Consider the following 263,636-nt stretch of genomic DNA (forward strand, 5'->3'; position numbering starts at 1 on the left):
GCAGGTGGGGGGCGGGGGGCAGCCGCTCTTCCCCAGGCCCCACCCAGCACAGCTCCTCTCCCTCCCTTCACTCCGGGATTAATCTGCGTGTTGCCGGAAGGTTCCAGAGCCGCGGTGCTGGGTGGGGCCGGCGAGCCCATGGGGCCGTGCCTGGGCCCTGGTGCTGGGAGGGCCTGACTAGGCCTGACCACCTGCACACGGTCCCCCGAGGCCAGAGAGGACCCCTCCTGCCTCCACACACTCTGGGCTAGTCCGTGCTGGGGGTGGCCCAGGAGGCAGTGGGTCCCTGAGCCCATGGACCCCAGGAACTTAGGACGCTGAGCGGAGCTGCGTGAGGCCGTGAAGGGCACCCCTGTGGCTGGGTGTGCCCACAAAGCAATCCAGATGCCCGGGGCCTGGAGTGGCCAGCAGGACCTGGAGAACTGGCCCCCTCCCATGGGCTGCCCGGGGACCTCCTGCCAGCTCAGAGGCTCAGTCTAGAAGCCCCATGGGACCTGCCTCAGCCACTGGGCATGGGTGCCCCCCGGGGGCCTCCTGCCAGCTCAGAGGCTCAGTCTAGAAGCCCCAAGGGACCTACTTCAGCCACTGGGCATGGGTGCCCCCCGGGGACCTCCTGCCAGCTCAGAGGCTCAGTCTAGAAGCCCCAAGGGACCTACTTCAGCCACTGGGCATGGGTGCCCCCCGGGGGCCTCAGCAGGGAATGGCTTGCTCCTTTGTGACCCCCTCTTATTTATTTATTTATTTGGGAGAGACAGCCAGCCACACGTCTTCCACCTGGTTCACTTCGCACTTGGCCACGTGGCCAGGCTCAGCCGGGAGTTTCCTCTTGGTCTCCCACGTGCGTGCAGGACCCCGGGCACTTGGGCCGACCTCCACTGCCTTCCCAGGTACACTGGAGGGAGCTGGATGGGAAGTGCAGCAGCCAGACTTGAACTGGCGCCCACATGGGATGCTACGGGCAGTGCCTTTACCTGCTGGCCATACAACCCCTGTCTTATCCTGAGGCAAACTTCAAGCAGATCCCAGGGCGAGGACTGTCCCCCGAGCCCAAGCAGTTCTCTGCAAAACTGCCAGATCACCCCAAGACAAGGAGACTGCGGTTTGAGGAGGCGTGGCCACTGGGTCGGGGGTGGTCGGTCCGTGGACGTGAGGGAAACTGAGGGACTCTGGTAGTGTGGGCTGCAGAGAGGGTTGGCATGCTGGGTTTCACCAGGGCACCCCTGGTACAGCTGTGAACTGGGTAGGTGTGCACGGGTGGGCTTGGCACAGTCCTGCGCTGCCTGCAGGGACCAGGGCTGCATGGCTCCCATCACACTGGGGTCTGCCTTGTGACCTGACGCCATGGGACCAGCAGGCGGGGGCAGGACTTGGGCACCAGTCTGCGGGGCCAGCTGGTGACCGAGGTGGGGACCCTCCTGAGTGTTTGAGCCTGTAGGGTCTGAGGGCTGGCCATGGCCGTGGCGGGGCAGGTGCCTCCTGGAGCTGCTGAGGTGGCCCACGTCCCCCAGGAAGGGGGAGCCCTGTGGGACTGGGGGCGGGGAGGCTCCTAGCCAGATCCGGCCTCCTCGCTGGCGCCTCGGCCCCCAGGGGCAGGGCAGGAGAGGTGTGACTCCCCCCTTGGCGGTGGGCGAGGAGAGGTTCCCCAGCAACCAGCCCCCTTATGTAAGCGGGCGCCGCGCCTCGGCCTGACTCCAGCGCCTGTGGGAGGCGGCGCGGGGGCGGGGCGGGGGCGCCAGCGAGCCTGTTTGTTCCCCGGTACGGTGGTAGTCACCCGGTACCTGCTCGTTAGAACGCGATGGCTGACAGGGTGGGGTGAGGCACCTCAGGACGGTGACAGCCCCCGGTGAGGCGCAAGAGGCCACGGTGTCCATGCACCCAGAGCTGGCCTTGGGGGCTGCCCTGCTGGGATGGGGCTGGGCAGGACTGGCACAGGTGCCTCCCCAGAGGGGCTGCTGCCAAGGGTGGGGTCGGCTGTGTGCACCTGCGTGTCCCGCTCGAGCTCACCGAGACAGGAGGGACCTTGCCTCACTCAGGCCCGAGACCCCTCAAGTGACTAGAGAGGTGTGATGGACGTGGTGAGGCCCTGCGTTCGCGGCCGTCCCCACCCGCGCACAGACGGCGCCCCTCCCCCAGGGCTGCCTGCTTCTAATTTGAGCTGCTGGAGGCTTCGCGCGCTTCCACCCTCTTTTTTAATCCCATGTTTATTTAAAGCCAGATTTTGCAATGCTGCCTCAGCCCCGCAGTCTGACTTCTTGTGGCGGCTTCCAAACCCCCCGCGGCCCCCGGGGTGCTGTGCAGGTGGGCGCGGGACCGCCCCTTCCCAGGCATGTCCCTGTAGGTCAGCTGTGGTGTGCAGGACCTGCAGGGTGGCCATGCCGGGCACCCAACCCGTCGGGGCCATCTACTGTCTACTTTTTTTTTTCTTTTTCAAGATTTATTTATTTTTACTGGAAAGTCATATTTACAGAGAGAAGGGTCTTTCATCCGCTGGTTCACTCCCCAAGTGGCCGCAACAGCCGGAGCTGAGCCTATGCGAAGCCAGCAGCTTCCTCCAGGTCTCCCAAGTGGGTGCAGGGTCCCAAGGCTTTGAGCCGTCCTTGACTGCTTTCCCAGGCCACAGACAGGAAGCTGGATGGGAAGTGGAGCAGCTGGAATTAGAACCTGCGCCCGGATGGGATCCCAGTGCATGCAAGGTGAGGACTTTAGGGACTAGGCTACTGCACCAGGCCCTGCTGTGTACTCTTGATGGTCTACTGGCAGTGCGGGCCCTTGGGGTCCAGGCTCGTCTCTTCTGAGGCTGGGGTGGAGACCACCAGAGAGAAAGTTCCAGAAGCCCTGCGAGTGTGGCACTGTGCTGTCCGCCATGCACTGCTCCCTCCTGCTGGCCACGCAGTGCTGGGAGGCCAGTACCACAGGAGAGCGGGATGCCCACCTGCCCAGGTGCTGCAGGGTCACGGAGGCTGGAGTGACGCCCTGGGCAGGGCCTGGCAGGCTGAGTGCGGCAGAAACAGTGGGGGTTGGGAGGGGGGCAGTGCTGCAGGGACCACAGTGCTCCTGCTGCCAGGCCAGGGCATTCTCAGTGGTGTGGCTCCCCAGGGGTGCTGCTGCGGAAACCCTGTGACGTCAGCATCCCATGAGGATGCCTGTTCGAGTCCTGGCTACTCCAGTTCCCATCCAGCTCCCTGGGAGAGCAGCAGGGGACGGCCCAAGTGCCTGGACCCCTTCCCCCAAGTGGGAGGCCTGGAAGAGGCCTGGCGTCAGAGCCAGCTGTGGCTGTTGGGATCGTGGGGAGTGAACGTGCGGCTGGAGGATCTGTCTTTGTAACTGCTTTTCAAATAAATGAATAGATCCTACTGGTGTAGCGAGCCTGCAAGGCTGTGTCCTCTCCCAGCAACCCCTGTGTGTGGCATGTGGAGCTCGGACTGCCCACCTAAGTGGCAGACCGTCCCTGCACACCGGCTCTGTGGGCCTTGGCCAGGGTCTGCTCGCTTCAGCCAAGTCCCGGCTGCTACCTCAGGCTTGCTGGTGCTGGGCGGCCTGGGGCTTTCCTGTCATCCAGTGGGGACACCTCACAGACCTGGATTTGGCCCCGGGACATGGGCCAGGCGTTCCAGGGCAGCCGAGTTGCTGCCTGCCCAGGGACTCGGAGCCGTGCTGCTCATCCAGGAGCCCTGGCCAGCCTTGCTGGGCACGCCAGGGACAGGGTGCGGGGCCTCACGCTGCTTCTCTGATACCTGTGTCTGAGCTGCTCGGCCGGGCTGCCAGGCGGGGAGGCGGGCAGGGAACCGGATGTGGTGAAACTGCCCGCCACCTGGCGGACGCCAGAGGGAGGCGCCCAGCTGAGCCCCGGGGCAGTGGGATGTCTCCTCCCCTCCCTTGCCCCTTGCAGGAGGACACAGGAGGGTGGCAGGCAGAGCCCCCAAGTCTGTCCCCCTGAGGCAAGATGGAAGAGATGCCGGGACAACGGCCTTGGACCCACAGTGGGACCGTGTGTGCGTGTGCACATGTCTGTGTGTGTTGGGGGCAGGCATCTGCAGAGCGTGCAGCGTGGTGGATGTGTGGGGGGATCTGCAGGGCCCTGGACAGTGTGGTGGATGTGGGGGGGGATCTGCAGGGGGCTCTGGACAGTGTGGTGGATGTGTGCGGGGATCTGCAGGGGGCCCTGGACAGTGTGGTGGATGTGGGGGGATCTGCAGGGGGCTCTGGACAGTGTGGTGGATGTGTGGGGGGATCTGCAGGGGGCCCTGGACAGTGTGGTGGATGTGGGGGGATCTGCAGGGGGCCTTGGACAGTGTGGTGGATGTGTGGGGGGATCTGCCAGGGGCCCTGGGCAGTGTGGTGGATGTGTGGGGGGATCTGCAGGGCTCTGGACAGTGTGGTGGATGTGGGGGGATCTGCCAGGGGGCTCTGGACAGTGTGGTGGATGTGGGGGGGGATCTGCAGGGGGCCCTGGACAGTGTGGTGGATGTGGGGGGATCTGCAGGGGGCCCTGGACAGTGTGGTGGATGTGGGGGGATCTGCAGGGGGCCCTGGACAGTGTGGTGGATGTGGGGGGATCTGCAGGGGGCTCTGGACAGTGTGGTGGATGTGTGTGGGTTACCTGCAACTGACCATGCTCCGCCTCACCGCGCCTGGTGACACCGAGCGTGGATTCTGCACAGCCAGCACGCCACGTGGGCTATCGGCAGCGGCTCCTGCCCCTCCCTTGGCCACAGCCTGCCTTGCCTGACCAGGGGACTCGCAGTGCCGTCTCAACCAGGCTGTCCCCGCTGCGGTCTGTGCTTCCTGCTCAGGGTGAGCGTGTCCTGCCGTGTGGGTGGAAGAGTCCCACACCTCTGGCTCATGGGCGCCCAGTGCAGCGGGCTGCTGGGCTCCTGATCTTTCACTGCGGGTTACGGCCCACATGCTGCTTCAGCCAGGAGCCAACTTCATCTGGTCCCCCACGTGGACAGCAGCCCAAACACTCGGCTCACCACCAGACTCACAGCTGGGCCCGTGAACAGGCCTGGCCATGGAGCAGGTGTGGTGGCCAGAGGCCCCGCTGGGTGCACCAGCTGTGCAGGACCCCACCCCTCTGGGGAAGGTGGAGGGGCTGGCAGAGTCCCCACAGACAGCGCCAGCGACTTCCTGTGGTGGGAATGGGTGGCTGTACATGAGTGGGGCTTGGCCTGCCCCACATAGAACAGGGACCCCCAAGATGACTCAAGGAAGAGGTTGGAGAACACTCAGGAGCACCAGGTGAGGGGCCCCACACTCGCATGTCCACCCCACGAGGTCCACGGAGAGGAGTGGTAGAGTGAGGTCCGGGGAAGCCGCCTGTCCGGCAGGCCCTGTGATGACAGCACTCGGCCTCCATGTCCTACCAGGTCCCGGCAGGTGAGGATGCAGGCAGCGCATGGATCATGGCCAGCAGCGGCTGTCACAAGACGCGGGTTTCCACCTTCCAGCCTGGGCCGCATCCTAGGGCAACACTGTCCTCTGCAGGGAGCTGCCTGCACCCCTGGCACCTGCTCTGGAGCAGTGCCCACACTGGACCTCCAGTGCTGCCCACATGAGCTGCACACAGCCCCAAGATTGACTGGCCGCTGCGCAGAGGTGCCGTGGGGCTCAGGGGTGAGCCTCAGTCAAGGGTGGTAGCCGTCAGGGTCACTGTCAGGGCAGGAGCCGCCACCCCCCCACGAGCAGCACTGTGGTGCCAAGCACACAGGGCAGCGGTGGCCGGTAGCCAGCTTTAATACACGCTGAGCTGAGTGCATACGCTTAGGGCGGAGGACCCCGCGCCGGCCTGGGCAGCGGTGGCCAGTACTGCTGGGTGGCAGCTTCGCTTGTCCAGTGTCAAGGTTGCCTGGCAGATGGTCTCCGTCTCAGCTGCGTCTCCGCGGGGACTCGGTGGAACTCTGTGCACTCCTGCGGCATGACACACAGCCAGGCCTGGCCTGGCCCTCAGCCGCAGCTGCCACCAGCGCCCAGAATGACAGGAAGCAAGGGCCTGGGGCCTGACGGTGACAGCCCTACCCAGGAGCCGTCCAGGCTGGGTCAGCAAGCACCAGGAGTGGCCACCATGGGAGCCTTGGTTCAGCTGCCACGGTGGGCTTGGCCCAGGTCGAAGGCTTCCGTTTAATCCATAGATGGCCAGAGTGCAGGCCGCGCCTGGCCTGGTATGGCCCGGCATGGCCCGCTGTCAGCCTCACTGCCCGGCGCACCCACCAGGCCTGGAGGAGCCGTGCAGTCAGCGTGCACCCAGACACGGTAGGCCAGGCCCGGGGTCTGCAAGTCAGGAAGCTGCCACCAGCTCCGCCTGCCTGGGCCCGGCCTTGGCCTTGGCAGGGGCCTTTTCTGTGGAGGAAACACAGGCACATCACAGTGGGCAAGGTAACACAGGAGCAGGTTCATGTGGTCCGGCAGGGGAAGGCACAGCACCACTCTACCAGGGAAGCCTGGTCCTCTGTGCCCACTGCTGCCTGGAGGCGGCCCCGGGGAGTGTCTTGGCTGTGGTGGAAGCCTCGTCCTGGCTCCATCCAGTGTGTGCACACGCTAAGCTGGCAGCCTCAGGCCATCCAGAGCCCCCAGGGCCCGGTCCAACCCCACAGCAGCCCCCCACCCCCCACTGTGGACACCTGCCTAGCAGGCGCGGCTGGGGGAAACCACCTTTGCAGCAGGAGGAGCAAGACCCTGGCTGGGGCTCCTGCTCACTCTAAAGCTGTGTGTGTGAGGCTGACCCTGCGGGAACTTTCTAGAGCTGTGAATGCCGACCTAGTGGATCCTTCTAGATCTCTGTGAGGGGTGACCCTGTGGAACCTTCTAGAGCTCTGTGAGGGGTGACCCTGTGGAACCTTCTAGAGCTCTGTGTGTATGAGGCTGAACCTATGGAACTTCTAGAGCTCTGTGAGGGCTGAACCTGTGGAACCTTCTAGAGCTCTGTGTGTGAGGGAGGAGGGAAGAGGCAGTACCTGGCATCTTCTCAGGCAGGGGCTCCGTGGGCACCTCTGGCAGCTCAATCTGCTCCTGTGAGGGAAGGTAAGGCCATGAGACGCTCTGGCCAGTAGACACCAGTTGGCGTCTGTCACCAGGTAGGGAAGCCGCCACGCTCGGGGGTGCCAGCTGACCCCTGAGCCTTCCTAAAACCCTGCTGGCAGGGAAGGGCTGTGCCAGGCCCCACACCTGAGGGATCCTGAGGCTTGCTGTCCACTGGGTGCCCCGCCATGTGCAGGGCCACCTTGCAGTCCGCCCTCCCCAGCCATACGGATACCCAGGGTACAAGCCGCAGTCCAGGCCCAGGTGGCTGCAGGTCATGGTGAGGATTTGGGGAGCCAAGGCAGCTCCCCTAGAGTCCCCCATCAGGGAACACAGAGCCCCGGATGAGGGCTGTAGCAGAGCTCCTAACCTCGGCGTGCATGGCATGTGTGAGCATGGAGCAGCCTCAGCCACGCAGAGAGGTCAGGCGGCCAAGTCTGGCACGCACCCTTGTCCTGCTGCTGCCTGCCTGGCTAGCAGCCGACAGGGCACGGAGGAGAGCCTGGGGGCAGCACGGGCAGGGCGGGGACCCACTACCTGGGTAATGGCGTTCAGTTCTTCCAGGATGGCCGCCTCATCCTCCTGGGTGAAGCTTCCTGCCAACAGCTCGTCGATTTGCTGCCAAGAGGAAGGGCGGTGAGGGGCGGGCTGGGTTCCCACAACCCCCAGCCCCGGTGTGACAGCCTGACCGTGGACACAGCACACCTACCCGCTGGTACTCCACGGCCTCTTCCGTTTCATCCAGGATCCGCTCCACCTCCTCTAGAGACATGACCTGCAAACGGCCGGGCAGGGGTCAGTAGGGCCACCCTGCGATGGCAAGACGCCTGGGCTCAGGGCACATGCCATGCCCCTGTTCAGGCAAGCCCTGCCCTGGCCCTGGCATCAGACAGGACGGCAGGCCACCCACATGCAGTTAGCAGAGCACAGAGCGGGCAGCACCTCCCTGTTGGAGCCTGGGCTGGCAGTGACCTCTAAGGGGCACCTAGGCTGGCCACACCTTGACCCCACCCGCTCGGGGCAAGTGGCCAGGCAGACCTCTGGCCAGTGGGAGTGACAGCAGGTGTGGCCCAGCTCCGCCCCACATCCCGGGGACGGCCCTGCCCTGCCGTCACTAGGCCCCCGTGCCCACCTGGTGCATCCTGTTGAGGCATTCGCTGCCCAGCTTCAGCCCCTCCATCACCTTCATCTCAATCTGGGTGAATTCAATGCCCTGCACCTGGAAGAAGTGCCCTGCAGCTCAGGAGCCCGGCGGGCCGGACTTCCCAGGGCAGCAACGGGCAACTCCTGGAAACAGCGTCCCCCAACCACTGTCCACGTCCCCTCCCTCCCGACCTCAGCTCCCTTGAGCCCGCAGGTTCTGATGAGCTCCTCAGGGGCTGGGTAGGCCATGGCTGGGAGCAGGGTGCAGGGTGGGGCTGAGGGGCAGGGTGCGGGGCGCAGGGCGGGGATGGGCGCAGGGTGCGGGGCGCAGGGCGGGGATGGCGCAGGCTCCGGGCCCCCACTTACCATGGCCTCCAGGCTGCTGATCTGGTTCTCCGCCTTGTCCAGGAGCTGCTCCCGGTACCGCTTCTTCTTCAGCAGCAGCTTGGCCCGCCTGCCGAGGAGGCGGGGCGGTGAGCGGCGCCCCCTCCCCGGCCCGCGGCCCGCGCCCCCCGCCGCCCACTCACTCCTTCCGGCCGTCCCGCAGCAGCTGCCGCGCCAGGGCCCGCTCCCGCTCCAGCTGCTGCGTGACCCGCTTCTGGTACTGCCGGAGCTTGTCCCGCTGCTGCTTCAGTTGCTGCGAGAGAGGGGAGCCCCGCTCTGGCCCAGGCTGGAGACGCGGGGTCCCCGCAGGTGCCGCCCGGGGGTGGCCCTGTGCGCCAGGCAGGGGGCACCCGGGCCGGTGCCCGAGCCAGCTGCACGCGCGGGCCCCGAGGCTGGGCTCGTCAGGAAGAGCCCGGAGCCCTGGGCAGGACGCCTGCCCCGCACGCCCGGGCCCGGCTTGGGGGGCCGGACGGGGACGCGAGGCCTGCGTGAACGAAGAGGAGGCGGGTGCGGCAAGGAGTCCCGGGCTGGCTCGGGTTCGAGTCCTTCAGCCGGACTCCGAGGGGCGACCCGGCCGGACGCCCCCGCCGCCTCCCTCTCTCCGCTGGGAACTCGGGGCGCGGTGGGCGCCGCGCGTCACCCCGGCCCGGAGCCCCGCCGGCAGCACCCCGCGCCCCGTGAAGCCCACGCGGAGGCCCCCTCCCCGGCTCCCCCAGGCTGGAGCGCACCAGGATGGCCTTGTCCTGCTCGGTCACCCGGCTCTGCTTCTTGCGGCCGAACAGGTTGCCCATGGCGGCGGCGCCCGGCGCGCCCCGGCCGGCTGAGCCCGATCGCCGCCGCCTCGCGGCCGCCGTAGCCCGAACTCCGCCCCCGACGGCGGCCGCGCCGGGCCTCGCGCCGCCGAGCGCCAAGGTGGCGCGCCGGGTTCGAGTCCGCGCGGCCGCCACGAATCTAACCCTGACCACCGCTTGCTCCCGCCCCGGCCTGGGGGGCCGGCCAGGGGGCGGCGTGGCTGGAGACCCTCCTTCGGCTTCCCTCGGGGATGGGCCACCGCGGGGACAGCGGCCCCGGGTTCCTTGTTTGTGTCCGAGGGGCACCGGCCGGGTGTAGACCCAGCGGGCCCGGGCAGCCGTGTAGGCGCCCCTTTGGGAGCCCCTGCGGGCTGGGACGCCACACTCTGGCCACCCCACCGCCCCCGGGCGTTCTGCGGTCCCGGGAGGAGGCGTCCCCTGGGAGCTGGGTGTGGGGGGACGTTTCCCACCCCTGGCACTGTGGCTTCCCCAGCGTCCCCCGGAGCTCCGGGCTGTGGGTGGGGCCCCTCTGGGGCAGGCCAGGGCGGCCATGGCGGTGACCACGGCAGGCCGGGCCACCGGGTTGAGGGGTTGTCTCTGTCCCACGCGGGGAAGCAAGAGTCTCACTGGCCGCCCATGAGTGGGATGGACATTCGGATTGATGGGGTCCGGCAGGCTGCTGCCATGGACGCCCACTCTCCCACAGGCACAGCCAGGTCCCCAGGATGGCCAGGACCAGCAGGGTCTCCCCTCACCTGGGCCCTTCTTGGGGTGCACCCAAGTGAGAGCCCAGCCAGGCAGGGGTGGGCCTGGCACAGCTGGCAAGGGCGCCCCACCCCAAGGTCCCGCTGGGTGGCCCAACCCAGCCCCTGGGTCTGACACCCCCAGAGCCATTGCTCACAGTCACCGCCCCCACCCCGTGTGTCAGCCATGAGCATGTGGCCCGGGCGGTGCCTGCAATGCCACGTCCCTTCTGGGCACCACCTCAAGTCCTGGCTGCTCCACTGGCCATTCAGCTCCCTGATAATGTATGGGAGGCTGGCCTCCACGTGGGGGACCCTCCAGGCTCTGAGCTCGGACCCCCGAAGCTCCGACTGTTGTGGTCACTTGGGAAATGAACCAGCAGCTGGAAGCTCTCCCTGTCTCTCACGCAGGTCGGACTGGGCCTGGAGCCAGCCCTGGTACGCTGAGCTGTGCAGGTCTTCCCCTTCGAGAAGGGTTGTCTGTCACACACACGGGCTGCAGGAGGGGACCGCAGGTGCAGGAGGTCTGCAGGACCTGCTACTTAGTCCCTCACAGAAAAGCTGCTGTGTGTGCTGGGGTCCTATGGGCCACGCACCCCGTTCCCGGTCCCTGCACACACCATGGGCTGCGCACCTGATCCTGGGGCCTCTCTTGGGACCTGCCCCAGGTGGGCTCCTTGGGACACTGGTCACCTGAGACGGGCTGCTCAGGGTCACTCACCCTCACCCCTAGGTCCTTCTCAGATCTCAGAGGGGGCAGGGCAGAGAATAAGAGATGTGCCCAAGGAACGTTCTGGAATAATTCCAACAAGCAAGGCCAATTTTCAGGAGCTGGATGTGACCTCAAAAATCTGGGTATTGGGCCCGGCACAGTGGCCTAGCGGCTAAATTCCTTGCCTTGTACATGGTGGGATCCCATACGAGCGCCGGTTCTAATCCCAGCTGCTCCACTTCCCATCCAGCTCCCTGCTTGTGGCCTGGGAAAGCAGTTAAGGACGGTCCAAAGCCTTGGGACCCTGCATCTGCGTGGGTGACCTGGAGAAGGTTCCTGGCTCCTGGCTTCGGATCAGCTCAGCAGCAGCTGTTGTGGTCATTTGGGGAGTGAATCCTCGGACGCAAGATCTTCCTCTCTGTCTCTCCTCCTCTGTATATCTGAGTTTATAAATAAAAATAAATCTTAAAAAAAAAAATCTGGGTATTGGGGATGGAGTGTGGGTGGGATCTGGGACACGGCTTGGCACCTCCAGTGAGGACAGCCTGGGCAAAGGTCGCTGGCCCTGGAGGTGCTGGGCGGCCCAGAGGGAGAGCCTGGCGGGGGGCGCTGCGTTGCCACCCTCTGGGCTTCAGGGTGAAGCGAGCCCAACGAGGCAGGAAGCAGCGCCCTACGGCGGCCACGCGGTGGCGCTGCAGGACTGCGCACGGCCCGGGGATCACAGGCGGTGGGCCTGGGGCACCCCGAATCTGGGCGGGCAGATCCCAGCCCCCGCCCAGTGCTCCGACCAGCCCTTGTTCACCCGGGTCTGCATGCGGCGGGAGCCGCGGGGACAGGGGAGCAGGGAAAGGCCTTATGGGGCCCTGGTGAGAGCAGGTGGCACTCAGGGATAAGCTTGTAGACACAGGCAAGGCCCCCCACCCTGCCACGCGTCGCGCCGTCCACGCAGCAGTGTGTGCACAAGATGGGACCCGCGGCATTACCAACACAGGGACCCGGGGACAGAGGCAGGGCCGGGGAGCCAGATCAGCCGGCCTGGGGTACCCCCAGGCAGACCGAGTCTGGGAGGTAGGGTCCCTGGAGGGGAGCATGCTGGTGGGGGCACAGCTGTGCGTGAGCCTGGGCAGGGTGTGCAGAGGTGGGGAAGGGGTGCGGGGGCAGGGGGCCAGGACCACACTCCGGCCGCCACACCCCGCACCAACCTCGCTTCTCCATGACTCCTGAGTCTGCCACCTCCCTCCAAGTCCTTTTTTGTTTTTTGAAAATCAGGCTTGCACACGCGCGCACACACCCCCCTCTTCCATCCACTGGGTCACTCTGCATTTGTCATCAATGCTGGGCCGAGCTGACCGGGAGCCATGGGCTGCTTCTGGGCCCATGTACAGGCCTGAGGACTTGGACCTCCTCCACAAGCAGGGAGCTGGGTGGGAAGTGGAGCAGCTGGGACTGGATGTGGGGCCATGTGGGATGCCAGCGCTCGGGGGGCAGCTTCAGCACCGCCCCACACCACTAGCTGCTCCTCCCCCTCACTGAAGGTGAGTAGGCCAGGTCCTGCCTTGTGGGGCACCTCGTTAAGCTGCCCTGTGCGACGCCAGCAGCCCTCATGGACACAGGTGCAAGTCCTGGCTGCTCCCCTTCCCGCCCAGCTCCGTGCTGCTGCAGCTGGGTAAGCAGTGGAGGACGGACCAAGTGCTTGTCCCTGAACGCAAGGGGCAGACCCAGAGGCAAAGCAGCAGAGCTCCTGGCTCCTGGTTGGCTGTTGCAGTCACCTGGGAGACCCAGTGAATGCAAGCACCTTCTCTCTTTATCCAATCAATCTTTTTCTTTGGGGGGTATTTTTATTGGAAAGGCAGATTTACAGAGGAAGATCCTCTGTCCACTGCTCCACTCCCCAAGTGGCCACAATGGCTGGAGCTGAGCCGATCTGAAGCCAGGAGCAGGAGTTTCTTCCAGGTCTCCCATGTGGGTACAGGGTCCCAAGGCTTTGGGCCGTCCTTCTCTGCTTTCCCAGGCCTCACACAGGGAGCTGGATGGGAAGTGGAGCAGTTGGGACACCAATTGGTGACCACTTGGAATACCGGTGCTTGCAAGGCAAGGATTCATTGAGCCATTGCCCTGATCTGAAAACCCACACCCATGAGGCTCCACTTTGTCCTGGGGGGCCAGCCAGGGTCTCACAGCACTCCTAGCTGACAGCCTCTCCCCAGGGAACACTCTCCCGCGTGGCCAGGGCCGCTGGCTGGGACCTGCTTCACAGGGTGTTGGCTCAGTCCCACCCTGCCCACTTGGGCTGCTGAGCTGTTCCCCGGGATCTGCCTGGCTCCCTGACCTGGGGCGGTCAGGGAGGAGCTCAGGGACCCAGCCTAGAGTGGGGGTGGGGAGGAGGCGAGGGCCAGCCCTGGGCACTCCGTGCTCCCTCACCCTGGAGGGTGAGTCTGGCTGGCTTGGGACCTCCTCGGGGGGCGCGGCAGCCACAGGGCCACAGGGAGCCCTCCGGGCTGAGACCCTCCAGCTCAGCATTTTGTGTCCCGCACTTCCTGCTCCCCGCCCCGTCAGGGTGTAGCTAGAGCTGCAGGTTAGCAACCCGGGCCCATCCTCCCAAGCATGCATGGCCCTGGCTGGGTCAGGGGATCTGACCAGGGCCTCCTGGGTCTGGGGGGGCAGGAACGAGGGTGGCCTGTGTCGAAGGACTTGGAGGCAGCGTCCGGCCCATGGGCCTCCCCTGCAAGAGGGCAGAGGGGCAGCTCAGCCCCTTCCCTGCACACTTAGTGGCTGGGGGGGGGGGGTGGCTACCGGACTTCTGCTGCCCTCATGGTCTCAGCTGGCTGCAGATTCCAACATGGACTTCTCCGAACCCCAGGCGGGGGCAGCTTCTGCCCAGGCCCTGCCCACTCCTCCGGCCCTCCCCAGGGGCAGGTGCTGTGCTGAGCCTCGGTCCCCAGGGGTGGCAGCCCCTGGCCTGCACTGGTTCTGTGTCCAGTGGGACGGAGTCCCCGTGTGTTCCCACTCCCCAACCCGGATGTGAGGACTGCTGGACCGTGGCTAGCCGGCAGCCTGGCCCTGAGCTGTGGCCTTTGCAGCCAGCCACTCCATTGAGCAGCCGCCCACTGGTATTTTAATGAGTTCTGCTGGTGCTGGTTCTGGTACAGAACGCAGTAATTCTAACAGGAAGACTGTTATACTCTCATGCCGGGCTTGGCTGCCATGGCTGCGTAAAGGCCGTCCATCCTTCTTGTCTGGCAAACTGAAATCTAATCACTCCAGCCGCTAGGCCTCCAGGTCTCCATGGCAACCGCTGCCTTCCCGAGTTCCTGGCCTGGTCTCCTGTAGCCCCATGCATCCCCTGTGTACCCCGGTTGCCTGGTCACAGCAGCACCAGGGACCCCGAGTCAGGGAAAACTCAGCTGTCTGTCCCCACCCTTGCCCTACCTGCACAGGGCTGTGGGTCCTCTACACACCTGCAGCCCCTGGGGTAGGGGAACTGGCTCCCAGCATGCCTGGGTTTACACAGGGACTGCCCATCAACATCGGGGGGCACTGCTCTGAGAAGCCAGGGTATGACCCCCAGCAGCTGAGACCATCACTGCCCAGGGACAAGCTGGGCCTCATGGGCCCTCGTGCCTCTGGGGACTGCAGGCTGGCCCAACCGCCTGCAGAGCTGTGACCAGGTCCCTGTGTGACTCCGCTGCCTGAGGGTCTTGGAGGTCACCCTGGGCTTGAGTGTTCTCTTTCTCAAAACATAAAAAGTCTTAAAAAAAAATTGCCAGGCTGGGCCCAGCAGGTTGAGCCAGGCCTGTGACGCTGGCAGTCCCGTTCCTGGTGAGTTCTCGCCATGTCCTGGGGCAGCAGGTACTGGCCCATGGTGGCCCCGTGCCCCGAGTGGGGACAAGGAGCTGCTGCAGCTCTGCCAGCTCTTGGCTGACGTGGGCGTCTGTGGGTGAACCCACGGATGGGGGGACCCACGGATGGGGGGACCGTTGCTTTTCATGAAGTCAACCTCAGACATGGGAGGCCGGTGGGCGGCCGCTGCCGCGCACGCGTCTTTATTAACAGTTCACTGCTGGCCGCCGCGTGGTTTCACATCACAACTCCACGTCTGAGTGTGGTAAAATAAATAGAGATAACGGACCTGGCGAGCTCTTGCGAGCCTTGGTTCATCCATGATTGAGTTTTCGCATGGGACCCATGAGAACAAAGCTGGGGCAGGGCTGGCCGTGGGGCCTACAGTTGTGTCTGCTGGCAGAGCTCAGCTTCCAGAAGGTTCTGGTATGTCACCCTCAGAGACAGGACTCCGGCTGGGCTCCCCTGGAGCCCCGGTGGTAGGGAGTGTGTCTCCCACTGACAGAAGGGTCCCTGTGGACCCCACCGTCCAGCAGCACCAGCGCCCCGTGGGGAGGGGACCTGAACTCCACCATGTCTCTCATCACCTCCTGGCGGAACTGACCAGCCGCCTCCCGCTTGCTTTCTGAATGATCCTGACTCCCAAGGAAAATGGAAATATGTCCCTGTCGGCCGGCCGGGGCCGTCTCGGTCTGGTCCTGGCCGCCGTCCACCTCGCAGAGCAGGCGCCAGCTCCCATCTCCAAGCAGGGTGAGCCATCAGCGGCACAGGCAGGCGCTGCAGGGCCCCACGCGTGCCCGAGCGCATGCGCCACGTGCTACAGGCAGGGGCATTGCAGGGACTGGCAGCACATCTGTGGGCAGTGCTCCCCAAGCCTCCGAGGATGGCAGAATCAGGGATCCCGCTCCTGGGGAGGAGCCCCCACTTGGCTCCAGGGGCTTCCACCCCCGCCGGTCTCCCCCTGAAGTCCACTCTGTTCACTGGCGCACGCGCTCTGGGCCCAGGACCGCCCAGCCCCGTCCACTCCGGAGGAAGTCGTTGCCGGGCTGGGGTTGCAGGTCCCGGTGCCACCGCTGCACATGGGCAGGTGGCTCCCTGGTGTGGGAGCCGCGGGGCGTGGCGGGGCACTATGTACACGGGTGCCGGCGCCGGCTCCGCTATCTGACGCGCTTCTCCACCGAGTACACGGAGATGTAGTAGTCGTTACTCCCGACGGCCAGGTGAGGCTGTGGACAAGTGTGAGCTGTGAGCTGGGGCGGGGAGCCTGGAGCTCCGGGGCTGCCGGCAGCTGCAGAGCCGGGCCAGGGTGCGGATACGGGGAGCTGCCAGTGGGAGCAGGGGTCCCCATGCCTGCCCATACCTCCCTGCCTCCCATGGACGGTGCTAGGGACCTGAGCTGGCGGCAACCCACAGCCACACGGGCAGGCAGGCTGGGGACTCTAGGGTGCACATATGCAAGGCCAAAGGACGCAGGTCTGCCCCGCGACAAGGTCACCCCGGGTGTGTCCTTCCTTCCCTGGCTGCCTGGGGCAAGGGAGGAGGGGCCCAGGTAGCCCCGAGCCCCAGCAGGAGGGCACAGACCCAGTGCGGGTGGAAGGCGAGGCAGCTGATGGCGCCGACGCGCTGGCCCATGAAGCCGTCGTAGTACTTGATGTTGTTGATCAGTTCCCCGTTGCTGTTGTACACGGCCGTGAACTGGTTCATGGAGCCGCTGTGGGGCGAGGGGGCGTGAGTGTGGGTTCGGGGAGGCTGCGGGCGGGGAGGGTCAGGGCGGGCTGCAGGCTCCGTTGGCGGGCAGCGCCTACCAGGCAATCAGGCCAGCCTCGGGGTGGACGTCCAGTGCCGTGAGGCCTCTCACAATCTGCAGCACGTTCACCGACTCGGGCATCCGGGGGTCGAAGAAGCGCACATCTCCATTGACGCTGAGACGACAGCCAGGGCAGCTCAGGTGGGACCCAGCCCCGCGCCGAGGCCGGCTGTGAGGGACAATGGCTGGGCACCGCCACCTGCAGCTGGGGTGTGGGGGAGAGGGGCCCTAGGGGTGCAGACTAGGCAGCTGGCACACACAGGTCCGAGCTGCTCTCGACACCCGCTCCTGCAGGGCCTCCCTGGCAGGCCCCAAGTGGCTGCTGAGCCTGTACACCGAGCAGGATGCACCCTGAGCCTGGATGGTGCCCACGGGCTCAGCTGAGAGCACACGGGAGCTGCCGGCTCAGCCAGAGCCGGGTCTCTGCGGCCAGGCAGCAGCCCAGCCCACCCCCATCCGGGGCTGGCTCCGTGAGCTTACTGCCCCTGGCAGGTGGCCGTGCTGTGTGACGTTCAGGATTTGTTCTCATGTTGCCAACAAGGGGAAGAGTGGAAGAGTATAGCTTAGGGAATTGGTGGCACTAACTTGTCGTTTGCTGACCCTTTAACGAGTTAGCAACGCTCCGGGTCGTTTCCAGCATCTGTTGTGCCCCGTGCCCTGTTGTGCCCCGTGCCCTGGTGGGCAGAGCCAGGTGGTCGGAGCTGCACTCACCTCACGCTCACGATGTGGCCCTCGGGGCGCTTCTGCAGGTGGGCTTTAACCACCCAGGCCGTGTGCTCCCGATACGTCATGACACGGCTGTGGGCAGGGACACAAGTGAGGGCAGGTCTCGCGGGAATGCTGGCCTGTTCGTGGCTGTGTCCCCTTGTTCCAGAACATTCCCGTCACTCTGCACCCACCCGCACAGTGGGCGCACTGAGTGGATGTGGAGCCAGGGGCTGCTCTGCGGGTAAGGGCATGTGGGGCCAGAGGTTGCTCCTCACCCTCCACGTCTTGGGTCCAGAGACCTGTCCCCGCCCTCCTGCCTAAATGTCCCTAAATGTCCCAGTTCAGCTTGGTCCCATCAGCTCCTCTCCCACCTGGGCCAGGTGTCTTCCCAGAGCAGAGTGGGTCTCACACCCATCCCACCTGGGGAGTCAGGACTAGGCAGTCGGCACCTCCTGTAGGATGGCCTCGACCTAACTCACCCCTGCCTCACACCAGCTGCCGGCTCCAGTGGGCCCCAGGGACCCCCGTGGATTATAGGGGTGGGCTGGCCCTGGAGGAGGCCCCTGCTGGGGCAGTGCCAGCCACCACTGACTTACCATTCACTGAGCGCCATCCTGCGGTCATAGACGCGGATGGAACCGTCACCGAGGCCAGCCACAATGAGAGAGCGGTGGGGGTCACAGGACAGGCTTGTCACGCAGCTGTCAGCACCCGTGGGGATGTCCTAGGATCAGACACGTGGGACAGGATTGCATGCTGCTCTGGGGCCACGGGGATGGACCGGGGCCCACCTGACAGCCAACTCGGGTCCAGGGCACACATGTCAATAGCCTTGGCAGTGGGACTGGCCTGGCCGGGGTTGCCACCTTCACCAAGAGCCAAAGAGCCAGGCTGTGCGGACGGAGCTGCGGCCTCATCATCCCAGGGACCCTGGTGGCCGTGAATCCATCCTTAGGTGAGACACAGAGTGTGAGGCCCCGGCCTGCAAACACCTGGAGGCCAGGGAGGTGCTGAACCCCGCCGCTTCCCCCAGCAAGACTGGCGGCCTCGCCTCCCTCTGCCCGGGAAGCAGCAGAGGTAATTAAGGATGGGGATTCGGAACGCCCCGACCCAATGACACCGGACATTCCCCAGTCGCCACAGATGGAACTATTTGGAACTAATCGGGGCCAGCACAGCCTAATTATGCTCGAAGCAGGTGCTCAGGGCCGTGTTACTGGGTACCCTCAGGCCCGTGGCTGCAGCCGATCCACAGCCTCCTCTCACCCCTCCCTGAGGCCGACCCCCAGCCTCCCCTCACCCCTCCCTGAGGCCGACCCCCAGCCTCCCCTCACCCCTCCCTGAGGCCGACCCCCAGCCTCCCCTCACCCCTCCCTACGGCAGACCCCCAGCCTCCCCTCACCCCTCCCTGAGGCCGACCCCCAGCCTCCCCTCACCCCTCCCTACGGCAGACCCCCAGCCTCCCCTCACCCCTCCCTGAGGCCGACCCCCAGCCTGCCCTCACCCCTCCCTGAGGCAGCCCTGCTCCTAGCTCACGGAGGGCTACGGCCCGTGGGCTCACCTGCACCTTCATCTCACGGTCCGTGTCCCAGACGCGGACGACTCGCACGTCCCCCGAGCTCATGAGGAGGCCGGTCTCCTGCTCCCAGTCCACCACCATCCCTGCCCCTGGAAAGATGGTAGGCACAGTGTCACCTAATGGCCCCGCAGCCCCTTGACCAGGGACTGCACGGGCACCTGTCACTGTCCAGGCTCCTCGCTGGATGCAAGGCCCCTTGGGAGCTCTGGCTGGAATTCAGCACCTTCTGGAGAATCCTGCTACCTGGGCAGCCACTAGAGGGTGTGGCAGGGCCCCAGGACAGGCACCAGGCGGGGCCTGGGGGGCCAGGAAGCAGGGTGACATTGAACACGAGGGGCTCCTAACACCCCCAGACCAGCTGCTCACAGACGCTGCGCGTGCTCTTGGTGCAGTTTCAATGATTAAAGGGTTTTTTAAATCCGTTTCAGCAGCGAAGGAGAGGGGAGGGAGGGAATGCAGACCCAGGTAGCCAGGCCCTGACCCCAAGTCTAGCACATGTGAGGGCCGGGGCTGGCCCATGCTCCCCTAGGCTGTGGGACGGCACAAACAGCACGGCAGGCCAGGGGTACAAAGCTTGCACTGACAACACACAGGAACGGCCTACCCGTGGCGGCTGTCCACCGGGACACGATCTAGCCACGGGAACGGGGGTGTGGGTCGTGGGTGGTGACCACATTGCGCACTCAGACCCCCGTGGCTACCGTGTGGCTTGAGGAACCCTGGTGGGGGCACAGAAGTAGTGAGGTGCCTAGGGCTGTGTGGGGGGCAGCCACGGGCCCGTCCTGGAACTCACCCCGCGTGGTTGGCAGCATGTCTGATAGCCCCTGCCACGCAGTCACCATCTCGGGGTTCTTCTCCAGGTCAGCAAAGTTCTTCCAGACCCTGACGGCCCCATCATCTGGAGGAGGTGCGGGGGAACATGAGGCACCCAGGCTGGAGGCCCAACGGCAGAGCCCGCCCAGCCCCTTGCACTTCTGGGTCCCCACCTTGCTGGAGCACACACCCGCCCAGCCTGCAGCAGGGGCCAGGTGAGACCCAGCGTGTGCCCGGCCCCCGAGAGGCGTGAAGCTGGCATCTGCTGCACTCAGAGACCCCCAGGCTGCCAGGAGCCTGGGGGTCTCCTCCCTCCACAGGGAGTGGGCTGGGCCACATCACCCTGTGGGCTCCACGGACAGCCTCAAGCCCGTGCCCTTTGCAGGATGAACCGTACCAGTATCTTGTGGGCCTGGGACCCCGACCGTGCCCTGGCCCTACCACCCGTGAGCGCCCCCTCACCTGTGGCCGTGAGCAGGAGCGAGCAGTCCTGGCCGTTGAGGTACTCCATGGCCGTGACTCTAGTGTACCGAGGGTTTCCGTTATGGAAGTAATCCAGTTTCTCTCCCTTCTCCCAGTCCCAGAGGCTTCAGGCAAGAGGAGAGAGTCGCAGGGTCAGGGAGAGGCGGCCCAGCTGACCTGCCACTGCCCACCTGGGGCTGTAGGGCAGCAGAGGGGAGGCAGGGAAGCTAGACCCTGCCCATTCGGGCTGGCCAGCCGTGCTGGCCATGTGGCAGTTCTTGAGGAGGCGGCATGGCAAGGCCAGGACACCTGCTGGCTCTCGTCTTGCTGCACATCCACTGCCTCACAGGCGGGAACCAGGAGGTCACGCAACCAGACGTGCCTTGGTGGCAGAGGAGGACACAGTCCCTGTGCTGTGGGGTGTCGCAGTCTGGGAAGGGAGGGGACCCTGTCCTTCCTCTCCATGGCGTGAGCCCCTGGTCAGAGGTCCTGGGAGAGGTCTGCCCGCAGATGGAAGCCACGTGGGGGCAGGGCCTGGGAGGGGGTGCTGACCAGGGATCGACCGTCAGCTGTGCAAGGTGAGAATGCTGTGGAGGTGCGTGGTGGGGATGGTAGGCCAGCATGAAGCCGCATGCGTGAGCGTGGGGAGCTCCAAGTCAGGGCTGCTGACCACGGCTTCGAGAGGAGGGATGCAGCTACAAGTGTCTGGTCCAGCCCTGGCCCTTCACTTAGTGCGGATGTGCTTGGGAGGTGGCCAGTGGCCCAAGGGAGGCGCCTGGTGACCCCAGCCCTGCACCCGACCTCCAGAGGCCTGCAGGAGACCTGATTCCTGGAGTCGGCCTGGCCAAGTCCTGGCGGCAGCAGATGTTTTAGAAATGGATGGACATGGGCCCGGCGGCGTGGCCTAGCGGCTGGAGTCCTCGCCTTGAAAGCCCCGGGATCCCATATGGGTGCCGGTTCTAATCCCGGCAGCTCCGCTTCCCGTCCAGCTCCCTGCTTGTGGCCTGGGGAAGCAGTCGAGGACGGCCCAAAGCTTTGGGACCCTGCACCCGCGTGGGAGACCCGGAAGAGGTTCCGGGTCCCGGCATCGGATTGGCGCGTACCGGCCCGTTGCAGCTCACTTGGGGAGTGAAACATCGGATGGAAGATCTTCCTCTCTGTCTCTCCTCCTCTCTGTATATCCTGCTTTCCAATAACAATAAAAAAATCTTTAAAAAAAAAAAAAAAAAGAAATGGATGGACACTCTTGCTCTCTCTCTGATTTTTCTCTCTGTAAGTCTGCCTTTCAAATAAATAAATACATTTTTTTCAAAAATGAAACAACAGGTGAGCTCCAAGCATCAGCTGTTGGTGCCCGAGGTGGTCCTGTGCCTGGGCAGCTGCCTGCTGGGTTACATGGCCTCCTCCTCAGGAACCAGGGTCCTCTAATGTGCTCCTGTCATGCTTGCTACTGTCGTGGGACAAGCCTTTGTACCTGACCCTGCCCAGGTGTGGGGAACCCTGACCCTGCCCAGGTGTGGGGAGCCCTGACCCCACCCAGGTGTGGGGAGCCGTGACCGTGCCCAGGTGTGGGGAGCCTTGACCCCGCCCAGAGGTGTGGGGAGCCCTGACCCCACCCAGGTGTGGGGAGCCTTGACCCCGCCCAGAGGTATGGGGAGCCCTGACCCCACCCAGGTGTGGGGAGCCCTGACTGTGCTGAGGTGTGTGGGAGCCCTGACCCTGCCCAGGTGTGGGGAGCCCTGACCCTGCCCAGGTATGGGGAGCCCTGACCCTGCCCAGGTGTGTGGGGAACTCTGACCCTGCCGATGTGCGTGGGGAGCCCTGACCCTGCCCAGGTGCGTGGGAAGCCCCTAACCCTGCCTGGGGATTGTGCGCCAGGTGTGGAAGACGGGGCAGGGGCAGGCAGTGAGGAGGTGGTGGGTAGGGATGCTCTTCGGATGTCTGGAGACTGGAGAAGGTGAGGCGGCTTCCATGAGGCTGGGCTGGGTGCCTACCAGATGCTGTCCTTGTCAGCCACGGCTATGCACGGCGTGAAGGGGTGGAATCTGACCACAGAGGGGACGCCGGGGTTCCTATTGAGAAAGATCTGGTCGTCCAATCTTGTGATGCCTGCCAGAGAGACACAGGGGGGTCCAGGGCTGGGACCATGCAAGCCAGTGGGGTACTTGGCCAGGGCTGGTGCCAAATGGGGGCTGGGAAAGCCCAGGGAATGAGCAGAATGCAGAGGCCAGCAGCTCACACGGTCTATGGGGGCAGCCCTGGGAGCTTGCCTGTATCCTTGGGCCACACTGTCCATGGGGGCACCCCCAGGTCTCTGCTCTGGACACAGTGGTGGACACTTGGTGAGTGCCTGGTCAATGGTCATCATGCCACCTGGCAGGTCTGTCTAGTCAGAAGCATATGACAAGTGGCAGGATGGGGACAGGGCCACTGGGCTCTGCCTGGCAGGACTCATGGCTCAGATGGGTGCCTAGCCCGAGTGCTGGAGAAGCTGGGGTGTGTGGGTGCCCAGGGTCATTTCCTGTGCATTCCTGAAGGCAGGTGGCCTCTCCCTGGCTCCGGCTTAGGCACACCCAGGTCGAGCACAGTTCTTGGCTGAGACAGGAAGAAGCTTCCTGCACTGGTTACCCAGCTGCCCAGCCAGCTTCCGGTGCAGGATGCTCACGGCCTCCGGCTGACCAGCCGCTTGGAACCCAGCAGGAAGCTGACCTGCTCCTGGGGCCTGAGGCCACTTTGCCGTCAGCCACTGTGAGCTGAGACTGACCACACAGGGCTTGGTGGTCAGCCTGGACAGTTGCTCCACCCATATGCTCGCCTCAGCAGTGATTGGCAGACCATAAACGCTGGCCCCCCATCGGCACGGTGACCAACAACCGGGTTGCTTTCAGCAGGCAGCGTGCGAGGCCCGGCTGGTGCAGGCTCCGACACTCGCTGCTCCCTGCTGTGTGGCTGTGGGCGAGGCCTGGGCACACCACCTGGAAGGGATGGCACTGCCTCAGCACAGGCTGCCCGTGACTGTCCCATCATCAGAATCTCGGGGGACAGGGAGCAAGATCACACTGCCAGCCACAGCAGCCAGAAGAGACCTGGCAGGAGGCCGAGCCGGAACCCAGGCAGCGTCAGGGCCCCAGCAGAGCCTGCTGCATGGGCAAAGCGCCTGGCTCCAGGCTGGAGACGTCTCAGCATGCCCAAGGGTGCAGCTCTGGGCACTGCCAGGCGGACACCGAGAGCCTGCGTGCTCGCTGTGCTGTGTCCCGGAGGCTGGAGGGTCCCGGAGGCTGGTCTGCTATGGGGTGGGGCCTGTCCACTCTGTCACCATGACAGTGCGTGCCAGCTGCACTCAGCCACCCACTGCCCTACCTGCTATGCAGGTCAGGCTCAAGCGCAGCAGTACACGGTGGGTGAAAGTACGGCGGGAGTGTTGTGTGGCGATCATGTGAGGACGAGCTGGAGGCTGGCTACACGGGCATTCCTGGTTCCCCAGGGCCACAGCATGTGGGCCACAGCCCAGCGCCCCACAGAAGATGGCCTCCGAGGGGAAGCTGGTGGGCAGGGAAGGGCTAGGGCCCGCCTGGTGGTAGTCAGGGGCCTCGCAGCCCCGGGCGGTCCCTCCTGGCTGGGCTTACCTTTCTGGACCACCTGCTGTGCCTGCTTCCTGACGCGGGCGTTGCGCAGGAACCGCCACTCCCTCTCCTTGCGCGTCTGGCTCTCCAGGTCATGTTCTTCTGGGATCTTCAAGGACAGGATGTGTGGTTAGGCCCAGCCCCTCAGAGTGCCTCCTCCCCTTCGATCTTTCCGAAAAGACTTCTTTATTGCCAGGAGCCTCTTTTAGGTCTCCCACACGGGTGCAACATCCCAATGTTTGGGCCGTCCTCGACTGCTTTCCCAGGCCACGAGCAGGGAGCTGGATGGGAAGTGGAGCAGCTGGGACATGGACTGCTGCCCATATGGGTGCTGGCCTTGGAGGCAGTAGCTGGCCTGGTGGCTGTCTGGTTTGGCTAGCAGCCTGGATGCCCACGGGGAGCAGCGCTTAGGGCCCCAGGCTCACGTCCTGCACAGAGCTGATGGGGCGAGGATGAGGAGCGTGGCCCAGGCTGCCCGTCGGTGTTAGCCGTCTGTTTTCCCCCAGGCTCTGCCCTGCCTGTGGTTGTTTAAAGCCTCTTTTGGGGGCGGGCAGGGGGTTCCGCACCAGCACGTGGTGACTCAGCAGCTGGACCGCTCACTGACCACAGTGCTCGGCTGTGTCACGCAGCGTTACCCTCAGTCACTGCTACCAGGAGTCGTACAAAAGAAATCAGAGACAAAGCTCTTGGCCCGAGCCGAGACAGAGACGCTCCTGTGACCAGCCGTGCCGGTAGCCAGGGTGACAACACAAAGGTCAAAGGTGCCAGGCCCACAGGGTGCTGGTTCCGGTCCCAGCTGCTCTGCTTTCCACCCAGCTCCCTGCTAATGGCCTGGGGAAGCCGTGCTCAGTTGGGCACATGCACTGACGTGGGAGATCTGGGTGAAACTCCTGGCCCTGGAACAGGCCACATCTCGCCATTCCATCCATGTGGGGAGTGAACCAGTGAATGCAAGATCTTTTCCCCTCTCCTCTGTCACGCTGCCTTTCAAATAGGTTAGAAAACACACACACTCAAGCCTGTGGTCGCCCTGGCTTCTGTTCAGGGGCGCCTTGTCTTCTGAAAGCCACAGGAGTAACCCCGCTGGAACAGTGGCAGCACCACCAGTAAAAAAGGGCACCCAGGCCAGAGCCCACGGGGGAGTGCCCCAGACCTCACGTGGTACCTCCATGGGCTTCGAAAAAATCCCACGTGGCAGGCGGGTGCAGTGTGGGCTCCAGGGGACTGCCTTCATCCATGGCAACCCAGAGCTCATCGGAGCAGAGATGGCAAACGACAACGCAGAGCGCAGTGAGAATGCAGGACCAGGATGAGGCTCAGGGCCTGCCAGGAGCAAGCGCACTGCGAGTGCAGACGGGGAGCAGAGGGCGTGAGGCAGAGGGCAGGGGGCATGGGCACAGGACAGGGGTGTAGGCATGGGGCAGGACAGGGCAGGGGCAGGGGGCACAGGGGAGGATGGGGCAGGGCAGAGGGCATGGGGCAGGACAGGGCAGGGCAGAGGGCAGGGGGCAGGACAGGGCAGGGCAGAGGGCAGGGGGCAGGACAGGGCAGGGCAGAGGGCAGGGGGCAGGACAGGGCAGGGCAGAGGGCAGGGGGCACAGGGCAGGACAGGGCAGACAGCATATGCAGGGGAAGAGCCCTGGGTCCTGATAGGCTCTGCCAACTCTAGGGACACGAGGTCTGCCTGCAGCCCACCAAGGGCAGTGCAGGACTGGCCCCCCAGGACTCTGCCTCGCAGCCAGGCTGCCATGCGCCATGCTGAGCTCCGAGCACGGCTGCTGCCCTGGGCCTACTGAGCTCAGGAAGGTCTCAGAGGCCCGGCACTACGGCGCTGTGCGGGAACCACCCACGCGGCATGCCGGGGGCTGGGGCGGAGCAGTGTGGGAAGCCGGAGGGGAAGGTGGCAGGCACGGGCCCGGACCGGGCTCACGAGCATCTGCCCCTGCTGTATCTTAATCTTCCCCCTCTCCAGGTTGCACAGAGCTTTCTGTAAACAGGCAGGCAGCCCCAGCTCTGTGAGCTCCCCAGCACAGCTCCCGGGAGGCTGCGGGTGCGGGAATGGAGTTACATGATTAGGGTCCTGACATGCCACCGGCTTCTCACAGCTCTCGGCTTCTCAGACAGAAACCAATTATGAGGCCCAGGCTTCCTGCAGCGATGCAGCTCAGAGCCTGACTCCCTCCTGGCCACGAAGGAAGCCTGGCGGATCGCAACAAAGCCCTGTGAAGGTCTCCGGCAGGGCAGAGGCCTGGGCCTGGGCAAGGGCCACCCTGCCCTGCTGGGCCTCACTTCCTACCTCTCCACATTGAGACGCAGGAACTTCAAAACAGGAACATCACTGTTGGGCTGAGGACCAGGCCCGAGGTGGCGCTGCCCAGCCCGGCTCCCTCCGAGGACCAGGCCTGAGGTGGGCACTGCCCAGCATAGACCCTCGGGTTCTCCCCCAGGGGCCGATGATGAGGGGACGACATAGGGACAAGCCCACCTCCACCCAGGCACCTCAGGCCTGCAGCCCAATGGTGAAGTGGCTCCCCGCACTCTCACCCAGACACCCATGGGGTGCTGGCTCCACAGGTGTGCTGCGTAGTGGCGCCCCCGTGTGGCCAGGGACAACAGTGACTGGCTAAGCTAAGGTGGTAGGAGGCTGAGGGCAAAGCGGGTGGCTCGTGCACTCCCCGAGTCCCTTTCCACCTTCCCAGTGCTGCTCAACACACCCGAGGGACAGAGTGCCTCACCTCCTCCAGAAGACACTGAGGGACAGAGCGCCTCACCTCCCCCAGAAGACACTGAGGGACAGAGCGCCTCACCTCCCCCAGAAGACACTGAGGGACAGAGCGCCTCACCTCCCCCAGAAGACACTGAGGGACAGAGCGCCTCACCTCCCCCAGAAGACACTGAGGGACAGAGCGCCTCACCTCCCCCAGAAGACACTGAGGGACAGAGCGCCTCACCTCCCCCAGAAGACACTGAGGGACAGAGCGCCTCACCTCCCCCAGAAGACACTGAGGGACAGAGCGCCTCACCTCCCCCAGAAGACACTGAGGGACAGAGCGCCTCACCTCCCCCAGAAGACACTGAGGGACAGAGCGCCTCACCTCCCCCAGAAGACACTGAGGGACAGAGCGCCTCACCTCCCCCAGAAGACACTGAGGGACAGAGCGCCTCACCTCCTCCAGAAGACACTGAGGGACAGAGCGCCTCACCTCCTCCAGAAGACACTGAGGCACAGAGCGCCTCACCTCCTCCAGAAGACACTGAGGCACAGAGCGCCTCACCTCCTCCAGAAGACACTGAGGGACAGAGCGCCTCACCTCCCCCAGAAGACACTGAGGGACAGAGCGCCTCACCTCCCCCAGAAGACACTGAGGGACAGAGCGCCTCACCTCCTCCAGAAGACACTGAGGGACAGAGCGCCTCACCTCCTCCAGAAGACACTGAGAGACAGAGCGCCTCACCTCCCCCAGAAGACACTGAGGGACAGAGCGCCTCACCTCCTCCAGAAGACACTGAGGGACAGAGCGCCTCACCTCCTCTAGAAGACACTGAGGGACAGTGTCTCATCTCCTCCAGAAGACACTGAAGGACAGAGCGCCTCACCTCCTCCAGAAGACACTGAGGCACAGAGCGCCTCACCTCACCCAGAAGACACTGAGAGACAGAGCGCCTCACCTCCTCCAGAAGACACTGAGGGACAGAGCGCCTCACCTCCTCCAGAAGACACTGAGGGACAGAGCGCCTCACCTCCTCCAGAAGACACTGAGGGACAGAGCGCCTCACCTCCCCCAGAAGACACTGAGGGACGGAGCGCCTCACCTCCTCCAGAAGACACTGAGGGACAGAGCGCCTCACCTCCTCCAGAAGACACTGAGGGACAGAGCGCCTCACCTCCCCCAGAAGACACTGAGGGACAGTGTCTCATCTCCTCCAGAAGACACTGAGGGACAGAGTGCCTCACCTCCTCCAGAAGACACTGAGGGACAGAGCGCCTCACCTCCTCCAGAAGACACTCCAGGGACAGTGTCTCACCTCCAGAAGACACTCCAGGGACAGTGTCTCATCTCCAGAAGACACCGAAGGACAGAGTGCCTCACTTCCAGCGACAGCTCCAAGTTTCTGCAAATGCTTAGTTGTGTAAACGCCATGCACCCAGGCACAGTCCGACGCACCCACACCTCATCTTGGGTCCCTTGCTGGCTGGTCCTTCTTTTAACGCCTAGCCCTGGTGTTATATTCATTCATAAATATTGAATTTACTAGGTAAGTTGGATGGAGTGAAAAGGGAGAGAGCAAGAGGGGAGGGACAGAGGCTGATATCTGTCCACTGGGTCACTCCCCAAATCGTCCAACGGCTGGAGCTGAGCTGATCTGAAGCCAGGAGCTTCTTCCAGGTCTCCCACGCAGGTGCAGGGTCCCAAGGTTCTGGGCTGTCCTCGACTGCTTTCCCAGGCCACAGGCAGGGAGCTGGGTGGGAAGTGGAGCTGCCGGGATTAGAACTGACACACAGACGGGGTGCCAGTGCTGCAGGCTGAGGACTACCCTTGTATTCTACCTTGTAAGAAGATGTATTGATTGGAAAGGCGAAAGGCCACCGAGACACTCGGCTCTTGCGTCCACTGGTCCCCTCCGCAAATGCCATGGCAACAAGGCTAAAGCCATGCACTCCTGCCCAGTGGCCCTCAAGAGTGGCAGGGGTTCAAGTACTTAGGTCATCGCCCACTGCCTTCCTGGCACACCAGTAGGGAACCAGACTGGAAGCAGAGCAGCTGGGATTAAAACTGGCTTCTGATACAGGGTGCCAGCCCCACCAGGATGTGTTTTCTGTCTCCGATCTACAGCTCCTGCTGTGTGCTCAAGGTCGGTGCCATGTCAGGGCTTCAAGTGGCCTCTTCCACTTGGAAGGTCACTTGTGGTTCACCAGTGTCATCCAGGTATTAACTTCCATTGCTGTCCAGAATCTTCTACCTACTGGATCACCTCCAGATGGCTGTGATACCCAGGCCTTGGGTCTCCCATGTGGGCAGCAGGGGCCCAACCCTCGGGCCATGCTCTGCTGCTCATTTGAGGCCTTGGCGAGGGATGGCTGCCAAGCAGAGCAACGGGACACAGCTAGGAAGCACGTGGGATGCCAGCTGACAGGCACCTTAGACAGCAGTGCGCCTGTCCCCCCAAGGAAGGGCCTCTGGGTCGCCTCTGGTTTGTACTGTGCATGAAGAGAGACCCTGAAATACTCGCAGAGGGCTCCGCAGGCTGCACTGCCTCTCTCAGGGCACAAAGCACTGCCCTGGGACCTGCAGTAGCCATCCTTGTACCAGCCACAGCCCAGGACGAGAGCCTCCAAAGTACCATGCCTGCTGTCAGTGCATGTACTGCCAGGCTCTGAGGTCTGGCCACACGCACCCCGCTCTGTGAGCAATGTCCCCCATGCTGTCCCCACCTGTGGACCTTTCTTGGTGATGTGTCTGCAAACCTCCCACTATTACATCTGGCTCTAGGGCTGGGTTCTTTAAGATTTGTGTACTTATTCTGAAAATGTTACAGGGAGAGAGAGAGATCTTCCACCTGCTGGTTCACTTCCTGGATGGCCACAATGGCCAGTGCTGGGCCAGGACAAAGGCGGGCTTCTTACAGCCTTCCACACGGGTGGCAAGGGCTCGAACACTTGGGCCTTCTTCCATTGCTTTTCGCAGGTGCATCAGCAGGGAGCTGCATGGGAACTGGGCAAGCTGGGACTTGAACCAGTGCCCACAAAGGATGCTGGTGTCACATGTGGACGGCGGTTTCCCCAGCTACACTGCAAGCTCAGCCCCTCCTTGCAGAGTCTTGAGAGTTTACACACGCTCAACACAAGATCTCCATCTGCCACGCGTTTCACAACTTCCTCTCATTTGGCGGCTTGCCTTTTCTGGGCACTGTTTTTCAGAAACCAGTCCTTGAGTTTGGTGAAGTCCAGTTTTTCCTCACATGGCACCTTGTAACTTTGGTTTTCTGTGTGTTGGTCTGCCAGACAATGCTGCTAGGGGCTCGTGCTGTGGTGTGTGGGTCAAGCAGCCACTGACAGCGCTGGCGTCCCAAGCTGCTCCTGACCCTGTGCCCTGCTGGGGCAGCACAGAGAGCGGCTGGCGGTCTCTGCCCTGCCATTCCTGCGGGAGGCTGGCACACAGTGTGACTCCTGGCTGCTGTGCTCTTTCAGGAGTAAACCAGCTAATAGAAGATCTCATCTCTGTCTTTCAACTAATAGATGTGTTGAGCAGGCTTGTCAACTTAGTTATCTTAGATGGAGATAGCTAATCATATACATATATTAGTGGTTTGTAAGAATGTATCTCTCAGGGTTGGTGTGTGACACAGCAGGTCAACCTGGGATTCGGGGTGCTGCCTGCTCATTTGGGTGCTAGTTCAGGTCCTGGGCGCTAGTTTCTGCCCACCTCCTTGCTAATGAGTGCCCCAGGAGAGCAGCCCATGATGGTCCAATCCTCTTCTCCCACACAGGGTACCAGCAAGAAGCTCCTAGCTCCAGCCTGCTTAGCCCTGGCCGTTGGAGCTGTGCAAGATCTCTCTGACTTCAAAGTAAATAAATCTTCAAAAAAAAAAAACGAGGAAGGAGTTTCCCGAGGCAGGAGCATGAGCTGCCCTGTGAGGTACCGCCCTCCCCGCAGCAACAGCCAAGGGTTCCCCTTCCCCTGGGGATGCCAACCTCTGGACAAAGCGACACGCCCCTCTGAGGTCAGAATGGGAGTCAGCCCCAAGTGCACACAGCCGTTGCCCTACCTCTGTGCCTCCATGGCACAGGCGGGGAGCAGAGCAGCTCCTCACACACGTGGGGACGGTGGCTGGGCACGGGGCGGTCCCCCACCTCACACAGGGTGACCGCAGCTGGAGAACAGGGCAGCCCCCCACCTCACACAGGGTGACCGCAGCCGGAGAACAGGGCGGCCCCCCACCTCACACAGGGTGACTGCAGCCGGAGCACGGGTGACCGCCCACCTCACACAGGGTGACCGCAGCCGGAGAACAGGGCGGCCCCCCACCTCACACAGGGTGACTGCAGCCGGAGCACGGGTGACCGCCCACCTCACACAGGGTGACCGCAGCCGGAGAACAGGGCGGCCCCCCACCTCACACAAGGTGATGGCAGCTGGGCATGGGGCAGCCCCTACCTTACATGGGCAGCGATTGTGGCTGGGCACAGCTGTTTTTGGTCCTCAGAATAAACAAAAACCCCCAGCCAACCTGCCGCTGCAGTGGTGGCTTTGGAGTTCTAGGTGACCAGCTGCTCAGACACACCAGGTTCTGGGTGTCACCTGCTCAGTGGATGCTTGTCAGGCCTGCTGCACCTTTGGGGCAGGGTAGGATTTGGGGTTCGAGTTCTCGTTGTTGGAATCTGTGCCAATGGGATCCTCACGCACCTGATCATACAAATGTGTGATTTGATGATTAATTCAATTATTGAAAACACTCCTGGGAGAGGCAGGACTGCAAACCACAGAGCACAGCCGTCTCCCCTTCTGAAGCTGAGGGCGACCCTGAGCAGGGAGACGGGGTGCCTGGCAGGTGTAGGCGGCTTCCTGGCAGATGTGTGGGGGCCCCCTGGCAGGCTGCAGCCCAGACTGGCACCAGATATGCTTTGAGCAGCCGGCAGAGGCTTGCTCAGCGAAGGCTCATTTGAATGCCTGGGGAAGAAAGCAAATCTTTTGGGAAGAAATCAAATTCATTTTCAGGTTTAGGGGAAATGAGCTTTGAGTTTTCTAGGACAAGCCTTGATGAGTCAGAACAAGCGCTGCCCAAGGATTTCAAGCAAAGTCGCTCATTGCCATGCCAGGAAGTGGGTGGGGTTCAGCACGCCAAGGGGCCCTGGGCTCCAGGCCCGCACCGTCCTGGCCTGCGTGGAGGTAAAGCGGAACTCCTCAGTTCCGAGGAGCAGCTCAGTACGCACATCCGCGACTGAGCCTGCACTCGGGCTGGCCTCACCCCCTGGAAGTGCTGGGGGCACAGTGCCCCCACAGCCCAGCCTGTGCTGCGTCCTGAGCGCAGGCCCCGCTCACCCAGCAGCTGGCCCCCCGTGTCATCTGCATGCACACACCTGGCACAGTGGCAGCACTATCAGATGGGGGTTTCTGTCCTTTTTCTTTGTAAAACATTTCCTCGTAACACTGGTTATTGTCAACTTTTTTTTTGAAGGTTTAATCAGAGAGGGGAAGAGGGAAAACTGAACTTCCATTACTGATTCACTCACAAAGAGCCAGAGCTGGGCTAAGCTGAGCCAGAAGCTTCCTCCGGGTCTCCCATTGGGACGGCAGGGGTCCAAACACTTGGGCTATCTTCCACTGCCTTTGCCAGGCCATTCATGGGGAACCGGAGTGCAGCAGCCAGGAACTGGACCAGCATTGCTGGCATGGCTCATCCCCTTGGCCAGGATGCCAGCCCCGCCTGCCCACATCTTAGAGCACTTTTAGACCTCAGTGAAGTGACTTCCTGGGCTGAACTATGGGAAGTTCACATTCTTGGGTTCACTCACACAGCGGAAGAGTCGCTGCCTCAGATACCCACATCCCTACAAAAGGATACCAGATAGAGCCCGGGCTGCTCCACTTCCAATCCAGCTCCCAGCTAGCGTGCCAAGTCCTCAGTCCCCTGCACCCTGTGGAGACGCGCAGGGAGCTCTGGGCCGCAGCCTGGCTGCCACAATCATCTGGAAGATCTCTCTCTTTGTGACTTCATCTTGCAAGTCAGTATATGCATCTTAAGGAAAAACCAGCGCGGGAGAGAGGCAGCCCCCCACCCAGCCTGGGCCGCGGGGGCCAGGAGCGGACATGGACTTGGTGAGCATTTGTGTGCGTGACGGGAGAGGAGAGGTGCAGAGGGGTGGGCTGCTGGCAGAGGAGCATGCCCAGGACCACCCATGACACAGGGTCTTCAGTGATGCACCCGTGGAGGTGGAGGGTCTCCTGAGCCAGTGCTGTTAGCTTAGGGGGGCTTGAGTCACCTCTGCGGAGGTGGGCATCCATGACTCCACCGTGTGTGGCTCCTGGTCAGCCCATGGGAGCTGGTACTTCAGCAGAGGTGAGCCCTAGGGTGCTGGCCCAGGCAGGGCCCTGGTGAGGGTATCCCGGCAGGCCTCGAAGGCCTGTAGTGAGCTCAGGAGCAAGCAGGCCAGCTCCCAGCAGGTGGCAAGTAAGTGAAGTCGGCTGCTTGAGCCGTCAGCTTTAACTGCTAATCCTGCCGCTGTACGCTGACTTAGCGTCACGTTGCCCCACGGGGACAGTAGCTGTGGAGGGATGGCTTGGGGGCTGGCGGGGCTGGCAACGGCCCTGGAACTCCTGCTCTCCTGCCCGCAGCTCATCAAGGTGACCCGTGTGGACGCCCTGGGCCACGGTGATGAGCACGACAGGGCAGGAGTTCAAGGGGCCAGAGCGGGGGCCACAGGGGAAAGGAGTCACACGCGAGCAGCATGCCCCCGGAAGGGGCAGCTTCGCTGGGCCCCATGTGCCAGGGCTCACACACCTTCATGACAGGCTGGGCGAAGTAGCGGGCACTCCAGTCGCAGAAGCCCGTCTGCATGGTGGCGGAGATGAAGTTCTTGTGTCCGGCAGCCTCGTCCCCATCATCCGCGGTCTGCAGGGAGGGGAGGGACAGCGTGGGCCCCCTCGGCCTGAGAGTCCAGGTGTGGCTGGGTGCTCAGAGCTCTGGGCTGGGCCAGGAGCAGGGCGGCAGCATGAGCCATTTCTACCTGTTCCCGCAGACACTGGGCCCGGGGTCTGGACAGGGTGGCAGGGCCTGTGTCCACTATGCCTTCCTGGGGTCGGCTCAGCATGGGCCAGCTGCTGAGCAGGGTCCTTTGCCCAAACTAGTTCACCATGGCCCGGCACATGGCTGCTCTGGTGGCTGGGCCCTGCTGGTGAACGGCGGTCCTGAGGGAGAGCCCTGCAGGCTGCTCTGTACCTGACTGCTATGTCACACTGGCCACCCCTCAGGTTGCCTGAAGCGGCAGTCCCCAGCCTTGCGATAGGGCCAACAGGGCAGTAGTCTGCAGGTGCCTGTGTGCAGTGGTTGCCCTGTGCCCACTGTGGTCCGGGCCGTGGGCCCATCCAGGAGGTTGGCCTGTACTCGTAGCCCGGGCCGGCTTCCCTCCTCATTGCTACAGCTCTGATGGTGGGGGCGCTGGAGCCACCAGGTTGGCATGGAAACCTGGGATTCCCTAGTGAACAGCAGGTAGCTTCTTGTTCAAGTGACTAAAGTGCAAGGGAAGTCTGGTCTCCCCGCTCCCAAGGGACACCGCTGTCAGCACCACGGCAGCTGGAGGGCCTCTGCACAGCCCGGGCCAGGGTGCCCAGTTCTGCACATGGGCTGCTGGGAGCCCCGAGGAGAGCAGGCAGCTCAACAATCGAGCGCCTATGCAGACACACCCTGCTCGGAGGAAACTCGTGGAGCCGCCATCACATCCTGTTCCCCCAAGAGGGGAAAGAAGGACTTGGCCATGTGCTTGGATTCTGTTGCTCGGACAGCCAGGAAGGAGACGTCCCTACGAAGCCCAGCAGTGCAGCCCTCCTCTGCAGGGGCCGAGACAGGCCCACGGCTGGGCGTGGGGCTAGCTGCACGTGTTCCCGAGGGGTTTCTGTGTGGGCTTGTCCCCGGAGGCTGCGTACCTGATCGGGGCCCTTGTCGAACATCTTCCGTGTCCGGGGAAACTGGTGGGAGTGGGGGGTGTACTGCGCAGCCACGGAACCTGTGGTACTTGGCCGGCCGGAGGGCAGCTCGCGACTGCCTGGCTGCTTGGCCACGTCGTTGGTCAGGCTGGAGCTGCTGGCACTGGATGCCGGCGGGGAGCCGCTGCCATGGGGAGAACAAGGAGCTTTGCACCCTAAACCACAGCCCCATGCCTCCTGGCTGCTGCTGACAGACATGGGGACACTGTGGCCTGACTCCCACGCAGCCTGGCAGCCCACCTGGTGGCGTAGGAATGGCCTCTAACCAGGTATGAGGGCCCTGGCTGCCCACCTGGGATGGCGCCTCAAGCCCCTGACAGCACAGGACATGGCTGCATAGCCTCCGGTGGGCACCTGCTGATGGGATGGAGCAGCCACCCACCAGTGTCCTGCTCGGGGGCTTACAGCCTCTTGTGAAACTCAGAGCAGTCCAGGGCACCGGCCAGACCCAGTTTCGGCCACCGCTGTGTGTGCAAGCGCAGGGTTTCCCAAGTGGGGCTGGCCAGGAGGGGCTCCACTGGGTACGGGGAGGGAACACAGGAAGCAGTGGGAAGATGGGGACATGTCCTGGCAGTGACTCCCATGGGGCAGGGCAGCTGGCACGGTGTGCAATGCCCATTACTCACCCCACTTGGTGGATGTGCACGCCCTTGTTGGTAGGGCTAGCGGGGGCCGACTGCGTGAGTGAAGATGCATCCAGAATGCGCTGGGGCCGGGCGTTCACCGTGGCCTACAGGAGCAACAGACAGGGAACTAGGGGCCGCCCAATGGCCTCTAGACGCACGTGAGAGGCACAGCAGTGGTGGCTTCCAAGGGGCTTCATGGCGGAGCCAAGGCCTTTTTATCCAGGGACAGACCAGTAGACTGTACCCCGAATGTAACCCTGGAGACCTTGTTTTTATGTTTCCATTTTATCTGGTGGGAAGACAGAGACCTCCCACGGCTGGTTCAGCCCCCAGATGCTCACAGCACACAGGGCTGGGCCAGGCCAGTACCAGGAATCAGGAGCTCTCACATGAGCGGCAGGGACCAAGTCCTTGGGCCACCCCCTGCTGCCTCCCAGGGGACAAGGACACACATGGACACTCCGCTATGGGGTGTGGGTCTCCCCAGCAGCAGCTCCACCACCAGGCCCAACACCTGCCCCAAATGGTCCACCTGGGGCTGGCGGTCCCTAGGCTGGCGACCGTGACGGGAAGACTGAAGGGGTGTCTAGGTGGCTAGAGGGTCAATGCGTAGTACACTCCACCCTTCAGGAAGACGGTGTCCACTGTCTCCTGTGTCCCTGGGAGCCTGCTGGTGGTCCTGGCCACTGCTAGGCTGGCAGACAATTCTGGGAGTGCAGTCCAGGGAGCTGGCAGGTACACCTGCACTTGCTGCAGGAGCTGGGTGGCCACGAACACTCGTGTGCCCTGCTGGCCCGCTCAATGGGATGTCAACCCGCCCTCTGACCAGCCAAACACCAGAGGCCAATCACCGCAGGTGTCTCCCCATGGGATGCCAACGGCTTTTGGATTCTCCTGCCCTCACCATGAGAAAAACTGGCCAGAGGGCAGACCAGTGCGATCTGCAAACGCTTCTGCCTTTCCTTAATTACAGACAGCACAAAACGTCTGTGCACTTGGCACTATTCTGCCATCGCACTCTCACACAGGTAGAGTGGAGCGCTACACGATCCTGTAAGTACAGCCCACAAACAGGCCACGTGCGTGGGCCTGCCCCACGTGGAAGCCCTGGGAGCCCTGACTCCTGCCTTGTCTACGTCCAGCCCTGGCCACTGTGGCCATCTGGGGAGTGAATGAGCAAACCAAAGGGCCCTCTCTGTAATTCTGTTCAATAAATAATCCCTTTTTATCAAAAAGACTTATTTCAAAGGCAAAGTTACAGAGAAAGAGGGAGAGAGAGTGACACCAAAGAGAGAGGTCTTCCATCCACTGATTTGTCCCCAAATGGCCACAATGGCCAGGGTTGTGGTATACTAAAGCCAGAAGCCTAGAGTGTCTTCTGGGTCTCCTATGCAGGTGCAGGGGGCCTAGCACTTGGCCGTCCTCTGCTGCTTTCTCAGGCCATTAGCAGGGAGCTGGATGGGAAGTAGAGCAGCAGGGATTTGAACTACTGCCCGTATGGGGTGTTGGACCTGCAGGTAGCAGCTTAACTCACTGTGCCACGGTGCCAGCCCCATAACTCTCTCTTTAAAAAGTCTAAAAAGAGAAAGGAAACTGACTCCTCAGACACAAGAAGTCTAGTGTGGGTTGCTCTGAGTGTGGGAGGTGATGGGAAGACAGGAAATCCCGAGCTGACGGGAACACTTCAGCAGTTCCCACAGCCGCCAAAGGCAGTGACGAGGGCATCCTGAGGTGGCCCAAGGGACTGTCAGCCCCATGCTCCGCTCTCCCAGCTGGACTCCGAGTCCTTGCCCTGGACCCCGAGTCCTTGCCCTGGACCCCTGGGAGTTCCTGGGCAGGGGTCATGGGCAGTGGCAGTCCTGTGAGGAGCACCAGTGACCTCAGGGTTTTAGACTGGCCCAGTAGTGCGGTCGGGGCGGAGGGTCGGGGGCTGGGTGCATGGCCCCTCCAAGCAGAGGCACGAGGACCCTTGAGCGGGGCAGGGGTGGGGGAACCTGCCTACAGTCCTGTCACCATTCTGAGCAGGCACCACGGGAAGAGCTGCTGGACGCTCGTCATGCGCCAAGGGCCTCAGGTGACCTCACCTGCCCTTGCCCGCTGCTCCCTCTCTGGTCCACCTCCCATGTGAGCCCTCACAGGGTGGCGAATTGCCTGCTTAGTGTGGAATCTCTCAGCTCAATGTAAAGGCAGAAGCCACCTGAGGAGCCGTGGTTGTGGGCGGCCCCGTCTCCCGTCCAGTCCCCTGAGGCTACTGTGGCAGCCAGCCCTGTCCATGTCCCTGGAGGCTGCAGCGGCTGTGGGCAGTCTATCCCATCTCCGCCAGCCACAGGCCGGGCAGCATCAGGCCCTTCACGGCTGGTGTGGTCCCCTAACTGGAAGGGACAGAAGGCACAGGGAGCCTGAGGGCCAGGCCGGCTATGGGCTTCCTGGCTGGCCTCAGGGCCCCCTTGCACATGCCCCATGGGCGGCTATGGGCTTCCTGGCTGGCCTCAGGGCCCCCTTGCACATGCCCCATGGGCGGCTATGGGCTTCCTGGCTGGCCTCAGGGCCCCCTCGCACATGCCCCATGGGCGGCTATGGGCTTCCTGGCTGGCCTCAGGGCTCCGTGACTGTTCCTCCGTGGGAGGCAGCCAGGCAGTCAGAAATATTCCTGAGAGTTCTGCCGTAAGGATGACTCGTGGGCGAGCAGTTCGCCAAAGGGGGTCCCCCAGGACTGCCGAGAGCTGGCTCTGGGCGCCTCTGCCTCTGCTCAGTCACTCCCTGCCCACAGCACTCCACAGAAGCGGCATGGACTTGTCCTCACACAGATGGCCAGGCGTCACTCAGCAACAGTGACAGCGACAGCAGGGCCTCTGAGGATGTATGGCCACAACCTGTACGGCAGCTGGAGCTGGGCCCGGGCGGAGGCTCCCTTCCTCCGGCCACACAGGAGCTGCCACACCCCAGGGCGGCGATGACACAGCTCACGGGACACAGCCATCACACAGGGGGACATGACCCTCATGCACTCACGAATATTTTTAACTGTAATGAATAAAAATGTGGCTTCAGATTCAGACATTGAATTAGGCTCATTTCTCTGTAGCAGCACAGGCAGGAGCTTCGGGCCAGGGTTCAACTGCCAGCTGCGATGCAGCCGTTGGAGTCCCACCTGCCCACTTGTTCCTTTTTTTTTTTTTTTAAGATTTATTCATTTTATTACAGCCAGATATACAGAGAGGAGGAGAGACAGAGAGGAAGATCTTCCGTCCGATGATTCACTCCCCAAGTGAGCCGCAACGGCCGGTGCGTGCCAATCCGAAGCCGGGAACCTGGAACCTCTTCCAGGTCTCCCACATGGGTGCAGGGTCCCAAGGCCCTGGGCTGTCCTCGACTGCTTTCCCAGGCCACAGGCAGGGAGCTGGATGGGAAGTGGAGCCGCCAGGACCAGAACTGGTGCCCATATGGGATCCTGGAGTGTTCAAGGCGAGGACTTTAGCCACTAGGCCACGCACCTGCCCACTTGTGACCCAGCTCCCTGTCCGTGTTCCTGGGAAGGCAGCGAGCATGCCCTGTGAGCCATGTGAGGTTGATGGAGTGCTGCTGGGCTCTTGGCTTTGGGCAGAACCAGTCCTGGCCATGGCAGCCATCTGGAGGTGAACCAGAGGTCAGATCTCTCTGTCCCCCCCTCTACAACTCCTCCTTTTAAATAAATGAAGTCTTTAAGGAAAAAAAAAAGTGTGAGTCTGGGTGGGCAAATGCCTGGGGCAAGAAACGCACAAATCCGATAGCGAGTGTGTGCGCAGAGGCCATGGCAGGTGGGCCTCTTCCAGCCTGCCACAGAGCGGGCGGGCCCAGGAGCCCCTCACGACGCCCCCGGCTGAACTGCAGCCGTGCAGCTCTGCGGGCGCTCCACACACCTTGTGGGCGATGCTGTTGAGCACCTTCATGGCCAGGTCGGAGACGTCGGGGTAGGGGTCAGCGGCCAGGTGCAGCAGGACTCTCCACGTCTGGGTATAGACGCTGTTGAAGGACACCCCTGCAAGAGACGGGAGGGCTGAGTGGGCTGTCGCACTGCTGCCCTCACAGGGCGTCAGACAGGATGCTCCTGCGGGAAGGATGCAGGCCTCGATCCACCCTCTGGGGAGGAAGCTGCTTCAGAACAGAGCTGCCACCTCACATGAACATGGCTGCAGGAAGGCAGCCCTTGGCCACATCCTGGGCATGGGTGAGGGGACCCCCGACCCCAGGCATCCTCAAGCCAGTGGCAGAGTGTGGGCAGGACTGGACTTGGCAGTGGCACGCTCTGGATGTGGGGCAGAGGAGGCAGGCTACGGTGGCCTCCTCAGGCAGGGCTGTGCACGCCTACCTGGTCTCTCACAGAGCCCAGCGACAGGCTGTACCCTGGCACCGCAGCAGAGCCCAGCGACAGGCTATACCCTGGCACTGCAGCAGAGCCCAGCGACAGGCTGTACCCTGGCACTGCAGCAGAGCCCCGAGGACACACATACGTTCAGCCTCTGAGCCACACCTTGGCCTTGGCACGGCAGCAGAACCCAGAGAACACACAGGTACACAGGCTCTGGCCACGCTGGGCCCTGGCACCGTGGTAGAGCCCAGAAACCGTGTGAGTCTCTGAAGGGAGAGAGGCCAGTGGGGATGGCCAGCAAGGCGGGCGGTGCAGACAGCACAGAGCAGTGTACTTGGCGGGGGACCTGGCAGCAGCACGCGCATGGCCCGAGGGCTGGTGCTCAGGAGCCAGAACGTGGAGTAGGTGACATGGCGGAGGCCCGACAGGTGCCAGCCAGCATGGGCAGGAGGGAGGGGGACGGCTGAGTGGGCAGTGCCTGGCTCTGCCCTCAAGGACGGGCAGGGATGGCCCTGCTCCATACAGCAAGGCGGGCGCCCCGACGTCTACTCCTCCCAGGTGTCCTCCTGCTTTTTGGATGTGCGGGCAGCACATGGGAACGGGCACGCACGCTTGCTGCCTAACCCCGGTAGCCTGGTGTGTTTGCCAAGTGAGATTCTCACAGGTGCCAGAGGGTCCCAGGGCCCCCTTTGCCCCGCAGGCGCTGGGGGAAGGGCCCCACCAGGGAACACCAAGGCTGAGGTTTACCATCTGCTGGGGTTATGCTACTATTTGCTGTTCCGCAACTTTATTTTTCTGACTTGATTTTCTAGCAGATTTTGACTTTGATATAACAATGTTAGTCTCATTCTGCCAGTCTCTCAGACGACAATGGATGACCTAATGACTTACTGGCGGAAACCAGAGAAGCGCCATCAGGGAACCACTGTCCATTGCACATCTCTGCTTGGTTTGGCTGGGAGCCCCTGCTCCATGGGCAGCTCTGTGGTTAAGCCTGCTGTGCCCTGAACAGGACAGAGCCATTGTGCACACACTCGGGCCCTGGGCGGCAGGCAGCAGCTCAGCACCTCTGGGCTCCGAGCACGAGCCCGGGGCACCCACGCCTGCTGCCAGCCACGTGTGCCTCACTCAAGCTCTTTTCTTCCATAGACGACAGGTGACAGACTCTCAGGGGGCCTGGGTTAGGACTTGGCACAGCAATGGCCGCACTCAGCAGGCAGGATGCAGGGAGCGACGCCAAGCTCCGGGCTCCCCTGCACCCCAGGGCGCCCCGCTGGCAGAGGCGCCGAGCCTATGACACGGGTGGAACCACTTGCCTTGCTCAGGGCTCTGCATCTGCACCATCTTGTCAGCCCCCTTCCTGTCCCTGAGCACCAACAGGCGAGTCCTGGAGATGTCCCCTCCCTAGGGCCAGCACCCGTGACATGGGGCAGCCTTTAGGAGCCGCTCTGCCCTCTCTGTGCCAGCTGGAGCCGCAGCTGTTCCCAGGAGGACAGTACTGCTCCCCGGCTAGCTGGCTAGTGCTTCTGCCACTTTAACAGCGGCTTCCATCAGGGGTGTCCACGTGCAAGGCAACTCCTAGTGGCACCAGGGGCAGGGCTTGTTTGCTCACCAGCCTCTCCTGGTAGGAAGTCAAGCGAACAGGCTGTAAGCACTTCTTCAGGGGGCCCCACTGCCACACCCCGCTCTCCCAGGAAGGAGAGACTGGACGGGAGGGGCATGATGGGTAGGCAGAATTTGCCGGTCACTGCCTCTGCTGTCTCCCAAGAGCCTGGGGGTCAGGTAGTTTCTGAGTCCTGGAATTGGGCTCCTGTGCTCCTCTGTTCTGTGAGGGGAGTCGTTCCCACCCACTTCTGAGTGAGGACTTGGACCTGGCTCTCCCAGGACACGGTGAGGAGTGGGGCTAGTCGCGCGTGGCTGTCAGCTCCGCTGATGCCAGGGCCACACGTGCCTGTGAGGTGACAACAGCGAGGGCTGGGGTGTCCAGCGGACAGCACTTCGGCTGGCTCCCCTGCACACCCTCCCCTCCCTCAACACAGGCACCCCCTGGATTTATAACTATGGTGACACATTCTCAAGCTGGTACCGTGCGGGCTGGCATTGTGGCACAATGGGTTAAGTTACCGCCTGTACCCATGGCATCCCTTAGGGCCCTTGTAAGTAGAGTGGCTGCCCCACTTCCCAGCCAGCTCCCTGCTAATGCATCTGGGAAAGCAGTAGGGGGCGACCCCAGCGCTTGGGTCCTGCACCCATGTAGAAAACCTGGATGGAGAGCCTGACTCCTGGCTTCAGCCTGGCCTAGCCTTGGCTACCGTGGTCATTTAGGGAGGGAAGCAGCGACTAAAGATCTCTATCACTGAAATAAATGAAAGCATAAATATTCTAGTACACAAGCTACAGAGCATGGTTGTACTCAGTGGAGTGGAGGGAACGAGGCCCCAGGCCCAGATCTCCAGTCTGCACGCCGGCCAGGGCCAGGCACTCTTGCCAGACCCCCAAGCCCACCTGCTCTCAGCCTTGGCAGGCAAGCAGCTGGCTGTGGCCAGTCATTCCTGGGGCCTTCAGGCCCTCTCTGGCCCCGTACCCTCGAGCAGCTGCGTGCTCAGGGAACGGGGTGTCAAGGATCCAGGTGGCTCAGATGGGGCACGGGGAGGGACGGACCATATCCGTACGTGACAAGGTCACAGAACCTGACTCTGGGTTTTGATGAAACAAACCCCTGACCCCCTGACAGGTCAGGGACACCAGCCAGCCAAGGCCACTTTGGTTTGATCTACAGCTGTGTGGGGGAGACGGTGGCACCTCGCGAGCGGGAGCCTGGAGCTGAGACCCAGGGTGCTGACGTCAGTGATACGATGATAGCCTTGTTTCCCACACTGCATCTGGATGGTCCCCTGGGAACAGCTGGCCAGAACCTTCCAGAGCTACCTGACAGGCCTCCAGCAGGAGTGACCTCAGCTTATGCTCTGCGAGCCCTGGCTCCTGGGAGCTCGCACAGGTCAGAGCTACCGCATCTAGGACGTCCCTCGAGAACTCAGCGGGAATGAGGTGTGACTCAGCGCTGCGTGGGCTGGAGACCCCGGGCTGATGAAGCACGTTCACCTCTAGACCCGGATGAGAGAGGCTGCGGGAACAGGAGTGAGGAGCTCGGAACGAGAAAGGCCCAGGAAGGATGACAGAGAGCCGAGAGAGCCAACACCGCGGAGTCCTCAGCACGACTTTGAGGAAGACACACTGTTAGGCCGACAGGGACTGCGGCTGCGAGGACGGAAGGTACTGCAATAAACACGTGGACGGACAGCTGTGAGGACCGTGCTGCGCTGAAGCAAAGTGCACAGGCCCAGCACACTCACGCAGCGCCTGCCGAGCCCACGCCGCGCACGGCACCTCCCCGCCGAGGAACACACAGCGCCTGTTGCCCTATGAACCCTGCCCAGCCTGCTGAGGCCGACACAGGCCTGGCATGGGCAGTGCAAGGTAGGAAAGCTAGAGCCCCAGCTCACCCATGAACACAGGCATGGGACAGTCAACATGAGATACCGGTGGACTCACTGTAAAAATATCCAAGGAAATTACTGAGATGAGTTTTCACAGAAATGCAAGGCGACTTTAAAAAGAAATTATAATCATGTAATTTACCACATTCATGACAACAGCAAGATAGAAGTTGACCACCTACAACAGAGGGAATTTCCGTGTAATGCCAAGGGGACCCCAAGACCGGCAGGTGCGAGGACAAGGCCCCAGGGACACATGGCCCACTCAGGGCAGCAGAGCCGCCCCTGGCCAGTCCCACACAGTTTCAGATAACACCCGGGGGGGGGGCTGCTGTGTTACCCAGAGAGCTGACCACGGCGCAACAGCAGAGCCCAGTGGTAATCACAGCAGGGCATTTGGAAGAACTAGCTGAGGACACGATCTAGGAGTTGTATCCCTGGCAAGCGCGCCATCTGCCCAGCACAGAGTCCAGAGGGAGCCTGAATGACGGAAGCTGAGGCCGGAGGGTGCTGGACAGAGGACGGGCCAGGGACAGAGAGCGGGCGACGAAGGTCCAAGTTCAGAGGGAAAGCATAACCCAGCTCCCTGCTTACAGGCACAGCGGCAACAGGCAGCACACAGACCTTCCGGGCATGCCAGGCATGAGAGGCCCGCGTGACAAAGGAACAGAATTACGCTGCACTCGAGGCTCCTCGACTGTGGACCGCAGCAGAACCATGCCGGCCGCCTGCACGGCCAGAGCCCGGGAAGGCACATGGAGGCTCCCAGCAGCAGCAGCCTGGACATGGAGCACCGAGAGCCACAGGCCGCGGCCCTGCAGGGGCAGCTGCAAGCACACGCTGCCCAGGGACAATGATGCTGCACTGGCCCCACAGGGACCTCTCCCCAGGGGAGGCTGAGCGGGAGCCATGTGGGAGTCCCGGCTGGGGCATAAGCACCCACAGGTGAAGGCACTGCCTGCGGGCGGGGCTGGGAGATGGAGCAGTAAACGCAGAGGGAGACGCTGGGCCACCACTCCAGGACAATCCGGTCATCAAGAAAGCCACAACCCAAACCGAAACCCCCGGTTCTGAGGGTAGAGATCCACTTGGGACTGAGTGAAGACCACACTTGCCCAAGATTCGGAACAAACACGGAGCTGCCAGAGCTTCTGGGCAGGAGCCCAACAGCACCCAGCAGTGCTGGGCACAGCGGACGGCGGAAGGAAAGCAGCACGGACAGGCACCCCAAGGACCATCAGCAGGGGACTGTGACAGGAATGGATGAGCACGACTCAGAGGTCCAGGAGAACAGGGACCCCCCAGGCACCCGTCACCGGCAAGGGCAGAGCAGTGGGGCGGGCTGGGCTGGGTCAGGCCAGAACCAACAGCCGGGAACTCCGCCACACATCCTGGACGCAGGGTCGGCTGCCTCCTGGGCGTTAGCAGGGAACTGCACCGCCAAGTGGAGCAGCCCGGACTTGGGTCAGTGATCCATGATGGGATCTCGGGGTCACACAGCGATGCCCTGACCTCTGCCGTGACCCCCACTCTCCCTCCTGTGGAGAGGGCACCCGCAGACGGCGCGGCACACGGGGACTCACCAATGAGGGAGTTGAGGGAAGAGTAGGAGCTCACGCGGCGCATCTTGTCAATGGTCTCGAAGGACAGGATGTACTCCTCATTCTCGGGGCTGCCCAGGGTGCTGCTGGCACTGCTGCTGGTGCTGAGGTTGCCGGGGGAGAAGGCCACCGAGCCGCCTGCTGCCCGGGCACACAGCAGTCAGGATCCCGGGATGCATGCTCTGTGTGGGGATGCTCCCAGCCCACCTACCCTGGATGCATGCTGTGGGGACGTCCCCCCCACCTACCCCGGATGCATGCTGTGGGGACGCCCCCAGCCCACCCTCCCCAGATGCATGCTCTCTGTGGGGACGCCCCCAGCCCACCTACCCTGGATGCATGCTCTGGTGGGGACGCCCCCAGCCCACCTACCCCGGATGCATGCTGTGGGGACGTCCCCCCACATACCCGGGATGCATGCTGTGGGGACGTCCCCCCAACCTACCCCGGATGCATGCTGTGGGGACGCCCCCAGCCCACCTACCCCAGATGTATGCTCTGTTTGGGGACGCCCCCACCCACCCTCCCTGGAGCTGAGGTCCTAGGGCTTCCCAAGGGCACCCCTCCAGTTGGGCAGTGCCCACATCTGGAAGCAAGCTGCTCAGGCGGGCAGCCTGTGGCCCACAGAGCCACACCCAGCGTCTCACCTTCTTCGGTCAAGCTCAGATTCTGCAGCGACTTGTTGAGGTTCCTGGCAGTGGTGACCGCGCGGATATTTCCGTAGGAGCTCACGGAACGAAGCCTGGGGGTGCACGGGCCTTCCCGCACTGGTGTCAAACTGCCGCCGTCTGTGACAGCAGAAGGAAGAATGTCAACGACAAGCTTCTAGACCGGAACGGAGGGGTGGGGGTGGGGCGAGGCTGGCACGGTGGCCCAGCAGACCACGCTGCTGCCCGCCATGCCAGCACCCCACGCTGGAGCAGGAGTTTGAGTCCTGCTGCTGACCTAGCCCCTTGCCAAGGACACTGTGACAGCAGCTGTGAGGGCCCAAGTGCTTGGGGTGTGCCAGGCAGGAGCCCTGGCTGTGGCCCAGGCTCCTGGTCGTAGCCTGACCCGGCCGGGGCCACTGTGGCCATCTGAGGAGTTAGCGTGCCTTTTGAATAAATCTCAGAGAAAAAAAAGACGGGAGGCTGTTCCCCTCCAGGGAGCTGCAGCTGCGACAAGAGAGGTGGCCTCTGCTCCTGGGGCAGGACTCAGTCAGGGGCCTCTAGCTCAGGCCCACCAGAACACTACAGGGCAGAGGGCAAGAGGCACACAACACAGAACACGGCGCATGGCAGCTGTGGGCTGCTGCCAGGGGCCCCCGAGGGCACGGACACGGTCCCCACCTGCTGACACTGCCCCTGCCTGTGGACTCCAGGTGGGAATGCCGTGTTCTGGTTACGAGTGCCTCAGCAGTGGCTTGTGCCTTGGAGGGAGAAGAGATTGTTTTCCCATGGGAAGTAGGGGCATGGGCCCGACGATGGGGGGTTCTCATCGCTCATGCTCTGTTCTCCAGTCCCCGAGGCAAAAGTTCCACCATCGTTAAGAGTTCCCTGATTGGACCCCGCGCAGCAGCCTAGCAGCTAAAGTCCTTGCCTTGCACCAGCTGGAATCCCAAGCGGGCGCCGGTTCTAATCCTGGCAGCCACGCTTTTCATCTGGCTCCCTGCTTGTGGCCTGGGGAAGTAGTCAAGGATGGCCCAAAGCCTTGGGACCCTGGACCCATGTGGGAGGCTCGGAAGAGGCTCTGGGCTCCTGGCTTTGATAGGCGCAGCACTAGCCGTTGTGGCCACAAGGGGAGTGAATCATCGGATGGAGAATCTTCCTGTCTCTCCTCCTTTCTCTGTATCTGACTTTTAATAAAAAATAAAATAATTCTTTAAAAACAAACAAACAAAAAAACCCCAAGAGCTCCCTGATTTTGATTGAAAGAGATGTGAGAGGCAGTGGGTTGGCACAGCCCCTGCTGTGCCCTGCCGAGGCCCAAGACAGGCACCTGAGGACCCAGGTGGTGCCTCGGCTCGACCTGGGGCCCTGCTGGCAGTCCCAGGGTGAAGGTGGGGTACCTGTGGTAGCGGGAGAAGGCAAGGGATAGTTCTTCTCCTCTTCCATGAACTGCAGGGCCACGGTACAGAAGTTGCTCTCATACTGCACCACGAGGTGACTCAGGGCAACCACCAGCTCCTGCCAAGAGGGAGAGCGACAGGAACGGCCTGCTCAGGCATGCAGGCAGCCCCGAGACCCCCAGGACCAGGGCAGCTCCAAGGCTCTGCAGGCAGAAGGGCTACAGCACAGCTCTGCGCCGGTGTCGGGCACGGTTGGGGCCGTGTCCTTCCAGCGCTGTGGGCCTGGCAGGCCCTGCACACCGCAGCTCCCAGGGCAGCCGGGCACCACGGGAGGCTCCTGTGCTACTTGTCAGAGCCTGACTTTGAGAGCCGACCTGAGACTCACCCTCCCCTGCCCCCACACAGACCCCACAGCAGCTAAGGCCGCGTCCCAGGCCTGCACACGCATGCTACTGCAGGAGGACGTTGCAAACATGGGACAACCCGCATTTCACCTAATGGGACTCCCTTAGGGAGGAGCAAGGAAAATTCCAGAATTAAAACAGAATCTTGGGCTCAAATGCCTTAATCCGAGGCAATGTGGCCATGGTTTCCACTTCTTCGGGACAGTTGAGGCCTAAAGCCTCAGTGCCCGGAGTTCTTAATGATCGTGGGGCAGGAGGAGTGGGGGTTATAGAAATGAGGTCGCCCCAAAAAGTTGATCTGCTTCAATAAAACAAGACACCAGCCTGAGCTGGCTGCGGGATGTCCCCTTGTCCTGAGCAGAGCAGTCCACACTGAGGCCGTGGCCTGGGGTCCAGGGACGTGGGAGAGCGGGGCCCACACCTGGTGCCTCGGGAGGCTGTGGCCTGGGGTCCAGGGACGTGGAGAGCGTGGCCCACACCTGGTGCCTCGGGAGGCCGTGGCCTGGGGTCCAGGGTATGTGGAGAGCGTGGCCCACACCTGGTGCCTCGGGAGGCTGTGGCCTGGGGTCCAGGGACGTGGGAGAGCGTGGCCTACACCTGGTGCCTCGGGAGGCCATGGCCTGGGGTCCAGGGACGTGGAGAGCGTGGCCCACACCTGGTGCCTGGGGAGGCCGTGGTCCAGGACTGTCCTGTGAGCTCCGCATGTAGTTGCTCTGGGGTGGGCACAGGATTTGGCAAGCATGCTCAGCTGTCCCAGCTTTCCTGAATGGATCCACACCAGGGCCCTACCCTGCTGGGCACCCTGGCACAGGGCTTCACGTTGGGTGTCCGCGCCCATGGACACCCTGCATCCCCTCACTCACAGGGCGCATGTGTCACACTGCAGACAGCCTTCCTCCCAGTGACTAAGAGCTCTGCCACATGGCCTCCCGTGGCCCAGTCAACCTCTGGCTGCACCAGCCAGCCCTACCCCAGCCAGTGGGAGCTCAGCTCTTCGGGCCCCGTTTCCTGGCACTCCCTCTCCAGCGGTGAGCAAGTCCCCAGAGCCTGCTAGCTGCCCCTGAACGGCTGCTGAAATCCTCATGGGCAGCACGCAGAGAGGAGGTCGCCCTCCTGCCTCGGGTCCTGGAGCACAGCTAGTCCTGCCACTGCTATGCCCACCTGCTGGGCATGGGCCCTGCTCTGGCCTCCGCACTGGCTGTCTCTCCTGCCTGGACCTGCTTCTGCCAGGTCTCTCTACTTAGCACTGCCCTGGGTGACCTCCCTGAGTCCTGGCTCCTTCCTCCCTCCTCCCTGAACCCTGGATCCCTGCTCCCTGAGTCCCTGCTCCCTCTTCCCCATCCCTGAACCCTGGATCCCTCCCCACCCCCATCCCTCCTTTCGCCCTGAGCCAGGGCCCATTCCTCTGGTGCCCCCACTAGCGGTTTCCCATATATCCCACCCTCCCATGCCCAAGGGAGATGGCAGGTGGAGGAGCCACATGTCACTCCTGGCTGTGCCACTAGGGCCCAGTGTGTGCAGGGCAAGCTTCCCTTTAGAGTGAGCGCGTGACGGGTGCCATCAGCACCCCTGTGGCTGCGGGTGGCCTGGCAGAGTCGATCTGGACAGTTCTTCCATCCACCAATGCCACGATGGTGCGTGAGCTCAGCTAAGGTCCTAGGCCAGCATCCAGGCCCTGGGTGGGGTCGCAAGCCGGCACTCCCTGCCCGTCTGAGAGGTCAGTGCCTGTGGACTGTGCAGTTTGTAGATTCTTTTCTTCACAGACAAGCCAAGTTCAAAAGGACGTAAGAGGACCCAGCACGGTAACCTAGTGGCTGAAGTCCTTGCCTTGCATGTGCTGGGATCCCATATGAGTTCTGGTTCTAATCCCAGCGGCCCTGCTTCCCATCCAGCTCCATGTCTACGGCCTGGGAAAGCAGTCGAGGATGGCCTAAAGCCTTGGAACCCTACATCTGCGTGGGAGACCTGGAGGAGGTTCCTGGCTCCTGGCTTCGGATCAGCTCAGCATCGGCCATTGCAGCCGCTTGGGAATGAATCATCGCACAGAAGATATTCCTCTCTGTCTCTCCTTTCTGTATATCTGTCTTCCCAATAAAAAATAAAAAATCTTTAAAAAAAAGAGAGAAAAAAGTACACATGGGAGCTCAACACGGATCTATCGCCTTCAGTCTGACCAGCCAGCTCGCAAGCCAGCAAAGCCCTTGCCCGTGGCCACGTGGGAAGGAGGCGTGGAGGACAGGTGGCCAGCGAAGTGTGCCCCAGGCACTGCTCAGCAATGCCTCCCGAGAGGCGCCCCAGGACACCCTGATCACTCCAAACACCACCTTGCCAATGTGATGAACAGGCGAGTACTGAGCGGTGTGCCTGGGGCACCAGGGGGCATGTTCTTGACGGAGCTGCCACTGACAGCCAAACCCAGCTCTGGAGATCTGAGCAGCCCCTGGCCCCTCGCGGCCACCCCAGGGTGCTTGACCCTCCCCAGATGCCTGTGCCAATCCCTTCCCAGCAGGAGGTAGGACAGCACTGCTGGTGTCTCCCCCAGGGTGATGTGCACCCTTAGGTAGGGGTGCCTGGCACCCCTCTGCCAGGGCTTCCGCTGTGGCAGAGGTTGTGTGCCGCACAGAACCAACACGGGCAGGAACAGAGCAGCTGGTCATAGCTCATCTGGGTCTCGACACACGAGGACATGCCATGGCCTGCAACTCCAGACAAGCCCACGTCAGGTTGCCCTGGTGATGTGGAGAGCCACACCCAGGCTGGAGGCCCAGCGTGGTGCCCACGGGCACTCCCAGACTGCTGGCCCACTCCTCTGGCCCAGACAGCTCAGGACATCCCCATGAACGGCCCTCCTGTTTATGATGCTTGGGCAAAAGGAAGCTTTCCTTCAGAGCGAAGTTTAACGGACAATTACAGGAACCACGCACGGGCTCACTGGGCTAGCATGTCACCATGCCCATCTCCTTAGAAGATTTGGCATGTGGGTACTCAGGAACTCGAGATGGGGGTGCCCGCCTGCTTTCTAACTGTGGGTGGCGAGCCTGTTAGGATCATATCCCCCCAGTGCCTCAAACTAACAGCCTAAGCCACACTGCACCTCCTGCTGGCTTAGGGCTTGCAGAGCCCCCAGGCATCCGAGATCCACTGGGGCAGCACGCTGGCCTGCCTTCCCCACTGGATGGGATGCTGTCCACTCCAGGCCACCTCCGAGGCACCAGCCGTGAGCCGGTGTCCCCAGAAGCCTGTCTGCCAGCAGGAGGGAGTCGGTTGTGGGGCGCATGTGTCTCACAGGGTCGTGTGGCCAGACAACGACCTGTGACACCTGCAGGCCTCAGGCAAGCCACGGTCACGTTTGGTTGCTGATACCAGTGCCGTGGAGGGCCACACCACACGGCCTTCTGCTGGCCAGGGGACACTGCCCCTGACAGCTGCTCGGAGGGGTGTACTCCCCACTAGAAAAGCTGGGAGACGCAGCCCACTGCCTCCCTCGAAGCACATACATTAGATCTCGTGGAGAGACGCACCACGGATGGGGCAGCCCTGGCTTGGGGCATGGAGCCTAGGGGAAGCCCACTGGTGCCCACTTGCAGGGTCACGCACCTTCCGCACCATGGGGCAGCCCTGGTTCGGGGCAGGATCCCATGGGCAACCCGCTGGTGCCCACTCGCGGGGTCACGCACCTTCCGCACCATGGTGCAGCCCTGGTTCGGGGCAGGGGCCCATGGGCAACCCGCTGGTGCCCACTCGCGGGGTCACGCACCTTCCGCACCATGGGGCAGCCCTGGTTCGGGGCAGGGGCCCATGGGCAACCCGCTGGTGCCCACTCGCGGGGTCACGCACCTTCCGCACCATGGGGCAGCCCTGGTTCGGGGCAGGGGCCCATGGGCAACCCGCTGGTGCCCACTCGCGGGGTCACGCACCTTCTGCACCATGGGGCAGCCCTGGTTCGGGGCAGGGGCCCATGGGCAACCCGCTGGTGCCCACTCGCGGGGTCACGCACCTTCTGCACCATGGGGCAGCCCTGGTTCGGGGCAGGGGCCCATGGGCAACCCGCTGGTGCCCACTCGCGGGGTCACGCACCTTCCGCACCATGGGGCTGCCATCATTGATCAGCTGGGCCAGCATCATGGCCACGTTGTGGTCGATGGTGGTGGAGTGGTCTGTCCTCTCAGCAGAGTTGCCCACAAAGGTGCCCAGAGCAAAGACGGCTGCACAGCGCACCTGCAAGTCAGGGGTCACGGTCACGCCTGCAGCTGGGGTTGGATACCAGGGCCGTCCTCCCTGATACACAGTCGGTTAGAGGCCTGGGGAAAGCAGTGGGAAATGGCCTGTGTCTGGGCTGCTGTCATTCATGGGGAGAGCAGGCTGAAGCTCTGGCTCCCGGCCCAGCTCCTGTTTTGGTGCGGGGGGCAGGCTCCAGCAGGAGGGGCGCAGGCATGGGGCTGTAGTCTGGGTGGGGAAGAAGAGGGCAGTGAGTGCAGTGGGTACACCCGGGAGGGGGAGGACCGGGGGGACCTGGAGGGGAGAACGAGGAGGAAAGGCAGCAGTGGGAGGACCAGGCAGGCTGGTGGGATGCTCATGTGGCGGGTGGGGCCTAGAGGGGCAGAGTCGGGCTGTGACTTGGGGGACCAGACAGGGCATGGGGCTATGTGGTGTCAGGGCTGAGGAACATTGCCTCAGTGGGTGCAGAGCCCCAGGCAGAGGGCATCAGGGCAAGGAACCCCAGGGGCCACATTGGTAGCTGTACACCGCAGGCCCTGCCTCCAAGAGGCTCTGGCCAGGGGCGACGTGTCCAGTGACTGCTGTGACTGAATGCCACGGCACTTCCGGCTGGTGGACAGAGCCACGTCCCCACGTTTCTCGCCAGCTTCCCAACTGTCCCCAGTAGCTCGGCTGGTTCCTCATCTCTGTGGCCTAACACTGGTGGTGGGCAGCAGCGCCCACATGCTCTGAGTGAGCACGTATACCCACAGGAGATGGGGCGGGGCTGCTCAGAGAAGCTTCGAGAGTACACTGGGAGCTTTGTGGCCAGGGGTTGTCAGAGGTCTTTGGGTCGTCCTCAGAGCTGGGGCTTGCGGGAGTGGCATGCCGCCTTCAGCTAACGCTGGTCAGGAACTGGCCCTACCCCAGCTCACGGCCTTCTCACTGGCCCTCAGATGTCACTGACACGGTGTCTGAGAGACCCTGGGCAGGAGGGGCGAGAGGACAGGGCCGGCTCCAGGCTGCGAACCGACAGCCAGCTCTGGTGGTGACGAGGGGAGGGTGGGAGCCGCGTGCGCAGAAAAGAGAGCAGCGAGGGGCAGGGGAGCGGGAGCTCAGCAGGGACCGGTGTGTACACACTGTCCAGCTGAACGAGTCCTGTGGAACGCAGGCCACGAGAGGCACTCTCACCGGCTGATCCTCCTTACAGGGGCACGATGGCCAGAGCCAGGCCGGAGCGGGGAGCTGTGCCCCAACAGGCCCTCCCGGGGAGCAAGGGCCCAGGGAAGCAGCATTACTTGTTGCCTGTCACAGTGTGTGTCAGCACGTGATCTTACTTCACACAGTGTTCCCTGTCCGTGGGCGTCTGTCTGCTCAGGTTTAGGCTGTTTTTGGGGAACAGTGAGTGTGGCCTTCCCCGTGGCCTGCACCTGGCCCTGGACCCCAGACGGGTGGGACCACTCCCAGCTCCTCAGGATGGGAGCAGACCTGTCTCGTCCGACGGTGCCCTTGGCTGCCTCCTGGGACCAGGGACAGTGGGCTGCTCATCTGGGCCTAGGCTCGGGCCCCATTTCTGTGCTAGCCTCAGACCTCAGACCTCAGGTCTCAGCCCTTAGCCCCCAGCCCCCAGCCCCCAGCCCTCAGCCCCAGCCCTCAGCCCCCAGCACCAAGCACCCAGCCCTCATCCCTCAGCCCTCATCCCTCAGCCCCCAGCACCCAGCTCTCAGCCCCCAGCCCCCAGCCCTGAGCCCCCAGCCCCCCACCCTCAGCCCCTAGCCCCCAGCCCTCAGCCCCAGGCCTCAGTCCTAGGCCTCAGCCCTCAGCCCTCAGCCCCTAGCCCCCAGCCCTCAACCCCCAGCCCTCAGCCCTTGGCCCCCAGCCCTCAGCCCTTGGCCCTCGGCCCTCAGCCCCAGCACCCAGCCCTCAGCCCCTAGCCCTCAGCCCTCGGCCCTCAGCCCCAGCCCCCAGCCCTCAGCCCTCGGCCCTCAGCCCCCAGCCCCAGGTCTGCTGGCAGCCTTGTGTTGCCCTCGGCTCTGCCCCTTTCCTCTCCAGTGTTACTCGTGTTTTGTTTGATGCTTTCCATCCTCTGGGAAGTCCTGAGGAAACGCATCCACTAGGACTTCCCAGAGGACCTGGCCCCACAGGGCAGGCCCAGGGCACTGGGGCAGGCTGCCTTCCCACCACAGGATGTGGCAAGCACCCCAGCCGCCGTGAGCAGGGCTGCCAGCAGACGTCCTGGGCAGTGCCCAGGACCTTGCCTAGCCCGCCCGAGCCTGTCATCTGAGCACTGTGCTGGGACCTGCCTGCGGGCGCCCAGGCACTGCACCCACAACGCCTTTCACAGAGTGTCCGCCCAGCTCGAGCCCCTGGCAGGGACAACTCACCTCAGGGATGGGGTCGGAGAGGAGGCTGTAAAGTTTCTCGTGTGCGCTGTCCCGCACCCCGCACCAGCGGGCCGAGTCGAAGTTGTGCCAGATCCTGCCCAGGCAGATGGCCAGCCACTGGCGCAGCAGGGGGTGGGGGTCGCTGAGCTGCTCCAGGCAGAGGGCGATCAGGTTCCCCTGCAGGCAGGCTTCCTGGGCACAGATGGGGTGTCCTTCAAATGCAGCTCAAGACTGGTTCAAGTTCGCATGTTTTACACCTCCCCCCCATCCGCAGGGGCCCCGTGAACGGCAGGGATCTCCCCTGGACACTACTGCACCTGGCCCAGCTGCATGTGGCCACGTGTGCCTGAGGCCGACCGTCTGTACGGGCCCGGGGTGGCCAGCAGCCTTACCTGCCCGGTGTTGTAGCTGTTGACAATCACGGCGAGGATGAAAGCGGTCATGGTCCGATGCTCAGCCTGGAAAACAGAACCTCGCCTCGGTCCTGTGTCTTCCCGCGGTGAGGGCTCGCTGCTCCCAGGCCTCCCGCAGCCGTCACCGTGAGCCCCAGGCAGCGCGACCCACACAGCGGGAGCCGGCCGTGTGGGTGGTGCCGACGGGCCCAAGGACGGCCTTCGCTAAGGGGCCCAGGGCTCTGGCCTCCTGCGGCTCGGCTGCGTCCTGCTCTTCCCCTCTGCTGACCTGGCACTCGGTCCGTTCCAACCACTCTGGCCTTCTGCGATTGCACACACACTCCCATCTAACCTGTTCTAGGGCCCCTGAAATTCACACCACGCTCCTAGGGCCTTAATTCTTCCCTTGTCTGACCCTCCGATGAAGCACACTCAGCCGTTCCTGTCCCACAGAGCACCGAGCTCGACACAGTGCCACAGCAGGATGAGCTGCCCCAGCCATGCTGGCATCCTATGTGAGCACTGGCGGGTCCCGGCTGCTCCACTTCCCACCCAGCTCCCTGCCTGTGGCCTGGGAAAGCAGTCAAGGACGGCCCAAAGCCTTGGGACCCTGCACCCGTGTGGGAGACCTGGTTGGAGTCTGGGCCTTGGGCTTTGACCTGGCCCAGCTGTTGTGGCCACAGGGGAGTGAATCACAGGATGGAAGCCCCCCGTCTCCCATTTGCAGGTCTCTGTTCCCTGCTGGTTCCTGCACCCACTTCTTAGTCTTTCTGGCTTCCTCCTGTGGGCGCAGAGTGGGGAAGCTGGCCTGAGGTGCCCTGGTCCCCAAGCAGTAGCTCAGCTGCTGCAGGAGTGCAGGCCCCTGCCATCTGCGGGACTGGTCACTCCCCGGCAACCCCCCACCCTGCTCGACCGCCTCTACCCTTGGACAACTGCGTCGGCCCCACCTCCCAGGCTCGCACTGGCCGCCTGGCACGGGAGGCTCATTTCTTCAGGTCAGGAAGCTTCTCAAGGCGTCAAAGGCTAGCTGAGACACAGGTGCCCTTAGCGCCCTTGGACCCACCCCTGGACCCACCCCGGACCCACCCTGGACCCACCCCGGACCCACCCGGGACCCACCCCTGGACCCACCCCGGACCCACCCCGAACCCACCCCTGGACCCACCCCCAGTGCCTTCTTGTCCATTGCTCTCAGGGACGGAGCCTATGCTTGCTCTGTCTCATGATGTGTTTTGTCACAGCTGTCTGCCTGTGACTGATGTGGTGTTTCTGGGGCCAGTCAGGGGCTCACCCATCTGCTACAACAGCCCATGCATAACAGAGCCTCACACAAGCACCCTGCGCTGGGCACAGGCCTGGCTCATTGCCCATGGGCTGGAGCACTCTGGGCCCGGCCTGGTGTGCAGGCCTGTGCTGACCCTCTGGGGCAGCACACTGAGCCTGGTCACTGTGCAGCCCTGTGGTGGCCCTCTGGGGCAGCACACACTGAGCCTGGCCACTGTGCAGCCCTGCGGTGGTCCTCTAGGGCAGCACACACTGAGCCTGGGCCTGGTGTGCAGGCCTGCGCTGGCCCTCTGGGGCAGCACACACTGGGCCTGGCCACTGTGCAGCCCTGTGGTGGCCCTCTAGGGCAGCACACACTGAGCCTGGCCACTGTGCAGCCCTGTGGTGGCCCTCTGGGGCAGCACACACTGAGCCTGGGCCTGGTGTGCAGGCCTGCGCTGGCCCTCTGGGGCAGCACACACTGGGCCTGGCCACTGTGCAGCCCTGTGGTGGCCCTCTGGGGCAGCACACACTGAGCCTGGGCCTGGTGTGCAGGCCTGCGCTGGCCCTCTGGGGCAGCACACACTGGGCCTGGCCACTGTGCAGCCCTGTGGTGGCCCTCTGGGGCAGCACACACTGGGCCTGGCCACTGTGCAGCCCTGTGGTGGCCCTCTAGGGCAGCACACACTGAGCCCGGCTGCTGTGCAGCAGCCCCTCCCCTGCTCTCTGCAGTCGCCCCACAGGGCACAGGTGTAGGGAACTCCACCTGCTGTCTCTGGCCGGGAACACAGCACAGGCTCAGCATGGCTGGGGCATGGGCATCCCTGGGGTTGCCGTGTGGTCCCGGTTGGTGGAGCTCACCACGTTGCAACAAGTGACTGGGACCGTTCTGCCTCTCCTGGCCGGCTGGGCTTGGGGGGGCGCACTCCCACTTACCCCACCGAACGCATGTGCACACCTCACCGCCCATGCCACCCACATGTAACCTGTAACACTTCCTGTCTGCTGTCCACCATCTGGTTAAAGATCAGCTAGAGGGTGTGCTAACACACAGCAAAGCTCCTCACATGACCGACCCAGCCACCTGGGACAGCACGAACACGCTGGTACGCCTGGCTAAATATTCTGATACGATTAGGTTTCACGCAAGAATTGTTCAGAACATCTATTTTCTCCCATTACTACACTAAGAATAAAGAAATCGCTTATAAAACATTTACAGATGCTCCCACATGACTCAGCCAGGTCGCTGTCAACACAGCTATGCACACGACCATGCTCCCCGGCCCGCGTCCATCCGCCTTGGCATGCACGTGCTGAGGCACAGTGACGTCCTTCCTGCTGCGGGCCCACCCAGACACCTGCGTGTGGGTGCCAGGGAGGTAACTGGGCACAGGAGGGCACAGCCCAGCGCCTGTGGGCTGCACAGACTTGGTGTGCGGGGACCTCAGCCCTTAGGCAGAGGCACACAGCTGTCTGCAACAGGGCAGCCGCCACTCCCTGACACCCCTGCACAGGGACACTGACCAGGGCCACACGGCCGTCCCTCAGGTGTTGTCCTTACCGGCATGTAAGGGTCTGCCAGGACCGACAGGAAGTACTTGTGCCCGTTGTCCTTGACGAGGTCCGCCTGGCATGACTGCAGGGAGAGACAGAGAGTGAGACCCTCCTCTGCGGAGCGCGGTAGCTTTGCAGCTCCTTGAGGAGTGAGCATATAGCAGAGCGCCATGAATATTCATGTCTTCATCACTTGTGCAAGTTCAATTTTCATTGGAAAAAACAGCTCAGGGTGCTGCTGCGTGCTTTTCTTTTGACTAGAGGGAAAAGGGCTGGGACCACACACACCCTTGAAGGTGTGCAGCTCCCAAACATTCCTGGACAAACACCTTCTGGCTGCCTGCAGTGGGGTGCCCGGGGCGTGGTGCCTGGCTGGCTGCCTGCAGTGGGGTGTCCGGGGCGTGGTGCCTGGCTTTGCGACAGGGCCCAGATGTGGGGTCCAGGTCAGTCACAAAAGCTCTGCTGGAAGCGTGCAGTGTGCAATGGCCATGACAAAGCTCTAGCTGACTCGCAAGGACGGAGGCTGCCTGCCTTGAAGCAAGCTCGCAGGGCCAGCACGACGTTAGCTGGGCTTCCGGGACCAATGTCAGGACGACCATCCTGAGGGGTAGCCTGGGCTTGCCCAGCTGTGAGAAGCTTGGAGAATGGTGGCTGAGATCCGAGGAGCTGGAAGGTGCAGCATACAGTGGGCTCAGCACCATGCAGGGCGTCCTGGTCCCTGGTGGTGCAGCCGGCACTTGCTGGCTACCCAGCCCAGAGGCTCTGCCAGGGCTCACGGCTGTTTCTTCCTGCTAAGGCGGCCTCCGGATGCTGCCCTGCCACATTAGAGAGAGTCTTTAATTCAGGGCCATGAGGATGTGGGGGGAGCCAGCTCAGGGTGCAGGCCTTAACCTGAGCCAGGGGCAGCCAAGATGGCAGCTTTCAAGGGCCACCTCAGAGGTCCCTGGCTTTAGCTGAGGGTTTTCAGCACTCTTCCAACATCGACTGTGGGCAGCAGAGTGCCATCCGGGACGCACGGCCACCATGAGAACAGATTGGCATTTGTCTTTAAACAAGTCCAGTGAAAGCCTGCATGCTTACAGTGACGTGTAATGGGGTGGCCCTGAGTTCTGTCCCACAGATCTGAAAACCAAGTGCGTGGCTCGAAGCACCTCAGCAGGCACTTCCTCCTGTGATGCCGTCACAGCCACAGGCTTCTGGCTGCCACGCGGGCCTTCGCGGCGACACTGCCGCGTCCTTGGCCTGTGGTCAAGCCCCGCCGCGGCCACGTGCACACCGGCTTACACGCTGCCCACGGGAGCCGTGTCTGTGTAGGCACGAGCTCTCAGCCACCCCGTCCTGCCTCCCAGTCATGGTGTGGGGAAGCCAGCAGATGCCGCCCTCAGCACGGTGAGGGCTCCGAGCAGCAGACTCCAGGCTGTAGCCAAGGGCCTCCGGGACGAGCTCCCCTGTAGGGCGGGTCTGCCCAGCTCCCAGGTCCAACTGCCATTAGGACGTGTGAGGGTCAGGGTCAAGGGAGGGGAGCGGCAACAGTGTGTACACTCAAGAGGCCTCCTTCAGCGAGCCCCCTTCAGCAAACCCTCCCCACCTCACCCCCGACTTGCCCTGCAGCCTTCTGTAGCAAAGGAAGGAAGGAGGGGAAGGGAGGCAGGGCAGAGAGTGGGAAGAGGGGACCGCGAAACCCACGGCCACACCGCTGAGCTGAGGACAAAGCAGAGGCTGGCAGGAAGCCGTGAGCAAGGCTCTGACCTTAGTGGGACAGATCCACTTCCGCTGTCCTCAGCAGAGCTGGGGACAGCAGGAATGCACCCAGTGACTACAGACAAGGGGCCGTGGGGCCTGACAACTCGGGAGTAGGTCCCCGGGCTGCCCGATAACGTCCTATGGGGACATGGAGAGGCACGGGGGTGCAGGGTTCCTGCCCTGGGTGGGAGTTCCTGGTTACAAGGAAGGTGTGGAAGCTTCTGGCGAGAGAAAGCAGCTGGAGGGAACGGGACAAGGCCTTCTCCCCGCCCTGCTCCCAGCCTGCACCACGGCTTCCTGCTCACTTTGTCTCCTCTTTGTAAGCCCACATGCTCGAGTGTATGCAGGCTCAGCCACTTCATCGTAAATGTTTGTCTGCACTGGCTAACCTGGCCCCATGGACAGAGCGCATATCAGGACACGGAGGGCCTCTTCGCTCTTGTAGGATGTGTCGTGTTCCCGCGGGCACACAGTCCGACTCCCCTTCGTGATTCCAAATAATGCTGCCATGAACAGGCGTCCAGAGGACGTCCTCTGGGAGGCCGCCACCCTGAGGGGTTTGTCCCCGCAGGGTGGCAGCTGGCTCACAGCGCAGAGGCACCTGCAAGCTTGAGGTTGCCCCACACGCTGTACTTCACAGCTTGGCATGTGGCAAAGTGTATTCTTGTCACTCGGATGACGTAAAAATAGTATTTCAAGTTCTGCTGCACAGTTATGAAAATAAAATTACTCCAGCAACACACTTCATGAAATAAGACTGAATAACCAAGTTAAAATATTACATTCAGATTCCAAAAAGACAGAGAAACTGCACAAATGAGCAATGTTTGCTCATAGCACAAGGCAACTTGCATTACAGGAAAATTCCAGCATGCCCAGTTCTTCATCCAAACAGCACAGGATGCAAGGGGTTGGGAGCAGCAGACAAGCTAACCAGGCCTGCCCAGGCCGAGGTCACACATGAACATCTGCACTCAACACGTCCAGGAGACTAACAGCAGACACATCGTAGGCGCGGGACAGTTCTCTGCCTGGCCAGCGCGCCCCAGTGAGTCACAGGAGCCACACACTGCAGACAGAGCAGCCCCAGTGGGATGTAACTGGGGACTGGGAGAGGAAAGGACACTTCTCGAAAAACCCACGCAGGCAACATGACAGAGGAACCTGTCGGCACCAGTCTTCGGCGTGGGCAAGTGACCACGCCCAAGAGACACCCACTCCATCAGCTCACAGAGACAGGACCCACAGGAGCAGGCGTGCAGCGCGCGCGCACACACACACACACACACACGCACATGCGTGCATGCGTGGTGCTGGTGCAGGAATACCACCAGGAAACTCGGGCAAAGCATCAGAGCCTGGCCCGTGACACCCAAAACCCAGTTCCTAAAGAACAAACTCAATTGCACTTGAACTGAAACGGAGACCTCCGTCTTTCAACGCCACTGCTGACACTGGAAACACAAGCCCGGGAGAACATCTGTACTCACTGCGTGAATACAGCTCATGCAGAGGACGTTTAAAGAACTCTCAAGCCATGTGCCACACAGCGGTGGCCAGGGGCGGAGTGCTCCTCTGGGTCCCAGTGTGCACCCACAGCCCACATCGGAGTGCTCCTCAGGGTCCCAGTGTGCACCCACAGCCCACATCGGAGTGCTCCCCATTTGCAGCCCAGCTTCCTGCTAACGTACCCCGGAGGTTGCAGGTCATGACTCAAGGGCTTGGGTCCCCGTCAGCCCCCTGGGAGACCGGCATGGAGTTCCTGACTTCAGCCTGGCCCAGCAGATGGGAGATCTGTGTCACTTGCACACACACACCGCTGTGATGTGGGTTTCAGTGACCCGGGAAATGCTGGTGCAGTGGCAGAGTAGGCTGCTCCGGCCCAGCTGCCCACTGACATGCTCGGGAAACACTCCCTGCGACTCCCTGAAGCCCTGGCCGAAGCCCTGGCTTCCTTCGGCTCGGCCCAGCCCCGGCCATCGTGGCCATTTGGGGAGTGAATCATTAATGGCAGGCCTTTTTCTGCTCTCCCATCCCACCATGGTAAATTTTCCTTTCAAAAAATGTATATAAACCTTGAAAATTCAAACTTAGCTCACTGCACACCTAATGACGATGAGGTGACGGGAGCTGATACCCTTGGATACTGAACACAGAACAGCACAATTTTAGAAAAGAACTTTTAGTTCTTAAAACAGGAGATCAGGGCTACACCCCAAGGCCTGGTCTGTGGCCTGACTGCAGCGGGCACGAGAGGCAGGCGAGACACGGCATCTACTCTGCAGGCCAGGGCAAGGGACCGACAGGCACCAGGAACCCAGCAGGGCCACTGTTCACACCAGACGTGTGCATTGGGAAACCCCCAAACGCAACAGAGATTAAGAGAACGTGTGTTGGAGTGACCACAGCGGCAGATGTGCTGGGACACCTTCCGAAGTCAGTGTCCTTCCACGGCCCTGGTGGGCGTGCGGCCAGATGGAGGGCACCCGGAAAAGGCATGCTCAGCCTGCACCTGCTGTGGGGTGATATGGGCCCCACAGTAGAGGCAGGGGTCCACCACCTGCAAGCCTGCTGACCCAAGTCACCCACAGGTGCTGGTACAGGGGCCTTGCCTAGTTGGGGTCCAGGGGGACTGAGCAATTGGGGACCATGAGCAGAGTGGGTAGAGCTGACCACTGGGTGCATGGCAGTGATCCATTGGCCTCGAAGACAAGCACCCATGTGGGGTGACAGCTAGCAGGTGTGCAGGTGGGAGGTGGGTCTCACTGTGAGCAGCCTGGCCCCAGCACCCATGTGGCCTCCCACCCACAGTGAGGCTGGATGAGGCAGGCTACTCACGCTGTCCACGGCGAGGATCTTGGCCCAGATGAAGACGAGGAGGGGGCGCAGCTCCCGGGCTGAGCTCTGGAGCAGCTTCAGCACGTAGGGGAAGATGCCAACTGACAGGGCCTGTGGGGAGTGCGGGTGTCAGTGTGGCTGTGGAGCCTGCCAGGGGCCAGCGGGCAGCACAGGGGCAGAGTGGCTGTGGGCCCTTCCAGGGGCCAGCGTGCAGTACAGGAGCCAGCTGCACAGCACTGTCAGCGCATGTGGGACACATGGTTGGAGGGCATGTGTGTGTGTGGCTAACAGGAGCAGGGGGCCTTGACTGGCCCTAAGAGGCCAGGACTAACCCAACCCTAACACCCTTGGCCTCAGATGGCCCCACCAGTGTCTCAACACGAGGTCAGGCCCTTGATGGTGATGCCCAAGGGGAAGAGCTGGCACCTGCCCTGACAAGTCTTCCCTCTACCCACAGGGTTGTCCTGACTCTCAGAGGAGGGGAAACGAGAGACATGGTGGCAAGCAGGCGCGCAAGGCAGAGGAGGGACACTGGCTAATTCCAGTCACCTATATTTTCACTGTGTCCTTATCTCAAAGTTGCTGGACTTGTGAACATGTCCCCAAAGTACTCCTACCTTGCAGCCAGGAGAGGTGAAGGTGGCAGGACAGAAGCCAGGGACAAGGGCAAGGCCACGTTCCTATCCTGTTAGTGGCCATGAGCACTCGGTTTCGCTGATTAAGGACTCAAGGCCTCACCCAAGGGCCAGATTCCACCTGTGCCAACAGCTGCTGCCCAGCAGAGGCTCGCGTGCCAGCCAGCAGTGTTTCCACTGGCCCAAGCATGACTCCAACCAGGCTCAGGCGGCAGTGGGTGGGTGTTTGCCTTGGAGACTGGGATGCCATGGTACCCGTGTGAACACTGGGTCTCGGGCCCAGCTCTGGGTCAACTGCAGCTCCATTTCAATGCAAGGCCTGTAAGCAGCAGGCGGACGCTTGGTAATGAACCCCATGCTGCCCAGAGGAGGCCTGTGCTGCGCCCCGGCGCCTGCTGTGGCTCTGCTGGTGGCAGACGCTATCGGGTGAGCCAGTGATGGGCGCGCTGTCTGCCTCTCATAAAACCTCTCATTCTAATGTGACCTCACAAATGACTTTTTAAAAAATTATTTTCATTTGAAAGGCAGAATTACAGGGAGAGAAGAGACAGAGATCTACCCAGTGGCTCACTCCTTAGAATGCCACAATGGCCAGAACTGGGATAGAGTCAGCAAGGAGCCTGAAGCCTCCTACAGATCTCCCGTGAGTACAGGGGTCCAGTGGTTTGGGCCATCATCTGCTGCTTTTCCAGGCACATGGACTGAAAGTGGGGCAGCCTGGACTTGAAACAGCACCCAGACATCACAGGAAGATACCTGACCTACTATGCCATAACATTAGCCTCCTAAGTGAGCGCCCATCCTTCACACACCTGTCAGCGCAGGACCGCAGACCCTTAGAGGACCATGACGGCTGCCCCGGCCCCCAGAGGAGACACGGCCCACGGAGGACCACGACGGCTGCGTCTGTCCACGGCCCAGCCCCGAGCAAGTGCGGCAGACACTCACCAGGCTCACTGCCCATGGGCCCAAGTCCAGGAATCTTCCCAGCAGGTCCAAGGCTCGCAGCCGGTGCACCTGGCTCAACAGCACCTGGAAGACACCAAAGAGGCACTGTTATTAGCACGTGGCGGCCACGCTACCCTCGCCTGCCCAGCCGGCTGACCACACAAGCCAGCCTCAGGGCGTCCTGCATGACCTGGGCTACTCCTTCGACTCGTGAGTTTAGACAGCGTAAGAAAACAGTCTTCACCCCTTCAAGACACAGGAAGCGCATGCTCACTATACAAAACACATTTTAAAATTGTTTTTTAAAAAGTAACTTACTGGGGCCCGGCGGTGTGGCCTAGCGGCTAAAGTCCTCGCCTTGAATGCCCCGGGATCCCATATGGGCGCCGGTTCTAATCCCGGCAGCTCCACTTCCCATCCAGCTCCCTGCTTGTGGCCTGGGAAAGCAGTCGAGGACGGCCCAATGCATTGGGACCCTGCACCCGCGTGGAGACCTGGAAGAGGTTCCTGGTTCCCTGCATCGGATCGGCACGCACCGACCCATTGCGGCTCACTTGGGGAGTGAATCATCGGATGGAAGATCTTCCTCTCTGTCTCTCCTCCTCTCTGTATATCTGACTGTAATAAAAATTAAAAAAAAAAAAAAAAAAAAGTAACTTACTGGTGACATTTTTGCATGCCCCCGCCCCCCGCCATGTGCACTTCCCACATTCTTGTGCTCTGACCTTTCAGCACACACCGCACATGGCTGGCTGTGTCCTGGCCACAGCACCCCGACAGCCCACAAGCTCCCCACCCAACTCTGCTCTCATGCACTGTGCCTGGTAAGAAGCCTGACACACCCCCTGCATGTTTAGGCAGCCCCTCCCTAGAACTGCCCTGGAGGACCTGCTGGAGAGCGAGCGAGGGTAAGGGGTGCAGAGGGCAGGAGGTGCTGGGGTGCAGCGTCCGAAGGACTGTGGCTGGGGCGGCTGCCTGCTGCCTGTCCTCTGTGCCAAGTCAGTGTGTAGGTGGCTGGTTCTCCATGCTGGCAGAGCTGGGAAGGTGGGGGAGGCCAAGCCCTTCCCGTCTTCACCTCATGGGCTCTCACCAGCACTGTTCGGGGGTGCTGCTCCGAGGGACAAGCTGGGGGCAAGGCGTGGGCTTAGTTCAAAGTGTGCGTAACCTGGCCCCTTCACTGCCCAGCCTTGTGGCTTCAGTTATAAACTCCAGCTTCCTTCTCCAGGAAAATGCAGACAGAACACCAGAACACCTTGCACTTCTAAGTGCAAGGGGATCACACGATGCTGTTGACGTGGGCCTGGGACAGCCAAATGCCACCAGCTCCTGCCCAGCCTCTCACGCGGCTGTACATCTAAGAGGACCCAGTGCGGCACAGCTGTGAGCGCGGAAGGGGCTCAGCGAGGAGGGGCCTCCATGAAGCTTCCCAGTGTGCTCGCCTAACGCCATGGCCACCTCGCCCAGAGCCCCCAGGAAGCTCACAGGACCGTTCTGGTTTTCTCCCAGGCCCACGTCTACCCCCAGTGAAGCCCACTTCCTCTCTCGTCCAGGTCTTTAAGAAAGGCCCCAGGACTTTGGCCCACGTTGGGGAAGTTCTGGGCCCAGCCCTGCTTCCCCTGTGGATGTTCTGTGGGCAGTGGTGACAACAGCCACGGAGCACCAAGTTGGTGGGCTGCAGTGTTTCAGTCAGCTGGGCTGTGGGGGAGGGAGTCCTTCTGTCGAACAGACAAGCTGATGAGGAGGGCCAGGGCCTCACCTTGCTACCCACGTGTAAGCGACTCTGTCCCATGAATGCCTGGGAAGCAGAGGGGGCTTCATCCTCCCAGCCCAGGGGCAGCGGAGTCTCTGGGGCTCCTGCTGCAGCTGGGTGCCCCGCGTTGCTCTGCTGAGGCTCTCCTAGGCTGAGGCCTTATCCACTGATGCCTCAAAACAGATTCTGTCCGGATGTGCCCTAACCAGCCAGGGCAGCTTTACTGATGCAGTCACTTAAAACCAGGTGCAGCATTTTTGGAATAAGCGTTTCCAGGGCTGGCACCGTGGCATGTTGGCTCAACTTTCACCTGGAGCTCCAGCGCCCCATACAGACACCGGTTCAAGTCCCAGCTGTTTCACTTCTGATCTAGCTGTCTGCTTAGGGCCTGGGGAAGCAGTAAAGCCTGGGCTTGGGACCTGCAGGAGGAAGGCTGGCCTTCACCGTCAAGGCTGCGACCAGGTACCTGCAGGGACAACTGACGCCGGAATCACTAACACGTGCCAGGGAGGGAATGTCAAGTGTTGGTTGTATCAGTTCTTCTTTCCAACTCCTTCTATGGAGTTACATTTTCAAATCATTGAAGTGCAACACAAAGACAAATTGTTTACAAAATATGGACCGGCACTGTGGCACAGCACACTGAGCTGCCGCCTGTAGAACTGCCATCCCACACGCATGCCAGTTGGAGGCCCAGGTGCTCCACTTCCCATCCGGCTTCCTGCTAACGTGCCTGGGAAAGCACCAGAGAAAGGCCCAGATTCTTGGGCCTCTGTGCCCCGGGAGACTAGGAAGAAGCTCCCGGCTGTGCAGCCATATGGGGTGTCAATCAGTGAATTGTTGCTCTGTCTTTCAAATAAACAAAATGAATCTTTTTTAGAAAAGGCATGGGCTGGCTTTTCCTGGATTTGTAATTTCCACAAAACAAAGCTCCTTTGTCAGAGCACCTCAGGACCTGAGGACACTCCAGCCCCACGACAGGGGCCTGAGTGAGTCACTGACACGCCTGTGACACACACAAGGTTCATCTCGGCTACATGAATACCAAATTCAAACGGAGCCTGCTAAGGTGACTGGATCTCCCCCACCCGTGGCGCACACAGCACACCAGGCAGAGCAGTGTGGGGAGGGCTGCTCTCAGGCTCCCACCCTGCAGGCTGCCGGGGCTCCGAGCGGCCTCCTGCACCTGGTAATGGCATCTCAGGGCACAGTTCTGCTGCTGCCTGGCAGTGGCCTCCGTGTGAACAAGGCACCGAGAATGACATGTTCATTTTGGTTTGTCAGAGCTGCGTACAGGCGCTAAGGCACTGAGTGTTCACACTGCAACCACGACCTGGGGGGGCATCTCCACGCACCTGCAGGGAACGCAGGCAGAGCCCCCCCAGAATGGGTCCCCACCCCCCACCTCTGCAGGAGGTGACGGCGCCACTGACGTCAGCAGTGACACGTTAGAGGACGCGGCTAACACTTCCCAGCTGTGCTGGCTGTCTTGGGATGGCCGCCGTGCGCGTAGGGCCGAAAGGCAAAGGTGGCTCTGGGCAGGCCAGGAGGGGTGTGCCCAGGTCTGCCTGGCGCAAGGGCCAGTGGGTCCTCTCCTGGCTGCTGGTGGGACAGAAAAGGTCAGGCAGGAGTGCGGCACGCAGGGCAGCCTTGGTGGAAATGCTTCTCTTGGAATCACACAGCCAAGTCTGGTAATGGGGCTCAGGCTGGACAGAGCACAGGCTCAAGCTGAAGTATAGGGGTGACCCCACAGGGAGGAGGGGGGGCCAAAGCTGCGGCTGCGCCATGTCAAGCCAGCCCCAGGCGCTCTGTCTTCTTTCTCTGTTAAGCCAAGGTTCCCCTGTGACCCACTGGTGACGGTGATGAATCCAAGCTTCCCCCGGCATGACAGATCACACCCAGGTGCCTTTTCAATGCGGCCGTTCTGTCTTGGGACCTGAGGCTGGTTCTGGCCCAGCTTCTCCTCCCCCAAGGCAGTGCGGAGTGTAAATGACCATTTACAAAGGACTGTGTGCCACGGTCGGCTGGAGGGGGGGTGACCGTGAGACAGGGACAGCCAGAGCATGCCCTGCGGGACATTGTGTGCCAAGGGGACAGCCAGAGCATGCACATTGTGTGCCAAGGGGACAGCCAGAGCATGCCCTGCGGGACATTGTGTGCCAAGGGGACAGCCAGAGCATGCACATTGTGTGCTAAGGGGACAACCAGAGCATGCCCTGTGGGACATTGTGTGCCAAGGGGACAGCCAGAGCATGCCCTGTGGGACATTGTGTGCCAAGGGGACAGCCAGAGCATGCCCTGCGGGATACTGTGTGCCAAGGGGACAGCAGAGCGTGCCCTGCGGGATACTGTGTGGCCGGGGAGAGCAGAGCGTGCCCTGCGGGATAGATACTGTGTGGCCGGGGAGAGCAGAGCGTGCCCTGCGGGATACTGTGTGCCAAGGGGACAGCAGAGCGTGCCCTGCGGGATACTGTGTGGCCAGGGGAGAGCAGAGCGTGCCCTGCGGGATACTGTGTGGCCAGGGGAGAGCAGAGCGTGCCCTGCGGGATGCTGTTGGCCAGGGGAGAGCAGAGCGTGCCCTGCGGGATGCTGTTGGCCAGGGGAGAGCAGAGCGTGCCCTGCGGGATGCTGTGTTGGCCAGGGGAGAGCAGAGCGTGCCCTGCGGGATGCTGTGTTGGCCAGGGGAGAGCAGAGCGTGCCCTGCGGGATGCTGTTGGCCAGGGGCTGGAGCAGAGGCAGGCCCCAATCCTGCTGTCCTACGTCACCTCCCTGCCCTCCCTCACAGCGGGAGCCATGGCTCCGGCAGGAACTCCAGTTCCCTGTACTTTGTTAGGCGGCAGTTTCTTTGGAACTTCCATCTGCTCACACGTTGATGGCTCATCCTGTCTGCTCAGGACAGCAGCCATGGCGACCAAGGGAACTGCTGTGTTCTCCAGCCAGTGTCACCACAGCAGCAGTGGCCCCAGTGCAGGCTCCCGGGCACAGCCCTGCACTCAGCTGGGCCTTCCCTCTGTGAGACTCTCAGGACAAGGCCTGAAGGAGGCCAAGTCAGACTGAACAGCAGGAGGCGGGGCAGGGTGGGCTGTCCTGTGGCCAGGGTTGAGACTGGAGGCTGCTGGGTGCAGGCCGACGGTACGCCCATCACCAGGGACAGGGACACACAGCCCTTCTTGGAGCGATGCAGATGGACATCCTTGGACAAGGGGCCCCGGTCCTGGCGCCAAAGAAGAACGTAGCCTGGGCCATGCTATGGGGAGGCAGTGCTGTGGCTGCTGCTGTCCCCAACCTGGGGCACCCTGGGAGGGGTGGCTGGTTTTCCACTCCTTAACGGACTCAGATTCACACACAGGCCTGGAAGGGGCCACCAGGTCCCTACGATGATCTGAAGCTTCTGGCCCAAGTTCAATGTCCTCAGCCCAAGCACAAGCTTGTTTAGCTTCTATCTGAAGTAACTCGTGAGACCTTAGTGTTGACATTGGCCACGCAGTTTCTCACCTGTCCTGACATGAGCGCACCCTTTGCCACAGGCAGCCATGCATGGCACAGGTGCACAGGTGTGCGCGCATGCCCGAACTCCAGGGTCTCCACCTCTTTAAGCACAGCCAGCTGGTGGGACCCTTAGAACTGGCCCCCAGCCCAAGGATGGGCCAGTCTGCACTGAACACAGCCTGGGCCACAAGAAGGGTTGGTGTCCAGTGACGCAGCCAGGAAGTGTGCTTTCCAATCCAACCACAGTGACAAACCCCTTGGAAAAGGGGGCGTGGGCAGCTTCCAGGACCTGTACTGGCATCTCACCAGTGGCCCAGCTGCTGGGACTGGTGCTCACCAGGCTCACGTAGCATCCATGGGAGACTGGCGCACCCCTCCCCTCCTTCCCTGAGGTGCTCATCCATCCTGAGTGTGCACAGAGGGCAGTGGAGGGGTAGCCCGCTCCAGTGAGCAACTCCTACCCACTGGAGCTCAGCCACCGCAGTGCAGGGACCAGGCTGCTAGAGGCCACAGGTCCTGGGGCCTGCAAGGCTTTGGGCTCTTCGCCCGGGGAGCCTCAGCCAGTTGGGCCCCTCTGGGGACACTCACCTTTGGGCTCTTCGCCCGGGGAGCCTCAGCCGGTCGGGCCCCTCTGGGGACACTCACCTGCAGGACAATGGGGAGCTGCTCGGGAGGGCTCCTGTTCTCCACTCCCATGGTGAGCCACACCTGGAAGGCGGTCAGCTGCTCCGCGAAGAACGGGCTGTGCTGTGGGGAGGCGCGAGGCAGGACCGTGACTGACTGGCTTACCCAGCCGGCAGCCTCACACCACACAGGTGAGAGCTGGGGCCGGGGGCAGTGCGGGCGTTACAGAGCTGGAGCCAGGATCTGTGGAGTATGGCGAAGACGCAGGTGCCCACAGTCGAGCGGGGAGCCTGACGGGCTGAGCACAGTCACAGAAGGGCAGCTGCCCTGTGTGGCCGTGTACCCAGAGAACTCTGGGCTCCCTGCAGGCATCACTGGCAGATTCCTTCCTCAGGTTCGTGGGAAACAGAAGCTGTGTGGGACTGAGCCTAGAGCCCCTCAATATTTAGAGGGCAAGGAGAGAGGTGGAACCCACAAAGGTCCTAGGAGGACCACGGGGTGGCAGCATCAAGAACCCATGGCACCTGGGAGCAGCGGGTGCTGGCTCAAGGAGACCCGGATGGGGTCCAGGTTCCCACTTCTGTCTGATCCAGCCCTGATGCAGGCATGTGGGGACGTACAATCCCCAAGTGACCTCCACAGCATGTCAGGGACCCCTGGAGACTCCCAGGGTCAGGACACAAGGCCAGAGCTGGGGAGGCGGGCACCAGAGGTCCTCGTGGGCTGAGGGGCTGATCACGGGGGCCTAACCTTGCGATGATGTCAATCTCCGTGGCCTGTGTACAAACAACAGAGGGCTGCTGGGAGCCCCACAGATCCATCCAGACTGTTCCGCCACTTCTTCCTTCCTCTGCGGCCCCTGAGCCAGGCGCCCTGAACCTGGCCTGGTGCCCACCCTGGAAGAGCTCACCTGCAGCCACCTTGCTGCTCTGAGGGGCAGGGGTCCACCACCAGAGGCCACACTGCACAGACAGAGGCAGGACGCCTCCGTCCACAAACACGCATTCCCACGGAGGCAGAGGCCACACTGCACAGATGGACAGAGGCAGGACGCCTCCGTCCACAAACACGCATTCCCACGGAGGCAGAGGCCACACTGCACAGATGGACAGAGGCAGGACCCCTCCGTCCACAAACACGCGTTCACACAGGGTTAGCAGGAGTCTGCAAGAGTGACTTCCATGCTGGGCCCTTCTGGGAGTCTGATGATGAGGTTTTAGGATGAAGCTGAGAAGTGACAGGAAAACATGGAACAAAGACGTGGATTTAGCACAGCTGCTACACAGAATAACTCAGGAATACACAGAGAGAAAACAGGAAAAAGAATTTTAAAAGCACCATTTGCATCCGTGGTGGTGGGTCAGAGGGCTGGAGGCAGTGGGGTTGCTGACACACCCCCAGGTCAAGCCATAGAGTTCACTGCAAAGTCAATCAAACCCTGGTAGGTTCTCTGGGAAGAAAAGCGCAAAATCCACATGGAAACACAAAGGGCTCAGCAGGACCACGGCCATCCTGCATGGGACACGGGGGAAGGGTTAGGGGACCACGGCCATCCTGCATGGGACACGGGGGAAGGGTTAGGGGACCACGGCCATCCTGCACGGGGACATGGGGAAGGCCCTGGGGGACCACGGCTGCTGGGTCTGTGCAGCGGGTGTGGAAGACAGGAAGGTGTGAAGAGAACTGTTTCATTGCAGGCAAAGCCGCAAGGAATATCCTGCTGCTTGGCAAGGCCGGTGGATGTCTCTGCAACCACCTGAAAGCAGTTCCACCTCCCTTTGCATGGACACCACACAACCCTGCTGAGAATTCTGTGACCTATTTAGCCACTGTCTGTCCTGTGGAGTTGGTCTTTACTATCAATGTGAGCTTGCAAGTTGATGTTGCTGATAACGTCTCGGCAAAAGGGCCTTTCACTATTGATGCTGTCTCTGCTGCCCCCACTGACCACATGCTAACCAGGGTGTTCCGTCCCCAGGTACAGTGGGAATCTATTCTTTCCCTCTTTCCTTGATCTTTAGGTCCTTCCTTCTGTGACGCATTTCCTCCCTTAACTGATTCTAAGCTGTAGAATGAGGATTGTAGTAGGAATGTGTTACTGATTGATATGCACGCCTATTGAGAACCTCCTGACCACAGGATTAGGACGGCTGGCATCCTGCCTCAAGGGGAAACAATTGGCAGAACTACCCTTAGGCATGCCCGCTTGACCAGGCGTGAAAAGTTGGTGCCAGAGCCTGTGACAGCTTCTGTATAAACAAAGAGGACAGCTTTCTCCCACTGTCCATTATGATCCTGAAACTGTAGTGGTTTGTTTCTTTTCTACACCTACTCCATGAACCCTTCTCAAGTTCCGAACTTGGCTGGAGCTGGACTCCAGCATACAGCTATCCTGCCCCACGCACCAGGCCAGGGGCACTGCAGGGCTGGGCGGGGAAGGGCACACACCCGAGCTCCGGACTGGAGAGAAGGCCAGCTCAGGGCGGTGCATAGCAAACAAGCCCTGATGTCCAGCAGCCGGGGCTAGTATCCCTAACCATCAATGTTAAAGAAAATGTCTATGACCAAGCAGCAAACAGGATGAGGGCAGAGGACACCCCGGCGGGCTCTGTCTTGCCCAGGATGGCTCAGGCTGCGGGTATCAGGGGGCGCAGGGGGCTGGGGTTCCCTGGGGGTATGCATCTTTCTGCACCGAGGGACGCTTGCCCTGCCCATGACCTTACAGCAGGAAGGCAGGTGGACATCAGGTCCAGAAGCCAACAGAGGGCACTACAGCAGTGGGCACAGCACATGGGCCATGGGGCAAGGGAAGACAAGGCCTGCTGCACACAGAGGGCAGAGGTTCCGGGCAGCCACTGGCACTTACCAACACAAGAGAAAAAACGGTGGACAGATGGAGGACAGACAGAGGAAAGACGCGAACAGGGAGATGGACAGAGAAGTGATGGCTGGGCAGAAATGGGTGAGCAGACAGACAGGGACAGACGGACACGGGGCGAAGCCAGTGCGGACAACGGTAGGGCCAAGTCACAAATACACAGTGACTGAGAATTCTTCCCATTTGTTCTAGATTTTTGAAATTTTACAAATACAATGTTATAAACAGGGAGACAACGTAAGACATGTGGGGGTTCTCATGAAAGATGCTGTTTGTCTTGCTGACCCCGCCCCAGCACACACACGTGCTCCCCACACACAACAGGTCAGGAGCTTCCCAGTGACTGCCGTCCACTGGGAACAGCGCAGCGTGGGCTGGGCTGAGGGTGTCCTGCGTGCAGATCTGTCTGAGGGCCACATGCGGGCTTGCCCATGGCCTTCAGCTGCAGAAACTGTCCATCGGACCCCTCAAGCCCTCCCTTTAAATGAGGAAGTTGGGGCATAGGGGGTCCCTAAGTCACCCAAGGCAGTGCAGTCGGCCCCCACCAGTCTCTCGGTGGGGCTGGAGTGGAGTGTGTGGGCAAAGGCCTCGGTCCTGGCCTCCCTCCCTGACGACGGCTGACAGCTTAGCCTCAGGGCCAGCTGGGCCACCCAAGCCCCTGGGCCTGCACCCCTGGCTGACGCTGAGCCCCACCCCTGGGCAGCAGGTCTGGGCATCACCCATCTATGCTCGTGGAGGGATGAGAAGCCAGGGGGGCAGACGCCAGACTGACAGGCGGGGCCACGAGGAAGACAAGGCCCAGCCCCTGCACGGGGCAGTCCATGCTGCGCCCACATGCCCAGGCCAGGATGCAAACTCGTGTCTTGGGTCCAGAGCCTCCAAGTTCATGGGGCTCACGTCACAGGGAACACGGTGCACTGCGGGGGCAGATCCAAGGGAGCAAGATTTTCAGACAAGGTGCCTTTTAAAGGTTGACCATTTCAAAACCGAGCTTCGTGCCCTGGCCATCCTAGTCTTTCCAGTGTGGATTAGCTTCTGTTGTTCCTGGACCTTGGGGACCCGATGCGGGCTTGTGGGACGTGGCCATGGCCCAGACTCACCCTGAACGCGGTGCCTTCGTCAATGATGGTTGGCAGCTGTGACAGACAGATGTCCACGGCCAGGTCCCAGGCTTGCCTGTCAGGAGAGACGAGAGGCCCCAGCAGGCCAGTGAGGGGGAAGGGTGGCTGGGGCCCAGGGCGGAAGGCGCTCGGAGAGCAAGGGGCCACCAGGCATTGGTGGTCCCCCCGGGCCAGGCAGTGTGGGACCTGGCTATGGAATCCTGTCCTGCAGCCCAGTGTCCACTCGCCCAGGGCCCCAAAGCCAAGGGTAGGCTGGGAGCTCCCATGGCCCTTGGGGGGCACCTATGTGAGGGAGGGGGGTGGTCTGCAAGTCCGGGAGGCAGCACACCCACACCCCACCACCAGGCAGCCACCTGCGCCAGCCCGCAGGGTCCTGTCCTTAAGCAAGTCCATTGTAGAGTGATTTACGCAGCTTCACAAACACATCTTACATAACCGGGGACGGTGACACAGAGGCTTGCAGGTGGCCTGCTCTGTGTCTGGCCCTTCTGGGGAATGCAAGAACTTGGGATTGACACCAGGTGGGTCAAAGGTCAAAGAGGGAGCTCCCCTCCCCCTCCATCTTCCTCAGAGTGTGAATGACTTCTTTCTATGAAGTTTTAATGTCGAATTCTTTTCCGACTGACAGAGCAGTGCAGCAGCAGCACAGGCTCCCCGTGGGACGTCCCCACGGCTGTCTCCTGGCCGGTGGAGTGAGATTAATGCCTGATGGAACCAGCACCTTGATGAGCTTGGGCCCAGCCCAGGCCACTCAGCACGGCCTGCTCTGGCAGGGCCCAACCAGTGGCGGTTTCTGAGGTGTGGTAGCAGCAGAACAGACTGGACGCTGTAGCCTGCTGGTGGGACGGTGGAAGGTAAGGGCCTTGCCTGGGGGAACACAGCAGGACCAGGGACATGGTAGGGGTGAGGCCTCCGCGCGCACTGCAGCCCATCACTCCAGTTCGGGTTGCCCTGGTGGCGTGAGTCACTGGGGCGCTCCTGGCCAGTGGTCCAGGTCTGGTTAGCCACCTGGCAGCTGGGGTGTCACCTCCACGATGGAGTGGACCCCACTGTGGCCTGCTCCCCTCCAGTCTAGCCTCCTCTCAGCCCCTCTGTGCCTCATTTCTGAGGCTGGTCCTAGGGCACCCAGGCCAGTTCCTCACGTCCCTGCACAGCCAACTGCATGCCCAAGCCCAGCACACAGTAGGTTCTCAACAAACATCTGCTGAGCTAGAGTGCAAGACAGAAGCAAAGCCACCTCTCTGCCTAGACAGTGGGTTGGCGTGGATGACAGGTGGGTATGTGGGCTGGCTCCTTTCTGCAGGTCAAGGCCTGGGGAGGGGGTGGCACCTGGTGTTGGGGCCGTGGCACCCGTGGTGCTGACTTGCTGGGGTCAGTTTCACCACCTGTACAATGGGTGTTGCCGGCCCCATCCTAGGGAGGCTCAGGTCACACAAAGGCCCCACAGCTGCTGCCAGGCAAGGGCCAGCAGAGAGCTCTCCTGGGGCAGGTTCGGCCAGTGCTCAGCCAGGGCACACACTCTGCCCCGTGCCCTCAGATGCCACTGCACTTCTGCCCTCTCCCGTTCATTCTAGAAGACGCTCCGCAGGGTGTGGCTTCTTTCCAGCTGTGCGTGGAGGAGTGAACCAGAGGGCCGCAGGGATCTATGTCCATAGGCCAGAAAGCTGGCTTGCTGTCGGCCACACACTCTGAGGTGCTCAGTCAGGAGGCCTGTGGGGTACGGGCACGTGGCTCCGGCGTGCTGAGGGGCTGCGAAGGGCAGGAAGGGGGGCTTCCAGCACAACACCCGGGAGGCAGGCCCACGACAGACGCCCCGGAGCAGAGGACGGGCAGGGCAGCGGGCACGCTGGGCACTCTGCGCCTGTGACTGGCACTTACTCATCACTATTTTCACCAAAGCCAAGGGCCAGATGAGAGGGTCCTGAGACCCACCGGGCAAGGCTGGACGGCCACAGCTCTGAGCAGAGTGCCTCTGAGGAGCACAGCGTTAGGCGGCTACAGTGAGTGCAACTGAAATGAACCTGCAGTCCTCACTGGGGACTCTCAGCTAGGGGTGAGTGGGAAGTGGGTCCCATCGAAGCACAAGGCAGCAGCTCTCCGGCTGGGGCTGCCAGGGAGCTTTCTGGCTCAGCACTTCCCACAGTCCTGGGGAGCAGGGCCAGTAGGGGCAGGCAGTGAGGAGGAGGAGGGAAGGGCAGTCAGTGAGGAGGAGGGGGAAGGGCAGGGCAGGTGAGGAGAGGCTGGGCAGAGAGCTGGAGTGGGGGAGGGGCTGTGCCCACCCTCTTCACTGATCTGGGGCCTCCTCCTCTGCCCCTGCAGTTCCGAGCAAGGGGGCTTCCAAGGGGCTTCCTCAGAAGTGCTGGGCTGCTCAGGCAAGTCACTCGGGACAGCAGCCATGTGGATGCAGGAGAAGTGGCCTGGGAGGTGGCCTGGGGGTGGGCTGCAGGGGAGCCCAGCCAGGCACAGAGCCACCAGGGAGCAGAAAGCATCGGTTATTACTGCAGACAAATGCAAGGTTGCAGGACCCCTGGAATGGGAAGGGAGGGAGAACAGCTCCCATATGGCTCTGCGTCATAAATGAGAGTCGCTCCGTGCCCTCCATCACCAGCCTCCCCGTCAGCCCAGCACCAACGTGCATTTCTTTGTTTTAACCTCAATTTTTTGTTGGGCTTGTTCCCCTTTCCCCCTGCTAAAAATGCAACCTCTCACCCCACCCACCACACAAGGACTCCTTATGGAGATTCTAAAGGATGCCATGCGCTTACTGTCTCACCTGCGCTCCCTGGGGCCCCGCCCTCCCTGGGGCCCCCTCCCCCCTCCCTGGGGGCCCGCCCTCCCTGGGGGCACGCCCTTCCCGGCCCGCCCTCCCTGGGGGCACGCCCTTCCCGGCCCGCCTGCTCCCCACACAGTGCTATCATCACCCATGCCTCAGCGCCCTGGGAGGCGGGAGCCTGGAGTGTGCACCCCACATGGTCCTATCCTCACCCAGTGGAGGCTCCTTCCTGCAGCACGCTCCCTTCTCCAGACACTGCACCTCAGAGCTGCTCCTCAGCTGCCCCGCTCGGTCTCCTGATGGGTCTGGAGAGGACCAAGGGCAACTGGGCTCCAGGCTGGAGGTGGTGGGGAGGTGCACCGTGTGACCCCTCAGGGAAGTGCCCTGATGGCAGTTCCTCAGCTGTCTGCTCCAAGTGCTCCCCTGAGAAGCTGTCCCTCACAGCATCTAATGGCCTTGATCCCCCAGAGGCCAAGGCCTGCAGGGAGCTCAGCGCCAGCCCATGAGCACCACAGCGGGCCTCTCCTGCAGTCTCCCCTCAGCCCTGCCCTGCCCAGGCCTGCTGGGCCAAGCACCTGTGCCTCGGGGTGGGGTGGGGAGCAGTGACTTCCTCACACAGCCTGCATCTAAGGTATGTGGGTTCTTTTCCACGTTTTTAACTTCATCAGTTAAAAAACATTAACTAGATCAATCAATGAACCTTAGGGGATCCCAGTTAATGTTTTTCATGTTAAGAAGTACCAATTGCTACTTTCACTGGTCCCCAGTTTTGTATTTACGGCTGATAATGCCTTAACTATGATGATTCAGTTTTTAAAAATGTCTAACAGAGGCTTAGACAATCTATAGGTAGGCTTTACATTACAGAAGTAACATCGACCCCAGAGAGCCCAGTTCCACCGTGTGGGACAAGCACCGTTAGCACCTTGCTCTGCGCGGGGAAGGGAGACGTCGCTCACGGGCCAAGCTCAGGCGCAGCAGGGCCGTCAGCCCGCACACTCCATTCACGTCCTGGCAGGCAGCCCGCTGTCACACACAACGCTGCACCCCCAGCGCAGGTGTGTCGCAGGAGTGTCGGCCTAGCACTTCTGTGACAGAACAAGCTGGGCACACAGGAGGCTGGCCAGCAGGCACTGAGATTAGCACTGTCCTAGCAGCACCTTCTGGTCATTTTCCCAGGCCAGCACCACCATCTGTCGGTGCCCCTGAGGGGCTCGCTTCCAGCATAGCTGGTAAATTCTTGGCCCTTGCAAGGGGCTCCTGGTGGCAAACACTCCATGGGAGCCTGCAGCCACACCCCATGGTATGGTCCTTGCCCCAAGGTCGGAGGATGACAGCCAAGCCATGCTACAGAAAGCTTCAGTGGCTCCTGGCCAGTAGAGTCCCCTTCAAGTCTGCATTCATATGTCAAGGACCGAAGGTGCCTCTGGCAGCTGGACTGCCAAGAGCCTGGCAGGCTGTGCCCACTGGCAGCTGGAGTGCCGAGAGCCTGGCAGAACGCTGCCAGGTATTCAGCACGCTGTGGCCACAGCAGCCACGGGTGCGCAGCAATGGGACGTGTCCCGGCCCGGCTGCCCTCTCCTCTCCCTGGCTGCTGCCTTGTGGTGCCTGGGCAGTGTCCTTGTCCCTAAGCGGAGCAACGTGCCCAGCAGAAGAAGGCAACAATCTGTCTGTAATTTGTGAATTCGATTTTTTTCCTTTCAGCGCCAATCTGTTTCGTCTCAGCACATGCGTTCTCCGGGCCCTCCAACTCACTGTTGCTGCAGGAGCCCGAGCTGTGGCCAGATGTCCGTGTCTGTCAACTCTGCCCTGTGACGCTGACGTGGCGGAAGGCTTCTTTGCCCTCATGTCACTGCCAACACAGCACACACCTTTACGGTGTGGGTGTACAAGGAAAAGGCAGACCGAGACAAGGCAGGATGGCAAGGCAGGCGCCCAGGGGGTCGTGGAGTCCACAGTTGGGCCAAGGCACCCATGGGGATGGCACATAGCGGCTGCCTGTGTGGGCCTCCTTGCTGCTTGCTCTCCCCTCTCACCCGAGAAGTCCACCTCGCCCACCCGGGGCGAGCATCACTGCCTGTGCTAGAGGCCTGGCCCTTCACCTCCCTGGAGGCTGGGGTGCCGCTGACTGCCATGTCAGGGCCCAGCCCCAGATCTCAGCAGAACCGACTGGACAGAGGCACTTTCTGGATGAAGGGATGCAGAGATAAAGGGGTGACTGTGCCTATGCGTGGGGCATTACTGCGGGCAGAGTGGCTGCAGCGTTAGCATTGCACAGGAGGGGGCAGGAGCCTGGCCTCTGGAACCGCACAGCTGGCGCTTTCTTCCCAGCCCGGGGCGCAAGAAGCAGCAGGTACGAGGGCAGGGACCTCAGAGGCTGACCCCGCTTCCCCGCAGACCTTCGAGGTACACGCCAGCCTGGGTGGAGTGCCTGACGTAGGAAGGGGGTCCAGGTGCAGGCGCAGGTGCTGGGACACCCTTGAGGTTCTCGCCTCGGTGCATGGCTGGTAACTGGCCACCTTGCCTGCTTCCTGCTCTATGTCTGCCTCTGGTTCTGGACTCTACACTCTCAAGCGGTAAATCCTCTTTTTCCTTCCTTTTTAAACCCTATGTAGCTCAGCACATCCCCCAGGAGGCGTTCTTACACCAGGAAAATCTACAAGGCTACAGTAGAAAGGTCATGGAAAACTTAAGCTTACTTTGATGCAAAAATCTTTGAAACCCATGAGCCCCCTTATTACACTGACATAAGCTGAATCCCATTTCACCACAAGCCTCGCACTCTGAAGGGAAACAATATCCACACAACCTACTTCTAGTGGGACAGGTGGGAGTGGTGGATGTGTTTGTGCCCCACCTCAATGGCCTCTGTGTCCACCTGCTCCCCAGGTGCCCACCAGGCCCCTCTGTCCACACCCCCTCCTCTAATTACTCTTGCCTGAGGAGACAGACAGGGCTTTCCTTTTCTTAGGGGAACAAGGCTGATTTGAGGACGCATTCCTCCAAGGACGTCTGCTCCAAAAAGCATTCATTCTAAACGGATCCTACAAATGACTGCAGCTTCTGAAATAACTCCTCCTCCTGTGACTCCATGACTCACGGAGCAGTGGGGCGTGGAGTAAGCGTGGCCCGCACTCTATTCAGACGTGATTTAGGTTGTTGTCATCAGAGTCTACTTTGGCTTCCTTGTTGCCGCACACCTGCGCTGGACTCCGGCTCAGCCGCTCCGGGCCAGTGCTGGCCGTACTCTCCGGCCGTGGGCTCTCCGTGTTCTCCGGGGGATGGACGGTGAGCTGGCAACTCCCTTCCTGTCCCCTCGGTTTCCACATCGGGGGAAACTTGGTCAAATATATTCAAAACAAAACAAAAGCCCACCAGCCCAAATCACGCTGCCTATAGTGGTTTTTAAGGCCACATATAGATAACTCACTCTTTTAAAGTATTATCGGCAGGGCTTGGCACCTTTCCTCTGTTATTGCTCCAGTTTAGATGCTCCCACACGCTGTTCATGTTAGAAGAAACCCAGCGTATCTAGGGCCCACGTCTAGATGAAAAACCAACCGCACCAGAACTGCGGCTTCTGCCACTGCTGGCAGTCATCAGCTGCTCTGCAGTTGTCAACAACCATCACACATGATGGGTGTGTGTGTGTGAGGATACAGCCATCACACACGATGGGGGTGTGTGTGTGTGTGTGTGTGAGGATACAGCCATCACACACGATGGTGTGTGTGTGTGTGTGTGTGTGTGAGGATACAACCATCACACACGATGGGTGTGTGCGTGTGTGTGTGTGTGAGGATACAGCCATCACATACGATGGGTGTGTGTGTGTGTGTGTGTGTGTATACATCCATCACAGATGATGGTGTGTGTGTGTGTGTGTGTGAGAGAGAGGATACAGCCATCACACATGATGGGTATGTGTGTGTGTGTGTGTGTGTGAGAGAGAGAGAGAGAGAGGATACAGCCATCACAGACGATGGTGTGTGTGTGTGTGTGTGTGTGAGGATACAGCCATCACACACGATGGTGTGGGTGTGTGTGTGTGTGTGTGTGTGAGAGAGGATACAGCCATCACAGACGATGGTGTGGGGGGTGTGTGTGTGTGTGAGAGAGGATACAGCCATCACACACGATGGTGTGGGTGTGTGTGTATGTGAGAGAGGATACAGCCATCACACACGATGGGGGGTATGTGTGTGAGGGTACAGCCATCACACATGATGGTGTGTGCGTGCATGTGCAAATTAACTTCTCGTGGGCTGGACAGTCTTGAGGCTCTAGGGCAATCAGACGCCCCTCAAGGGTGCAGCTGGTAGCTCGTCCAATGCCAGTCTGCAAGGCCAGGACCTCCCTCCCCCCGCATGATGCCACTCTGGCAGGACACTGGTCACCACCCCATTCCAGAAGGACTTGCACAGACTGGCTGAGGTCACACAGGTTGTGTTAAAGCTCCCTACCCTGCTGCATATTTGCACTACAGCAGTGTGAGGACAGCAGGCTGTCGGGCCTGTGTCCAGCCGGAGAGACTTACCACATGGCATGCATGTATGTTGGGGGAAGTCGGGGGCTGCTGACTGGCGTACAGTTGTATGACCTCATGATCCTCTCGGCCAGCAGAAAATTTCGAAACAGACTTGCCACGAGCAGGTCCTGTCGGAAGAGCTTCTGGAAGAGATCTGAAGGCAGACAGAGAGGGAGGGACCTTCAGGGACCAGTATCCAACTCCAAACACACAGTAATTCCCAGCGACAGCGACAGGGACAAGGGACCACATCAGGAGCAATTCGCGCACTCCCCACCGGCAACACCTGAGGACGGGCCCCACAGGCAGGCACACGCATCCCCAAACCGACCAGCAAGCAGGAGACAGACAGACACACCGGGCCTGCCCCGAAGACGTCCACGAAGACCATACAGTATGGCCTGGGACACTACACATCGCTGCCCCGTGCCCCACACTGAAGCCGCCCTGGGAACCTGCCCCCTCTCAGCCTCCACACCACGCCACTGGGCAGCGGGCAGCCTTACCCCGGGGAAGCACATTCCAGGCGATGGTGTCCGTGATGGCTGTGAAAATCCAGTTGAGCTCACCCAGTGGCGTCCTCCTGTCATTGAGCCGCCCGGGGATTCTAGGAGACAGGGGCACCTCCATCACTGGCGGCCTGGTCATCAGCGAGAGATGGGGACCAGCAGGATACACCCAGAGGAGGAGTCGTTTCTAGCTCACACCCCAAAGGCACAGCCTCCTCCTCTGTCACTCCACTCCACAGTCTCCTCAGGTGACCCGACTGGCCCCAGGGGTACCGACCCTGCACTATTCCCTCGCAACAGGGATGGCTGCTGCCCCGGAGGACAGACCCCATGTGTCCATGGACGTGTGCACATGGAATGTGCCAGCGACCCACAGGCAAGGACTGGGAGCAGAGGTGGTGAGAATACTGCTGTTCCCTACTGGGAGCCGGGAGGACCCAGCGAGGGCCCCGCAGGACCCACCTGCCTGCCAGTGGACGGCCCAGCTGGGCCCCGCAGGGCCCACCTGCCTGCCAGTGGACGGCCCAGCTGGGCCCCGCAGGGCCCACCTGCAGGGAGCACGTGGCATGCTCCCTTCTGCTCTGCAGCAGGTTTAATTATATCTGACAGAAAAACACCTTTTCTTTTCTCCCAGTAGGAATTGTTCACAGTAATGTGGTTCGGAGACGAGTGTGTGATCCCAGAGCCTCGCATTGCATGGGCTAGCTCCCCGATCCCAACACCCTCTGTGGCACCACCTTTCTGCTAAGAACACTCAGAGAGTTGGGCTGGACGCCTGCCCAGCATGCTTGCTGCGTGTAAGTTCCTGCGGTCCATGCACCACAGCCTTGCTGGTGCCCTGGAACGGCTCACACACTGTGTACACCCTAAGCTTGGCATGATGGCTCGCTGGTGGCCAGGGCGGGAAGTGTCCTTGACAAATGGGGGTGGTGGCAGCAGCTGAGTTTAGTTCCATGCTCTCCCTGGAGCCAACCCTCCCTCTTCCCTTTCCTGCCCCACAAGATGCCAGCTGCTGGACTGTGGGCCAGCATGAGCCCCTGACCCCCACCACGTCCCTGCAGCGGCTTCCCTCGGGGTGCTGGTCACAGTGATGAAGGGCTGACTCCCACAGGGCCACGGACAGGATGAGCAACTGAGACCAGAACAGAATATGAGACACAGAGGGGTTCACCGTCACCTCAACAGGGAGACTCATTTCTTCACGCCAAGCCTTGGCATGCAGACAGGGGCCCTCAAGCACCCCCTCCTGCAGCGCTCCTCTGGGCAGGCAATCCCTCCGGAGAGAGGCCATTTTTCAGGAAACACTTACAGCAAGCCTGGGGCCAGGTCACTCACTGAGGACCAGCTTGCAGGGCACGGGTCTGCAGGACGTCCGGGGCCATGCAGCCCTCAGGTGTCAGCTTGCCAGCAGAACCCACCTCGGCCAACGGGAAACGGACACACTGAAATCCTTCCAATGCACAACACGCAGCTGCCATACACAAGGCCCCACAAACAGGTCCTAGCTACCGAAGGCCAGGACCCTTGAGGCATGGCCAGGCCTGGGGTGCGCAAACCTCAGGGCCAAAATGTGCGAGAGGTGGGTCAGAGCCGCCTGTCGGGCAGTCTGCACACGCTGAGGTGGCAAACTGTGACTTGCAGGCTGCCTCGCTGGGCTCAAGCAAGTTCCCACTGGGCCTCTACATCCCCACTCTGCCAGTGCAAGCCCACATGCGGACAGAGACGGCAGAGCCACAGCGCACGGTGGCAAAGGGCAGGCACCAAGCTCAGCCTCCAGCTCCACTCCCGTGTGCTTGGCACAACCCTGCACCACAAGAGCACGTTGTCCAAAGGGGGCAGTGGGGACACTCCTGCCTTCACAGCCCAGAAGCAACACCTCATCATCAGCGTCCCTCACTACATGACGGGATACACAAACCCTGATTCTCTGGCCTCCTCGTCCTTAGCCCTGGGTGATGCCAGGGAGGTGGGGGCTGGCACGGTGGGCAGGGGCTATGCACATGTATGTGCATGAGAGGATGTACATGGCTGTGTCATGTGGTTGCATGTGTATGTGCATCTACATTGTGGGGCTGTGTGGGGCTGTGTGGATGTATGTGTGAGAAACTGTGTATGTATATGGGGGAGCTGGTGTGTGTGTGTGTGTGTGTGTGTGTGTGTGTATGTGTGTGTGTATGTGTGTGAGAGTCCCTGCCGGACAGCCCTGCTGCAGGGAGCTGGTGTATACATATGTGTATACGTGTGTGTGTGTGTGTGTGTGTGTGTGTGTGTGTGTGAGAGTCCCTGCCGGACAGCCCTGCTGCAGGCAATGTAGTAGCTATCAGAATCAGAGCCAAACATGTAGCCACGGTCAGCCCCAAACGAATTGAACTGGGAGTCAGGTGACAGTGCCACAGCCCATGCGGGGTCCCCAGGGCTCAGAACCTCCAGAGGTGTGGAGAACTGCCCTTCAAATCCACTCTGGTGTCTGTGGATACAGAAGCCAGCGACATGTGACAATCGCGACAAGTCCTGGTCTCTGTCCCTCAGGCCAGTCACCCCATCAGTGAGGCTGGGCTGTCGGTGGCGGAACTGAGCCTGACTCCTCCCCTCCAAGCCTTTCAGAGGAAACAATCTCCTCCCTCTTTTCCTGACCCCATGGATGCCACGCACAGGCCCCAGGTGCCATCTGGGCACCGCTGCTGCTGCAGGCCTCAGGGTGCCCCGGATGCCACTGGCCTTCCTAGAGCTCCCTGGGACACCCACCAGTCATACACTGGATGTTAACCGAGGGCTGATTTTTATGGAAAGTACAAAAAGCCGTGGTTCAGGAGCAGATCAGGGAGTCGGGAGGTGGCAGCTCTCTGGCCAGCATGTCCATAGGCCTAGTGATCCCGCGGGACTGCTCCCCAAGGGGGTGTGAATGCCTTTGCCAGCCACGTGTCTGACACAGCCAGGCTTCTGCGACCCGTTCCTCTAGGAGAGAAGGCCACGGACCTGCACGTCAAGGCCTGTACATGGATCTGCTCAGGGCTATGGTCACTACTGGAGACCACCTCGGTGCCCATCAGCGGCGGGACCAACTGGCACACTGAACAGAGGGCCACAAGAAAAAGTAATGGCACGCTGATGCGCTCCACGTGGACAGAGCTCCAGGGCTCTCACACACGGGGAGCCCAAACCCTGCCCCCACTCCAGGAGCCTGAGGTCCAAGGTGCAACAAGAAAGGCATCTCCGAGGCTGCCTGAGTCTGGGGGCAACACGGCCTTGAGGGGTGCGAGGGTGAGGTGCTAGGAACCCCACGGAGGCCTCCTGACCGTGGCAGTGACTCACGGGCCTGTGTGTGTCAGAGCCCGTCAGGTCACGCAGCTGTAGAACGCATCTCAGCAATACTATCAAATGTGCAAAGGGGAAGTGATAGCATTGCTAACACACAGAGACATTTCTGGAAGCAGACCCGCTCCAGGGGGCTTGCTGTAGCGACACAGAAGGAAGCGCTGGGAGGCAGGAGGTGGTGAGGAGCAGGGCGTGTGCGGGGAAGGGCCCAAGCAGAGGGAGCTTGGTGCGAGGCCCACGGTGCAGGGGCAGCTTGGGCACCTGGGCTCAGCAGGGAGTACATGGAGCGGAAGCGGCTGCAGCCCCTGCGCTGCTGAGGTGGGGACGCTCACCTAGACTAGGCTTTAGCGAGACGCTTGTTCAGTGTGTGGCACGGAAACAAAGGCAGCACAGCACATGCGCAGCCGGCTCCGAGGCGCAGGGCAGCCAACCTGCCGCCAGGGCCAAGCCTAGACCCGCTGACCACACTGGGCTGGCTGTCACGGCCGAGGCCAGTGCCCAGGGCCTGCAGACAGCCACCCCGGCAGAGCCACACTCACGGCTTCTCTTTCTCCTGCACCCAGCGGCTAGTTGGGAAGACAGCCCATGCAGCTCGGCCTGCGGGGCAGCAGCAGAGCAGCACGCTTCAAATGCTGGTGGAAACAGACCAGTGGGGTGGGGGCCAGGGATTGTGTGGCCGAGCTACCTCCACGCCAGGGACAAGGCACCCAAGGCTGGCTTCAGAAGACGAACTACGGACTCACCCTGGGGCCATCAACCACTCAAGGACAGCAGAGGCCGCAGGCCCAAACCAAGGGTCAGAGCAGACGCTGGGCTGCTTCCTGCCTGCTGGCCTGAAGGTTTATGTTGCAGGGGGAGGTTCCACCCTCTCATGGGGCACAGCTGTCTTGGGTGGCAACTCAACACGCAGCTCCACACTGCACACCCCCGCCCTCTGCCCTCTTTACTGAGATGCCAACAACCCTCATCCTCTGGCTACTCCCACAGGCCTCTGGCAGCCAGGGTTGGGCTGGGCAGAAGCTGGGGTGCCCATACGGATGCAGGGGCCCTGCATGTGAACATCAGGGGGAAGCTGGAGTGGGGGCAGAGACGAGACTGAACCCCAGGCATGGGACGGGTGGGGGAGTGCCCCGACCAGCGCCTTAGCCGCAGCACCCAACACTCGGCCTGGCACGTTCCTTTTTCTTGAGGGGTGCGACTCCACACCCTTCGGAAATAGCTCTGAGCCTGAGTGTATTTCCACAGCAGAGCGGTTCTCCTCGGCTCCCGCGTGCGGGGCTGATCTGCAGGTGCCGCACGGGTGCCTGCCAAGCAGAGTTCCCTGAGAAGCTGCTAAAAGCCTGTCACGTTCAGGAAAGGCAGATTCTAAAATAAGGAGCAGGGAGACAGACTCCAGACGCATCCTGCGAGGCCTTCCCGGGGACGACTGCTTTCCAGCTCTGCCACTCCAGATGGGCGCCCCTGCTCTAGTACAGGGCCCCCGTGCTGACTGGGAGCTCCCTGCGGCAGGCCGAGGAGGGGCTGTGGGCTGATTCCCCACTGCGAGTGCCCTGGCAGGGGAAAGCCTCGTGGCAGCTCCAGGCCTGGGCCACACCGACCTCGCCACAGGCATTTTTGCCTCCCACTGTCCACTCTGTCCTCCCAGAACAGACAGCCTGTCTGAACAGGTAGGTGCCCAGCGCAAGGGTGGGTGGGGGCTGGTGCTCCAGGCCTAGAACTTGCAGCTGGGACTCTGGGCAGGCCACCACCTCCCTGGGACTCGGTCACTCCTACAGAAGAAGAAAAACAGTACACGGCCCTGCAGGGAAGCGGAGACGCAGGCAGAGCCGGCACAGGCCTGGAGCACAGCGTGCCCAGCATGTCCCTGGAGCACTCTCCAAGCCCCGCCCCCAAGAACACCACTTCCGAAATTCAGTGTAACGGTGAGATGCTTTCACCAGCAAAGCCAGGCCCGGTCCCAGCCCTCCTGCCCGTGAGCTGCGGTGTGGGTGTGGCGAGTAAAGAACCGGCCCACCTGTGGGATGGCCAGCACACGGGCAACCGCAGAGACCCACCGTGCACCGTGTGCATGGCACAGTCCATGCAGAGAGCAGCAGCGGGCTGAGGTGGCCAGAAGGGCCCTGCTCCTTGGGTGGAGGGACTGGTACCTGGGTTGGGGGCCCCGCTGTGCAGGCCGGCAGATACACTGAAAGTCGCTGACTTCCATGGAAACCACCTCTGGCACAATGGTTTTGCATTGGAATGACCTGGACTCAAATGGCAGACAAACGAGGAGTGCACACACCAGGACCCCCGGGCCAAGCAGCGCCTACACAGGACAGGGCCCAGACCTGCAGCCTGTGGGGTGGCGCGGGAAGGCATGCTCAGAACCAGCAGGGGGAGTTGCCCAGAACCACCGGGTGGCTGCCTGCCAAGGCCAGCCTGGGTCTTTGTTCTCCAGGAAACATGGAAGAGAGCTCATCGGACAGTGACTGTCACACACCCCCTCCAGCAAGGTGAGGGAGCCTGGCGATGCGTGCTGCGCCGGAACAAGGCTCCAGTGGGGACATGGCATCTACTCAGTCCGGGGACACGGCACTGCGGTGTGCCTGCGAGACGAGCCGGCCCCGCCAGAGTGCACGCTGTTACCACGAAGGTCACCCGAGGCCCTTACCTCAGGGCTGGAGCCAGCCCTCAACTACACTGCCTTCCAAACCATGCCCACCTGCAGCTCTGTGCAGTGAGGAGGCTCAGTGCCAGCGAGGAGGGGAAATTAAAATGTGCAATGCTATGTGGCACGGCCTTTGTTTCAGCGACAAAGGGCAGATTTGGTCCCACTGTGCAGGAAAAGCAAGCTGTCAGGGCTGTGTGCAGAGCACCCACAGCTCCCCTGCACCCTGTCACCTTCTCAGAGCTGACCCCCTCCGTGCTGAGCACCCCTGCACTGTCACCTTCTCAGAGCTGACCCCCTCCGTGCTGAGCACCCACAGCACCCCTGCACTGTCACCTTCTCAGAGCTGACCCCCTCCGTGCTGAGCACCCACAGCACCCCTGCACTGTCACCTTCTCAGAGCTGACCCCCTCCGTGCTGAGCACCCACAGCACCCCTGCACCCTGTCACCTTCTCAGAGCTGACCCCCTCCGTGCTGAGTGCCCACAGCTCCCCTGCACCCCACTCTGCGTCCTCCCTCGTCCATCAGCCAGCCCTGGGCAGCTGCCCACATGTGCCCGGGTCTCCACCTACAGCTGGCTCAGATCATACCCAGGCTGGAAAGAAAACACTGTGTGTGCAAAGCAGCACATTTCCACAGCATTCCTCCCACACCTGAGCTGCACGAGGGACTCCAACTTCACAGCAGAGGGAATTCTAACCAAATACACCGTGCCTCGGACACGGGCACGGCCCTGCCAGCTGCAGCCAGGACCCACCGTGCCTCGGACGTGGGCACGGCCCTGCCAGCTGCAGCCAGAGCCTGGCCCAGCCCGCCTTCCTGTTCAGCACTCCAGCCGAGGAGGAGGTGATGGGCCAGCTGCCGATTCCCTGGTAAACCCCTGCTCCACTCAGCCCAGTAGTGCACCCCCGGGCAGGCCCTTAGCTGCACTGTGCGTGGTTTCCCATCCTCCACAGGTGCTTACAATAGCCCCCATCTCCACAGGGCTCCCGGACAGATGGAAAGGGCTTATAGGGAAGGCCCTCCACTCGGCACCCGGCTCACAGCAGGTGCTCCGCAGAGCACTGGCTCCCAGACTCTGGCGCTGCAGTAACCCAATCGCCAGACCCCAGCTCTGCACAGAACCCTGATTGCAGGGTCTTGGCTGCCGCTCCCGGGCGACCGGGGTACCACTCCCTAGCTTCTCTAGAAGCCGTGCCTTCAAACATGCTGTTTACAAAAGTGATGCTAACCATGAGCAACTTTCTTGGTACACTCTGAGCCTCTAGTGATCAGCATACTAACCAGCCACCTGCAAGAGGCTCAGTGCCTCTCGGGCCCCTGGAGCTTTCCGAGAACCCTAATATTTCCAGCATGGTTTAAGCGTTTCATTACTTAGTTTCAGGGCTGAAAAATGTCCCCTAATTTCCAAGCATGGATGTTACTGCCACGCTCTCCAAGGAGGCGGAATATAAATGCATGCTGTGCTATAACGGTACATTCATCAGGCTGCGAGCTTCGCACAGATAATTAGAAACTGGGGGAAGGCTCGCTCTAATTTACTTCCAGACACAGCAGCTTAATTAGAAAACAAACTCCCTCCCTGGCTTTAAGGATTGCTGAATGATGACACACACCCCACTGTGTCCTCCCCAGCTGGGCCGCGGCCACAAGCAACACCCTCGGCACAGTGACCACGCGGCCGTAGTCTGAGCAGTGGTGCTGCAGGGGGGTTGAGAGGAACCACACTGACCATGGAACTGCCCCCTGGCATCTCGGGGGCCCGGAAGCTTTCGGTCTCTCCCATGACCAGTAGGGTCAAGACATTGTCCCACACTGTCCCGGCTGGGTTTTCGGCCACCTGCCGGCAGCCATGGGTGCTGGGACAACCCAAGGTCATGGACAGAGCATGGAGCCAACGCTGATGGCCTTGAGGGCTCCAGCCCCAGAGGCCTGCACACACTATGGGGACAGTGCAGAGCTTCTGGAGATGGGTGGCAGGGGTGTGCGGGCACAGGACACGGGGGCACACAGAGGCCATTCAGCCCGAAGGACACAAAAGCCAGCTACTCAGTCCGTCATGTGGGACCTGGAGCCCGAGTCACCCAATGGTGTGGGTGTCCTCCAGGGACAGACCCCCACGTGGCGTGCAGACAGAGGGCTCAGAATCTGCAGAAAGCCAGGGGGAGGAGCAGATCCCGCGGCGGCTGCACTGCCCACACCTCCCTGGACATCATACATGGCGTGCCTCAGATGCCTTGAGTCGCAGCGTCCACGTCGCTGCCCCGCCCCGTCCATGCCGCCGCCACCCCCTCGGTCTGCAGTGCTGAGGGCTTTATTTAGAACAATGAACTGCTAACAAATATGAGAAACGTGAGGCGGGTGCACGGAGTTCATCCACGGGTCCAATCTACATTCCGACGTGCCGTCCTGCTGATGCGCCTGGGAGTTAGCGCCTGGAGGCCCAAGAGCTCGGGTCCCTACCTCTTATGTGGGAGAGCCAGATGGGGTGCCAGGTTCAGTGTGCCAGCCTGGACCAGCCCTGGCTATGGTGGGCATCTGAGAAGTACAAGAAGATGAAAACAAATAATCATTAAAATTATAACAATAATAACAGACACGAGACCAAGGAACCAAGAGACAGAACAGGTTTTTGCTTGGTTCTGTAATTCTCCTCAGAAAGAGCTACCTAAGACCAGCATCCCTTAAGGGGGACTGAACCTAGACCTGGCTAGTTCATTTCTCATCTAGCTCTGTGCTAAATCAATTTCCAGCCCCCAGCCTGGGAGGACAGTGGAAGCCGGCTCACGTTCTTGGGCCCTGCTCCCTTTGTGGGTGACCTGGAAGAGGCTCCTGCCTCGGCCGGTCCAGCCCTGGCCCCTGCAGCCCCTGAGGGAAGATGGCGCTTCTGCACCCCTCCTCCACTTCCCATCTCTGTAACCCTGCCTTTCAAAGAAGGAAATCTGCCAATCTCAGCCAACCTGGGCCCAAGACCAGCTTCCATGAGTGAAAACAGATACCGGGGCTGGGGCTCTTGGACCTGCCAGGGGACACTCAGGGAGGACGGCAGGGGCTCCTGGACCTGCCCGGGGAGGACAGCAGGGGGTCTTGGACCCGCCCGGGGACACGGGGAGGATGGCAGGGAAGCCACTCCGCACTGGAATGGCAGGGCTGCACATAAGCCCTCCGTCCCTGTGGCCGTGACTCAGATGGCTGGGAGGTAGGGACCGGGTGCCACTCATGGCCATGTGGCTCCAAACCTTACCTGCAATACAGCTGAATCAGTATCATGCAAATATTTTTATGAAAATCTTTCAGCTGTTCAAAAATTTATGTTTGGAAAAATTCTGTGGTTTCTTAAAACAGCAGCTACTGATAAATGTTTTAAGAAGAAACATTCGAGCTGCCCAGGTGAGGAGAAGCTGCCCTTGCAGCCAGACCATCTCCAGGGGCGGGAGGGGCAGGAGCCCAGGGCATGGCAGCCTCCCACTGCCAGGACAGGTGCTGGGTGGGAGCCCACTCCAGGGGCCTCCTGCTGACTGTGCTAGCGCCCCAGCGCCCAGGAGGGCCTCTTGTGAGCAGGCGCAGGGGCCAGTTGGCCTCAGGAGGAAGCAGCTGCTTTTTGAGCAGTCCATTTTGAAAAGCACTGGAGAAAAAAGCTCTCCGAAGGCTCTGTGTGTGTCAGAAGTCACCGCTGGGCGGGCTGGCCTGGACAGCACTGTGTCGTGCTGTGGGGAGCTCAGGACACCTTGTGGGTCACCCTCTCCCTCCCTGGCTGCTTTCAGACTTGCGATGTCCCTGCTGGGCGGCAGGAGTGACCAGCTCCCCTGTGGCCAGGGGGGACACCCCACCCACCAGCACAGGGCAGAGTGTGGGGAGGGCTGTGCTCGGGCACCGTCCTGGCCCGTGGTGTGGGCATGGGTGCCACTCTGCGTCTAACGTGGCTGCCGTCCTCTCTCCCTTCCCTCCACCCTCTGGCTCCTTCAGCCCCTCCCTCCAGGCAGGGATTTAATACAACAGAGGCCACAGACAGGAGCCTTGGCTGGACTGCGACCTGCCTGCCTTCACTGACCTGTGGGTTAATGTCACCAGGAGTTACCACACCCCGAGGGACCCCACATGGAGATGAGCAGGTGGGGGGCCCGAGGGGGCTGACAGCACCAGCAGCGAGAAGCTGCAGAGCTCCTGGCAGCCCACACCAGCTGTTCTGAGAAGAAATTTCCATAAAACGATAATGAGGTGGAAATCAGGATACGTTTCCAGGCGCATTCTCTGAATACAGGAAGCCCTTCCCAACATGAACGCCCCACACTTCCTCTTCAGCTTCGCCACCCTAACTTTAGACTTACTCACTAAACAACCTTCTTCTTTTTCAAGACAGATTTCTCTGCAGGGAGCCGGATGGGAAGTGGAGCAGCCCGGACAGGAGCCAGTACCCATATGGGATCCACCGTGGGCAAGCCACAGACCTGGCCACTGAGCCATGGCACCGGGCCCTGAGCGCTCTGTTCAGGGAGTGGAGGCACCACACGGGCAACGGGCACTGTCTGGATGCAGACATTTGGGGTGGCATCGGCCAGTTAGGACAACAGCTGTTACGGTGCCCGAGCCTGCCTCCAGCTTCCTGCTAAGGCACACCTGGGTGAGCAGGGTGACGGTGCCAGCTATGGGGGAGCCTGGCTACAGGGGAGACCTGCACGGAGCTGCCTGGCCCAGCCTCAATGGGCATGGGAAGCGAGCCAGCTCAGGAAGGCTATGGATGGAGAGGGAGAAATCTCCCAAACCAAGGGAGCGAAGGCTTTTACCCACTCAGAAACAGCCCTAGGAGGGCTGTGGCCAGGTAGTTTCTGGAGCTCTGAGAGCTTCTGCTACTAAAGCACAGAACGTTCCTTGGCATAGAAACCAAACCATCATTCAACCACTCACATCCAACCTGAGCTCTGCCAAGCCAAAGCGAGAGCAGCAGTGTGGCGCTGCAGCGGGTCTCAACCCGATTCACCTGGAACAGCTTCTCCTGCTGAGCCGGAAGCTGGAACAGCCACTCGGACAAGCCGGCAGGCCTCGAGAGCTGTTCCTAACAAGCTTTTAAAAACGTAAACCTCTTCAAAATCAGAAATCTAATTGCACAAATGGCCACAGATACATGATCAGCCCCCAACGCTCCTGGAGTCCCTGGCACCCCCACAGCTGCAAGACAAGCGTGAGCCCACGGCACAGGTCTACCCGCACTCCCCGAGGACAGTCCGGGGCACGACATGGCCAGATATGGCACCTATGGGACGCAAGCTGCTTTCTGCCTGTCCTCCAGCTAGGTTCCTGGGAGCAGGACAGCTGGGAGGGGCAGTGCGTCTACAGGGAAAGACTCAACAAAAATCCCTGGAGGGCACCCGTGACGCGGGCAGACCCCGTGTGGCACATCGCACTGGTGCTGCTGTCACCTTCCTCTGAGCCTCTCCAAAAGCCACCTGCTGTGGCCTCCATGTGCAACTGCCGAATGGCTTGTGACTGTGGCACCCTGAAATTCCCTTTGCAAAAGTGTCTCCTCACAGACTTTCATTCATTTTAAAAGATTTATTCATTCGTTTGTTTTACTTGAAAGGCAGAGTTATGGGGGGTGGGGAGAGACAGAAAGATTTTCCTCAAAGACTCATTCCCCAAATGGCCACAATGTGGAAGCTGAGCCAATCTGAAGCTAGGAGCCAGGAGCTTCTTCTGAGTCCCCCCATGGGTGCAGGGGAACAAGCACTTGGGCCGACTTCGGCACTTTCTCAGGCACATTATCAGGAGGTGGGCGGCAGGCAGAGTAGCCAGGACTGGAACTGGTGCCCACCGGGATGATGGCATCATAGATGGAGGATTAGCACGCTATACCACCACGCTGGCCCCACGTCCTTTTTAGTTGGGTTTTGCTTTCTGAGTTCTCACTGTCCCTCTCTCTCTGTAACTCTGCCTGAGTTCTGCAACGCCTTCTTGGATTGTGGGTGTGTGACTGCAGACACGTTGTCCAGGCTGGAGCCACTCAGAGTACACACCCCACCTCAGATCGAGTCCTGCTTGGTGACACTCAGCTGAGGGTGCCAACCAGAGACTGGGCTGCTTCCAGCCCAGCTGCTGCTAATGCACGTGGGACAGCAGCAGAGGACAGGCCAAGCCCTGCGGCCAACGCAGCCACGTGGGGGACCCAGAAGCAACTCTGGGTTCCTGGTGTGGCCCAGGGTCACTTGGAGAAAGATGGCTCACTGTCCCTCTCTCTGTAACTCTGCCTTTCAAATGATAAATAAGCAAGTCTTTAAAAATAAGATGCCAAGTTGCTATGTATGATTCCAGCTCTGGGAATGACCAGACCTCAGACCAGAACATGAGTCAAGGGAGGAGCCAGCAGAGGCAGGCATGACCCCGGGGGCACTGCGGAGTGCTGGCTGCGAGGCTCTGCCAGCGGGCAGCTGGAGAGTAAGGCAAGGCGAGGGTCGGTCTCCATGACCTCAACAGTGTTCAATCCCGAGCCTGGAACTGGAGACTGGTGAGGTGGAGCCCAGGAGACTCAACAACAGGTCGGAGCCACGTATGTGTGACTAGGACACGGGTGACTCCATAGGCTGGAGCCATATGTGGGGAGGACCACGATATGAATGACTGTTCACAGCCCCCCTTTAGGCCTGACTGCGTCACCGGAAGCCCTGGAAGTGGCTATGGACAGATGGATGCTCTCCTGGGTGTCAGCACCCTGAGCCCAGGCTCCCCAGGAAGACCTTTGGGGGACATGCTGAGCCCTGTCTGCAGCTGTGGACACCAGCACTGGAGGGGAAATGGTGGGGGGTGGCCTTGGTGGTGTCCCCGCATGGCCCATATCCGCCAGCTATGCAGAGGGCATCAGCATCCCATGTGCCTGGGACACACAGCCAAGAAAGGCTGAAGGAAGTGGATGGCTCATGCCAAAGACACAGTACAACATGGGAGGGGAGGCAGCCAAGGTTTGGGGTCACTATGACCATGGGGGAACCCAAACCACTGGCTACTACATGCTTTGACCGAGGGGGACACCCCAAGTACCCCTGAGGTCCCTCTGCCACAGGTCCTCAATGCTCCCCTGCAAAGCTCCCCACGGCTTCAAACCCAGTGGGCTGACGCCACCTGTCAACACTGCAAGCCACACCCTGTCCAGCCAGCCCTGCTCCCAACAAGGCGTCACAGCCCTGTGGGCTATGACCGGCTCTGAGGCCGAGCATGCATCTTCCTGTCCTGCGGACGCTGGCCAATGTGTCCTGCGTGCGTCCTTGCCATAGTGCCCACTCTGCTGTGAGGCTGAGCGCACACAGCCCCAGTTCCCAGACCCCCACTCAGAAGGAAGAGGAAGTTGTGGTGAGGTAGGTAGCTAGTTCAGGGTCACGAGCTTGGAAGCCATCCCCCCCCACTCCCACCACCTGGGTGTTATCTCCCGCCCACCTGTGACTCTCACCTGCCATCACCTGGAACCCGAGAGGGGGCGGTATTGCAGTGTTGAGCAAGCATTCCCCTCAAGCCCCGCTACAGGCCCGTGGTAGGGAGGGGCTCTCTTTCTAGGTCCTGTGCCTCCTCAGCACCTGCTTGCTCTCTGGCTTCCCACAGACAGACTCTGAGGACAGGGAGCCCCTGAGCATGGTTCCTGTGTTCCCCTGTTCATGCTCGGGCGGGACAGTGCAGACAGCAACGCTAAGACGCTTTGTAATTCTAATGTGTGTACTGTCGGGAGTTCCAGGAGAGGCGAGGCCTGGCAGAGGTGGAATGTGGGCAGAGAAGCCAGGGAAAGGTGACTGTCTGCAGCTTTGTGTGTCCAGGTTATTCGATGCATGTCTCTTGGGATAACTTGTACTGCTGGGGAAGCTGGGACACATGGATTTCAGGGTAATGACCATTTGCTCGCAACAAAGTGAGGCTTCAGGACATTTTGCTAAAACTTTCTGTTCAGTTTGTCGCAGCAGCCCCACAGTGCAAGAGCCAACATGCTGATGTTCGTCGTGAACGCCAACGTGCCCCGCGCCTCCGTGCCGGACGGGCTTCTGTCCGAGCTCACCCAGCAGCTGGCGCAGGCCACGGGCAAGCCGGCGCACTACATCGCAGTGCACGTGGTCCCGGACCAGCGTTCGGCGGCCCCAGCGAGCCGTGCGTGCTCTGCAGTCTGCACAGCATCGGCAAAATAGGCGCCGCGCAGAACCGCACCTACAGCAAGCTGCTCTGCGGCCTGCTGGCCGAGCGCCTGCGGGTCAGCCCAGACAGGATCTACGTCAACTACGACGACAGGAGTGCAGCCAACGTGGGCTGGAACGGCTCTGCCTTCGCCGGAGGGCCACCCGAGCTTGGCCGCTGCCCTGCACCCTTCATCAGCAGTGTCCCTGCCCACTCTCTGCCCCGCTCCAAAATCAGGAGAAATAAAACGGTTCAGAGACAAAATAACAAACAACAAAAAAACACACAACTTTCTGTTTAGCTGAGTTGTAAGTGTGTCTCACAAGACTAACAAAAACATAGTCTTCATCCATCTCCTCGTCTACACTGCACTCCCCCAGGAAGGGGCGCCGTGGGGCCACACTGCCCATCACCTGTCTACACTGCACTCCCCCAGGAAGGGGCACCGTGGGGCCACACTGTCCATCTCCTTGTCTACACTGCACTCCCCCAGGAAGAGGCTCCGTGAGACCACACTGCCCATCACCTGTCTACACTGCACTCCCCCAGGAAGGGGCACCGTGGGGCCACACTGCCCATCACCTGTCTACACTGCACTCCCCCAGGAAGGGCCTCCGTGGGGCCACACTGCGGCTTCCACATACACATCATACTGCTTAGACAATTGTCCCGGATCCCATTAGGGTGTTCCACTTGGAGCCCTGTGCCCCAGGGGCCCCATAGCCGACTTGAGCGCGTGGGAGCCTTGGAAGCTGGCTGGGGTTTGTGGAGGGCGGCTGGCTTGTCCTGTCCAAAGAACGAATCCTGGTCTTTGCCATTGTTGTGCATCAAACTTGCCCAAGTGCCAGCTTGTCTGTGAACTACAGCAGTCACACTGATCGCGGCACAATGGTTCAGACAATCCTGTCACATTCCCATAGGCCTAGAAGGGTGAGTCACACGGACAAGCAACCAGGAACACCAGGTCTGGCTCTGAGTCGTGGGACCTAACGTCCGGTTCAAGGGGCTTGGCTCAGGAGATATGGAGCCCAGGGGAGCCTTCTGGAACAGGCACTTCCAGACAGGACCAGGATGGGGCCGGGGCCGGGCGGGAAGCCAGGGAAAAGCTTGGCTCTAACCAGCCATGTTCATCAGAAAAAGCAGAAGTGACCGGCAGGCACACAGATGTGTTTCTGCTCTGACGTGGAGTCCGCAGGAATTCACAGTGTGCGAAAGAACAGTTTTATTCCTCTTCTCTCAGCCGGCTCCCCTACCCCACCCCCTGCAATCGCCGCCATGCTCTGAGAACAAGAGAGGGCGCGGGGAGGCAGGCGCAGGTGGCGCGGGGAGGCAGGCAGGTGGCGCGGGCCCGGCCCTACTTACTTTTCTATCAGGTCCAGTGTGACTCCGGGCACGAGCCTGACACATTTTTGCATGCAAAACCTGTGAAGAAGGAAAGGACGGTGAGTGACAGGTGTAGGACAGGTGGGCAGTGAGGCGCCGGCGAAGCCGTCACCTCTGACGTTGGCATCCCCGGAGCTCGAGGCCCGCCACTCCACTTCCGACCCAGCTCCCTCCTGACGCAGCTGGGGAAGCAGTGGAGGACGCCCCAGTCCGTGGGCCCTGCACCCACAGCGGAGACCCAAGCCTCCCAGCTTCTGGCTTCAGCCTGGCCCGGCCCTGGCCTTTTAGGGAGTGAGCCAGCAAGCAGATCATCCCTCCCCTCCCTCCCCATCACCCTGCCTCTCAAAGACACATAAACGTTCAGAAGTGAAGCGAGAGAGTGCAGCTGAGCAGGACGGGGTGAGCTCTGGAACGTCTGGGAGGCGCGGCAGGAAGTCATGCAGCCTCCTCCCAGGAGCACCAAGGAAAGCAAGCCCAAGACACAAACTCTGTGTAGACCCTAAGAGCAGCTGAGACTTCGGGGTGCAGGCAAATGCCCCCCAGGGCTGGCAGGAGCCAGGACGGCTGGCACACAGAGCAAGGCAGGACCAAAAGCAACAGATGCCAATCCCCTTACATTTTGAAAACACACGTGTATTTATGTGAGTTGACAGAGGGGAGAGGTGGGGACAGAGATGTTCCCTCTGTGGGCCATCCTGTGCTGCTCTCCCAGAGTCAGCTCGGAGCTGCACAAGCAGCAGGCGGGACACAAAAGGACAGGCCCTGGGGAGGACCCACACTGGATGCTGGTATCACAGGCAGTAGCTTAACCTGCTGTGTCGCAATGCTAGCCCCCCCCACCCCTACATTTAAAATTCAGAATAAGCCCCCTCAAAACCAGCAGCAGGCACACGCAGTTCCTGACGCGGGAGCGGTCCCACTGTGGATCCTGCTTGGCCATGATGGGGCAGTGCCGGTCACCTGGAGGACGCTGTGCAGTGCCATCCCAGCGGTGGTGCTGGTCAGGGGCAGCGGGGGCAGCCCACGGTCAGTCCCAGGGCCGTAAGTCACTGTCAGTGTGTCAGGTGAGTTTACGTGACAGCGGGGCTATCAGGGTGCACCTGTGCTTGTGTCTACAAAATGTATCCCAACATACTGCTGCTGCGAGAGAAGGGAAGGACAGGAGAAAGCAGTGAGCCCCGGGTGGACACTGCTCAGGGACCAGGCACAGGGAGGACACTGCTCAGGGACCAGGCCCCGGGGAGGACACTGCTCAGGGACCAGGCCCCGGGTGGACACTGCTCAGGGACCAGGCCCCGGGTGGACACTGCTCAGGGACCAGGCACAGGGAGGACACTGCTCAGGGACCAGGCCCCGGGGAGGACACTGCTCAGGGACCAGGCACAGGGAGGACACTGCTCAGGGACCAGGCCCCGGGGAGGACACTGCTCAGGGACCAGGCCCCGGGTGGACACTGCTCAGGGACCAGGCCCCGGGTGGACACTGCTCAGGGACCAGGCACAGGGAGGACACTGCTCAGGGACCAGGCCCCGGGGAGGACACTGCTCAGGGACCAGGCCCCGGGTGGACACTGCTCAGGGACCAGGCCCCGGGGAGGACACTGCTCAGGGACCAGGCCCCGGGGAGGACACTGCTCAGGGACCAGGTCACGGGTGGACACTGCTCAGGGACCAGGCCCCGGGGAGGACACTGCTCAGGGACCAGGCCCCGGGGAGGACACTGCTCAGGGACCAGGTCACGGGTGGACACTGCTCAGGGACCAGGCCCCGGGGAGGACACTGCTCAGGGACCAGGCCACAGGGAGGACACCGCTCAGGGACCAGGCACAGGGAAGACACTGCTCAGGGACCAGGCCCCGGGGAGGACACGGAGCTGCCCCTGCCACAGGCACAGACCCTCTCGGCCACTTCAGGACCAGCTTGGCCTGGCACATGGTGGTGAAATGTGGGTGAGGACCTGGTAGTGGACAGACACAAGGAACCAGAGCCGTGTGTGGCTCTAAGTCCTGTGCGTACCAGCCTGCTCCGGAGCTGCTTCCTACCCATAATGCACTTGCTGATTGGGGTTTACGGAGTCCAGCAGTAACAAAATCACTTGGAGCAGATAATCCTTTTGTCAATAACAAGCAGGTGTGGGCAGGACTGAGGGCCACGTGGGACACAAGTCCCCATTCACCGGCCTTTCCAAGGTGGTTTTCTTTCTTTTCTTTTTTCTGTCTTTGTTTCTTTTTTAAAGATTTATTTATTTATTAAGATTTTATTATTATTGGAAAGCCGGATATACACAGAGGAGGAGAGACAGAGAGGAAGATCTTCCCCCCGATGTTTCACTCCCCAAGTGAGCCGCAACGGGCCGGTACGCGTCAATCCGATGCCAGAAGCCAGGAACCTCTTCCGGGTCTCCCACGCGGGTGCAGGGTCCCAAAGCTTTGGGCCGTCCTTGACTGCTTTCCCAGGCCACAAGCAGGGAGCTGGATGGGAAGTGGAGCTGCCGGGATTAGAACCGGCGCCCATATGGGATCCCGGGGCTTTCAAGGCGAGGACTTTAGCCACTAGGCCACGCCGCCGGGCCCAAGATTTATTTATTTTTATTGGAAAGAAAGAAGGAGTGATAGAAAGATCTTCCACCCACTGGTTCACTCCCCAAGTGGCCGCAACGGCTGGAGCTGAGCTGATCTGAAGCCAGGAGCCTCTTCCAGGTCTCCCACGTGGGTGCAGGGTCCCAAAGCTTTGGGCCGTCCTCGACTGCTTTCCCAGGCCACAAGCAGGGAGCTGGATGGGAAGTGGAGCTGCCAGGATCAGAACCAACGCCCATATGGGATCCTACACATGCAAAGTGAGGATTTAGACACCAGGCTACCATGCCAGGCCCCCAAGGATGCTTTCAATGATAAAATGAGGTGTTTATTTATACTTGAAATGCAGAGTTACACAGAGACAGACAAAGAGAGGACAGAGGGAGAGCTTGAGGGAGAGAGAACAAACACCTAATCCACTAAGCTTTACTTCCCAGATGGCTACAACGGCCAAGGCTGGGCAAGACAAAGGAAGGAGCCTGGAGCCCCACCTGGCTGTCACGTGGGCCAGGGCCCAGGCACGGAGCTGACTCCTCTGTTACTTGTCACATGCAATGCTGATGTTGTGGGCGGTGGCTTGACCCACCGGGCCACAATGCTCGTCCAAGGGTGCTTTTGAACACACGTGTAGGTGGCACACACACGCCTTGCAGCAGGTGCTCTGGCTGTGCTGGGCACCACACCCTACCCAAGTGCCGGCTCCAGTCGGCGACTCAGCACTTCCAAATAGCTTCCTGCGATGCACGTGGGCAAGCAGAAGCTAGGCCCGACATTCGGGTCCCCTGCCGGTCACGTGCAAGGTGAGCTTGGCCGAGCAGCTGACACATCACTCAGGACACACACATTCCAGATCCGAGTGCCTGGGTGTGGGCCCCAGCTCTGTTCTGACTTCTCCTGGGCTTCAGGTCCCCAGTTTCCGCTTGGCCCAGTCCCGCCCACCGGGAGCCAGCAGGTGGATGCCCGGCTTCTAAGAGCAGACCATCCCCCATCCTCACCCACGGACCGTCACGCACGGCCTGCTCGGCTGGCAAGGCTCTAAGACACACAGTCCGTACTGGTGCGAGAAAGAATGCAGACCCACAGGGCCCCCGAGGCCCCGCGAGAGTGTGTTGCGACCTCCGCACGCCAGGAAACACGTCCCCATCGTCTCCTGGAAGTGGACATACTGTATCAGTGCTCAGTAGGATCCACACAGAGCACTCAGCGTCACCCTTCCTGATGGCAAATATGAAATACACCAAAGCAAAGGAAAAAGAGGAAACCAAGGAAACTGGAACACCCCAAGTGTCCTGGGTGCTGTGTCACCCCACATGGGCACCGGTTCAAGCTTCCAATCCAGCTCACTACTCACGTACCTGAGACCCAAGTGCTTGGGCCTCTGCACCCACGTGGGAGACCTGGAAGACGCGCCGGGTAGATCCTGGTCTAACACCACCGTTCAGGTGCAGAGAGTGAGGCATGTTCAGAGAGCAGAATGGCTCTAAGGCACCAACACAAGGCAACCCCAGCAGCACTACAGGGTGTGGTGTGTCTCCGATCACTCAGCCTCACAGCCCCCTGAAAGATCAGGGGCCGAGATGGGAGTCTTCACACACAAGGGATGGAGCAAACGACCGAGCAGCCTCGGGGCAGGCGTGACCTGGGTGGGGAGGCTCCCCCCACAAAGGCCCGACACAGTGGCCCTCAGGGACTGGACTCCATCACTCTGAGGTGCAGGTGGACGGATTCTGTAAGGCTGACCCTTCAGGCCATGGGGTTAGCACAGAGGAAAAACAAAAAACCCACACCTCCCAGGAGACCCCAGTGCGGCCAGGAACTGGGATGAGGACACACACAGAGCGATGGGAACGCGTGTGCAGCCCAGCACCACTGCACTCTAGCGGCTTCCTAGGCACGACACACTGAGCTTTCTGCGGCAGCTAGGAAGCGCCCGTGTACAGGTGTCGGCTCCACTCTCCCTTCCAGCTTTCTGCTGCTGTGCAGCCTAGGAGACAGCAGGGGACGGCTCCAGAACCTGGGGGCTGGACACCCCCGCGGGCGGCCCGGACAGCGCTTCTGGCTCCAGCCCGGCACAGCTCCACCTGTCAGGGCATTCGTGAAGTGAAGCAGCAGTGAGGATGTGGTCCTCGGCCTTTTTAATCAAGTGAAAACAACCCATGGAAGCTAGGCAGCTTGGGAGCCAGACCCAGGGCGCCAGGCTGAAGCCAGTGGCCCACATGGGCAGCAGAGCCCACGAGCCAGGTTGACCTGGGGCACACAGACCTAGGACGGGCTGCCCCTCACGGTTTCTGCTGCCATGTCCAGGGCCCACCGCAGATCCGCCATGCTTCTGCCCCCCTCCCCGAAGGCCTGCTCCTTTCTTTCTGGGGTCTTTAGGCAGGCAGCTGCTGTCTGCACCCTGGGGTCCACATGGATGCCGTCACAGTGGCTTTCATGAACTGGGCTGTTTTAACCTGGTCATTCTGAATACAAAGCAAGCTGCCAGAGACGTCAGCTTTTAAATAACCCTTAAAAAATCAGGGCATATAGCTTGAAGTGGCAATAACCGCACCACTGAAAGTAAAGCAAGTCAACAGCTTCCACTCCGAGGGTCTCATCTCACGCAGCGGGCCAGGGAAGCAGCACACTTTGCATGGTTGAGAAACACCAGGGGGCCGGCCCTGCTGCGGCAGCCCCGCCCTGGCTCCAGAAGGGCCAGGCTGAAGGGTGGCCTCACTGGCATTCTGGCGGGATGCTGGAGTGGCAGTCGGAGGCCCGAGGAACTGACTTTGGAAACACACCATTCTCTTTCTGCTGCTTGTTCCTGCGTCTCTGCACTTACGCAAACAAGCTCTCGGCTCAGCCGAGGAAGCGACACTGCGCTACGGCCTGCAGTGCTGCCCGGCGACCGGACCACACACAAAGCCGCTCGAGGCTTCTGAACCGCGGTGATTCCGTCCTCTGACACTGACGCACGACCTTCACATGCCTGTCAATTTCTGGCACAGCAGAGCTGGCCAGCTGCTTGGGAGTGTCCAGGGCACTTGTCAGGGCCAGACATGGAGCAGCACCCTCCCAGCTCCCCTGGCCTCCAGGCCCAGGACCCTGGTGACATCATCAGGCTGCAGTTCAGACCAGCTGCTAAGGCCCTCGGCCAAGCCATGGCACCAGATGTCCTGGGCACAGATCAGCTGCTGAAGGCTCAGTCCACAAGGGCCCCAGGCCTGCACACGTGCTGCTGTGCGAATTAGAAAGACGCCAGGAAGTGAGGGCAACTGTGGTTGTAAGAAAAATAGCTAAAAAACAAAGCTTAAATGGTATTTGGGGTGGGTGGTAGCAAAACAGTAATTTATGAAAAACTATCCATAAAAACAGAGCAATGACAGAAGCAGCAGTTACGGTTTGGGTGATTTATGCAAAGTGCTCCTTAGAAGACGTCCAGGCCCAGCGGCGGCGGGAGGCTGTCGGGGAGCCCTCCCGGCCCGCACAGGCGGCGCCATGCTCCTCCACTTTGCCATCTGTTTCTGTTCTTGAAGAACACCAGGATCTGCAGGGAGGCTCCTTGCCTCCACGCCGCCATCCCAGACAGCTCTGCTGTGCCGACAGACAGCCGCACTCCCTCCTGGAGGTCGCTGAGGACCACCGGCCCAGAAGAGCCCCGGAGAAGCCCGCCACATCACCGGGAAGGCCACCTTGCTGTTTCCACGTCGGCCTGTCAGGCCATGGTGAACGGGAGCATTTCCCGGGCTCCGTGGGCCTTTGCCAAGTGAGCAGAGAACAAGCCAGAAGCAAAACCAACCAAACCAAAAAACAACTTGAGTGACTCGGGTGAGCACTGGGACGACCCCCGCGGCGTCCTCCATGCAGCCCGACACCGGCACCCTGGAGCCCTGGGCCACATCCAGCTGGCCACACAGGGACAGCCTTGCAGGGGGCGTAGAAGGGACGTGTTCCCTGTGTCCAGGTGTCCTCCCCGGCGCCTCCTGGGCCTCCTCTATCCCTGCCTGTGAGGGCAGATGGTCATTATCTCACGTCACGGTACAGCCACATGAACTGCAACCCTCTGCTGTGCCCGTGTGCACCCCCAGCTTTTCCCACACCCCAGGTCGCCTCTGCACTCATGGTTACCGTGGTCCTCCCAGCCCCAGCATCCCCTCTGCTCCCACAGTTCACGGGGTGGAAGAGCTGCGGGAGGAGGGACGATCAGAGCCCAGAGAAGGACACAGCCGCAGAGCCCGCGGCCACGGAGCGGACACTCCAGTGCCTTTATCCACCAAGTAAAGAAACAGCAATACATCACCTCAAACAAAAAACTGAAACGTCCCCTCCTCCCTGTGGGCATCGCCTGTGGCAGACACAGGGCCGGACACCTGAGGCCACCAGAGGCCAAGGGGGCAGGACTAATGTATATTTTAGGAAAAATAAAAAAGTCACCAGTAACCTGTGTGCTTTCAATGGGAGCAGCTGATGCCTTGTGGGAGCCCCTGCTTGGAGTACGGGAAGGGAGCGCTCGGCGGGTGGCAGTGGGACGTCTGGGAGGGCCAGGCGGTGGGGCGGGAAGGAGGAGGGTGCCTGGGAGGGAGGAGGGCGCCTGGGAGGGAGGAGGGCGCCTGGGAGGGCCAGGTGGTGCAACGGGAAGGAACAGAGCTCCCTGGAGGAAGGGGCGGTGGGTGGCGACTCAGCCACCACTGTAGGGACTGGACCAGGACAGAACTTGCACCTGACTGATACAAGCTACTGAAAATGAGCACATACTCTTTTTATAAAGAGCAGAAACAGGAAAAGAAATGGAAAGTGTGTGGGAGAGAAGGGGGTGGTGCTGTGGCGTGGGGAACTAAGCCACCAGCTGCGGTGCTAACGTCCCATGAGTGCCAGCTTGAGCCCTGGCTATTCCAGTTCCAGCACAGCTCACTGATAATGCGCCCAGGAAGCAGCGCAAGACGGAGCAAGTGTCTGAGAGGCCATGATGGAGCTCCTGGAAGCCGGCACCTGCTTGGCTCAGCCCCAGTCGTTCAGCCACTGGCAGTGAACCAATGCATGGAAGATCTGTCATCTTTATGAATAAAATATAAGCCCTTACAAAACATTTAAGAATGGGGGCTGCCATTGTAGCGGAGTGCTCTCTTCAGCACCAGGATCCCATGTGGGCACTGGCTCTATTCCGGCTGCTCCACTTCCCATCCAGCTTCCTGCTTGTGGCCTGGGAAAGCAGCAGAAGATGGCCCAAAGCATTGGGCCCCTGGGCCCACGCAGGAGACCTGGAAGAAGTTCCTGGTTCCTGGCTTCAGACCAGCCCAGCTCAAGCCACTGTGGTCATTTGGGGATTTAACCAGAAAATAGAGGATCTCTCTCTTTCTGCCTTTCAAATAAAAAAATAAGTCTTTAAAAATGTTTAAAAATTGGGGCCCAGCAGCGTGGTCAAGCGGCTAAAGTCCTCGCCTTGAAAGCCCCGGGATCCCATATGGGCGCCGGTTCTAATCCCGGCAGCTCCACTTCCCATCCAGCTCCCTGCTTGAGGCCTGGGAAAGCAGTCAAGGACGGCCCAAAGCCTTGGGACCCTGCACCCATGTGGGAGACCCAGAAGAGGTTCCTGGTTCCCAGCTTCGGATCGGCACACACTGGCTCGTTGCGGCTCACTTGGGGAGTGAATCATCGGATGGAAGATCTTCCTCTCTGTCTCTCCTCCTCTGTGTATATCCGGCTTTCCAATAATAATAAAATCTTTAAAAAAATGTTTAAAAATGTATTTTACAACAAATGCGGGTTAGACCGTGCATGGGCATCAGCAGGTTTTATTCCCAAACAAACCTATCTTTGGCTTTCATTTTCCTTGAACTTTCTTTAGGACTCTCAAGAAGCACCTCCCCAGCCTGTGCAGAGCCAGGAGCAATGTGGACCCGGCCGTCAAGGCCACCAGGGAGGGAGGCAGGCCGCCTTCGTCTGTCTTGCCCTCTCTGCTTCCTCCCCTGTCCCTGGGCACTCCCCGCGGGCTCCTCTTGCCTGGCGTTGCCAAGGACGCCCAGGGCAAGTGCCCAGAACAAGCTTCTGAATTACTAATGCTCCGCTAATAGCTCCGATGCAACATTTATCAATTAAGAAGCCTGTGGGCACCAGATCCCTCGGCTGCTTTATGGACCATGACGTGTGCCCATTAACTTCACAGAAGCAGATGGACACGACGGTGCTCCGTGGTGCTCTCACTGCTGGCTGCAGGACTTGGCGGGCAAAGCCAGGAGCGGCTCAGGTGCAGCAAAGCTGAGAACCACAGGGGCTCCCTGGTGTGCCAAGAGGCGCTCACCTCTGGCGTTCTGGGAACAAACAAGTGAATTCACACTGACTACCACTGAATCTAAATGTAAAATGTGTTCTCTGATGTGCCTGACACACACTCTCCCTTGAAGGCAGTTTACAGGGAGAGGGAAAGACGGGAGGGAGGGAGAGGCAGCTTCCATCTGTTGGTTTACTTCCCAAATGGCACAGCAGCCAGAGCTGGGGTGGTCTGAAGCTCGGAACCTGGAGCTTCACCTGGGTCCCCCACAGGGGTGGCAGGGCTCACACAGTATCAGGGAGCTGGACGGAGCTTGAGCCCATGCCCACAGGGCTGCTGGCACTGCGGGCGGAAGTGCGACCTGCCCCGTCTCAGGCGCTCTCTGTGTTTACACACACACACACTGCTCTAACCTAGGTCACTCTATGGTTTGCTCTTTCTCTGAATTCTCATGGTTCAACCATACTATTCCTCATGCAACATTCTTAGAAGCATTTGGGGTGCACAGAAAATGTGATAGGAAAAAAAAGCATTGGGAAGATGATTTGTGATCTAATAGCTGCTTGCAAGGAAAGTGAGCAAAACTAATCCCAAGAGGTGCTGCAGGTACCAAGAGCCTGAGCCAGGAGCCAGGGCAGCACCAGGGCAGTGGGTCAGGAGCCAGGGTGGGGCGCTGCAGGTACCAAGAACCTGAGCCAGGAGCCAGGGTGAACCGGGGCAGTAGGCCAGGAGCCAGGGCAGCACCGGGACAGTGGGCCAGGAGCCAGGGTGGCACCGGGACAGTGGGCCAGGAGCCAGGGTGGCACCAGGGCAGTGGGTCAGGAGCCAGGGTGGGGCGCTGCAGGTACCAAGAGCCTGAGCCAGGAGCCAGGGTGCACTGGGGCAGTGGGCCAGGAGCCAGGGTACACCGGGGCAGTGGGCCAGGAGCCAGGGTGGCTCCAGGGCAGTGGACCTTGCCCAGCCCAGAGGACCCAGCCTGCCTGTGGCCACATCCCGCTTGCTAGGACAGCAGCCTGCAGGATAGGCTAAGGGGCCTGGTCAGCTGGGCCACAGACTCGGGGGACAGAGGGCCTTGCCACTAACCCAGTCTATCAGAGAAGACCCTGCTCTGGGTCGCACACAAAGCACACAGACAATGCCAGGTTCTGTCTTGCCCTGCCTTGATAAGCTGTAACAAATGGAACATTGAGTTAAACACAGCAAGGAAGCCCTGAGCGCAGCCTGTGGAAAGCTGCCCTACACAGAGCCCTGCTGGGCACAGAACTCCCCCACCCCAGCGCCTGAAACTAAGACTACCAAAATCGGGCCCAGCACGATGGCATAGTGGTTAAGGTCCTTGCCTTGCACACACCGGGATCCCATATGGGCACCGGTTCTAATCCCGGCGGCCTCGCTTCCCATCCAGCTCCCTGCCTGTGGCCTGGGAAAGCAATCGAGGACGGCCCAAAGCCTTGGGACCCTGCACCCGCGTGGGAGACCCAGAAGAGGCTCACAGAAGATCTTCCTCTCTGTCTCTCCTCTCTGTATATCTGTCTTTCCAATAAAAATAAATAAATCTCTCTCTTTTTTAAAAAAGACTGCCAAAATCGACTCAAAATGGACAGCACTCCCAAGGACACCCATTTGGGGGGCTGGGGGTTGGGCCAGCCCAGCACTCGCAGGGACGCAAAAGCAGGCCCTGAGCCAGACACATCCCGCTCATCTCCATGCAGAGCCAGAGTCCCTTGGGCCCGGGTCTTAGCCCGCTGGGGCTGTGACGGAGCCCTCCCCTGCTCCATGGCTTCTCTCCTCCTGTCATCAGCTCATCCAGGAGGGGAGCAAGCAGCAGTGCAGGAGCCCCAGGACGGTGGGTGCAAAGCCTTTCTCGCCCAGAGCTCCACCCACACAGGCCTGCGACAGGACGCTGGCGTTCACAGATAGATACTGGCATGTGTGCCCCAGCTGACTGCCACTGCAGTCCAACCCCGAGCAAAATGCCCCGGGATCAGCTACAGGTCTGGGCGAGGCAGGGCGGCAGAGCCCACTCAGAGGTCCTCCATGCTAACTGCTGCAGAGTCATCCCCGGGGACCTGCACTTGGCCTTGCCCTGGGCCCAGCCTTTACTCCGTGTTGCCCTCTGTGCCCACCAGCCTTGCCCACAGGGGTTCTTGTCCCAAAGACCTGGCCCCCCTATGACCTGGAACCTGGACTGACCTCTCCTGGAGACACTCCTGCCCTAGGCTGTGCCCTGCCCCCGCCCTGCCTTCAGGGACAGCAGATAAGGCCACAGCTCTCGTGCCCAACGGTGGCCCACACGGACGTGCAACTTTCTGCTTTGCCAGCCACAGCCGCTGGCTTCCCAGCGTAGCCCAGGTCTTGTACGTCTAGCCCTTCCCACTCTGATCTAGAACCTGCCTCACTGACCACGCACAGCCCCCGCTGTCCTCCCAGCCAGGGCCCTCCAACACTGAACTCTTTCTCCTCGGGCTCCCATTCACGTCCCTCGCTCTAGCCTGTGGGCTTCCGGCTGCTGAGGGCCCCTTGGCTCGTCTTCCCCAATCTTACTCAGTCCAGGGCTGTTGCCGTTCCCACCACAAGCAGCGAACTTACTTGTCTCGGCCTCAACCGCCACCTCACAGCAGCCCTGGGTCTGGGCTGCCTGTGTTGGCTTTCCAACTTGTTCCTAAGCAATCACATACTGCATGGATGGGTTCAAGTCAAGCAGACACTTGGCACTGCCTTGTAGGCTCCAGGCACCCTACCCATACGACCCAGAGGTTACCAACTGCTAAGCCACCACCAGGAACCCCCAGGTCTCCTTCCCTTTCAAGGCCTGCCTGCATGTCTACAGCACGCACACCTTCCAGCCAGATCTGCTGACGTTGCCTGTCGGAGCCGCAGTCTCCTGGTTTTGTCCAGAGGAGGGTGTGAGTTTCTGAAAAGCCACATGAACTGCAGGCAAACTTGCCACCCCCTTTCAGAGCAGAAACCAGTGGGCGCTTGGAATGTTCTGGGGCTCCATGTGCCCCTGGAAAGCTGTCTGTCAGACCTGCTCGTCTGTAGGTCATCTGCTGGCTCCCTCGCCAAAGGGCCACACAGCCGGGGCCAGTCCAGTGGAAACCAGGACCCCAGACCCCCACTGGGTGTCCTGCATGACAGCGGGCCCCAGGCACTTGGGCCGTTCTCTGGTGTGTTCACAGGTGCATTCCCAGGGAGCTGGGCAGGAAGTAGGGCTGCTGACAGGCTAACTGCTGCTCCCATCTGGGAGGCTGGCTGCAGCGCACTGGCCGAGACACCAGGCCCCTTCCCCTCTGCTGCTCTGGCTCTCACTGCATGCACTGGCACTTGGGGCAGCACCATTCCTTGAATTCGGTCCTTTCCCAAGTACCTGGGGTCTTTGCTCCAAATGTACTGGTCCCATACTTGTGTGTGGGGTCTCGCTGCGCCCTGCCCCATGTCCGCTCTCTCCTCTGCTCACCGTCTCCAACAGCTCTAGTGGTGACCCTTGACCCACTGCTGATACAGATAATGTGTGTCCTCTTCTTCCTGATCATGTTTACAAGAGTTGTAACAATTTAATTGAAAGTTTAAACAAACTATTGCTTTACAAACTTTCTCAAATTGTGGTTCATTTTCTAGTTTATTATTGTTCTAGTATCTCTTTTTCTCTATTTACTTTGAAGAGCACTTAGCTGTATATTTTTACTTTTCTAATTAGACTCTTTACATTATGATTTTGACAATATTTAAGGCTAGTATATGAAATCCTAGTTCAGGAGTTTTCCTTGTTACTTACAGAATATTCTACCCATCATTCCTCACCGTGGCCTTGAGATGAGCAGCCCACAGCACACACTGGGAACCCTCTGCAGTGCATCTAGGCACCACTTAGAACACGCCAGCGACCAAACGGGCACACTGCTTCTCGCGAAGCGGCTCAGGGCCTATGGAAAGTTAAATGCCAACTGTGAGCGTGTAGATCCTCCAACCAACAGGACACAATGACGCCCCCACTGCACGCAGGCCCCTGTCACGTCACAGCCCTTCTGCTGCCCGGGGTCCGAGGCCTGACTGGCGGCCAGGACGCCCACCGCTGTGTCTGCTCTTCTCAGCATGACTGGCAGCCGCAGAGCTCTGGGTCAGTGTGGCAGAACGGACAGAAAGATGAGGGAGCGGGCATCTGGCCTGGCAGGGTCACAGCAGGGACTGCCTTCCACCCTGCCAATCCGGGGCACGAGGGGGCTCAAACACTGCACCCGACTCCCACAACACATCCAAGGCCTGAGTTCCTGGGTCACGATGTTCCAGCACCTTCCTGCTCATTTCCGTTTAAAGAGTGACCCATGCAAGGGGCCATGGTGTGTGTCTCTCAGATGAGGACAAAGAACACAAGGGAGAAATGACAGCAGATAAGCTCTGGGTTCTGGGAGCCACCCGAGACACGCTGGGCTGGGGGCTGCCCACCCACCCACTGAGACACGCCAGGCTGGGGGCTGCCCACCCTCCCGAGGCACGCTGGGCTGGGGGCTGCCTATCGACCCACTGAGACACGCAAGGCTGGGGGTTGCCCACCTACCCACCGAGGCATGCCGGGCTGGGGGCTGCCCTCCGGCCCTCTCCTCTCCCTGCAATCCTGTCCGTCCCAGTCCCCTGCCCCTCTGTGCCCCCTGGTCTCACTGCTTGGGCTGAAACCACTTTCCAGCTCCTTACAGTGAGAGCTGACTTCTGCCTGCAGTTCTCATGTTTTCTGACTAAATGCACTAAACCCGACTCTGCCGGAGCTGAAACGTGCTGAGAAGTCCTTGCAGTTTTCAGGGGTTACTGAGTGTGGTGTCTGAGAAGTCCTTGTAGTTTTCAGGGGTGTCTGAGTGTGGTGCCTGAGAAGGGCTGTTGCAAAGATGGGGATTCCCTGGGATTACTGAAGGTTTGTTTCTCGTCTGGCACGTGGTGGATTTTCCTCAATGTCCCACAAGTGACAACCCCCCTTGTTCCATGCTCCGTGAGGTCCCGCTGTTCAGTCCCGCTGCACTCGGGGCTCAGCCACCTCCGCACACGTTCCGCCTCTCCACACCACGCACCCATGGTGGTGCTGTAGGTGGGAGCAGGGGCGTGAAATGTTTCCTGATTCCTGGTCAGAGATGGAGACAGACCTCTTCCATCTGTTGGCTGGTCCACATCCCAGTGCTGGCAGCAGCCAGGAGCCGGGAGCCAGTGGCTCAGGTCTTGAGCCATTGCCGCCGCATTCGCAGGACGCTGGGTCAGAAGCGAAGCCGCCAGAACTCAGCAGCTTCCCCCAGCTGAGTCCCAGCCTTGCCCACCGCTCCTCTGGCCTCCTTTCCTCTGGCCTCGCCTTCTCTGGCCTCCCCTCCTCTGGCCTCCCCTCCTCTGGCCTCCCCTCCTCTGGCCTCCTGTCCTCTGGCCTCCTGGCCTCCCCTCCTCTGGCCTCCTCTCCTCTGGCCTCCTCTCCTCTGGCCTCCTGTCCTCTGGCCTCCCCTCCTCTGGCCTCCCCTCCTCTGGCCTCCCCTCCTCTGGCCTCCTGTCCTCTGGCCTCCCCTCCTCTGTCCTCCTGTCCTCTGGCCTCCTCTCCTCTGGCCTCCTCTCCTCTGGCCTCTGGCCTCCTCTCCTCTGGCCTCCTGTCCTCTGGCCTCCTGTCCTCTGGCCTCTGGCCTCCTCTCCTCTGGCCTCCTGTCCTCTGGCCTCTGGCCTCCCCTCCTCTGGCCTCCTGTCCTCTGGCCTCCCCTCCTCTGGCCTCCCCTCCTCTGGCCTCCCCTCCTCTGGCCTCCTGTCCTCTGGCCTCCCCTCCTCTGTCCTCCTGTCCTCTGGCCTCCTCTCCTCTGGCCTCTGGCCTCCTCTCCTCTGGCCTCCTGTCCTCTGGCCTCCTGTCCTCTGGCCTCTGGCCTCCTCTCCTCTGGCCTCCTGTCCTCTGGCCTCTGGCCTCCCCTCCTCTGGCCTCCTGTCCTCTGGCCTCCCCTCCTCTGGCCTCCTCTCCTCTGGCCTCCTGTCCTCTGGCCTCCCCTCCTCTGGCCTCTGGCCTCCCGTCCTCTGGCCTCCCCTCCTCTGGCCTCCCCTCCTCTGGCCTCCCCTCCTCTGGCCTCCTCTCCTCTGGCCTCCCCTCCTCTGGCCTCCTCTCCTCTGGCCTCCCCTCCTCTGGCCTCCTGTCCTCTGGCCTCCCCTCCTCTGGCCTCCTCTCCTCTGGCCTCCCCTCCTCTGGCCTCCCCTCCTCTGGCCTCCTCTCCTCTGGCCTCCTCTCCTCTGGCCTCTGGCCTCCCCTCCTCTGGCCTCCCCTCCTCTGGCCTCCTCTCCTCTGGCCTCCCCTCCTTTGTTCCTTTCAAACATTTTCATCTCAGACATTTCACTTGCCAACTGCTCCCTCGGTTCACGGATTTCTCCCTTTCGCCAAGTGATCGCATTTTGCATATTCAGCTTAACATATGATCTGAAGAGGCACCTGGCCTGCTGTTTAGGCTCCGCTGGACCCTGTGGGCGTGCGTGGGGGTCTAGCCTGGCTCTGGCTTTGGACCCCAGTGTCCTGTGGATGCCCAACTTGGGAAGCAATGGTGAGGTCTCAGGGGACCCTGTCCCATGTGGGTGGTGTGAATGGAGCTCGTGGCGTGGCCCCTGGGCTAGCGTGGGCTTTGGGGGGGTTAATGCACAGACGAAAGCGCACCTTTTCTCTGCTTCTCAGATAAACATACAAGAATTTGCACAAGTCAGTAGTGCCCCGTGGAGCAGACTGCTGCACCGCCAGGATCTGGTCCCGGATGACAGCTCCGTCCTCGAGAGATGAATTCACTTGTTCACAGCTAGACGACAGCTTCTCTCTCACAGCTGACCCGAGCCACCTTACTGCAAGCTTCCTAACTGCCACGTTTTAATGCCTTTCTCCTTTCCTAACTTCCTCTGGTGAGGAGACAATCTCCCTTTCCCGTATGAAAGTACACATCACATTCGCGGCTGTCCACCGGTGAGCGCCACCGCACCTGTTTCCAGGACACCGCCCAGACGACCGTGACTGCGCCCGGCTCCCTCGCCCAGCCCGCCCGAGGCCGCTCAGGGGCTCTCTGTCCAGCCCTGCACCGCTCCCATCACACTCAGCGCCTGTAGCGCACCTCTCCTTTCTCCTCCCAAGCACACAGCCATTACTGTTTACTGTCCTTCTCATGGAGGTAGGGGGCATTGCCCTACCTCCCCTTGGAGCTCCAGGCACAGCTGGGCTGTGACAGGGGTGACAGAAGGCCCAGGTGCACAAGCCAGAGACCCTGCTCAGCCTGCCCCTGCCTGTGAGAGGGCTCCGTCCTCAGGCCACGATCCCACTCCTGCCTTTGTCCCTGACTGGCCTCACATGGGGTCTGGCAGCCACCTTCTCCTGTGGCACCCAAGGCCTGGTCTAGCTGGGGAGCCAGAGGCCTGTGCTGGCCCAAGGAGACTGTTGGTGTTCACTCCTTACACACTGGTGCCTGTGAACTGAGGCAATTTCAAGATGGAGTAGGTCGAGTAAGCGTTGACCTTGGGAAGAAAACACGTCTCCCTTGGCGCAGGCCCAGGGCAGATGAGCCCCGCCGAGGGCCTCAGGGCTGTGCAGGACGGCTGGGGGCTGGGCACACTGTAAGGTTCCCCCAGGAACACGCCCCTCTCCTTGTACACAAATTCTAAATGACAGCTCCCTGCAACAAAGGTCAGCAATGCCGCTCTCTGTGGCTTGGTCACCTGACTGCTCACCAAGGGGAGCAAAGACAGACTGCCACACACGAGCACCAAATGTGCAGGCGCACGCCTTCTCCGGGCAGGCTGCTTCTGATGCTGCGCAACAGTTAACTGCCCCCAAAGCTGCAAGGCCCTGCACCTGAAGAGGGGACTCTAATCACGCTGGGCTGAGATGAAGCGAAAGTCACAGCAAACACCTGAGATGAGCCAGGAGCCAGGCCTGGCCAGCCTGGCCAGAGGAGGTGGAGTGGCCGCGTGGTACCAGGCCAGGAAAGCCGAGTGGCTGCTGGTGCTTCCTGCGCAGACATCGGGCTGGCCTCGGGGCAAATGCCGGTATACTCCCGCTGTATTAACATTTCAACTCCTACACATTCTTCAATTTAATTGAAAGGAAGGAAATAAGGTTCTTGACCTCTATTCAATCTAAAATAATGTCCACCATTTTCATTAATAGCCAATCCGACTGGCATGCTGCACAATGCATCAGATGTCCATCTGCTGTATGCCCTGGCCCACGGCAGACTGTACACCCTGGCCCACGGCAGACTGCACGCCCTGGCCCATGGCAGACTGTACGCCCTGGCCCATGGCAGACTGCACGCCCTGGCCCATGGCAGACTGTACGCCCTGGCCCACGGCAGACTGTACACCCTGGCCCACGGCAAACTGTACGCCACTGGGTAATAATTTTTAGCAGCACACAATAAATTCAAAATGGAATTATGCCACTCAATCAAAACAGAAAACAGCAGAAGGAAAAATACATTTTGGACTACAACACTACACTGATACACACTGGGAGGTGGTCAGAGGGCAGCAGAATCATTCCCTGCGGGACATCCGGCATCCGAGAGCCGGAGGCAACACAGGCACAGGCCGTCCAAAACAGCACTTCACCATCAGATGGTAGACCTAACACACACACACACACACACACACACACACACACACACACACACACACACGTTTCATGGGAAGCAAAGCCGCACTGTACTAACAAAGCACACCACAGTCCACAGCGTGGTCCTTCAAAGCCAGGGGATGGAATGTGAGAGGAGGACACTGATGGGGCACGGAGCACCGCCATGGTGAGGTGGGAGGGAGGACACTGATGGGGCACGGAGCACCGCCACGGTGAGGTGGGAGGACACTGACGGAGCACGGAGCACCACCACGGGGAGGTGGGAGGACACTGATGGAGCACGGAGCACCGCCACGGTGAGGTGGGAGGGAGGACACTGATGGAGCACAGAGCACCGCCACGGTGAGGAGGGAGGACACTGATGGGGCACGGAGCACCGCCACGGTGAGGTGGGAGGACACTGACGGAGCACGGAGCACCGCCACTGTGAGGTGGGAGGGAGGACACTGACAGAGCACGGAGCACCGCCACGGTGAGGTGGGTTCTAGGAATTTCTTTTTTTAAAGATTTATATTTTTTAAATTTTTATTGGAAAGTCAGATATACAGAGAGGAGGAGAGACAGTGAGAAAGACCTTCTGTCCGATGATTCACTCCCCAAGTGAGTGCAATGGCCGAAGCTATGCTGATCCGAAGCCGAATCCAGGAGCCAGGAACTTCTTCCAGGTCTCCCATACGGGTGCAGGGTCCCAAAGCTTTGGGCCGTCCTCAACTGCTTTCCCAGGCCACAAGCAGGGAGCTGGATGGGAAGTGGGATCACTGGGATTAGAACCAGCGCCCTTATGGGATCGCAGCGTGTTCAAGGTGAGGACTTTAGCCGCTGGCCACGGTGCCAGGCCCGGGTTCTAGGAATTTCTAAGGGCTGCAAAAGACCACTTTTAATATTTCACTGCAAACAGTAGAAAACACTGAAAAGCCACATCTGTTTGGATGTAAGAAGTTTTGAGAGTCAAATTCTTTTTATGACTTTTTGAAGATGCCTTGTATGCATATTTTAAAAATTTTGTTCAAAAAAACATATAATTCAGGGGTGGCATGATAGTTCTACTGCTAATCTGCCACCTCCAAGTGCAGGGGTGTTACATGGGTGCTGGTTTGTGCTCCAGCTGCTCCACGTCCCATCCAGCTCTCTGCTATGACCTAGGAAAGCAGTGGAGGATGGCCCAAAGCCTTGGGACTCTGTACCCACATGGGAGACCTGGAACAAGCTCCTGGCTCCTGGCTTCGGATCAGCTCAGCTCCAGCCATTGTGGCCATCAGGGCAGTGAACCAGTGGTTCGAACATCATTCTCTTTGTCTCCGCCTCTCTGTGTAAATCTGCCTTTCCAATACAAATATATAAATCTTAAAAAAGAAATACCTCTTAATTCCATCTTCTATGAATTTATTGGAAGCATGTCCATATGAAATTTCAAATTTATTCTAATTATATCAAAGTAAAAATGTGCATGTATAGTAAAAAAGAAATAGTAGCAATATACCAAACTGTTCTTAGATAAAATCTTAATACTTTTAAAAAATTTTCAATTAAAAGTTTTGCAAAAAACTGCATGTTTCCCTTTTGATCAGAGAAGACTAGACTGGGTGTCTCTCCCGTCTCAAGAGCCCCGAGGCCCCAGGCTGTCTCCACGCTCACCTGGTCATTTCACAAATAAAACTCACGGATCAGCGTTCCTGGCTTTTACTTGCGTGTTAAGCTGAGGGAAGAATGCGCTGACCTTTTCCGGTGACAGTGTGGGGTTGAGGATGCCTTGGACTGAACCCCGTGGCCCAGATTAACCCAGAGGCTTCACAAACAGTGCTCAGACTCCAGGTGACCCCACACACAAAAAAATGTACGCTGACCAACCTGTCCCAGCTACCTGGATGGCGCCCCCTGACCTGAACAATGCCCCATTTCAGCAGGAAGCGGCTAGAACACACCCTCACCCTCTACCCCTACGGAAGTGGGATGTGGGATTCTAAGAGCCGGCTCTGAGAGCAGGCCAAGTCTACTACAATCTTGAGTACACCGCAAGTGAGTGGACAAGAATTGCCCAGCCATTTCCTAACTGGTTGAGACCTCCATTGGGGAACGTTTTATTTGCAGTTTCCTGTCCAACAGGGAGGGGTCAGGGAATGTTTAAAATCCCAAGATCCGTACTCGAACCTTCGCTGTCTCCCCCTCGCCTTCAGGAGGCGCCCCACGGTTGGTCTTCTGGAAGCTGCTTCCCCTTCCCTCTTCTTCCCACGTTCACCACATCACTTTGCAAATAAAACTTCTCTGTCTTAAAAAAAAAAGAGAGAGAGAGAGAGAGAGAAAATACTACACTGACTCCTAAGTGAAAAAATGTCCAACCCAGGAGCCCAGCGTGATGGCGAAGTGCTTAAAGTCCTCGCCTTGCACACACCGGGATTCCATATGGGCACCAGTTCTAATCCCGGTGGCCCTGCTTCCCATCCAGCTCCCTGCCTGTGACCTGAGAAAGCAGTCGAGGACGGCCCAAAGCCTTGGGACCCTGCACCCGCGTGGGAGACCTGGAAGAAGTTCCTGGCTCCTGGCTTCAGATCGGCTCAGCTCCAGCCATTGCAGCTGCTTGGGGAGTGAATCATTGGACGGAAGATCTTCCTCTCTGTCTCTCCTCCGCTCTGTATATCTGCCTTTCTAATAAAAATAAATAAATCTTTCAAAAAATCTTCACCCTAGGGTCTGGTGTGGAAGCCCTTGCCATCTGTCCAGCCACACTCCTGCCTCACCCCACACCCGGCGACAACACGCTCCCCCGAGCTTCCCCACATGCCTGTCCTCTGTGCCACCAGTCCACTTAGTGGTCAGGCCCGGACTGCTCTGAAATGATGGATCTGCTCTGCCGTGCATGAAGCTCCTGTGCACACACGAGGCTCCTGGCCCGCACGGCCATCTCCTGGAGGCGCTCTGCTGGAGGACCGCGAGCCTCCCGCCGCCTCCCAGGGTTCCCAGCACAGGCTTCATCAATGTATTCCTGCTCAGCAGAATCCAATGCCCGAGGCCTGAGGCCCTGGGCCTGAGGCTCTTCGCGGGGTGAAGTACATGATGCGGACAGGACGGAGAACCTACACGAGCAGTGGCAGAACACTTCACCTGAACGCAACTTCATTTTCAGGAGAATGACCCGAGAGGGGCACGGTGGCCCAGAACTAGGTAGCTGCGAGGGAGGAGTCTTCCTGCCTGCCCTATGTGTTCCAAGGCCCAGAGCCCCTTGAGCCCCTCACCCCGAGTCTCTGTGACCTTGTAGCATTTCCCCAGCTCCTCCGTGGCCTGCTGCCTCCTGGGGCCTGGCAGGGAAACCCTGTGCTTTCTTTCCACAGAGCTGCAATCCTGCCCCTTGTCCTGCTGGTGGGCTCTGGGGGCGCCTCCTTGTCCACGGGATACCCACTTCACAGCAAATCTGCCCAGCACCACCCGAGTGCTCTTCGAGGCTGAGGCCATGTCCTCCTGGGGGTGTGGCCAGAGTGCTCTGCCCCTCCTTGGCCAGGTCTGGCTGGGTCAGCCACGGGTGCACATAAGGTTACCTCACTGTGTCCTCCCTGGGAGTGTCACTGGGTCACCATGGTTGCACTGTGCACGTGGGGTGGAAGTGGGGTCACCCCTTTGTGTCCCCTCCAGGCTGCTCTGTCCTCCCCTAAACCTCTAGCAGTAAGAACGTTAGAGGGAACCCTTTTCCTCCGAGTCGGGAATCAGAGCCAACGCTGGGCCGCAGGGCCCCTGCATGCCCCCGAGCAGGGCGTCAGGTCCCTTCCTGGAGGACGCAGCCTGCCACTCGGTAGGCAGGCCTTGCAGCAGAGCACACAGCGGGGCGCAGCAGCGGGAAGGCTAGGGAGGAAGTGACCTGGGGGCTGCTGGGGTCGGGGTCCTCAGGGAAAGCCCTCCTTCCTCGAACAGCTCACTCATTTCCTCAGCTACTCCCCAAACGGCAGAGCAATGGGGACAGGAAAGGAAATGTTACTTTTTTCAACTGCTAAGAATAAATTGAAAGATTACACTTCAGTTCCAAGCAGGGGCGGAAATTACTTCTTCCAAAATAGCCTTTCCCCTCAGATGAGAGTTGTTTTCCGGTCATCACCAGGGCACTACCTGATGACGCTCCGTGCTGAGCGGACACGCACATCTCAAAGCAGCCCCTCTCACGGAACCAGCCTGCAGGGTTGCCAGGAGCCCCGGGCTCCCCCAAATCCCAACCATTGAGCCGCACGGGGTGCCCCAGGCCACAAGCTAGGTTCAGGAAGCAAGGGCGTTTCCTGGCCCCTGTGGCTCAGGATCCGAGGACGCGGCAAGCTCTGGGGCACTCACCAGCGCAGCGCGATCTTGATGGGGGTGGTGAGGCAGGACGTGAAGAGGTCGGCCGGCAGGTCAGGCAGCATGGGCAGGAGCTCGTGGGCCTCGCAGGCGGCCAGCTGGATGCAGTTCTTCATGGATGGGGGCAAAGGCATCTGCGCCAGTGGGTGGTTGGGGTTGATGGCAGCCACCTGCAGGGCACAAGGCAGACAGTCAGCTGGCAGGGCTCTCCTGTGGACGGCACCACGCTGGGCCCGTCAGCCCTTATCTTCAAGTTCTCCTCTCTCCAAGATGACAATGCACCACCAATATTGTTGGGGGTCGCTCATGGGGTTTAGAGATGTGATGAGCGGGGTGTGTGAAGAGAACATCAACAAACAAGCAGACCACGCAGTATGCATGAATGTGACTGCAAGTGTGAGTGTGAGTGTGAGTGCAGGCATGAGCGAGGGTAAATGTGAGTGTAGGCATGAGGGTGAGTGTGAGTGCAGGCGTGAGCGAGTGAGTGTGAGTGCAGGCATGAGGGTGAGTGTGAGTGCAGGCATGAGGGTGAGTGTGAGTGCAGGCATGAGGGTGAGTGTGAGTGCAGGCATGAGCGAGGGTGAGTGTGGATGAGTACAAGCATGAGTGAGTGCGAGAGTGTGGTGGCCCTGGGTCGTGTGCACACCGGAAGAGACACAGAAGCAGACAGCCTTCATTGCAGGACACGCACCAGGATAATTTATTTTGTTGTCTGTTATCTCCTGGTTTCTCTAAATGTTCTACAACAAATGGGTATTGATTTGTAATCAGGAAAAAGATTTTTTCTTTTTTCTAAATTCAAAACTTAATCTTTCTTGACAGCAGGACAGCACCACCGGCCTGAGCGTGCCCTCCTGGGATGTGGACGGGGCAGGCCCGGGCTGTGGGCCGGGCTCCCCTGAAGGCACGGGAAGGCCCACGCACCTTCCCTTCTCACACAGCACCACTGAATGCTAGAAGGCAGCCCATCCCAAGCACAGGGTCACCCTGTGGCCCAATGGGTAAGCTGCCATCCCAAACTGAAGTCAAGGTACAAGTCCCAGCTGCTCTGTGCCAGCCCAGCTCTCTACTAACGTGCCTGGGAATGGGACACGGCCCCACTACCTTGGTCCCTGCCAGCCATGTGGGCGACTCGGGCAGAGTTCCTGGCTCTTGGTGCAGTCGGGCGCATAAGGCCCCGAGGGGAAAGAACCAGCGGATAGGAAAGCAAGCTCTCTCCCCCCTTCTCTCTCGCTCCTGCTTACCTTTCAAATAAGTAAACATTTAAAAAACAAAACAAAACACCAAAACCACAGGACTGTTCTACAGCTTCACCCCGCTGCCACCCAACTCCTTCCCTGCTACACGTGGCGCGTGCATGTGACAATACTGAGTCCACAACAGACTGCTGTCACCTGCAGAAATAATGAGACTCCCAAGAAGTCCCAGCGCCGTGGCTAGTGTAACGTAGCAAGTGTCGTGCATGAGACATGATGTGTGCACACCGCTCCGCCTGGTCTGTGCAGCCTCGTGAGGACGCGAACGGCAGAGCCCATTTCACTAAGAGAAGCCGTCCTCACTCGTCTGGCCTGGGGACGACAGCGGTGAGCCCTCAGAGGGGGAGAGTGGCAGACAGAGATGGACTCGGGGTGCAGCCAAGCCCCCAGGCTGCTGGGGAGGGCCGTGTAGGCGCTTCCCCGAGTCAGAGCAACTACACGGGTGTATACCTCGTCCAGGATGCCGCACTCACTACGTGGCCACAGTGGCCAGCCATCGGTAAAGCTGACCCCTGTGGGTCAGGAGCTGGTGGGGCACAGCCCCACCTTTGACACCAAGAAAGGAGACTGGACAGGGCGAGGCCTCCCCGGGATACAGCCCGATTCATCGGGGGCCACAGCACGCTGACCACAGCTCCAGAGCCCGTATGAGGCTTCTCGCTTCAGAATCCTTGGCTTGGTTTTCCAGACCACCTTCAGGAGGAAGAGGGGCTAAATGTAGCAGGGAGGGAGGCAGCGGCGAGCCGGGGAGCCTCTCTCCAGCTGCTGCAGGGCTCGGAGCAGGCAGCGGAAAGCCTCCTGGTGTAAGAAGCTGCTCCCTTGCCAAGTCAGGATGAGTCAGGGCTGCAAGCCTAGCTAGAGAACGAACCCAGGTGCAGGAGGGCAGGGGCGCAATTCTCTGGCCCCAAGAACCGGAGGAGCCACAAAGACAAGGGTGTGAGAACGGGATGAGCCGGAAAACATGGTGAGGGAACGGGGTAGACTGCTTGCACCTGGGAGCCACAAAAATCTGAAGTTGCTTCTTTTAGGTTCACTTTGATGTATGTCACAGCCAAAAGGGGCCTATATAAGCTCCAGCCTTTTGCTAGTTCAGGGTCCGACCCCTCTTTGGCTGGCCTGTGAGCCCCAAGACCAGTCTGACCCCAGCATGCTGGCACAATAAACTCTGCTTGCTTTTTGCATTACCAGCCAGACTCTGTCGTTTCGGGGGGGGGCTCAAACCCGGACCCTAACAGGGTCACCCTTTAACACCCTCCAACCATGCAAATCTTCTCTTCTATGACGAGGAAACAGAAGTCCTGAGGAATCAGCCCAGTGCCAATGGCCAGTGGAGCCCTGCCCCTCTCACAGATTGCCAGGCAGAAGGCCACAGACGCCGTGCGCTGTTAACCACCTGCCCACAACTGGAGCATACCTGGCCTAGAGTGCAAACCAAATATTTATCTGCAAGCTGCCGACACCATGAGATGCGCCCTGCTGACCATTCTAACGCAGTCGGGGCTCAGCGACACAAGCAGGTGAGACGGGGGTGCAGTTTGAGCTGAGAGGGGCAGGAGCACGGCCCCCCACCCCCCGTCCCCAGGTCCTGACCCTGGTTCTGTTGGTACTACATGAGCACAGCAGCCTGCTGTACAGTCAGGGGACGGGGGAGGCTCTGAGTCACGCGGAGTCACGCGGAGTCCTGTGGCAAGGCAGATGCATCCCAGGGCCCACGGGTGCCGACAGGATGAGCTCCGGCCTGGGGACGACACCCTCCTCCAGGGGAAGGCTGTCGGGGAGGGAGCGGGCGCACCTGCAGGCTGAAGTGCGAGGTGCAGCCTGGCAGACACACACTAGGATGCTAGTGTGACAAGCCACACCACCTCGGAGTCTGGGAGGGCTGAGGGGGTTGGGAAGGAGGCAGTGGGGAGGCGCAGAGGTGGCCGCTTCTGCAAAAACGCTATCTCACAGTCCTGCTTTCTTTTCAGACATGTATTCTAGCAGAAAAACTGGCGTGGCTTAGTAGCTTTCACTTGTCCTTTATAATGACAGGACCTGCGTATGGAAGGGGCCATCTGTCAGCACCCTCAGTCACCAGCCGGCATCCAGATGGGAACGGGCTCACGGCAAGGACACCTGCTGCCTCGAGCTGCAGGATGCGGAGGGGGTGGGCGCCACACAAGGCAGTGCGGGCTGAAGAGGGTTCCCCTGCACGCTAGCGTGCTGTCTAGCAGCGAACAGTGCCTGCCATGGTCCTGACACGGGAGCTTTTACTGTCCCAAGTCAGCCTTGGTGTACAGCTGGGGGCCCACCGGCATCTGGCCCAGCACCCGAGTGACCCTCTGCGAACACCTTTCCCTTTGCAGGCCAAGGGGTGTTGAGAAGCAGGGAGCACGCCAAGGATGCCCACCGTACCCGACTCCCCCAGGAAGCATGCTGAGACCCAGCACACCTCGAGAAGCCCAAGGCACCATGGGAGTGATTGCCAGTGAACTATTTTACAGGCTTGCTGATTCAAGAACTGAACACACATACTCCACAGATGAGCTGGGCACAGGCATATGGCTTAGCAGCTAGAATGCCCACACTCCACATGAGGGAGTGCCAAGTTTGTGCCCAGTCCTGCCTCCTGATCCCAGCTTTCAATGGAGACAATGGGGGGCAGTGGCCCACGGCTCACGTGGTTGGGTCCCCACCACACTCATGCGGGACGTGGCTCGAAGCCCCAGAGCCCAAGGCTGCACTTGTAGGCCCTGGGGTACTGAACCAGGGGGTACAAGCTCTTTGTTTCTGAGAAGCAGCCTGTCAAAAACAAAACAAAACAAAACAAAACAAAACAAAACAAAACAAAACAAAACAAAACCCATGGGCTCAGCACAGTAAGTAGCCTAGTGGCTGAATCCTCTCCTTGCATGCGCCAGGATCCCATATGGACACTGGTTTATATCCCGGCAGCTCTACTTCTCATCCCGCTCCCTGTTGGAGGCATGAGAAAAGGACGGCCCAAAGCCTGGGGACCCTGCACCTTCGTGGGAGACCCAGAAGAAGCTCCTGGCTTTGGACCAGCTCAGCTCCAGCATTGTGGCTATTTGGGGAGTGAACCAGCAGATGGAAAATCTTTCTGAAAATCTGACTTTACAAAAAAATAAACAGATCTTTTAAACAAAAACAAACGAGTTCTTGCCTGTGTGCTGGTTTGACTCCATATTTGTCGAAGACACTGACTATACCTTTAACTGCAATGACTCTCAGATCATGCAAGAGGCTCACCACGGGCAGCTGTTGGAGCTGTGGCTGGTAGCCACGCAGAGAAGTGAACAGGTGCCCAGCTGCCCTACCCTAAGGGGGCTGCTCCAGGGAAAGCTGGGGCTCAAAGGACAGAAAATACGCCTCTGGAACACTCGAGAAGGATCCAGGACAGCCTCCCCGACACGATGCACAGCAATCAGATCCAAAAAGGACATGTGCTTGGCACGCGGGGCCGCGGAGAAGGTGGCCAGGCCTGGGCACCCGGCCAGTTCTGCTGCTGGCCTGCGGCCGCTGCGCTCCACATGGCCAGACCTCCACATCCTATGCTTCCTCCACTCCAGCGCGTGTGCCGACTTCACGCCCGGAGACGGAGACACAGTCCAGTGCAGCACAGCCTGCAACAAGTGCTGGCCTGGGGACACTGCTGCGGCCACCGTTCCACTCAGCCCGGTGACACCTGGCTCCAGGGGAAGATGAGCACACTGCCCTCGCGGGAGACGCCGAGCGAGCAGCTCCTGCGTCTGAGCTGAAAAGAGCAAAGCCTTAGGATGGAATCGAGACAATTCCACAAAGATGTCAAACGCTAAACAATCAGAACTTACAAGTAAAGTGGTCCCTACTACTGAAAGGCAGAGAGCAGGAGTCCCTCTGGGGCCAGCCAGGTCAGCTGAGGCTGAGGGGGCCAGCCAGCACCCTAGACAACAATTTTGTCACAATTTGCCCAAGTTTACTCAAATGTACCATCCATTAACCATTAAAAGAAACCCTTAGGAAACCTTAATGGTAAGTCAGATTTAAGAAAAAAAGGAGAGGTCTCCCACGTGGGTGCAGGGTCCCAGGCCTTGGGCCGTCCTCCACTGCTTTCCCAGGCACAGGCAGGGAGCTGGATGGGAAGTAGGAGAGCTGGGACACAAACTGGTGCCCTATGAGATCCTGGCGCATGCAACGTGAGGACTTGGCCACTAGGCTACCGCGCTGGGCCCACCATCCATTGTCTTAAAGCCACTGAGCAGTGAATGGCTTTGAGCTTGGTGAGGATGGGTCATCAGGATTATAAACAGTTACTCCAACTGAGTCAACCACGAAGGCCAGGCGAAATTCCTGTGGCACTGAGCACCAGGAGGGTTGTCGGAGCTGCCTGCAGTGGCAGCCCCCGGCAGCACGGCACCAGAGGGCATGGCCTGGTCATGGGGCTGGCAGCCCGGGTGGGTGTGGCCTTCCTTTCTGTTAGGAGGTGGGAGGGGCTCCCTGACTCCCACCTGCGCAAGCTGTAGGAGCTTTTGGGACCCAATTCTCCTGGTCAGAAATCCATAGCCAGAAACCCTATTCTGCCAACAGCCCGGAAGGGCACCCAGGACGTACGGCTCGCACCTGCTGCCAGCGCCCTAGCAGGCTGCACCTCAGGAATAGCGCTGGGCTTGCAGTGCTCTGTCCTGTCCAGGCCAGGAGACGCCTCTGCCAAGGACACACTGCTCCTTCTCTGCCTGGCACGGCGGACACGCCCAGGAGTGCCTGGCCTCTCCTCCTGCAAAGCCTCAAGTTCTGCAGACAGCGCCTCGGCCAGGACTCCCTCTCCTGCGAGCCCTGCTGTCTCTGCGGTGTCTCCCTGCACACGGCCCCAACTCCCCGGGGCCCTGCCCCTGCCAGGCAGAGTCCACTCAGGGCCAGCAGCGCGAGCCCAGCCTGCCACAATCTCCCCGTGCTGGCATTGGGCCAGCCACATTCATGACTTCCCAGCTCGGCCCGTGCTCACCCGCTGGGTTTCTGCTGAGCCACCGCTAATGAACAAGGCCATGAGGGGCTTCCTGCCAGGAGCCAGTGGGGCAGCGGGACACAATGGTGGTAACTCCACCCTGTCTTCACAGGGCCAGCCTGGCACCCCCCTTCACTGTGAGCAGCAAATGGGGCAGAGGAGCCATCCGAGGCACAGACGGTGGGCACAGGCGGTGAGCTGCGGCACATCCCCGAAAGCGTTGTCTGCCCGTGGGGGCAGGTGAGCACAGGTGGGCAAGCCCATGAGTATGTCTGGGGCAGGAGTACCCATGTGTGTACATGTGTGTGAGCAAATGTGTGTACCCGTATTAGTGTGTCTGTGCGTGTGTTCACGTGTGTGTACATGAGGTTCCAATGCAAGGGGACCAGCCGCTCTCTGCTCCCACACACAGCTGGCACAGCAGCAGTGACACAGTCCTCTTGCTGTGTGGGCCTGAGCGACAGGGAGGGGCTGTCCTGGGCCCCAGGGCGCACAGACTCCATCTGCTGTTGGGCATGCTTCCTGCCTCCAGGGAGTAAAACGGGAAGCTGACAACAGAGGAGGCCCAGCCCTCCACCAGCACACGCCACGAATCCAAGAGGGCAGGCGGCCGGCCCAGTCACGGCCTGGGCGATGTGTGTGCAGTGTAGTACAGGGCAGCTGGGCGGTGTGCAGTGCGGAGTGCTGTGTGGTATGCTGTATAGTGGGCCGTGTGGAGTGCTGTGTGCTTGCTGTGTGAAGTGCTGTGGAGTGCTGTGTGGAATGGCATGTTTACATACATGTATGCATATATATGTGAAAAAATCACATATTGAAATTCCATAAAAATTCTTGATATTACATGACTGTTAAAAAGTTCAAAACAGGGCCTGGTGCAGTAGCCTAGCGGCTAAATCCTTGCCGTGCAGGCCCAGGATGCCATATGGGCACTGATTCGTGTCTCGGCTGCTCCACTCTCCTTCCAGCTCCCTGCCTGTGGCCTGGGAGAACAGCAGAGGACGGCCCAAAGCCTTGGGACCCTGCACCCGCGTGGGAGACCCGGAAGAAGCTCCTGGCTCCTGGCTTCGGATTGGCACAGTTCCGGATGTTGTGGCTGCTTGGGGAATGAATCAGTGGATGGCAGATTCTGTCTCTTCTCTCTGTAAATCTGCCTTTCCAATAAAAACAAAGTAAATGTTTCAAAAAGTCCAGAATACTCAGAAAGCAGAAGGTACATCTGACAGTGCCAGCTGGGCCCCCAGCACGGCATCTGTGGAACAGCCTGGCTGACAGACGAGCTGGGAGCGGGAGTGCGGGATCGGGGAGAACATACCGGGAGAGGAAGTCAGGCACCACGACGCAATCCTCGAGACCGGACGGCAAGCGAAGGCGGAAGGCAGAGCGGGCAGGAGAGTCCAGCCGAGGCAGGCACACAGCACCTGCTGCCGCGCCAGGAATCCCTGTGCCCGGGGTCGCCACCACCCAGTTCTGGTCAGACAAGGAGCAAGGCCATGGCCGAACACAGCAGCCGGGGCGGGCAAACCAGCCCAAATGTGACCAGCGGGCGGCAAGGAGAGGGCATGAACGCCACGCGACTCGCGACCATGAGGCGGGCGGACTGCTGATACAGCCAGGCTCAGGACGCCGCCCCAACTGCTGAGCTGGGAGCCAGGCTTCCTCCAGGTCCCACGCGCGGGCACAGGAGACCGAGTGTGTGAGCCAAGCTCCACTGCGTTCCCAGGCACCTCAGCGAGCAGCTGGATGGGAAGTGGGGCAGCTGGGACATGAACCAGTGCCCACTCAGGGATGCCGTTTTTTTTTTTTTAAGATTTATTTACTTTTATTACAAAGTCAGATATACAGAGGAGGAGAGACAGAGAGGAAGATCTTCCATCCGATGATTCACTCCCCAAGTGAGTGCAACGGCCAGCACTATGCCGATCCGGAGCCAGGAGCCAGGAGCCAGGAACTTCCTCCAGGTCTCCCACACGGGTGCAGGGTTCCAAAGCTTTGGGCCGTCCATGACTGCTTTCCCAGGCTACAAGCAGGGAGCTGGACGGGAAGTGGAGCTGCCGGGATTAGAACTGGCATCCATATGGGATCCCAGGGCGTTCAAGGCGAGGACTTTAGCCACGAGGCCACGCCGCCGGGTCCAGGGATGCCGTTTTTGCAGGTGGTAGTTTAACCTGCTAGGCCACAATGTCAGCCTCTGGAATTTAGCAAATAGAATGAAAGCTACCAAGTCACAGGTTTCCTCAAAATCAGACTCGACACTGCCTGTGTCTGTCAAGAAGCACAGCAAAGGCCGCAGACAACCGGACCCGGTGGCCAAGCCGCTGGCAGGGACACCTGCGTCCCGCGCCGGGGCCTGGTTTTCAGACCCGCCTCTGCTCCTGTCAACGCAGGGCCCAGGATGTGTGGCAGTGCCGCCGGGAGCTGGGTTCCCAGGGCCACTCGGGCGGGACGTGGGAACCCGAAACACAAGGTCCACCTCTCAGCTTCGGCCAGGCTCAGGCCTGGGCAGTGCAAATGTTTGGGAAAGGACTCCATGGCCGGAAATGGCTTCCCTATCTGTATCTCTGTCTCTGAAATCTTTTATTAATAAGTGCATGAAAACAGTTAAAAAGGTTGAGAGTAGAGATACCTGACAATGAATCCTAACTTTCCAAGGACAGAGCAGCAGCTCTGACAAGCAGAGCAGACCGCAGAGGGACTGCAGGGTCCCCGACCCCGGGAGAGACTGCAAGGGACAAGCCGAGGCCCAGCACAGTGCCAGGGCCGTGTGCCCGCAGGGGAGGCCTGAGCGTGGCCGCACACCTGTGCTCCTGCTGGCTGCCCAATAACCATCTGTGTCACTTTCCGCTTCCTTCATTTGCTCCAAACCGGCAAAGTACAAACCACGGACATGCCAGTTTCTCTCAATTCACATACTAGACAATTAAGGGCATTCAAATATATTGAAAATTTATGAAGAATTTGGCCAGAGTATTTTGAATGTAATAATCCAATCAGGTCATCTCAGATTGCTTCCAGCTACAAGTCAGTTAAATGCACATTAAAGATGTGAGCTGCGGGCCTGGCTGAAGTCCTCAAATTACATGCACCAGGATCCCGTATGGGCGTCGGCTCAAAGCCTTGGGACCCAGAGGAGCTCCTGGCTCCTGGCTTTGGATCAGCTCAGCTCTGACCGTTGTGGCCACTTTGGGAGTGAATCAGTGGATGGAAGATCTTCCTCTCTGTCTTTCCTCTGTATATCTGACTTTCCAATAAAAATAAATCTTAAAAAGAAAAACAATGTTAGCTGCAAGCCAATGTTATTTTAATTTCTGTTGTTTATGCAAGAAACCAGCAGAACAACCGCCAGTGACAGTAAACGTACCAGAAAACCACCAGCTGGGCTGCGCTGTGAGTCAAGCAAGGAAGCGGGCTCGCTACACACGCATGGGGGCGGGGCCATGGCAGGGTGGGGCGGGGCCATGGCTGGTGGGGCGGGGCCACGGAGCGGCGGGGCCAGGCCAGCTGGCCGCTGTGGTCACCAGACTGCCTGCTCATCTTCCTAGCAAAGAACCAGCCAAGGACACATTTCCCCCCAAAGATGCACACGGATCTTCTCTGTTAACGAAGCCAACAGGGTCTTGGCTGGCGAGCGCTGTGCAGAGCCTCCTGCTGGAGGGGCACAGAGCCCTGCGTGAGGACACACCTGCTGTCTGTCCAGAGAGGAGGGCTGTCTAGCCCCCCGCCCACCCTCACTACCGAGCACCGACAGTCGACTCGCTCCCCATCCCTGCACTGCTCACAGACCACGCATGTAAGCCAGGCAGGGTCCTGTACGTTGCTGTTCACATATCAGAAGTGTAAAGTTTTTTCCTCTTTCCTGGGAAATACCTTGACAGGTCAGTGTTTGTCACATAACCTGCCCGACGCGCAAACCCAGGGGAAGTGCCTAAAAACAGCAGAACACTGTAGGGACAGACTGTGAACTTGCCCTTACCACAGAAAGGCCACGTGGCCACGGCTCCATGGCAGGGATGAGGGGTGTGCCCGCGGGCCGCGCTCCGCAGCGTGCAGCAGGGAACACCAAACACCGAGCTGTCTGCACACTAAGCTTAGTTTCATTCAGGCTTTGTGACTATCTGCGCTATCCTCTGAGAAAGGTGTGAACCATGAGGATGCAATAAACCCGGATAGACCCAGCTAGGCACCCACCCCAGCCCACAGGCCTGGGTCGGACACCCCCAGCACTGCCACCATCAGAACGCACAGCCCTCGAGGTGCGGGTGCTGTAAGCCCAGACGAAACCGGCCGGGCACCCACCCTGAGCCGCTGGCCGGGCACCCACCCTGCCAGGCACCCTCAGCACTGCCACTGTCTGAATGCGTGACCCCAGATAGGCCATAGGATAGAGGCCTCTTAATTCAAACTGCCACTTCAATTTCTCTTTAGAATTCACTGTTTAATTCAAAAATCAAATATTAATTAAGACAACCAAGCGAAACAGCTCTTTATTAGCCAAGCAGCACACGGGCTCTCAGATGGGTGCTCCGGGTGGCGCCTGTGTGCCGCCTACCACTCCCCACAGCCTTCCTTAAACACATGACCAAGAAGAAATGCCAGCAGCCCTGAGACACGGCGTGGCGAGTGTCTCCCCGGGCAGCAGGGCTCTGGGAGCCGGGGGCTCGGAGGACCCACGGCGTGAAGAGGGAAGCGGTACCCAAGGTGTCCGAGCACCCCCGCCCTTCCCCACCAACACAGCGTCCTACCTGCCGCCCCGCCGCCCTCCCGCCGTCCCTCCTGCCGCCCGGCCGCCCTCACCTCCAGCTCCTGCTCCCGCTGCAGAGCAAACTGCTTGAAGGACTTGACGATGAGGCCGGCATTGGAGCAGTCATAGACGAAGATGGAGGGGCTGCCCATCCATGTTTGCAGGTCGTACACAGACAGTGGGATGTACTGCGTGTAGTTCTGCAAAACAGAGTGCGCATGCGTTACCCAGCATCTCGGGCACCCCAGCCGATCACCGCCCCCCCGGCAGGTCACAGAGCTGTGCTTGGCTGCTGCCCGGGCAGTGCCACAGATGCCCACAACATCTCCGTGTCCACTCAGAAAACAGCTTCCCACGGGAATGAGGGCTGATTCCTCTGTGGCTGCCACCGGCTGAGCCACTTGCAGTGGGCCTGTAAAACCTCAACCCACCCAAGACTGATGCACCAACCCTCCAACACCGAGGTGCCATCCTGCGGCTCTGCACCCCAGCACTCTGTAAAGAGTGGGAGGGTGCGAGCATCGTTAGTGCCACCGGATGAACCCCGAAAACCTCCGCCTGCAGCCCACGCTGGCACCGGATCCTCCCCTTGGGACCGCCAGCCCTCATCCCGCGTATCGGCCTTTCCTTGGGTGTCATGCATCTGGCAGGAGGCCAGCTCTGCACACTGCAGGACACTGGGGTCTGTCCCAGCAAGAGCAGGTCCTGACAGGACAGAGGCCAGCGACCCTGCGTGGGGAGGCCAACCGAGTATGCTTACCCCAGATGGGGCCATGCCCCGCTGCTCCACCACCTGGTGCTGTCAACACGACCTGGGTGGCTTGTGTGTTTATATCATCACGCTATGTAGGAGACACCTGGAAATGCTCCCCCTACATCAACTCTCCCTGAAAAATTCTTTTTTTTTTTTTAAGATTTTTTTATTATTATTGGAAAGCCGGATATACAGAGAGGAGGAGAGACAGAGAGGAAGATCTTCCATCTGATGATTCACTCCCCAAGTGAGCGCAACGGGCCGGTGCGTGCCGATCCGATGCCGGGAACCAGGAACCTCCTCCGGGTCTCCGACGTGGGTGCAGTGTCCCAATGCATTGGGCCGTCCCTGACTGCTTTCCCAGGCCACAAGCAGGGAGCTGGATGGGAAGTGGAGCTGCCGGGATTAGAACCGGCACCCATGTGGGATCCCGGGGCGTTCAAGGCGAGGACTTTAGCTGCTAGGCCACGCCGTCAGCCCACTGAAGAATTCTAAAGATGTCAGTTCTTCCTTAATGATTCTACAAAGCCAACACAGGCCCAATCAAAATGCCCACAGGGCTTTTCCTTTAATGGAATGTGACAAGCCGAATCTAAAGTTAGTGTAGAAGACAAATGTACCACAACAAGGAAAAAATTCTAATGAAGAAAAATGAATAGGGACTCACACTGCCAGATATTAAATATACCATAAATCTATGGTAATTACAGTATGATATTAGTGAGGTTGAGAAAAGCCAATCAAGAAAGCAGAGGGCCCGGGATAGACGGGCATAGACGGGCATAGGTTAGTGCGCCGCAGGCACCCTGGGAGGGGGGCAGTGCCTGGCGACTGAGCCTGGTCAGCAGGAAGGCCCCTCAGCCCAGTCAGAGCAGCCACACGTCTGAAGCACAGCACCGACATCTAGGTAACGGACAGAAACAAAGTCCCTCCGCCTTCACAGGTAGAACACGACACAGAATGGGTGATCGGGGAATGTGCACACGAGCTGCAGAGCAACAAGACATGAATAAATAAATAAAACCCAGATTGACACGCACACTCTCCTCACCCCCCGGCAGTAAGAGGCAACTCAGAAACAAACGATCCACAATCAGACTTCCACACTGTGGGGGCCTCCACCTCCAGGCGCCAGGATCCCACATCGGCGCCGATTCGTGTCCTGGCTGCTCCACTTCCCATCCAGCTCCCTGCCTGTGGCCTGGGAAAGCAGTTGAGGATGACCCAAGGCCTTGGGACCCTGCACCCGCGTGGGAGACCCAGAAGAGGCTCCTGGCGCAGTTCAGCTCTGGCCGTTGTGGCCACTCGGGGAGCAAATGAGCACCTGAGGATCTTTCTATCCTCTCTTTAATTCTGTCCTTCAAATAAAAATAAGTTAACATTTTTAAAAAATAGCACACTCTTGATTAACTGTGGGACTCCCCTAAGGAGAATCTACCTAACCCTCCACTGTGTCCCATGCAAGCACTAGCTGGGCCTGACCCTGCTTGGCTTCCGAGCCCAGCCGTGCTCAGGGGGTGCGGCCGAAGGGCCCTCCACTGGGTATCAGGCCCATGTGGACACTTGCAACACCATCTGTGGCCTGTAACAATGATCAGCTTTAAACAATCAGCACTGTAGCTTCACTACATTTTCCGAGTCATGCCTGAAGCTGTCTTGGCTGGGCCATATGGCTTTGCGAGCCTCACACGGCCTGCAGGTCAGACACTCCCTGCCCATGGCTCCAATCACGCTCTTCAGCCAACTTGTTCACTGTCGGTGGGAATGAACACCAGTGTGGCTTTTCTGCAAGACCACTGGACAGCAGCCCAGGGGCAACATGCACACGGCACTCCAAGGGACACCCCAGGCTCAGAGGCAGCTGCACCAGTGCCCAGTTCCCTTGTAAGTCTGGCCCAGGGGACATGAGCGGGAGTGAGGTGGGCAGAGGTGGGCATGGTCCATGACCAGAGAGGTCACTGCTGGGCCACGGCGGCGCTGAGAAGGTGGCCACATGGATTGTCACCCGAAGGTGGACAAAATTCTACTTTATATATTTAAAAAATCCCCAAATTGAGTGGCTTCTCTTAGTGTCCATCCTGACCCTGACAGGGCCAAGGTTAAGAGATCAAGAGGCAAAGTGGGCCACACGTGTGGTGATGACGGAGTGTTCGAATCCCCAGCACGGAAGACAGTAGGCGGGCAAGGCTCCCAGAGGCACCTACAGCACACAGGGAGGACCGCGTCCACGCGTGCCGAGGGATGGAGCACACTGCCACGGCCTGCAAAGGGAAGGAGTGGCCACAGCTGCTGCTTCCGCACTTGGCCCAGCTGCTAAGGCGTCAACTAGACAACCCTGTACCGGGTGCGGTTCTGTGTCCCCTCGCACCTGCTTCCTGCTAATGCAACAGGAGCCCAGCCCCAGCTCCAGCTCCAGGCCCAGCTGGAGTGCTCAGCGAGAAGAGGCTGCGAGCTCAGGCTCTCAATCGCTGTCAAATTAAAAAACAAAAAACAGTCACCAACAACTTGTGTTCTGTGAAAGGCTCATCTAAAAGGAAGTACTTCTACTGAGACAGGATGTAGACTTTCGGAGGGAGGGTAGCAGGTGTCAGAGGAAGCACATCTCAGCAAACGCCACGTGACAAGCTCGCTTCCAGAAGCACCAGCTCTGTGGAGCAGACTGGAGGTCCCAGGTGCCCTGGGCGGACACAGAGCCACCTCCTTACACCCCAGGTGGGCACAGGGTGCTTCTCCAGCCTCAGCACTGCCCTGGCATGAGAGGGGAACCCTGGGCCGGGTCCATGGGCACTGCCTGCCCTGGCATGAGGGGGGAACGCTGGGCAGGGTCCATGGGCACTGCCTGCCCTGGCATGAGGGGGGAACGCTGGGCCGGGTCCATGGGCACTGCCTGCCCTGGCATGAGGGGGGGAACGCTGGGCAGGGTCCATGGGCACTGCCTGCCCTGGCATGAGGGGGGAACGCTGGGCAGGGTCCATGGGCACTGCCTGCCCTGGCATGAGGGGGGAACGCTGGGCAGGGTCCATGGGCACTGCCTGCCCTGGCATGCCAAGGATTCTGGCAGCAGCTTGGAAATCATGTGCCACTGATTTCCCTCCCAGCAAGATCTTGGCTCTGAAACACGAAAACGCAGCTCATCTGGTGCTGACCACGGTCGGTGGCAGGGTCAGTGCGTGGCTGCCAGCCAAGTGGCACATGCTGCCATCTTCACTGCCATCTAGGCACAAGCCTGCCAGGCCCCCGGAGGCCACAAAGCTGCAAAAATCAAATGTATTCCAGCACACACCTGCTGCAGTCTTGCCTCTGGAGTGGGAATCTATTCCCCACACCGGCCAAGCTCAGAAGTTACTTTTCCAATTTCTGAGACACAAAGGCGATCCATGGTGCCTTATGATGACAATGAAGCGGGGCAGGGTGCTCCAGGTGGCTTGGGACACCCACACTGCATTGTGGGACACCTGGCCTTCCAGTTCAGCTTCCTGCTACGGCACAGCCCGGGAGGCAGTGGTGATGACCCCCAGCCCTGGGCATGGAAGGAGCGGACGAGTGGACCAACCCGTGGGAGATCCGGGGAACACGTCTCTGCCTGTCAGATAGATCTTGTCAAGTGCTAAAGTACTGAAACGCTAGGAAAACCGTCAATGACTGTCCCGCTACACTCAGGGACCAGAGGCTGCACAGCGACAAGCCCTGGGATCCCAGCTGGGTCTTGGCTTTAGGTCCTCGTGATGGGGAACCTTCGGCCCGCAGTGTCCCTCCCCTGAGGGCGACTGAGAGGCACCAGTCTGCCTAAGTGAGCTGGTCGCAGCCTGGGATCCCAGCTGGGTCTTGGCTTTAGGTCCTCGTGATGGGGAACCTTCGGCCCGCAGTGTCCTTCCCCTGAGGGCGACTGAGAGGCACCAGTCTGCCTAAGTGAGCTGGTCGCAGCCTGGGAAGCAGGTGCCTCTGCGGCCGCTGTGCCTGTGCCAACTCCTCAGCACTGTGGACGTGCGGCAGTGTGAGGGCTGCCAGGGCACTGCACTGTGTTGAGCAACCTCTTGGGGCCCAGCTGTTAGGTGCCAGAGCAGGGATGCCCCTGGTTCCTGCCATGCCCAGTGAGCCGCAGGGACTCTCCCAGGTGGAGAGCCACTCTCCGCCAGGAGGGGGAGATGACTGACCCGATCTGGGAGGCGGTGCCCCTGGGAGGCGCAGCACCAGCTCCATTAAAGCACAGCCTCAGAGAGCTACACCTGAGGCCAGCGGGCCAGGGGCCACGTCTCCAGCAGGACGGGTGGGGCTGGTCAGCCCTGGGTGGCACAGAAGCCCCGTGGGCATCATGAGAGCCCTCCTCGTCCTGGCGCTGCAGAGCTACAGTGGGTTCCACAAGCAGCCACATCTGTGGAAAATTCCAATGGCAGCCACTGCACAGGGCTCGGCAGCCTGTGGGCACGGAGGGGCTCTCGGGCGACGGCCCAAACAAAACCACCGAGTACTCCTAATCAAAACATCACTCCTTTCTCGCAGAAACCAGTCAAGGCCAGCTTTCATTTCCAACAAAGGAAATACAGTTTAGGTAATTTATTCATTAAAACCCACATCAGCTGTCAGGTTGTATCAGGCATCAGGGAGGTCCACACGCCCGCCCAGACTGCCAGCACTCAGAGGATGCCTCTCCTGGGCCAGCTCACCGCAGGTGGCATCCGGTGCCCAGGGTGGCCCTGAGCCTGGGCCTAGGCTGTCCTGGAAACCACAGAGAAGATAACGGAAGCATGAGCACAGGGCACAACCGCTGCCAACAAGCTCCCCCAGGCGACAGGTGACCTCAGTACACAGAACACCTGTGTGTCCTCCCCAGGCCTCCACCTTCAAGGTGAGGACAGCCAGCATGTGTCCAGCGTCACTTCCTATTGCATGCAGAGCCCGCCTCCCTGTCTCTGTGACGGTGTGTGCCAGGGGCTGGGCCCTCAACACTGTCCAGCCTCTGTGCTTTGACACTCAGCACCTCTCTTACTCGTCCCATTGGCTTATTCTCTGTCCTTGCCTTCTGCACTCTGAGTCCTCCACCTAGGAACACTGAGTCACCTCCACTAAGACACCTAACTTACTCAACATCGTCCAGTTCCTGGCAGCTAAGACTGTCCCAGTCCCTAGTCCTCTACTACCCCAGGTACTCAGGACCACCTTGTTTCCCCCCTGGTTAACACAGATGTGCCCACCGTGAGGACACAGTAGGCTGGCACCCAGGCCACATAGACCACATCAAGGGCTCTCCAAGCAGCCAGGACCCTGGCGGAGACGGCTGATTCCGGAGTCACAGAGAGAGTGACTCACTCCCCAGATGGCAGTGACAGTCAGAGCTGAGCCAGGCTTGAGTCAGGCTTGAGCCAGGAGCCAGGAGCTTCTTATGGGTCTCCGTCATGAACACCGAATCCCAAGGCTATGGGTCACCCTCTACTACCTTCCGAGGCCACAAGCAGGCAGCTGGATGGGAAGTGGAGCAGCTGGGATCCCCCGGAGCAGCTCAACATAACACAGTGCGGAAGGACTAACGGGGTGACACCCCAGCGACACAGGCCACAGGCTGCTATTTCAGAAAGTTCATGGAGAAATGGATTAAAACTTAAATTTACTCTGGTGCAAAATTGGTTTTCATGATACATATTTCCAGAAATTCCTACAGGACCCCTCATGTGTGAGATATTTGGGAATCATACCTTAAACTGTGAAAGCACAGGGTCCTAGCGTCGGGTGAGCAGAGGCGACACCCACAGAGAACGGGAACCGCAGTGAGCGCTCAGAGCTGGGACACCTGCGGCAAACTCCACAAACACTGGCTGTGACCGAAATTGACGCCAACTCACGCATGAGCCCACCCAGGCAGGCAGAGAAGGGGGACAGTCTCACGGGGACTGTGGGGGCACGGTGTGGCGGTCACCCGATCAGCTAACCAGGGGCAGCTAGAGTGCAGAACACCCAGTGCTTCCCCCTCAGTCTGCCCACTGTCAAGGAGCACAGAGTCCATCTGCACCCAACCACGTGGCCAGGCAGGCTCGTCCTGGCCTCCTCCCAGATCCCTGGGACACATCAGGAGGGAGCTGGGACTCCACACGCCACCCATGACAGAGTCCAAGCGGAAGTCTAACCTTCGGTGCCGCGACAGCAACTGTTCATGGTCTGCAGGGGGTCCTACTGAACTTCCCGTCACTCCTTCCACATCTTTGGTGCCTAAGTACTTGTGTACTAGAAAACTGCTCAGATGGATTCTGGAAATGTATTCACTAGATTTTAAGAGAGGTGCACGAGGTTTGAAAAGGTTTGTATGACACTTCAATAACAGGCAAAACGAAACAACACAATTTCTGGGGAGACAAAAGCAGAGGGTAAAATTATTTTTTTAAAGCACCAAATTACTAATCGCTGTTTCCAGGGGAAGGTTTGTAAGGGGAAAGGGAATGTGGATGGCGAGGCATTAAGGCAAACATGGAAATGTTGCCTTCTCCACTGGAGGAGACGGGACAGCATGTTCTAGAGGGGTCAGGCACCAACTGATGCCACTTTCAGGAAATGCGCGACCGGCCAGCCACACTCGGATGCGTGCAAACACCAGCATCACCAGGGCCAAAGCGAGACCTGGCGACCACCTTAGCCAGCAGTTACCACACAGCTTACGACGCACCCCGGGCACACCTGTTTCTAAAAAACACAATAGTGCAAAAGAGTAGGCAATACAGGAGGTGTTCAAGTAGATTCAGTTTAAAAAAGGAAGTTGTGGGGCCTGGCAGCATGGCCTAGTGGCTAAAGTCCTTGCTTTGAATGCGCCCCGGGATCCCATATGGGCGCCGGTTCTAATCCCGGCTGCTCCACTTCCCATCCAGCTCCCTGCTTGTGGCCTGGGAAAGCAGTCAAGGATGGCCCAAGGCCTTGGGACCCGTGTGGGAGACCTGGAGGAGGTTCCTGGCTCCTGGCTTTGGATTGGCACAGCACTGGCCATTGCGCTCACTTGGGAGGTGAATCATCGGATGGAAGATTTTCTCTCTACCTCTCCTCCCCTCTGTATATCTGACTTTATAATAAAAATAAATAAATCTTAAAAAAAAAAAAAGGAAGTTGTGGAAGACAAGCCCACGAGAGCAGAACCTGCACGACCTTGGTCCCAGCTCTGTGTCTTTCTTCTTTTGTGACACGGCCACTCAGTGTAGGTACGCCACCTAGCAGGGGTCACCAACCCCAGGAGGACAAGGCACTAAGGGAGGGGCCTGCAGTACAGCCACTCTTGGCTTGTTTGTATCAGTAGAGCGGGAACAGCCTCCAGGCCTCCTCTGGGGCTTCTGGCTGCGTAGGGCTCAGCCTGGCACATGACAATGACGGTCCTGGCCTGCTTGTCCACCTCGGAGCTCATCAGCCATGGCACACCGGGCACCACAGCCCGGGACGTGCATCAGCCAGGCAACAGTGACTCCAACATCTGAGAAATCAATGCAGGGGTGGACAAAGGCTTGCTATCTCTCAGCAGTGAGGAAATGATACCTATATCTAGAGCTATGTACAATTAAATCAAAATGCCAAGAAACTTAGCAAGTGGCCAGGAACACCAGGGCTCTCAGTAAAACGTACGGTGTGCTCAACACAGAGAAAAGCCCACACCAGCCAATCGAAACGCTTGCCTGCAGACACCTGGCCGTGGCACAGCGCAAGCTAACTAACGGTGTCACCTTGTCCTCTAATGGTGCCTGGCAGTTGGGTTGCAGGGGGCCGACCCGCCCCTTCTCCTCACATTAGCACTCAGCTGTCAAGCTTGCCCTGATAGCCCAGGCCAACAGAGGTCTTTTACAACCCTGGGAAGAAAGTGTTCAACCTTGAGAAGACAGAAAAACAAACAAAACCCCTGAGAAGACGAGAACTCCCGGAGCGCCTCTCCTCCGCACCGAGGCCTGTTAGCTGACTGGGTCTGGCCGCGCCCCTCTTCCACGAGCGCTGGCACTGAACAGTCTGCCGGCCGGGGAGTAGACTCCTGGGCTGCTAAGAGCCTGCCTCTGACTCATTTCTGGGACAGAACCGTCAGCCTGCAGCAAGAACCCAGGGTCCGCAGCTCACACATACATGGGCCTGATGCCAGGCATCTGTGGGCAGCTTGGGGAGGAACGTAAATGGCTTGGAGGCCAAGAGAGTGTGTCACACACGTGATCAGGACACGCGCACAGGAGTTGGGAAGGAAGCAGCCAACAGGCCTCCCAAGGGCTAAAAGCCTGGATTAGGCCCAGTGTGGTAGCCTTGTGGCTAAAGTCCTTGCATTGCACGTGCCAGGATCCCATGTGGGTGCTGGTTCGTATCCTGGTGGTCCCGTTTCCCATCCAGCTCCCTGCGTGTAGCCTGGGAAAGCAGTCAAGGACGGCCCAAAGCCTTGGGACCCTGCACCTGCATGGGAGACCCAGAAGAGCTCCTGGCTTTGGATCGGCTCAGCTCTGGCCGTTGCGGCTGCTTGGGGAGTGAATCAATGGATGGAAAATCTTCCTCTCTGTATATCTGACTTTCCAATAAAAATAGAAATAAATCTTACAAAAAAAAAAAAAGCCTGGCTTGTCACACTTGCAGGAAGGTATCTCTCTCTCTCTCTGCAAATGTGCCTTTCATATAAATAATCTTTAAATTAAAAATAAGAATTTGAAAAAAAGAAAATTTTTATTTTAAAGCTTTCGTTCATTTTAGACAAGAAATTAAAACTAGACATTACCATATCAGTAATGCCTTGGCTATATCCTACAAACTTTGATAAACCATAGTTTCATAATCATTTACTTTGAATTTCACCCCTTATGATTTCCTCTTTGATTCAAGTGTTATTTCACTTCCAAACAATTGAGGCTTCTTCAGGCATCTCACAGTTTCAAATTTCATGTTCAGAGAAAATACATCGTGAGCTCTGGCCTTGCATGAACTCAGAGGCGTCTTCAGGGCCCAAGGCCTGGGGAAGACCCCACGTGCACAGCAGAACGTGCGCCTGACACCTGTTGGGCAGTTTATTCTAGAAATGTGCATTCAGAGTGACCGACAATGTCACTGTGCCTTTTCAATTAATACTGGCTTCTTTCAGCTACAAGCAAACACGCAATGCCCAGAGTTCTCATGTGGAAAAGCTGTGGGCTGGCATGTGCACACATGTGTGCTGGGGCATGTGTACACATATGTGCTGGGGTATGTGTGCATACGTGTGTGCTGGGTTGAGTGTGTATACACATGTGTGCTGGGGTATGTGTGCACATGTGTGGGCTGGGTTGGGTGCATGTACACATGTGTTCTGGTGTGTTGGTGGGTGTGTATACATGTGTGCTGGGGCATGTACACATGTGTGCTGGGTTGGGTGTGTGTACACATGTGTTCTGGTGTGTTGCTGGGTGTGTATACTCATGTGGGCTGGGGTGTGTATGCATGTGTGTGCTGGTATGTTGCTGGGTGTGTATACACATGTGTGTGCTGGGGCGTGTACATATGTGTCTGCTGGGGTGTGTTTCTAGGTGTGTATATATGCACGTGTGTGCTCTCTGTGTGTGTGTGTGTGTGTGTAGGCACATGTGTGCTAACCTGAGAGGCAGAGGGGAAGCTGCTTCTCTCCCCAAAAGGCCTGCCGTGCTGGAGACAAGCCAGAGCTTCATGACAAAGCCTGCACACAGGTGGCAGAGGCCTGTGCACCTGAAGCAGCCCCACTGCCACCTTGGGTTTGGGTACGGAACCTGGGTACCTCAGAACACCTGCCCCGCGAGGAAGTTCTAAGGCTGCATTTAGAATATCGGTCTTAATTTCCGAACTGTTGAGACACAGAAATCCACGGTTCCAACTAGGAACACAGGTGCGCTGCCGAGCTTGGGCCGCAGTCTCTTTGTCCACAGCCTGCACACACACCTCTGGAGTTCCCGTGCTGGGCCTTGTTTTGTTCTAATATTCCACCAGCATCTATGGCCATGACCATCCGGATGACACAACTTCCCTCTCCTATTTCCGGTCTCCACCTGCACCTTTATTTCAAAGTGTCTAGCATTAGCAGCACAAAGTTCCATTTTGCTATTCTGATCCTGTCTGACTTAAACCCACGGAGAAACACGAAAGAATGAAACTAGACTGTGGGGGCACAACAGAGGACACCCAGTCAGAGTCTGAGCTGGACAGGGACACCCACTCGCCATGCGTCTTTAAATCAGTGCAGTGCTGAGTCATTCAAACACAATCAGTGTAGGGCAGCCACACAGACACACATGCACGAGCAAAGGCAGTGTCCTGAGGGAGCTGTCCTCAGGTAACCCTGAGTTCTCTGCTATGTCAGGGGCCTCACTCTCTGCTGTGTCAGGGGCCTCACTCCCTGCTGTGTCCAGAGGCCTCACTCCCTGCTGTGTCCAGAGGCCTCACTCCCTGCTGTGTCCAGAGGCCTCACTCCCTGCTGTGTCAGGGGCCTCACTCCCTGCTGTGTCCAGAGGCCTCACTCCCTGCTGTGTCCAGAGGCCTCACTCCCTGATGTGTCAGGGGCCTCACTCCCTGCTGTGTCCAGAGGCCTCACTCCCTGCTGTGTCCAGAGGCCTCACTCCCTGCTGTGTCAGAGGCCTCACTCCCTGCTGTGTCAGGGGCCTCACTCCCTGCTGTGTCAGGGGCCTCACTCCCTGCTGTGTCCAGAGGCCTCACTCCCTGCTGTGTCCAGAGGCCTCACTCCCTGATGTGTCAGGGGCCACACTCCCTGCTGTGTCCAGAGGCCTCACTCCCTGCTGTGTCCAGAGGCCTCACTCCCTGCTGTGTCCAGAGGCCTCACTCCCTGCTGTGTCCAGAGGCCACACTCCCTGCTGTGTCCAGAGGCCTCACTCCCTGCTGTGTCCAGAGGCCTCACTCCCTGCTGTGTCCAGAGGCCTCACTCCCTGCTGTGTCAGGGGCCTCACTCCCTGATGTGTCAGGGGCCTCACTCCTGGCTGTGTCCAGAGGCCTCACTCCCTGCTGTGTCCAGAGGCCTCACTCCTGGCTGTGTCAGGGGCCTCACTCCCTGCTGTGTCCAGAGGCCTCACTCCTGGCTGTGTCAGGGGCCTCACTCCCTGATGTGTCAGGGGCCACACTTCCTGGTGTGTGTTAAGGGCCTCACTCCATGGTTTGTCAGGGGCCACACCTCCTGGTTAGGGCCTCACTCCACGGTGTGTCCAGAGGCCTCACTCCCTGATATGTTAGGGGCCACACTTCCTGGTGTATGTTAAGGGCCTCATTTCCTGGTGTGTGTTAAGGGTCTTACTTCCTAGTGACCCTCAGGGCCTCCGAATACTGGCTGGCCCACTTCTCTGACCCTGAGACATTCCTTTTCAGGGGCAAATAAGAGAGGTGCTCATGCCCCTTGCAGGTGCAACTCTGTGGGTGCTCAGAGCGTGAGGAAGAGCCTCTCCAGGCCCGGACGCCCGGGCAGGGCTGGGGGCACCCTCACAGTCACCGCCCACCAGCCATCCAGCTTCTGCTCCCGGACGGAGCGAGCATAGCGCCCCCGGGAAGGTGCTCCCCAGAACCCTCCAAGCATGTGGCTTTCTAAGAAAGCCACTGGTGACAAGAAGGAAACCTACCGCAACAGGAAGACACTGGCCTTTCCTGTTCTACATAAATGTCACGTGTGCAAGCTGGCCTGTGTCTGACCCGTCTGCGCCCACTCTTCCACATGCCCAAGGACCTCTGGACACTTATCCTGGAGTTCCAGGCCTTGGCCAGGGTCCCAGCAGACCCTGCTGAACCCCATCAGAGGTGCTAAGACACGAACGCCTGCGGAAGCTGCAGGACAGACCTGCACTGACACTCCCGACTGGCTGGCAGCCCACCTTGTTGAAGACCCAGACCTCGCCGTTGACCGTGGGCCGGGGCACCCCGTGGCCGTTGTAGTGGAAGAGGACCCGTTCCTCCTTGGCGTTCCGGCGCAGGGACGTGCACAGCTTCTTCACCTCGTCCACAGTCGGGTCGAGGCTCTGCTTGTAGCGGGCCTGGGGTGAGAGGACACAGCACAGGATAACCATGGGCTCCAGGGGAGAGCACACTTGCCCCCCTGCCCACCCCATCCCTGCCCCGGGGCTCACAGCTAACAGCCCTGACCCCCAGGCCCACAGTGGACAGCAGACCAGCCCCTCTGCCCACCTCATCCCCGCCCCAGGCCCACAGCCACAGCTTAGCTGTCCTGGACTCAGGACCGGGAGGCCCACAGCTACCAGATCTGCCCTCCCGGCGCCCAGACCCAAAGCCAGAGCCAGGCTCCCAGAGGAGGGTGAGGACAGTCTCACAGGAAGCATGGAAACACACTCTCCTTTGTGAACAAATACTAACAACCACAAAGGCCAAAGGGGCCAAGCAAGGCCTTTGCCAGGTCAGAGTCAGCCCCATGGCACTTCTCGGGGAGCGCACCGAGCACGGTGGTCAAGACACCTCCTGGGGCAGGTGTCACGGCTAGCAAGGCAGCACTCTGAGACACCCACACACTTCTTCGGGTGTGACTCTGAGTCTTGGGGCTTTGATCAGCTTCCTGTGGACTTGGGCCCAGATCCAGGCCCTTGGGGCGTGAATTGGCAGAAGAAAGACGAGCCCTCTTTCTCTCTCCATCACTGTGCCTTACAAGTCGCTAAAATAAACATTTTCCAAAAAACCAAGAGCAGCAGCAGCAGCCGCCTCTTGGGACAGCCATGTCCCACAGGGAGCCCTCAGGTGCACGGCCCCGCTTGCTCCTTCGTACAGCGTCCTCTGGTGAACACAGCAGCCTCACGGGGACAGCGCTGTGCAGGGCCCCTGGCAGGGAGCAGGTGCCCGATGCCAGCCTGGCCCAGTCCTGGCACTGCAAGCACTCAGGGAATGAACCAGTGGATCAGATCTGTCTCTCAAACGAAATGAAACAGAAAAATAGACTTCCAAAAAAAGTTTATTAGCAGCACAGAATGAGTTCTTTTGAAAACCTATGGAACATGGGAAAAAGACAAGACAAAACAAAACAAACCTCTGCTCACAGGAAGGCCTGCGGCAAGCAGCGGCCCTAGCTGACTCTCCCCCTGGGCCCAGCTCAGACCCTGGGCTGACTCTCCCCCGGGCCCGGCTCAGACGCTGGGCTGACTCTCCCCCGGGCCCGGCTCAGACCCTGGGCTGAGTGCGAGCTCACTGCGTCATGAGAACCTAAAGTCCCACAGGGCACTCGGTGACCCTGCGTGAGAAGGACGACAAGCAGAGGACATCGGGCCCAAAGACAAAGGAACTGGAACAAGTCGCCCAGGCAGCAGGGCACAGCCGATTCCGGGAGGTGGACAGACGCTCTCCGTGGGGAGGCCACCTCGGCAGCTTCCCAGGCCCATCTTCCTCAGGTGAATTCCCCAGCTCAGTGAATTCTCAGTAAATACCAATGTGCTGCTGTGCAGAGTGAGGCTTGTTGCTTGCTGGAGCTCATGAGCCAGCAGCGTGGGAGAGAAGTCAGGGAGAAGGAGAAAACAAACAGGGCTCAGCCTGCCCAGGAACTGATCAAGGCAACAGGGCTGAGCACAGGCCGCAGAGCAGGGGACGGGCACAGCCCAGCATGCAGGAGCAGCATGGCAGAGTGGCCTGTGCAGGGTTCATGCAGACAGCACGTGGCGAACCCTGGCCCCACCTGCAGATAACCTGTGCAGGGCGGGCTGGGGGAGGGGACCCCAAGGCAGGGCGGGCTTGGGGGGGGACACCAGGCAGGGCAGGGCGGGCTGGGGGAGGGACACTGAGGCAGGACAGGGCGGGCTGGGGCAGGGACACCAGGCAGGGCGGGCTGGGGGGGGGACACCAGGCAGGGCAGGGCGGGCTGGGGGAGGGACACTGAGGTAGGACAGGGCGGGCTTGGGGGGGACACCAGGCAGAGCAGGGCGGGCTGGGGGGGGACACCGAGGCAGGGCAGGGCGGGCTGGGAGTGGGGGACACTGAGGCATGGCGGGCTTGGGGGGGACACCGAGGCAGGGCAGAGTGGGCGGGGGGACACTGAGGCAGGGCAGGGCTGGCTGCGGGGGGACACCGAGGCAGGACGGGCTGGGGGGGGACACCGAGGCAGGGTGGGCTGGGGGGGGGACACCGAGGCAGGGTGGGCGGGGGGGACACCGAGGCAGGGCGTGCTGGGAGGGGGGGACACCGAAGCAGGGCGGGCTGGGGGGGGGACACCGAGGCAGGGCGGGCTGGGAGGGGGGGACACCGAGGCAGGGCGGGGGGGGACACCAAGGCAGTGGACAGGTTGTGGTGCTGAGCAGCAGTCTCTCCCGTTCATTCTCTCCTCACTGCGAAGACCTGAGAGGCACACTGGCAGACAAGCTGCACAGCGGACTCCACGTGCTGTGCAGCAAAGCACTGAAGTCACGCCAGGAAATCAATACAAACACCGTGAACAGAAAAATCAATAAAAAGCATCAAAATATGGCCACACCTACAGGGGAGAGACAAAACAGCCAAGAGGAGTGGTCTCTCATGGGGTCATGTTCTAGTTTGTAAAAAGCAATGACGTGGGCCCGGCACCGTGGCCTAGCAGCTGAAGTCCTCACCTTGAACGTGACAATATCCCATATGGGTGCTGGTTCTAATCCCGGCTGCTCCACTTCCCATCCAGCTCCCTGCCTGTGGCCTGGGAAAGCAGTCGAGGACGGCCCAAAGCCTTGGGACCCTGCACCCATGTGGGAGACCTGGAGGAAGTTCCTGGCTCCTGGCTTCGCATCGGCGCAGCACCAGCCATTGTGGTCACTTGGGGAGTGAATCATTGGATAGAAGATTTTCCTCTCTATCTCTCCTCCTCTCTGTATACCTGACTTTGTAATAAAAATAAATAAATCTTTAAAAAAAAAAAGCAATGTATTCATCACTCTAACAAACTTCTAAACTGCATTCTTCTCAGTAAACAAGCCCAGCCCTGGCCCAGCGAGGCCGACCAAGAGTGCATGGAGGGAGCCGCCCGAGGGCCCTGGTTCCCAGGGGCCCAGCCCAGCATGTGGAGGAGTCTGGAGCGCCCTCCTCAGTGATGGCGCGTGGCCCCTCCAGGGAACATCCAGTGCCGGTGGCAGTCAGCACAGGTGAGTGAAATCAGAAACCTCTCCCAGGGTCTCTCCACTTGTTGCACTTCTAAGCAAAGGCCAGTATGGACCCACCAACCAGCGAACAATGCTAACGACCCAGCCCAGCAGGACTACTGGGAACCCTGCCAGGGGTACGGGGTCCCTTCTCAGTGTCCCCTCCCCTAGAGTCAGAACAACACACGTCAAGTTCCCAAGTCCATCTCCATCAAGAGGCTGTGGGACACTTGTGGAACAGGCCGGTCCCCAGGGGGCCTGAGGGCAGGGCACGGAGGTCTGCCTGGGGAGGCAGCCCTGGTACCTGCTCCCTGAAGATAGGCGTCAGACAGATGGCTGCCCCACCCGGGGCCCGTGGGGGCTCATCGAGCCCCGGGTAGTGGAAGGGCTTGTTCCACACTCAGGCTCTGCCAACACAATGCAGCATGCTTAGGCCCTCTGTAACTGCAAACCAACTCAGCTATTCGCAACTGAGACAAATCCAGATGATAACTAAACGCCAACATGACATTATACATAAGAAAAATCAGTGCCTCAAGGCACTAAATACGCAGTCTGTCCCTGACACCATTGCAGGGATCCAGCTAAACCACCCCTCCAGGCACAACTTCTGGTCTGTCACGTGCTGCGACCTGCAGGGATCCACCTCAGCTGCCGTGATGGCCAACCGCAGCAGCAGACACCGCGCGCCGCTCTGTGAGGTCTTTACGTCAGTTAGAGGAAATACCTATGCATTTTTTTTAAAGATTCATTCATTTTATTACAAAGTCAGATATACACAGAGGAGGAGAGACAGAGAGGAAGATCTTCCTTCCGATGATTCACTCCCCAAGTGAGCCACAATGGCCGGTGCTGTGCCGATCCGAAGCCAGGAACCAGGAACCTCTTCCAGGTCTCCCACGCGGGTGCAGGGTCTCAAAGCATTGGGCCATCCTTGACTGCTTTCCCAGGCCACAAGCAGGGAGCTGGATGGGAAGTGGAGCTGCCGGGATTAGAACCGGCGCCCATATGGGATCCCGGGGCGTTCAAGGCGAGGACTTTAGCCACTAGGCCACGGTGCCGGGCCCTACCTATGCATTTTTAATGCCAGTGCTTTCTGTCTGCGTCACGGCTGAGCAGGCAGGAAGGACGGGAGGCATTCAGAGAGCACCTGCCAGGCTCAGGGCTGAGGGGAGCAGCTGGCCAGTGCCAGAGGCATAGACGGCCAAGACGCAGAGGTAGGACTCCACAGAGCGTCAGGGCGCCGGAAGGGCTCTGGGTCAGCTGTTGCGTCTTCTGCGAGCACATGGCTTACTCCTAAGAGCAGTAGCAGGGAAACCACCTGGAGGGAGCCCAGGCGCCCTGGGGTGCTTCCTGCCCAGTGCTACAACCTCCCAGCCCCAGACTGGCCTGCCTCCCGGGGTGTAGCAGACAGCACCTGGCAGACTTGGTCCGCAGCCAGAGCGCTGGCACGGTACGATAGAGACGGTGCCGCTGAGAACTTTGCTAAATTGAAGTCGGATCTGTTGGGTGGCAGGGGCCTCTGCCTTGGGCTGTGGGGAACACCCCTGGATTTCCACCACGGAGCTGGCCAGAACAGGGCATGCAGGGAAGACTCAGGGAGGCCACGCCATGCTGTGCGGCACACGGCGGACAGCAACAAGAGCCCGGCAGAGCTTGCGAAGTCCACCTCTCCAGTGTCAGGCCTACGCACCAGGGCTTCCCTCAGACAACAGGAAGAGCAAGTAACCTTTGCATATGAATGCAAGGACTTCCTGTTAGTGATGACATCAGGAAGCCCCACAGTGAGCAAGGCCAACTCACGCCCATTCTCAACTGGCTTGATGACCAAGACGGCAGCCACCCCTGTGCACACAGCCCTGCAGTGTGCCCCCACAGGGGTACGGTGGGTCCTGGGGGGCAGACGGGATAGGTCAGAAATGGAGGGTGCCTGCTTCTCGCCAAGCGCGGGCAGACCACCTGCGCCCCTGCGGCCACTACCAGAAAGACATGTGCAGAGCTAGGCCTGGGCCCCCAGACACCTTCCAGCTTCTGCACGGCCCCGCTACACTTTCTCCTTACGACACATAAATCCCCACACGGACATGAAGCAGGAGGCGCTGCACCGGCAGGGTGTCCAGCAAACGAGAAGCGGCAACCTGCATTGCCACTCCCATCGGATCGCTGGCATCTGGACACGTCGGTGCCCCCTACTTCCTTGTCTGCCTCGCAACAGGCTCCCAGGCCAGGCTTCGGCAGTCACAGCTCTCCCTGGGGACGGTTCTCCACAGCGAGCCACAGGGTCCAGGCGACTCAGAACGTAGAGGGGACCAGGGTCAACTCCGCCTCACTTTTTCGCCTCCTGACGGGGTCAGGGCACACTAGCTGAGTGACGTGAAGGATGTCACACACATGAATCACATGCCTCCCAGGGCTTTGTGGGAATTAATTGATACCCTCAAAGGTTCTGAAATGGGAAATACTAAATTAAATGTCACCATGCCACGATAAGCTTTGATTCAAAATCAGAATGCTAAGGATAATGGCTCCAGGCTGCAGGCGGCACAGGGCATCCCAGCACGGGAGACACGGCTGCGGGCGGCACAGGGCATCCCAGCACGGGAGACACGGCTGCGGGCGGCACAGGGCATCCCAGCACGGGGGACACGGGCTGCGGGCGGCACAGGGCATCCCAGCACGGGAGACACGGCTGCGGGCGGCACAGGGCATCCCAGCACGGGGGACACACTGCTGTTTTTGCCGGGATGCGAAGTGGCCACGTTACTCTCTGCCACTGCCCATTGTGCTGGCCATGCTCCTCAAAAGCTGTACAAAGAGCCAAGCGTGCTAGCCTAGCAGCTAAAGTCCTCGCCTTGAATGCACCTGGGTCCCATATGGACGCCAGTTCTAATCCTGGCTGCTCCAGTTTCCAACCAGCTCCGTGCTTGTGGCCTGGGAAAGCAGTCGAGGACGGCCCAAAGCCTTGGGACCCTGCACCCATGTGGGAGACCTGGAGGAAGTTCCTGGCTCCTGGCTTCGCATCAGCACAGCACTGGCCATTGTGGTCACTTGGGGAGTGAATCATCGGATGGAAGATCTTCCTGTCTCTCCTCCTCTCTGTATATCTGATTTTATAATAAAAATAAATCAATCTTACAAAAAAAGGTGCAGTGCATGCCAGACTCGATAGGACCCATGTCCGCACCCTGCCAGCAGAGGGGTGCCCCGTGATCCTGAGCTGCCCAGGGGAGTGAGGTCTCCGGTCCCTAGAAGCTGCCCACTGTCTCCTGGCTGAGCGGCCCCACAGGTGTAGCTGTACTGGTTCCTCTCCCAGTGTAGTGTAGGCTTTGGAGTGCCTGCTCATGCAGCAGGTTCTTCAGAGCGAGGCCCAGGTGAACAGGGCGCTGCCCTGTGCGGTCTGAGGCCTATCTCCAACCTGCTGCTGCAATTCAAACCACCTCGCACGCCCATGGGAGCCCGGGAGACACGGGCAGAGGTGCTCAGCGCCCTGCTTGGCAGGGACACAGCTAGGCAAGGGCATGGTGCCGCGCCCCACTCAACTAGACTCCACCCCCAACGTCTGCCGTCACCCCAAACCAAAATGCCCGGTAGATGGTCTCAGAACTGTCCAGGAGCAACAAACACCACGTCCGCATTTGGCTAGTTCCGTCCAGGTCTGGAAGAGCTCATACTGTTCGCTCCTTACCAAGGTCGAAGGAGCTGGGACCCGAACCGGCGCCTAGATTGGATGCCGTTACCTGCTGGCAGAGGATTAGCTAAATAAACTTCCAGCACTCAGTACATCCCTCTCTCGAAAGCCTCCTCACTGCCAAACTCTCCCAAACGGCCCGTGGCTGTGGCAATCTGCAGCCAAATCTACACAAGCCCTAAGTGTGCAGTGCAGCCACCGACGGCTACCAAGGCTTCAGCCCAGGGACCAGTCCCCTCCACTGCCCTCAGTCCTGACCCCTGAGTGCAGTGCTCCACCTGGACTCCCCTGAGTGCAATGCTCCACCTGGACTCCCCCGACCCCTATGTGCAGTGCTCCACCTGGACTCCCCCGACCCCTGAGTGCAGTGCTCCATCTGGACTCCCCCGACCCCTGAGTGCAGTGCTCCACCTGGACTCCCCCGACCCCTGAGTGCAGTGCTCCACCTGGACTCCCCTGACCCGAGTGCAGTGCTCCACCTGGATTCACTCCTGACCCGAGTGCAGTGCTCCACCTGGACTCCCCCGACCCCTGAGTGCAGTGCTCCACCTGGACTCCCCTGACCCCTGAGTGCAGTGCTCCACCTGGATTCACTCCTGACCCGAGTGCAGTGCTCCACCTGGACTCCCCCGACCCCTGAGTGCAGTGCTCCACCTGGACTCCCCTGACCCCTGAGTGCAGTGCTCCACCTGGATTCACTCCTGACCCCTGAGTGCAGTGCTCCACCTGGACTCCCCCGACCCCTGAGTGCAGTGCTCCACCTGGACTCCCCCGACCCCTGAGTGCAGTGCTCCACCTGAACTCCCCTGACCCCTGAGTGCAGTGCTCCACCTGGATTCACTCCTGACCCCTGAGTGCAGTGCTCCACCTGGACTCCCCCGACCCCTGAGTGCAGTGCTCCACCTGGACTCCCCCGACCCCTGAGTGCAGTGCTCCACCTGGACTCCCCCGACCCCTGAGTGCAGTGCTCCACCTGAACTCCCCTGACCCCTGAGTGCAGTGCTCCACCTGGATTCACTCCTGACCCCTGAGTGCAGTGCTCCACCTGGACTCCCCCGACCCCTGAGTGCAGTGCTCCACCTGGACTCCCCCGACCCCTGAGTGCAGTGTTCCACCTGGACTCCCCCGACCCCTGAGTGCAGTGCTCCACACAGCCCTCACTCATGACCTCATCACTGCACATATAGACAGGTAGAGATCTTGGCTTTCCTGGAAGAGCTATACCTCAAGCCACCCAAAGAACCGAGGAGAGACATTCCTGTGATGGATATCGTCCAACCAGCACACACAGGGCACCCACAGGCAGAGCCAGGCCACCATCCTCACCCAGGAACAGCCGCCAGTCGTCTCCGCCACAGACGGGGAACTGAGAGGACAGGAAGGCCAGCAGGACACACTGAGCAGAGGCGCGGCAGGCTGGGGTGTAACGCTGCTTTCCCAGTGACCTCAGCGTGAACAGAGCAGAGCCGCCACTCCTAACTCAGCTCTGTGCAAAGGCACATGTGCCCATGCGTGTGTCCCTGCATGTGCTCACAAGCCGTGTCCAACTGCACAGACGCACAGGAACGCTCACATGAGGTCACATGGTGTTTGGAACATCACGGAAACGCACATGCACGGCTCTGACCCTCCCAACAGCACACACTGGCCTTCCGTGAAGCTGGGGCACCCAAAGGGACAGCAGGGGGAAGGGAGTGGCCACGACACAGCCAGGAGGGTAGGGCTGGAAGTTTCCATAAAAAGGTGTTTAAAAGTCAACAAAAATAAGCCACCAAAGCAAAGCAGCATGCAGCATTTTGAAATGTTTCCATGATTAAAAGAAACCCTTATAGAATGCTCTCACATATAAAAGAAATAGTGAAGCTGTCCAGTCGTTACTCTGACTCCACAGTGCCGCCTCAGGTGTTTCCTAAGGGGCACACTACAGGGAAAACCCCCGTGTGCAGGCAACTGTGCCACGCCACAGTCCTGCTCTCTCCGGCCATCTCCCTGCAACCGCTATGGGCAGCGAACTCCTCTTAAGTGGTCAGTCCTGGCCACACCAGCACCTCTGCCAGTGTGAGTGGGCAGGGCAGCCTCTAACAGCTTGGAGAAGACCAGGTGTCCCACCTTCCACTGCAGGCAGGCAGGCAGGCAGCCCCACGTGGGCGCTCATGGTCTGTGAGTAAATGAATCACCATGCAGACACCGCCCTGCGATGCCCCCAAGCCCCAATTCCAAAGGGGAGCATGTTCCTCGGCTAACTGGCTGTGGGGGCTGAGGGCACTGCTGGCCTCGGGGGCTGACCCCACTGCCTCCAGAACGCTGCAGACAGTCTCCCACGCAAGAAACCCTTAGACAGATGTTCACATGCGTCTGAAGCCCTTTTCTACTCCAGAATCCGAAAGACTGCTGCCTGACGCTATGGCAGAACACAGCGGCTCGGCTGCTGCGGGCCGTAGAGAAAGGCCCCGCCCCCGGGGCAACCACTGCCCACCAGGGCTCGCTAGGGGGAGCAGGCAGCAGCTCTGAGCCACCAAGAACCACAGAACGTGACGCCTGCCACAGTCACCCTTCCCTGTGACAGTTGCGGCAAAGCTGACCAGAACGGGCAGCGGGCGGCTCCCTGGCCTTACTGCAGCACAGAGCCGGGGACAGGCCGGCGTCCCGGGCTCCACCAATGGGCCTCTGGACCCGTCGGCTCTGCTGCTGCTCCTTGCCCTGAGGAGCATGTGGCTGGGGGAGGTACAGCAGCTGCTCCGTCTTCCCGAGAGAAAGAGCAGCAAAACAGAGCCAGCAATCCTACACCCGCCTAGCCCCGGATTCCATGACAGAGCATTTACCTGATGCCCTAATGCAGCGGGCACCTGGAGGGCAAGGCACCCCAACCCACTTCCTCCTCCTCCGGCCTCACCCAGCGTCTTGCCCTGCTTGGCCTCTGGGCCTGCCCCTCTGCGTGAACGCCTCTGAGCACAGGCCAGAGGCCCCGCACAGCACCCAGCACCCGCTCTGCACCCAGTGGTGGTCCCAGGGGATCCTTGCCAGCTGCCAAATATGACTGGCACTGGCTCTGTGTCAGGGACATCCTAAAACATCTATGATCTGCCATAAACCTAAAACTTTCTGACATGCAGCATTTAAAATTCAGAGTTGCAGCAAAGAATGAGGACATGGCTGACTCCTGGCTCGGGGTGCGTGGCCGGAGGTGGACATGCTCACCAGGTATAGATGTGTGGGGATAGTGGGAGACGGGGTGGTGGCCAGGACCAAATCTGAAGGTTCCAGAAAAGCCATGCCCTTGGAGGGAGGCAAAGGCCTGCCCTCCCCTGCTCCACCAGGGATGTGGGGTGAACGGAAACTGCAGGCACATCCCATTAGAGTTCTCACAGCTCACCGAACCCTTTCACTTGCTTTCACATCTTCAATTTTAACACAGAGAAGCTACTCTTCCTGTACAGTGAAGGGAAGACCGAGGACAGGTGGCAGCCAAAAATACCCGGCACAGACTGCAGGGACACTAGCCCTTTCCTTCCTTCCTGGGCACAGCGCCTGTCTCCTACGGTACAGTGACAGGCACTGCTGAGCACACGCAGGCTGCAGGTGCAGGCCACTGCGTGCAGTGAGACCCTGTCCTAGGCACCATGGGGACACACGCTAGGAGGGAAACCCAGTGGGCAAAGATCCAGAGGTCTGGGGGAGCCCTCGGAGAGGAACAGGGGCCAAACAGGAACCGGCCATGGAGGCTGAAAACTGGATGGCTGCAAACCGGGTCAGAGAGGCCAGCTGGAGGCCACTGCAGGGACCTGGGCCTGCAGGGATGCGGCCAGCCCGTGGAGGCCAGCAGAAGGCCCGGGCAGCAGGAGGCCCCGCGCGTGCTGCTCTGCCCTTATGGGACACCGCAGACAAACGGATTCCACTCGGTGGTTACCGACGGAAGGCAAGAGCTCTGAGTAGGACTGATAGATGCAATAAGCTGTGTGACTCCAACCCTCAGACTTGGCTTTTAAGGCTTCCATTAAAACAAATCTCATTCAAGACTTAAAACGAATTACATTTAAGAACCCAAAGAGCTCCGGAATCCCAGGCCTAGGCTGGGGACTCAACTACTTACTCTCTCTTAAATCTAATTTTGAAAAAGCCAAGCAAGCACCGATTTCCATTTGGCAGAGTGCTTCAGCCCCATGACCGAACAAGAGGCAAACTTCCTCCCTCTCTAACCTTCCCAGGAGCACACGGGCCACAGACGGCTCCTCGTAGGGGTCAGAACTCAGCAAGAGTTGGTTCAGGAGAGAGCAGCAGTAGGGCCACACCCTCGCCTATGGTGTCACAGGGGCTACCTCCCACAAGGGCGTGACTTCCTAAGCCCACGAGAAGTCTCAGCTGACGGGCTGTGATTGGAAATAATGACTGCATGCAGCGCAGCTGAAAAGACTGATTGAGCTAATCATGTCACATATCAATACAACACAGAGACCCAGGAGACACTGCGTAACCATGACGACACAGGGGGAGAGGAGACACTGTGTAACCATGACGACACAGGGGGAGAGGAGACCCTCCGTAACCATGACTACATGGGGGGGGGGAGAAACTGTGTAACCATGACGACACAGGGGAAGAGGAGACCCTCGTAACCATGACGACACAGGGGGAGAGGAGAACCTCATAACCATGACTACACGGGGGAGAGGAGACCCTCGTAACCATGACGACACAGGGGGAGAGGAGACCCTCCGTAACCATGACGACACAGGGGGAGAGGAGAACCTCCGTAACCATGACGACATAGGGGGAGAGGAGATACTGCGTGACCATGACAACACAGGGGGAGAGGAGACCCTCGTAACCATGACTACACAGGGGGAGAGGAGATACTGCGTAACCATGACTATAAGGGGGAGAGGAGACACTGTGTAACCATGACTATACGGGGGAGAGGAGACACTGTGTAACCATGACTACACAGGGGGAGAGGAGACACTGCATAACCATGACGACACAGGGGGAGAGGAGACCCTCGTAACCATGACGACACAGGGGGAGAGGAGATACTGCGTGACCATGATGACACAGGGGGAGAGGAGACACTGCGTGACCATGATGACACAGGGGGAGAGGAGACCCTCGTAACCATGACGACACAGGGGGAGAGGAGATACTGCGTGACCATGATGACACAGGGGGAGAGGAGACCCTCGTAACCATGACGACACAGGGGGAGAGGAGACCCTTGTAACCTTAACTTTATATGTGTTTTCTCTCCCAACGTCTAAGATTTCCTTTCCCAATCCTCCAGTCTCAGGGACACAGCATGCCTTATTATGCAGAATGTCTCTCATTGTTATTTGAAACGCAGAGAAACAGAGATGATGATGCTCCGAGCACCGGTTTAATCCTCGAACGTCGGCTACAGAGGGGCGACTGGACGTGGATGCCTGAGGCCTCAGCTGCAGAGGCTGGGCGATACGTGGAAGCTCAGGTGGAGGATGCAGAGGCTGGGCGATATGTGGAAGCTCAGGTGGAGGATGCAGATGCCAGCAGAGCCCATGACCTGTGCCATCCCTGTCCTCTCCCGGGACCTGCACTGCTGGCAGGCTCGGAGAGTCGGGAGCTGGAGCCGGCCTCACACTGAGGCTCTCTGATGAGACACGGTGTGGTAGCCAGCAGGCCTCCTGGCCAGTCCGATTCCTGTCTCAAGCACTCTTCACACTAAGTGGGCCTGGACAGGTCAGTTGGAGCGAAGAGACACAGGGTCCAGACTGCGCTCACTGCCCATCTGCTTAGAGAAAGTCCCTCCACCTGCTCAGCGCCGTGCCCTGCCTTGGAGCGGCTCTGCAGTCTCACCTTTTGAAAGGATTTTTAATGGATTCATTCGTTTTATTTGAAAGGCAGAGCTAAGAGGGAGAGGCAGATAAGGGCTTCTGCAGTGAGTGGCACACGAGGAGTGACTGTTTGCTCTTCGCGTGGACTCGACATAAAGAGATTTCAAAAGCATAATTTTTTTATTTCTGGGCAGCTGATGATCGTTGCAAAAAATGAAAAAGAGGGGCAGGCAAAGACAAAGTGAGTTTGCACCTGCTGTTCTCTCCGGACGGCCCCGACAGCTAGGTCTGGGCTTAGTCAGAACCAGGAGCTCCATTCGCGTCTCTCAAGTGGGTGGCGGGGATGCAAACACTTGGACAACCGCTTTCCCTGGGAGGAACTGTGGAAGTGGAACACCTGGGCTTGAACTGGGGTATGATGTGCCCCACCCGCCCCAACACACACACTGCTACGCCTGCTGCACCAGGACAGCAGCCCCAGAGGGCCCACTGCAAGTGACCACTAGGAGACCCATGGGCAGAGGCAGCTGGGCGTACCGAGGAGCTACGGACGCAAAAGTGACCCCATGAGCAAACAGGAAGGCAACAGGCAAAGAGCACCGACAGGCACTTCACAGCAACAGGCCAAGAGCCAGCTCTGAAGTGCACAGAAGCCGTGCCCTTCGCTCGGACGCAGCAGCGCACTGGGCAGGCAGGCCGTCACACCACGGCACCACCTGCACCCGGACCTCGTGCCTTTACCCGACTCCAGCTCTGCCTCCAAGAGAGCTTCCTGTCAACGCTCATCCTGGAGGTGGCAGGTGCTTCAGCCATTTCAGCTCTTTCTTACATTAGGCTTTTAGAAATTAGAAGAGGTTGTGTGTGTGTGTGTGTGTGTGTGTGTGTGTGTATGTGTGTGTGGTTTGGGGCTTTGTGTGTGTGTTGTATAGGGGTGCGTGTGTCTGTGTGGTGTATGGGGTGTGTCTGTGTGTGGTGTATGGGGGGTGTCTGTGTGTGGTGTATGGGGTGTGTGTCTGTGTGGTGTATGGGGGTGTGTCTGTGTGTGGTGTATGGGGTGTGTCTGTGTGTGGTGTATGGGGTGTGTGTCTGTGTGTGGTGTATGGGGGGTGTGTCTGTGTGTGGTGTATGGGGTGTGCCTGTGTGTGGTGTATGGGGGTGTGTGTCTGTGTGTGGTGTATGGGGTGTGTGTCTGTGTGTGGTGTATGGGGTGTGTCTGTGTGTGGTGTATGGGGGGGTGTGTCTGTGTGTGGTGTATGGGGTGTGTGTCTGTGTGTGGTGTATGGGGGGTGTGTCTGTGTGTGGTGTATGGGGTGTGTGTCTGTGTGGTGTATGGGGTGTGTGTCTGTGTGTGGTGTATGGGGTGTGTGTCTGTGTGTGGTGTATGGGGTGTGTGTCTGTGTGGTGTATGGGGTGTGTGTCTGTGTGTGGTGTATGGGGTGTGTCTGTGTGTGGTGTATGGGGGGTGTGTCTGTGTGTGGTGTATGGGGTGTGTCTGTGTGTGGTGTATGGGGGGTGTGTCTGTGTGGTGTATGGGGGGTGTGTCTGTGTGGTGTATGGGGTGTGTGTCTGTGTGTGGTGTATGGGGGGTGTCTGTGTGTGGTGTATGGGGTGTGTCTGTGTGTGGTGTATGGGGGGTGTGTCTGTGTGTGGTGTATGGGGTGTGTCTGTGTGTGGTGTATGGGGTGTGTCTGTGTGTGGTGTATGGGGGGTGTGTCTGTGTGTGGTGTATGGGGTGTGTCTGTGTGTGGTGTATGGGGGTGCGTGTGTCCCCCACAGAGCAGGCTGTGCTCCTCTGCACTCTGCTCTCCCCAGGACAGTGTGTTCTGGAAGCCTCCTGGCTCAGGCACTAGGCTCTGCTCCTGCGTGTAGAGCAGTCTGGTACGTTTCCAAGATGCGTGCGGTATTTCTAGGTCGAACACCACACACAGTGGTTACGATGCAGCTCCAGCTACCTGCTATGGCAGCTGCTCAGAGACAGCAGCTGTTGGTTCAAGTAGCAGCTGTCGGCCATCCTCAAGGACAACCTGCATTGAGCCCCAGGCCTCCGGCTGTGGCATGGCCTAGTCCCAGCCAGTGCAACTGGGACAGCTAGTAGATGGAAGCCTCACCCCTGCCTCTGTGCCTCTCCCCTGCACCCGCCTTTCAAATAAGGTGAAAGCGATTAGTTTTCAAATGCACACTACTGTCATGTCTCCAGGCACGAGGGCCATGTCCAGCTCACACACGGCCAGCAGAACTCCTGCGGTCTGCACAGGTACAGTGTACCAGTCCGGAGGAGGGCTAGGCTCACGTGGTGCGGGCCTCATGCTGGTGTCGTAACTGATCTGCGGGCTGCAGGGCCCTTCCGAGTTCTCTGGGCCCAGCAGCGGGCCCACAGAGAGGGAGTACCGCAGGGCCCTGTGGCATCCCCAGCACAGCCCTAAGACGGCATGCTGCACACAAGTGGGAGAAATTTGGTTTCCCCGAGAGAAAGGAACAAATGAAGGAACAGACAGGGAACCAACAGCAGTTATTCTTCAAGAATCTAAACTTTCCACCAGAGTGCTTTAAGCCTCATCCCACCTGCACGGGTCCTAACTTCAGGGGAGAACAACCTGTAGGGTATGAGACGGAGCGGCCAGATGTCCGCCCTGGGCAGTCGGACGGCGGTGGGGTGCAGGGAGGGAGCGGCCGGGTGTCCGCCCTGGGCAGTCGGACGGCGGTGGGGTGCGGGGAGGGAGCGGCCGGGTGTCCGCCCTGGGCAGTAGGACGGCGGTGGGGTGCGGGGAGGGAGCGGCCGGGTGTCCGCCCTGGGCAGTAGGACGGCGGTGGGGTGCGGGGAGGGAGCGGCCGGGTGTCCGCCCTGGGCAGTAGGACGGCGGTGGGGTGCGGGGAGGGAGCGGCCGGGTGTCCGCCCTGGGCAGTCGGACGGCGGTGGGGTGCGGGGAGACCAGGTGTTCACTGTCCTCTGAGCACAAGTGCCCAGCCGCTCCCTCTGCAGGCTCAGAGAGAAAACTCCCCGACTCCCTCCTGGTGCCAGCCAGTGCTCGCTGTTGTCCCAGCATCCTTCTCTGTCCCACTGCAAGGCCCTGGGATGACCCGTAGCCCCCCATGACCCAGCAGAAGCGCTTCCTCTGCAGCCATACCCGGACCACGCCGTTTGCCCTGTGAGAGGCATTCTTACACTCCGGGGACCTGATGCCAACCCATCTTTCTGTCTACTGCAACCTTTTAAGTAACTCGGGCACTCTGTGTCTCCGCAGACACTCATTTGCATACACTTGACACTATTCAGGCAAATTCACTATTCCTCACAGTTCACTGACCAGCAGACACGATCACCTGTTACCCAGTACACACACACGGACCTCACGCTCACACAGGTGTCACGAGTGTCTGTGCACAGTCTCCAGGACCAGAGCACTGAGACGCATGCTGCTGGCCCTGCAGTGCAAACAGTGCTCTGACGTTCAGAGAGGACCGTCACCAGCCTGGGGACAACACTGCTGTGGAGAAAACAGGAAGTGCGGGCCCCTGGGGGCAGCACCGAGAGCCGCCAGCGAAGATACGCAGCGTGGTGCCACCAGCAGTTACTCTTGGGCGTTGGCTTCAGGCTCAGGCAGCTGCTAGGAGCTGTGGATCTGTATCAAAGACTGAGCTACTCTGCGTCTAGCCCACCGGCTGGGCCTGCGCAAGGTGGGCCGAGCCACCCACACGTGAGCGCGCCCGCCCGGCGTGGGAGGCCGTGCGTGGGGCCCACTCACAGAGCAGCCACACTCCCAGTCTGACAGGAGTGTCTCCTTGGGTGCAGCACACAGCAGGGCGCTTCTCTCCGCGGACCAGCAGACAACCCACCCCAACTGTGAAGCAAGGCCCCTCTGCTTTACAGGCACTGCTGTATTTCCACCAAAATCCACTCGCGTGTCCTGGCGTGGCACAGCCCACACACCTGACTCACAGCCAGGCAGTGCTCGCCAGAGGCTGGCCAGGCAGCAGCCTCACCCCTGTCAGCAGCAACGGCAGGGATTCTGGCCGAACAGACACAGCTCACCAGCTTCCCCGGGTGCAGAGCAGGGCTCCCCTGTCACACAGGGGCTTTCGAGACAAGGTCCAAGAGCCCCGGAGTGCAGTGGACAGCACGGGCCCTGGGAGGAACACACGGGGCAGAGGAGGGGCACAGGGAAAGGGATTGGAGAGTGGGGAGCACCACAGGGCACCTCCAGCTCCGGTTAGAGTGAGGAGGCAGGGGTGCAGCTCCGAGGTGAGGGAGAGGGGGAGGGCAGGGGTGCAGCTCCGAGGTGGTGACAAACAACAGCAAATCTCAAGGCAGCATTAAGCGGCAAAAGGAGGGCCCAGGTGGCCAAGACCCAGCTATGCAAGGATGAGCTGAAGAGCCTGGAAGTTTTCTGCCCTTTGTGATCCCGCCTTGATGGCTTGGCTGGGGGCTGTGTGGATTCTAGGCCTGACACCCAGCAGGACACCTGGCAGGTCACTAGGCAGACCACTCCTCAGGAATTTGTACTTTTTGAAAGTTGCTAGTTTCAAACCCACCAATAGAAGCCTGTTAGATCATGACTGTATAACTAATAGCCTGAAATGTATAAAAACTGGGGAGCTTGGGCTCTCGGGGTCTTTTCCTTTCTCTCTCTCTGGCTCATGGGCTTGCTGCGGATCCTGCAGCGGCTGCCCCTCCCCCGCCCGGCCATGCTGGGCTGGGGGAGGGGCTGGGAGACCTAGGTTAGTTCGAATAAACCACTTTTATGCCCTAGCACCGGCTTCAGACTTGATGATTATCTGGGGATTTCAGAAACCGGCACAACAGAGCCATGACAGCAGACGTCTGCAAGGGCTTAGCTGTGGGCCTGGGGCTGTCCCCAGGGCAGTGGTCCTGAGCCCCTTCCTCCTTGGGGCTAGGGACAGCAGAGGCCCCGCCAGGGCTCCCTGCCCAACAAGTTGTGCAACACCCCATACCCAAGGGGCCTCCACTCCTGCTGATTCCAGGAGATTCTAGACTGTCTGCCTTTTTCAAAACAGGATTTACATCAGTAGATAAGTCTCTTTTCCCCATAATGAAAATTAGTAACTTGAAGGCTCCAAAATGAAGAGAAACAAAACGAGGTTAGAAGACAGATATCTGAATGCCTTCTGGTGGGTTCCGAAAGGCTCCACTGCGCACAAGCTGACGACAAGGCAAAGGAGAGCTCACCAGGAAGCCATCCCCCCCCACCCCGAGAAGGCACTCTGGGAAGTGAGGGGTGTGGAGCAGCCTGTGCACAGCCGAGAGCCACCTCGATGGCTGCGCAGGGGCTGCACGCACAAGAGCAGGGATCAGCCACAGGAGCCATGGCCTGCCAGCAGAGGGACGCCCTGGAGCTGAACACTGAGAATTTGCCCTGCTGGCCACACACACCAGACACAGCAAGGAAGCCAGCCCTGGGAAGTAAGGGTTGGGCTGCGAACACACACACACACACACACACACAACAGGGCCAGACACAGCCCTGGGAGGAGTCACACTCAGACCTGTGGGGCCCAGTGCTGTTGGGACCATGGATCCGGAGAGAACAGGTGCCTGCAGTGTGTGTCCCAGCACCGTGTGTGACAGTAGCGTGCGTGTCTTGACTGCAGAGTGAATATGTGGGCTGCATATGCCTGAAGTGTGTGTATGTTCAGTCTGGTGTACATGCGGAGGATCTGTGTGGTGTATGTGTGTGTGTGTGTGCAGAGTCTGTGTGTGCAGGGTGTGTATGTGGCGTGTGTGTGTGCAGGGGGTGTGTGCGGCGTGTGTGTGTGCAGGGGGTGTGTGCGGCGTGTGTGTGTGCAGGGTCTGTGTGTGGCGTGTGTGTGCAGAGTCTAGGTGTGCAGGGTCTGTGTGCGGCGTGTGTGTGTGCAGGGGGTGTGTGCGGCGTGTGTGTGTGCAGGGTCTGTGTGTGGCGTGTGTGTGCAGAGTCTAGGTGTGCAGGGTCTGTGTGTGGCGTGTGTGTGTGCAGGGTCTGTGTGTGGCATGTGTGTGCAGAGTCTAGGTGTGCAGGGTCTGTATGTGGCGTGTGTGTGTGCAGGGTCTGTGTGTGGCATGTGTGTGCAGAGTCTGTGTGTGCAGGGTCTGTATGTGGTGTGTGTGTGTGCAGGGTGTGTATGTGGCGTGTGTGTGTATGTGCAGGGTCTGTGTGTGCAGGGTCTGTGTGTGGCGTGTGTGTGTGCAGGGTCTGTGTGTGGCATGTGTGTGCAGAGTCTGTGTGTGCAGGGTCTGTATGTGGTGTGTGTGTGTGCAGGGTGTGTATGTGGCGTGTGTGTGTATGTGCAGGGTCTGTGTGTGCAGGGTCTGTGTGTGGTGTGTGTGTGTGCAGGGTGTGTATGTGGCGTGTGTGTGTGCAGGGTGTGTGTGTGGCATGTGTGTGCAGGGTCTGTGTGTGGATTCAGGAAACAGCAGTGAGGATCCAGATGTGAGAGGCACTGAACAGGACACAAAAACAGCCAGCCAGAATTCCTACTTCCTTTCCTTTTAAAAACATTTAGCGGGAGCGGAAGGACTGATGCAGTGGCACAGCAAGCTAAACCTTTACCTGCAGCACCAGCATCCTATATAGGAGCCAGTTCATGTCCTGTGGCCCCGCTTCCCATCCAGCTCCCTGCCTGTGGCCTGGGAAAGCAGGCGAGGACGGCCCAAAGCCTTGGGACCCTGCACCCTGTGGGAGACCTGGAAGAGGCTCCTGGCTCCTGGCTTCAGCCCAGCCCAGCCCGGCTCCAGGAGGTGAGGCCATTTGGCAGTGAACCTGCAGGTGGAAGACCTCCCCCTTTTCCGCTCTCTATGCAACTAACTTTCAAAGAAAGTTTATTATTATTACATTTATTACTGCTTGTTTATTTGAGCAGAGGAGTCAGAGACAGAGCTTCCATGTGCTGGTTGACCTCCCAAACACCTCAACAGCCGGGACTGGGCAGGGCTGAGCCGCGAGCTCCCACGTGGGTGACAGAAATCCACCTGCTAAGCCACCAGCTGCTGCCTCCCTGGGGCTGCACGTGCAGGAAGCTGGGGTCAGGAGAATGAGTCCCCTCACCCTGCTGCTTTGTCTTTTTCTTTTTATTCAGCAATAATTTCTAGATACCTGGAAACATGGCAAAACTAGTACAAATTCCTACCTATCATCCCGTATCCCCTGATATTAGACCGTGAGCAACAACAGAACCAACCTCAAAAGGTGGACACCTGCAGTGGCCCACGTGACCCCACCTCGGGGGACACAGGGAGCTTCCTGCAGGGGCCCACGTGACCCCACCTTGGGGGACTCGGGGAGCTGCTGCAGCTGAGCATGCTGGTACTGCCTGCCTGCAAACCCACACATCCATGACGTGAGGAGGTGGTCTCCTCGCCTCCCCAACTGGAAGCACTTCACAATTTAATCAGCAGCCAGGTATTCTGTGGCCAGATCCTTAGTGTGGGTGTCTGAGTGGCCAGAGTGGTCGCCCCAACCTGGTGATGTGTCGCCGCCCTGCAGCGACACTAAAATGACGAGGAATGTTCTTGGAGGTCCGGGAAAAACTGGCAAAAGCGGCTGCGTTTTAAAACCTTTCTCCGCTGCTCCTGTCCCCGTCGGTCTAAGCTTTCCTACCCGCTTCTTCGCCGCCCTTCCTCCCGTTTTCCGCCACCCTTCTTCCCAGTTCTTCCCGTTTCTGTATTCTCCCCATTCCCCACGTAAGAGCCACCAAAATGTCACGAACCAAAAAAGAGAGACAAAAACCAAAAAGAGAGGGTGAACCAAAAAAGGCAGACGAACCAAACAGGGTGTTTACTGCCAAAAGCGAGCTGCTTATATACAGTTCTTCCACCAATCACTTCTGCCCGTGGTCCACGGGGCGCTATCCGATAGGCCAGCAATCGCAGCCAGGGAGAATTAGCCTATCCTTGTGACTTCCTGCCTGCCCACTGGCGGGACAAGTCCTGCCTCCTGGCACTCGGCCAGCCGCCATCTTGAAGCCCCTCAGCCATGTGGGGTCGGCGGTTCCCCACAGTGATGAGTGTCCATCATTGAGACGGGGGTCTGACCAGTTACTATCTCTCCCTTTGTAATTCACAAGTATCTTCAGGGAAGAGAACTCAAACTACTCAACTACTACGTTTCCAGCACTGTTCCTACTGTTTCTCGGCAAGATCAACCCCAGAGCTGTCCGAAGAAGCCCCGTGTCCCCGTCTCTCAGGGCTGGGGCAATGTCTTCTGGGTTGATTCTTAGAAGTGCAGTAGCCAGGCCACAGGCAGGCCTCAGCCTCCCTGCAGAAGATGGGGGCCTGGTCACGCCCCAGCAGCCACAGCTGGGGCAACTGAAGCAGGCAGGTGCAGGCGGCCCTGCCGATCCCAGCCACTGCCCACAATTTGCCGGCTGAGTGCTCACACCTGCAGTTTAAGGCCACCGTCTCAGCTTGTGAGCTGTCCACTTGCAGTGTTCTGTCCCTTTGCCGTTTCTTGCCCCCTTGACCTTGAGCCTCAGCCCTGTGCCGGCGGTCCACTCAGTAAGCATGTCCTCCGGGCCCGCAGCCGCGAACCCTGGCCTAGGTGTCCCCTGCACCCGCAGAGCTTCCTGGTTCACACTCAGCGTCCTCACCCTGTGCGGCTCAGTCGTCCACACGGCATGAGGTATGGCTCTGACCTTAGCTCTTCCCAAACGGCCACCCAGTTGTTCCGGCACCACTTAGCTACAAGTCCAGTCTTTGGCTGGCAATGGGACACAGCAAATTAAGTCGCTCCCTGCAACACTGATAAAATAACTGTGTGCTGCTCGAGTCCTGGCAGATCCATCGCCGCACCAGCTCCATGCTCCCATGCTGGGAAGATGCGGCAGATGGCCCAAGGACAGGGGACCCCAGCCCTCGTGTGGGAGACCTGAACGAAGCTCCTGGTGCCAAGGAAACAAGATTACACCAAGAACAGACCATCACACTGGAAAGAATCACAGGTCTCACGGGCGATTCCCCTCAGTGGGAGAACAAGAGTGGTCCTCTTTCCCAGGGTTTATTTTTGTCATTATTCTTTTTTAAGGTGGTCAGGATTAAAAATTCAGGCTCAGCATCCAAGGGAAATCCATCAGAGGCGAGCCTGGCAGCACGCATGTGGTTCTGGGGCAGATGAAGGAAGCCTCACCACAGAAGCCGGGCGGGCTGCCAGCAGGCGCCGGGGCAGAAAGTCGGCTGGATCAAAGGTGGCTGCAGTGCACTGGAAGGGTTGACCTCTGTACCGGGAACAGCGGGGAGCCATTGAAGTGCGTCAGGCAGGTCAACGTCCGGAAAGGGAGACTGCGCAGTCCCCAGAGCGCAGACTAAGTGCCAAGGTTATGAATGACTGCGTCGGCGCTTCTGACTGCAGAGGGGTCAGCACAGCCTGCAAAGCACAGGGTGGCTCAGCGGCTCCGCAAGCACAGCGACAGGCCAGAGGTGTGTTACTGCTAAGCAAAGAACACTCTCGGCATCTCGCGGAGCGCTCTCACCCAACCAGCCACCAGCACGGGTTCCACGCCGCCTGGCCGCCAGGGCCAGGGACCCAGGTCTGTTCACGCAAGCAGGCCATCAACGGCTGCCTCAGCCCAATGACTGATGAGAGCCCTGAGCCAGGAGCTAGAAGTCCAACACACGCCCCACCCTCCTGGAGCCTCTGCCTTTGACAGGGCTGACGCGGGGCCACACTGCAGGCTGCGAGGTCCCAGCCATTACCAGCTTGGCCACCGACTGCCCTGCACTCGGCCAGTGTGAAGCGGAGCTGCTCTGCTCCCTGCTGACCTTCTGGTCCTGACTGGTGCCTCATGGGCGTGCAGCAGACAGAGCCGGGAGGCTGGCTCAGGCAGGGACATTCCTGCTCCCAGTGGGACCAGGAAAACCACTGACCACAGTGCTGACCGTGCAGCACACTCCAGCTTCCAGTGACTCGCTGTCCTGGGAGTCCTACTGTCTTGCCAAGCCCTCCCCGCTGTGTATCCACAAGCAGAGCATAGCACGGCCAGCTCCTCTGCCATGAGCCTAGGACCACTGACCTCCAATTTGCCCCATGCTGTCTGCGGCAGAAGGTTCGGAAGGGTCAGTGCAAACTCCCGAGCATGGAGCGAGGGCGGGTGGGCTACGCGGTTCCTCTCCTGGACAGCAGGAGCCTCCCGGGGGAGGGGGATGTAAGAGGAGCTCCCAGCCTCAGAGTCGCAGTGCTGGGCGTGACACTTGGCAGAGATACAGAGAGAAAGATCCTCCTCCATCACTGGGTCACTCCCCAAGTAGCTGCCACAGCCAGAGCTGAGCTTACCTGAAGCCAGGAGCCAGGAGTTTCTTTCAGATCTCCCATACAGGTGCAGGGTCCCAAGGTCTCGGGTCATCCTCGACTGCTTTCCCAGGCTACAAACAGGGAGCTAGATGGGAAGTGGAGCACCCGGGACACGAGCCAGCACCCATATGTGATTCTAGCGGATGCAAGGCGAGGATTTAGCTACTAGCTATCACACCAGACCCAGACACACTTTTTGGGGGGGGGGGCAAGGACCTAGGGTCCTCCACTCCCTCTCTGTCTGACCACTCTCCCACCCCCAACCCTGCTGCAGGTGGGCAGGCAGGCATCCAGCCTTGGACACCTGTTCTCCAGAGGACGTGGGTCTGAGGACACAGCCCAGGATTCCCGCCCAGCCCTGATGATGAGGTATGGGATTAGGGTACCCACCTCCGGGTCCCCCGCCTGGTCCTGAGGGGGGGCCTGCAGCATGGCCCACTACCCAGGAAGCCCACCTGGCCCTGATGATGGGGTTAGGGCACCCCCTCCAGGTCCCCTGCCCAGCCCTGAGGATGCAGGTCTGGGTCCTCTCTGCTGCTCAGAGCCCTGAGCTGATGACATACTTTCTTTTTTTTTTTAACGATTTATTTATTTTTATTACAAAGTCAGATATACAGAGAGGAGAGACAGAGAGGAAGATCCTCCGTCCGATGATTCACTCCCCAAGTGACCACAATGGCCGGTGCTGCACCGATCCAAAGCCGGGAACCTGGAACCTCTTCCAGGTTTCCCACACGGGTGCAGGGTTCCAAGGCCTTGGGCTGTCCTCGACTGCCCTCCCAGGCCACAAGCAGGGAGCTGGATGGGAAGCGGAGCTGCCGGGATCAGAACCGACGCCCATATGGGAACCCGGGGCATTCAAGGTGAGGACTTCAGCTGCTGGGCCACGCCGCCGGACCCAATGACATACTCTCAATCGACTTGATAACCACAGATTTGATTGCCTCTAAGAGGGTTCTACATGTAGAACGTGAAAGGACTAGAAGGCAAAGCGTTACCAACAACAGCCACATCACGAAGCGCCAACCGCGCCCCATACGTTACAGAGTGTTCTGTACTCTGTACCAGGTACTATAAACCAGAAAAAAACAGAATATTTGTCTTTTGGAGTTTGGCTTAATGGTCTCCAGCTGCAATTTAAGAACATCCTTGGATGCAAGCATGTGGTAGGCTGGGGCGTGTGTGTCCAGGCTGCAAGGCCGGGTTGGAGCCCTGGCTCCACTTACCACCCCACTTCCTGTAAGGTGCACCTTGAGAACCAGCAGGTGAGGGGTGGCTTCAAGAGGGCTCCTGCCAACCACTCACCACCCCACTTCCTGTAAGGTGCACCTTGAGAACCAGCAGGTGAGGGGTGGCAGAGGGCTCCTGCCAACCACACAAGAGCCCCGGAGGAGTGTGCAGATCCCGGCTCGGCCCTGACCTCACCCCAGCTTCTGCAGGCACGTGGGGAGTGAACCCTAGCACGGACAATGCTTACGCCTTCTGCCCTTCAAACCAATCAAACACCAGCACTTGCTGACTGCCAGCCAGCAGTAAGGGAGAACTCTTAGAAGCAGAGCAGGATGCTCTGCTCAGCTCCTCACCCGCCCCTTCCTGGGAGCTGAAATGGACCAGCAGTGACTGGAGCTCAGGTGCCCTTGTGGGAATAGAAGCTTGGTCCGACAGCACAGACGCCATGCTGCAGCACGGAGGGGCAGGAATCACACTGCCAGGTCACCTCAGTGTGAATGACGCAGCTTCCGTGCCCCTCACAGCGCGGTCACTCTCAGCCTGACCCGTGCCCCACCGAGACAGCAAGGGAGCACTAGGGCACCTGCTTCTCGAGTAGCAGGACCGCTTGGAAACCTGCACGGGGCGTCGGGCCTCTAAAATCAAAAGGACACATGGGCATTGGCTGCTGAGCGCGCCGGTAAAGGCAGCTGCGGACCCAGAGAAGGGAAGGAGTGCCAGACTCTGGCTGAGGGCTTAGAAAGCACAGCCTCGGGCGAAGCATGGACCAAGAGGGCAGGGGCTCCTTCAGCAACTTGGGGGCCTCCTCGGCATGGGCGCCTCCAGGGCCTTGGCCAGGCTCAAAGGCAAGTGCAGGCTGCAGGGGCCTGAGACAGTGTGGTGAGTGCAGGCTGCAGGGGCCTGAGGCAGTGTGGTGAGTGCAGGCTGCAGGGACCTGAGGCAGTGTGGTGAGTGCAGGCTGCAGGGGCCTGAGGCAGTGTGGTGAGTGCAGGCTGCAGGGGCCTGAGACAGTGTGGCTGGGGAGCTCTCGCCCAATCTGTGCGAGGCTTTCACTCGCCATCCTTCTGAGAGGAGTTCCTTACACCAACAGCAGGCTCCCTCACCCTTTAATTTCTTATTTAAAGACATCCAAATCTATTTGCCTCTCTACAGACATCAGGGCAGCTGACCAGCGAGCAGCAGGGAAAGGGGCCGTGAGAAGAAGCTGGTACTGCAGACTGCCTGATCAGCAGGATCCCCCACCTCGCTCCACCTCGCTCTCTCTCCTGTAAATCTGCTGGTGAAGGCGTCCTGTACTAGTGCAGGCCAGGAGCACACAGAGGCAGCTGCAGCGGAGGCTCCTGCGGGCACGTGGTCAGGCAGGGCAGCCCGGCCTCTGGGAACGGGCTCCTGGGACACAGAACCAAGTCTATAGCAGGCAAGAGGTGCACTGACTCAAATGCAAGAAGTGCCCAGTGGAAGGGGACACGCTGGGCAGTGCCCACGACCCCGGGGGGTGAGGCGAGTGAGCTCTGGTCTGCAGCCCATGCCTGAGCTCCCGTGACAGGCTAAGCCGCCATGCTGGCAGAGCTCTAGACAAGCTGTGCTTGACAGTCACCAGAAACCAAGGAGAGAAAAGCAGTGAGGGCGGCCAGATGACCGAGAGCAGAGACCTGCCAACAGGACGGGTCTCGCTGTTCACACTTGGACAACATGCCTGCGTAGAGTGCAGCAGGGGTGCCCACGGTGGACGCCACGAGCTGCCCAGGGGCTAAGGACACCCCACAGCCCAAAGGTAACACGCCGCTACAGCTCGGTGTCCGAGGGCAGACGCTGATCACAGTAAACCGAAACAACAGGGCAGCTCTCCAGGCAGGAGAGGCAGTGCAGCCAGGTGGGCGGCGGCTCCGGAAGGCAGAGCCCACACCCAGCAGGCCCCAAGTCAGCAACTGAGCAGTCAGGAGGGCCTGGGTTCAAGTCCGGGCCCTGCTTCTATCTTCCTGCGAACCAGGCCGAGAGGCAACACACCCCGGCTCAAATGCCGACTCCTGATTCCCAAGCCCGGGCTCTAGCTGGTCCGGCTCTGGCTGCAGTGGACATTGGGAGAGTCAAAAAGATTCCTGTCTCTCTCTGTCCTTACTCTCAAAGAAAATAAACCAGTGTTTTTTAAAAATTATTTCATAGTACTTACTTTTTATTAAGGTTTATTTATTTAAAAAGAAAAAAGTAAAACAAAAAAAGATTTTTTTAATTGGAGAATCAGATTCACAGGAAAAAGATCTTCCGTTTACTCACTCCCAAAGTGGACACAGTGGCCAGAGCTGAGCTGATCCGGAGCCAGGAGCCAGGAGCTTCCTCCAGGTCTCCCATGCGGGTGCAGGGTCCCAAGGCTTTGAGCCGTCTCGACTATTTTCCCAGGCCACAAGCAGGGAGCTGGATGGGGAGTGGAACATGAACCAATGCCCATACAGGATCCCGGTACTTGCAAGGCAAGGACTTTCAGCCACCAGGCTACCATGCCAGGCCCAACAGATAAAGCTTTAAAGTTGAAATCCTTCTGGAAGACAGCGGCCTGACCTGGGGACTGTGGGTGATTATCAGTAGCAGACACACAGAAGAGACAGGGCCTGGAGGCATTCAGAAACATCCACGAAGGCTCCACGTGAGTCACGGGCCACAGGCTGGTATGGGCAAGCCCAGCTCACTGGAGGCTGACTGGGAGGAGTTGGGGGTGCCTGGCGTGAGAAACAGGAACAAACTGGAAATGCCCTGGGAGGCCGGAGTCCCAGCAGGAACCACGGGGACAGGGCCCGGGACAGGCCCGGTCGCCGAGTACTCCGTGGGAGGGCGTCCCTGAGAGAGGACCAGGCCAGGGCCCGGTCACCGAGTGCTCCGTGGGAGGACGTCCCTGAGAGAGGACCAGGCCAGGGCCCGGTCGCCGAGTGCTCCGTGGGAGGGCGTCCCTGAGAGAGGACCAGGCCAGGGCCCGGTCGCCGAGTGCTCCGTGGGAGGGCGTCCCTGAGAGAGGACCAGGCCAGGGCCCGGTCGCCGAGTGCTCCGTGGGAGGGCGTCCTGGAGAGAGAGGACCAGGCCAGGCAACCTCCACTGGCCCACGGAGCTCCCTCCACAGGGCCCGAGCAGCTGCTTCACAGCCCCACCCGCAGTGACTGCACCACTAGGACTGGTTTGGCACAGCTGGACACAGTGGGGACACGAGCCTGCAGCACAGCACTCTGCTGGCCCTGTGCAGGCTGGACAGGTGAGCCAGCTGTCCTCTGATACCAAGGCAATACCTGGACACCCTGACCTGACGCAAAGAAGCCACATGCAGGGGTCCCACCCAGACACTGGGCTGCTTGGCCGCAGGGCGCAGGACAAACATGCGGGAAGCAGCCAGACAAGAAAGCACAAGGGAAGGGCCCGCCTTCAGCTGCTCCTCCAGTGAACGAGGGGCCAGCAGGACTGTCCCCAACCCTGCGCCAGCAGCCTCCGCCCCAGCTGCTTCTTCGAGAAGCTTGAGGCACCAAGTCTTGTTTGGGGCACCATGGAGGGGCTGACTCTGGTAGCCCCTGGTTCTCATTTCACGTGGCTGTCCACTTGCTAGCAAGTGCTTCCTCCAGCAGCCCAGAAACAGCCCCCGCAGTGCCGTCCAGGGGAACCCGCGCACATGGCAGCAAAGGGTCACCCCCTAACGAGACACCTCTGCTGCGAGCAGACACCTGGCTGGGAGCTCCCTAACGCTTGGAGACTGCTCGTCCCAGCTTGGAACCTGACAATACCTCACCCAGCGCTAACAGTTGCTGAGGAGCCGAGCGGTCAGCGCCGGGAAGAGCCTTGGGCAGCACCAGGTGGAAGTCAGCAGCCGTCCTGGGCAGCACCCGCGGGCCCCAGCAGCCATCTAAACGGGTGAGCTGGCTTTGGATTGGAGTCTGCCTAGAGAGGGCCCGACCTTGCCCCGCCCCACGGGCCTATGACCCTAGGGAGATGCTGTGGACTGCTCGAGGCCCGCGTCTGGAACTGCACCTCTGGGTACGCCAAGCCCTACCCGAAGCCAGCTGTTCTCCTGAGCAGGCTCACAACCTCCCTGGGGTCCACCCAGGTCCTGAACGTCTCTCTGTCTGTGGCGTCAAAGCAACAGATCCTTGGATGTCCCCACTCACAGGGTCTCACAGAAAGGTTAGTTTGGTTCAAAAGCTGGTGCTGGCTGGTTGTGTGTAGGTGCCACTGGCATGGTCACACCACGCAGGCTGCCAGGACTTCCAAATCCCGAGAGCTCCAGCTCAAAGCACAGCTGCTATGAGGCAGCCGAAGGCCCCGCCACGGCCCCGGCAGCCTGCAAGAACAGGAACATTCTCGCTCTGGGTCGCTGGCTCGGGAATCCAGCCCAGGAGACCAGGCCAGAAGGGAACAGAGCACGCAGCGAGGATTAGGAAGGGCTCCCGAGAACACAGAATGGCCACACAGCACCTGTCCCGTGGGAGCAGTTCACTGTTCGTCTAAGCTTCAACAGTTCTGTGGGAAGGAGACTGGACCCCTCCCTCCCTGGCACGTCCCATCAACGCCTAGCCACTCAGACACCGCTCTGCACCCCGTTCTAGTGTCTGCACGCCTCAGGGAAGCAATGGACAGGACGGAAAGGGAGGCAGGCGGAACCTCTGACAGGTGCTGGCCCGAGGCAGGGTCCATGGCACCCCTCCTTCCCCAGCTGTGGCGAAAGTCCACTCCCACAGGCCAGCAGGGTGGCCTGCCACACAAGTGTCCCATATGGACACCGGTTTGAGTCCCAGCTGATCCACTTCCCATCCAGTTCCCTGTTAACACGCCTAGGAGAGCAGAGGAGGATGGCACACGTGCTTGTGTTGTGCCATCCACATGGGAGACTCAGAAGCAGCTCCTGGCTTCGGCCTGGCCCTTTCAAATAAATCAATCTTCCAAACCAGGGGGTGGGGCAATCTGTGCCCACCCTAACCTCAGACATGACACTCGACACACAGCACCTGCTGCGCCCACTCAGCCATGACGAGGTGCTGCTGGCCAGGATCCTGGACACGGTGCTAGTGGCCAGGGTGGTGGCAGTCCGTGTCCCTGGTCTGCCATCTTTGCTTTGAGGTGCTTCTCGGGGTTCTTGGACACCCCAGATGCCTCTGCCCATGGAGCAGCGCCTGCTGAGTGCACGGTGTGCGAGCGCTTGCCCTCATCACACATGGGGCGCTTGGCCCCAGGAAGCACCCTCCCTTTTCCATCCACAACAACCAGCACTGCACCAGACGTACAAGCCCAGTGCAGACAGAGCCGGTCCTGCTGAGGCTGGAGGGGCTCCTCAACCTAGCCCAGCCGCCCACGGGCCCACCGCGCTCTGCGGCCAGCCGCCCTCGGGCCCACCGCGCTCTGCGGCCAGCCGCCCTCGGGCCCACCGCGCTCTGCGGCCAGCCACCTACCTCTTCCTAGTTCCACCTTTTGCATCCCTGGCAGGCCAGATGGAAAACAAACTCTTTGAAAGTTTAACTTGGCAAACCAACTTGGCAGACACATAAATTCTTGGATACCAATCAGCAGATTCAAAGTTTTATTTGAAAGCTACAAAACACCCAGCCCTACCTAGGGGTCCCTGCCAGTCACAGCCCTTGGGGGATTGGGGGACACACAGCGAAGACCCAAGGTGTGCAAATGGTCAGGGAAGAGGGATGAGGGTTCAGGGACTAACATACTAGCAGCAAATATCCTGTCTCCTACTACTAAGATTTTCCTAAAGTTCTTGATATTTTATGTCATTTTCAAAAGAGAAATCTCTGCAGAGAAACAAGGACACGTGCCAATAATTAGGCAGAGTGTTCAATTAGCTTCTAACACCTCGCTCGCTCGCTCGCTCCAGGAAGCATCTCAGGCTTTGATGTGCACCAGCCTAGACCATGTCATTAGGATGTGGGGAGGGCAGCCAGCCAGCACAGGCCTTGAGCAGAGTGGGGGCGCACTGCGCACACACACAGCCACCCCACAGGAAAGCGGGGTACACACACACAGTCACCCCCACAAGAGGCAGTGTGACACTGGCCCAGCCAGGCAGGCTCCTTCAGAAGAGAGCAGGGCGGTGACCAGGGCTGGGTCAGACACCAGTCTGAAGGCACAGTCCCCTTGGAGTGCTGGGCCTGCGTAGGGGTGACGCGATTTGTCTGTCACCGGGAGCACACATACACACACACGCACGCATGGACGTGCACACAGCCGCTCCTGCTGCAGCACTGTCGCACCACCCCAGCTGAGCACTATGTGAGCCAAGGTGGCGTCAGAAGCACACAGCCCGGGGTCAGGTCTGCTGGTCCCCAGAGCACCTGCTGAAAACTGCAAGCAAGACTCCTCTGGGGTCGTCCTGACTGCGAGGGGAAACAGACGATTTTTGCCATTTTCGTCAATTTAGAGCTGCGTGCCAGACAGCGCTGGCACACGTCCACCTCCCCGGGCCTGCGAGCACGCCCAGGTGTTTACTCAGAGATGAAAACAGGTGCCCACGCATGCTTCCACACAGACGCACGTGGCAGCTTGACATCTGCCAGCTGAAGCCTGGACCCAGGTGAGCAACGCTGGTCCAGCCGCCCAGCAAGACGACTCCACTCATCCAACTGCGGCACGCGCCACAAGATGGACAGCTGCCAGAACGCTCTGCAGAGTACGCACAGCGTGCAAGCCCGTGTGCATGGCCACAAACGAGGAAGGCCAAAGCACCTTACGCAGACAGAAGCCAGGAGATGACCGCCCTCCGCCAGGCCAACCTGGCTGGAAAAGGGTGAGAATTATCCACGGATCAAAATGTTCCCACGTTGTTCTGAAGAGTGATTAAACAAGACTACACCATTGTCAAAACGCATCAGTCTCCATGATTTACTGCATGTAAATGACATCTAAAAATGGCCCAGAAAAAGGCTCACAGAATAGCACATGAAAAAGAGGAGATTCTCCATTCGAGAAATCTCTGAAGACATGGAGGACGCAGCACTGAAAACAGAGCAGACCTAAACCTGCTGCTTTGATCACGCATTCCCAAGGCCCGATCCGCAGGCTCAGCTGGTTCAGAAGGGGTGAACACAGAGGGCCAGGGTGGGGTTTGGGCTCGCGGGTGACCCGCATCCTGGGATGCCCACCCTCACAGCACTCGGGCGAGTCCTGGCTGCTCCTCTTCTAACCCAGCTCCCCGCCAACGTGCCCAGGAGCAGCAGACGCCTCAGTGCCTTAAGTTCCTGTTGTGCCGATAGCGTGGCTGGCTCCCAGGGTGCTAAGGACGGCCAGCTACGTCATCCTGTGTCCCTGAGAGAAGACACTGCCCTCGGGGCTGACACATCTGTCCTACCTGGGATCTGCAGCTACTGCAGCGTGTCCACGTGTGCGCCACTCTCCTCTGCACGTCTAAGCTGCCCCTCTCCCCCTCCAGGCTCCCTCACACAACAGATGGCCGTAGCCTCACCTGCCATCGTCTGTGTGACACCCCTTCGTGGTCAAGGGCTCTTAGGAGTGAGCTCCATGTCAGCACTCCACCACCCACACTCAGACTTCTCAGGGTTGGCGCTGTGGTGCAGTAGGGTAAACCACCATTTGCGACACCAGCATCCCTATCATAGTGCCTGCCAGTCCTGCCACTCTGCTTCCAAACCAGTTTTCTGCTCAGCAGGGAATGGCCAGTCGTGGGCCCTGCCACATCTGTGCAAGATCTGGGAGGCGGCAGGGGATGGCCAGCAGGGGATGGCCCGCCACCTCCATGCAGGACCCACACGGAGCTTTTAGCTCCTGTTTCAGCCTGGCCCGGCCTTGGCTGTTGTAGCCATCTGGTGAGCAAACCAGCAGATACAGATCTCTCCTCCTCCTCTCTCTCTCTGTCCTTATGTCATCAGTCTTTCCAATAAATAAATCTTTGGGGAAGAAAAAAACCAGGCTCAGATTCCCTGTCCAGGTTCTTTTGTGCCCTGCCCCTCGTGCTGTCTCTGTCTGTCGTCCCCACTCTCTCCCTGCCCCCCAGTTTCCTCTTCCACCAAAATAAAGACCTCTTGTAGGACTTGGTTATTGGGCCTGGCGTCTTGGGCTTGTGGAAAACAGCTAACACTTGCCGCCCAGGGACTGCAGCGGCTCAGGGCTCCGGCATGTCACTCAGGACGGCGCGGCTGAGACCCCGCCTGGACTCCGCTATCTCGGAGGGCAGGCATCCTCCGGGGAGGGCGGGCAGGGTCCCTGCCTTTGCCATCTGGTGTGCCCGGTGTGCTCCCAGCAGATGCGTAGGGCACGGCACCCGGGCAGGCCCTGCCTGCAGCTTCCGAGACACACTGGTGGTCGGGAGTGAGTGTGCAGAGTGGGGCAGCAACTGCCTTCCCCACTCTGAGCTCACTTCCAGGAGGCTGCTGCCAGCAGCTCGGTCCTCGGGGACAGGGCAGCCAGGAAGTGCGTGGGCAGGGCTGACTCAGAGCCTTTCGCTGAGGGGCATAAGCACGACAGCCCTGGATGCTGTCAGGGAAGGAGTGACAGGAAGGCAGACGTGGCTTGAGCAAGGCCAAAGCAGGATATAGACGAGGTATCTGTCACTGGCAGGATCTGTAGCATTATGAGCAGGAAGCAGTTAAGCAAACTGTCAGAACACAGTTAACCCACCTGCTGCAGCGACAGAGCGGAGCTGGGCAGCTCCACGCCTGGGGCGCCTCAGGCTGGGAGCCCTCATTTGCAATTTGTCACAGAAACACAAGCAAGATGGCTGAGGTCCAAGCCCAGAGCCAGAGCCCTGACAAAGTGGGTGAATGAAGCGACGGCGGAGGCCGGGCCAGTCCCCAAGGAAGCAGCTACAGTCACGGCACCTGGCCGGCACACCAGGGACCAGTGCCCAGCGCACAGGCTGCGACCACCCTCCCAGAGCAGAACACAACCCCGGGGCAACAGGACTTTTCCATCCTTGTTCTGAAACTCCCTCATGGTTCTTCCTTGCACCCCGGGGCAAGGTTCTCCCCAAAACAGCAGTGGCAGGAAGCGGGCACAGACCTCCTGCTTAGCCAGGGAGCTAACCCGGCACCCACTACAGCCCAGCAAGGAGAGCAGCCAGCAGCCGTTGGCCAGGGCCTGGCCTGGTACACTTCAAGGCCTCCAGGCCCTGGAAGGAGCAGGGTTCCGCAGTACCCAGCAGTTCGGAAGGCCACACTGAGCATACCAGGCAATTTGGCCTGTGGCTGTGATTCCAGCCTGGCCACGCTCACACACAGGGATGTGACCAGGACATGAACAAGGTCCCACACCATGTGTATCGAAACCTGGGGCCGTCTCCTGTCCCCTGTGGGACACATGCTGGACACCCAGGTCCAGACAGCAGCCACCTCACACATCTGCCGGCGGGCGGGGCAATTCCACCAAATGGCTTCACCTCCTTATAAACAAGCTGATGGAAGCTTGCCGGGAAGGTGGCCTCTGGCCCGGGGAAGCCCCACCCGGAGGCAGCACGGCAGACACAGGGAGCTGTGCCCTGACGCCTTACCCACACCGGCTCCTAACTCAGCTCTTCTGCTCAACTGTCGGAATGTCTGACCATCGGAGAAAGGCTCCCTCCTGCTGCCAGCTACCCGTGGGGCGGGCAGAGACATGCAGGCCTGCGGCAGGCTTCCCAGCCTCCACAGCACACGGCACCTGTTCCCCAGTCACCTGCAGAGGACAAACCCAGGACTGAGGCAGCACAGCCAAGCCCTGCCCACTCAGGAAAAAGGGCCCATCAGCTGGGAAGAGACACAGGCCAGGTAGCTTGGCAGCCTCTGGAGAGTGCAGAGCTACTCTTCCTGCCCCAGGGTCACCCTTCCGAAGCATTCAGGCCTCGGGAGTTGAGGCTGGAAAGGAGGACGGCCTAAGCACTGACCCAGGCAGCAGTCAGGAGACCGCCAGGCCTCCCAGGTGCTCACCTCGGGCTGCTGGCCAGCCTGCAGGCCAACGCCCTGCACAGTGCATGAGGGCGGCCGCTGAGGCAACAGGCATTCCCTGGTCTGCTGTCACCCACACACGGCCACATGGAAACACACACCAAGTTCAGAAAACACTTTTGAAAATGACCTAACAGCAAATCATTCACCCTTTGTGTGCCTGGCAATGAAGGAAGCAGAGAGGAGGCTGGGTCGGTGGTCCTACCCAGGCAAGCCCCACTGTCAGGAGAGATGGCATATCGGCCACCGTCTACTGCTGCAGATTCCCGAGCCCTACAGGCCGCAGCAAGGGAACCAGGCCCTTGCACACACATGCCAGAGCCCGGGAACCGTCTCATGGAGGCCGCATGTGTCTGCCAGACATGGAACCAAGTGCCTTGGAGGCAAGGCCGCCCCCCCACGCAGTGGACAGCAGAGAACACGTGCCAGGTGCACAGCCATGCACTGTCACGCCCCAGGACGTGCCGGCCCTGCGCAGTGGACAGCAGAGAACCGGCTGCAGGTGTCGGTCACGCCCCTCCCCCATCTCAGCACAAGTTCTCCCAAGCGTTTGCAACAGGAAGATTTATTTACTTAGTTCAAAGCCAAAGTTACACAGAGGGAGACAGAGAGAGCTCTTTTACCCCCTAGCTTACTTCCCAAATGGCCACAATGACCAGCACTGGGTCAGGCCAGAGCCAGGAGCTTATTCGGGCTCTCCCACAGGGGTGCAGGGCCCAAGCACTTGGGCCGCCCTCTGCTGCTTTCCAGGCACATCAGCAGGGAGTTGGATGGGAAGAGGAGCAGCCGGGACTTGAACAGACACCCGTGTGGCTTGCCGTCGTCGCAGGAGGCAGCTGTCCCTGGCATGCCACAGAGCTGCCCTCAGCATCTGACTGTGCTTCACAAGGACAGGGCAGCAGCACCGCGGTCAGGGGCCAGCCTCCGCCTGTGGCATCCCGTATGAACACTGCTCCACTTCCCATCCAGCTCCCTGCTAAGGCACCACGCCCCGAGTGATCGGGCCCTGCATCACGTGGGAGACGAGTGGAGCTCCTGGCGCCTGGCCTGGACGGGCTCAGCCCGGCTCAGCCTTTGCAGACATCGGAGAGTGAAGACGTGGACGCAAGATGAGTCTCTTCTCTCTGTAACTCTTACAACAAAATGAAAGCAAGACTTAGGCATTCCTAAGGAAAACTGTCAAACTCCTGAGTGTGGCTTGGCTTCCTGAGTGCAGGCGAGTCCCCGTTCCGTCCGCACGCTCAGCCAACCGCACTCCACTGCCATGTGGCGTCCTGCCCTCAGCCGCCCTCCCAACTCTCTCAGAAATTTCTGCAGACTGGTCCCAAAGCCCCGCTGGCCTTACCTGCAATGCTCCCAGAGGACACAGCCCCCACACCGGTACTCCCTGCAGGGCCCTTCTCCACCCCTGACCAGAGCTGCCCGCCTTACATCACACGCCAGGCCCACGGAGCGGCTCTGCTCTAAGACACTTTGAGCACACATGCCCTAAACCTCACTTCACCAAGGTTCCGTTTACTGTGAGCAAGTGTGAAGCATCCTGAGCGAAGCACTCGGAACCAGCCTGTCAATCACACTAACAGGATACACAGTGTCCCGGAGCAGTAAGCGCGTGTGTTCTACAAGACAACGTTCTTAGTAATAATTCTTTAAAAGGAGGAAATGAATTAAAACAGCAGAGACTGTTCCAAAAGGAACACAACGGGCAGATGTGAATTTATATGGCTACATTTGATTTTAAACAAGCAAAGAGCCCCAGTGCAGAGTCAACCCCAGGAGAGGCCAGCAGAAGGGAGGGAGGGAGGCAGGAGACCATGCCCACCACCGTCACAGATGGCGCTGCTGCTGCCCAGTGTGGCGCAGGTCCCTGCCAGCCCTGCCCAGAGCCACTTGGTCCCCAAGAGACCATGCCCACCACCGTCACAGGCACTCTGGCACAGCCGCTCTCCGTCTGCTCACCCCCACGCATGGTTCCAGTTTTGACAGAAACCACTGGGAGGCAGCGCCAACAGGAGAAGGTCAAGCCGTCGGTGCGAATCAAAACAGCCGCTGAGAAGTGGCCTTCTAAGGAGCACGCATGCGCTCCGTGAACGCGCCCACAGCTCAAATGGAAGGACATGCCTCACACCTGTCACCCCCAGGACAGGGCACTGCTACGGGCAGCACATGCCCACCTCTGAGGTGTGAGCCCTCTACAGAGACCCGCAGCTTCCAGACGCTGTGAGGAATGGGCTACGCATCCCGTACCTCAACCAGGCAAAAGTGGCAGGCCTCACACGGTCACTTGTCTGCATCAGGGACCACTAGGCCCCACAGAGTGCACGGCTCCGGCCGCCAAGCAGCTTCCCATCCCCGGGCAGGGCCACAATCAGCCGTCTCACGGGGCTCCACAGACGGCACCACAACAAACACCCCCAATGCCTCATCTTTTTTAGCAAGTTTATCAAATTTTCAACTCAAGTAAAGAAAAAAATGTTAAATAGGTCTGTGAATGGCCTACAAATAATTTCAGATCTTAAAGGTAATTCGGCACAATTATATTCTATGCTATTTTTTCTTTAAAGAAAAAAAGAAGAAAGCTAAGATATAAAAGCAGCAAAAGACCCACTAATTGGTAGCTGCTCCTCAGAACAGTCGTACCTCCTGAATCAAAGAGCAGGGTGCGGCAGGTGTCATCTCTGAATGTCGGCTGCTTTTCTCCGCAACTCTTTGAAAACCGAAGACAGGAAGGCTCTAACGAGCTGAGGTTAGAAAAGTTATCAGAAACATGCTTTCTATGTAAAATTAAAACCACAACTTCATGGATACCTTTCCCTTTCTGAAGACTCTGGGGGCAGCATAAGCGCCCCCCCAAACCTGACTCGGGAACGCACAAGAGTCGCTGTGTGTGGCAACTGGCAGGCGGGCACGGGAGCCACGGCCCAGGCCTGCCGAGAAGCCCTGTTGGCATTCAAAAGCCACCTGAGACCCAGGGACCAGCAGGAGTGCCAGCTTACCCGAGGCTGCCAGTTCTCGTACTGCTTCTGCAAGTTCGCACCGATGGTTTCCAGAGCTTTCTGAGGACCCATGGACAGAGGATCTGGGGAAGAGTGAGACAGCATCTTTAGTTAGGCATCCTGAGGACACGTGGCCAGGCGTGGGGAGGACAGCAGAAGGCACAGCTAGGCACAGCTAGGCCCCCGGCGTGGAGTCTCTGCTAACCACCGAGGCCGGGGTTTACCTGGGCATCACGTGCCCGGTCGAGCCTGGCATAAAGCCCGGCCCCTCTCTTCTGCCCGCTCGGCTCCTGTGGCTCCTCGCACCGCCATGGACTGCCACGGCCCTGTCTCCGGGGCGGCCGTGCAGCAATGACCCCCACTGCCTCCTCAGCTCTGTGGGCGCAGGGAAAAAGGGACGGACCGAGAGCTGGGGACGCAGAGCTTTCCCGTGTCAACCCCAGGCACTTCTCCCACACTGACCTCTCTCTCACACCCACGGCTTTCTCCCACACTGACCTCTCTCTCACACTCACGGCTTTCTCCCACACTGACCTCTCTCTCACACTCACGGCTTTCTCCCACACTGACCTCCCTCACACTCACGGCTTTCTCCCATACTGACCCCCCTCTCACACTCACGGCTTTCTCCCACACTGACCCCCCTCTCACACTCACGGCTTTCTCCCACACTGACCCCCCTCACACTCACGGCTTTCTCCCACACTGACCCCCCCTCACACTCACGGCTTTCTCCCACACTGACCTCCCTCTCTCTCACACCCACGGCTAACCACTCAGCAGGGGTTCTGGCTTCCTGACCTTCACAGTCACTTAGGCTTTAATTTAGGTGGGCTGATTTCATCACTTTGTGTTTGTAAATTACAGAGAACATTAAAAAATATTTTATTCCTGCACTTAAAAACAGCAACAAACCTATTGTATTTTAACATGAGTAATCATTACACAAAAAAGAAACTATCTCTTCTAAAAGCACCTGTGTGGGCAGTGGCTCACCTCTGTGTCGGCTCCGGCCACGCGGCCAGCTGGTGCCCTTGCGAGTGCAGGGCTAGGAGCCAGCAGAAAAGACAAGCGGGCAACACCGCTGCCCTGATTCCAGACCAGAACCCAGCCACGAGAGATCCTTCAAGTCCTCCCCAGGCTGGCTTCTAGAACCACCGGATGGGTGGGGCATGCACCTTCCAGGGCCGGACAGCACTAATCAATGCCAGGTCTCACTGCCTGTCACCCGCTGAGCTCAGAAGTCCCCAAGCCCTGAGAGGCAGCTGCGTTCACAGCAGATTTCCAAGTCTCAATTTTAATTTCAATCTTTAGCATGAGCAAGAAATACTGCCCACCCTGCCCACATGATCCAGAAAGCACTCGAGAGGACATGAGAGCCGGGGGGGGCCCAGCTCCTCTCCTGCACCTGCGCTTTCAGGGGCTCGCAGGGATGTTAGAGGTGTGTGCTCAGTGGGGAAAACACTGTTGAATTCATACGCATTACTGTTGGCAAAGATGGTCTTGGGGAGGCCGTGCAGGGTGGGCAGGGACACAGCTCTTCTGGCCTAAGGGCCCAGCTGCCAGCCCAGGCCCTCTCCCTGCTTTCACGGCAGCTTCCCACGCGGGGTTCACATGGACATCCACGCGTGACGTTGCACCTCTGAAGGGTCACGCAGCACTAAGCCTAGGCTGTGCTCAAACGGCAAACTTTTAGAAGCATATTTTTCTGGTGCTTCCCACGTCCCTCACACTCACACACACACACACACACACACACAGGTCCAGTGAAGTTCATCCGGGAGCCTCTTCCTGTCTCCTTGGCGCCCAAGGGGATCCCCAGGGAGCAGGCAGTGAATGACTCAAGGGCCTGCAGGCAACAGCAAAGGCCTGGCAGCCCTGGTCACGATTCTGTGTCTCTGAATGAGACACAAACCACAGAAACAACAACAACAACAAAAATCAGGAGAATCTCCCCAAAACTGATGACAGAAACGTGTACATTGGGAAGCTCAACGAGCGACACAAACAGTAAGCCCAAAGAAGCCTATGACACACCTCACCGTCACGCCGCTTGCCCACAGCTTGGAGCAGAGTATCCACATCAGGGGACTCAGGGCCCCACAGGGGACTCAGGGCTCCCAACACCACTGCTGGGGGCCCCACAGGGGACTCGGGGCTCCTGACACCACTGCTGGGGACCCCACAGGGGACTCGGGGTTCCCAACATCACTGCTGGGGGCCCCACAGGGGATTCGGGGTTCCCAACATCACTGCTGGGGGCCCCACAGGGGACTCGGGGCTCCCAACATCACTGCTGGGGGCCCCACGGCACAGAGGCCTTCAAATGTCTCTGTGGAAACAATCCCATCTTATCAAACAGTTTTTCTTTTCAGATAAATCCTCATTGCCTGTCCCTTTTCTGAAAAGTAAACCATAAGACAAAGTCCCAGCACGATGGCTTCATGGCTAAATCCCCACCTTGCAAGCACCAGGATCCCACAGGGCACCAGTTTGTGTCCCAGCTCTCCCACTTCCCATCCAGCTTCCTGCCTGTGGCCTGGGAAAACAGTCGAGGACAGCCCAAAGTCTTGGGACTCTGCGCCCGCCTGGGAGACCTGGAAGAAGTTCCTGGCTCCTGGCTCACTTTCCTCCTGGAAGAGGCTTTGGCATCGGCTCAGCTCAGGCCGTTGCGGCCGCTTGGGGAGTGAACCAGCAGAGGGAAGATCTTCTTCTCTGTCTCTCCTTTTCTCTGTATATCTGACATTCCAATAAAAAAAAAAAATAATAAAATAAATCTTTAAAAAGAAACATTGTAAACATTTTTATAAGTAACGTAGCTAATGGACGTGGATGTGTACCTGGTGTACTGGAGAAGCGGGAGGAGCCTGAGGGAGCCCAGGGCAGCAGGGAGACTGCCCCGTCCTGCCGGGGAGTTGGATGCTAGTGCTGCCTGACCTTCACCAGCACGCACACACTAGCCAAACCCAAAACAAACCCACCCGAGGACTCGACACTCGGCTCTGCGCTGCAAGCCGTCCAGGCTAGGGTGCAGCCCTGGGACGCCGGGGACCCACGGAGGCCACGTGGCCGACGCTCACGTGGGCCTAGCAGGTCAGTCTAATGTCTCTGAAGAGCTGAGATGGTGACCTCCCCCTGGTCCTGGGGAGGAAGGCTTCTAAGGCCCCAGCCTGGCCAGACTGCCCAGGAATTCAGCCTGCTGGAGCCAGAACCACTGGCCTTGTACAGGCTGCCCAAGGTCATGACCCGAGCACAAGCAGCCAGGGAGCCCGGATGCACTTGTCCACATAGCTCCGTGTCAGTCAGTGTGGCCAGTGACTCCCAGCAGTCGTCACGGGAGACAGAAATGGCTTCCTCTCCAAGAAGATGGGTCTATTCGGGTCTCACAGTCACCCAAGGCAGTCCCTGGGGTCACCACACAGGTCCACTGCTAAACCAGGGACAATCAGGAATGGGGCCCCTCCGGGCGCCTCACCAGGAGCTGGGCCCTTCTCCATGCCAATGGCCCTAGCCCCAGCACTGGCACACAAAGGCTGCCACTACACTCCTCAGCCACCTCATGGCATCCGGTGGAGTCCTTGGGCCTCACAGGTGGACACTCGACTACCACATGGCGCCCCAGCAGACACAGGGCCTCACAGGTGGACGCTCGGCCACCTCACGGCGTCCCAGAGAACACAGGGCCTCACAGGTGGACGCTCGGCCACCTCACGGCGTCCCAGCAGACACAGGGCCTCACAGGTGGACGCTCGGCCACCTCACGGCGTCCCAGCAGACACAGGGCCTCACAGGTGGACGCTCGGCCACCTCACGGCGTCCCAGCAGACACAGGGCCGCACAGGTGGACGCTCGGCCACCTCACGGCGTCCCAGCAGACACAGGGCCTCACAGGTGGACGCTCGGCCACCTCACGGCGTCCCAGCAGACACAGGGCCTCACAGGTGGACGCTCGGCCACCTCACGGCGTCCCAGCAGACACAGGGCCGCACAGGTGGACACTCGGCCATCACATAGTGCCCCAGCAGACACAGGGCCGCACAGGTGGACACTCGGCCATCACATAGTGACACAGCAGACACAGAGCCTCACAGGTGGACACAGCTAGATGGTGGTCACTGCCCTTCATTTACGGGCCTCTGTCTAGTCTGAGTCCATGTAATGAATTAATTTTATGTTTTCCTCCCAAGAATACGACTGTGTGGGGAGAGCAAAAGGAGGGTGAGGGGCGGGGGGGGGGGCACAGCTAAAAGGCTTTTAACAGTGACTGTGCTCCGAGTAAGCTGCATGGCCGTGGGACTGCTCGACGTGATCTGCGTGTCAGGCGAGGAGGACCCAACACTGGCTCCAGCTGCAGGCGCCTCTGCTCCCACCTCTTCACGGCTCTGGTTCTGAGGGAATCTGGGAAAGACGGTGACACACAGGAGGAGAGTGGCTGCCTGGCAAAGTGGGCAGAGCTGGCATCAGTGCCTTCTGTAAGTCCTCCTGCCTGCAAGGTGTGCCACACAGCCCATTGGCATCTCACGGCAGTCCGATCCTCCACGGTCCCCAAGGAGAGGGCTGAGAAGCTGGCACCAATAGGCCCGGCTCTGGTCACTCTCGGGGCCCTCCCAGCAGCCTGTCCTATGCCTGCTGGGGTCTGTATCGCCATAGCCTGGGCAGAGTGCAGGCGCAACAACAGCTGACCGGTCCCCTTTCCCTCAGAAGCCTACAGCGCCAGCCAGGCACACTCCCTCTTAGGGTCAGCAAGTAAGAAACAAGTGGGCGGGGCGTGCAGGGGACAAGGCCGAGTTGGGACTGGTCAGACTGCTGCTCGGCCTGGGTCTCCTGGAAACTACCCACACACATGAGGGGCTTGGTGAGCACTTCTCTGAGAAGGCCCTGCACCGCACTAAACTGACAGAAGCCACACGGCAGCCGGCAGATCCTCTGCACATCCCACTGTCGTTAGTACACGTCGCAAACCGTTACTTCATTTACTGAGAACTGCCTACTCGATCTACTGTAAATTTCCCTGTATGTTTCAAGGACTCCACCACTAATTAGCTGTGTAACCTTGAATGTCTAGTTTTTGATTCAAAAAGCACACAACGGCAAAAGGGTGATGTTTAAATTAGCAACAGTTTTTAATAACTCTGTATTTTGTTAGGCATATCACATCTCTGCATTCTGTAAGTAGCATCACCCACAGTGGCAGGCAGAACACAGCCCTGCAGGGCCCGCAGAGGCGGCCCCAGCTCGTTGCCCACTCACCTCACTCGGCTAGCGGCCGAGTGCACAGCATCCAGCAGCCAGAGATTCCTGACAGGTGTGTGGGGAGGACAGTCGGTTCTGTTTCCAGCAGCCAAGCGGTGCTCCCCAGGGGCGGGCGGGCAGACTAGCTGGAGACACCAGCTTAACCAACCAGAGAAAACGGGGTTTCCTACCCTGAGCCTCAAGAATAAGGCTCCTGTGGGCACAGAACAGAGCCCCCGCATGGCCCAAGCTGGTGGGCCACAGCACGCCCCTATGTCCAGAATGCAGGGCAGTGACCAGCCTGGGCTGGCAGGTGTCACACCCCAGAACCCGGATGGGGTGAGCATGGCGTAGGCCCTTAGGCTGCCGCGGGTGGAGCCCTGCGGGCCTCTGCTTCACTCCCAGCGGGTTCACATGAGGCCCTCAGGGCGAGGCAGAGCCGCGGACCCCCCAGGTGGCACCAGCCCAGAGCCCACACCCCGAAAGCCCTATGCATTCAAGAGCCCGGGCACACGGAAAGGGAGCACAACAGACAGACAGGCCCCGTGCCCCCATGCACCTCCCCCGGGCTCTGGGAATTCGCCTGACAGGTGGCCACCCACCACGGGCTGGCAGCAAGAGGTTCCAGCCGCCTCCCACCCCCTGTAGACCCACATCCTGTTGACCTACACGCACCGCTCACTCAGGCAGCCCCGATGGAGTTCTTAGTGGCATCATTTGGGGGTTACTATCGTAGCATTTAATGTAAGGTCATAAAACCAAGCAACCTCCCTCTGCCTGCCTAAAGACGGGCAGGTACCACAGCCAGGAAAGAAAAGAGCATTGGGTTAACTGAGGTGGGCAAAGAGGTGCCAACACCGAGAGCTCCACACACCACTCCACCACTGCAGACACTCAGCACTCCTCTCTGTTGACAGCTGAGCCTGTCCTACAGCTGTCCCCTCCACAGCAGCGGGCGGCTCCTCTGGCTTGCCAGCTCAGAGCTCTGCCACTGCACTTGACCCTGGAATGCACCCCTCCCAGTGGGCACCCAGCCCACACACAGGACCCAGAGACATACGGAGAGCAGGATCCAAATTCTCACACTCCCTGATCCTCCCCACACACGTGCATGCACACACACATGTGCACACAGGCAAACACAGCTGCTTCAGTCTCAAGCCAGCAAGACGACCTGTGTCTCCAGGACACACTCCCAGCCTCCAGAGCCCAAGTATGGCTCCCACGGCTGCCTGATACACTGCGCACTCAAACCATTACGTCAGCCAGGAGACATCTGGCTCTCCACTCAGCCTCCTGCTACAGGTTGCAGCTGCTGAGGCCAGCACCTGTGAGCGCCTGGAGGTCAGCCATGGTGAGGTGTGTGGCCTGGACACGGCAGTACTGAGGCCGCCGCCCAGTCAGCCTGCATGGGCCAAGGAGGCTGGAGCCACCCACCCCGGCTGCTCCAGGCAGCCCTCCAGGGCTGCAGGTTCCTGCCCGCTGCTGCCCTCCAGGATCTGAGCCCGGTGCGATGGAGAGGCTGTGGTGCTAGCTGGTGCCATTATACAGAGACATGAACTCCAGGATCTGGGTGTTCAGGAAGGGTCCTAACCCAGTGCCCTAAAGATACTATGAACCAGGGAATGAATCATTGGATTCAAGATCTTCCTCATTATCTCTCCTCCTCTCTGTATTTCTGATTTTGCAATAAAATTTAATCTTTTCAAAAATTAAAAAAAATGATACCATGAAACAACATGAACATCACCCCAGGGAGGACACTTGTGTGCGACCCTGAGTGAGGACACGTGTGTGACCCTGAGTGAGGACACGTGTGTGCGTCCCTGAGTGAGGACACGTGTGTGTGAGCCTGAGTGAGGACACGTGTGTGCGTACCCTGAGTGAGGACACGTGTGTGTGACCCTGAGTGAGGACACGTGTGTGCGTCCCTGAGGACACGTGTGTGACCCTGAGTGAGGACACGTGTGTGTGAGCCTGAGTGAGGACACGTGTGTGCGTACCCTGAGTGAGGACACGTGTGTGTGAGCCTGAGTGAGGACACGTGTGTGCGTACCCTGAGTGAGGACACGTGTGTGACCCTGAGTGAGGACACGTGTGTGCGTCCCTGAGTGAGGACACGTGTGTGTGAGCCTGAGTGAGGACACGTGTGTGCGTACCCTGAGTGAGGACACGTGTGTGACCCTGAGTGAGGACACGTGTGTGCATCCCTGAGGACACGTGTGTGACCCTGAGTGAGGACACGTGTGTGCGTCCCTGAGTGAGGACACGTGTGTGACCCTGAGTGAGGACACGTGTGTGCATCCCTGAGTGAGGACACGTGTGTGCGTCCCTGAGTGAGGACACGTGTGTGCGACCCTGAGTGAGGACACGTGTGTGCGTACCGAGTGAGGACACGTGTGTGTGTCCCTGAGTGAGGACACGTGTGTGCGTCCCTGAGTGAGGACACGTGTGTGCGTCCCTGAGTGAGGACACGTGTGTGCGTACCCTAAATGAGGACACGTGTGTGCGTCCCTGAGTGAGGACACGTGTGTGTGAGCCTGAGTGAGGACACGTGTGTGCGTACCCTGAGTGAGGACACGTGTGTGTGACCCTGAGTGAGGACACGTGTGTGCGTCCCTGAGTGAGGACACGTGTGTGCGTCCCTGAGTGAGGACACGTGTGTGCGTACCCTAAATGAGGACACGTGTGTGCGTCCCTGAGTGAGGACACGTGTGTGCGTACCCTGAGTGAGGACACGTGTGTGCGTCCCTGAGTGAGGACACGTGTGTGACCCTGAGTGAGGACACGTGTGTGCGTCCCTGAGTGAGGACACATGTATGCACCCTGAGTGAGGACACGTGTGTGCGTACCCTGAGTGAGGACACGTGTGTGCGTACCCTGAGTGAGGACACGTGCACACCTGCGTGAGAGCTCACACGTGCCTCACTAGTTCTTCACACGTGAACGCACGCATGCCCCGCTGTCAGAACTCCTGGGAGCCACAACACAGGAGCTCCTGTGGGCCGCGTGCCATGGGCTAGAGCAGGCTCCGCGGCAGGAGCGGCTGCTGCTCTGGGCAGGCAGAGCCGGGGGAGACCGGCAGTGCGGAAGAGCTCAGAGCGGCAGAGGCCAGCAGGGGCCAGAGCCGCCCCTCCACCAGCAGGCCCCGCTCAGCAGCAGGCAGCTGCAAGGCCGGACTACAATCTGAGGAGGGAGGGGGACATGAGAGAGGCAGCGTGACGGGGAAGGGAGGCCAGGGCTCGAAGCAAGCCTTCCTTCCCCAGCGCTCGCAGCAACCACAAAGGCAGCTCCCAGTGAAGTATGGTGCGCGCCCACTTAATCTAGAACAGAAAGAGTGGCGAGGCCCTTAATGGGATAAATCAAAGCCGCGTGCTGGCTGCCAGGACGCCCTGCGAAGACAGCAGCTCTCCTCCGACGTGCCTGAAGAGGCGTGACCTAAACGGAACCACAAGGAACACTGGTGTCGGAGGGAGCCTGCAGCTCCAAGGCGGCAAGCCTGGGCCTTCGCTGGGAGAGTCAGAGGCACGGGGCACTGGCCCAGCTCCTGCAGCTGCCCGGGACACCCTGGGCAGACGAGCAAAGCAGAGCGCAGCACTGAGGGCTCTGGGCCGCAGGAAGGACACGGCTCAGGCTTCGGCAGGGACGGCGACCACCCCTCCGGCCGGCTCTAAGTCACACGCGGCCGGAACGCAACTGGCAGCTCCCGCAGCTTCTGTCAGAACAAGAAAAACATGGACTGCCGCGCCCCATCTGAATTTGCTCCCTCAAATCCTTAGAACTCTCTTTTCCTCCTTTCAGCTTGACAGACAGCTCTCACTCGCTGGCTCACGCTCCAGAGTGGGGCAGAGCTGAGGCTGGGAGCTAAGAGCTGGGAACTGTCCCCGAGGGTGGCAGCAGCACGGCACCTGGAGCCACCCCGCCACTTCCCAAGTCGGCACCCACAGGAAGCTGGGAACAGGGCCCGGCCCACAGAACAGACACCCCCAGCAGCAGCCTGGCCACCAGGCCACACACCACAAGGCTCTTTTCCTAAAGCACTCGGCAAGTCACCATGACCAAGTCAGCCCACTGTGCTGTCCTAAGAGCCAAGCAGGATCCGTGGTCACACCGAACGTACAGAGGGCCTGGGATTAGAGTAGCTCCAACGCCTGCCTGCAGGGAGTTCCTGAAGCAGACACAAGGCCAGGCTGTCCATTCGGAGTCCTCACAGGCAGGCCTTCTCCTTCACACTCCCACCACGTGGCTCTGGAAGAAACTGGGAGGGGGCTTCTGTGGGGGCCGCCTGGGGATGTGGGGAAAGGGCCATGGAAGGTCTAACAAACACGGGGACCCCCAGCCCAGGCCGGGCACGGCTGCGCCCCAAGACCACCACGCGCATGTCCGGGCCACCCGGCATCTCTAGGAGCACACAAGGATCGTCGGCGAGAAAGCCTCATTCTGAAGAACTAAAAGCAGTTCGAGAGGGAGAAAGCAATTGATTACAGTCCGCTGTGACAGCGACAAACGATGTGGCAACAGTCAGCAGCGGCTAATAAGAAGTCAATGCACAGTAGAGCAGTTCTTGAAACACTCAAGTAATTACAAATGTAACTTTTTCAAGTTATTCGAAGAGAATTCTTGTGCTTTTGATCCTGCTGAAAGAACAGTTGTCATTTTTAAAGAAATATATTACCTGTTGTGCTGAAAATTAAAAAAAAAAAAGAAGTCAATGCCCACCGTGTAGGTGCCAGGGAGGGCACGGATCCAGGCACCGGCCAGCAAAGCAGGGCACGGAGGCCAGAGGGCTGGGCACAGAGTGCTGCCACAGAGGCTGCCTTCCACGGGCAGGAAGGGCTCCCCCAGGCAGCAGGCTGGCAGCATCTGGAGCCTCTGCCAGAGAAACAAAGGAGGGAGCAGCACCGTGGCACTGCAGGCCGGCCTGACGTGCGTGACAGCATCTCTCAGGGCCGGTTCCAGCTCCAGCTATTCAGCTTCCTTCCGGCCCAGCTCCCTGCTGGTGCACCCGGGAAAGAGGCAGGGGAGGGGGCCAGGAGCAGCGCCCCGGGAAGCGAAGCTGAATCATCAGGGTGGACACTGTCTCTCCTTATCCGCCTCCCAAGCACAGCACCTTCTGTTCTGAAGACGGAGGGGTCCTGCTCAGGACGTGCAAAGATCTCAGCAGAGTTCAGGCTCCCACAGGTCAGAGCGCTGTGACAAGCAGCTCCCAGCCCTGGCGGGGCGCCGAGGCTGTGGGGGTCCACAAGACAACACCCGCGAGCCTCCCCACACCTCCACCAGGAAGTCAAGAAAAAGTGGCTAACGGGGTACCAAAGGCTCAAAGCCCAAGACAGGACCCCCACGCCCCCCAAGACGTGCCTCAGGAAGTGACAGTCACACGGAAACACTTGGAACTGTTAGGGAGTGCTGTGGCACAGTGGGTTAAGGCACCATTACTATGTCCCCAGCTTGGCTACACCTTCCTGCTAACGCATCTTGGAAAGGCAGCAGACAGCGGCTGACGTGCCTCGGCGCCTGCCATGACACACAGTTCTGGGCTCCTGGCTTCAGCCTGGCCCAGCCCTAGCTTCATTTGGGGAGGAAAGTAATGAATAAAAGATCAGTCTTTCTTTCTTTCTCTCTCTGTACCCTTCAAGTAGATTTTTAAAATTTGTCTAAATGTCTGGAATATGGGGCTGGCATTGCACTGCAATGGGTTACACTCTGCCTGTGATGCCAACATCCCATCCGGGCACCAGTTCATTTCCCAGCTGCTCTACTTCCAGTCCCAGATGTTTCCCTAATGCACCTGGGAAGGCATGGACAATGATCCAAATGCTTGGGTCCCTGCGCCTGCAAGGGAGACCTGGCTCCACCCGCCAGCTCAGCAGCCGCAGCCACGAGGGGAGACAGAAATCTTCACCCGTTCACGAAGTCTCTGTCTCTCCTTCTCCATTCTGTAACTCTGTCTTCCACGTCAATCAGTCGCTCTAGAAGGGATGTGCGGGCTGCTCTGCAGTTCTCTGTGCCCCGCATGCTCTGCTGCAAGGGAACTGCCCCGGCTCCAACCCTGGCTCTGCCACCTGCCTGCAGGACAACTTTGGCAAGCCTGCGGAGCGCCCAGCCTCACCACCCTCAGCGCTGAAATGGACAGCTAGGAATGGAAGCGGCCACTGGGGCTGCTGAGATGGAACAGGTCATAAACACACACGGCCTCCGGCAGAAGCCAGCACACTGCAAGCACCCAGCAAACACCAGCCACTGTGGTGATGACATATTGTACAATGTTTTGCTGGAAATGGTTCAATTCACCTTTCTATAAATAAATTTTCAGGCACATATCAGTTATTCCTTTTTTTCCCCCCACAGTATTTTAGGCTACTCTGAGTGTCAGATACAGAGCAGACTGAAAAGGAAATGAGAGGTGGGCACTTGACATGCAGGTAAGACAGCCCTGGGAGGCCAGTCCTGGGAGGCCAGCCCTGGGAGGTGGAGGCCAGCCCTGGGAGGTGGAGGCCAGCCCTGGGAGGTGGAGGCCAGCCCTGGGAGGTGGAGGCCAGTCCTGGGAGGTGGAGGCCAGTCCTGGGAGGTGGAGGCCAGCCCTGGGAGGTGGAGGCCAGTCCTGGGAGGTGGAGGCCAGCCCTGGGAGGTGGAGGCCAGCCCTGGGAGGCCAGCCCTGGGAGGTGGAGGCCAGCCCTGGGAGGTGGAGGCCAGCCCTGGGAGGTGGAGGCCAGCCCTGGGAGGCCAGCCCTGGGAGGTGGAGGCCAGTCCTGGGAGGTGGAGGCCAGCCCTGGGAGGTGGAGGCCAGCCCTGGGAGGTGGAGGCCAGTCCTGGGAGGTGGAGGCCAGCCCTGGGAGGTGGAGGCCAGTCCTGGGAGGTGGAGGCCAGCCCTGGGAGGTGGAGGCCAGCCCTGGGAGGCCAGCCCTGAGTGCGCACCAAGGCCCCCGCGCTCTGCCGGGCTCCTACTGGCTGCTGTGGGCGTCAAACCAAGTGGACGCTCGCTCCTCTCCCTGACTCAAATGAGAAGAAAACAAGACAAAGTATTTTGGAAGAGAAAAGGAGAAAGGCCTGGTGCAATGACTCAGTGGCTAAATTCTCTCTTTGCAAGTGCCAGGATCCCATATGGGTGCCCGTTCATGTCCCAGCTGCCCCGCTTCCCATCCAGCTCCCTGCTTGTGGCCTGGGAAAGCAGTAGAGGACGGCCCAAAGCCTTGGGACCCTGCACCTGCGTGTGAGACCCAGAAGACGCTCCTGGCTTCTGCCTTAGGATCGGCTCAGCTCTGGCCATTGTGGCCACTTGGGGAGCAAACCAGCAGAGGGAAGGTCTGCTGTCTCTCCTTCTCTCTGTAAATTTCTGATACAAACAAATAAATCCTTCAAAAGAGAGAGAGAATTTTACCTGACTCAAGAAACAACATCTTACTAAGATTCCTTGAAATCCCTTCCCTGCAAGGATTACAGGTGACTGCATCGACAAGGACTTCGCAGTTCCTGGGGCAGTCCTACCGGGCACCCGGACCCCAGGGCAGGCCAGGACGGGGCAGTCCTACCGGGCACCCGGACCCCAGGGCAGGCCAGGACGGGGCAGTCCTACCGGGCACCCGGAACCCCAGGGCAGGCCAGGACGGGGCAGTCCTACCGGGCACCCGGACCCCAGGGCAGGCCAGGACGGGGCAGTCCTACCGGGCACCCGGACCCCAGGGCAGGCCAGGACGGGGCAGTCCTACCGGGCACCCGGACCCCAGGGCAGGCCAGGACGGGGCAGTCCTACCGGGCACCCGGACCCCAGGGCAGGCCAGGACGGGGCAGTCCTACCGGGCACCCGGACCCCAGGGCAGGCCTGGACGGGGCAGTCCTACCGGGCACCCGGACCCCAGGGCAAGCCTGGACGGGGCAGTCCTACCGGGCACCCGGACCCCAGGGCAGGCCAGGACGGGGCAGTCCTACCGGGCATCCGGAACCCAGGGCAAGCCTGGATGGAGCAGTCCTACCGGGCACCCGGACCCCAGGGCAAGCCTGGATGGGGCAGTCCTATCGGGCACCCAGACCCCAGGGCAGGCCAGGACAGGGCAGTCCTACCGGGCATCCGGAACCCAGGGCAAGCCTGGATGGGGCAGTCCTACCGGGCACCTGGAACCCAGGGCAAGCCTGGATGGAGCAGTCCTACCGGACACCCAGGCCCCTTGGGACAAGTCCTACTGGATACCTGGGCCCCTAGGTAGGCCAGGAAGGGACACCACGTACACGGGCCCCTATGCAGGCAGAACCTATACTCACCAATCCAGCACTCCAGGCGTGCACAGGGTGTGGTCTTCACCACATCTGGAGGGTCCACACCGACATTCAGGCACAAGACTAAGGCCACGCTGACTGTCTTCATCTAGAAACACGACAGAGAAAACACTGACCTCAGCGGGAACGCAGGGATGCTCTGTCCAGAGCTCCCAACGCCCGCAGGCGGTCCGCCTCCTCCCAGCACCCCACCCCTCCGAGCTCAGTCAATGAAGGATTCCTTCTCTAAAGATGGCTCCAGAGTGGGGCTGGGAGGAACCCAAGGCTGGAGCCACTTTTCTACAATAACCTCCAGAAATACTGTTCTTGAATTACAAGATACAAACATTTTACGATATTTGATACATTTCACTGAACTTTTCCTACCACTCTTCTGGTTGTATAAAACCACTCCTGATGAGAACTGTCCTGTGCTGACTTAGCCTGCGTCCTCCCACATCCGCAATGCTTGTGAATCGCGCACTGACGACTCCTGGGCTCGCCTTCTGTGAACTGCTCGCACATCCTGGCTGGGGGTTTTCCTGATTAATTTCCATGCACTCTTTACATGTGAAATATTAAATCTACAGGGTTGGCTCTGTGATTCATAGCAAGTAAGCCTCTGCCGGCGATGTCAACATCCCATCTGGGCACCAGTTTAGGACCCAGCTAGTCTACTTCCAAAATCCGTACTGATGTGTCTGGAAGAGCTTTCAGGCCCCTACACCCGAGGGAGGCCAAGATGGAGTTCTGGCGCTTGGCTTCGTCCTGGCCCAGCTCGTCACTGCAGGCATTTGCGGAGGGAACCAGCAGATGGAAAAACCTCTTCATCTCTTAGTATCTTCTCCTCCCCACCCACTTCTTTGCAACTCTGCCTTTCAAATAAATAAAAAAGCACATCTTTAGGATGAAGAGTGTCCCCTTCCCGTGTCTGCCCCGTGAGGCAACTCCCTCAGTGACAGTGTTGCCTCCAGCCAGGAGCCTGCCGAGGAGAGGGCCGTGTGAGTGCAGCCCTGGCCGCACACGGCCCTTGACCTTCTCGCACGTCTCCTGACCATCTCCTGGGTGTGTCCACATCATGTCAGCATCACATCCCTAGCCCCTGCGTACAGCTGTGCTGACAGTGCACACACACACGCCACCCACTCACACAGCCACACCCACTTCCCCCAGCTGGACTCCCCGCCACACTGGAGCATGCTCCCACCTGTCAGCTCCTGCCTGCTGGGGTAGCCCCGTGGCACGCCCTGCCCCTTCAGCCCAGGCCCTCAGCATCCCCTCAGCCCCTCCCCCACCCTCAGCTTGGCTGCCCGGCAGCTCCAGGTCAGCCCACACTCAGCCTGCATGCTGGATTCAACAGGGCCTTCCCTGGGCACCACTCCAGCCACACACACCCATGGCACATCCACATCTGCCAAAGCTCTCAGCGTCCCTGCTCCCCTGAGCCAGTGTGGGGCATGGGCCAGCCACCCACCACCTGAGGAACGTGAGGAATCCGACGCGGTGTCCCAGGTCTGTGTCCTCCATCCGACCCTTGAGCCCACAGGGTAGTGCCTTGGCAGCAGACAGCCAACTGTGCCAATCTTCAGTTGATCGGGGCTGCATGAGCACACCCCAAAACATGCCCGCCAAGTCTCCCCCAAACCTAGCTGCTTTATGTCAGCCACATTTACACTTCATTATGAGAAGCCAGATTTTTTCCTAACTTTTTAAATGTCACTTACTTACTATATATTCACCCATTTCTTCCAAATTAATCACTAATTCAATTTCCCCCCACTGGGGATTCTGACTGAAATCACAGCAAACACACAAGCCGTCGTCCTCTCAGTATTCTATGCCCAGCCAGCCAGGGCCCCTTCCTGGAGCCCTGCTCCCCTCAGCAACATGCTCAGTATTCCTCAGCAGTGAGTCCTGACTAACTGATTCATTCAACTGTGGAATGCAGAGACAGAAAACCCCCATGCACTCGTCTACCCCGCAAATGGCCACGATGAGCAGGCCAGGCCAGGAACTCCCACAGGCAGGACCCCACTGCCCGAAGCAGGCATGCTACTCCCAGGGCGCTCAGCTTGGGGCACTGACCCAACCCAGGGCACGGGGCTCCCAGGCAAACCCCCAACTGAGGCAGCAAACACCAGTCTCGTCCTGTGTTTCATAGCAGGAGGACCCCCAGAAACACCGGAGGACTCGCATTTCAAGATGTCTCTCCCTCCCCACACAAGGCACCCTGACCTCCAGCCTAACGCTGCCCCAAAGCCCACACGAACCCAGACTTCATCTCGCCAGGCCACAGGTAAGGCCAGACACTAAGACTGTGACAGAGAGCTGACCTAACCTCCATACAGCACGCTCCTGCAACTATTCTATCCCACCAGCGGCTCTTGCGGCTCACGTCCTCTCGGTGTGCAGAGCCTGGGAAGCACGCTAACACATGCATTCCCAGACATGGAGCTGGGGACAGCCGGGCTTGCAGCTGCCCACTGGCTTCAGCGCCAACCTGCCCTCACTCAGCCTTTGGTCTGCTCACACACAGCGTCCCTCCCACTGACGCTCACACACCCGTCTGCTCACACCCCGTCTGCTCACACACAGTGTTCCTCACACTGACGTTCACACACCCGTCTGCTCACACACTGCGTTCCTCACACTGACGCTCACACACCCGTCTGCTCACACCCGTCTGCGCACACACTGCGTTCCTCACACTGACGCTCACACACCCGTCTGCTCACACCCCGTCTGCGCACACACCCCGTCTGCTCACACAGTGTTCCTCACACTGACGCTCACACACCCGTCTGCTCACACCCGTCTGCGCACACACCCCGTCTGCTCACACACAGCGTTCCTCACACTGACGCTCACACACCCGTCTGCTCACACCCGTCTGCGCACACACCCCGTCTGCTCACACACAGCGTTCCTCACACTGACGCTCACACACCCCGTCTGCTCACACACCCCGTCTGCTCACACACAGCGTTCCTCACACTGACGCTCACACACCCGTCTGCTCACACACAGCGTTCCTCACACTGACGCTCACACACCCGTCTGCTCACACCCGTCTGCGCACACACCCCGTCTGCTCACACACAGCGTTCCTCACACTGACGCTCACACACCCGTCTGCTCACACCCGTCTGCGCACACACCCCGTCTGCTCACACACAGCGTTCCTCACACTGACGCTCACACACCCGTCTGCTCACACAGCGTTCCTCACACTGACGCTCACACACCCGTCTGCTCACACCCGTCTGCGCACACACCCCGTCTGCTCACACACAGCGTTCCTCACACTGACGCTCACACCCCGTCTGCTCACACACAGTGTTCCTCACACTGACGCTCACACACCCGTCTGCTCACACACACACAGTATTCTTCACATACTGATGCTCACGAGCCTGGCACCAGGTCAGAGCCCACAGCAGAAACCAGTGGGGTGCAGTAGGGCAGCCACACTTCCCCTCAGCCAAGTTTTCCAGATGCTGCTCCCAGTCCAGGCCCAGAAACCAAGAAAGGGGATACCTACTTCCTGGGCCGAGACAGGCTCCTCCTGTTCACCCTCTGAGGCGGGCTCAGCCTGAGGGTGTGCCCCTTGCCCTGGGCCGTGCCTGCTCAGGAGCTGGGTGGCAGCAGGCAGCTCCCTGAGTCTGACACACTCTGGGGACGGCACCCCTGCCTCCTGATCTGGGGCTGGCACCTCTGGCTCTGCAGGTCAGCTCCCCTGGGAGCAATCATTCTCACCCTGCCACCACGTGAGAGCTCCTCTGGGGCGGCTGCTGAGCCTGGGACAGGAGGGCATGGCAGAGGAGGGGTCAGCTCCTCTGGGGCGGCTGCTGAGCCGGGGACAGGAGGGCATGGCAGAGGAGGGGTCAGCTCCAGCACGCAAATGAAGCCATGAGGACGAGGTGCACCCACCCACACCCTGTATCACATTGCCAGGGAAAGCAGGAGATCCCCCAGAACCACGGGCACAGGCTGCCTGATCCCCCTGCCCGACATCATCCCCCAAGTGGGCAAAAGAGCTTGCCAGTGGAGATACTTCAGGCCAGCAAGGATTTCGGGTCCTCTGCAAATGCTGACCACGGGCACGGAGCCTCGGTTGTGCAAATTCTGACTTCTACGCCAGGCCCTTTTTGATAATTTTTCATTTCTGTGGCAACTCCATTCCAAAATTTCTAGATTAATGCTTTTTTTTTAATAACACCAATTAAGAATTTTTTAGGCATACAAATTTTTTAATCAAAAAAATTTTTAAGATTTTTTAAAAATTTTTATTGGAAAGTCAGAATAACAGAGAGAGGAGACAGAGGAAGATCTTCCATCTGCTGGTTCACATCCAAGTGGCCACAACAGCCAGAGCTGAGCCGATCTGAAGCCAAGAGCTTCTTCCACGTCTCCCATGTGGGTGCAGGGGCCCAAGGCTTTGGGCTGTCCACTGCTTTCCCAGGCCACAAGCAGGGAGCTGGATGGGAAGTAGGGCTGCCAGGATTAGAACCAGCACCTAAATGGGATTCCGGTGTGTTCAAGGTGAGGACTTTAGCCACTAGGCTACTGTGCTGGGCCCAAGGGCAAGTTGAATATAAAAAATGCACAATAATACAAAAGGAACCCTGTGGATTTTAAAGCAAAGTCCTTTACAACAACGCTGTGACATACGCAGAGGTCTCTGTGAACCTGGAGGGGACATCACGACAGAAACTGACACCATAAGAAGCCCCGACAGCCCATGGCCTTGGATTTGGACAAACCTGGAGGGGGGCCTCAGGCCCTGCGGCTGTCCGGTCCCCAGGCTCGGACTCCACTGAGGTCACTGGAAGGGCCAGGATCCCAACCCCGAGGCGCCACCAGCACTCAGGTCCGCAGGTGGGAGGCCGCCAGGACCCAGCAGCGTGGGGCCCTGCACAGTGCCCCTTCTCATCCCCTGGTGCCAGAGGTACTCTGAGATGCGGAATCCCAGAGTTACCAAACGATGGCTTGGCATCGGCACCACGCACCACAGCCCCTGGGGAGGGTCTGCAGACACCAGTGGGCAGCATCGGCACCATGCGCCACAGCCCCTGGGGAGGGTCTGCAGACACCAGTGGGCAGCAGTGACCTCCGCAGGAACAGGCGGACAAGCGCCACACGTACCCCGCGGCAGCCACGTGCTGCCACCAAGCAGCGATGCAATAGTTCATGCTCCAAGCACTGTGGATTTCAAAATCGCAGGTGGGGCTGGGCACCCTGCCCTCCTCCCAACTGCACCTGGGACCAACCTCGGCTTCAGATCGAATCCCCAAGTTCTCCTGGGTGTGGAGCCACACTGCCACAGATCCACGCAACCCAGAGGTAGCGCTACATGTGAACGGGATGTCACAGGCTGGCCTAATGGGACACCTGCAGTCTCCAGCAGAATAAAGATACACGCTAAGCAGCCCCCTCGCGGCCTCCTCCGCCCCACATCGAAACAAAGGGAACGCAGGCTGGAGGCTGCCAAGCTGTGGCAGCACTCGCAGCCCCGGCCGGCCCGAGACAGAGCCACCCAATTCCCCAGAGCACTCATTAGGATTCCAGAGCATCAGGCGACCATGCTGGCAGACCTGACACTGCACGCATGCGTCATTCATAAAGAAGCCAGAGACTGAAACACAGGACACAGAACAGGCATGACTGGAGGAGCAGGGAGAGCAGCCACCACGTTGCTCAAGAAAAGGGAAAGCTAGCCCCCACCCCAACAGTGCTGCAAACAAGCGAGCAAAGGAGCCTGGCAGGAAGCACATCCCAACCTGGACCAAAGCAAGACGGGGCTGGGAGAGCCGGCAGCTGCCGAGCCAGGAGCCTCCCACGGTCACAGTCCTGGGCTGCTGGCCAAGGCGGCATGCAAATGAGGGGAAGGTCCCCAAACCTGCAAGCCCAGGCTGTCACCTGAGCCAGGCTCCAGCTCAGGGTCAAGTGTGTTTTATTGTTTGGTCAAGTTCTGCTTATATTTCACTATTTTTAAAAAGATTTATTTTTTAATTGTTTTTATTTATTTTTTGCAGAGAGGAGGAGAGACAGAGAGGAAGATCTTCTGTCCAATGATTCACTCCACAAGTGACCGCAACGGCCAGTGCTGTGCCGATCCAAAGCCAGGAGCCAGGAACTTCTTTCCGAGTCTCCCACGCGGGTGCAGGGTCCCAAGGCTTTGGGCCGTCCTTGACTGTTTTCCCAGGCCACAAGCAGCGAGCTGGATGGGAAGTGGAGCTCCCGGGATTAGAACCAGCGCCCATATGAGATCCCGGCACATTCAAGGCGAGGACTTTAGCTGCTAGGCCACGCTGCCAGGCTCTATATTTCACTATTTAAACATTTCTTTCAGGGCTTGCGCATTGGACCCAAGTCCTGGTAGCCCTGCGCCCAATGGGAGACCCAGACGCAGCTAATGGCTTCAGATCATTTCAGATCCAGCCGTTGTGGCCATTTGGGGAGTGAACCAGCGAATGGAAGATCTTTCTGTCTCTTCTCTACATAAACCTGTCTTTCCAATAAAAATAATTAAATCTTAACTTTAAAAAAAATCATCTCTTTCTCTTGGGCCCGGCATGGTAGCCTAGTGGCTAAAGTCCTCGCCTTGAATGCACTGGGATCCTATAGGGCACTGGATTGTGCCCCGGCAGCCCCACTTCCCATCCAGCTCCCTGCCTGTGGCCTGGGAAAGCAGTCGAGGACGGCCCAGAGCCTTGGGCCCCTGCACCCGCGTGGGAGATGTGGAAGAGGCTCCTGCCTAGTTTCGGATCAGCTACTTGCGGAGTGAACGAGCGGACAGGATCTTTCTCTCTTGGGGAGTGAACAGTGGATGGAGGGTCTTTCTGCCTCTCCCCTCTTGTAAATCTGTCTTTCCAATAAATTTAAATCTTTGTTTAAAAAAATCTCTTACTCCGAAAACCCTCTTACAAAGCAAAGGCAAAAGGTACATTTTCTTACTTTACATTTTTTTTAAGATTTATGCATTTGTTTATTTATTTGAAAAGCAGTCACTGACAGGAGAGGGAAAAGCTCTTCCACCCACTGCTTCAGCACTCAAACGGCTGTCGTGGCCAGAGCTGTGCTGGCCCAAAGCTGGGAGCCGGGAGCTTCTTCTGGGTCCCACAGCCAGGCGCAGGGACCCAAGGACACAGGCCACCCTCCACAGCTTTCCCGGGGTAAGCAGCTCTCACAAAGCCCCACACTTCCCCAAACCCCCAAGCTGCCATGGAAACCAACTCCACAGGCCTCGAGAGCCCAGGCGAGTCCAGCCTTTGCACCTCCCAACAACCCTACAGGATCTGCTTCTCTGAGCCTCCTCGCCTGAGCAGCGAACATGTGCAGAACAGAGTAACACAAGAAACGCATCTGAAGTAACAGACGAACTCAACAGAACTCAACCACGAGCCTCTCGGGTCATACAGACAACGGCTGAGCCTAGGGGCCCAGGGCATCCAGAGTCCGGCAGGTGCCCAGCAGTGCCCCGCAGAGCCCAGCAGAATGCCACATGCCTCTGCCAATGGGGGGCGCCAGACTGTGGCCCCTCTCCCAGGAGAGCTGTGCCACAGATGTATCTCCAGCGAGCACAGTGGCCTGGGACAGTGGAGGGGGACCAGCAGCCCTCCTCCTTGCCCCCCAGCCTCAGACATGCACTTCCGGGGGCCCCGGTGGTCCAAGTGGGGGGAGGGACCCCAGCCCTGCTGTGCACACTTGCTCTCTCTCACCATTCCAAGTGTGTTTCGGTAAGCAGGTTGGAGAGAGCGTTACAGAAACGGCACTCCCACAACACTCGGGACTTGTCTCACGGCGGGCACACACAGACGAGCCCCACATGTGGGCACAGGAAGGAAAGCAGGAGCTCGGAAAGGAGGCACGGAGCCCAGCAGCTGGGGTGTCGTGTCTCAGGCCAGAGGACCCGGGGTCACTTCCCAGCTTCAGCACCTGCCAAACCCAGCAGGCTCTCCCACATACCACACGTGTGTTCAGGGAGGGGAAGCAGCGCTGGTGCAGCTCCGCCCGCACTGACGCCGGCGGACCCGGCAGCGGTCTTGCGCGGTGTCACCCAGTCGGGGCTCAGTGCTCACTCGCCACTCGCCAGCACCGTGCTGGCCAGACACAGCTCCACCAAGTGGCCCGCAGGCACACAAGCTCCCCCAGGGCCAGGAGGCACTGTCCATGGCATTTCACAGCACAAACAGCTCTGAGCACAGGGTACAGCCCAATGTCTGCTTACACAGCAGACTCCCCGTGAAAGCACCCTCAGGTCCCAGTGCCACAGAGGGAGGGGACGCGGTCGTCAGCCTGGGCCTCACAGGGGCTCTGCCCGCCCCATACCCCCCACTGCAGGTGCCAGAGCAGAAAGGGGTGCTTCAGGAAGGCACCCGCCAGCCTGACGACACAGCCAGCATGTGACCAGCAAGGCAGTGTGTGCAGGGAGGGGCACCTGCCCCAGAGGGACGAGGAGCCTCAGGGAGGGTGGCAGAGGGGAGGAGCAAGGAAACAATTTCACAGGAAGCGAGGGTTAATGCTGCTGCCGAGTGCACAGCAGTTGAAAGACACAGCCAATCAAAGGTTTGTGCAGGGAACCCCAGCTGGAAGCCCCCGACAGCCCGCAGGGAGTGCAGCAGCTCCTGCCAGGCGGGTGCCTGCTCTGACAGTTTCCATGTGTCCTGAGCAGTCCTCGACACAGGCCTACTTCCCACGGGAGGAGACAGAACGGGCTGTGTAATCCAACTCTGAGAGCCGTGTCTGCCATGGGAACCACTCGCCATCCAAGCCACTCCTCAGGCACAGCCACCGGCCCGCAGGGAGGGCCCACCCAGCACAAGCCTCCGGAAGGCCAGACATCGTCCCCACTGCTCCCAAAATCCTGGAGCCCACAGCCCCGCCAGGGCCCCTAGGAGCTACTGGAGACCACCACGCTCCAGGATGCAGGGACACTCCCCCGAGGCCCACAGCCCCGCCAGGGCCCCTAGGAGCTCCTGGAGACCACCACGCTCCAGGATGCAGGGACACCCCCCGCCCCGAGGCCCACAGCACCGCCAGGGCCCCTAGGAGCTCCTGGAGACCACCACGCTCCGGGATGCAGGGACACCCCCCCGAGGCCCACAGCCCCGCCAGGACTTCTAGGATCCCCCAGGGGATCTGTCCTAACTCCAGAGTCCACAGAAGTCCCCAGAGCCCACCCTAACTGGGCCATTTGGGCTCTCCTGCCCTCTGCTGGAAGGCCCTGGACACCCCTCCCCACACCTCGCTCAGCTGGAAGGGTGTGAAGGGCTGGCTCTTCCTGCTACCTCCTGGCCAGCAAGTCTTCAGGTCCCTCCCCTCCTTCATTTTCAAGGAAACAGTGCATGAAAAATGACCAGCACGCAGGGTCGGAGGTGGAAAGCACTATAAACAGGGCAGGCAGCTTCACCCACAATCCAGCTGCCAAGGCCTGGGGTGGTGTCCCTGCATCCTGGGGCGTGATGGTCTCCGGGAGCTCCTAGCTCCAGGTCCAAGCTCACATGGACAGCCCCTGGGGAGGACTCCTAGGGACACTGACGGCATAGCAGTCAGCCAAGGGCAGAGGGGACACACGTGCCAGCTGCCTCCCAGCCAAGCTCAGTAGCAGGTTTCACATCCAGGCAGGGGACCCTTGCCGTGGCTGCTGGTCATCGCTGCACTGTAAGAAGTGGTCTTTCCACATCGTGGACTGCGTGGTCTCATCTCAGACACTGTGGAAACACGCAGAACAATGAAGGCCACATTTCATCAACGTCCCTGTGTGAGCAAAGCGAAGCCTCTCCAGGAAACGTGGCGTGCTGCAGGACTACCCAGTCTGAGAGCGACATTCCTGGAGGATGCGAGAAGCCTGCCCCCGGGCAGGCAAGCCCAGGAATGCACCCAGGGCCTCAGTCACGCAGGTGCACATGGCTCACTTTGTCAGACAAGTCAGCCCTGCTCAGCGAGGCCACTCCTCCACTCCAGGGCTGCCAGGCCCCGGCCGTGGACTGGGCGAGCTCTGACCGGAGGTGGGCTCCCCTGCCACTGTGGTCACCTCCAAGGCCGGCTCCCTGCGCCACCTCCCACAGACACCAGAGGCAGAGACGGGCGTTCTAGCATCTCCACAATGTCACCTATTGAGCACACATGGCCTAGCAGGGATCCCGATGATGTCTCAGAAGTGAGGGAACCAGGGGGCCACCCAGGATCCTCAGGGAGCGTACCCATGCACATGCCACCGCACAACACACAGTCCCAGAGAGAGCTCTGGACAGTCATCCCAGCGCCGTCAGCAACGGCCAGCAGAGGCAGGAGAGATGGCCACGGGGCCTCGGGTAACACGTCCTGCCAGGCCTGCCGCAAGTGCCAGGATGCTGAGACAGAAGGCTGGGGACACTGCACAAGCACAAGTGAGGACAGGGTCTGAACAGCTCAGCCACCGAAACGAGAAGGGGTTGGCAGTACACAGGAAGGCAAGTGGGCACAGGAGGGCAAGTGGGCACAGGCTCCACGCTGGAGAAAATCCCATCAGCAGGGCTGTTGGGGACATCAGGGTTGGTGTAGCACACACAGGGCAGGCTGTTGGGGACATCAGGGTTGGTGTAGCACACACAGGGCAGGCTGTTGGGGACATCAGGGTTGGTGTAGCACACACAGGGCAGGCTGCTGGGTTCACCAGTTGTAAAACCCTTCACTCCACAGATGCACCCTGCCCACTCCCCCGCAGCCCTCAGTCTCCAGCACGGCCTGCACCAGCCTGGCTGGCCACCCTGCCCACAGGGACAGGAACCTGCTGGCTGCCCTCTGGCAGAAAACCCTGCTCCTGGCCCGTTACACTGGTGTGCCACCATCATGGAAACTCTACAACCTCCTGCAGTTGGAGGGGCACACAGGGACACGGCCAGGAGGTCAGCTCCTTGCTCCCCTTACCCAGGCACTTCCCGGGAGGTTTCTTTGCCCCCTCAGTACCTCACAAGGCTGACTGTGCATGGTCCGCAGCCCACCGAGCGAGGCCCACCCCACCTCTGTACTGGGGATACACACACTTGCTCATTTTAGCGAGCTACAATCACTGACAACTGTGGGAACATTGCCTGTTACATGCACACAATCCAGAAGCAGCTCCTGCCTGTGTTACCCTGTTGTATAACCCAGCTCTCGTGCTTACAGGGTCAGGAAATGAATGTTTCACATTTTGTTCAGCTGACTGTGTAACGAACGCGGTAAAAATGAACAAATGGGAGAAAGAGATGAGATGAAGAAATAGAAGATGGTGAGGAGGGCTGGTCAGCCGGTCAGTGAGGACAGAAGGGCCCGACTCCAGGGGGGACACCAGGGACGCCAGGCTCGCATTCAGCCTGCTCTGCAGCGGCCGCCTCCCTCGCCCACACATCACTGCTAAGGCACCAGTTTCAATGTTTCTTTGTTTGCTCAAAAGATTTATTTCAAAGGTGGGGAAGCAGAAAGAAAAGACACGGAGAGACGTGCCTCCCACGCGCCGACAGCCAGGCCCTTGCGCAGGGTGGGCAGACCCCAGCACTGAGCACACACGGGGAGTGGGCTGGAGCGAACAGCCAGAGCTGCAGCGGGCACTGACACACCACCCTGCTGCCCCGCAATGCCCAGTATTACAAGTCATCTGCAGTGGCACTCTACCTATCTACCTACCTACCTATCTACCTACCTACCTACCTATCTACCTACCTACCTACCTACCTATCTACCTACCTACCTACCTACCTAACCTACCTACCTACCTACCTAACCTACCTACCTACCTATCTACCTACCTATCTACCTACCTACCTATCTACCTACCTATCTACCTATCTACCTACCTACCTATCTACCTACCTATCTACCTACCTACCTATCTACCTACCTATCTACCTATCTACCTACCTACCTATCTACCTACCTATCTACCTACCTACCTAACCTACCTACCTACCTAACCTACCTAACCTACCTACCTACCTATCTACCTACCTATCTACCTACCTACCTATCTACCTACCTATCTACCTACCTACCTATCTACCTACCTACCTATCTACCTACCTACCTACCTATCTACCTACCTGCCTATCTATCTACCTATCTACCTACCTACCTAACCTACCTACCTACCTATCTATCTACCTATCTACCTACCTATCTACCTACCTACCTATCTACCTACCTACCTACCTATCTACCTACCTACCTATCTACCAATCTACCTACCTACCTATCTACCTACCTATCTACCTATCTACCTACCTACCTACCTATCTACCTACCTACCTAACCTACCTACCTACCTATCTACCTACCTATCTACCTACCTACCTATCTACCTACCTATCTACCTACCTATCTACCTACCTACCTATCTATCTACCTACCTACCTAACCTACCTACCTACCTATCTATCTACCTATCTACCTACCTATCTACCTATCTACCTACCTACCTACCTACCTATCTACCTACCTACCTATCTACCTACCTATCTACCTACCTACCTATCTACCTACCTATCTATCTACCTAACCTACCTACCTACCTATCTATCTACCTACCTACCTACCTATCTACCTACCTACCTATCTACCTACCTATCTACCTACCTACCTATCTATCTACCTACCTACCTATCTACCTATCTATCTACCTACCTATCTACCTACCTATCTACCTACCTTCCTACCTACCTATCTACCTACCTACCTACCTATCTACCTACCTATCTACCTACCTATCTTTCTTCCTTTCTTTCTTTCTTTGTCTCTTTTTCTTTCTTTCTTTGGATTTGTCTGATATGTAGAAATGACAGATTCAATTCCCTGGTTCACTCCCCCCAGCACTCAGCCCAACTGAGGCTGAGCCAAACTGAAGCCAGGAGCCAGGAACTCCAGCCGGCTCTCCCTTGTGGGCGGCAGGGACAAGGACTTGGGCTGTCATCTGCCGCCCCCTCCCCTCCCAGGGGCACATAGCAGAAAGCTGGGCCCGAGGGACAGATAGGACTCAATCCCAGGTAGCCCAAAGGGCAGCTCCACCCACCAAGCCACAACTGCCCAGGCAGTACTGTTTTTTCCTACTTTGGGGGGCGGGGAGAGTAATCATTATTTGCACATGAGCACCTTAAAACACCAGTCCTATTTTCTAGTTTAAACTTCATCTGAGGAAGAGGTTGAAAAGGAAATCCCTGTGCATATGAAATCGTCTCATAAAAAAAAAGTGCAAACAACAACTTCACCCGATCCTTCTGGCCCAGCAGCAGAGTGGCCTCCCTCAGGGCGCCTGCACCAGGCCCGAGGAAGGCCAGCCACGCTGGGCACGCTTGCTCTGGCGCAAGGCCTGGCCAGACCACGCTCCTTGCAGGCTGGCTGGCTGCAGTAGTTGTGGGGGCTTGGGCCCACATAGGCTGAGGCAGCTTCCTGGGGCAGAAGCCCACGCGCAGCCGTCCTCTGCCTGCCACAGGCTCCACATGCCACGGCTACTGGACTCGCTTGGGCGCACTCTGGCTCTGGCACTGCCTCCTCTCACCACCTCCTGTCCGCCGTACCCCCAAGCCCACCTCACCCACACGTGAGCCCCCAAGCCCGCCTCACCCACACGTGAGCCCCCAACCCCGCCTCACCCACACGTGAGCCCCCAAGCCCACCTCACCCACACGTGAGCCCCCAAGCCCACTTCACCCACACGGAGCCCCCAAGCCCGCCTCACCCACATGTGAGCCCCCAAGAGCTGCCTCACCCACACGTGAGCCCCCAAGAGCTGCCTCACCCACACGGAGCCCCCAAGCCCGCCTCACCCACACGGACCCCCAAGCCCGCCTCACCCACACGTGAGCCCCCAAGTCCGCCTCACCCACACGGAGCCCCCAAGCCCGCCTCACCCACACGGAGCCCCCAAGCCCGCCTCACTCACACGTGAGCCCCCAAGAGCTGCCTCACCCACACGTGAGCCCCCAAGAGCTGCCTCACCCACACGGAGCCCCCAAGCCCTGCCTCACCCACACGTGAGCCCCCAAGAGCTGCCTCACCCACACGGAGCCCCCAAGCCCGCCTCACCCACACGTGAGCCCCCAAGAGCTGCCTCACCCACACGTGAGCCCCCAAGAGCTGCCTCACCCACACGGAGCCCCCAAGCCCGCCTCACCCACACGTGAGCCCCCACGTCCGCCTCACCCACACGGAGCCCCCAAGCCCGCCTCACCCCCACGTGAGCCCACAAGAGCTGCCTCTCCAACGCCATCAGAGAAGCTTTCCAGCAGCTCCCTTCTCTGGCCTGCTCTGGTTCCACGCCACGCCGTGTCCTCTGAGCTGCACACGGCCCTCCCGGCCACACGTGCACACGGACGTGCTCTGTGCCAGCCGCAGAAACACCTGCTCTCACACTGCCTGCCTCTTCACTCTGCGCTCCACCATCTGCCCCAGCCTGGGCCACCTGTCCTGGATCTGCTCTGGGAAAGCAACGGCTCTAGCAGGATGACCCCACACGGTTCCTCTCTGGCTGATGGAGCGTGTGTCGTGGGAAATACGAGCCCTTCCACACCCCACACAAGAACCAATCCCAGACGTGGAGTTCCCCACAGCCAAGTGCCCAGTTCAACACCTAGCTCCTCTGTTTGCAACACAGCACCCTCCTAGTGCAGCCTGGGAGGCAGCAGGTGATGGCCTAAGTGCTCAGGGAAGGACACACTGTGGCTCCTGGCTCCAGGCTGCTGGGGTCACCCGGGGAAGGACACACCGTGGCTCCTGGCTGCTGGGGTCCATGGAAGGACACTCTGTGGCTCCTGGCTCCTAGCTCCTGGCTCCAGGCTGCTGGGGTCACCCGGGAAAGGACACACTGTGGCTCCTGGCTCCTAGCTCCTGGCTCCAGGCTGCTGGGGTCACCCGGGAAAGGACACACTGTGGCTCCTGGCTCCAGGCTGCTGGGGTCACCCGGGGGAGGACACACTGTGGCTCCTGGCTCCAGGCTCCAGGCTGCTGGGGTCACCCGGGGAAGGACACACTGTGGCTCCTGGCTCCAGGCTGCTGGGGTCACCCGGGGCAGGACACACTGTGGCTCCTGGCTCCTAGCTCCTGGCTCCAAGCTGCTGGGGTCACCCGGGGCAGGACACACTGTGGCTCCTGGCTCCTAGCTCCTGGCTCTAGGCTGCTGGGGTCACCCGGGGAGCCACAGAGCAGACAGAAGGTGGCTCTCCTCTCTGTCTCTGCCATTCAAACAAATGAGCAAATAAAACCAAAAACTTTACTGTAACATCAAGACTTGTGAAGTCTATGTGAATCATTTTTGTAAATGCATTTTTGAGGAGACTTTTGAAGACTCATAAAGCAAAAAAAAAAAAAGGATCAAGCTGACTCCATTGAAATTAAAACTTCCATGGGAACTGGCATTGTGGCGTAACAGGTTTAAAACCACTGGCAGCACTGGCCTCCTACACGGGCAGCTTTGAGAGTGGCCTGCCCACCTGCGACGCAGCGGCCTGCCCACCTGCGACACAGCGGCCTGCCCACCTGCGACGCAGCGGCCTGCCCACCTGCGACACAGCGGCCTGCCCACCTGCGACGCAGCGGCCTGCCCACCTGCGACACAGCGGCCTGCCCACCTGCGACGCAGCGGCCTGCTGATGCGTCTGTGAAGGCAGCAGAGGAAGGTCCAAGAGCTGGGCACCTGCACCCCTGTGGGAGACCCCGATGACGCTCCTGGTTCTCGGTCTTTGGGGAAGGCACCTGCACACAGATCTTTCTCCCTCATCTCTCTCCCTTTGAACTCCCTGGGAAACTGGGTGAAGCTCCTGGCTCCAGCCTGGCTCAGCCCCGGGCTGCCGTCGGGGGAGTGAAGCAGGAGACAGTATCTCTGTCTCCCTCACCAACTCCTCCAGATAAGGACATTTCAGGCGGGGAGAAAAGATTAGCTCATTCTTTTGCTCAATGACATTTTCTAAATTATTCTTGTAATACAAATATTTTTACAGGCACTTAATATTTAAGCATGCTATAATGGTGCTCTCTTGAAACCAACTCTGCCAGCATTTAGTACCTACACATGGAAGCTAAACTCAGAAATGCTCAATTCCTATCCAATGTTTACACAAAATCCTAATAAAATGAGTCTTCCCCTTTGTGACAGCTATATTACACTTCAGTACTGGCCTAAAATGACTGATTGAAAACAGTGATATGCAAGCCGGTATGACCTTTTAAAAACTCTACTCTCCTCCTGTCCTGGAGAAAGGTCGGGAAGAAAAACAGAACCTGCGACCTGCAGTCCTCCAGCGCCCCTCCCCGGGCGTCTGCAGTCCTCCCAGGGCCCCTCCCCGGCCGTCTGCAGTCCTCCAGCGCCCCTCCCCGGGCGTCTGCAGTCCTCCCAGGGCCCCTCCCCGGCCGTCTGCAGTCCTCCCAGCGCCCCTCCCCGGCCGTCTGCAGTCCTCCAGCGCCCCTCCCCGGCCGTCTGCAGTGCTCCCAGCGCCCCTCCCCGGCCGTCTGCAGTGCTCCCAGCGCCCCTCACACACCCACTGTGCACCTGCTCCTGACACACTGCGCACTCTGCCCCACGCACACCCACTGTGCACCTGCCCCTCACACCCACTGTGCACCTGCCCCTCACACACCCACAGTGCACCTGCCCCACACACATGCTGCCCCTCACACACCCATTACACACCTGTCCCTCACACACCCACTGTGCACCTGCTCCCGACACACTGCGCACCTGCCCCTCGCACACCCACTGTGCACCTGGTCCTGACACACTGCGCACTCTGCCCCACGCACACCCACTGTGCACCTGCCCCACACACCCACTGTGCACCTGCCCCTCACACACGCTGCCCCTCACACACCCACTGCGCACCTGCCCCTCACACACCCACTGTGCACCTGGTCCTGACACACTGCGCACTCTGCCCCACGCACACCCACTGTGCACCTGCCCCACACACCCACTGTGCACCTGCTCCCGACACACTGCGCACCTGCCCCTCACACACCCACTGCACATCCTGCCCCACGCACACCCACTGTGCACCTGCCCAGGAGGACACATGGCTGCGTCCCTTACTGAGCTTGCCAGCCTCTGGGGACCTCAGAAAACTATAGAAAGGGAAACCCAGGTCAGAATTTGAACAGGCTGAACCAAGAAGGCAAACAGGCTTTTCTTCTGCGCTGAACGAACATTTGCAAAGTGCCGGCAGGTCAATCCTCCGTTTACCGATTCCAGTTCCAACTCGGAAAGCGTGAAAACACGAGCAAGCAGGAGTGAACGGTGTCCTGGCAACAGAATGTAAATATAATGCTGCCAGAGGCAAAGAAGCAGCTGCCCCAGGCCAATGGCTTCCGGGCGCACGTCCTCCAGCAAGCCCCCAGAGCACACGCCCACCTCTGCCTTCAGCGCTGAAGGGCAGTAACAGGAGAAGCATGCTACGATGAAGTTCCCCAGACTTATGCCTGTCTCAATCCAAAAGATAAATATTCAGTTACATCTCAGTACAGTCTCAGAACACAGCAGCCCAGTCGGGACAGCTGGCCAGCAGCCAGAGCTTCTCAGGAAAAACCAAACCAGCCTGGCAATATCAAGGAGAGCACCAAGCCTAAATCACCCCCATCCTCCTGGGAGCCAACGGGGTGCACACCAAGTTCTCTGCCCGCACTGCTCCGGCCTACTCCATAGCCGGGGGACCAGGGGGAGCTTGGGGCGCCAGGGGCAGCTGGGTGGGCCAGGGGCAGCCGGGGCACCAGGGGCAGCCAGGGGGGCCAGGGGCAGCCGGGTGGGGCAGGGGCAGCCGGGGCGCCAGGGGCAGCCGGGTGGGCCAGGGACAGCCGGGGCGCCAGGGGCAGCCGGGTGGGCCAAGGGCAGCCGGGGCGCCAGGGGCAGCCAGGGGGCCAGGGGCAGCCGGGTGGGGCAGGGGCAGCCGGGGCGCCAGGGGCAGCCGGGTGGGGCAGGGGCAGCCGGGGCGCCAGGGGCAGCCGGGTGGGGCAGGGGCAGCCTCACACCCCATGGAGCAGCACACACCCATGGAGAAGCACACACCCATGGAGAAGCACACACCCATGGAGCAGCACACACCCCATGGAGAAGCACACGCCCCATGGAGCAGCACACACCCATGGAGCAGCACACACCCATGGAGCAGCACACACCCCATGGAGCAGCACACACCCATGGAGCAGCACACACCCATGGAGCAGCACACACCCCATGGAGCAGCACACACCCATGGAGCAGCACAGGGCTCCCGGCAGCTTCCGAGACTTGTATTGCTGTGTTTTTGCTTTTTCGCATCTAATCAAATCAGATGTTTATGGAAAAGTTAGGGGCAGGTGTGAAGGTCAAGATCCTCGCACACAGTACAGATCCACGTGCAGCCCCCCTGATCCCACACTCACTCACTCAACAAACATGTCCGTTTCGCAACCCTTCCTGGACCTGAGGTCAGGCGGCTGAGGAGCCAGACCCCGCTCCTGGCCTGTTTCCCGGAAACGCTGTGCAGAGGACAAGGCACCATGGTCCGGAATCTTCTGCAGGGCTGCCGAGCTCCCCACAGGAGAAGCCGACGGGGGCTGAGCTCAGGCTGAGCTGAGGCCTCGGGCTCTCTGCTGCTGCCCCCATCATGAGAGGGGCAGCCGGGACCTGAACTCACCGCAGCTCAGGGAAGCTGGCATCACGGCCCGCAGCGTGGCCCCTAGTACCACAAATCCAGCCATCTCCCGTGACAACAATGAATAATAGTTTGATTGTTTACTAGTTTAATTGACCACAACTAATAGACAATGTTTGAGAGTGAAAGGCGGGGTTTTTTGCTTTCATTTTTATTAATTCACTTAAAATTAACAATTTAAAAAACAATGACATGCTAACATAAATGATATTTTCATTTTTAAAAAAATTTTGCAAAACAAAATGTTCAGTGAGAAGGCAATGTTTTCCATCTTTACAATCCTTTGTTCTTTTTAAAGATTTATTTCACTTATTTGAAAGAGAGAGAGAGAGAGATTTTTCATCCACTTGTTCACTTGCTAAATGACTACAAGAGCCAGGGCAGGCCCAGACCAAAGCCAGGAGTCAGGGGCTTCACCCATGTCTCAGGCAGGTTCAAGCGCCCCCGGACCTGCGCCATGTGCCACTGCTCCCCCAGGTGCTTGGCTGGCTCCGAAGCAGAGCAGAGGGACTCCCACAGGTGCCCACACGGGATACCACCCATCACACCACAACACTGGTCCCTAATCTTTCTTATTTTAAAATGTATGTATGCACTTGAAAGTTACACCAAGGGGCTGGCATGATGCCTCAACTGGCAAATCCTCTGCCTGCCAGCACCAGCATCCCATACGGGTGCCAGTTCACGTCCCAGCTACTCCACTTCCCATCCAGCTCCCTGTCTGTGGCCTGGGAAGGCGGGGAGGACGGCCCTTGGGACCCTGCACCCACAGGGAGAGCCGGGAGAAGCGCCTGGCTTCAGACCAGCTCAGCTCTGGCTGTTGTGGTCATTCAGGGAGTGAACCAGTGGGTATAAGATCTTTCTGTCTCTTCTTCTCTCTGTAAATCTGCCTTTCTAATATAAATAAATCAAGAAAGAAAGGAAAAAGAGAGATAAAAGGGGGGAAGAGAGAGAAACAGAAAGAGAAGGAAAAAGGGAAGGGGAAGCAGAAGGAAGAGTTACACTGAGAGACCTTCCATGTACTGATTCACTCCCCAAACGACCATGACAGCATGACAGCCAGGGCTGGGACAGGCCACAGCCGGGAGACAGAGGACTCCCCAGGTCTCCCAAACACTTGGGCTTCCTTCTGTCCTTTCCCAGGCACATGAGCAGGGAGCTGGGTCAGACGCGCAATCGTGAGGATATGAACCTGCACCCACATAGGACGCTAGCACCATAGCGATGGCTCAGCTCGCCTGCCATGGCACAGGGCCAGCACAAAACCAGCAGAAACCCGGCACGAGCTGCGGCACTCAGCCTGCTGCCGCCAGCCCAGTCAGACCCCAACCTCCGGGCCAGAGCCTGCTGCCGCCAGCCCAGTCAGACCCCAACCTCCGGGCTCGAGCCTGCTGCCGCCAGCCCAGTCAGACCCCAACCTCTGGGCCAGAGCCTGCTGCTGCCAGCCCAGTCAGACCCCAACCTCTGGGCCAGAGCCTGCTGCCGCCAGCCCAGTCAGACCCCAACCTCTGGGCCAGAGCCTGCTGCCGCCAGCCCAGTCAGACCCCAACCTCCGGGCTCGAGCCTGCTGCCGCCAGCCCAGTCAGACCCTCAAGGCAAAGCCAACCTCCTGGGCCTGGCGCTTCTGCAGTCTCTGCTGAAACCATGTCCGTAACCTGCACCCTCGGAGCACCAGCGCTGACCGCTCTGTGCTGTCAGGGCTCCTTCCCACGTGCTGCTGGGACACGCACAGGCAATCGCAGCCGACCACATCAAACACGCCAGCACACTGGGAAAGGCCGCAGCTCCGGGAAGGAGACCAGTTCAAAGCCCTCGTTTTCCGCCAAAGGTTCAAATTGCATCGCTGGCAACACACATCATCCGCACTTTCTCTCAAAGCAACAAGCTCATTCACACAAATTCTACCAGCTGTTCTTTCCAGGAGGAAAAAAAGCAGCATTTCCTATAAAAGCCAACCACAGAGATGGGCATCAGGTCTCTGCATGGGCAGAACTTGCTTGGCAGGGCACCATGCGGCCACAGCTGAACTGCCAGTGGGAGGCTGCCACCAGAGACACCCACAGTTCTGCCACCCTCGCTCTGGCCCCTCAGGACAAGGCCTGGAGGCGTGCTGAAGGCCCCCCAAGAGCAGCGCCACACCCCAGGTTTGTGAAAGGCCCAGCTGGACGCTCACACCAACTGTGCCCCGCTCCCTGCCTGTCTCAGGACACCAGCCAGCCAGGAGGGCAACGGAAACAAGGCGGCAACTCGCTGAGCTCCACTGGACACGATGCCGGCAACCTGGCGGGGGCAGGGGATAATGCAACAGTTGGGGCGCAGAGGGTCAAACCTTAACCCAAATTGGGCCCGGCGGCATGGCCTAGCAGCTAAAGTCCTCGCCTTGAACACCCCGGGATCCCATATGGGCGCCGGTTCTAATCCCGGCAGCTCCACTTCCCATCCAGCTCCCTGCTTGTGGCCTGGAAAAGCAGCTGAGGACGGCCCAAAGCTTTGGGACCCTGCACCCAACGTGGGAGACCCAGAAGAGGTTCCTTGTCCCGGCATCGGATCGGCGCGTACTGGCCTGTTGCGGCTCACTTGGGGAGTGAAACATCGGATGGAAGATCTTCCTCTCTATCTCTCCTCCTCTCTGTATATCCTGCTTTCCAATAATAATAAAATCTTTAAAAAAAAAAAAAAACCTTAACCCAAATCAAGACTGTAAGAAGTCATGTCTGATCGTAAATGGCAGAGAGCTGTCCCACTGACCCGTTCAGGGTACCCCACTCCCGTACCACCCGTGCCAGGTCAGCTCCGCTGACAAAAGGCAAGAAACAGACACAATGTGAAACACTGGGGGAGTCCATCATGGTTTGCAGAAGACAATGACTGTTTGCAGAAATTCAAATGAGTCTGTGGATAAACATTCAGATGAGAACTGTCAGCGAAGCTGCTACGCACGTCAGTTTATGGAGACCAACGCTGCCCCGTGCAGTCTCCGAGACGCACCCAGCACAGCACACACAGATCAGAGCACTGAAGAGAAATCCTCACAAAACGCATGAAAGGCCTCCACATGGAGTCATAGATCCTACCATCGGGAAGACGCGCAGACGCCACCCAAATGCCCAGGGCCCCGAGATCGGAGCAGAACGCAGTCACGGCGCACAGTGGCGCAGCGCGCATTTCACGTGGACGCCAGTCCAGCTCCCAGCTCGTGGCTCATGTGCAGGAGTCGGCCCACGAGCCCGGACCTCTACCACTGGCACGGCTGCAGCCTGCACCAGCCCAGCTACTGCAGCCGACAGGCGCAAACCAGGGGAAGCCACTGCAGCCGACAGGTGCAAACCAGGGGAAGTCACTGCAGCCTACAGGCGCAAACCAGGGGAAGTCACTGCAGCCGACAGGTGCAAACCAGGGGAAGTCACTGCAGCCTACAGGCGCAAACCAGGGGAAGCCACTGCAGCCTACAGGTGCAAACCAGGGGAAGTCACTGCAGCCTACAGGCGCAAACCAGGGGAAGTCACTGCAGCCTACAGGCGCAAACCAGGGGAAGCCACTGCAGCCGACAGGCGCAAACCAGGGGAAGCCACTGCAGCCGACAGGCGCAAACCAGGGGAAGTCACTGCAGCCGACAGGCACAAACCAGGGGAAGCACCAACTCCACCTCTGACTTTCAAATACACAAACAAATCCCTAAAAAATGAAAATACAACATCATCAGAGGAACACGTTTTCATCCTCTCGTGGAAGGCACCCAGGGACTGTGAGACTGGCAGCACACGCAGAAGGAGTGTGCAGACCAGCAGCCTTGTCACCTACACAGCAGCCAGGCGCATCTCGGCCCTGAGTGACAACGCGCCAGACAGCCACCACTGTCCCCAGAGACAGACGAAAGCTCACATGGAAAAACGGAATCAGACAGGCCCACATGCATACCACATGCCAGCACCCATGCCAGGCAGCCGGACAGCTGCTAGCCAAACTGCTGATCGGAACTGAACATGTGTGAATAATGATGCCCAGACGCGGCCTGAACACAAGCACAAAATCGTAAAGCTCGCTCCATCACGAGGCAGACTGACCCTGAGGAAGCAGCTGTACAACACCCGGGCCCTGGGGAACGCTGCACAAACCCGAATGTCCAGCCACACACTAGGAAATCACAGCCCAGAGGACACACATCACGCAGACAAGAAACAACCTGCCAGGAAGCAGACAAAACTCCACTTTCAGGAGACGGTGTGACGGATGACGCCACCGGGGACGGGCAGCCCATGGCAGTGTGCCAGCTGCAGACCCAGCAGCTCTGCTTCCAACCCACCTTCCTGCTGATGCACCTGGGAAGACAGCAGAGAATGGCCCAGGTCCACAGACCCTGCCACTCACACAGAGACCAGCCTGGCCCGCCGTCCCTCCTGTCTTCCAAATAGATCACTTCAGAAGCACAAGCAGACACTAAGTGTACAAACAGCTGTCTGACTGCAATACTCAACAAGAAAATAAAGGCCAAAGCCTCAAACCAGAACCCCACATGATTCAGCACTGCGCCTTGTGGACTTTACTCTGAAAGCACTCGGGTGCAGCCGCTCAGCCTGACGTGTGGTCTGTGCACAGGACCAAACGTGTCCCACAAGCAGGAGCTCACGCCTCTGACACAGACGGACCCGAGGACACACGGGGATGGCAAACAGGCACCATGAGATCCCCTAACACAGGGAGTGTGAGAACTTGACTCCAGAGGCAGAGAGGAGACCTGCTGATGATGGAAGCTGGGGAGCGAGGGGAGGGGACGTCGGTGGAAGCTACGGAGCTTTCTTCACACAGGACACAGAGGGACCACAGTGCCAAAAATGCTTTAAATATCCAAAAATTACCATGAAAATGGATCTTAAATGTATTAACCACAAAATGGCTGTTAACCGTTCTACAATGTGTGCTCCTATGCAGAGATTACACTGCAGTCCACGACTACATAATTTTTATGAAAAATGTCAGTATTGAAACCACAGTGCAATAGCTGCCGCCGATGACCTACAGCACCCACCACACAGGGCTAGGGTTATTGGACGGCAGCCTCTATGGAAGAAGCTCTTCCGAGAGCCCCCCTGCAGCACCTTCTAGAACCTACCCTACCGGCCTGCAGTTCCTCTAGGCAAGTGCCCCAACCGTGTGCACACTTCCAGGAGTTGTAGGCAAGACACGCTGGGGGCTGCACTGGACCAATGCTGTGGGAGCAATGAGTGCGGTCAAGGCGGTCCAGGACGGGCCACGAGGACCCCCACGGTGCAATCACCTGTGCTTGGCCGTCCAGGACGGGGCCACGAGGAGCCCCCACGATGCAATCACTGGGGTTACCGCAAGGCTCTCACGACACACACAGAAGGACACACAGGACCTGCAACCAAGTCAGGCCTTCTAAGGCCCACCCAGCTAACAGAGCCCAAGGACCACAGAAAGCAAGAGAGGGAGGGGTGTCCAAAACAGACGGCTGCTCGCGGTCAGCGAGTTGAGGGCCAAGCCGGGTCCTATGCTGACCCTCCAGCCTCACCGCCCCGTCCTCCTCCCTCCGCTATTTGTTTGCATTTGACTTGGTGTACACAGCACAGAAGGGCTACACACAGAGGCAGTGGTGCCCGGCAGATGCCTGTGGAGGACCGGCTGCTCAGAGTCCTCCTCCGGGTTTTCTCACCACCAAGACTGGGCAGAGCGAGCAACTCCAGCGCATGGCAGAAAGGGATGACCACAGGAACATAAGGCTTAGCAGAATAAGAAGTAGATACTGAGCCAGACTCAAAGGAGACAGAGTGACAGCCTGGAAGCGGCCACAAGCCCCATGGCAGCTGTGGGTGCCGCAGAGGGGCACACCAGGGTGCCCTGCCTGGGACACGAGGCGGGCAGTGGCCAAGGGGACACCACGGCAGGGATCACACACACACACCTTCCACTGGCCTTTTTTCCCCCCTGCTTTTATCACTTTCTCAAAAGGGAACCTTCCAAGTTGGATTGTGGTGGGGTGGGAACCAAAATGAGAAAGAGGCTGTCCTGGAAGGCAGCCCTTCCTGGGGTGCTGCCTGGCCTTGCACAGCTCCCACATGAGGGGCCACAGGGACAGGTACAAGACATCCAATCAGCTCAACAAGTCTCACTTCAGAAAAAATCATGACAACCCAAGTGTGGGTTTTTGTCTCGCAGGCACAATTTCTGAGAACTATAGGCCCACATGAAACCAGCATCTGCTGGGGCGAGCGGGGTGGGCACGGCACTGCCTAACGTATGGCTTCCCAGTCGGACCAGCGCCGGGAGCTGGGAAGGACGTGCTCAGAGCGTCTCAGCAGCCCGCTCCCAGCCCGCTCCCAGCCCCTCCATCTGCCGCTCGGAGCGCGGCTCACACGCGGCCAGCACCAGTGTGAGCTACGCAACGCCGCCAGCTCGCAGCCGCGGGGGCGGACGGACCCAGAGGCCCTGCAGACAACAGTGCACTGCCGGCAGGGTTGAGAAGGCACCCAGACCTGGCTCTGAAGGAAGCAGAGCTAGAATTTCTCCTGACTGCTATCAATTTTGAACCTCTGGTCTGCAGAGTCTGTACGCCCAACAGGCATTCAAATCCTCTAAAAGCCTAACCCAAAAGGACAAGATCTCTGGGCTATGCATACTCCCTGCTCCTCTTCCTATGGCACATAATAAAACCCTCGTGCAAGTAGCCCTCAGAAACTGCTCCGAGACACCATTGTTCTATACCTGGGTGCTGGCAGCGGGGTGCACTCAGGACCCTGAGCACCCCCAAGCACCCCAGGGGCCTCCCCAACAGCGCGTCACACCAGGGAGAGGAGCAGAGGCCAAGCCCCACAACGGCAGCCTCTCCGGCAGCCTCTCCGGCGTGAACTGGCTCCGACCCGATCAGGCTCCGGCTGTCACCAGGAACACGGACCGGAGCTGGGAGGGAGAGAGTGCCAGCTGAGCGCTGTGCTCGCTCCGTATTTTATGAAACCATATAAACGACATGCAGCTCACTTTAAACGCCTCAGCTCTGGCAGCATCTTGTCGGTGAATACCCAGCACGCCTGCAATCATTTATTTTAATCAAGTTTCATGACTCACCAGCCACCAAGGGCTTGATTTAATTCAAGGTTCAAAACATAATTCCCACTTTCTTATGATAAAATTTTCCTATATAAATAATAGATCAAAGTAGTAGTGCACCCACCAAAGGCTCCCAAGAACTGTGCAGCCATGGCCCAGGGATGAGATGGCTGCTGAGCCCTCCTGGGGGGGGCACCACCACACGGGGGGGCAGGGGAGCGCCCACCACCACACGGAGGGGGGAGGGGAGCGCCCACCACCACACGGAGGGGGGCAGGGGAGCGCCCACCACCACACGAGAGGGGCAGGGGAGCGCCCACCACCACACGGGGGGGCAGGGGAGCGCCCACTACCGCACGGGGGGGGGAGGCAGGGGAGCACCCACCACCACACGGGGGGGGGGCAGGGGAGCGCCCACCACCACACGGGGGCAGGGGAGCGCCCACCACCACACGGGGGGGCAGGGAAGAGCCCACGACCACATGGGGGGACAGGAAAGCGCCCACCACCACACGGCAGGGAAGCGCCCACCACCACACGGGGGGGGGCAGGGAAGAGCCCACCACCACACGGGGGGGGGGTACAGAAGCGCCCACCACCACACGGGGGCAGGGGAGCGCCCACCACCACACGGGGGGGCAGGGAAGCGCCCACGGGGGCTTTCTCCTATCAGATCCACGGCTCTTGAAAGACACCGATTTACGGGTCACTAGACCGAGCTTACAACTTGTTCTTTACTTTTTTTTCCACTCCCCTGAGCCCTAACCTTAAAAGCTCAAGGAGAAACTGCGCACTTGCGCGTCCGCCTCTGAAAGCTACAGGCGAGAAGCTTCTGCAGCTCTCTCCAGGGTGCCAGCAAAGAAAGCCAAATGTAGCTCGGGGTGCTGACCAGCCGGCTGCCTCCACAACTCAGAAGGAACTGGGCACCCAGGACAGAGAGCCAGGGGGGTGCCTCCACGGGGCAGGCGGCAGGGGCCCCAGCACTGCAGGGAAGGACCCAGGCGCCCCTTCTGCCCTTCTCAGGGTCACCAGGCAGCTAAGAGAAGACAAGGCTGCGAACAGGTCTGTCCTTCGGGGAAACGGCTGAGCAGACAACGAGCTCACTCAGTCCTCAAGGAGATCCCGGCGTGCGAATTCAGTGTCCTCGGTTCCGTCACGGCCAGTGTCGGGGCAGCCTCGCACGGGCTGCTTCTCCACACCACGTTCTTACCCTCCCCTAGATATCACCGAGCAATGCCTCACTTCACTGCCAGGACTGGAAGGCAGGAACAGGCTATACAGACCCCACAGCATGAGCCATGGGCCGAGGAAGAGCCAGGCCTGCGCTCCGGCCCACCCGTGGCACCGCCGGCTCCCTGGGCACCAGCAAACATGAGCCAGAAGAGCCAGACCTGAGCTCCAGCCCACCCGTGGCACCAGCAGCTCCCTGGGCACTAGGCAAGCGGCCTCAGGAGATCAGTGTCCTCTGACGGGATAACTGGCGACTGTCTGGACATGTATTCAGGTGTGACAACTAAGACTAAAACGTCTGCCCATTTCCTAATTTAATAAAAGACAGGCTCGAGCAGTGGCTTAAGCTGCCGCTCAGGACACCCACACGCTCTCGTGGAGAAAACGAAGCCAACTCCGCTTCCCACCCAGTTTCCTGCTGATGAGCACCCAGAAAGCAGCAGGAGACGGCCCAGGACCTAGGAGAGCAGCTGGAACACCCGCCTCTGGGCTCTGCCAACCTTGACTGCTGTGGGTGTTCAAAGTGAACCAGCAGAAACATGCTGTGTGCTACCACACCTTTCAAAGAAACATTATGTTAGAACACACATAAACCAATGTGACACGTGTCTGCTGTCAACTCCATGGGGAGGGGCACCCATGTGCAGTCACAGCCAGCAGGGACTCCCGGTCCACACGGCCAGCGCTGCAGGCCACAAGCGGAGCAGCTCCCACAAGCCAGGAACTGGCAGGGCACGGAAGGGAGGGAGCTCTTAGCCGTGGACTTGAGCCACACAACCAGTCCGGGGGGGGGGGGCTCACATCAGGCCCCCACTGCCCAGGGGGCTGAAGAATCACTTCACCCAAGACCAGGCAGCAGCATTCAGGCTGGTGCTCAGGGCATGCTCGGCTCATCTCCGAGTCCTGGCTTGACTGCCTGGCCCTGCCACCCACGTGGGAGCCTTGGATGGAGCAGTTCCCAGGCCGATCCAGTCCAGCCCAACCAACAGCAGCTCTCTTCCCGCCTACTTCCTTCTGCCTCTCGTTTAATTTTTTTAAAAAAAGAGGTGAGTGGACACTAGGACACAGCTTGGAATCCCAGCATCCCATATCAGATGCCAGTCTGAGGGCCAACTGCCCTGACGCACACAGGAGACGGTGGGGACGGGCGCAGGTGGTCGGGCTCCTGCCGCCCACATGGACGCAGAGCGCCCGGCCCTGCCTTCACCTTGATGTCCATCTCTCTCCCCCTCCTCTTTCCCACCGCTTTCCCTTTTATTTATGATAAATCCTTTTATTTAAGAAAGAGGCATGGACATCACTCTTTACAGACTGGGAGAGACCGAGCCTGCATGAAACAGGGAGTCCGTCCTGCCGTGCCACACGGGCGGCCAGCTGCTCAGTCCCTGCTGAGGGAGGCCAGCACTGGAAGATGGGCTGCTCCCCGCCACCCGCACTCTCAAGAGACAGGGCACCTGCAGAGGTTACCTCACCTCTCCAACTTCCTCTGTGCGCCCAGAGCTGCTGCCTGGGGTGCCTCCCAGCTCTCCCCCACACCTGTTCTCCAGGGCAAGAGTGACTCTGCTCAGATGACACGGCTTAACCCTTCACATCTCAGACATACCTTGAAAAAATTCCAACTTGACATCTTTAAAGACAGTGTATACTTGTATCTATATAAGTATATATACTTAAGTATACATAAGCATATATACATACATATATATCTATAGATAGATGCATACGCAGGAAAACCCGCCCTTCCCTCTCTGCGCTCGGCCTCCTAGGGCTACAGCACATCACAGCACAAGGTCGGATCTTGCCTTTGATTAACCCTAACATCTAACCCCCTCCAAAGGCATGGGAGGAGCTAAACCAATGGCATGTCTTTAACATAACGAAGCCAGGACCCAGTGTGGTAGCCTAGTAGCTAAAGTCCTTGCTTTGTATGCACCAGGATCCCATATGGACACCAGTTCATGTCCCACCTGCCCCACTCTCATCCAGCTCCCTGCTTGTGACCTGGGAAAACAGTCGAGGACGGCCCAAAGCCTTGGGACCCTGCGCCCCGTGGCAGACCAGGGGGAGGCTCCTGGCTTTGGATTGGCTCAGCTCTGGCCATTGCGGCCACTTGGGGATGTAGGGTCTTCCTCTCTGTCTGTCCTCCTCTCTGTATATCTGCCTTTCCAATAAAAATAAATCAATCTTTTTTTAAAAAAGAAAAGATAGCAAAGCGAATCAGGCTGCATCTTAGCTGTTCACCCTCTCCTGGCCAGGAGGCCGGAGTCCAGGTCTTGCAGAGAGGGTGGCCCTGGAGGCAGGCAGGTGGTGGGCACACAGTGCCAGCAGACACAGCAAGGAAGACACAAGACAGCTGTACCCAATGCTACTCCTTGATGAAACATGTGGAATACACACTTGGCTGATTGTGAATGACTCAGTGGAAAAGACCATGGATAAGACCAGTGAATCGATCCGGAGTCCACAGAGATATGACAATCACCTTATACAAATGGGACAGACCCGGCGCAGCCACAGCTGAGCACCATGGTGGCGGGTGCCCAACCAATCCCAGGTGGAGAGCACACTGACCATCAGCGGGAGACCCCCCAAGGCCAGCAGGCTCGGGCTGTGACCTCCATCTGTCCGCCCCGCACAGCAGGGCCAAGGAGGGACTTCACACATGGTCCTGGGCTGTGAAGAAACCAACGCTGGCAGCGAGGACCTCAGAAGTCCAGGGACTCCGGGCCAAAGACAGCCTCACTGTGATGCTGCACTGAGGCCATAGGGCCGGAGCTGCAGGGACAGCTCGCCCCGACACACACCATACAACCACAAGGGACCTGCTGCGAAGCGGCTGCACAGCAGCTGGAGAGATCTCAGGTTATGCCGGTCATGGGTTTTACCCAAAAATGGGAGCGCTTTTCATTGCAAATCACCAACCGTGCATTCTGGCGATCTACCTTGTTCCCCAGAAGAAAAAGAAAGCAAAAGACACAGTGTGCCCCTAAACCCCAGAAGAGGAACCGTTCTGGGCAGTGGAGAGCGAGATGAACCTTGGAGAAGGCAGCAGCAGCTGTGTGCACACGGAGCCGTGGCCAGCCGGGGGTGGGCGCTGCTGTGTGCACACAGAGCCGTGGCCAGCCGGGGGCGGGCGCTGCTGTGTGCACACGGAGCCGTGGCCAGCCGGGGGCGGGCGCTGCTGTGTGCACACGGAGCCGTGGCCAGCCGGGGGCGGGCGCTGCTGTGTGCACACGGAGCCGTGGCCAGCCGGGGGGTGGGCGCTGCTGTGTGCACACAGAGCCGTGGCCAGCCAGGGGTGGGCGCTGCTGTGTGCACACGGAACTGTGGCCAGCCGGGGGCGGGCGCTGATGTGTGTGCACACGGAGCCGTGGCCAGCCGGGGGCGGGCGCTGCTGTGTGCACACGGAGCCGTGGCCAGCCGGGGGCGGGCGCTGCTGTGTGCACACGGAGCCGTGGCCAGCCGGGGGTGGGCGCTGATGTGTGTGCACACAGAGCCGTGGCCAGCCGGGGGTGGGCGCTGCTGTGTGCACACGGAACCGTGGCCAGCCGGGGGTGGGCGCTGATGTGTGTGCACACGGAGCCGTGGCCAGCCGGGGGCGGGCGCTGATGTGTGTGCACACAGAGCCGTGGCCAGCCGGGGGTGGGCGCTGCTGTGTGCACACGGAGCCGTGACCAGCCGGGGGTGGGCGCTGCTGTGTGCACACGGAACTGTGGCCAGCCGGGGGCGGGCGCTGATGTGTGTGCACACAGAGCCGTGGCCAGCCGGGGGTGGGCGCTGCTGTGTGCACACAGAGCCGTGGCCAGCCGGGGGTGGGCGCTGCTGTGTGTGCACACGGAACCGTGGCCAGCCGGGGGTGGGCGCTGCTGTGTGCACACGGAGCCGTGGCCAGCCGGGGGCGGGCGCTGATGTATGCGCACACGGAACCGTGGCCAGCCGGGGGCGGGCGCTGATATGTGCGCACACGGAGCCGTGGCCAGCCGGGGGCGGGCGCTGATGTGTGCGCACACGGAGCCGTGGCCAGCCGGGGGCGGGTGCTGATGTGTGTGCACACGGAGCCGTGGCCAGCCGGGAGTGGGCGCTGCTGTGTGCACACGGAGCCGTGCCCAATTGTGGCCCGTTCCCATCACCCAGCTCCTGCCCTCCCACCGTTGTGGACAGGAACCCAGAGATCTACCGCATGGAAGGTGTAGGATGCTGCGCAAGAGAAACCAGCCCCAAACTGGTTCAAAGGTGGACCCCCAAGGAGACATAGTAAAAACAGCTAGAAGTAAACTGGTCAACTGGAAAATGGCCCAGGACACAGTCCAGATAGGAGAGTCAGCAGGAGACACACGTGAAAGGTGACAGGAAGCGAAAGCCCAATATTCATTTTCAGCAGCTTGCAGGACTATATTATTATCATAACCATTTTAGCACTGCTTTCTGGGCCTTCTCACATCTTCTGTGATATTGCCCTTATACCTATGAATTTTTTAAAAGGTAAGAAGAATAAAGCAGCAAACCACAATGCAGCAGCTCCCATTCCAGGCACAGGAGCGTGGTAGGAGCACCAAGGCAGAGAGGGACGGGAGGGGGACGGGAGGGGGACGGGAGGGGGACGGGAGGGGGACGGGAGGGGGACGGGAGGGGGACGGGAGGGGGACGGGAGGGGGACGGGACAGGGACGGGACAGAGACAGGAGGGGGACGGGACAGAGACAGGACAGGGACAGGAGGGGGACGGGACAGAGACGGGACAGGGATGGGACAGGGACAGGACAGGGACGGGACAGGGACGGGACAGGGACGGGACAGGGACAGGCACCTGTGGCAGCCAAGCCAGGCCTGCAGGCTCCCGGGGTTGGGAAGCAGCCACACTCCTGCGGCCTCTTGTCAGACAAGGACACAAACATGTTAGTTAAGCAGGAATTCAAAACAAAGCAACTCAAAAAAAGCAACACTATTTGTAAAAACTATGACTACACGCAGGTTAACACATTCTAAATTTTGAACTCAAAAATACTAACCTTGGGCCCTGCGTAGGAGCCTAGTGGCTAAAGTCCTCACCTTGCATGCTAGGATCCTGTACATGCATCAATTCATATCCCGGCAGCTCCACTTCCCATCCAGCTCCCTGCCTGTGGCCTGGGAAAGCAGTCGAGGATGGCCCAAAGCCTTGGGAGCCTATACCCGTGTGGGAGACCTGGAAGAGCTCCTGGCTCCTGGCTTTGGATTGGCTCTGATCACGCTGCATCCTAGCACACAGCACAGCAATGACACACGGGGCTCATGCTGCGTCCAAGCACATGGCACAGCAATGGCACACGGGGCTCACGCTGCGTCCAAGCACACAGCACAGCACCAACACGCGGGGAACCTGGGGTGGGCAGGGATACAAGGCCAATGGTGGACCCTGGCGTTGGCCAGGAACCCTTGCAAGGCCAACTTGTAAGGCTGGTGCCAGGAACATTCCCCACGGCCTTCAGACAGACGGATGGGCGGCCACCTCAACAGAGAAGCCAGGAGGCAGCCTCATGCCTGCAGCGAAGCCAGAGCACTCAGAAGGCAGCACAGCACCCCGTGCCGCACGCTCGCCAACCCCACTCATGCTTGTGCCAAGGAGATGTGTGAGCACTGCACACTTATGGAGAGCCCATGGTAGTGTATGTACAAGGAGACGCCCCTGGCACAGCACACCCGTGAAGACCGTCTACACAGCAGTGCATGCAATTAGAGAAACAAAGCGTACTCTCAAATGCCAGCAAGCAGAGAACCCCAGACACTCTAAAGTGGCAGGAGTACAGCAGGCGACATCTAGAATCCCAACACAAGACCACTTCCCCCGGGGCCACGGACACTGAGCCCCGTCAGTCAGGGTCTGTCCTCTGGGGGACACACAGGCCATGCGGGGCCACGGACACTGAGCACCCGTGAGTCAGGGTCTGTCCTCTGGGGGACACACAGGCCATGCGGGGCCACGGACACTGAGCACCCGTCAGTCAGGGTCTGTCCTCTGGGGGACACACAGGCCATGCGGGGCCACGGACACTGAGCACCCGTGAGTCAGGGTCTGTCCTCTGGGGGACACACAGGCCATGCGGGGCCACGGACACTGAGCCCTGTGAGTCAGGGTCTGTCCTCTGGGGGACACACAGGCCATGCGGGGCCACGGACACTGAGCACCCGTGAGTCAGGGTCTGTCCTCTGGGGGACACACAGGCCATGCGGGGCCACGGACACTGAACCCCGTCAGTCAGGGTCTGTCCTCTGGGGGACACACAGGCCATGCGGGGCCACGGACACTGAGCACCCGTGAGTCCAGGGTCTGTTCTCTGGGGGACACATAGGCCATGCTCCTAGACACGGTGCAGTACACAATCCGAAGCAGACAAATTGCTTTTCTGTAGCTGAAAAGAAAGACCCACAGCCCCCATGCACCGCAGTCTCCGGGCCACCGTTGGAGCCCTCGCGGCAGCCTCAGGCTGCGTGACCAAGTGCCCAGTTTAAGTCCCAACAGCAAAGCAGGAGGATTTGATTCTTCAGTCTGAAATCCTCTTACATGCCTAACATTTATTTCAGCGTCAACTCCTGACCTACCAGGCTTTATAAAGCCCAAATGAAATGCAAATGCTGCTATCACAGGAAGGCGGCCAAAGCCAGACTTGGAAATTACCTGTCTGCAGATCTCAGGAGTTGAACTCGCCCAAACCTTAATCTGTGCTATTAATTTAATGTGCCGACATAATCCTAAACTGTAATGCCATAGTTGGTCGGTAAAATTCCACTGGGGGAAAGTTGGGTTCAGTGAAAAGAACAAAACTCCAACACACACCCCGGTTTACTGTGAAGAAACCACTGTGAGCTCACTCGTTTAACAAGAGCGTGCAAGCCGTGCCCATGAGCCTCAGCAGGGCCGCCTCCTGTCTCGCCAGGCCCCCAGCATGCACACCGCAATGAGCAGAGCCACCTCTTACACACCTTCCGGGGCGGCGCAAGAACTGCCCAGCCATTTCCCATGGGGGAATGTCTCCCCACAGGCTCCTGCCCAGACAAGCAGGGGTCAGGGAATGCTAAACATCCCAAGACCCTCCCTCAAACCTTCCCAGTCTCCCCCTTTCCAGAGGACCCCCACCTCCGTGCCCTCTCCTGGGAGGTGCTTCCCCTCCCCCTTCTTTCTACATTCACCTGGTCACTTGGCAAATAAAACTGCTCTGTCTGCAGCCAAGGCCCAGTTTTTATTTCGACACTAAGCTGAGGACAACACCCACTGAGCTGTTGTGGTAATACAAGTGCATGGCCCTGAGAAAGGAAGCACCATGAGGGGGGCCCTGAGCTGAGCAGAGCCCACTGCCACAGCAGAACCTGGTGAGACCTTGCATTGAGGCCAGGGAGTCCTTGGAACGCCAGGGAAAATGCGGCCCTCCAGCAGAACACGTAGCCCGGGGTCTGGGGTCCGGAGAAGGGTGTGAGAACGAGGAGCGAGCCGGGAGACGCCAAGAGGACAGCCCCAAGCGACCATCACTCGGCCCTGGCGTTTCTAGGTTAAGGACCAGACAGCAAGCACTGCTGGCTGCTAATTTCAACGCGGAACACAGCAGAGACCAGGCTGACAAGCACCCGCTGGAACGCCCCACACCGGAAAGCTTAAGCCTCCCTTGGAGACCTGCATCCCATCCCCGGGTGGCTGGGGCCGCAGCCCTGCTCCCCACGCTCCCCTGGAGCAATGGCCCCTGGGCAGCAGCCGCGATGGCCCCTGGCCACAGCACAGACACCTGCACTGAGTCCCGGCCCTGGCTGCCAGGCACTTGAGAAGCAATCCTCTCTTCCATTTCAAATAAATAGTTTTTTTGTTTTTAAAGATTGATTTATTTTTATTGGAAAGGCAGATACACAGAGAGGAGGAGAGACAGAGAGAAAGACCGTCCGTCCAATGGTTCATTCCTCAAGTAACCACAATGGCTGGAGCTGAGCCAATCCGAAGCCAGGAGCCAGGAGCTCTTCTGGGTCTCCCACGCGTTGGGCCATTCTTGACTGCTTTCCCAGGCCACAAGCAGGGAGCTGGATGGGAAGCAAGGCTGCCGGGACTAGAACCGGCAATCATATGGGATCCCAGCAAGGACTTTAACCACTATGCTATCACACCAGGCCCAAATAAATGTATTTTTAAAAGCACAGGAAAACATAAATGTTTATGAACAAAATTCCACTGATCGCAATCCCCATTCCTGTTCACAGTGTGTCTTTCCACAGCTCCGATTATCACCAATGTGGCTTTTGAACACACAGAGGACCGCATCACAGAAGCTGTCCCACCACGTTCCTGGGAATGTCTCCATCACAGCACATCCCGACACCACGCTCTTCCCTGGCATCAGAAATCTACCGGAGCTCCACCTCCCACCCAGCCCCTGCGCTCACGAGGGAGAGAGCAGCGGACGGCCCAAAGCCTGGGGACCCTGCGCCCACGAGCGAGAGCTGACAGCCCAAATCCTCAGGACCCTGCGCCCACGTGGGAGAGCGGACGGCCCAAAGCCTGGGGACCCTGCGCCCACGTGGGAGAGCGGATGGCCCAAAGCCTGGGGACCCTGCGTCCACGTGGGAGAGCTGACAGCCCAAATCCTCGGGACCCTGTGCCCACGTGGGAGAGCGGACGGCCCAAAGCCTGGGGACCCTGCACCCACAAGGGAGAGAGGATGGCCCAAAGCCTGGGGACTCTGCGCCCATGTGGGAGCGAGGACGGCCCAAAGCCTGGGGACCCTGCACCCACGAGCGAGAGCGGACGGCCCAAAGCCTGGGGACCCTGCGCCCACGAGGGAGAGCGGACGGCCCAAAGCCTGGGGACCCTGCGCCCACGAGGGAGAACTGACGGCCCAAAGCCTGGGGACCCTGCGCCCACGAGGGAGAGCGGACGGCCCAAAGCCTGGGGACCCTGCACCCACGAGGGAGAGCTGACGGCCCAAAGCCTGGGGACTCTGCGCCCATGTGGGAGCGAGGACGGCCCAAAGCCTGGGGACCCTGCACCCACGAGGGAGAGCTGACGGCCCAAAGCCTGGGGACCCTGCGCCCACGAGGGAGAGCGGACGGCCCAAAGCCTGGGGACCCTGCGCCCACGAGGGAGAACTGACGGCCCAAAGCCTGGGGACCCTGCACCCACGAGCGAGAGCGAGGACGGCCCAAAGCCTGGGGACCCTGCACCCACGAGCGTGAGCGGACGGCCCAAAGCCTGGGGACCCTGCGCCCACGAGGGAGACCAAGAAGAGGTTTCTGGCTCCTGGCTTTGGGATCAGCTCAGTTTTAGCCGTTGCAACAGCCTGAGGAGTGAATCAGCAGATGGAAGATCTCTCTCTCTGTAAACCTTTCTTCCCAATGAGAATAAACCTAAATAAACAAATAAATACTAAGTAAATGGATGAATGAACACTGTAACAAACATACTCCTGGATGACTAACTGGGACAATCTTACAATGCCAGCTCTTCTCATTGGCTTAAATTAATTATTCTCAGCCTGAAAACACACAATTCTACAACAACAATCCCCTAGGTACTCCATTTGTAAAAAATTAACATAACGATTTCTAAAACACATCTCTATGAGTAAGGCACAAAACGAACAAAAAAAAATCTAGAGTCAACCACAAACTACCCACAGCATCCCGGAAAGGGCCCAGACCTGCCCTGCCCCACCGGGCTCCTGGACCTGGGTGTCCTGGGGTAGGTCCTGGGCTCCGGGATCAGCCGGCACAGTGAGGACACTGAGAGCTGAAGGCCTGGCCACGTCCTCACTACAGTGGCCTAATCAGGGGCCCCAGGACAGCGCAGCGGCTCAGGTCACTAGAGAGCCGACACCGCGCTCCATCGCTCTCAGCTGCTCAGCGTCCGGGAAGCGAGCCGGCAGGCAGACCACTCCATCTCCCCAACCCCTCACTTGTTCTCTCTACCTCTCTCTCCAAGGAATAAATTTTTTAAAATTCTTCTCAAAGATAAAAGACCATCAGGAGCAATTTGGCAACCATTTCCCAAATATACATGCAGTTAAGCAAAATTGTAATTATATACTTAATGTGAGAAAACATAAGCTCTGATCCAGTCTGAAATGAGACATAAGGCACTAACGTGACACTATGTCATGCATCATGAGCCGGGACAGTAAAGGTGGCTCGTCTCAACACGCTCCCAGCAGGACCAAGAGTGCACAGGGCTGGGGTCCAGGCCTTGGAAGCTCCCTGCTGGTTCTCAGACTGGGCACAGCAGTGACCCCACCGACTCAGTGGCCGCCACCTGCTCCCTTTTGCTGAAGAACCAGAAGGTAGGCTCCTGAAACAGAAACTTAGAAGGCTCTGCCTCCAACCAGAGCACCTGGAGGAGACTCCAGGCCAGACCTCGGTGAGGAACTCCGGGTCCAGCAGAGGGGAGTGCAAGGACCCAACAGAGGAGTGACGCTCGGGCCAATCCCAAAGCCACACCCCGCGCCCTCCGTGGGTACCCAGGGGCGGCAGCAAGTCCACCTAGGGAGAATACAGGAGACAGAGACCCCAGCAGCAAGCAAGGGCCAGGCTGGGGCCAGGCCTGCCTACCCTCACGCTCAGCACGCGCAGCAGACGGCCAGACAGCCCGGGGACCAGAGGGCTTGCCCCCTGCACTCTCCCCGGCAGGTTCCCAGAGCTGTTTCCACAGAATCCCCCACGGGAAAGACACACCTGCTGTTGGTGAGTGCTCCACTCGCCACGTGGCTCTGGCCCTTCCCTGGACAGTGTCCCCAAGCAGACTCACAGTCTCCTACCTGACCAGACCTCCTGCCAACACCCTCAGGAGCACTGGCTCCTGTGCAGAACGGGATGGGCCGGGAGGACGGAGAAGGAAGCCAAGGCCTGTCCCCTCCGGGCCCCTTAGTCCCCGCACCACGTCTGTACTTCCCCAGGCAGTGAAAATTCCGAGCTCCACTTGCCAGCCTAGTTTCTGCTTTGCCCCTAATGCCCCAAGCATGGACGAAGCAAGCCAGCAGCTGGGCGCCTTCCCTCCACTGGTCTGTCTGCCAATCGAAGCAAACGGGGTGGGGGGGGCTTGTGCTGTGGGTCCAGGGCAAAGCACAAGCGCCGCTCCAAGCCCTGGCTGCTCAGCTGCCGCTCCAGCCCCCTGCTGATCCGCTGGAGAAAGCAGAGAACAGCCCAAGCACTTGGCCCCCTCTACCCACCCACGAGGGAGACCCGGCCGAGCTCCTGGCTTTGGCCCAGCGCAACCCCAGCCGTGACGGCCATTTGGGGAATGAAGCAGCAGACAGATCTCTCTCACTCTGTCACCTAACTTTCAAATAAATAAATCCTTAAGAACAAAAAATTCTCTGCAGTCACGTCTACCAATACCTGACAAATTTAAGCATGTTTAAAGGATTAAAATATAATGCTACACATTACCGAAATGGCATCTTCTACATAGTTAGACAAAATGAAAAAAGTGTCAAACTTCAAGTTTTTGGAAACAAACATGCCACATGTCATGAACACTCCTTTCTATGTCTTCTGAACAAAGGCAGGTCGAGCCAGCCGCTCGGAGGGCAGCATCACACACAACCCCAGGCTAGCGTGCTTGCTCAGGCAGCTGTTGGGAAAGCGAGTGGGAAGGTATCTTTCAGACTCCCGAGATCCACCTCAGACGGCTAATGAAAAGCTCGTGCCTCAAGCACAAAACACGCAACCCTGGCCACACTTCAGCCCACACTCGGACCAGGGGCTGCTGTCTCCACCTTCCACAGCACCCTGCTGCCCTCCTGCCCACAGCGGTGACCCTCACGGCTGGCAGACAGGCACAACCCGCACCCTGCTGCCCTGCTGCCCACGGCGGTGACCCTCACAGCTGGCAGACCAGCACAACCCGTACCCTGCTGCCCTCCTGCCCACGGTGGTGACCCTCACGGCTGGCAGACCAGCACAACCGGCACCCTGCTGCCCTCCAGCCGTGGGTCCTCTGTGGTGACCCTTCCGGCTTCTCCCAGGATCACCACCAGCCCCTCTCCACCTGCTTTGCCCACTGCCGGTCTCCCTCCTGCTCCAGACCCTGCACCCCCCACAGCCAAAGACATCTGTGTGTGACACTCCCAGCTTTAGTTCTGAAGCAGCTTGCTCCCCGTCACCAGCCACACTGAGACACCAGACAAGGACCCATTAAAGGAAGTCCCAGCCGGTGGTCGCCTCGAGTCTTCAGCCCGGACAGGACTCGGCCAGGCAGCAGGTGCACTCGTCCCAAGGAGGCCAGGAGCTGGACTCTGGGTTTCTGCTCACACACACCCTGGAAGGCAGGGATGAAGGCGCAAGGGACTGCTCCCCGTCACTCATGTGGGAGACCTGGACCTACTCGCCAGCTCCTGGCTTTGGCCACAGTCACTGAGGGCAACCTGGGAAATAAGCCAGTCGGCGAGGCGTGTGTGTGTGTGTGTATGCGTGTGTGTGTATATGCGTGTGTGTGTGTGTACACGTGTCTGCCTCATACATCAACAAATCAAATAATTCAAAGCAGATGGCTTATACAGCCAACACAAAGCTAAATGTTCCCGCTGGTAGCCCAGCCCCACCCAGTCCCATGAGCAGCTTCGGCCAGCGCGCCTGCTGACCCTCCTGGACACCCTCGGAGAACACAGCACCCTGCCTGTAAGTGACCAAAGGCCTCTGCTCACCTGTTCCTTGCCAGACCGTGTCCACTTCCCTGTGCTCCGGAACAGGAGCCCCCACGCTGAGCCATGAGGCAGTCCCCGCTACACTCACCCAGGACCTCCAGCCCACCACGCTGTGCCTGCACGTCAGGCAGCACCTTCTCCCGAGGCTGGTCCAGGCGGCGTCCAGGGCCCCAGGCCCTCCCTCAGGCAAGGGGAGTGCACAGGGCGGATTCCATCAGCACACGGCACCTGTTCCCAGTTTCAGGCCCTGCCCGACACCGGCCAACCCCGCACTTGCTGCAGCCCAGTCCCTGCTTTCTCTTAACCACACAAACACTTCAACGCAAAGATTCCTGCAGACCCTCTTCCAAGTTACACCAGTGGGTGCTGCAGTCTAGCCCAGACCCTGCCAATGCCCATGCCAAGGGACACTGCAGTCAGGTCCAGCCCAGAATGCCACCCCCACTCCAGCTCTCACGCTCACCAGGGGGAACAATCCAGCCAGGGTGTCCCCTTAGCTCCCCAACCAGGCCTGTTCCCAGCCACAGATCTTGTGCATGCCAGTGGTTGCTCTGACCCAGCTTGGCATAGCACACCCCCATCTTGGCCTCTGCCAACAGCCCGCCCCCAGTCCCAACCCTCACTGGCAGGTGCTGCAGCCTAACCCTATCCGGTCTGCTCCCATTCCTGGCTCATACAAACCAGCAGGTGTGATAGCCTAGCCCAGCATGACCTGCACTCCAGCCTGGCTCCTGCACATGCCAGTGAGCTAAGGTTGGTTTGGCCCTGCTCAGCCTGCCCCCCTCCAGAACCAACCCCATACTTGCTGACTGGCAGAGCTACCAGCAAGAGCCATGGTCCACCAGAGGAGTTTCCCAAGTTCCCCCATCAGGCCCACCTCCGGGCCCAGATCTCACATGTGCCAGGGGGTGCAGGTGATAGGCCCTTATCCAAGATAATCTGCCCCCTCCATCCCAGCCTTTATATGAACTGATGGATGCTGTGGCATGGCCCAGCCCACACACTATCCTTGGGTGTGCCTGTGGGCGCTGCAGCCTGGACCTGCCTGGTCTGTTCCCAACCCCAGTACCCACGAATGTCGCAGGATTCCATGGTCATGCCTAGCTCAGCCTGTCACCACTCCCTGCTCTTATGCAAGCAAGCAGAAACTGCAGTCCCACAGAGTGGGCCCACATGTCCTCCTCAGAATCTGATCCCAGAGCTGTTTCTCTTGCACATTAGTGTCATGGGTGTGGGCTGGATAGTGTGATCAGTTGGGTTGAGCTAGGTTTCAACAACCATTGATGCGTACAAGAGCTGAATGAGATGTGGGACCAACTGGGCCAAGTTGGGCATATACTGGTAAGCACAGGAACAGAGCTGGGACCAGATCTGGTGGGGGTTACTAGGGTCGCCCCAACTAGGCTACAGGTCCCACTACTGAACATGAGGGCCAAGTGTGTGGCGGGTAGGCGTGGGCTGGGCCACAGCATCCACTGGTTTACATAAGCCTCTGTGTTAGAGCAGTCACAACCACCAGTGTGTGTGTGTAGGCAGACATGGGTCACATGGACCCTTTAGTGGCAACCACATATAAGAGCAGGTCTGGGATCACTTCAGATAAGGTTTCTTTGGGAATCTGTCCAGCTGAACTGCTGGACTCAGACCTCCAACTATGGGGAGAATTGCAGGATCTGTGGTCTGACCACGGAGTGCATGTGTCAGAGCTGGGCCTCCTCAGTGGCTCAGAGCAGTGGACGGCATGCCCACATGGAGGATACGGCAGTCCACTGGGGCCTGAAGAGGACACCTGCTTCCGAGGAAGGAGAGCAGAACAAACTGCTCAACCACCCCAGCCAAACGTTGGCAGCAAATACCTGGGCGAATGGAGACTCTAGGGGGACTGCGTCAGCAGCTGGACCTTGGAAGGAATTCCTCATCCTTGGATTGGCAAGATCGACAGCATTTCAGAACTATCGAAACCGTCTGACCCAAACCCTTGGAGCAAGCTCCGCATCGGGGACTCTGGAGTGACATCAGGTGGCCACTCCCCATCCCCGGGTACTGAGCTGGTGGGCAGCCTAGGTGCAGCTTCTCCCCTAATTTCCCTCCTTCCCCCAGACAGGAGGAAGGGGGGAAGATTTGGAAACAATGGTCTCACAGTGGTGGACTATGTAAACATCAAAAATAAAAAATAAAATTAAAACAAAAAGTAGAGCACTGGGGCAGAGGTGGCTTAACCTGCTACGCCACCACGCTGATCTCAACGGTAATCTCTTCACGGTTTGCTAAAATCTATCTGAATAAAACGTAAAAAGGAACTTCTATTTGCAGCACATTAATAGTCAGCTGGCCTGACTGAATGACCCACAGTGCCAGACACTGGTCATTTGGAAACACAAATTCATTCAATTATGCAGATGTTTCCAAAATGGACACACCTCATTCTGTAACTGCAACAAACAAACAAACAAACAAACAAAAAGCCCAATGCATAAAGCAGCACACTGTCAACACAGCCTTTTCAAGGACTCCCAGTGGCCCACACAGCAGGACCTGAACCGGAACGCTCAGGCTTATACTGGCAACACACATGGCTAGCTGGCACCCCTTAACTGCAGCTCACTTGGTCCATTGTCAAGAGCCAGCCTGCACAGGGCACTGTCACCCTCCGAGCCAGCCTCAGGGCACTGCCACCCTCAGAGCCAGCCTCAGGGCACCAGTGGCCTGAACACAGCAGTTGCTGCAGCCACCAGGCCCACCAGGCCCACCAGGCCCACCAGCAGCAGAGTACAAAGGAGACACAGGCCAAAGCTGTTCAAATCAGCCACATCAGCACTTCACCAAGGACATTCGCAAGGGGCAACGGGGTCTTATTTTCATGTGAGTGGAAGGCAAAGGTGACATTAAGAGCTACTACCACAGGTGCCAAAAACTGGGCTCACACTGAGGGGACAGTAATGGCTAGCCCCTGGTGCCCCTCATGGGCTCACGCCGGGTGCCAGCAGTCAGAGCCCCCGCCATCACTCAGGACCACTGGAGCAGGAAACAGCCCAGGCCTCTCCTCCAGCAAGGCCAGACTCGACAGGCTGGTGCTGTGGTGTAAGCAAGTAGTTATCCTGTCCAGAGTTCCGGCTGCTCCATTCCAGATCCAACCCCTGCCGACGTGCCTGAGAAAGCAGCAGAAGGTGGTCGCAACGCTTGGGACCCCTCACCCACATGGAAGACCCAAAAGAAGCTCCTGGCTTTGGACTAGTCCAGCTCCAGCCACTGTGGCCAACTAGCGAGTGAAGTGGCAAACGGAAAACCTCTCCCTCTCTAAGCTAACTCTGCCTTTCAAGTGAACACATACATTTAAAAAAAAAAAAAAAAATCCCAGCAGCGTGGCCTAGCGGCTAAAGTCCTCGCCCTGAACACGCCGGGATCCCATATGGGCGCCGGTTCTAATTCTGGCAGCTCCACTTCCCAGCCAGCTCCCTGCTAATGGCCTGGGAAGGCAGCAGAGGACGGAACCCCAGGCACGGGGATTCAGCACATGGGAGACCTGGAAGAAGTTCCCGGCTCCTGGTCTGGGGCAGCCCAGCTCCAGCCAGGTGGCCATCCGAGAGTGAACCAGCGGATGGAATATCTCCACCTCTGCTTCCTCTTCTCTCCTTGTAATTTTGCCTTACAAACAAAGAAAAATAATTTTTAAAAATACAGTATTTTAAACAAATCAAACAAACAATAAAATTGGTTTGGAACCCCTGGGTTCCTGTACAGATCTGGGGGAGCTCCAGGTCTAGGGCCCCGGCAGGCACCCCAAGCAAGGCTGCATCACCTTACCCGCCTGCCCGGGCTTGGTGCTGCCAGCCGCCGCCTGCCCCTCCAGTGGGCTGTTGCAGGGGCACGGTCTCAGTGGAAATTGCTGGGAGGGGACACCTAGGAAGTTTCCTCCTGTTAACTACACTGTTTCTCAGGTGCCCTGTCCTCTCGGGCTGACCAAGCCACTGAGTGAGCCCTCAGCAGTCACGGGGGTAAGGACACCTACGTAACTGAGCCTCAGGACAGACGGCCCAGATGTGGACGTGGTGCGTGTGCCCATCCTCCGACAGCCAGCCCTCTCCTCATCTACCCCCTGCCCGGCACCTCCTGGACATGGGTACGTGTGCCCACCCTCCGACAGCCAGCCCTCTCCTCATCTACTCCCTGCCGGGCACCTCCTGGACGTGGGTACGTGTGCCCACCCTCCGACAGCCAGCCCTCTCCTCATCTACCCCCTGCCGGGCACCTCCTGGACGTGGGTACGTGTGCCCACCCTCCGACAGCCAGCCCTCTCCTCATCTACCCCCTGCCGGGCACCTCCTGGACGTGGGTACGTGTGCCCACCCTCCGACAGCCAGCCCTCTCCTCATCTACTCCCTGCCGGGCACCTCCTGGACGTGGGTACGTGTGCCCACCCTCCGACAGCCATGCCTCTCCTCATCTACTCCCTGCCGGGCACCTCCTGGACGTGGGTACGTGTGCCCACCCTCCGACAGCCATGCCTCTCCTCATCTACTCCCTGCCGGGCACCTCCTGGACGTGGGTACGTGTGCCCACCCTCCGACAGCTAGCCCTCTCCTCATCTACTCCCTGCCGGGCACCTCCTGGACGTGGGTACGTGTGCCCACCCTCCGACAGCCAGCCCTCTCCTCATCTACTCCCTGCCGGGCACCTCCTGGACGTGGGTACGTGTGCCCACCCTCCGACAGCCAGCCCTCTCCTCATCTACTCCCTGCCGGGCACCTCCTGGACGTGGGTACGTGTGCCCACCCTCCGACAGCCAGCCCTCTCCTCATCTACTCCCTGCCAGGCACCAGCACTGACCAGGCCTCCGTGAAGGAGAGGTTCACCTGGGCGAGAAGCAAGCAGCCTCTCCAAGTGGCCGCACAAGGACTCGGTGTGTGCTACAAAGAGCACCCAGGGCACTCACGTGTCATGCCAGGAAAGGGCAGAGAGCGCACACCTCCTCAGGCGCTCAGCACCAGGCCAGGGAGTGGCCGAGTCCAACCAACGCTCCGTGGAGACGCCTGAGCACTGTGCAGATCAGTCACGGCACAAGGAGTGCAGACAGACTGTCGGGAGACCAGTGTCACCAACGCAGGAGCAGCGGCAGCCTGGGCTGGGACAGCAGCAGGAGCCCAGCACAAGCAGGCCTTGACGGGGTCAAGTGTGAAGTAGACCGGGTGGTGAGGGTGAGGGAGGACCAAGGAAGAAGCCCCAATTTAGAGCAGCTGTGTCGCATCAGGGCCGGCCACACGCTGCCTGAGGGCACTGACCGCTGGGCATCTGCACATCACTGACCCACACACAGCACTCACGCGGGCCTGGAACATGCCAGCAGGAAGAGCAGGGAGCCAGGGGCTGGCGCTGTGGCATAGCCAGTAGAGCTGCCACCTGTAGCACAACCCAGCTGGAGTCTCAGCCGCTCCACTTCCGGCACAGCACCCTGCTAATGGCTTGGAAAAGCAATGGAGGACGGCCCAAGCACCTGCCCCCTGTGCCCATGTGGGAGACCCAGATGGGGCTCCTGCCCACAGTAGGCACCTGGGGAGTAAACCAGTGGGTGAAGGCTCGCTCTCTGTCTGTGTCTTCCTCAATTTCTCTTTCTAATTCTGCATTTCAAATAAAAATAATTGTTTAAGGAAGGACGGAGTGGTAGAAGTGAACACAAACACGGCAAGGAGCCCGGCTGATGGGAGGCATGGGCATGGATCTCCAAGGATGCCAGGGAGCGGGGAGCAGAGTGCCTGGACTCTGGGGTGACTTTTAGCAAAAAATGTTAACCTCAGGAATCGGTAAAAGACACCAAGTTAGTACAGGAGCCAACAAAACAGACGGGATTGGACATCGGTCACCACACGGAGACTGCACGCAGGGCGTGGCGGCCGTGGCCCGGGCCACAGGTGCGGCTGCTCTGGTAGACACTTCAAGCGAGGGACCAGGCCAGCCCAGGTGACCAGGCCAGCCCAGATGCTCACGAGCCCCTACCGTCAGAGCCGACCTCACACGCAAATGGACCTGTCTCATCTGCAGTGTCAGGCCACATTCTGTACGCACTGTTTTTCCTTCTACAAAGTATTCATTTATTTATTTGAAAGTCAGAGTAGAGACAGAGAAGGAGAAACACAGAGCTCTTCCATCTGCTGGTTCACTCCCCGAACAGTTACAACCGCAGGGGCTGGGCCAGGCCAAAGGCAGGAGCCAGGAGCGGGATGCTCCATCAGACTCCCACAGGATGGCAAGGGGCCAAGGGGGCCATCGCCCACTGATCTCCCTGGTGCATGCGCACGAAGCAGGTCGGAAGCGCAGCAGCCGGGACTTGAACCGGCACTCGTACGGCAACAGCCTCTGCTGGTGTGCAGTCACCCCAGCCTACACACTGTGCTTTGCAATAATTACATTAGTGCAAATAACAAAAACTGGAAGACATCACACTTCAAAATTTTCTGTGCTTTCAAGAAAAAGCAAACTGACTGGCAAGACCCATGACCCTCAAGCCCCGCCCCCAGCTCCAGCACGGCTCCACAGCTCGCAGGCCGCAGAAATCCACCAGAACAGCACCAAACGCCAGCTCCGTTATCTGTGCACCTGTGTTCTGGCCCACTCCAGCCACACGGGTTCCCCTCTAGCTGAGCGCCTGTTGACTCCGCAGGGTCAGCCATGGCAGGGCCTCCCAGGAAGGCCCCATGGGGGGCCCAGCAGGTCCGCCTGGCACACCTGCGCATCTGCCCGGCTCCGTCTCGAGCAGCCATCTCAGTAGGAACGAAGACTGATAACATCTCTGCTTCTTTATAACCTAATCACTCATAAATTAATGCTTACATTAAAGGTCAAAAACATATCCATTCATCAATTTCAAATTGTTTGAGTCCAGAATTATGGCAGCAGAACGAACCGCACTTCAAAGGAACAAAAAAGGTCCCCTAAAGAGGAATTCTTAAAGAGAATTCTTAAGAGCTGCGGTAAAACCAATTCCTTCCTCTCCCCTTCATTCACCCAAGAAGCAGAAAGGAAGAAGGCTGAGGAGGGAGCCCCGCCCCCCAAGCAAAGACGCTGGAGGCCAGGAGGTGGGCCAGCCCTCTGCTAGCCAAGGACAGGACATCCGGCTCACAGAGATCTCCCCCGTCCTGTCACACGCCCTCCAGGTCTGGCTGCAGGGCCAAGGGCCACCCTGCAGAAGCAGCCGAAATGGCCACTGCCGTTCACTGATACACTGGGCTCGGGCCACCAGACAGGTGCTCAATCACTGAGGTCGGCTGACCCATGCCCGCAAGCACAGACCAGCAAACCCAGCAAGACAAGGAGCAAACACTGGGCCTGGGCCAAGGAGGAAGCTGCTGGGAGCAGGGACCAAGACACAAGTGCCCTGGGCAGAGGTAGCACCACCACCCCCTTGGTGGATGCATGCAGGCTGAGCTGGAAGAGTACACACAGCATGGGACCCTCGGAGCTGGTACCTCCCACCTGCCCGTGTCCTAAGACCAGGCCCTTAGAGCTTCATCAAGGGGAGGGGAAGGCCAGACTGGGCTGCAGCACCCATCAGCAAACGTGTGAGCCAGATCTAGGGGCAGGCTGGGCTGGGTCACTCCACAGCAAATGTGTGAGCCAGATCTAGGGGTAGGCTGGGCTTTTGGTCATTCCAAAAGCACACACTGGCATAAGCAGGACCCAAGACAGGACACAGGCCAGGCCATGTTAGATAGCAGCACCTGTCAGTTTACATGAGGGCTGGGGGCAGGCCAGGCTGGGCCAGACTGCTGCATTCAACAGCAAGAGCTGGGACTGGGAGCAGGACAGGCTGAGCCAGGCTGCAGCACCTGCCAGCCATTGCCAAGCCTGGTGGCAGGTCACCTCTGACTGGGCCACAGCACCTACTGGTGCATGCGAGATCAGGGGCTGGTGGTGGGGCTGGTAGAACTTCAGAGACTCTTTTGCTGGGCCACTGCCTCCCTGGTCAGCATAAGAGCTGGGACTGACAGTGGGCTAGTCTAGGGGCAGGTCAGGCTGGGACTGACAGTGGGCTAGTCTAGGGGCAGGTCAGGCTGGGCAGGCCACAGCATCTTCTGGCAGCACCAGGACTGTCATGTCAGGCTGGACTGCAGCACCTCCTGGCAGGCCTAAGATCTGAGGCTGGGAGATACGGGCGCTTCCCTGCTGGGTTGTAGCTCCTGCTGGTGAGCATGAGAGCCAGGGCTGTAAGCCGGCATGTGGGTGACAAAGGCTGATCAAGTACCTACACATGTGGGCCAGGTCTGGGGGCTCAGGTCAGGCTGAGCCGAAGTGCAGTACCCCTGGGTATGCGCAGCGCCAGAGGGGATGTGGAACAGACCAGGCGCAGCCACAGCACACACTGGCACACACAAAAACCAGGGCAGGAAGTGGGCCTGATGGGGACTGCTGGGGTCTCTCCCAGCTAGACAGGTGTAAGTAAAAGGGTCTGTGGCTGACTGGGCTGGTCAGCATCCATCAGTTCAAGTGAGAGACGCTGGGCTGGGGCAGAACTAACCAGGCAGCTGTATCCACCAGAATGTGTTCTCCGGAGCAGGTGACGGACCCATCTGACCCTGCACTGGCTGGCTCACACAAGTCAAGTCTGAGGCCACTCCACGTGAGGTTTCTGGAGGGGCTCCCTGACTAGACCACTGGGCTCAGACCTCGGCCACAGGGCAAACCGGCCGTGTGGTCTGACCTGAGTGATGTGTCAGGACCGGGCCTCCTCGGCTGCAGATGCCTGTGCAGTGGACAGCATGCCCACGTGCGCACGGTCATGACAGCGGCTCATCTAGGCCAGCAGGGGACATCGACAAGTAGGATCACTCCACCAGTAACATGTTCCTGGGCATGTGGATGCACTATGGTGGACTCAACCTTGGAGCAACAAAACCTCAACTTCTCAGACCTACCAAAACCACTCAAGAACACTCTTCCCCACATCGGGGTCTCTGGGGCATCATCAAATGACCACCCTCCAGCCCTGGTGCTGATGGAGTTTGACAACAAGGAGTGGACCCTCCCTAAGGACACTGGAGAAAAAAAAACAACTGAAGCGTTTGTCCCATCCACCTTCCTCCATACCTGGACCCTCCACACCCTAACTGGAGACCCACATGGGCTTGCATCCCTCAACTACGTAGACAATATTAAAGTTAGAGCAAAGCAGCGGGCCCAGTGCAGTAAGTGCCAGAATCCCATGTGGGCACTGGTTTGTGTCCCAGCAGTCCTGCTTCCATCCAGCTCCCTGTCTGTGGCCTGGGAAAGCAGTCAAAGACAGCCCGAAGCCTTGGGATCCTGCACCCACGTGGGAGACCCCGAAGAGGCTCCTGGCTCCTGGCTTTGGATCAGCTTATTTCTGGCCATTGTGGCCACTTGGGGAGTGAATCAGTGGATGGAAGATCTTCCTCTCTGTCTCTCCTCCTCTCTGTATATCTGACTTTCCAATAAAAACAAATAAATCTTTTTAAAACAAGAAAAAAGAAGCCCCCAAAGCAGGCTTAGCACATGGGTCCACGTACCGATCCCAGGCTGACAGTGCCAAGTGGTCGCAGCCCGGAGCACTGGACAGAGCCAGCAGCCCAGCAAGGCGGCCGGCCACGTCACATCTGCCTGACTTCACGCATAAAACCTAGCTCGCATCAAGCCGGCGCTACCCCAAAGAACTAAGCCAAAAAAGCCTTTCATTCTCAAATAGAAAACGCAGGCCTTTTAAGTGTCTTGTAACATGCCAGAGAAGAACAAGAGAGCCGCACGTGCCAAGGGCAGTCCGCAGCTCCGCACTTCTGGGTCCCCAGGCACCCGGGAGCCTCTTATCTGAACCTTCATCCAGGGCTGCGAGACTCGCTCGCCCACACCTTTGTCACAGAGCGCCAAGGGGCCCCCATTTATCCAGCTCTTTAACCAGGGGTGCCGAACGACATCACTTACTCAGACCTTCACCCGGGGGTGCCAAGGAACCCCACTTACCCGGACTTTCCTCCAGGGACCCCGAAAGACCCCACTCACCTGGACCTTCATTCAGGGCACCGAGAGACCCCACTTTCTGGTTCTCCATTCAGGGGCGCCAAGGGACCCCAGTTACCCGGACTTTCGCCCAGGGACCCCGAGGGATCCCATTCACCAAGACCTTCACTCGGGGCAGCAAGGGACCCCACTCACCCGGTCCTTCATCCGCCAGCTCTGGGCCAGGGACTTGGAGCCCTCGATCTTCTCGCAATGCCTCTTCTTCATGAAGGCCAAGGGCAGGTTCCAGTCGGTGAGGTCGGGCTCGTCCTCCTCTCCCAGCCCCAGCAGGGGCGCCTGCAGCACCTCGGCCTCCATCGGCGGGGTCCTGGGCAGCAGGCGCTCGATGACCTCCAGCCTTCAACACGAGCGAGTCCCGGGACGCACTCGGGGCGCGCACCCCAGAAAGGGGGTCGGGAGTCCGGATCGGGAGGTCCCCCCGCCTCCGGCCGCCCCCACGGTCAGAAACTTTGGGCCCCGCGGGACCCCGACGCCTCGGCCTCCGCCGGCCTCGGGGACGGTCAGCGCCTCGGCCTCCGCCGGCCTCGGGGACGGTCAGCGCGCCTCGGCCTCCGCCGGCCTCTCTCGGCCGTGCGGCGGCAGCCCCAGCCGGGACCGGCCCATCGCGCGCCCGCGGGCCTCTGCTGCCTGAGAGCGGGTCCTGGGGAGCGGGCCGCGCGGCCGCGGGGAGCCGTGTCCTCTGCCCGGGGCGGCACTCCAACTCCGCTCACCAGCACCCCTAGGACGACGCCATCTTGCGGCGGCCCAGAATGCACCGCGAGCGACGGCGTGCCGGCCGGGCCAAACTTCCTCGGCGAGTTCCGGCGCGCTCCGCAGGGAGGCCCCGCCCACGTCACCGTCACCATGGTTACCGCCATTCCGCCGTTCGGCCGTCAAGGCTGCAAAGGTTTAACCATTTCCTTTAAAAAGCGGCTCGTCTGGCCAATCGAAGCGCTCCGCTAAAGCTCAGGCGTCATTGCTGACATGACCGGGAACGCTTTAGTTGGCTTTTGTTCTTTCATGGGAGCGGGAAAACCCAAGATGTCACAGTCTTTTGGCTGTTTTCACAGTAAAACCAAATGGAAAAAGATCATTTCATCAAATAGAATTGTTTCATATTTTGTTAAAGATAGATTTATTTTTATTCAAAAAGCAGAGTTACAAAGAGAGAGAGAGACAAAGAGAGATCTTCTGGACCCAGTGTGGTAACCTACTGGCTAAAGTCCTCACCTTGAACACCCGGGATCCCATATGGGCGCCAGTTCTAATCCCTGCTGTCCCACTCCCCATCCAGCTCCCTGCCTGTGGCCTGGGAAAGCAGAGGACGACCCTGCACCTGCGTGGGAGACCTGGAAGAAGCTCCTGGCATCGGATCTGGCCCTTGTGGCACTTGGGGAGTGAGCCAGCAAAGAGAAGATCTTTCTCTCTGTGTCTCCTCTCTGTAAATCTGACTTACCAATAAAAATTAAGAGAGAGAGATCTTCCATTCGCTGGTTCAGTCGCCAGATGACTACAACAGCCAGGCCTGGGCTGTTCAGAAACCAGGAGCCAGGAGCTTATCTGGGTGTCCCTGGGGGTGTGCAAGAGCCCCAGCACGGCTTTCCCAGGTGCACTAGCAGGGAGCCGGATGGGAGTGAAGCGACCAGGACCTTAACCTGCGTGCACTGCAGAGGCTCAGCTTACTGCACCAAGGCACCGCATTTGTGAGCAGTGTGTCCCGATCTTGACGGCTTCTCGCTGCCTCTGCTCTTCATTAATGCATTTGCCATCCAATGAACATGGCCAGCGGCCGCTGGGCCCAGAGTCTATGGGAGCATCGGAGCAGCGGGGGTGTGACCTCCATCTGCTTCACTGAACCACCTCCTCCCCTCACTGAGCCCTGGAGCCACCGCAAGTGCAGTCCACATCCCGGGGGAGCCACAGGCTGGCCTGTGCCATGTCCTCCGCAGGGCCTCCCTGTGGGTCTCCAGCTGGTTCCCGGCACTGCGGCCTCCTGCGATCATGGCTCATGGCTATCGCATTTCTCTGTGTTGTCCTCTTTTCCGGTAGTATTGGGGTGCAGCTGCCAAGGCCACCCCATGGCTACAAAGCAGCCGCTGTGTCAGCCTGGCTCCCTTCTCCCCAGCCCTGCAGACTGGGCCTCCCAGGCAGAGCAGATCCCAGGCCACGTGTCTGAGACTGGTTCTTCCATGTGGAGTGTGTGACCTCGGCAATCCACCTGCCTATCCTCAGAGTCTAACGCCAGTGGTGGGTGGGCCCTCTGAATGCCACACCTGCCAGGTGGTCAGAATTCCCCAGGGGACTTGGCACAGGGGTGCCCACTCAGGATGAGAGCGCCCCAATGAAGGATAGGGACACACAGGCGTTGGCTGCTGTGGCTGCACCCCACCCTCCCCTACCCCTCCCCTGCCCCAGTCTCCTTGTCTGTGACACGAGGGACCTGAGCAAGATGAGTTTCTAAGAATACTCCGGGTGTGAAAGTCTGTGACTCATTTAAAAACCGGAAAGGGGCTGCTGACAGCCCAGCTCAGCCTCAAGCTTGCAACGCGGGCCTGACTCATCGTGTGGCATCGGGACGTTGAAAAGAAACCTCACTCCCGTGTGTCACTGATGAATCCTCACGCGCCAAGCAGGCGCTGCACAGAGCGGCCGGGGGCTGGAGCCTGCTGCGGGACGGTGCCTGTGCCCCAGGCAAGGGCTGCTGTCAGCTGGGTGAGCCCTTGCAGGGGCAGCCGGCTGGCCACGGGGCCTGGCCTCCCCTCCAGGGTAGATTCCTGCTCTCTCCCAAGCCTCCAAGTCGGACACTTCAACCCTGGGAGCGAGTGATGGGGCCAGAGTGAAAGCCCTAAACGAAGTGCCGTTCCCACCCCTGCCTCTGCCCGACCCCACCCTGGGGGGCAGCCCACAGCCTCCCAAGCTGCACGGCTATCTCCCAAGGTCAACCTTGCTGCAAACCCTCCCAGGCCAAAACACCATCTTACACTTCACCCTGAGCACCCTGTGGCTTAGTGGTTAAAGCCACTTGTGACACCGGATAGCTCAAGTCCAAGCTGCTGCACTTCCCATCCAGTTCCCTGCTTGTGGGTTGGGAAATCAGCAGAGGACAGTTCAAGTCCAGACCCCTGCACCCCCATGGGAGACCCAGAGGAGACTCTTGGCTCCTGGCTTCAGATCTGCTCAGCTTTGGCTGTTGAAGCCACTTGGGGAGTGAACCAAAGTTTGGAAGATCTTTCTCTTTGTCTCTCTCCTTCTGTAACTCTGCCTTTCAAATAGGTAAGTTTTAAAAGGCGGGTGGGGTTCCAGCCCCAGTCCTTCCCTGTGGCTGAGGAAGCCCAGCTCAGGTGGTCCCAGAATAAGTCTGCTCTGGCCAGGAATCCAGAGCCGCCTCCACCTCATCTTGGTCTTCTACCCTTACATTTTGGTGCCCCCTATGAGGAGGGCTGGGAGAGAGGTGTTCCCGTGAACGCCTGCGCAGTGTGGAGGCGGGCCTCGGAGGACCTGCTGACCCCAGCTGCTTCCGGACCACCCTCTGCCAGGAGCGCCACCGTGCCCTGGGCGAGGACCGCGAGCCTGCCTGCCTCCAGGCCTTCCTCTGTTCTCAACCTGGCTCTGCAGCCCATGTTGGGAAGCACTTCAAGCCTGGGCCAAGTCAGGCCACCAGAGTGGGAGAGGACACACCACCCAGGGCCTCCCAGAAACCCCGGGCAGGCCTTAGGAGGCACAGGCGAGTGCACTCAAATCATCAGGCGGCTGCAGGGCACAGACACGGACCAGGAAGGCAGAGCAGCCCCCAACCCGCCAACCCACAGAGAGCTGGGAAGAGGAGCCTCTTGTTGCCCTATCCACTGCATCCCCGCAGCCCTCAGCCCCCAAAGTCAGAGAATAAATGCAAGCACTCAGGTGTGTCAGTCAGGGCCAGGGCAAGGGTCAGAGTTAGTGGCCCAGCCGAGTCAGCAGCAGCCACAGCCGGAAGGCCGTCGCAGGTGGCTGGCTTCCCAGGGCTCCAGGCTCCCGGCGGACCTCATCTCCTCTCAGGGGCCATTGGCAGGTGGAGTGGACTGCGCACCAGCCTCCAGTTAGTGCTGAATCAATCACGGGTCTTAAACGTGCTTTGTCACCAAGAACGGGTACAAGTTTGGAGCTCGGAGGGGCTGGGGCCAACCAGGTGCTTCCTGTGTTGTGTGCAGGGAAATCAGACAGTCCCGGACCTTCCAGAGAAATCGGGGCTTGGCTGGGAAGAAACTGAGATGGCTGGCTCGGCCCTGGCTTTCGCCTGGGAGTCATGGCAGTGCTTCTGAGCACATTGCAAGCCACCTCTCTGCAGGTCAGACGTTTGTCCATAGGCGAGTGAGCAGGGGAGGAAGGGGCCGGGCCAAGCGACACACACGCCCTTACGCACGCTAGGCAGAAAAACCAGCCTGCCTCCCCCTCCGTCCTCTTCTACTCACACCTTGCTAGTCCGTTTGTGATTTCTTTGTGCTGGAAGCGTGTAGATTTCAATACACAGGGGTGGGTGGGAAGCGCCTCGCCCATAAGCGTCAGGCTGGGGTTTGCAGAAGGGGGTCGAGCTGGGAGGATGGGAGGCGGTTTGCTTGGCCCCAGCCTTAAAGAGCCCGCAGCAAGCAGCAGCCCTGAGGCGCACTCATCCCGGAGAGGCAGCGGAAATGAGACGCAGGCGTGCCCTGCTCTCCTCCCACCCCAGGATGGTTCCCTCCCGAGGCTGTTTTGAGGGGTCCAAAGAGCCTCTCTGGAGCGCCTAGCAGGCCAATGCTAAGAAAGGGGGCGGGAAGGCACCCCAGGCCCCAGGCCTGCTGTGTGTAGATGGACTCTGCTGGGTCAGACACGGTGGACCACAGCCCCCAGCGACATCGGCAGCATCCTGCCCAGGCCAGAAACTCCATCCAGTGTGGAGTGTGTACGGCGTGTGTGTGCACGTGCGGGATGTGTGGGGGTGGGTTCCACAGTGACAGTGTCTCCTCCCCCACGGCCCTGGATGTGAATCACATAATGGGGTCTATACCCCTGAGCTTGCCGTGGATACAAGAAGAAAAAAAGAAGAAAGCTTTTATGACAGAGGCTATACCGAGAAAATATGCTAGTCCATAAAAAATGGACAAACTGAATCGTGTAAGCTCTTACAGTAATTACGATTGTGCCTTGATGAGAATGCAAATTCCACAGGTCCTTGTAGACCCCTGGTTTGTTACAGGAAGTTACAGACTGAGAGTGATTCCCAAGCTCACCAGACAGGGGGTCCTGGGGGAGAGCCCCACACCACTGAGCCTGCACAGAGGGGCAGCAGGAACACCTGTGAGAGGAAACAAGCTGGTAGCACTGTGGTGCAGCAAGTTAAGCCCCTAGCTACAGTATCACCATCCCATACGGGCGCCAGTTCTAATCCCAGCTGCTCCACTTCCCATCCAGCTCCCTGCCTGTGGCCTGGGAAAGCAGTCAAGGGCGGCCCAAAGCCTTGGGACCCTGGACCCGTGTGGGAGACCTGAAAGAGCTCCTGACTCCTGGCTCCTGGCTCCTGGCTTTGGTTTGGCTCAGCTGCCCACTGCAGCCCCTTGGGGAGCGAACCAGCAGATGGAAGCTCTTTCTCTCTATAAACCTGACTTGCCAATAAACATTTAAATAAATAAATGAAGTCTTTTTAAAATGTTTGCCTAGAGTTCTGAAAGACCAGAAGGCCCCACGAAGTGAGCATTAAAAGCGCCTTCGTGTTGCCGCAGAGTGCGTGCCACAGACAGGCAGACCTGGGCGAGGCTTGTGCAGGAGCCTGCGCTCTGGTCTCATGCTCTGCTTGCACTTGTCAAGCTATGCCAAGTGGGGCGACTTGGACCCTCCAAGGTCACAGACAGTCCTTTTCCACCCACACAGCCGTTCAAAACGTGTCTGGGCTGCCCCTTTGGCGTCAGCACCCAACCCAGGAAACATCACGGAGGGCAGGGAAGCTGAGCGCTGGCCAGGCCTGCTGCTGGCATAACTTCTGGTTACATTCTATTGGCTGAAACTCAAGTCATGTGGTCACAGGTAACCAATGAACTGCACGATTTCTCCCCTGGAGAGACCAGCGCTGTACTCTAGCCAGCATCTCACATGGGCGCTGGTTCCCATCCCGCTTGCCCCATTGCCCATCCAGTCCCTGCTGATAGCCTGGGAGAGCACCGTAACTGGCCCAAGTGTCAACCACATGGGAGTCCCCGACGCAGCTCCTGCCTCCTGGTTGTGGTCTGGCCCAGGCCGCTGTAGCCATCTGGAGAGTAAGCCAGCACATGGAAGACCCCTGTCTCTCTTTCTCTCTCTCTTAATCTGTAACTTTTTCAAATAAATAAATCTTCAAAAAAAATCTTCCTAGAAATGAAAGTAGGGGTCACAGAGGCTGTGCCAGTTGGCCAGGACCACCCTATTGGCAGCGCTCCGAGCTCAAGCGGTCAGCGGGCCCCGCCCCTGCACGCTCCAAGCAGCAGCCAGGCTTTGTCTGTCTCCTGGCGGTCACTGGCCTGGCTGGCCGCCGCCTGCATGGTCACCAGCCTTCTCCCGGGCTTCTGTTTGTCACGTTGGATTAAGGACACACCCTTAATCATCTTCCCTTCCCCTAATCCCGTTCGCAAAGACCTTGTTTCCTAATCAGACGGTGCTCACAGGTTCAGGGGTGAGTACCCAGACGTGTGCTGCTGCCAGACACGGCCCACGCCTCAGCAAAGGCCGCGTGCTCCTGCTAGGAGGCCTCCCAAAAGCTTGTTGCCCCTGCAAAAACCAGTGAGAGAGCAGCGTGCCCGCCCATGTCACTCCGCCCTCCGTGTGGCAGGGCCGTGTCCTCTCCTCCCCCCAGTTCTATCAGCTTGGTTTCTGCAAGCGTGCAGGTGCACACGGCATCTGCTGTCTGGCTTTTGTCTGTTTAACTCTTCCATGCCCTGGCCCATTCCTTAATTGACTGTGACAGCCAGAGCTGGGCCAGGCTGAAGTCGGGAGTTTCACCCAGGTCTCCCCCATGCGTGCCGGGGCCCAAGTACTGGGGCCATCCTCTGCTGATTTCCCAGGCCATAAGCAAGTAGCTGGACTGGAAATGGAACAACCAGGACTGCAGCAGGTGCTCGTGTGGGATGTCAGCAGGCGGTGGTTTTACCCGCAACACCCTGGACCCGTGTGGGAGACCTGAATTCCGTCTCTTCTTGTATCCATTTTGGCATACAGTCCTCAGCAAACACAGGGCCAACAGAAAGTGTGGTATGGAGAATGGGGCATAGCCAGGGTGCCAGGCTAGGCACAGGGCATTGCAGGGCATTGCAGGCAAGCAGGAACTGGGCAACGCTGAGCTGGCAGGGGACTGCCCGGTCTGCAGTTCTCTTGCAGCAGGCAAAGACGCTAGAAGTTTCCATCTGGAATTGATGTGTTCAGGGAGGAGGCCAGCGAGCCCAGCTGGCTCTGGGCACTTGTCTGGTTTGCCTGTTATGGTGACTGGTGGGTGGGACCGTCAGGCAGCCACTAGCAGTGGCCCGCCCCTTGGCAGTATGTCAAAACTCGCGCAGCCGTGGGCGGGAACCCAAAGCGGTGCCCAGCAGCCTTCTGTGCAGGGCGTCCCTGCCAGCCAGCCAGGGAACATTCCCAGGCAGGACCTGTAGTCCCGGTGTTTGTCATTGTTCTGTTGTTTTCCCATTGCTCTCCGTCTCACTCCTGTGTCATCCCTTCTGGAGCTTTCAATCAGGAGCCATGTCAGCAGGGAACGGGACATCTTTGCCTTCTCCAGGCACGCGCCATGTGAACGTGCCAGGCCACCTCTCTGAGTGTATCCCCACAGGCCCTGTGCTGGCAGAGGTCTCTAAGGTTCTCCCCATCTTCGTCTGTGATGCCGCAGCCTGGCACCTTCTCTGCTCTGGGTCTGGGAAATCCATTCCCCAGGGTCCAGCAGGCAGGTGGGGTCTGAGGTGGCACATTGCATGCCAAGCCTTCCCAAGCTGTCTTCCCACAGCTCAAGGCTGAGGGTCAGGGAGGCCTCACCTCCAGCAAAGCCCTTGACTGCAGCCACTGGTCCCACTTGTGCAGCAGGACCACCTTCCTCCCAACACCCTCTCTAGGCCACTGCACTGCAGCCTGGGCTCCCAGGTTCAGCCTCCCCTGATGCAGCCCCTGGCAACTGGCGCTTGAGCCATCAGATGGTCATTGCAGGCATTTGTGGAGCCCACCAGCAGATGGGAGTCCTCTCTCTGTCTCTGAAACAAAATATTAACAACACGAACCATGGCTCAACAGGTTGACCCCCCACTTGCAGGTGCCAGGATGCCATATGGGCGCTGGTTCATGTGCCAGCTGCTCCACTTCCCATCCAGCTCCCTGCTTGTGGCCTGGGAGAGAAGCAGAGGATGGGCCAACTCCTTGGAACCCCGAGTCCACTTGGGAGATCCAGAAGAAGCTCCTGGCTCCTGGCAACTCCAGCCATTACCACCACTTGGGAAGTGAACCAGGAGATGGAAGATCTTTCTCTTTGTCTCTCCTTCTCTCTGTAAATCTTCCTTTCTAATCAAATACAAATATAAATCTTTTTTTTTAATCTGCCTTTCTAATAAAAACAAATTCTTAAAAGCAGAAATGTGAACATCTGGGTTTTGGAGAGAACTCAGCCCGGCCAGGCTGGGCAAGAGCAGAAGCGACTCCAGCACCCTGCCAAGTCAGGCAGACACTCCCATGAGGGAACGTTAGAAATGTGGTGTCTGGGCCCGGCGGCGTGGTCTAGCGGCTAAAGTCCTCACCTTGAAAGCCCCGGGATCCCATATGGGCGCCGGTTCTAATCCCGGCAGCTCCACTTCCCATCCAGCTCCCTGCTTGTGGCCTGGGAAAGCAGCTGAGGACGGCCCAAAGCTTTGGGACCCTGCACCCGCGTGGGAGACCCGGAAGAGGTTCCTTGTCCCGGCATCGGATCGGCGCGTACTGGCCTGTTGCGGCTCACTTGGGGAGTGAATCATCGGACAGAAGATCTTCCTCTCTGTCTCTCCTCCTCTGTGTATATCTGGCTGTAATAAAATGAATAAATAAAAAAAAAGAAAAGAAAAGAAATGTGATGTCACCCTGACCTGTGTCTGCCTCCCGCGCCACTGTCCCACGCCACCTGTCCTGCGCTTGCCCACACCCAGGAGCCGCCGCCTCCTCCCATCACCTCAGGGTCTGGAAGCCCAGTGCTGGGCACCCACTCTCCCTGCCCTGGGGACATGGTCATCTCTGCACTTGACCTTAACCAAAAGGCCGAGAAGCGATTGACGTGCTCATCTCTTAACCTATCGCTCTCCAGGCTGAGTCCTGGGCTGGTGGGCTTTCATGGTGGGGCCACCTGCTACAACAGCAACAGGGTGTCATCTCCCCTACCCTGACAACCAAGTCCAGTTCCCGACCTTGCTGGGTGCCACCCGGAAGGGGGCACAAAGTCCGCCCCTTTCGGAGACCCCCTGCTCTGCCCACTCCCCTGCACGGACCAGGGCTGGGGCAGCTCCACACTCCTGCTGCCAGGGCCACTTCTGATAAGAAAGCATTCTGGCTTCTGCAACCCGCGTTGCAAGCAAGCAAGCAAGCCGTGGGCAAGCAGCGTGGCCAGCCTGGCGCTCCCGCCCCGCGTTGGAGGAGGCATAAATCCTGTTTAGACAGGCAGCCCCAGGAGCGCCGCGCCGCGAGCTCAAGGCGAGGATAAACGGGCTCGCTTCGCCCGCCCTTGGGCACGTCTGTCGGATTCTCTTCAGTAATCCAGGTCCTTCACGGAAAAAACCGTCGCAGCAACTCGCACCCCAAAACCAGCGCGTCTGGCAGCGGGGGCAGCAGCGGCACAGCCTGGGCAGAGCTCCGCCTCCGCGCCTCGCAGCAGCCCGCGCAGAACACTCCGCTTCCCAGCAAGCCTGGGCAGCAAGGAGGAACCTGGGCAGCAAGGAGGAACCTGCCAAAGGCCCCATCCCCTGGGGCGCAGCCACGGTTGGGTAGGCCCGGATTAGTGGTCAGAATCTGAGAAACACGGAGTGGGAAGAAATAAATCTCCCTTCTGGACCACAAAGCTTCTTCTAGAACTTTCTAGAAAGGCAGCGGATTTAGCCCCTCTCTCCACCCCCTCCCTGCCCCCACTGGGGTCCCTGCCGCGTGACCTGCGACCTCAGCTGACTTGCAAACCCGGGGCTTGAGATCCACTTGCATGTTACAGCCCTCTCTGCTGGAACAGCCAGCTGCTCTAGCTGGACCAGGGCTATAGGGACCCCCCATCCTCAGAGCGAAGCTGGGCCCTGCAAGACCCCACTCTCCGAGCCAACCTCTGCAGGCTCAGGGCCCAGCCCTTCCCCAACCCCACGCCTGTCCCCTTCTCGCTGATCACCACAGGTGACCTGGCCAGGCCCAGCACCTGCACATTATCCAGCAGAGCCCAAGGACGGGACCCGTGGATGCGGGTGATGGGGCCGCAGACAAGCAAGGCGGTGCTGGCACTTGCTACCTGGGGAACCCTGGGCCAAGGGAGGTCGCAAGAGGACCCACCCCCCATGGATGTCCCTAGGAGGGGGTCCCTAGAGCAGTGCCCCTTGGAGAGGGAGAGTCGGGGTGGCAGTGGCCGTCTGGGGAAAGAGGACCAGCGAGGAGGGGTGGAGTTTCCGTCCAGGCTAGTGTAGCTCTGAGTCACACGGCAGGACCCTGAACAGCTTGGGGATGCACCTGACACCACGGAGCTGGGCACCTCAAGATGGCCATAGCATCAGTGACCTCCCTGTGTCGCCACAGCTGGAGGCCAGCTGTCCCTGCTTCCTGGCTCATGCAATCTCCAGCTCAGGTGGGTGGGTGTTGGCAGACGGTGTCCATACAAGCCGCCCGCTTGTCTTGCCATCAGTGAGCCAGGCACAGGGGCAGGGAGTGGGGAGACCGCAGGCTTAGGGACAGTGTCCTGTGCACCCCTGCCCCACGCTAGGCAGCTCACCCTGCTGGTGGCCAGCCTGGACGGTACAGGCTCAGGCACACACTGGGTGGGAGGAAGCAGCTGACGGCCAGCTGGGAGCAGGTGGGGCTTGTTTGGGTGGAGGTGGGGAGACAGCTGGGAGCTGGGCCAGGAGCCTTCCCAGCTCTGCACCTGCCCTTCCACCTCTCCAGGAACTGCTACTCACCAGCGGCCCGGGGCTCCTGGCCAAGTGACCTCCTGCAAGCTGTCCAACCTGCCTGGACTGATGGAGAAGTGGGCACTTCAGCAGGGCGTGTGGAGAGCCACGGGGCAGCGCACACACCAGGGCCCAGAGGTCAGTCACTGTGGGCGCTGGGGTCCCCGTGCTGGCCTCTCGCTCTGCTGTGCCTGGTGACTCCCCGCAGCTTCCGGCTGAGCTGCTGGGTGCCCTGTCCAAGGTGAAGCCACAGCGGCTGTGGCTCCCCTAGTCCCCACGGTGTTGCTTGCTGCCCTCCTGCTAACTGGTGCTGACCTGTGCAGCTGCCCACATGGCCAGGAGGGAGCTGAGGGAGGCGCCAAGCCCACAGCCGTGAACGGCCCCCACATTGTTGCTTGCTGCCATCTTCCTGCCCTGGGTTACCTGAGCCACCTGCGCTGCCTGACAACGCACCTGCTGGCCCTCCTGACTGCCCAGACTGACATTTTGGGGGAATTTGCCGCTTGCTGTGGCAGCCCACTCTGAGCTCCCAGCTTATTTGGCCAGGGAGTAGCATATCTGCTCGCTTAGGCTCAGCACTCACCGCTCAGGCCACTGCCCTGCGTGTCCCAGGCTCAGCACTCACTGCTCAGACCACTGCCCTGCGTGTCCCAGGCTTGGCGCTCACTCCACGGGCCACTGCCCTGCGTGTCCCAGGCTTGGCGCTCACTGCTCGGGCCACTGCCCTGCGTGTCCCAGGCTCAGCACTCACCGCTGAGGCCACTGCCCTGCGTGTCCCAGGCTTGGCGCTCACTGCTCAGGCCACTGCCCTGCGTGTCCCAGGCTTGGCGCTCACTGCACGGGCCACTGCCCTGCGTGTCCCAGGCTCAGCACTCACCACTGAGGCCACTGCCCTGCGTGTCCCAGGCTTGGCGCTCACTGCTCGGGCCACTGCCCTGCGTGTCCCAGGCTTGGCGCTCACTGCACGGGCCACTGCCCTGCGTGTCCCAGGCTCAGCACTCACTGCTCAGGCCACTGCCCTGCGTGTCCCAGGCTTGGCGCTCACTGCACGGGCCACTGCCCTGCGTGTCCCAGGCTGCCAATGAGGAATGAACCTGGCTGCTCCACTGGCCTTCCGGTGCATCTGGGAATCATGGGTTTATATATTTATATATATGCATATATACATTTATTTTTTTCTGAACACATAGACTTTTATTTTTAAAGATTTATTAGTATTGGAAAGGCAGATATACAGAGCGGGAGAGACAGAAACATCTTCCGTCTGCTGGTTCACTCCCCAAGTGGCTGCAGAAGCCAGAGCTGAGCCGATCCAAAGCCAGGAGCCTCCTCAGGTCTCCCATGCAGGTGCAGGGTCCCAAAGCTTTGGACCGTCCTCAACTGCTTTCCCAGGCCACAGGCAGGGAGCTGGATGGGAAGTGGAGCTGCTGGGATCAGAACCGGTGCCCATATGGGATCCCGGGACGTTCAAGGCGAGGACTTTAACCAGTATGCTATGGCGCTGGGACCCAGACACAGATTCTTGATTCTGGTCTATAATTTGGTCTCTAAGGAAGAGGATGGCTCTATCAAACTTAGAATCTTTTTTTTTTCAAATATTTATTTATTTATTCATTGATTCATTTGTTTGAAAGGCAGAGAGACAGAGAGATTGAAAGAGAAAGGTGGGGGGGTGAGATATCTTTCATCTGTTCACTCCCCAAATGGCTGCAGTGGCAGGAGTGGGCCTGGCGGAAGCCAGGAGCCGGGAGCTTCATCTGACCCCCTGTGGGTGCAGGGGCAGCAGCCAGGCGCCCTCCTCTGCCTTCCCAGCACGGCCCCAGCTGTCCTCCTCTGCCTTCCAGCACAGTCAAGGCCATGGTAGGCCACTGTTCACGTGGAGAGGAAGTTGGCTAGGACGCAGCCCTGGGCCTGTGTCAACTCCAACTCCACCCTGGAAGGCAAGGCCACCTGGGGAACTTGCTAACCTCCGCCGAGCCCCTCAGGGTCCCTGTGAGAGGCAGCGTGTGAGGACCCGCACTTGCCTGGCTGCTCAGGAGGGTGACCCCCGTAAGCCAGAGGGTCTGCTGGCTGGGAATCCCGAAGCTTCCATCCAACCATTGCCATCTGGGTTCTGCGTGATCCTCTCATGGGTGGGCTATTAGGGTCAGCCCCTCCAGGTCTGGGCTCTAATAGGCCCGTAGCTGGGTCTGCCAGGCGCAGGGCTGTCTTGCTCCACACCCCTCCCCCAGCTGCCATCCTTCGTGACATTTCTTGCGCCGTCACAGGTTCTCCTCCTGACCCTTCTGCCAGGCCACGGAGGGCAGGCCAGCACGCAGGTCATAAATCGGGAGTCTCCGTGACATTTGTGCCCGTTAATCCATCCAGAGGGATTTGCTGCTTAGTGTGGAGGCAGGAGACTGAAAATCCTCTCACAGCAGCACTGCGAGGCTCAGGCAGCACCCTTGCTTGCCGGCACTTAGCGGCTGTGGCCGTGGGGTGCACAGGACAGTGGCCTGCTCCAGGCTGTACCGTGGGGAACTGCACCTGAACCCCAACCCCAGTCGGGTTCCCAGAGCGCTGCCTTTGCCTGGGCTCAGGTTGTTTTTTGGGGAAGAAGCTCATCTTGAGATATTGAGGGAAAAGCAAATGTCATGATAATGCACAGCAGCCCAGCTCCCTCTAGACGGGGTCTTCTTGGAAAGCCAGGGTCGCCTCTGTGCCAGTCCACACACTGGACGGTGGCTGTCTCGGCACCCAGGGGCCGATCCTCAGGGCACCCGCACCAGCTGGCTGCTGGCAAGCCCTGTCTGGGGGGCTCCCCGGGGGTGGGGGCGATGGCAGGCTGTGTGTCACAGCACTATGAAAAGGGCATAGCATTTCCCTCAGCAGCTCTGAGCCCGGGGATCTGCACACGGGCCAAGGTCGGCGAATGGCAAGGCTCGGGGGTCATAGCCGCTGGCCACCCACGGCCAAGCCGCGTCCCCCTTGAAGGGGCAGCAGCTAGGCTCGGGAGGCGCCCACACCCCTGTCTTTGGTTGGATGAACTGAAACAGCTCAATGTTTGCCTCTGAAGCTGCACCCCAGTGATCGGCAGCTAGTCCAGGAATCGCTGATTCCCAGGCCTCTCGGTGGCTGGCCGGCTACTGAAGCAGCCACGCTGGAGCGCCGGGCGGGACCCTCACAGCAGCTGGGGCAGGCTGGTGGGGAAGTCAGGGCCCCTGGGCTCCGGCCACACCCCCTAAGCTTGAGCTCTTGGCCTGCCAGGGAAGTGGAGGGATTAACCCAGCCTCGAGGACCACCCAGCTGCTCCCTGTCACTCCCAACAGCCCCCTCTGCCTCCCTTACTCAGAACTGGGAAGGGGCTTGTCTGGTCACGATGTGGCTGGGAGCACCGCTGGCAGTGGGTGGGCAGGGGCAGGGGTGCCCAGTGTCTGTGTGCTAACAGCATTACCATGATGGCTCATTTTAATGTGTTTTAATTTTCTTTTTTTTTTTTTTTAAAGATTTATTCATTTTTTATTACAGCCAGATATACAGAGAGGAGGAGAGACAGAGAGGAAGATCTTCCATCCGATGATTCACTCCCCAAGTGAGCCGCAACGGGCCGGTGCTGTGCCGATCCGAAGCCGGGAACCAGGAACCTCTTCCGGGTCTCCCACGCGGATGCAGGGTCCCAATGCATTGGGCCGTCCTCGACTGCTTTCCCAGGCCACAAGCAGGGAGCTAGATGGGAAGTGGAGCTGCCGGGATTAGAACCGGCGCCCATATGGGATCCCGGGGCTTTCAAGGCGAGGACTATTAGCCACTAGGCCACGCCGCCGGGCCCTGCGTTTTAATTTTCTTAAGGATGTATTTGCTTGAAAGGCAAAAAGAGTAGGAGAGAGAGAGGAAAGAAGGAGGGAGGGAGAGAGAGAGAGAGAGAGATCTGTCTTCTTGTCCACTGCCTAGATGGTCACAGTGGCCAGGACTAGGCTGGGCAGGAGTTCCATCTGGGTCTCCCACATGGGTGGCAGGGCCCAGGCACGTGAGCCGTCTTCTGCTGCTTCTCCAGGGGCATTACCAGGGAGCCGAGTCAGAAGGGGGGCAGCCGGGACTCAATGGCACCCACATGAGATGCCGGCACCGTAAGCAGGGGTTTAACACACTGTGCCACAGCATTGGCCCTTGTTTTATCTTTAATTTATTCACCTGGGAGAACAAGAGAGGCAGACAGAAAGACAGACAGACATCCACTGCTTCACTCCCAACACCTTACTTTTTTTTTTTTTTAAAGATTTATTTTCTTTTTATTACAAAGTCAGATACACTGAGAGGAGGAGAGATAGAGAGGAAGTGGAGCCGCCGGGATTAGAACCAGCGGCCATATGGGATCAAGGCGAGGACCTTAGCCACTAGGCCACGCTGCCAAGCCCTCAACACCTTACTTTTAAAACAATGTTTATTTCTGATGATGTTGACGTAGTTGAGAAGGATGCGTGCCCCTGTGGACCACTGATTGGGAAGGGTTAGGAATAGGGGAACGTGGTGAGATTGTGCCCTGGTTCACGCCTGCCCAGCACACACTTGGCCTTCACACACAACAGTAGGAACTGCAGCCTGGTCAGAGCAAGACCCAGTCACCCCCACCAGGCCCACCCACAGCCATGGTTCCTGCACACGCAGTAGGTGCGGCAGACTGGTCCGCTCTGTCCCGCATCCCATTGGGCTCCCCAAACTTCATGAGTCAGTTTGAGCTGGGCTGTGGTGCTGAGACGTTAGCTCAGTGCCAGTGTAGATCTTTCTGTGGATTAACCTTTAATCAGTGGACTGGTGGGGAGCAAAAGCTACCCTGGCCCACCCAGCGGGCTGCCGCACTTGGAGGGAAGACAGGAATCCTGTGTTGGCTGTGCAGCCCACAGCCCCGCCAGCCCCGCCCCTGGGCTGCAGGAACCACACCAGGACTCCCTGGGACATACCCACCCCTCTGGTTTCCAGGGAACCCCCTCCCATCAGGGGAGGATCCTGGGGGGCTGGCCAGCCTCACCAAGGGTCTCTGGCTCGTTGTGTCTTGGTTGGAAAGCCCGCAGCCTGTGCCACCAGGATCCTGCGATTTGATGTTAAAAGTTAACCCCAGACCTCAGAGTTGGCCCAGCATGTTAGGCCACTGTCTGGGCCATCAGCATGCCATTTCTTCTTCAGTCTACGGCTCTCCCAACTGAGCTATTTCAGCTCCGCCCATCAGCATGCCATTTCTAACCCTGGTTTGAGCCCGTCTCTGCCCTGGCTCCCTGCCGACACACCTGGGAAGGCAGCAGCCGACAGCTCCAGTGCTTGGGCCCCTGCCACCCATGTGGGGGACCAGGCTGGGGCTCTTGGCTCCTGGCTCCAGCCATTTGGAGAGAGAACCAGCAGATGGAAGATCGTCTCTCTCTGCCCCCCAAACACACCTTCTGTGTCACTCAGCCTTTCAAAAAAATAAATAATTCTTTTTGAAAAAGCCCCCAAAGTGTAGAAGAGACAATGGCCCTGGGGTCGCTGCCGTCCAACCAAAAGGCTGCTCTTACCTAGGCTGTGAGCCTTTCCTCAGCCGACCTGCCATGCCCAGCAGGCCCCTGGCCAATGGCGTGGACCCTTAGGGCTGGCTACTTACAGGCTAGGCAGTCAGGAGCTGAGCGCTAGCGGGCTGGGCACTTGTGGGCTGAGCGCTCGCGGGCTGGGCACTTGTGGGCTGAGCGCTCGCGGGCTGGGCATTTGTGGGCTGAGCGCTCGCGGGCTGGGCACTTGTGGGCTAAGGCTCGCGGGCTGGGCACTTGTGGGCCAAGGCTCAGGGGCTGGGCACCCACAGGCCTGCCAGTAGACCACAGGGATATTCCAAGGCTAGGCACCTTCTCTAGGCTCAGCCTTCCAAGGTTATCCTGAGCCCTCAGGTGGGCTGTTGCTGGACAGAGCAGACAGGAGCGTCGGACACCCTCCCCAGAGGCCTTGGTGGCGAAGGGACTGACCCGAGGCTGCCCACGCTGGCTTGGGGAGGAAGCCACCTCTGGACAGGTTACCAAGCCGACTGCCAGAGGAAGTGAATGTTTTTAATTAAAACAAGCGTATTCCCTTTTTAAAAATCTCTTTTCTGTTGCAAGCACCATATTCCCTTGTTCATTCTGTAGAAAGAGCCCTGGCCATTGGCTGGGTGCTGGGACCCAGGGTGACAGGTGACATCCTGACCACAAGGAGTTTATCATCAAGTAGCTGTCCTTCCTATTTATCTCAAAGGTGCACACACACATTCTCTCTCCCTCTCTTACACACACAGAGAAAAACACCCTAAGCTCCGTCTACTGGTTGAGTTCCCAAGTTGAGTCCAGGGCTGGGCCAGCTCAAAGGCCGAGAGCTCTAGCTGGGTCTCCCCATGTGTGGCTGCCACCTGCTGTGTCCCAGGCCGTGTGTTAGTGGACACTGTGATGGGTGGAGTAAGGCTGGACCCAGGCGCTGTGGCGTGGGATGAGGAACCAGCAGCCCTGCTACCTCTGTTCTCACGTCTGTCTAAATGGCTCTGTGCAGCTTGCACTGCTCCCTGGTGGGCGTGCACTGGGTCCTCTGGCTGGGGGGCGTCTGCTCCCCGGGGGCAGGCCAGGGCACCACTGCAGGGGGGCAGGGCACTGCTGGGGCCAGGGCAGGGTGCCGCTGGGGGACAGTTGCTCACACCCCACTGAAGGGAGCCACACAGAGTTGGTGTGAGAAAAGCAGGGTCCTGGCTGGGGCAGTGGCATAGTAGGCTAGGTTTAGACCTGCAATGCTGGCATCCCTGTGGGCACTGGTTCTAGTCCTGGTTACTCTAGTTCCCATCCAGCTCCCTGCTTGTGGCCTGGGCAGTGGATCATCGCTCAAGTCCTTGGGACCCTGTGCTCGTGTGGGAGACGCAGAAGCTCCTGGCTCCTGGTTACAGATTGACTCAGCTCTTGCTTTCGTAGCTATTTGAGAACTGAACCAGTGGATGAAAGACCCCTATCTCTCTCACATTCTCTCTGTAAAATATTTATTTTCAAGTAAAAATAAATAAATATTTAAAAAAAGAAAGGGAGAAAACAAGGCCTGAGGTACAGGGACACCGATACTTGGCGTTAGTGTGAACAGGTGCACGTGACCCAGACGTGACCCTGCCTGATCCAGCTGCGCCTGGTCCTCACGTGACCGCTCTCCACAATGGGAAAAATCACTCCCCAGACAAAGCCCTGAGCCAGCTGCTGCCGTAGATCAGAAGGAAAAAGCCAACCTGGGCAGAACAGACACTGCAGGGAGCGGCGGGTGGGGGAGAGGGGCAGGGTGGCTGGCTAGAGGCGAAGCCAGGGTTGGGGGCGGCGAGGCAGTCAGAGCTACCGGCTGACCTGGGAGGCCGCAAGAGGAAGCCGGGTCGATCACAGCGGAACAGAAGCTAATCTCCTGGCCGATCAATGAAGGAATGGCTCATTATTGGGCCCGCGGGGAGAGTGCCGTACCAGGAGAGCCTCTGGTAACACCACAGCCAGGGGTCACTCCGAGGAACCGCAGGGCCAGCGGCATGGGCTGCCTTGAAACCGATCTGTGCCACAGAATTTTCCATCTGATTTTAAAAATTATGTGTCTGGGTTAGCCCGACAGTAAGCTGAAAGGGACTTGGACAGTCGCCGTGCGGCAGCACCAGCAGCATTGCGTGGCCCAGGCCCCTCGATAGGGTACCCGGCTTGGCCTCCCTGAATGGGGCTGTCTGGAAGGAGTGGGGGGTGAGGGGACCCGTGAGTAGAGCACACACACCTGAGAGCATTGCCATGGAATACTCTGGAATGCAATCCCCTTGAGTGAGGCCACGGCTGCTCGGCCATGGCTGCTCGGCCACGGCTGCTCGGCCATGGCTGCTCGGCCACGGCTGCTCGGCCACGGCTGCTCGGCCAAAGCCAGGGGCACTGCCTGCGGTCTCCAGGAGGTCCTCCTGCACAGCTTCCCCAAGGGTCTCTTGGAAGCAGCTGCACCCAGCATCATGCAGGGGCCAGGGGCTGTCCTAGCTGGGACCCTGATGTTCCTCCTGGCTGGCCAGAGGGGGTCCTGAGGCAAATGGAGACCCCCTCCCTAGCCAGCAATGAGACGTAGGCGGCAAAACATAGGCGTGCTTAGGCCTGTGTGTGTGAAGCTATTCTGCTTTTCGTCTTGTTTCTTTGAAGGTTCCAGAAAGTGAGAAGGAACAGGGAGGGAGCTTCTCTCCGCTGCTTCTCTGCCACCATGACCGTCCCAGGGCTGGCCGGGCTGGCCGGGAGCCTCCTCCAGGCCCCACGTGGGCACAGAGCCTCAGCCCTTGGGCCATCGTCTGCTGCCTTCCCCGGAGCAGAGCAAGGAACTGCTGGGTCTCGAACTGGTGCCCGTATGGGATGCATAGGCAGCAGCTTAACCTACTGGGCCACAGTGCTGGCCTGTTTTTTGCCTTTTTTTTAAATTATTTTATTTTGGTAATCTTCACATAGTTAATTAAGGCACAAAGGGTCAAGGGCTACAGGAAAGTGGGTAAGACCATTGTTTTCACATTAATATTGTTTTCCCCCTGTATCTGGGGTCAGGGGAGAAACAAAGGGAGAAGCCCCCCAGCCTCCCACCCAGCCCAGGTCCCCGACGTGGGGCGCGCTCCGAGGGTCCTGCTCGACACTCCTGGATTGCTGCCAATCTCGCCGTTCCAAGCACAATGAAATCTCTTCAGAATCCACTGGCTGGCAGAGTCTCTTCATGGTTGGGGTTCTGAGATCAGCAGTTCAGTTGGAGGGATCCCCAGCAAACTTCATCTGAGGTGATCCCAGACCTGATTCTTGTGTGTGCGTGCCAGTACAGGGTCCGGCACCGTCCGTCGCCCCAATCAGCTGATGCACATGCTGGTGGTTCCAGTTGCTGGGTCAGTTCTGTCTCCAGTTCTGTAATCCACATGAACCGATGGGTGTTGCAGCCCACCCCGATCCTACCCACTTCATACTGGGCCCTTACACAAACCAGTGGGAGCTGCAGCCTAGCTGGGGCGACTCCCCATTGCCCCCACCAGGCCTGCTGTTTTTATTTTTAGTTGTGGCCAAACACACATCATAGAAAATTTACCTTCAGTTCAGTGCATGGTTCCGGGCACTAAGCAGTCCCATTGTCCTAACTGCAGCCAGGATCCACCTCCAGAAATTTCTATCTTCCCAAACAGAAACTGTTTCTTTTCTTTTTTTTTTTTTTTTAAGATTTATAGTCAGATATACAGAGAGGAGGAGAGACAGAGAGGAAGATCTTCCATCCAATGATTCACTCCCCAAGTGACCGCAACGGCCGGTGCTATGCTGATCCGAAGCCAGGAGCCAGGAACTTCCTCCATGTCTCCCACGCGGGTGCAGGGTCCCAAGGCTTTGGGCCGTCCTCGACTGCTTTCCCAGGCCACAAGCAGGGAGCTGGATGGGAAGTGGAATCACTGGGATTAGAACCGGTGCCCATATGGGATCCTGGTGCTTGCAAGGTGAGACTGAAGCCGCTAGGCTACCATGCCAGATCCTTAAATCTTTTTAAAAACACATTTCTTTATTTGAAAGGAAAAGTAACAGAGAGAAGCAGAGAAAAAGAACCATCCACTGGTTCACTCCCCAAGTGGCCGCAACAGCCAGAGCTGAGCCAATCCAAAGCCAGGAGCCAGGAGCTTCTGGGCCTCCCATGTAAGTAGCAGGGACCCGGATACCTGGGTCACCTTCCACTGAGAAATAGAATATCTAGATAAACATTTAAAGAAGAAAGAAAAGGCACTCCTCCGGGTTCACATCAGGCAACTGGCTGGAGAGGTTCGGGCCTGGGCACTCGGGCCTGAGCCCCCACTCGGGGCACTGGTCTCCACGGTCCCTAGGGAAAGTCGGAAGAGAACCCGTCCTTTCTCCTCGGCGGCCTCTGCCCAGCTCTGCAGCCCGCCGCCCTGGCCCCCAACACGCTCGTCCACTGCTCCCAGGCAGCCAGACCAGAGGAGGGCAGCTGTGGGGAGGGGGGCACTAGGAGCCCCTAGAAGCTAAAGAGAGCCTGCCAACCAGTGATTGGCTCATCAATTATTAAGCAATTATTTAATATTTTAAGAGTTTGCCCAATCACAGAGAAATGAAAACATTTTGTGTGTATTTTTTTTCCTCTTTACATCATCCATGATTTGAAAACAGAAGAAACCTAAAGCAGGGAGCAAGTGTTTAGCCTGGTGGTTAAGATGCCCACGTGACACTATGAAGGTCTGGGGTCAAGCCCCAGCTCCTGCTCCTGACCAATGCAGACGCTGGGAGGAAGGAGAGGGCATGGCTCCGGCCAGCCGGGGCAGGGCGCGAGACCCCATGGCATTCCTGACCCAACCTCAGCCAGGCTCAGTCCTGGCTGCCCGGCTGCCTAGGGGGAGGAACAACCAGATAGACGCTGTCTCACTTTGTCTCTCCTCTGACGTTTGGCCTTTCAAATAAACACATCTTTAAAAACTAAACACAGGATGTGGTGGTTCAGCTGCTACCTAGGATGTCTGCCTTCTATCACAGGGTACAACTCACTCACCACCCACCCTGCACCCCTGCACCCTCTCATCTTCTAGGTCCTGACCTCCGAGCCAGGGCTCACAGAGCACACCCCTACCCCGTTAGCTGAGGGGCTCGGTGGCACCAACCCCTCTGGCTCCAATACGCATGCCCCCTTTCCCAGGGAAAGGCTGTCCCTGCAGCGCCTGTTGGCTGCGTCTCGTGTGGGAGAGAGCAAACGCTTCCAGATGTTTCTACAGACTGCCAGCTCAGTTCCTGGGTGGTGGTCACACTATGTCCTCATTAGCACAGACCTTCCGGGTCGCTGTGCTCTCTCCAAGTCTCCTGAAATGGGCCAGCGCTGTGCCCTCCCCCTGCTGGGTCTCCTGGCCCAGAGCTCCCTCTGCCTCACCCTCTCCCCGCTCAGGGTGAGGGTCCTGCTGCTAGCCAGGAACTCGGGAAGGCCAAGCCTGCTGACCGAGGGGCACTTTCCATGGAATGCATCGGTGACCGCAAGGTCCAGGCGGCCCTGAGCTACCCCCGCAGCAAGGCTGTGCTTCCCAGGCGTGCACCAGCTGGGCCACCACAGAGCCGGTGGGCTTGAGGCAAGCGCCAGGTCAGGGCTGCGGGCACAGGCAGGC

The 263,636-nt window shown here is 59.4% G+C and overlaps 2 protein-coding genes and 2 pseudogenes across 3 annotated transcripts; 2 read left to right on the top strand and 2 right to left on the bottom strand.

Annotated features, from left to right (window-relative positions):
• Positions 1-6,179: 6,179 nt before the first annotated feature.
• On the bottom strand, positions 6,180-9,415 carry CHMP6 (charged multivesicular body protein 6). The gene is made up of 8 exons (XM_058675486.1): positions 9,270-9,415; positions 8,685-8,794; positions 8,524-8,611; positions 8,147-8,233; positions 7,724-7,789; positions 7,552-7,632; positions 6,951-7,005; positions 6,180-6,336 (listed from the first exon to the last, which is right to left on the bottom strand). Exons 1-8 carry the CDS (start codon positions 9,330-9,332, stop codon positions 6,275-6,277), a joined length of 612 nt encoding a protein of 203 aa, XP_058531469.1. The 5' UTR covers positions 9,333-9,415; the 3' UTR covers positions 6,180-6,274.
• A 6,175-nt stretch (positions 9,416-15,590) lies between these two features.
• RPTOR (regulatory associated protein of MTOR complex 1) lies at positions 15,591-241,738 on the bottom strand. Of its 2 annotated transcripts, none has more exons than XM_058675485.1 (34): positions 241,566-241,738; positions 191,844-191,946; positions 178,356-178,438; positions 141,237-141,395; positions 128,735-128,881; positions 117,701-117,876; positions 95,945-96,004; positions 80,472-80,572; positions 79,975-80,119; positions 72,644-72,719; positions 68,687-68,788; positions 62,803-62,886; positions 61,220-61,330; positions 56,646-56,720; positions 53,819-53,884; positions 53,427-53,618; positions 50,923-51,063; positions 46,442-46,559; positions 45,042-45,182; positions 44,377-44,532; positions 38,848-38,966; positions 34,949-35,052; positions 34,263-34,446; positions 33,121-33,231; positions 23,623-23,728; positions 21,991-22,105; positions 19,997-20,121; positions 19,515-19,619; positions 18,704-18,810; positions 17,739-17,866; positions 17,146-17,232; positions 16,433-16,549; positions 16,209-16,338; positions 15,591-15,853 (listed from the first exon to the last, which is right to left on the bottom strand). In XM_058675485.1, exons 1-34 carry the CDS (start codon positions 241,725-241,727, stop codon positions 15,785-15,787), a joined length of 4,005 nt encoding a protein of 1,334 aa, XP_058531468.1. In that variant the 5' UTR covers positions 241,728-241,738; the 3' UTR covers positions 15,591-15,784. The 2 variants fall into 2 exon arrangements, with proteins under 2 accessions (XP_058531468.1, XP_058531467.1); XM_058675484.1 differs by having other exon boundaries at positions 44,377-44,535.
• Positions 94,367-95,090, top strand: LOC105942219 (macrophage migration inhibitory factor-like; annotated as a pseudogene).
• On the top strand, positions 154,036-154,220 carry LOC118759724 (U11 spliceosomal RNA; annotated as a pseudogene).
• Positions 241,739-263,636: the final 21,898 nt, after the last annotated feature.

This window comes from Ochotona princeps, chromosome 17 (assembly GCF_030435755.1).
Source record: "Ochotona princeps isolate mOchPri1 chromosome 17, mOchPri1.hap1, whole genome shotgun sequence".
NCBI lineage: Eukaryota > Metazoa > Chordata > Mammalia > Lagomorpha > Ochotonidae > Ochotona > Ochotona princeps.

Excerpts from the sequence above, each read along its gene's own strand:
- CHMP6 (XM_058675486.1), bottom strand. The coding sequence starts at position 9,332 with ATGGGCAACCTGTTCGGCCGCAAGAAGCAGAGCCGGGTGACCGAGCAG. Across the intron at positions 7,790-8,146 it reads GCCTCAACAGGATGCACCAG|GTCATGTCTCTAGAGGAGGT; the intron begins GTGGGCACGGGG and ends GGCCGTTTGCAG. Across the intron at positions 6,337-6,950 it reads CCTGCCTGAGAAGATGCCAG|AAAAGGCCCCTGCCAAGGCC; the intron begins GTACTGCCTCTT and ends TTTCCTCCACAG.
- RPTOR (XM_058675484.1), bottom strand. The coding sequence starts at position 241,727 with ATGGAGGCCGAGGTGCTGCAGGCGCCCCTGCTGGGGCTGGGAGAGGAG. Across the intron at positions 19,620-19,996 it reads GCTCCTGCTCACGGCCACAG|ATGATGGGGCCGTCAGGGTC; the intron begins GTGAGGGGGCGC and ends CACCTCCTCCAG. Across the intron at positions 16,550-17,145 it reads GGCCACATCGTGAGCGTGAG|CGTCAATGGAGATGTGCGCT; the intron begins GTGAGTGCAGCT and ends CTGTCGTCTCAG.